The sequence below is a fragment of the Barbus barbus genome (genome assembly GCF_936440315.1).
Source record: "Barbus barbus genome assembly, chromosome: 44".
Classification (NCBI taxonomy): domain Eukaryota; kingdom Metazoa; phylum Chordata; class Actinopteri; order Cypriniformes; family Cyprinidae; genus Barbus; species Barbus barbus.
In genome coordinates, this window is record NC_136722.1 from 12465523 (window position 1) to 12708533 (window position 243011).

Below are 243011 nucleotides of genomic sequence, written 5' to 3' on the forward strand. Positions count from 1 at the left end.
AAAAAATGTAAGCATTTTTCTTGTATTATTTCTGAACATATAATATGCATAAGAAAAGTTTGTACAAGATGTAGTTGTAGTTCATGCATCTTTTCTGCAAAGATGTTTAGTGATTTGTTTAACATTTACATCATGATGACAACTTCATGTGTGGTGCACTTAGAACAGAATGTTCTTTAACTAGAGGGTTAATAAAGAAAAAGATGCTTGAATCATGTTGTAATTACATTTTCAAGTTGCCTAGTTAAAATCGTACAAAATCGAGAATTGGTCAAATGTTCTGAGAAAATTGATTTATTTTATTTATTTATTTTTTGCCATATCGCCCAGCAATAGAAACAAATTTTAAAAAAAAACTTCCAATTTTTAATTTCTTTAATTTTTCAAGCTGTAATTGTCTGTTCTCTAACTGAACTAAATGAACACCTGTAAGACTGTGTATATCCCCCATACCCGGGGGGATGTATATATTATATAACACCTATTTTATATGGCCTAAGGCAAACAGCAAACAAATGCATGCGCGACCACACACAGACACTATGCTACACAGCCTTGCTTGAGAGGGTTATATTGTACTATGGTTTCTTTAGGACAGAGGTCTCAAAACTTGGTCCTGGAGGACTGGTGTTCTGCAGAGTTCAGCTCCAACCCTAATCAAACACACCTAAAACAGCTAATCTAAGCATACTAGAAAACAGCTAATCTAAGCATACTAGGAGCTAAACTCGGCAGGACCCCGGCCTTCTAGGACTGAGTTTGGACACCCTGCTTTAGAACAAGTAAAACAAGTTCAAGAATGGGAACATGTTGATTTTTTTTTTAACATGTATGTTGCTTGTTGCTTGTTATTTGTAATATTTTCCATTGGCAGCCCAGAATGTGACTGTTACACTATAATAAAATGCTGAAAATGTGAAGTTGCACTTCAGCTTGTGTGACTTTAGTGAAATTGCTAAACCTAAAGTAAATAAAATAGCCTAATTTGATCCTACAGTGTTGCTGCACATGGTTTTAGATCATTACAAATAATAAAGCAAAATGATTATCTTAGAATAGAAGATATGCTGTCTCTCATATCACATAAATTATCAATAGTTAAGTATGTGGTTTTGAAGAAGATTCTTTTTTTCTTTCTCTGTTTTGACTGTCTCGTTTGGACTTGGACTTGACTTGGATTCGAACCTCTTTGGACTTGGTCTTGACTCAGACTCGATAGTCGTGGTCTTGGACTTGTCTTGGACTCGACAAAGGTGGACTTGACTACAGCCCTAGTTCCAAGTCACTGCGTAATTCCTGAATAAATCAGGATTTTAAACGACTTGGTTCAGTGAATGATTCAATGACTCAATAAGAGCAACAAAGAATGCATTTGTGTATATAAAAATGTAAGACAAACGGCAGTGCAATGAAAAAAATCTAAGGTAGAAAGATGGGTTTTTTTTAAGTTGAACTCTTCTAAAAGGATAGTTCACACAATAATGAAAATTTTCTGAAAATTAACTCAAAACATTGAATATGTAGATGAGAATTTTCTTTATTGGAACAGATTTCGAGAAATTTACTTGTTCACCAATGGATCCTTTTTTAAAAACTTTAAATTATTACTTCTAGCCAAAACACCAGTCCATAATCGATAACTACGCTCCATAATAGCATTAAAAAAGTAATTTTGTTTATAACTGTTCTGGACTGTTTTGGCTTATAAATAGTGCTTGATCCGTGCATATTTCTCTCCTGGTTCAGATTTTTCACTGCAATATTATCGACAGAGGACTTTTTAGTCAAAAGCAATGGTTTCAAGTTAAGAATGATGCATTTTTATTTATTACAAACACAAAGCTTTATGCTTCACAAGACATTAATAGAAGGACTAGAGTCACGTGGATTACTTGTAGATTATTGTGATGTTTTTATCAGCTCTTTCTCTCGTTCTGACGGCACCCATTCACTGCAGAGGATCCATTGTGATGTAATGTTAAATTTTCCCAAACCAGATGACAAGATGGTGAGTAAATTTTCTGCAAATTTTCTATTTTGAATGAACTATTGCTTTAAGTTAAGCACCACATTTGTAGTATACCATGCGCAAGACATTGCAAAAGACACACCACCCTGGTCTAGCTCATGTTTACATTGAAAAAAAGGGAAAGCAGCAAAATTTTTTTTCTCTATTGATCTTCATAATATATAATCTATTTTTTATGTTACCTAGAGCAAGACCTCTAGCTCCCCTCCAACTGGTGCCATTCTAGTACTTAAAACGTACTTTTCACACCCAATCAATGACGGATAAAAATTAAGTCTTGTCCTACTTTTTTCCCTTCGTTGAATGTCGTATTAGCTAAGTAAATGGTTTGTGAACCCATTTCAAGTTGACTTTAAAGCACCTGCCTTTATTGTTCAACCTATAAAAGTGTCCTTTCTGTCTAAGCATGAGATTTTACTGAGATGTCACAAACCCATATCTCTGTGCTTTATCTCTGCTCTTTTGCTATCACTGCACTGCATGAAATTACATTCATTGCTGCAACTGGCTCACCATCTTCCACACAATCCAATTTCTAAAGCAAGTAGACCATGTAAGTAATTATAATGATCTCTCTGGTCTAACAAAAGGTGGTATATCATGATCTTTCTCATTTGTACATCTTGTTGAGTCTGTTCTGTCTTTCATTTAAAAAAACTGTAATTCCAATTTGCTTTTTTGCAGCGGTCTAATAAGATGCAGTAAGCCTTATGGGTTGTATCATCATCAGATTAGAAAATTATGAAAAGATTATTATATTATTATTGTAGTATTTCAGTGTACCCAAATCATGACTTGCAGTAAACATTAAAGACAAGCTTTGAAATTGTGAGGCAGACACTGAAAATAGATTAGTAGCTGCAAAAAACCACCCTCTTGTCTCAACAAAGTTTGCTTTTTTTTTTTTTCCTAACTTGGTGGCAAACTAAACTTCTTTCCACCCCCGTCTGCTCTTTTTGCCTGACCCCTGCCGTTCACAGTGAGTAATTAAAATTAATTAACTTGTCAGATGTGTGCCTGAAACCAATTACCCCAATGTAAACTTGCTTGTCAACAAACTGTTTTCATGTGAGTGTTTTTGGGCAGCTTGTTAAGATGCAGTGGCCTCTTCTGGGGGAGTGAGAGATGATGGATGTTTACCTGCACTGAGGTGGGCGAATCATGATTTGAAGCCCAACTTAATTGCAACATTTCGATTAGCGAACACCACGACAGCATGATCAAACACAGTGTAATGATAATAATGAATGTGCTGCTTTAGGAAGGAGTCACTGGGGGCATCTGGAAATAAGTTCTGTGGTAGGCTAAGTTAAATAACAAATCTTTAATCAATGTTTTTTAACCGTTTATCATATGTTGACTTAAATTCTAACAAGAAGCTAGAAAATGTGGTCTTTTATATTAATTAAATAAGTGTAATAAGTCATTATATAAAGCTGTTTCCATGGATAGGGTACAATTTTGTGTCCATTTCTTTTAATAAAACAACTGAGAATTTTGGTGGCAAACATTATATGTTGTTATTATTATCAAATGCCTTTACACCATTTTTACAGATACTGTTGAATGTATTCAAAAAGCTTAATTATTCAACTCAAATTATTATTCAATATCAAAGTTATTGAAAGAAAAAAAATCCATCCAACCATTTTTCATACCGCTTTCTTTTCTGCATGTATCTTCTGTATGAAACAAATATCATTTTTAATGTAAGTTTATTAGTGACTACAAGACCACATTTGGTCCCCAAAAGCCCTATACTGTATTCTCATTGCTTATTTATTTTTGGAAAAACCCATTTTACCCTTATTACTTTGTTACTCTTTTTTATTTTGTTCAGTTCAAATTACTGTATGTAAGTTGTTTTGTTTGTTTGTTTTACCTTGAAATTTCACTTTTAATACATTTCTTATTTTATAACCTTTTTGTGGAAAATTACTGAATATACAAATCTGAATTGTCATTATCTTAATTTGCTTAATGCACAGGAGGATGACCTCTAATTCTTATAATGGTAAGCTTTAGCCTTTGGTCTGTTTGCGTTTGAGGTGAGAAGGTTGTGACTGTGTGGGCTGTGGCATGTGTTATGGAGGGAAGGGAAGTTCCCCTGAAACATGAGCTCTCTACATCTCCTCTGTCTCCACATGAGGAAAAAAAATCATCTGATGAGAGTAAAAATTCACTTAATATTATATATTAGTTCTATCCCCTAGCAGTGTTCCTTTATGGAACCCATTGAGCATTTGGGCCTCACGTTGAGCTAAAATAAAGTAATTTAATCATTGTTAATATCCTCGGAAATTCAAGCCTCTGCTTTATTTCCGTATGAACTGATTTTTAATACTTGCATAGCCACTTTAAAAGCTCATTTTCATTTTGTGCACCTAAATTGGTTTTAAAGCTGAAGGTGAACTCGAATCCGTATCGCTCAGATTACTAACTTCCCAGTCATACTCTTAAAATAAGAAAGTGTTCTAATCCTATCCATCATGTCTGAAACAGGCTGGACAGTGACAAATACACTCTGCAACTGGCTAAACTTAAAAAAAAAAAAATACGGGAGTGACAGATAGCGAGAGGAAAAAGAGAGAAACAGAACATTTCATTACATCTCGTCATCCATTTTTATTCTCTGAGCATCACTCCACAAAACCCACTCCAGCTAAGAACTTCCTTCTTCATACAGGGGTCAATAGTTTCAATACAGCCGGCTCGCTTCCAGCCTGCCGAGCAAGAAAAAAGCCGGGGAAATCACCTGACTGAGGGACTATTTACTACGCCCCAGCGAGCTGCGCATAGGTACGCAGAGGTGAATGATGTCTGATGGACTTAGTTGGGCAGCTTGACATCCTCCTTCATGGTACCCTGAGTGGCCCCAGGGACCCCTGTCAGTTATGATGGAATCACTGCTGAGGTAGTTGTTTAGCTCTATGCTTCCCTTTTGTTTTAATGCTCCCAGTGGGGGCCAAACTTGGCAATCGGTTGTTTTGTGATAGATGGAGGTTGTGTAGCACAAGGCTGGTGAGACATGGTCCTGTTGCAAAAGTGGTGACCGGTTTGGGCAATGAGGCTTTTTGCTGCATGTCCAGACGAATACGGTGTTACACATGATTTCTTAATGAAGTTGTAAATAAAACAAATATTGCAGAATGTTTTACGAGAAAATACTACTTTTCCACTTGCAAATTTTACATTTAATTCAGTGTCATGATTATGAAAGCTTGTCTCCATCACTGGATAAAAACATAAAAAAGCGTTTAAAAAGAGTTTAACAAATCTCACAAATTCTGCCTTTATGTTTCAGCTATGGAATAAAACATACAAATTTAACTGTGACTTTTATCTCACAATGAGATAAAAGTATGTGATAAAAATTCTGAATTTCAAGAAGAAAATTGTAAGAATTGTAAGATATAAACTCAGAATTGAGAGAAAAAGAGAGAAGTAAGAGAAAAAGTTGGATTAACCTTTTATTTTCTCAGAATTCTGAGGGGAAAAGTCAGAATTGCAAGAAGAAAAGTCATTGTAAGATATGAACTCTCAATTGCAAGAAAAAGTATAAATTATGAGTTAAAAAGTTAATTGTCTTAATTCTGAGAAACAAGTCTGAATTGCGAGAATAAAATTGTAAGTACAGTATATAAACTCAGAATTGCAAGAAAAAATAATTATGAGATAAAAAGTTGTAATTACCTTTTTTTCAAATTCTTAGAAAAAAATGTTAGAATTGCGAGATATTAACTCATAATTTTGAGAAAAGTCAGAACTGTAAGATACAGTATAAACACAGAATTGCAAGATAAAAAGTCTGAATTATAAGATAAAAAGTTGCAATAAACTTTTATTTTCTCAAAATTCTGAGAAAAAAAAAAGTAAAAAATATAAACTCAGAATTGTGAAAAGTCAGAAGTGTGAAATAAAAACACAATTACCCTTTTTTATTTTTTTTTCTGTGGCAGAAACTGACTTCCATAGTTAATTTAGCAATTTCTATGTGAAAATAGTTTCTACACCATTTTTTTCAGTGTCAATTAATCTCTCCGCCCTGCCAAAACATGTTCAGAAACCTACATAAGAACCAGCTGAAGGGGTCTTAGCGGTTGCCTGCCAACTTAGTCATTAGACTGTCTTCAAAGCTTTCATCAGGAGTCTGGAATTATGTATTGTTAAACACAGTTGTCGAGCGATACAGGATGCTCTTTGATTTGTGAGTCCTCAGAAGCTTCTATATCCTTTTTATGGACATAATAATAGCAGATCATCTCGCTTGCCTTCAGGCTGGCAAATATTTGATTGCTTTTTGGCAATGTTTTCTGGCTAATGAACACAGAAAATAAGATTGTCGCAGGATTAAAGTTTTAGTCCACATTTGAACTTGATAACGACTTTAATCTCCTTGTGTTCCAAGAACACTGTGCATTATCCAAATGTAAATGTTTTATTGCCATTAATTTTGAACTTGTCTGCGGTGTTTGAGTTAAGTCACAGACACAGTATGTCATTCATTGAATTTAATACTCTGCTTTCATGTAGGCAATTGCATATAATATTGGACCAGCCATTCGTTCTCTCTCTCTCTCTCTCTCTATCTCTCTCTCCCCCTTGCCTGGCTGCATAGCAACTCTCTATTACAAGTAGGGCATTATATCCAAGTCATTATAATTTCTGATGCTGAAAAACAGGCCTCCTCCCAAAGCAGCGTTGCACCGTAGCAAGTACAATTAAATCTTTTACTCTGTATAGCTGTAAATAACTGTGTTGAAGTTTATTGGAATATTTAAATGTGGTATATTAATATAACATGCATTGTAGACTTATGCAACTGTGAAATGATGCATTCAGAGTGTTAAAAATAAAGATCTAATTTGTATTCTATTGCACTAATGCATAAATGCAAGATTTTTTCTGTCTTAAATACTATGGAAGTCAATGCCTACTGTGGACTGTTTGGTTATCAACATTCTTTAAACATCATCTTTTGTGTTCAACAGACTAAATAAACTCATACAGGTTTGTAACAACTTGAGAGTGAGTAAATTATGATAGAATTTTAATTTTGGGGTGTACTGTCCCTTTAATTCTAAATGGTAAATTGTCAATCAGCGGTCTATTTCTTAATAATGTCTTAATTATTTCAAGGCAAGGCATTTTAATAATTTCCCTTTTTTAATTATTTTTATTTCATATTGACATGAGTCTAATTATTTATTTACACGCAGTAAGCTTGATACTGTACAGTCAACCAGTCTTTATCAGAAAAAAATTAATTAAATAAAAATCGGTGATAACGCACTAATGTAAATTGTGACCTCTGGTGGTGTCATACGCTACTGTAATAAGAACCAGTCCAAAAACAGTCCAAAACGACTGCTAAACTTTTCAAGGTGATAAAAAAACAACCACAAGTAATTAAGGGCTCCTACTTAACGCATTGTACATTCAAATGATATCCTCCACCTGTGTGTTTTACAAACTAGAGCCCCCCCTATCATCATCAATGAAGCTGTCCACGCGCGCAGTGCAGACATGCTCGTTGGCTCAATGGGACGCTCTGGTCTTGTTGCGTCGCGTCGCTCACTGTAGACACAGGGGCGCTCGCTGGCAGCGCGTCTCATTCTGTTGCTCTCTTGCCGGAGCGCTTCACACAAACTGCCCAGTGAGTTGGACTCCGCGGCACTGCTGCACGTCTTCGGCCGCTGCGCTCTCACTATCGTCTGGGATAGTAGTGGATAGTAGTGGAAGTCGTTGAGTCTTATTTGCGTACGTTACAGGTTGAGTTCATTAGAAAGCTGCTCTCTTATGGACTATTCCCCCGTTGCGGACTGTAGAGATATTGGGATTACTACACGTCATATATTTCACAGAACTCGCTGACTCTTTGCTTATTCTCACCTACATGATCAGGAGGAATATTGCGACACTTTATTTGGTAAGTGACTCGTTATGATTTTTTCCTTTACAGGACTTTATTTGGTAAATGCAAATAGCCTACGGTTTCTGTGTTTCTCTTGTACAAATACATAAGAACAAGTGAATGTTTCCTAAGAATTATGTCTGCTCAACATGCAGTTACTAAAACTGTTAAACATTCTGACTCTGTGCTTTATTTAGCCTGTTTATTTTTTCTCTCTCATATCACTTTTCTCATTGAGGAAAACATTGTCGAAATCATTTTTACCAGAACGCATTTGTGCTTTCATGTCTGTTTTGTGGAACTTTTGCTGATGAAATCATATTTGCCGCGTGGTGGTGCTGCCTCTGAGTAATTTACAGTCTGGAGGAGATGCAGCTTTTGACAGCAATAAAAGAGTTTCACGTCTTAATTCAGTATCTGTACGCTTTGATTGTTAGCAGAAGCTATATATAATTAGTCTACTTTGCTTATTCTTTGATATTGGCGGGGGGGTTTTTTTCAGTTAGATTCTGTATTTTCTTTCTAAAATCCAAAACAACCATTCTAGTTGTAAAGAATGGATTAAAATACATTTGAACATTTTATTGTGTCTTAATTACTTATTTCTAATTTGTAAATCATTAACTTATTTATGCAATTTATTATCTCCAACCGAGAGGAGCTAACTTTTATACAATAAGTTTATTGAACTATTAAATTAATAAATTAATTTTCACTTAATATCAAAATATGTAAATTACCAGCATGGTAGAACTCATCTAAAACGAGTTGTCAAGGTTAACTCATATTTGCTGTAGGCTATTATAACAAAGCTGTTGCAATTTTGCAACATGCATCTTTTATTTGTATAATTCAATATGCTTTAGTGTCTAAGTATACAGCACAATGATTTATAGTTTAAGAGAAGTATTCTCATTTACTATTGGATTTTCTGTTTTCATTTGGATTGATTATGTATTTAAGCTTCGTCACTATGATGATGATGTAAGACAAATGAAGACATTTTCAGAGTGACAAAGACTCTTGTGGGTTTTTATTAAAGACTGGCAATTATTAATGACTGCTACGTTTGATTGTCTCCTATTATTTAAAGGACAATCAATCATGAAATGTATTTGTTCCACTTTACCTGATGTCCCACTCTATGTTAACAGCCACTTTCAACCATGCCTGATCGAGCTCATTAGATTAGTGGTCATATATAAACCTTTCTGTATTTGATTTTCCTGCATTGTGACCTTTGCAGTGTGTCCAAACTGTGTCGTCACACTTACTGATATGATCAAACATATTTAGTTTAATCTAATAGAGAATGTGTCAGGTCATTAGACATAATAGCATCAACTTTGGACATTCAAACTTGGACACTCGTCTCAACCGTGCAGCAATTGTCAAATGCAATCTTTTTTAATCCCTCACTGTAATTTAACTGCAATTTATCTGAAAATGGAAATGACCACTTCAAGTAATATGGAGAGCAAATGCATTTGCTTAATGATTCCGAACACATTTGGCATTCCTGAAATCAGCGGTTCATGTAGCTTTACTGCTCCATTTATCTCTCCAGACTGTACCCTTATGTATTTTACCCATGCTAAATATATGATGACATTCAAGAGCTGGAAGATGGTCAAGTTCTCTTCAGTGTTTCTTTACTTGCTTAAAGGTAGTTGCACTTCAGCACAGGATACTTTTTTAAGCCTAAGCTCTATATAGTGCATGTGTATAGTGTATCACCACCAGCAGGCTTCTGGAAAAACGTGACCCTGGTCCAGATGGTTAAATTACTTTTAGATCATAGCAGTGCAAATCCTTTGAGTTCATTCGCCTGCAAAGGCACAGTCGTTAAGGTCCCATAGGACAAAGCGGCTCGGGAATGTAAAACAAAACAAAAAAAAAGTGCTGATTTCTGCAAGAGTATGATGAGATACCTTTGGGCAATGAGAGCGGTTTGAATTACAGTGTGGATTCAACATTGAATCTCAGTGGACTTGTAAAAGCAATCCTAAACTAAGAAAAAAACCTCCGGGTCATTGATTTAACCTAAACTCTAAACTCTTTAATACTGTTATTGTCCTAAAGAGATAATTTAGTCAACATGAGATCATTAAGTTTATATTTATCATCTATATGTCAGCCATTGTGTCCTGCATTTCTACATTGAAAGTGGTTTTATTTTAGAACGCCCTGTGGATGCTTTAGTAATATGAAGACTGGCTTTTTTTCTTATTTGTAACCCAATTTATTAGTCTGCCACTGGCCTACATGTGTTACGAAGGTGTCACCAGCTATTGTGAAGTTGTTAGTAGGCTGTAAATTGCACCTGCACAGCTTGACAACCCAAAGAGCCTGTTGTTCCACTTCCCCTGTTCGTTTTACATAATCAGACAAAATACCAAAAGATCTTAAAGGATAGTTCACCCAAAAATGAAAATGCTGTCATTAATTACTCACCCTCATGTTGTTCCAAACTCCTAAGACCTGTGTTCATCTTTGGAACACAAATTAAGATATTTTGATGAAATTCAAGAGCTTTCTGACCCTGCATAGACAGCAACACAACTACCACGTTCAAGGCCCAGAAAGGAAGTAAAGACATTGTTAAACTAGTCCATGTGACAACAGTGGTTCAACTGTAATGTTATGAAGCTATGAGAATACTAAATAATGATATAAATTAACATAATAATGAGAATACAAAAATCTCTCGTGAACACTCATTGAAGACTGACATGGAAGGGAAGAAATTGTTAAATAAAGTCGTTATTTTAGTTTTCTTTGTGCATAATTATTTTTATTTTTTTTGTAGCTTCATAAATTACAGTTAAACCACTGATATTTTAACAATAACTTTTCTACCTTTCTGGGCCCTGCACATGTCAGTTGTGTTGCTGTCTATGGCGGGTCAGAAAGCTCTCGGATTCATCAAACATATATTAATATGTCTTACGGGTTTGGAACGACACGAGGGTGAGTAATTAATGACAGAATTTTCATTTTGGGGTGAACTATATCCCTTTAAATAAATAGTTAATCCAAAATTGTACAATTATTTATACCCTCATGTAATTTCCAATCCAGCATAACTTTAATTTTTCTGTGGAAAAAAGAATATCTAAAAAGGTTTATGCATTTAATTTGCATCAAAAATACAGTAAAAACAGCAATATTGTGAAGTATTATTAGAGTTTAAAATAACAATTCTAACTGTTCTATTCGAAGATATTTTAAAATGTAATTTATTCCTGTGATTCGTCCTTGCAGAATAAAAGTATTAATATACAGTATTTTTCTTTATTTCTTTTGTGTGTGTGTGTGTGTGTGTGTGTTTTCCTTTTAATCTTACTTATCTCAAACTTTTGAATGGTAGTTTATCACAGTTTCACTGTGTGTGTGTGTGTGTGTGTGTGTTTGGACCCCACTGACTTTTTACATATAGGTTTTGAACAACGCAAGGGTGAATAAATGTTGACAGAATATACATTTTGTTGTGAACTACCCTTTTAAATGTGATAATTCCATTCATCATAGTCTCTCACACACTTAGCTGTCAATGAAGTGAATTGTGTTTTTCCATTGTTTACCAGCGGTTTTATCCCTCGTCTATATTTACCTTCAGCTCCCCATATCTCCATTCAGGGGTGGTGCTCCTGTACTGATCACAGAACAGTCTTGGCAGTCTTAAGAGGAGAATGCAACAATGGCTGCCACTTTATTACCCTTGTAGAGCAAGTCAGGCTTGAGGAAACAGCTGGTCTGAGGAGCTGACAGGTCAGGGCTAATGATGCGCTTACTTATTCAGTCGGTTAGACGCTAAAGGGTTGCTGTGGATACGTGCGACACAACCTTGATGGCAAATCAGACAACAATAGAGGAGCAAGTGTAACATGAGGCGTAATTGTCACCCGTGAAAGTTTATTAACGTTGCCATATCTTCCAAAGAAGATTAGATAACTATGTTGTACGGAAACATGAGCTATTATGTCAGGACAGATCTGATGTGGTTGCAACACTTTGTAATTATCACTGATTGTATTTGGACTGTTATTCATATTCTTGCTCTTGATGTTCATGATTATTTTAATGGCTGTTTGTTAGTTTCCATAAACATTATTTGCTGTCTGCTCTAGGCTGTAGAGAGAATTCATTATTCATAATTCTTTCAATTCTTATTTAGAATTGGACAATTAAGTACAAGATGTGAACAGCATATGCATAGTATTTTAAATTAGCTGTATTTTTTGGTTCACTTCAAGGTTGTTCATATTATTGTTCATGTCTAGAAGCCTACAAGTCTGAAATGAGAAATCTGTGCTGTATCAAGTTTTTTGTGAGCGTACAGTCCACAAAAGAGACTCTTTTATCATGCTGGAATAGTTTCATTCGATCTGCAGCGTTGCCAGATTGGAGCAGGACTAGAGTAATAGGGACTGCTTTCAACTGCCTCTGTTCTGCAGGTGGAAGCCAATGCTTTCAGGGTGAGTTTTTGAGTTTTACAAAGAAAGAAAGCAGGTTTGAATGTGTTTTGAGCGAGAAAGAGAGCTCTTTAATTCTCTCAGCTTCAATTGTAACAGATATGTCCACATGTCAGTGCAGATTAGCGCCATCTCTCCACACTGGCTGATATGTTTACTTAGTCCTAAAACCACAAAACCTCATTACCCTTCTTTTGCTGTCATTTTCAACCACAATCCTTATATTTAGCCCTGACTCACTGATTGTAAAACTTAACGTTGACAAATCCCCTTGGTCTCTGTTTCCGCTCGGTGCTCGTATGAAAGACTTGTTTCTTTTTTGCACATTTAAATAAGGACAGCACTTCAGCAGCACTAATAGAGGTCCAGTTTATAATCCCATCAGACCTCGGGTGTTATTTTTAGGGAAGGCTTGGAGAACATCCTGTTTATGTTTAAAACACTGGACCTTATGTTCTTTGGGAATAAAGGATGGGAGCCAGATCAGGAGTTTTTCCCTCCTTGACTTACTGTAGTTTATTAATGTGATGCCATTCCACCGGCGGTTCTTCTTCGGACTGAATCATGAGTTGTCAGTCTTCTGAAAATGATTTTCCATGCTTTCTAGGCCCGGTTTAACAGGCTCGTAATTTTTATGCGGGTGAATGACGTTATAGTATGAGTGAAAGGGCTGTTTGAGTGATTCTGCGTATGTTTCTGAGAGAGTTTATGGTGACAGCAAAGATCCCTGAAGACCTTTAATCAAATCACTGACATGTTACTGAAGATGGTTGACATTTGTTTAAAAAAATGTATGGATTTATTTTTGTGGTTGTTTTATGTGGAGCAGTTGAAGTTGTACAATCACTTTTAGGACCATGTTCTTGAATTTGTGTTCTTGAATTTGTGTATGTGGTCAAGTTATGGCATAATAAATTTAATGGAGCAGAAATTAATAGCCACTGAACTAGATCGAAGGTCATAACATGTTCATCTTTTCTAAAAAACATAAAAAACACTAGTCTTTACATTCACTTTTTAATAGCTAATGACAACAAAGATAAAATTAAATGAGAGGGGTTATTTGCTCCCGTTTTAATTATGTTTATGAGAAATAAATGGTGATTAACTGTTAATCTATTCCGAGATATTTGCATTTTGTTTAGTTTCAAAGTAAAACAAATATTTATAGATTACCTGTTTTTTTTCAGGTTTTTTTTAAATATTGTTTTATATTCATGGTTAAAATGTATATACAGTGCATTCAGAAAGTATTCAGACCCCCTTCACTTAAAAAAAAAAAAATTGTTGCAGCCTGATACTACAATTGTTTTAAAAAAAAAAATTCTCATTAATCTACACTCCGTACCTCATAATGACGAAGTGAAAACTGAATTTTAGAAATGTCTGTAAATTTAATAAAAAAATAAAACTGAAATATCGCATTTACATAAATATTCCACATTTAATATGTGGAATAATTCAGATTTTTTTTTACGATTTTTAAGGGAGTACCTTATGCTCATTTGATCAAAAATGAGGAAAAAAACAGTAATATTATAAAATATTTTTCAAATAAGTATATTTTGCAGTGTTTTTCTCTCTCTCTTTCTGATGGAATACATACATTTACATATTTTACTATATATAATGGCACAGGCCATTAAAAAAACATATATATTTCAAATTTATATATAATTTATAAATAATAATATATATAATTATACATTATATTAAATATATATTATATATATATACACGCAACAATGACATAAAATGACATGAACACTTTCCCTGTACTCAAATCATTCACTTTCAGGATTTTTCTCTGGGTTCTCCATATAGTCTGGTTTATAGAAAAGCTTCAGCCTCTGTTCTAATGCAGTGGAAATGTGTGACCGTGGACTGTGTGGGGAGAGTGATGCAGATAGCGAGAAAGCACTTAATATGTATTTAGGGCTTTTTTCAGATAGAGCTGTAGCCTGCCGCCTCCCCTGCTGCTCTGAAAGCTCGTGTCAGGCTGTGAACAGCATCCATCTCTGTCTGGGGTCCTGAAAATGTGGCATAGCAGATAGAGAGAGTGTAGATTGATTCCTGTAGCCAGGGGTTTGCTTCAGGGTGAAGGAGGTCTGCGTTTAAAAAGAGGCTTTAATGAGTTGCTTTGGAAGGTGGTCTGCGTGGTTCTGCTCCACAGCTTTTGTTTTAACACTACGTGATTCTCTCGCTTGCTGTTTCTGTGGACTGTAGAGTGAGACTCGGCGCTTATGATTTTGTGTCAGTTCTGTTTTCTGCTTACTGCATAGAGAGTTTGGCAGCGTTATGTGAAAACTGTTAATGAAGCATTTGCATACAAGCTCAGGACTTGCATGTTTGATATCACGTGACTCGGTTATGTGTTAAACGGTTGCTTAATTATATACTTAGCCTAAAATATTACCAGCTTTATTTGAACTTTCTCCAATAAAACATTGCATCACTGTACCTGATTTTTATCTATTTTATACATTTTGCGATAATTCATTGCCACATTTTCTTTCCCAATATTGCTTTCTCATTCACTTTTGAAAGAAACAGGAATACTTACTATACATTTACTGATTAAAAAAAAAAAAAAAAAAAAAATATATATATACACATATATATATATATATATATATATATATATATATATATATATATAATAAATAAAAAAATAAATATATATATGACCCTGGACCACAAAACGAGTCATAAGTAGAACGAGTATATTTGTAGTAATAGCCAACAATACATTGTATGGGTCAAAATTATCGATCTTTCTTTTATGCCAAGAATATTTTGGATATTAAAAGATATTTTGTAAATTTCCTACCATAAATATATTAGGATTTCATTTTGGACAACTTTAAAGGTGATTTATTCAGTATTTAGATTTTTTTGCACCCTCAGATTCCAGATTTTCAAATAGTTGTATCTCGAACAAATATTGTCATATCCTAACAAACCATACATCAATGGAAAGCTTATTTATCTTTCAGACGATGTATAAATCTCAATTTTTAAAAAAAATAACCCTTAAGACTGGTTTTGTGGTCCAGGGTCACATATAATAGAAATGTATAAATGAACAATTTATACAATCCACTACAAAATATTTCCAGTGAAAATCTACCTCAGTCTAGCAATAATTCAAAAATATTAATTAATTCTGGTGACACTTTAGAATAGGTAACACTTGTTAACTATTAACTACGACTTTTCCCTCGATAAATTCTTAATTTGCTGCTTATTAATAGTAAGGTAGTTGTTAAATTTAGGTATTTGGTAGGATTAGGGATGTAGAATAAGGCATTAATATGTGCTTAATTAGCACTAATACATGGCTAATATTCTAGTAATATGCATGCTAGTAACTAATAGACGTAACCGTAAGGTGTCCTTGTTACAGTGTAATTATATGTTAAAGTAGTGAATAATATTAACTGCATGTACTTACTTTATATAGTTAGGGTTAGGGATTGGTACAGAGTTACTTGCATGTAATTATGCATAATTTAATGTTATAAGAGTAAGTACATGTAAGATGTGTTACAAGGACACCTTAAAATTACCTTTATTGATATTAAATATTGTAAATAGTTTTGTATTTTTTTTTTTTTTTAAGCTTTAATTTGATGTGCTTTTGTCATTTTTATTAGATGCCTTATTTTTATTTAAATTTTAGTACTTAAACTTAACTCTTCAATTACACTTTTTTATATAATTGTTACGGGAAGCAGACTCACACAAGGGATTAATATAATCATAGAAGCGTTTATTGAACAACAGATCAAGGAATGACTGGTGAGGATGAGTCTAAAGTTCAAGGGACTGATTATAGTGGAGATGAGAATGTGAGAATGTTTTTGCCTTGCCAGGAACTCGTGGAAGCAGGGAGAAGCACACACCTCACTGGATGACTTGGGATCCAGGCTGGCGATCGCTGGAGGAGACTGATGCAGGAGATAGGAGGACAAGACGCTGGAGAGGACACAGGAGGTAGGTAAACAAACAGGTAAGTCGCTGGGATAATTGGGCAGGGACTCTGGGGAAGCCTCCAGGGCGGGTCTGGGGACTCTGACAGCCATGGTGAGACAGGAGACCAGCGGAGACGAAGGAGGGATGGGCGAAACCATCGGAGGCACAGGAGGGCTGGACAGGACCAGCGGAGATGAAGGAGGGTTGGACAGGACTAGTAGATTCATAGGAGGGCACTCGCGAGGAGCAGGCTCTGGGGAGAGGACAGGAGCCGAGAATTCAGGGGGTAATTGCCAAATCCAGGAGCTCCAGGGCAAGAACCAGCGGGCTTGTAAGTGCCACGAACGGCGGCTCTGATACACTCGCAAACGGTCGGGCTTAGCTTCCCCGTGGACGACGGCACCATAGACTTCGCCGCGGATGGTGGAGATATTGACTTCGCCATGGGCGGCGGTTGAGCTGAGTGAGGAGGTTTAGAATTACTCACGGAAGGTGGAGGGCTAGAATGAGGCGGCTGGAGTGAGGAGCGGCTGATGGGCTGGAATCTGGAGTTGGCGCATCCTCCATTTCGCCTACTTGAAACAATGATCCTGCAATCCATAAGGCGAAATTTTGGTACTGAGCCAAAGACCAGCTGGGGTCTCCATGTGGCATAACCATTTGGATCTCTTCTTCCAGTCCACCTCTAAAACCCTCCATTAATGTGATATCGCCGCAGAGGGCTTGGTAACTGGTGGTAAGAAATTCCTCCACATACTCCTCCACACTCCTGTCCTTCTGGAACATAAATAATGTGTATCCTCCAGAAAGATTGTCTTCCTCCCTGGGACATACGTTTATGGAGGCTAACTCCAATCTCATCTTCGGTAATGGTCCGATCTTCTGTTACGGGAAACAGACTCACACAAGGGATTAATATAAATCACAGAAGCATTTATTAAACAACAGATCAAGGAATGACTGGTGAGGATGAGTCTAAAGTTCAAGGGACTGATTATAGTGGAGATGAGTACGTGAGAGAATGTCTTTGCCTTGCCAGGAACTCGTGGAAGCAGGGAGAAGCACACACCTCACTGGATGACTTGGGATCCAGGCTGGCGATCGCTGGAGGAGACTGATGCAGGAGATAGGAGGACAAGATGCTGGAGAGGACACAGGAGGTAGGTAAACAAACAGGTACGTCGCTGGGATAATTTAAGGAGCCCACTTCGTTGAAATGAACCATAAGCATAAGCCAAACGAGATCAGACGCTGGAGTGCTGTGACGTGTGTGACTTTGTAGTGGGTGGTGATGAGGATCCAATGACGTGCAGGTGTGTACAATCAATGATTAGGTGAAACCAGGTGAGGGCGTGCGTTGTGATTGGAGAGGGAGAAGGACAGACAGACTCGTAACAATAATATTTATAGATTTTTTCAGCTTTATTTCAACAACCAAAATATAATAAAATAAAATAATTTTAATATTGTTAACAAAAACAGCACTGTTTTTGAGCTTGACTCTGATGCCATATAGATATCTGATATGTTTAAAAAGCTCAGTTTCTCTGCCAATACCGATCCAGGTATCTGGCAGGTACAGCTCTACAGTTTTATTGATGTTCACAGAATTGAGAGGACAAGAAATGGCAGGAAGACGGATGGATGGGGTCAGCAGAGGACATAAACCAGACTTAAACGTCCTTATGGCTCAGCATGTCAGAATATGTGGCCTAACCTTTAATCCCGGGCCCTGTCTATATGCGCTTTTCAAGTGAGAGGATGACTCAAACTCTGCATTTTGCTTTCTTGACATGTGATCTTTGTGATGTGTCTGCGCTGTGCATCTGCGCCATCCAAATCTGAGGAAGCGTCAGGGGACTTGACATCATCCCTGACAGGTGAGGCACCTGAAGGCTGAAGAGATGCAGTGAAGTCAGACGGAATGTGACAGAAGTGAGAGAAAAAACATAACTGCTTTCTTTGACTTCATATAAAACATCAGAAAGGATTTGACGCCTATTGAGGAGTCTTTTGCTCTTTAAATATGTGTCTTTAAGCCAAACATCTATTGTAAACATGTTGTTTAGGCTGTTAAATATTTTTCTTGTCTGATGTACTGTAAATATGTGCAGATATAACAAAGCCACAAGGTCACGGTAGATGCGTGGGCATGCAGAAAATCCCTGCTGTATCAATGAACAGCTTGATTTTATGGAAACAGAGCTCTTGCTAATCAATACAAAACCTCCTAAGTCCTGCTTAAAGCATCGAGCGGCTCCCTGAGAAGATGTAGCACACGACTCTCCGGCGAATGATGGGGCAGCGACACAATTTAAACGTGTCGACTGGCTCCTCTCAGATGAATGGTTGTTCATGCAGACTATATGAAGGGATAAATAGCAGATTTGCTCTTACTAGAGGCGTATGTTGTTTATATTTAAAATCTTAAAATTGTGATCAAGTGATCTCTTTCCAGACACATGTCTCAGTCAGGGGCCCCAGAATGAGTTTAGCAGGGTAGTGGGAGACAGACAAACAGTTCACAGCGTGAAGTGGGTGGGTGTGAAACCCCTTCTAGCAGACAATAACAACTTCCTGCCTGCTGAGACGAGCCAAGAGAAATCACACAAACCAGACAACAACAAGTCTGTTTACAAATCACTGAATATTTTTAGCAAGCATGTTTCTATCTATCTATCTATCTATCTATCTATCTATCTATCTATCTATCTATCTATCTATCTATCTATCTATCTATCTATCTATCTATCTATCTATCTATCTATCTATCCGACTGTCATTTCATCTATCTATCTATCTATCTATCTATCTATCTATCTATCTATCTATCTATCTATCTATCTATCTATCTATCTATCTATCTATCTATCTATCTATCTATCTATCTATCGATCCATTCATCCGTCTTTCTTTTTTCTTTGTCTTCTCTTCTGTCTGTCTGTCCGTCCCTCTGTCTCTGTCTTACTGTTTTTCTGTTTGTCTGTGATTGTCTTAAGTTAATTAATACTGATCAAATCTCTTTTTCTAATGTCTCTCATATCTGTCATGTATTGTTGAAATGTAAGTGCTTCAATTTTTCTCTGTTGCTTTTACTCAATTAATTTAACAATTTCATATAACAAAAATTCCCAAGGTGACAAAACATCTAAACATTTTGACCAATGTGGCTCACATGATGACAAAAACACTTCTTATTTTGATGGCACTGGCCAATTTACTGACACAATAACTTGAAGCATGAATTAAATGTTTTGGGTGAGTAACTATGTTGTGCAGACATGCAATAGAGTTCTGATGTTCCAGCGAATAGTTGTGACAATTGCACTTACAGTTTAGATGACGCTAAGCCGGGTTCAAAAAATGTGCTAAAGCAATTGAGAAAAACTGTAAAATAGACTTCATAAGTGATGATGCATCAGGATCAGGATGCATTATCTGATCAACAGCCTGACATTTGTCATTTTAGGAAACAAATCGGTTTCAAATCATTTGTAAAGCAATGGAAAGCTTTATTACATCCAACATCTACTCATTTATGTGTAGATGATTTCATCTTCCACTCCTTCATTATGACAGGTTTATATACACTATGACTCTGTCATAGAGTATCCATTAATATTTTAGCTACATTTGAAAGTTTCTCTCCATCTATGTTTTTCCCCCATTTTTATTCATTTATTAATTCTCTCTCCACCTGTTGCCTTTACCACAATGAGGCTTAATGATGCACTAAAGTGGTACTAAAAGCTAATTGTTTTGAAAGGTTACTCTGATAATGATGGTTATTTATGCAGAAGGAGACACATTTTATCTCTTCTCTCTGTCGACTTCTTCTGACCCATTTTTGCTGGAAACAAATGATGTTACTCCATTTTCATGTCCAGTATGATTGGTCAATTTAAGCATCAGAGGAGTGTTTACGCTGTCAGCCTCCTCTGGCATTCATGAAGTGATTTCACTCTATCATAGAAAGATTCAAATACAATACACCTTTATACACAATCAGCACAGTAGTAAGAAATGAAGTAAAACATCAGTTCCCTATCGAAAGGGAACTCCCGTTGCGTTGTAATTTTTTATTGACAACTGCTAATGGGGAAACTCCTGTTTACTCTGTTACTGAAGCCTGAATTGTTAACGTTTGTGTAGCTGCACAAACCAATGGTGCTCGAGTCCGCTAGAAGGGGCGGAGACGACTGCTACAGGAGTCGGCCCAGCGCGCCATTTCATCAGAATCTTCTCCTTCAGCGTCGAGACCATCTCTTCGCTGACTCTGCAATTAAGAAGGCGAAGCAGAAGTACAGCCTGCAGCTCGCACCGTAGAAAAAGCCCCCGGCAGCGGAAGAAGCGAGACGCCTTCCCCTGCTGCTATCTGGCTGGTAAGAGCAATTCCTGTGCAATTCTCTGCTACGTTGTTTTTTCAAATATCGCGAGTGTGGCTCGTGCGGGGAATCCTGCATGATGCAGAAGGGCAGTGAGTGCGTCACCTGTCTGGACAGCCCGCATGCAGAGACTGTATGCTCATTGAGACGGAATGCTCTCACAGAGGGCATGAGTCTCGCTCTTCTCCGCTCGCGAATCACATAATTTTTTTTTTTAAAAACAGCTCCTCTCTCCCGTTTCTCCTCTCTCAGTGAGCTTGGATAAAGGAACGGTGCAGTCACGGGGCTGAACAACCGGCTTTGAATGATCCCACGCCGGCAAGAGCCCGCGTGCTTATTCTCCCCCGACACCTTTATCCACCGGTGTGTGTTTTACAAGTGAGTATAGCGCCCCTCTTCGAGCGGCTCAATCTCTCTAGACGGATCAGAGTAAGAATGCTGTCACCAATATCAGATCGCTGACAGCTTCGCATTTGAGTGTGCGTTGCTGAGACTGTGCTCACTGAGACAGACCGCTTTCACAGAAAAAGCATGAGTTTGTCCCTGCATCGCTTACGGATCCCCTTCTTCAATGAAGATGGCCCCGCAACTCTTGCGTGTCTTCTCTACCGCAGAGAAAAAAATGGCGAACTTGTGAGTTTTGAGCGATCAGGCATGAGTGATTTATGTCGGCACAGTTCCCGTGTGTTTCAGTCTTATCGCAGCACTTTGATCTGCCAGTGTATTTTATACGTGAGGATCAGCGCCCCTCACTTCATCGAGCAGCTCTGTCCTTCTAGGTGGATCAGAGTAAGGGCTGTCACTAGTGATTTCATATCACTGACAGCCTTGGATTTGAGTGCGCCACATGCCTGGGTAACCCCCACACTGAGGCTGCACTCACTGAGACAGATTGTGAGAGTGTGCATCTCGTGCCGGCACAGCTCCCGCGCGACCCACTCTTCCCTCAGCGCTTTGATCCGCCAGTGTGTTTTACACGTGAGTATTAACCCCTTGTTGCACGGATGGTTTTATCCTTAAAGGCGGATACGCACAGCACTTAGATCTGCCGGTGTGTTTACACATGAGGATCATCAACACCCCTCATTTTCGAGCGGGTTGATCTTTTGGATTAAAAGAGAATACTGATGGCTTCAGATTAGACGCATCTGGACCATGCCTACTCTGACGCTGCGCACACGGGGGCTGGCTGCTCACATTGAGAGAGCACTGAGTCTAGCGAAGCAAACTTTTGAGAGGAAAGGAAAAGATAAGTTCTCGCTGAGGCCGGAACTTCATCGAAGTAAGCTCACGCTCATTCTCCTTCCCTCCATTCAACACTGAGTAGATGGAAATTCTATTCAAGCTGGGCACGTCCTTCTCATTCAGCATGTGCCCAAGCAAACTACCACTGTGATAATGGACCCGCTAGAGCAATTCTCCTCTGAATAATGCCCCGTCACAGACCGTTTTTGAGATTCGCTTTCGAGGGAGTGGCCTATCAATACATGGTCCTTCCATTGGACTGTCTCTGGCCCATGCACTTTTACGAAGTGCGTGGACACGGCCCTTTCCCCTCTGAGACAGATGGGAATCCGCATACTGAACTACCTCGACGTCTGGCTAATGCTAGCCGACTCAGAATGGCAATTGATCGCTCACAGGTCGTTGTTGCTCAACCATCTAGAGCGTTTGGGGTTGAAATGCGAGCTTGGATAACACCGGAATGCTCCCTGACTATCCAACAAGTGGCGGTGTCTTTCAAGCTGGGGGCTTTGCGTCCCCTCAAAGCATTTCAGAGGATGCTCGGCCTCATGGCTGCCTCCAGCTCAGGGTGGGGCGCTCTGTACAAGGGCAACCCGGCGTACGGCTCCTGGTCGACCCACGAGCGATGATTGCATATCAACTACCTCAAAATCATGGCTGAAGCCTCCTCAGTTATTCCCCTGGGCCTGCTACACAATCAATATTGGCTAAAAGCCAGCGTTTCGTCCCACGCATGGTGCCTGGGCCGTGCTAATGTCAAGGTAACCCATCGCTGCCTCAAAGCTGTGGCCCCTTGGACAACTCTTTGCCTGTTTCAATCAGGCGTACAGTTGGGGACGACCTTCAGAAGGAGGGGTGATCACGACAGTTGCCTCCAGCTCAGGCTGGAGTGCTCTTTATGAGGGCAACCCGGCGTACGGCTCCTGGTCGAGCCACAAGCGACGCCTGCATATCAACTGCCTCGAAATGATGGCTGTTTGTCTGGGCCTAAAGACCTTCCTGCCAGCAGGTCATGTCCCCTTCACAGGATGACTCGACGTCTCCTGCTTTGGGCACAGAAAGAACTCCTCTCACTACGAGCGTTTCATGTGCCGGGCAGACTTTCAAAGCAGCAGGATGCTCTGGCCCACGATTGGCCCAACACCCGTCTGTATGCCTTCCCTCCGATCGCCCTGCTAACCCAGGTTATCAGGTGAATCAGGGAAACAAAATGCTCTTTCCTCCTCATGGCCCCCCACTGGAGGAACCAATCCTGGTTCCCAGAGATGATCCAGCTGCTATCTGCAGCACCGTGATCAAGGCCACTGAGGAGAGATCTTCTCTCGCAAGCGCAGGGCAAGATTTGTCATCCCCAGCCGGAACTGTGGGAGCCTTCACGTATGGCCGCTCGACAGGAGTCTAGTCAACTTCCAGCGAGAGTCGCTAATACCATTTAAGAGGCTAGAGTTCCATCTACATGACGGCTCTACGCCCTCAAGTGGTCAGTCTTCAGTGACTGGTGTTCAGCACGTAACCAGGATCCGGTTTCATGTGACATGTCCCATGTGCTAGCCCTTCTGCAAGAGCTGCTGGATAAGGGGCGCACCCCTTCCACGCTCAAGGTCTATGTGGCAGCCAACGCGGCGAATCATTCTCTCGAGGCTGGCCGGACTATTGGCAGAATTGACTTGGTCATTAAGTTCCTTAGAGGTGCTCGGCGGTTGAATCCTCCTCGCCCTAAGACTGTGGCAACTTGGGACTTGTCCATAGTCCTGGGGGCCCTCAAGGGCCCTCCCTTTGAGCCGCTTCAACAGCCGGCTTAAGGGTCATGACTCTCAAAACCGCTCTGCTTTTGGCCCTAGCGTCCATCAAGCGAGTAGGTGACTTGCAAGCCCTGTCTGTCAGTGCATCCTGTCTTGAGTTTGGACCCAATGACTGTAAGTCATTCTTCGGCCATGCATTGGCTATGTACCGAAGGTGCTCTCAACTCCATTTAGAGCCCAGGTTATCTCCCTTCTAGCCCTCCCCATTGCGGATGGTGAACAGGGACCTAACTTATTGTGCCCAGTCCGAGCACTATGAGTGTACTTTGAGTGTTCTAAGTCTTTTTGACAAACAGAGCAGGTCCTTGTGTGCTTTGGAGGCCGCTCTGAATGGCTGCCGGTCACAAAGTAAGACTATCACACTTTATAGTAGAGGCTATGGCTCTGGTTTAGGCCTCAGCGGGCGTGCAGTCCCCTATAGGTGTGAGGGCCCATTCCACCAGAGGAATGGCCTCCTTCTGGGCCTGGTCCAGTGGAATCTCTATCGGGGAGTTGCGAAACTGGCCGTGCTGTAATTGCACGCGAATCGATGGTTGTCGCTTCCGTCGTTGATTCTAATGAAATGGTGCGCTGGCCCGACTCCTGTAGCAGTCGTCTCCGCCCCTTCTGGCGGGCTCGAGCGCCATTGGTTTGTGCAGCTACACAAAAGTTAACAATTCAGGCTTCAGTAACAGAGTAAACAGGAGTTTCCCCTTTAGTAGTCATCAATAAAAAATGACGATGCAACGCTCATTCCCTTATCTCAGGGAACTTATCTTAAACGATTGGCACTGTTACTTCCTCTGTCCTTTTTTCATTTATGTTTTGTTTCCTTTCCACCCTCTACTCCTTTCAAAAGAGACAAAGTGCTTGGAAAGGAATACTGAGCTAGAAAAAAAAGAACAGAAATCACCTGTTGTGCTTAAAACGTCCAATTTTGCCTGGTGGGCTATTAAACCCTCTTGCCTGTGTGAATATAATATCAGCAGGCGTCTTTCCTGTGAATAGTGTTGAATAAGACTGAATGAATTATGGTGAGCTCTGAACCCTGCAGAGCCGAACACACTTTCCCTCCTAGTACTGAACAAACATCTGTTTTGTGATGAATAAAGCAACGTTTTATAAAAGTATATTTCAGATAAACACCTCTGCACCCTTCCTTCCCAGCCACCACACACACACCGGCAAATCATGGTTGCTAAATGGTTTCAAGTTGTTAAGCTGACAGAGATGACGGTGCCCTTGCACAATTATTCAGAGTTATAAAAAGACACACTTGTTCCTAGACAGTCACTGGTTTCTCATTGACCCCGCTGAGGTCTGCACTCTCGCACTCCCCCATTTCACCTGCTGACCTTTTGACGGGTCACGCAGCAGTTTTCATCCATCCGCTCTCTTCTGACAGCGCATAAACCGTGAGCTCAACCCTGACATCTCTGAAAGCTGCCCTTCAAACGTCATGACCCAGACTCAATTAATTGTCACAAATAAGCTCTGCCTTGCATACCGCTTATATAGTGCATTCTGATAATAATTAGAAATGTTTCCTAAGCATTAAATCAGCATATTAGAATGATTTCTGAAGGATCATGTGACACTGAAGACTGGAGTAATGATGCTGAAGTAATAAATTACATTTTAAAAATCATTAAAATAAAAAAAAAGTTATTTAAAATTATAATAATATTTCACACCATTACTCACTATTACTGTAGTTATTGCTGTATTTAACTCTTTTTTTTAGTGCTGAACTATTTTCTGTTATTATTTTTCAGTACTGAATAAGTTGTAAGCATTTTTATGAAGTCCATCCTCATCCATGTTGGATTTATTTACTTTTGAGTTCTGGGAATTCTCTTTTAAGCAAAGAATATGGAGGCAGCATAATTAATTTGAAACAGCCAGAAAAAATGCTGCCTCTGTAGGCAGATCAATAGGTTTTGGATCAGAGCAATAGACTTTACAGAGCCATTGGTACTGGTACAGTACATGTTTGTTTGTTGTTTTTGTTGTAAATGTACACTTTATAATTACTGTAGGAACAATAATTATAGAATATATTTAACATGTTTGGCATTGTGTTTTTTAAGATTGTGAAGTTTTGCTCTGTTCTGTGCTGTTTGCTAATTATACGAATGGAAAAAGCATCAGTTTTTAGATGTTGTTAGATGGAGTCAGGATTATAAAAACTAATGATTTGAAAAAAAAATTATATCTTGAAATAAAATAATTATTTGTTGCATTAAATGGATGGAGATGCCAAAAAGGTTATTGATTCCTATATTTATTATTATTAGACTAAAATGTTCAGAATATATTTTTAAAGAAATAAATCCTTTTATTCAGCAGTGATGCATTATATTGATTCAACGTACTGTACATATTGCAGATCCTAAACAAAAATATATCACAGATTCCCAAAAAATTATTAAGCAGCACAACTGTTTCAACAGTGATAATAGTGAAAAATGTTTCTTGAGCAGCAAATCAGCATATAAAAATTATTTTTGAAGGATCATGTGGCACTGAAGACTAATGGTGCTGAAAAATCAGCTTTACATCACAGGAATAATTTACATTTTAAAATACTGTGCATTAGAATAGAAAACAGTTATTTTAAATCGCAAGAATATTTACTGTGTTTAATGTATTTTCTATCAAATGAGTTCATCCTTGATGAGCACGAGAGAAAAAAACATTGAAATGTTTAAAAAAACATTTAGAAAAATCTAACCGACCCCAAACTTTTAAATATTTGTGCATAAAAATTAAATATGTACATAAATTAAAAACTAACATCAAAACCATTGCAAAAGCTAACAAAAAGTACTCTGAAATGCTAAATAAGTTTGAAAAAGCATTTCTCGCAGTCACCATGGAATAATTATTCTTTCTTCTATTTTTAAACACCAGACACTTGTTAGCAGTGCCACCTAACCTGGTCCATATGGACCTTTCGGCATTGCTAAATTTCATGTTAATTAGAATCGGAGAGGGATAATGAGGATTATGTGTACTAGGATTTCACTCTCATGCTTATAAGGGATCAATGTTCTTTGAAAACAATTAGGTGAACACATCCTGTTATTCCTGCCCTCAGTATTAGGTTCAGTTTACCATGACTGCCGTGTGAGGTCTGCCGTGTGAGATGGGGGAAGGGAAAGAGAGAGCGAGAAAAATTCTGAAGGTGAACAATGGATAACAGAGGTGAGAGAAAAGACTAGAAGGCATGTTCAACGGTAGTCCTGGATGATTTAGGAATCGGAGGCGTTTGGAATAATTCCGTGTTGGTAGACCCCGTCTGACTAGCTCACCTGGAGGCCACATGTGGCGGCCCTAGAGAGCGGCAGACTGGAAAAGCTACAGTCATCATTAAAGTGAAGGGTGAGGGGGCTCATTAAAACATTATTTATGTGAGCTGTGATATTTTATCGCCACCATACGATTTCATAGTGCTCTGTAAGGGCATGTTCAGCAGAGAGAAGAATAACTTATTGTTAGGCTTCCTGAGACGCCCATGGTTAAAAAGAGAAGTTGGGGTGTGAAGTTCTGTTCCCAATGCACACGAAAGTGCAAAATTCTCCATCTTGTTAACATCTGTTTCTGTTGCTGTTTGTTTATGAACTGTCCGGGGAATGAACTTGCTTAAATTTAAATGTTGACAGGTTATGTGAGCTCGCTGTACAAGTTTTACAAATGTTCTGCCAGTGTTGTTTATCTGCCAATTTTATATTATTATATTTTATTATTATTATTTATTATTTATTATAATTTTTTATGAAGTACGCTAAAGGTTTATACAAATATATTTTACATAATTAGTTAATATTTAATAATTTATATTAAAATGTGTTTTTAATAATTGTCAATAAATAAATGAATATAAATGTATTTTATGTTTAAACACATATAATCCAATATCCTTATCCTTACAAAATCCTTAAATAACTTTTAAAAAGTCATTTTAAATTAGTGCTTATTAATCGCATCCAAAATAAAAGTTTTTGTTTACATAATATATGTGTGTGTGCTGTATATATTTATATATAATATAATTTATATGAATATAAATATATACATGTAAACACATGTAAATATTTTCAAAATATATGCTTTGTGTGTGTCTTTATATATACATAATAAATATACACAGTACACATATATACAGTGCCTTCCAAAAGTATTGGAACAGTAAAGACAACATTGCTCTGTTGGCTGTGGAGTCAAGACATTTACAAATATGATTAAAAGATGAATATGAGACAAAACTACAGAATGTCACATTTTATTATTGGGAGATTCAACACATAGATGTTTTACCAGCTAAGAAGTTTAGCACTTTTAGAGTTTCATCCCTCTATCTGATGTGAGCATAAGTATTGGATCAGTTGCCTCACAGATCTTTCTAAGTGATCAGCTGTGTCCTGTTGCATTAATTCTTCAGATATTAAAAGCAGGGGATGTGTCGTATCAGTTATATCCATCACTTCTGCATTCTGAATCTTGCATTCGATGATGACACACACAAACCAGGATGAAGATGAGGGAGCTTACTTTGAGAGAAAAGCAAGCAATTTGGATGCTAAAAGAAAAGAGGAAGTCAATTAGAGCTATAGCAAAAACAAAGGGCATGGAGAAATCAAGAGTTTGGAAACCACCAGCGACACCAGCAACCAACAATTACCTGATCGGCTGAGAAAACAACAGTAGTTGATGACAGACAAATCATAAAAGCTTTGAAAATGAATCCTAAAAGACGTGTCTGTAAAATCACCAACAACTTCCAGAAAGCTGGGGTGATGCTCTGACAATCTACTGTCCTCAGGAGACTTTGACACAGAATTACAGATATTACACAGCAAGATGCAAACCTCTGACCAGCACCAAAAATAGAAAGGCAAGATTAGAGTTTGCAAAAAAGCACAAAGGTGAGCCAGAAGCGTTTTGGAACTGTGTTTATGGACCGATGAGACAAAGATGAACCTTTATGTAAGTGATGGGAAAGCAAAAATGTGGAGAAAAAAGGGAACTGCAATGATCCCAAGCATACAGCCTCATCTGTAAAGCATAGTGGAGGTGGTGTCTGTCACGTGTCTGTTTACTTTCAGTTCTGTTTTGCCCTTATTTGGTAGTTCCTGTCCTAGTTTATTTAATCATCGTTTATTCCATTTACCTGTTTTGTATTAATCATCTTGTTTGCTCTTTTGTTCTTGTTCCTTTATAAGTCCTCAGTTCTCCCTTTGTCTTTGCCTGAGTTTAATGTTCAATAAAGGAAAAGAGTGTGTTGATGCTACTTCGTTCTCGTGATCCTTTGTTTATTTTTTACTACAACCACGAAATCCCGTATCAGTGTCGTGGCTTTACTGATGACTTAATGTATGATGACAGTAGCAGAATGAATTTGGAAGGGTACAAATCCATCTTGCCTACCAATATTCAAGAATATGCCACCATATTCTTTGGGAAGTGCTTCATATTGCATCAGAACAATGACCCCAACACCCTGCCAGTTCAGTCAAGGAATTTATAAGGGCAAAGAAATGGAAAGTCTTAGATTGCTCAAGTCAATCTCCAGATTTAAATCCGATTGAACATGAATTTCACCAGCTGAAAAGGAGAGTAAAGGCAGAAACTCCCCAAAACAAGAAACAATTGGGATTGGTTGCATTAAAGGCTGGGAAAAGTCTTTCAAAGGAAGAGACCAAGAGTCTGGTGATGTCTATGGGTCACAGACTCACTGCTGTGATTGTGCTCAAGGGATCTGCAACTAAATAATAGCTTTTAATCTTTTATATCTGCCTTATGTTCAACTGTCCCAATAATTTTTGCTCACATCAATGAGTGGGATGAACTCTAAAAGTGCTGTTATTTTTATTTGGTAAAACATATGTGTTGAAATGGCTAATAATAAAATGTGACATTCTGTAGTTTTGTCTCATATTCATCTTTTAATCATATTTGTAAATGTCTTGACTCCACAGCCGACAGAGCAATTTTGTCTTTACTGTTCCAATACTTTTGGAGGGCACTGTATCTTATGTAAACAAAAACTTTTATTTTGGATGCGATTAATCACGATTAATCGTTTGACAGCACTTTTTAAAATATATTTAATTTTAAGTTGTAAAATTCCACAATGTTACATTTTATTCTATTTTTATCAAATTGAGCATAAGAAACTACTAAAAACAAACAAAAAAAAAAAACACTCAAAAGTCCTTTTGGCTCCAAACTTTTGAAGAGTAGAGGACATTTTTAATTGTACTAAAGGTTTTTACATTAATACGGGTATATTAATACTTTATCAGTTGTGAATGAGTTGTATGTTTATTTATGAAATTGCTTGTGGCCCACCCATCAAATATTTATTTTTTAGCTGAATATTCTGGGATATATTTATACATAAGCTAAGAATACATTCTAACTGAGAATCTGACTCAAATGGGGTGTAAAATAATTATAATAATAAATAAATAATAGTAATAATTATTATTATTATTAAGTATGAACAAATAATTTAATAGTTTATTAATTAAATATGTAATAAATTATAATTTTGTTTATTATATAATAAATTAATTATATCTTGGGTATGAAATAATAATAAGAAGAAGAAGAATTTAATTTTAATAATAAGCTTTGAATCCTTAAATAATTCATTAATTTAATAAATTAATATCAATAATAAAAAATAAATAACGAAGTTATTGAAGGATTCAGATGTGTTTGGACATTTGTACATTCAGAAGCAGCGTCTGTCTGACACTTCCACCACAGAGCTCATGTAGCTCTTGCTTATCCAGCTGCACCCAGGAAAATTAGGGTCCACACTGGTGTGACTGTGTGGTGGGCTATTTGTGGTGTGTCCAGGTGCTGCTCACCCCCATCTGTTTGGGTGAGAGGGGACAGGAAGTTGTAGTGACTCTATAGAGGGTGAATTCATGCAGAAGTTTGTGGTGAAATCTGCCCTTGCAGTTTAGCAGATGGTGAGGGTTAGGATCAGGGCTGAGTCGTCGCTGGCATTATTTCGAGATATTTTAGGAAAAAAATCATTAAGTCGGAATTCTCTTTGTTCAAATGTATTATCTGGCATTTCCTAGGCATGCCTAAATCTCTCTCCTGACAGCGTTAGCATGACCCAGTGCTAACATCCAATAATACAGTGCCGTTATGAAGAGATTTTTGTCACCTGCAAGAATATTTTATTAGTTAGGAAACTGCATCATTATATTCTATATACCATACTGTTGAGTAGTAAGATTAGTAAGATTTTTTAATTGTTTTTAAAGAAGCCTGAATGCTCACCAAGACTGTATCTATTTGATTAAAAATATGGTAAAAACAGTAATATTGTGGTATATTACAATTTAAAGTGACTGTTTTCTATTTTAATACGTTTTAAAATATCTTTTTTTTCGGTGATGGCAAAGCTGAATTTTCAAGCAAACATTACTAAATTTTTCAGTGTCACATGATCCTTCAGAAATCATGCTAATATACTGATTTGCTGCTCAAACATTTCTTATTATTATCAGTGTTGAAAAGAGTTTTAATTTTTTGTGGAAATCATGATTAATTGTTGTTCAGGATTCTTAGATGAATTAAAAGTTCAAAAGAACAGCATTTATTTGAAATAGTGTGTTGTTTTGTTCAATGTAATGCAACCTTCCTGAATAAATGTTTTGATTTAATTTTCAAAAAAATAAAAACACCTCACTAACTCTGAACTTTTGAATGGTAGTGTATATAATATATAATATAATGCATGCAGAATATGCAGAAATTGCTAGTAAATTTCATAAGCAGTTGCAAAAAAAGTAACACATTGAATTAAACATGAAATTTGAGAAAAAAAAAACTTTTTTTATTTAAAACTGAAAAAAAATATATATATATATATATATATGTATATATATATATATATATATTTGTTTTTGTTTTTTTTGTTTGTTTTTTTTACTGAGTGAGGTCTTATGTTGTCGTAGGCCACATTTACTTTCAGTGTATGGGCAAATACAGTGGAAATATTCTTAAAATATCTTATTTTGCAGAAGAAAGCAATACAGGGTTGGAATAACATGAGAATAAATGGTCACATTTTATTTTAAGGTCAAATTATCACTATTAACAAACAATTAACTACAACTCTTGCCCCAATAAACTTCTAATTTGCTGCTTATTAATAGTTAGTAAGGTAGTTGTTAAGTTTAGGTATTGGGTAGGATTAGGGATGTAGAATATGGTCATGCAGAATATGTGCTTTATAAGTACTAATAAGCAGCCTGTATGTTAATAATAGGCATGCTAATAAGCAACTAGTTAACATTGAGAACTGGTCCCTAAACTAAAGTGTTAACGAATAAATAAATAAATGACAGAATCTTCATTTTTGAGTGAACTATCCTGAATACTGCATTCGCCAAGAAAGGGCCAAATTGGCCTCTATCAACAATACTATTTCACACCCAACAGATACTATACACTCAATGGTTCACGGGGGTCCCAGAGATCTGTGGTCCACCACTACATGTACTATATCGATACGCCAGTGAGTGCTTTGTTTAAACACTGTTATTCTACCCAAAAGTGCACTTAGTACAGCTCGGTTAGGTCTCTACAGTTCAGAAGGTGACCCAGTGTAACCTAACGTGAGTGCAATAATGCAGCTGCTCAAACCAAAACAAGTTCTTGTCTGGTACTTAAGTGACTGCTGCTGGCCCAGCGCATGGCCCTCGCTGCTTACAAACACATATGAAGAGTGATGCTCTCAGCGGAACACTAGACATCTTCTACGGGTAGGAAACTGCTCACAGATGGACCACTCTGTTGTCTAGGTAGTTGGGTTGACCATCAAACAAATACTAGGAGTGCAGGGCACGAGTTTAAAGGCCAGAGTGTAAGATCAGGGCCTTGTAATGATGTTTTGAATGTTAATGTCAGTTCAATATTTAAATCGATAATTATGTTACCATATTTACAATTTTTGATGCAAGACAAGATGTTTTGTTTAATCATTTGTTTTTGTCTTTTTGGAGATGGTCCAAAATGAAAGCGCAGGCGAGATATTGAAACTTTTCTTTCATGACACTTGTTGTCATGACATCCAGTGAGCGTATGACGTTTGACATATTCAGGCGACATTTCACCGCTAATATGAGTGTTTTTTTTGTTGTTTGTTATCATTATGGTGATTTGTCTTATAGCAGTACACAGTGTTTCCCATACATTAAGTTATTGTTGTCGGCCCATCACAATATCAAAACTGACCACCACAAATAGATTTTCCAAAAGGCTTACTTGGTTGAATAAACTGAGCACTGCACGTTTCAAAATTAAAATGCAGCACGGGTGTTTTGATATGAATGTATCTTTAAAAAAAATTACCGACCGTCTTCTTCAGAAAAGCTTTGATGTAATTTTCATTTTGTCTTTCCTAACGTTTGTGAGCACAGTAGCACTGATTTGATTACAGCCGTTACCGGGGAAACCGCTATATCTCCCGCTCCAGCAGTGCCTCCTGCTGGCAGAGAAAAACCATTATCGGTCGACCTCTGCTGCTGACACTTAAATGAATTGTTTTGCCACTTTTGCACTTGTTATTAATGTATTTTGAATGCAAAGGGTACTCCAAAAATTTGTGTTTATTTGTTATGCATGTTATGTATGTTTATTAAAAACAATGTTCTGCCCTTTGGGTATTATCTTGTTAGAGTAATTAGGACCTCTAGCTTCAATTATAGTATTGCATCTGAACCAGGAAGTTATTTTAAGAATCTAAGCGCAGATCCTTCCAGCTGCAATAATCGTTTGTTACGTTCCGAATTCTCATTAGCAAGAACTGCCTGTAAGTCATTTATAATTTCTATGTTACAGTATTTCTAACAATAGGTTTGTGGCAAATTCAAGTTGATTTAAAATCATCAAATCTTTGTTTAATTCATGACTGGTTGTTTACCCAGATAATCTATTTAGTTGCAATTAAGTTATTATTGTACAAGATACAATTTCATCTTAGTGTATTTTTTTTGTGTTTATTTTCAGTTTCACTCCTTTGTTTGTGTCTACATGCAGTCTCTATTAAACGGAGCTAAAACGCTATATCCTGATGCTTATGTTATTCATGAAGGGAGTTTGGCTGGCTTTCTAATCTTGGTTAAGAACACCAATTGGAGGACAGTGCAGTGAAAAGGCACTTTGGTCAGTGAAATAGGAGGTCGATTATGTGCAAGTAACGAGCATCATGGATGAAAATAAGGATGGCGACAGAGCTTCTCAGATGAGTGCTGGCTGTTGATATTGATGTGTGACTGCTGCCAGCACTCATCTGAGAAGCTCTGTCACCATCCTTATTTTCATCCATGATGCTCGTTACTTGTTAATAGTTAGTAAGGTGGTTGTTACGTTTAGGTATTGGGTAGTGCTGGCAGCAGTCACACATCAATATCAACAGCCAGCGCAGCGGCAAGGGCCCGTGCGAGAACAGAAGCAGCACGCATCCGTGCATCCTTTGCTGAAAAAGAAGCCTAGTTAAAGATTGAGCAAGCAGAGAGGGAAGCTAGAGCACTGAATTGAGTGCTCTAACTCTGCAGAGAGCTGTAGCACAGGCAGAGATATTAGAGGCAGCTGAGGAACAGTCAAATGTATCAGACGACAAAAGTGCTAAAAAATCATTGAAGGAAGAATGTATGCAGCGTACAAGTGACTATGTTACACAGCAAGCTGAGTTAAAAAATTATTCACACTGCAATGGCTTTGTACCTGTAAAGCAAGAGGAAAGCTTAGTTACATGGGACAAGCTACTTGAATCCTCGCCACTTATCCCTCATCCACAAATCCAGGTTAAATCTTCAGAGGAATGCATGGCCTTGTCTGATTCTTACTTTTCACCACTGAAAACAAGCCTAACGCCCCAGAAACTAATAACCAATAGTGGTCACATCCTCAGTCAGGCGCTCGCATCAGTTTGAATGCCACAGCTCAACCTTATGCTCCTCTGCACTATGCTTCCCAGGCTGAATCAATCAAAGTCTAAGTTTCTGGCACATCGTGAATTGGTGACTACAGGGCTCAGTCAGTTCAACAACAGGCCTGAAAGTTTCAGAGCGTGGCAGTCCTCATTTTTAAATGCTACAAAAGATCTTGACATATCGCCTAGCGAGGAGTTGGACCTTTTAACTAAGTGGCTAGGAAAGGAAATAGGTCATTATGTCAACAGAATACATCTCATGCATGTTAACAATCCTCAGATTGCTCTTAGGAAAGCATGGGACAGGTTGGTCGAGTGTTATGCTTCACCAGCGGTAAGCTTCACCAGAGGTAATCGAAGATGCGCGGTTCAAGAAACGACTTGTTTACTAATATTTCCAGCAACGACTCTGCGAGACTAAGGGAACTTGGAGATCTTCTCATGAAGATCTTATCTACGAAGCAAGATGGATACTTGCCCGGCTTGGCCTTTTTGGATACCTCTCGAGGCATCAGTCCTATAGTAGCAAAGCTTCCGCATACTCTTCAAGAAAAATGAGTTGCCCAAGGAGTTTAAAGCAGATCACAAAGGGCTTTTCCCCCTTTCTCATTCTTTGCTGAGTTAATTTGCTACGAGGCACGTATCAGAAATGATCCCAGTTTTTTGCTTATTCGTTCCAGCGAGATCCACTCAAAGGAAGGATAAATTCCCAGGATGACAAGAGGTTCATTGTCATCTCACAAAACAGATGTTGTCAGGGACAGGAGAGTAGAAAATCTATAAAAGTACTGTCCAATACACAACAAACCACACCCTTTGAAAAGGTGTCGTGTCTTTAGAGCCAAACCTATTGAGGAGAGAAAATCTTTCCTCCATGAAAATGGGATATGCTACAAGTGTTGCACATCCACTACTCATTTGGCCAAAGATTGCAAGGTAGCTGTCATGTTTAATGAATGTGAGCGTAAACTCCATGTCACAGTCATGCACCCAGGCCCACCTTCTCAAGTGCCTAAGTCTCCTACACCGCAAGAGAGCCATGGAGCAGAAGGAGATGACAATGAATTGTCAACATCAACAGTAACGTCTCACTGTACTCAGATCTGCGGCAAGGGGCAACCAGGGAAATCATGCTCTAAGATATGTTTGGTGCATGTGTTCCCTCAGAATCAGCCAGAGAAGGTTGTCAAAATGTACGCTGTACTCGACGATCAGATCAATCCCTCCTTGGCTAAATCAGATTTTTTTTATTGTTTGACATTGACAACTAACCTTCTTCTTATTGCCTCCAGACATGTGCTGGGGTTATGAATATATCTGCCAGGAAAGCTGAAGGTTTTGTGATCTCACCAGCTGCAGGAGGGGCTTCCTTTGTTCTACCACCGCTCATAGAGTGCAATCAAATACTCACCAGCAGATCTGAAATACCTACCCCGAGTGTAGCCTTGAATCACTCTCACTTGATGTCAATTTCATGCGAAATTCCCAAACTCGACCTTCCTTTCCAAACCATACACATTCTTGCAGAAAGAGCAGGAATCTTATGAACTTGTCTGTGCAGAACACGGGATCGCGGTAAGGCATGACATCCTCAGCTATTGCACTCAAATTGGAGATTCAAGAGTTTCTCTACGTGGAAAACTCTTGAAAGAGCTATTGCCCTTTTGATCCACATTGCTCAGACAATCAAATACAAGAATGGTTGTGGAGAGCACGTAGGATGGCATCAGTGCAGTAAAGCTCGAACCCCACAAGAGCATTCACTAGCCTGGAATGCAATTTTGAAAGCAGCTCAACAAGAGAGCTTTCCTATGGAACACGCAGCCCTTTCTGAAGGGAAAGCCCTTTCAAAAAACAGCCCTCTCTTAAAACTCGATCCCATTCTCAACAAAGGTTCCAAATTGATGATCCAAATTGGAGGAAGATTGAAAAACTCTCCAAGGTCCAAAGAAAAGAACCCCATGATTCTACACAAGCACAACCATGTCTCCATTCTGTTATTGCGTCACTAGAAAGTAGAACATCATGAACAAGTTATGGCAGACTTACCACCTGAGCGCCTAAACATAGATTCCCCCATTTACCTACGTAGGATTGGACGTTTTTGGACCTTGGATGGTCAGAGCGAGGCGCACTAGAGGTGGACATGCAGAGAGTAAGCGTTAGGCTATATTGTTCACTTGCATGAGCGTAAGAGCGGTGCACATTGAGGTCATTGAATCAATGGATGCTTCCAACTGCATCAATGCATTGACACGATTCTTTGCCATACGAGGACCTGCAAAGCAACTAAAGTCCGATTGTGGCAGTAAGCGTTAGGCTATATTGTTCACTTGCATGAGCGTAAGATCGGTGCACATTGAGGGTCATTGAATCAATGGATGCTTCCAACTGCATCAACGCATTGAGACGATTCTTTGCCATACGAGGACCTGCAAAGCAACTAAAGTCCGATTGTGGCAGAAACTTTGTGGTAGCGAGCAAAGAGCTAGGGCTGAGCAAGTTGCAACAGGAAGAAAGGATTCTCATGTATTTAGGTGAGCAGAACTGTTCCTGGGAGTTCAATCCTCCTCATTCTTCGCACAGAAGAGGTTCTTGGGAACATATGATTGGAGTGGCCGGCAGAATTCTGGATTGCATCTTACTGAGAGAGCCATGCTCCTTTCTCCCATGAAGTCTTGTGCACACTTATGGCCGAAGTTTCAGCCATCATTAACGCTAGACCTCTCATTCCTGTATCAACCGACCCACAGTCTCCATTGATCTCCAGCAATGACTCCACCAATGCTGCTTACTTAGAAAGGGGCAGTCCCATCTCCACCAGGGGAGTTTAGTGACAGGGACCTTCTTCTCAATCAGTGGAGACAAGTACAGGCCCTTGCCAATGAATTCTGGCTCAGATGGAAAAGGGAGTACCTACCAACCCTCCAGAGCCGCAGGAAGTGGAATGAAATGCGCCATCGTCTTATTGAAGGATAATCAAGCTGCTCATAATAAATGGCCAATGGCAGTGGTGACTTCTGCTATGCATAGCCAAGGTGGAAAAGTACAAAGAGTTAATCTAAGGACCACTGCTCAGGGTACTCCAAAGACCTTTACAAGGCCTATTACAGAGGTCGTCCTACTTTATTAGGGGATTAAAGGTTTATGCTAAATTGTAGCAATATGGACAGTGGTGTCATAAACACCAAGCGGGGAGTGTTCTGCCCTTTGGGTATTATCTTGTTAAGAGTCATTAGGACCTCTAGCGGTCAATTATAGTATTGCAACTGAACCAGGAAGTTATTTTAAGAATCTAAGCACATGGTGAAGATCATTCCAGCTGCAATAATCTTTTGTTGCGTTCCGAATTCTCATTAGCAAGAACTGCCTGTAAGTGATTTATATTTTCTATGTTACTGTATTTCTAACAATAGATTTGTGGCAAATTCATGTTGATTTAAAATCATAAAATCTTTGTTTAATTCATGACTGGACGTTTACCCAGATAATCTATTTAGTTAAGTTAATTAAGTTCTAATTAAGTTATTATTGTACAAGTCACAATTTCATCTTAGTGTATTTTTTTGTGTTTATTTTCAGTTTCACTCCTTTGTTCGTGTCTACATGCAGTCTCTATTAAACGGAGCTAAAAAGCTATATCCTGACTCTTATTTTCTTCATGAAGGGAGTTTGGTTGGCTGTCTAATCTTGGTTAAGAACGCCAATTAGAGGACAGTACAAACAATTTTGTAATAACCAATTGTTCCGGTCCGGACCTTTGGCACTGATGAAAATTCAGATTTGGACCTTTGAATGTAGACTTTGAGAACCCCTGCTATAGATTCTTAATAAACCAGACAGGAAGAACCGATTCTGGGGGTTTTATACAGCTTATGTGGATTTTTTGAAATTCACCTGACACTGTCTGAAATTAGCTCTATAATGCTGACAGACCAAGTCAAATGGACGTCATAGGCTGTTATAGTTTGCATACTACTTCAATGCACTAACAAAAAGTACAGTGTGTACTTTTGTACAGTATGTACCCTCTTGAATCCGGAGAGGGGGATAATTTTTAAAATGTGATAAAACAGTCTTTGTCACCTTCTGTTGGCATTAATGCACATCAACTTTATTCATTCTTGTGTACGTTTATGTGTTTACTTTTTTATGTTAAAATGCTTTCTCTTATTCTAGCTTTTGCTATAAGCTTTTTGTACATTGATTTTCCTGAAATGTGGTCTGTTTAGGTTTAGTTTGGTATTGTTTGTTTAGCATCCCAACCATATAGCCACACTGGCTCAACCAATGGTGTGAGTTTGGGGTGGAGCTTTCTGTTTATCCAACCAATCGCAGTGGAGTATTTAGGAAGCCTGTTTAAGCAGTTTTTGTTGTTGTTATTTCATATGGTGATGCTAATGATGACCTTTAAAGTACATTTTATCGTTTAGCCTTTAGATTAATACTTTTAAAAACATTCTCACATTCTTCTGCTCAGACCTTTTAATTAGCAAAAAATTCCTGTAGGTTCACACAAAAGGGTTAGTTCACACAAAAATTAAAATTCTGTCATTAATTTCTCACCTAATTCCGGCTCCTGCGTCAGCAGCATCACACGCATACGTCATGGTATTCTCATGAACGCTCGTCGAAGACTGACACATATCAAAAATACAATAATTTGTGTTACGAAAATAAACAAAGGTCTTACAGATTTTGAACGACAGAATTTTAATTTTGGGGTGAATTATTCCTTTAATAGGCCTTAACCAGGTTACCATATTGAATTTTACATGGATGAAAACAATGCTCTGGTGGATAAACTTAGTCTTACAATGGCATGCACTATTTAAAGGTCCTATACACACAACTGATTTATGGCGTTTTTATCTACTGAAAGTTTTTTTGGAAATACATTTCATCAGCTAAACAATGGGTATGTTGTTAAACAACAGTACAATCCATTGAACACGCTGTACTTCTATCTCTCACAGCCTTGTTTTCATTCCTGTTGAAAATGAAATATGGCGCTACACTGACTAAGGTCTATGAATCAGACAGGAAGAACGAATTCTGAAGGTTTTACACAGATTATGTGGATTTGTGTAATTCACCTGACACTGTCTGAAATTAGCTCTATGGCTGTCGACCCAAGTCAAATGGAAGTCACAGGCTGTATACTACTTCGATGCACTAAAACTACAGTATGTACTTTGCTGGAGATGGGGAAAGTAAATAGTTTTAAACTTATGATAAGCCAGTATGGCAGAATACCACAGACATCTTTGCCTTTTCATATCAACTAAATTCATTCTTGTGTTTATTTTTAATATATATGTTACCTTATTCCAGAGTAATATACTATAAGCAATTCATAGGTTGATTTTTCTGAAAATTTGTCTGTTTAGGTTTGTTTGGGTCTTGTTTAGCATCCCAGTCACATAGCAACAATGGCTCAACCAGTGGTGTGACTTTGGGGCAGAGCTTTTTGTTTATCCAACCTATGGCAGCAGAGTCTTTAGGAAGTATGGTTGAAAACAGATTACTTTTGATGATGCTAATGATGACCTTTAAGGTGCATTATCATTTAAGGTTCATACTTTTAAAAACATTCTCACTTTTCTTTGCCTGAAGTCAAATGAAAACTTTCTAAAACTCCTAATGCAGAAGTTATGGGTAATAATAGCTCAAAAATAGCTTTCACTGACATACTTCCAAAATGATGATTTTAAACATAATAATTCTGCTCACATCCTACATGGCATACTATATGAATTAGGATGCAGCCGTAGCGAAACTGTGCTCAGAATAGCAATAAAATGCCAATCTCTACTTACATTATGTCCCAGAACCTCTTGTGGATCGTTTCATCTCATCCCTGGATTTGACTGCTCATATACTATCTAATTAGCCTGCCGGGCCAGCGTATTTCAATTACTCTAACTAGGCCTGCAGGATAAAGCATACGTCCCCAGTTAAACTTTATTGTTTAAACTTCATTGTCTAATGTCCAGACGGTAGTATTTTGAATATTGCCTCATGTATTCGTCAGACCAGTGAGGGAGAGAAAGAAAAAGAGAGGTTCCCATGAAAGTGTAGCCAGCAAAACAGCAAAAAAAAAAAGAATATCTTTTAACAATGCACACTTGATTCTCATAACCTTCTCTTTTTCTCTTTATAATGAACTATTAGAACCTAAAGAGCTGTGAGTTATGCTGCAGGAAATGCATTATTTATTTTGCATGAATATTTTCCTTCTGTGCTGATCATTTTAATGTTATTTTATTATATTATATTATATTTTTGTTAGCTGTATTGTTTTTCATTCTCCTCATTACATTTGTAATTTTTTTCAGTGATCTATATTACCTGTTCAAGTGATGTCTGTGTTTATTCTTTATGATTGCTTGCAGATGTTGCCTATGCAGCCAGTTTGCATGTTCAGCTTTGAGAACTTGAAATGAATCAGTCAAGCAAGAAGTGATGCCACAAGCTTGAGCTAATTGGAAAATTTAAATAGTATCTCTAATCATTTCTTCTCTGGTGAGTTTTGGACGACTTCTAAATGTGGGCATAAAAAGATGGCACTAGTCATAAAATAAGCTTATACTGCGTTTTCATCAGTCAGTGCTGCTTTTTCTCAGATATGTACAGTATATAGAGAGACTTTTGAAAAAGAGAATATTTTTGTAAAATAAAAATTTAAACAGACCAAAAAAGGTCTACCAAAAAAAGTTTTTTTTTATTTTTCATATGCAAAAGTGACAAAAGTGCAAAGTGTATTAAAAACAGACCAGAGAGCAAACGTTTCAGCCCATGCTTTCTTCAGTGCTGTACGTATTTTATGCTCACCATCAGTAATAATGTGAAATATATTATGATTTAAAATAACTATTTCCTATTTTAATATATTTTTAAATGTTTTTTATTACTATGTTCGCAAAGCTGAATTTATTAGCATAATTACTCCAGTCTTCAGTGTCACATGATGCTTCAGAAATCATTCTAATAGGTTGATTTGGTGTCCAATAAATATTTCTTATTATAGTCAATATTGAAAATAGTCAATTTCAATCAGTTTAAGGCATGTTAAACTTACTGACCCCAAACTTTTGAATGGAAGTGTATATATGTTTAATGTTTATACATTCCTATAATGGAGTCTTTGGAGAATCTAACGCATGTTTTGGAGTTTGAAAGTGAATCCATGGGGATTGAGCATCTCATAATGCAATTATTCAGTCTCCTTAATACCTTAATTGGTTTAGATCTACATTAAAATTCATGTTGTTTTAATAATGTGCTGCATTTCAATGTGGCGTACACCATCAAACTTTATTTTCCTTCTCTCTAAAATGTTAATAAGCTTATTAGCCAGTGTTTTTAAAGATAAAAACTACTCATCAGAGGAGGGATATCCCTCTCACACATGCATTTTTCTTTACTTTGCCCCACATTTTGTGTCTCCAGAGACAACAGAATGCAGATCATTAGGTATTAGGCTTATAGTAAATAGTAGTTCATCATACCATATGTTCAGAAAACATGGTTTTTGAAGAGTTTACTCACCCCATACTGTTTCAGACCTTCTTCTGTTGAACACAAAAGAAATTTGAAAAATGTCACAAATGTTTTTATTCACAATGAAAGGCTGTGGGGTTCAAAACAGCATTTGTCCAGACCTGTATATAGTGAAATATTCTTAGAAAAATCTTGTTTTGTGTTCCACATAAGAAAGTGAGTAAATGATGACAGAAACTTAATATTTAGGTGAACTATCCCTTGAAGCTATCATTGTTTCTCCTCGTCCTCCTCCAGTTTCCAGTTGTTGATGTGTTGATGTCTGTCTTCATATTGGTGTTAAAATATGATCAGCAAATCGCTTGGAGGATGAGGAAAGTGTGTATGTTTGTGCTGACAGCACTGTGAGTGTCTGGCTGTTCTAGACAGGACATGGATTCACTAGAGTAACTGTCTATAATCTACCCAACTCGACGCTGCCTCAGCAACGCCTGCAGCTGTGCGACATGCTCTGTCCTGTCAAGACGTCACGTCATTCATAGCTGGGCTGCATCACTTTGTCTTCCTCTTTTTCTCTCTCACTCATTCTCTCATTAGCGCCGGCTTACAGGCAACTTGTGCAACATTGTGTCTGCTTTCATTTCCTTCGTCTTCTCTTTATGGGACAAATTACACCCCACACGTGTGATTAATTGGTTCCACTGGAGCAACGTAATTATTTACATTCCCACCTTCTGCATATCTGAGGACTTCATAAAAAAAATGGCTTGCCGATCAAGAGTTGGTCTTTTCCTCTATCGTGGCACCAGTAAGTTGGTGTTTAATTATACAGCAGATGAAGTGGTTCTCTTGTTATTATCTTTGTGCCATGACAGCATGTACTTCGAACTTGATTTACACTCTGCTTTCTTAGTCTGGACATGTGTGCGAATGTATCGATTATTAGTTGTGTCACAGTTTGCAACTGGCTAAACACTTTCTACTTTATGAAAGCTCACTATTTCTCATGCACTATGGTTCAGAAGTTTCAGTAGAATTTTTTTAAATAATTTTATACAGCAAGGATGCATTAAATTGATCAGAAATGAAAGTATAAGACACTTATAAAGTTACAGAAAAATGTATTTCTACACTCTAAAAAATGCTGGGTTAAATACAAATACATTGGGTAAAATATGGACGAACCCAGCGGTTGGGTTGCTGCCCAGAAGGTTGGGTTAAACATTTAACCCAAATGTTGGTTGAAAAAAACCCAGCATGTGTTGTCCAATATTTACCCAGCACTGTAATAGTAACCTTCTCTTATTTGTTCAGTTCAATTATTTGCTTCATAGTAATGACTGAAATTAATATAATAAGTTGTAATGTCAATGGTTTATATGGCCCCCATAAAGTAAAGTTTTTTTTACAACTACTGCGACGAAAAAAGGTTGACATTGCTTTGATCCAGAAAGCTCATTTGTGGATGGATGATGTTCATAGATGCAATAGTAAATATTACAAGGTGGTCTCTTTTGCTGCGACTGACAAAAACTAAAGGTGTTTTTATAACTGTTTGAAGAAATTTTAATATTTCCATTTTAGACAGAAATGGGGATAATGCTGACAGAATTACCTGTACATCTCTTGTGAAAAGTAATTCTGCCTGATCCTAACTGATAATTCTGTTGTTTCTGCTTCAGTTGTTTGCTCTTTTCTCCTCGTACAATCATGCAGACCATTGTTGTTTTTGTATTCATGTATGGGTTTTTTTGTTTCTTTTCATGTACTTGAGTTTGCCTTTTAAATAATTATTTTTTTTAAATTGTTCACAAAAAAAAAAATTCCAAAAACCTTACTGACCCTAATTTTTAAATGATTATAGTGTATCTGTTTTATTTTCCTAATAAAATTGGCACATTTCTATTTGTGGGCCAGACCAATTTTGTAAAACATGAAAAAATGAACGAATGAATGAATGAATGATGCATTTATATAGCGCTTTATTGTGTATTGCTGTACACCCAAAGCGCTTTACAATCATGTGGGGGGGGTCCCTCCTCAACCACCACCAGTGTGCAGCATCCACTTGGATGATGCAACGGCAGCCACAGCATAACGGCGCCAGTGCGCTCACCACACACCAGCTACAGGTGGAGAGGAGAGAGAGTCATAGAGCCAATCAAGTGGATGGGGATTATTAGGAGGCCATGATAGACAAGGGCCAGTAGAGGGAATTTGGCCAGGACACCGGGGTTACACCCCTACTCTTTACGAGAAGTGCCATGGGATTTTTAATGACCACAGAGAGTCAGGACCTCAGTTTAACGTCTCATCCGAAAGACGGTGCTTTTTGACAGTATAGTGTCCCCTTCACTATACTGGGGCGTTAGGACCCACACAGACCACAGGGTGCGCATCCCCTGCTGGCTTCACTAACACCTCTTCCAACAGCAACCTAGTTTTCACCGGAGGTCTCCCATCCAGGTACTGACCAGGCTCAACCCTGCTTAGCTTCAGTGGGCAACTGGCCTTGGGCTGCAGGGTGATATGGCTGGGCAAAAAAATCACAGTAAAGCAAGTTGAGGACAACAGGTATCCATCCAATCCAATGAGCAAGGAAAAAACGAACAAAAAAGCTTTTCATTGCAGTTATCAATTATAATTTTACATTAGATTATAGCCCCGTCTATAAATTGATTTTTGGAGGGCCAGCCAAATGGCAAATCTTGCCCGTAAGTGAACCCAGAATAGACAAGCACCTTTTACAGTTCACTCATGAGTGTGAACCCTATTTATTCATAAAGGTATACTGCTGAAGGGCTTCAATACTACAATGCTGACATGCAGCTGGGGATAGTGATAGTGTAATTTGCTGCAGGTTTGGAGGCCAAGCGTGTAATTAAACCTCTAAAAATGTCAAATGTACAGAGGGACAGGCATTATGGGTCTTATCGCTGCACCTCCAGGGGTGTGGGTATTTGTGTATGCATGGGTGTTAGGTGGTATATGACGGGTTAATTTGAACAGCATGCCTTTCAGTGGAGTTTTGTGTCACGTTAAGCATATGCGTAGCAATTGGCATCAACACCCGGGCACCTGAAATGTCAGTCAGTCTGTGCGTTTCAATGCCTGCTTTAAACAGATTTGTATAACTTGGGAGAACATTTGATTTCTCTTGTCATCTCTTTTGAGAGCCTGTGAAGGTTTGCATCTTAAAAAGGCTCCTGTGATGTGGGGGAGGCTCACTACCTGTGTCACGCTCTGGCATTTAAATGTCTCCAAAAACCAAAGCTTTGTAGAGCGTGTTGAAAATATCTCAATACTGTCAACTAAAAATGGTTCGTGTTATGAGTTAGAGTCAATAAGGCTTTGTGACAAAACAGCCTAGCTGCATCTCAGAGGTTGCCCTTTCCCAACACAGGAGACTTCATTTATTTGCAGTGTTTCGCTTAAGTATCAGCTTGCTTTTGGATGTTAAATGTGGATAAATTAAACAACTGAGGTATCTGGTTACAGTATTTGACATCTTTTGAGATCCCTTCTAGAACTTTAGAGGAGACACTTGAGGGTCTTTTTCTCAAGACTCAAGCAATTGTCTTCATTTGCAAATGAAACTTATGTGTTTTCATACTGTGGTCAAGGGAAAGAAAAATATAGAGGGAAAAAAATAGATGTTTTAGGTCTGTCGATGTTAAATAATAATTATAATAATAATAATAAAATAATTTTAAAAGAAAATGTGGTATTGTTTATTACTGTTTTATTTTTGTGGAAGTCGTGAGATTAATCCTGTTTATTTTTTAGCAGAAATAAAAATATATGTATTTATTTTATTATTATTTATACATTCAACATAATGTTAGTGTTTATATATATATTTTCCATTGAATTTTGTATATACTGTATACTACTGTCGATTGGTTTTTTTTCAAATGAAAGCAATATTTTTATTTAGCAAAGATGCATTTTGAACAATAGTGAGAGTAAAGACATATTATAATGTTAAAAAAGATTTCTATTTCAAAAATGCTGTTCTATTCATCAAAGAATTTTCCACAAAAATATTAATCATCTGAACTGTTTTCAACATTGATAATAATGTTTCTTAAGCACCAAATCAGTATATTAGATGATTTCCAAAAGATCACGTGACACTGAAGACTTGATATTGTAATCATAATGATAAGAAAAATACATATTTATTTTTGTATTATTGTGGCTTTTTACTTTTTTATGATACTGGGCTTTTTTAAGCAAAGTCTGCTGTCAGCTCACAGACCCTCACAGAGAGAGCTTGGCGTTGCTTCTCCTGTTTGGCAGCACCGCTCATGTTCTCTTCTGGGGGGATTCTGCAGCACAGGATGATGACTTTATCCGACAGTGATAGTTTCACGAGGAGATAAACGTACTGTAAGGGGAGATAGTAGTACACCTGGGGAACCTTGATCTTGGCTAGTGTGCTGGTATTGCTCTTGAAAGCTTCATATGTCATATGTAGTGATGATTTATATTTTTAGTCATGTGGAATATAGACGTCTGATTTAAAAACAAAATAATTAAATAAAAAATTGTAGTGTGTTGTCTGCACCGTCACAGTTAAAGGAATAGTTCACCCAAAAAATGAACATTTGCTGAAAATGTTTTCACCCTCAGGATATCAAAAATGTAGATAAGTTTGTTTCTTCATCTAAACACATTTGGAGAAATTCAGCATTGCGTCACTTGCTCACCAGTGGATCCTCTGCAGTGAATGGGTGCCGTCAGAATGAGAGTCCAAACAGCTGATAAAAACATGACAATAATCCACAAGTAATCCTCATGACTCCAGTCCATCAATTAATGTCTTATAAAAGCTTTATTTTTGTAATAACTTCCTGTTAAAATACGTGTGCTCTGTGTGCTCTATCTGATTGCTTTGTCCAGTAAAAAAGTCATCTCATCTGAATAAGGAGAGAAATATGCACAGATCAAGCACTTAATGAGTGAAAACATTCCAAAACAGTTCTAAACAAATATGTTGGTGGGTTTTGACGAAGAGGACTACAGGGGATGGACATTTTAACAAATTATTTTGGATTATGGACTGGCTAGAAGTTTAATTTTAAAATGCCTTAATGATCGATTTAATGGAAAACGCACAGCTTTTTACTTGACAAGACGTTAAGTGATGGACTGGAGTCGTGTGGATTACTGTGATGTTTTTATCAGCTGTTTGGACTCTCATTCTGACCCATTCACTGCAGAAGATCTGTTGGGCAGCAAGTGATGTAATGATAAATTTCTCCAAATCTGTTCAGATGAAGAAACAAACTCATCTATATCTTGGATGGCCTGGGTGGATGGGTGAGTAATTTTCTGCAAAATTAAATTTTTTGAGTGCACTATTCCTTTAAAATGACTCCAAAATCAATAGTCCTATAGTTCTGAACAGGTGACCTGGCAAAAAGTCAACCTTGACCTAGATTTGTTGTTTTAAGGCACAGGTTAAATGCACCTTAACAAATACCTTTTGTTTTCAATGTTTATGAGCCTCAGGCTCTTCTTCATGCCTTTGAAAATGCTTCATGTGTGAGTGTTTCAATGACCTTGTGATTACAAGCTAGCTCAGGGGCCGTTACTCTTGAAGAGAGCCACATAACTACAGAGCTACAGCTTGCTTTCAACATCAAAAAAGCTTTGTCTGTTATATATCCAAGGATAGTCAGCATCAATTCCATCAGAGGTCGTGTAGAGAAACAGACAGTTAAAAATAAAGGCTGGATACCTTGGGAGAGTCAGGGTGTGACGGGCTGAAATTGCTGGGTATGCTGTCCCAGATTTAAATCTGACTTTGTATGTGGCCAGCCAGCCCAAAACTACTCTTTAACAGCTCCAAAGCTATTGCACTGAACATAACCCTCAATATGTCAGTCTTTAAGTAGTATTGTTTTCGTAACTAGCCTGCAATTGTGGCTGCCTACCCCCAACAAGTCGAATCCAGTTCCAGCCAAGCCCTCCATCAATTTTGGCCAGTTGTTGGCTGTCAACGTGTGGGGGAAAGGAGATGTTTTTGTGTGTATTGCATATTTTCTTCTTCTTTTTTTGCGTAATATGGACTTAAACAGATCAGCGCTTAAGATTTTAAGATAAGCGGTTGGCTGTTGTCCGATAGTTGACAGATGTTGTGTGCTCAGATGTGCAATCTGTTAAAATGCTGTTGATTTAACAGAGCTCACTGGACCCAAAAGCAGTATTAGATTTGAGATGGAAATGGTTCTGTCTGGCTAAGAAAAATATCAGTAGAGGATAAAGAGGTTGCTAGCGGAAAATTCCATTCTCGCATGGAAAAGCAGTAAATGTTTACAGACTGGCATGCACACGCTGCACCTGGGAAACTGCTGTGATAGTTATTTGCTCAACCAGCTATCACTTTGAATGTGTTCTTTTTATGTTCAGGTTTGCCTCTGATTTCCTCTTTGTCACTTCCAGGAGAAAATCACAAAGATTTTGTTTGGGCGTTTTTTTTGTATTTTTATAATAACAAAATGGCTTGCTGTGCAGCAAAGCCATTATTTGTATCTTCATAAATGTTGCTGGGACAAAAATGAAAACATATTAAACAAAAATTAAGTCATTTTTGCCCGAAAATTAAACGATAAGCCAAATTTTTATATGTAGGGGGACAGGGGCTAAGTCTATTGCATTTAAATTATAGATTCCCTGCATTGTATAATTAATAAAATTATTTATTGTTCTTAATTACAACCTTCATGTAAAATAAAGATTTAAAAAAAAAAGCTTAAAATATAAAGACAACAGTATAACTGTATGTCTGTCAGTCCTGTGTCTTGTTTTCCCCTCCTCTCGTGTCCATATTTGTCCTTCCTCGTTTCTGTCATTATTAGTCCCTAGCCCTGTTTGATTAGTCCACACCTGTTTCCGTTCTTCCTAGTTGATTTCCCCATGTTCTTAAGCCCTGTGTTTCCCAGCCCCTGTGTCCGGTCTGATCGTCATCTATGTTCGTCTCTCCCCAAGCGCCTCGTCTTTATGTTGGATTTAAATAAAGAAGGATTATTTGAATCTCCACGTCTCCACGCTCCTCGTGCCCCGAGAGGGATCTGACAGAAGACCGGACCTACAACAGTAAGCGGCGTCCAACATTTTTGTTTTTTGAAAGTTTTTCTGTTTGTTTATTTATTTTGTTATCTGTTTTGTTTTTTCCCTCCGCGGCATGGCGCCTCCCGCTTCGCCGACCTAATCCGTCGGGATTGCCCGTTCTACGAGTTTGCAGAGGGTTTCCACAAGATCGCCGCGGCGACGGCGTGGGATGATGAAACGCTTAATAAGCTGTTCTGGCTCGGGGCCAATTACCACCATCCCGTGGACCTCACATACACTACCGGCCTGAGCTGCAGAGAGGGGATTTACCGGTGTCTGGGAAGCGTCCGGACCCGAGCCAGCCCGCCGCTGTTCGCGGCTTCCCCGAGCCCTCTGCAATTTGCACTTCCAGAGCGCCCCCGCGAATCCGCGCTTCAAGAGCGCCCTCCTGTGCCTGCTCCTCGCAGGTGCTCTCCTGCGTCTCCGCTGGTCCCGTCCAGCTCTCCTGCGTCTCCGCTGGTCCCGTCCAGCTCTCCTGCGTCTCCGCTGGTCCCGTCCAGCTCTCCTGCATCTCCGCTGGGGCCGTCCAGCTCTCCTGCATCTCCGCTGGGGCCGTCCAGCTCTCCTACGTCTCCGCTGGTCCCGTCCAGCTCTCCTACGTCTCCGCTGGGGCTCTCCAGTTCTCCTGCGTCTCCGCTGGTGCCGTCCAGCTCTCCTGCGTCTCCGCTGGTCCCGTCCAGCTCAGCTCCTCAAGAGCGCCCCCAAGTGTCTGCTCTTCAAGAGCGCCCCCCAGTGCCGGCTCCTCGCACGTGCCCTCCCGTGCCGGCTCCTCGCACGTGCCCTCCTGCGTCTCCGCTGGTTCCGTCCAGCTCCGCGATGAAAGAACGCCCGACAGAGTCCGCGCTGCAAGAGTGCCCGACAGAGCCTGCTCCGCAGTGGCTTCCAGGCGGGGACTTCCCCAAGAAAATTTTGGGGTGGGGTAATAGGGTCATGGCCTGTGTGGCCGGGCCAAGGGCCAAGGCCACAGAACCCCTCGGGTGGCCCGAAAAAGTAAGCCCGTGGCCTCCCGACTCCCCGGATCCGCCATGGCCTCCCGTGTCTCCTGTCCCGCCATGGCTCCAGGAACGGGCCCCCGCTCTGGAGGCCGGTAGCCCTGCCCCCTGATCCCTGGAGGCTTCCAGAGCGCCCACCCCCCCTCCCCAGTAGATGGTATATGGCGTGAGGACACTCCTTCCGGAGGGGGGCGTTATGTCAGTCCTGTGTCTTGTTTTCCCCTCCTCTCGTGTCCATATTTGGCCTTCCTCGTTCCTGTCATTATTAGTCCCTAGCCCTGTTTGATTAGTCCACACCTGTTTCCGGTCTTAGTTGATTTCCCCATGTTCTTAAGCCCTGTGTTTCCCAGCCCCTGTGTCTGGTCTGATCGTCATCTATGCTCGTCTCTCCCCAAGCTCCTCGTCTTTATGTTGGATTTAAATAAAGGAGTATTTGAATCTTCACGCTCCTTGTGTCCCGAGAGGGAACTGACAATGTCAGATTTTTATTTTATTTATTTATTATTTTAATTTAAATCTTATTTTATTTCACAGGCAGCTGTTTCCGTCATTTTAACCCGAAATCACCAAAATTTGACATCTTACTATCCTATTATTTCTTAGTATATTTATATCTTAACGTCTTAGTTTCATGTAATATGTGACCCCTGACAAGTTCAGATTTCTGAAACAAATAATACAAGGAGACTTCAATTTGTTCACCGTTTAGTCTTCTATTCAGGTAGTTTTAATGATAGTTTTATTTATGATTTTTAAATAACATTTTTAATATGTCATTAAAAAGTATCAGCGTGATTGTTGGATAATAAGTCTGATAAATCTATTTTCTCTCATTTATTATGTGATTTAAAGTAATTATTGATGCCTTTATGAATATAAGGTAATCAATTTCAGACACATCTTTACCAGATAGGGGTTTAGTTATCTTTGTTAAACACTTACGCACTTCTATAAACATTATGTCTCTGAATTTTAAAAAATATATTTCAAATATTTTTTTAAAGCCTCGAACACTCTAAGGCCCTTAGTAGCCAATAAGCAGGATAACACTAGCATATCAAAGCATTCCCTTTTGCTACACATATACAGTGCATATCTGGTTAGTAGCTATAAATGTTGTTCAGGGACCCTCTTCCAAATATGCAATTTCTGGCTGGAATAAGCTGTAATGTGGACCAGTATGCTAAAAACCAAGAGTCTGGCCTCATGCGTGAGCGCATTCACAATCACCCGCTGAGAATAACTCGTCAAGTCACCTGTCTGGGTGTCACAGCTCATGAATGTACAATTCCCACACTTAGGCAACCCTTGCATTGATGTCAATTCTAACCGGGATGGCCAATTAGGATATTTCTCCAGATGGAGAGGGCTAATTCAGACAGCACAACTGAGCCTTATTCAAACCTCGAGAGCTCGTATGAAAATGCCCCTTTATTTATGCTTTGTGTGTATTGACGCCAGAGGCAGCCTGCGCTTTGCCTTTTTCTGGACCAGATGTTGCTAATGCCTCCTCAATCCAGTTGCCTCAGGGGTGTTGGTAAAAAATATCCATTTTAGTGGAGATGTCAGGAATGGCAGAGTGGAAGACGGAAACGAGAGATTGAAATTGATCTACAGGGGAAATAAAAGCTGTCTGTGACTGTCTGTGCTGGTTTGTGTTTCCTTGCTGTCGATCCATAGTGTAGAAAACCTCTATTTCCCATCTGGTCCCATTATTGGTTTTTCCCTGGGTAAAGTCTGGTGTTTTACAGCGTATGTGTCTTGTCTGCTCTTTAACAAGAAGATACATCCTCAGGATGGTGCGATGTGTGTGTCTTCTTCCACAAGTGGGTTTGAACTCCACAGAGTTAAGAGCCATCTGTGCAAACACGGAGAAGAACACAACATGGATGTGTAGTTAAGACCATATACTTAAGTCTGCCGTACTGTATGTTCATTTATTATGAGTTTATGTAATGAATTTGTTGAAATCCGGGGTGTTTTTTGTTTATATATATCTGTAATAGTTTAAGATTTTTATTTGGTTGGTCTTCAAGGCTTTCATTTCTTTTCATTTACGGCCATTTATTCTTGCTTAAAAGGATAGTTCAATTTAATAATGAAAAATGCCATGATTTACTCATCTTCATGTTCTTCTAAACCCACATGACTTGTTCACTGCTGTTCAAAAAAAGCAACTACATATTTTCCACTTCACAGGATCTTTTGAATCACTCTAAGAAGTGTGAATTGTTTGAAACTACAATAAAAACCCATGTTAGACCAATAGTGTGCTTTGCTGCATTAATAAATTATAGAGTTATTGTTATAAGATTATTTTTCATTATGTTTGCTGACTTTTTTAACTTTTGTTGTTTTGTCATTGTTGGTAGTTATTTTGCATTTAGTGAAGGAACCAAGTCAAATTGACAGAAGTTACTTACAATTAAGATGCTAGTTGAGAGACAATAGTTGAATGCATCAGGTTCTGAACAATATTTTTATATACTATACAATATTTTTAATACTATTTTTACAGTGTTTCCGTGCTGTTGAATAGTTAAAAAAGAATTAAGGATTAAAGGGATAGTTCACCCAAAAATGAAAATTCTGTCATTAATTACTCACCCTCATGTCGTTCCAAACCTGTAAGACCGCCATTACCCGCTCCAAGGTGGCAGCTCCACACACACCGCTGTGGTGGCCACTGGTTCTGCCCTGGGTCTCCATCCCCCCTGCACATCCTCAGGCCCCAGGTCCCCCTCCAGCACACAGACCTGGTCCCCCCCATCCCACCGTTTTCGCCCCCGCTCTGCCATCCCCCTGGATAGGCGCTTGGGAATGTCTGGAAGCCGATCCTTAGAGGAGGGGTCCTGTCACGAGTCCGGGCTCTTCAGTTCTTCCTTTCTCCACCAGAGGTCACCATCTCCCGTCCTCCCGGACTCCATTCCCCTAACTCCACACACCTGTCGCATATCACACACACATGTCACAAATTACACTCCCAGCTGTTCCCCATTGTCATGGACTATTTATACACCACACTCCCGCTGCTCTGTCTGGGTGAATTAATTGTTTGTAGTGTTTATTCATCTCTGGGGATACATGCACTGTGTTGCCAACTTGTATCCCATTCCTTATACTGCTTTGTTTTTTGCCTTGTTAGCCTTTTGGTTTATTAAATATATCCTTACCTGCACTTGGACCCAGACTTTGTCTTTTCCACGGCGCTCTCTCAGTGTTCCGTGACAGTTCTAAGGAACAGCATTTTTGTATTTTTTGTAACATTATAAATGTTTCCGCCATTTTTAATTTTCAATGTAATGGATCTTTGCTGTATAAAAATATTAATTCTTTAAAATCTTACTGATTCCAAATTTTTGAATTGTAGTGTATATGTATTTTGAAGCCATAACATAAAAGTGATATCATAAACAAATCATTCAGATCTTATCAGTGAATCCGTTGATTCATTTCTCAAAACTGATTATTTACAAATGCACTCACTGATTCCATCTGCTTGCTACAGTTAACAATGGAGAAAAAGATTTGCATCTGTTATCATATCAAAGCTATCATATGGCTTTCAGAATCAAAGAGTCAAATGGACCACTTTTACATTTCTACATCCTTTGTGAAGCTTAAAAGCTCCAGTCCTTAAACTAGTACATTATTTAAAAATATACCTTCTATGGTCTGCAAAAAGGATGTGAGGGTGAGTAAATGAGAATAGAGCTTTCATTATTTGGGTGAACTCTCTCTTTTATTCCTCCCTACATTTGGTTCAAGGTATAACCATATTTCATTTTATTGCTGAAGATATTCCTGTGATTCAGCTCTGAATGTGAGCTAATGTAATATAGAGGATCCGGTGTTTCTATAGGAATAATTAGATCCTATTGACCACGGTGCTCTCCCATTACTTATCTTGTGTTAGAGGAGGACAGTTTGAGCAGGAAGCCACTCAGACCGCAGCATGTATGTGTGAGAGAGGACGTAACCGGTAGTACTGATGAAATGTTTCATCACTGTCAACATACATTGTTATTTCATGTGACAGACACTGGACCACAGGAGGAATATGTCATGTTGTCATTTGCAGCTATGATTAAAATTCAGCGCTTATGCGCTGTCTGTTTTTGACACGCTAACTAACAACCAGCCATTATGTTGTTCTGGTGCTAATTGGTTAAGTTTGTAGGTATCATTTTTTGACATTTTATTTCAAGTAAAGTGGAGAAAGAGCAAGAATTTATAGATATGGAATCAGGCAGTGTTGCGAGCTGGATTCGAACTCATGTGTGTCTATTTGAGCACCATAACTCAATGTGCTGATTGTAATCCATTCCTGATTCCATATTACATGGCAAGAATTGTAGTTAGTAACGTAATCCATTACATTACACATTTTTGGTAATATAGTCGGACAACTTTTTGATTACTTTTAGATTACTTTTGACCTAACTTGTTTATCACATTGATTTAAATAACAATCCTGTACTATACTGATATTATAATAGAAAGAGAAAGAAAATATATTCCTTTTGTTGTTATTAACAACATGAAGTGCATTAAACCATACATCATTTTCCAAACTGGGGTTTGTGATTTTAATTGAATTAATAATAATAATAATAATAATAATAATTTATTACTATAGTGTGAATAATATGTAATCATGTAATAAAAAAGGAGCTGTATTCTGATTACAAGTATTTTAAAATGCAATGTAATCTAATTACAAGTACTTGATTTTTGTAATCTGATTACGTAACCCAGATTACATGTAATCAGTTACTACCCAGCTCTGTCTGTATCTGATTTGAGACTTTCAAGCAAATGAGTTCGCATAAAACACCTTTAATGGATGTTTGCACTTTTCACTGTCAAGTTATTCATCCATGCTAATGTGAATCTTATCTTTTCTTTGCTCTCTTTGTGTCTGCTTGTATGAGGGGTTGGGACAGTGTTTAAACCCTGCATTGAGCTACAATACAAAATCGGCGGTAACGTTCAAAATAAATTATGATTTTAATGTTGTGCAAGTGTTTAGGCTGTAAAAAACTAACTTTCACACAAAGAACGAAATCGAATTCCGTATTTACTGTATTTTGCCATCCGATATGTTGTATATGTGTGTGTGTGCTTGATAATACTGTAATTGAATATCAAATGGGAATTGATCGTAGAGAAAATCTGAAAAAAACACTAGAAAGCGATGGCTCCACTCTGTCCAGCATCTACTGACTGGAAACTGTGTGTGCATTCAACAAGACAAGAAGATGTAAAGCCCTGTTTCCCTGCACTACAGACATGAGTCTCCAGACCCATCAACAGGCCATTCAGATCGGCAGTGTGTCAGTTACTGAGTCCCTGTGGTCTCTGCTGATGAGAGCAACTTTGGCATAATCGAGTTCTGTATTGCCCTTCGTGCAGACTCAATTTCATCTGTACTGTCATAGTGTAGAGAGGTTATCCGAAGGAAAGGAAGGATGATGGAGTGATTTTTGACTGACAAGCATTGCGGCACAAGTGCTAGTGGTGCTGCAAAATCCATCCAGCAGGTTGGATTCTACAGAGCAAGGACTTCCTTTTTTTTGAGTGAGAGTACCTGAAGGGACAAAATTATATTTTATTTTAGTTTAGTGTAGTTTAGCCGATTTTTGTTTGTTTGTTTGTTTTTGTTTTATTTTGCAGAAATGTGTTGTCATATGTTCAGTCAGTAATCAGAGTGATTTAATGGGATAGTTTAAAATGCTCATTAAAGTGCCATTTTTTATTTTATTTTTTAATGTAAGTAGGAATGTTGGAATACAGATTAATTGAAAGTGTTAGTTCGCCCAAAAACAATAAATTCTGTCATTATTATTATTATCATCCTCTTGTTGTTACAAAACAGTTTTGTAAAAAAAAAAAAAAGTGTTTTAAATCTCCATATCTTCTTACAACGACAGTTCATAGTGACCACAAGCTCTCAAGCTTCAAAAGGACAACAAAAAAGTTAATTTAGGTTTTACAAATAAAAAAAGCTAATTATTTAAAAAAAGAAATAGCTTTACTTGGCTCATTTCGAATCAGGCAAGTTATAATATGAAAATACATTACTTTAAATAAATGTAAAAAATATTATTTTATTTCAGCTGCAAAATTTCTCATTTTAATTTAGTTTAAATTGATCAAATAAAATAACTAAAACTGAAATAAAAATTAATAAAGACTATATGTAAATGTTTTAAAAAATAATAATAACATTGATACAAATGTGTGATGGTACTGTTGTGCATTGAAGACTGACATGGAAGAGAAGAACTTTTTGAATAAAGTCGTTATTTTTGTTTTCTTTGTGCACAAAAAGTATTCTCGTAGCTTCCTTAATACCTTTCTGGGCCTTGAACATGTCAGTTGCTTTCCTGTCTATAAAGGGTCAAAAACCTCTCGGTTTTCATCAAAAATATCTTATTTTGTGTTCTGAAGATGAACAAAGGTCTTGGAACGACAGAATGGGTGAGTAATTAATGACATAATTTTCCTTTTTGGGTGAACTCTCCCTTTAAGTAGTTGTGTGCAAGTATTAAAGAAAGAAAGCTAGCACTATTTATAGAATGTGCTTTATTGGTGAATATCAGACCTCTGCCAGAGCTGTTGCTCTTCAGCCCATGAGTCTGAGAGCAATCTATAACACTAAGTTTCTCAGGAGTACAAAACTAGATGGAGTTTTTCGGGCTGTGTGTGAGCAGTGTGAGGGGCCCCTGTGGTGTGTGTATGCTCTGCGGTATATTCTCTGAAAGTGTAATGCTTTTCAGAGGAGCTGGAGTGCAGCTCCCTGTGCTGATTCGTGGAAGTGGGGTCAGAGGTTAAAGATGAGAGTGCAGGAGGTTGGGGGAATGAATGTGATGAACTCAACAGCTGCTTTTTCTTTATCTGGCTGCACTTTCTGCCTGATGCTCTTTTACTCTGTCTTGTTATACTCAGTATATCTCTCTCTCTTCACCCCTTCATTCATAACTTTAAATAAAATTATAAACACTACCAGTTTAAAGTTTGAAATAATTAAGATTCTTTCATGTTTTTGAAAGATACCTCTTATGCTCACCAAGGCTCCATTTATTTTTCAAAAAGTGCAGTAAAACAATATTTTGAAATATTATTTTATATTATTCAAATTCTATTGAAATATTTTTAATTGAATTTATTCAAGTGGAATGGAAGCTGTGATACATTACCATTCAAATATTTGGGGTAAGTTTTGTTAAAAAAAAAAAAAAGATTGCAATGAACACTATTATTCAGCAAGGATGCATTAAATTGACCAAAAGTCCCAGTAAAGACATTTATGATGGTATAAATTATTTCTATTTTATTTCAAATAAATTGTTGCTGTTGTTTTGAACTTTATATTCATCAGAGTATCCTGAAAAAATGAATCAAGGTTTCCACAAAAATATTCGGTAGCAAATAAAACACAAAAAACATTGTATTCTTCCACATTATTTGGTAACACTGCATTATTTGTTCATTTATTTGGTAATCGATTCCGATCTGTCAATCCTCGTATTTTGACTAAACTGTATAATTTATTGTGATGTGATGGTTTCATGTCGCTTTCTTCTCACATAATACAATTTTCAATTCATTAATATTTATGTTATGTTATTAAAGTTGTATGAATCTCTGTGTATTTATTTCCTGTGTAATAAGTGGGATAATATACAGTGCGATAAGCCAGTCATTATCTTCAGGTCCTGCCTTTAAGTAATGATCTGTTTCATAATGATTTTTTTAAATGACTTATTAATGAAGGTTATGAACGTTATTATAAAATTTAACCAACGAAATCAATCAAACCTTATCACGCTCGTTCAATCATTCTCTCATTTTCTCTGCAGATTTCCGTGGCAGATGCCCTGTGCCCTATGCTCCTGCCCCAGCAGTACTGAGCAGAGTCCCGTGGACCCCCATGGCTCCCCCCATGGAGGGAACGGCCCTGGCCCGCTGCCTCGTCCTGCTGCACAGCCTGCTGCTGCTGTTGCCCAGAGGAGTGCCCTGCCGGGGGGCCACACGGGCCCCGGAGTCCCCCTGCCATAGAGCTGAACACCCACTCATCTCTCACACAGGTCAGCATTTGTATCCACACTTCATTTGGCGTTTTAATTAATGGTGCTTGCTAAGATAAGCACCACTATTACTATCCGCTTGTTAATTTATGATGTATCGAATATTGTTTCCGGGTCCAAGCTCTATTTCAAGTGTACTAGATTACTCTCAACAGCTGTTTATGAGCACTATTCATTCATAGCACACCTTTAAGCTAAGCTTTTAAAAAACTGTGTTTACACAACAGTCTCCAGACTCACAGCATCCCAGGCACCAGTATTTTAATGATTCAGAAAAGATGAATCGGCCAAACAAATTTAGGATTTTTCAGTAATGCCACAGCACACAGGGAGTGTATAATAATAGCACTGTATGTTATTTGCTTTTGGGATTTGATAAATCTGCTCTGAACCCAGAAATAGTAATGTGTAAGGTGTTAACAACCAGATTCCTGATGCTTAGAATTGAAGATTCGAACCTGTGGAAATATTTGCCATATAATACATAAAATATACTTTATTGCAAGCCTATAATTCTACTTTTTTGAGTTGCTTTAGAGTTTGTCAGGATTTTCACTCTATCCAATTTTTTCAAGAACCTGAAAATATAAATAAAGATATTCTTATAAATATGTATATTTTATATTTTTGTTGTTATTTTCAATTACATATATAAAAGTATATGTAATTGAATGTGTATATAGATATTAGTCATCCTAAAAACACGTCAAGCAATATAGGGCAAATGTAACTTATAATCACAATATATATTCAATATGTGATACATAAAATCAACTTTATTGCAAAAAATTCTGGCTGGGCCACTCGAGGACGTTCATAGAGTCATCCCTAAGCCACTCCTGCATTGTCTTGGCTGTGTACATAGGGTGATTGTCATGTTAGAAGGTTAACTTTCAGCCCAGTCTGAGGTTCTGAGCGCTTTGAACCAGGTTTTCATTAAGGATATCTCTGTATTTAGGTGCATTTAGCTTTCCGTCTGATCACTTCCCCAGTTCCTCTGCTGAAAAACACTCACATGCTTCACCGTTGGGATAGTATTATACAGGTGATAAGCGGTGCTTGGTTTCCCTCAGACATGAATAAGGAATTGAGGTTCATCAGGCTAGAGAATCTTTTTCTTTTTTTTTTTCATACTCTGAGAGTTATTTGGGTGTATTTTTGTAAATTCCAATCATGGTTTCATGTATCTTTACTGAGTAGAAGCTTGAGTTTGGTCACTTTGTCATCAAGCCCAGATTGGTGGAGTGTCGCAGTGATGTTTGTCCTTCTGTAAGTTTCTCCCATCTCCACATAAGATCATGGAGCTCAACCAGAGTGACCATCAGTGTCTTGATAACCTCTCTAACCAAGACCCTTCTCCTTCGATTGCTCAGTTTGGCCAGGAGCCTAGATCTAGGAAGAGTCCTGATTGTTTCAAACTTCATCCATTAAGGATTATGGAGGCCAAATGCTCTTGTGAACCTTCAACACAGCAGATTTTTTATTTTTTTTTTGTAGTCTTCCCCAGATCTGTTTCAACACAATCCTGTCTCTCGGCTCTGCAGGCCATTCCTTTGACCTAATGGCTTAATTTTTGCTCTGACATCCATTTCAGCTGTTGAACTTTACATAGGCAGGTGTGTGTGCCTTTCCAAATCATGTCCAATCAACTGAATTTGCCACAGGTTAACTCCAGTCAGAGTATAGAAACATCTCAAAGATGATCCAGTGAATCTGGAATGCTCCTGATCTAAATTTCTAGTGTCAAAGCAAAGGGTATGAAGACTTGTGCAATGCCATTTTTTCAGTGTTTCCTTTTTTAATAAATTTGCATCATAAAAAGTTATGATGAATCCGTTTTTTGCTTTGTCATTATGGTGAGTGGGGTGTAGATTTATCTGGGGGAAAAAGTAATTTAAAGCAGTTTAACATAAGAATGCAACAACCAAATGTGAAAACAATTAAGGGGGTATAGGCACTTTCTATAGGCACTGTATGTGTGTGTGCATGTTTATGTGGTTTATGAGGACACAAATTTCTACAATGACATGGGTATGACAGAGGTATTACAATATGAAGGTGGTTTATGAGGACACTACCTATGTCCCTGTAATTCAAAAGGCTTAAAAAACATACTAAATGGTGTTTTTTTTGAAAATCTAAAAATGCACAAAGTCTCCTGTGAGGGCTAAGTTTAGGTGTAGGGCAATAGTACACAGTTTGTTCAGTATAAAAACCATTACGCCTATGGAGAGTCCCCATAAACCACAAAAACCAATATGTGTGTGTGTGTGTGTGTGTATGTATAAAGGTATTTTTATATTTTATATAAAATCTTATATATGTATTAACATATAGTACACAAATGTGTTAACATAGTTGTATTCATTTACTTATTTATTATTTATTTTAATTAAAAAATAAACATTTTAATATACACATACATACACATTTATAGACTAGGAGTTATTTTAGGTAACACTTTATTTTAAGGTGTCCTTGTTACACGTTGCATGTACTTACTATTATAATAATAAAAAAATATGCACGTAGTAACCCTAAGTAATCCTAAACCAAACCCTAACCCTAACCATATTGTTAGTACATGTAGTTAATTAATATTACTCAGTACTTTAATGTATTACATTTACACTGTAACAAGGACACCTTAAAATAAAGTGTAACCCTATTTTGCAGCTGTAATGTCTCGGTTACGTATGTTCCCTGAAGGAGGGCACGGAGACGTCACGTCGGGTGACTGACGAATTGGGATCTCGCTTAGAGAGACCAATCCACTTTGAGTGTAACTAAACGAGCCAATGCACATTGGCATGTGATTATTGCATCCAGCTGCCGCTGATCACAGCGTGAGTATAAGTAGGCAGAAGGTGCAGCGCATATTCAGGTTTTCGCTGAAGAGCCGAGCCGGTGACCCTGCCGCTCAGCGGTGGTACAGCAGCCGTGGCGATGAGATGTGACGTCTCCGTTCCCTCCTTCAGGGAACGAGGGTTACATACGTAACCAAGACGTTCCCTTTCAGTCGGTCACTCTGAGTCACGTCGGGTGACCGACGAATTGGAATCCCTACCATAGGGCCACGGATACTGGCCTTTCCAGTGTCCTGGGGAAGCCTCCTGCGCCCCTACTTTTTGGCGCAGGTCAGGGCTTTCCGCAAGAAGACCAGTTACTGTTGCTATGGCACTACCCACTCAGTAAGACTGGATAACACTGGGAAAACGTACCCGTTCCACTTGGAACAGGAATGCTACGGAAGCACCTCCTTCCTGAAGGAGGTTCAGAAGCAGTTACACATATGAACAACCGATTAGGTGCATATGAAAGATTAGAGGTGATTGTAGCTTCTAGGACAATGGCAGAAAGTCTGCCGGGGAAACACGGGCTCTGAGGCTATACCGTGGACTTTACACATATGGGATCCAATTAGGTCTCACATATGGAACCCAGCCCTCTACCGGTTCTCACGGATTCATCGAGTGAGAGCCTGGCACCAGACGCTCAACCACGTCTGGCTGCTGAGGGACGGAGGAGCTCGACAGGGGCTACAGTATGGACTCTCTGGAGCAGTTTTAGCAAGCTGACTCGAAACTGGAGCCTCTCAGTGCTTCTACCCGTCTGAGGTGAGAACAAAGGAGGAAACCGGTTCCACACGATGGCTATAGAATCTAGCGAACGTGTTAGGGATCGCCCAGCCCGCAGCTCTACAAATATCTGCCAGCGAGGTGCCGCGAGCCAGCGCCCAGGAGGATGCAACACTTCTAGTAGAGTGATCCTCTGCTTAGAGACGGCATTCCCCTTCTGCCGGCCTTCGTGACAGACAAAGAGCTGGTCTGAGGTCCTGAAGCTTTGCGTCCTGTCAACGTAGAATCTCAATGCTCGGACGGGACAAGCAAAGCTAGAGCTGGGTCTGCCTCCTACCTGATCCCTGAAGGGAGTAGTGGGAACTTGGGCACATAGCCGGGCCCTCAGGGTTACCTGGAAGTCAGCCGGCCCAAACTCTAGGCACGAATCGTCGACTGAAAATGTGTGCAGGTCCCCTACCCTCTTGATGGAAGCCAATGCAATCAGGAGTAGAGTCTTCATTGAAAGAAACTTAAGCTCGACTGTCTGCAAAGGCTCAAATGGGCCCTGCTGTAGTGTTCTGAGCGCTAGAGACAGGTCCCAAGAGGGTATAGAGGGGGGCCGTGGAGGATTTAACCTTCTCGTCCCCCTAAGGAGCCTGATGACCAAGTCATGCTTCCCCACTGACTTCCCTTCCACGGGGTCGTGGTTGGAAGCAATCACATAGACTTTAAGGGAGGGAGACAGCCTTCGCTCCAACCCTTGCTGCAAAAAGGACAGCACGACTCTGATCGGGCACTTCCGGGGGTCTTCTCGGTGAGAAGAGCACCATTCGACGAACATGTTCCACTTCAAGGCGTAAGCATATCTCTTAGACGGTGCTCTAGCCGAAGTGATGGTGTCAACTACTTCTTAGGGTAGGCCACCTAGAACCTCCGCGTCCCGTCCAGGGACCAGACATGAAGTTTCCAGAGGTCTGGACGTGCGTGCCATAAGGTGCCCCATCTCTGAGTTAGTAGATCCTTCCTCAGAGGAATCTGCCAAGGAGGGGCTGTCACGAGGAGCATTAGTTCTTGGAACCAAGTCCAAGTGGGCCAGTACCGCGCCAAGAGCAGGACCTGCTCCTCGTCCTCCCTGATCTTGCACAATATCTGTACGAGATGGCTCACTGGGGGAAACGCATACTTGCGAAGGCCCCGCGGCCAGCTGTGTGTCAGTGCATCCGTGCCGAGTGTTCCCTCGGGCAGGGAGTAAAACAACTGGCAATGAGAGGTCTCTAGAAAAGCAAACAGGTCTACCTGAGTGAGTTCGAAAAATCTACAAATCAGCTGGACCGTCTGGGGATGGAGTCTCCCCTCTCTCCAGGGAGCGCAGCTCGTCGGCTGCCTGGTTGAGCAAGCCCGGAATGTGAATGGCACGAAGCGACCTCAGATGCTTCTGACTCCAGAGGAGAAGGTGGTGGGCGGAAGCGTAGACCACCTTGTTGGTTGATATACGCAATGGTCGCAGTGTTGTCCGTGCGGACCAGTACATGCTTGCCTCATAAGTGCGTCTTGAGACGGTTCAAGGCCAGGTGTACTGCCAGCAACTCTAGGCAATTGATGTGCCAGTGCAGTTGGGGGCCGTCCAAACCCCAGACACCGCAAGCCCGTTGAATGTGGCCCCCCACCCGGCATACCTGAAGACCTGTTCCAGGGGCACTCCTGCCCAGAGAAATGAGAGGTCTGACCACGGGGTGAAGGTTTGGCGGCAGGCCGGTGTGACTCGGACCCGGTGAGTGCCGCGTTGCCACGCCCACCTCGGAACTCGGCCATGGAGCCAGTGTTGTAGCGGTCATATGTCCCAGCAGCGTCTGAAATTGTTTCAGTGGGACCACCGTCCTGCTCTTGAACGTATTCAAGCAGTTCAACATCGACTGAGCACGTTCCTGCGTGAGGCGTGCTGTCTGATTGACCGAATCCAACTCCATACCAAGAAAAGAGATCCTGTGCATCGGGGAGAGTTTGCTCTTTTCCCAATTGACTCGAAGGCCCAACTGGCTGAGGTGCCAGAGCACCAGGTCCCTGTGTTCGCACAACTGGCCCTGAGACTTCAAGACATGCAGATCCAAGATTGGCCTCAACCCACCGCTTTTCTTGGGCACAATGAAGCAAGGGTTGTTAAACCCTGTTTTCATATCGGCTGGAGGGACCGGCTCCATCATGTCCTTCGCCAGTAGGACAGTGATCTCCTCACACAAGTCATGAGCATCTGCTGCCTTCACTACTGTGAGGTGGATGCCCCTGAACTTGGGAGGATGCCGGGCGAACTGAATCGCATAGCCGAGTCAGATGGTCCACTGGATCCAGCGAGATGGGTAGCACTACCAGGCACCCAGACACCGTACAAGCGGGACTAGCGGGTACCCGTTGTGGGGCAGCGAGGTGGAACGCAGGGACCCGGCCCATGGCTGACCGAAGAGGGATCTGAGTGTGCGGTGCAACGCTTACCTGGTTCCACAGTTTGGCGTGAGTAGGGCCTTTGACACTCTTGAACCGCCCACTGCTGCCTGCTGGCGAGAGAGGGGGATGAGTGTGGTCCGGTGTTGGTTCGTCCAAGACTCTCCATGCCCTCTTGGGACCCAGAAGCAGAGACAACCGCTTCTTGTCGAGATTTTTGAAACAAAATATTCTCCTCCCGGCCCTCCTCCGGTGGAGGGAGAGGTGCGTCCACCATCTCCCAAGCAGTCCTCTCTCTCTCTCTGAGTCGCCCATCCCTCTTAATACACTTATGCAGAAAGCAAGAGGCTTTAGCGTGCTGAAGCGCACAGGGGAGATGGTCGCCTGCAACACAAACAGGGGGTAGTGCAACCTGATGTGTGCAATCCACTCAACACGGGAAGAACCACCGCCGCTGTAGCGCCATACCACCAGAACGAGAGTCTTCCGAAGAGCGTGCTCAACTCGTTGAATTCACTCGTCAGCAGAAGTAAGGAGCAGAACGATGTAACCGCTCAGCTCCGAAGCGAAAAGCTGAATATGCACTGCACCTGCTGCCTACTTATACTCACACTGTGATCAGCGGCATCTGGATGCAATAATCGCATGCCAATATGCATTGGCTCGTTTAGTTACACTCGAAGTGGATTAGTCTCTCTAAGCGAGATCCCAATTCGTCGGTCACCCGACGTGACTTGGAGTGACCGACTGAAAGGGAACTAAATATAATGTATTTACCACTAAATACAAGAGCTTGTTCAGAAAACACAGCATAATCTGAACTTCAGATGAGAACCATCACAGGTATTTGGTTTTGCAGCATGGCGGCTGCTAAATGTGTAGACTGGGGCTTGTTCAATGATCTGAAAGCTTTGATTCAAAAGCTCAGTCAAACAGGGAGAACCGAGATTATTTGAGCAACCATAAGAATTGCATTTTCAAAACGGTGCCAATGGACCGTTATGGAGTTGGAATAAAGAGTGTGTGTGAGTGTGTGTTTGTGTGACATACCTCCCTGTCGCTGCTGGGCATAAACACCATTACCACTGCATTCACTGTGCATATTTAATGAATGGGGTGCTAATTAAAAGGTTTGTGTTCCAGCATTTGTGTGTGTGAGATGGGTGTTAGACATTGAAATTCACACTCATTCTGTAACACAGATGGTAAACAGCCATACGGACACATCCTAAAAATCAATGGGTTAATTAGCTACTAGTCTGTGTTACTACTCACTAGGTCATGCTTACAGACGGCTTGGTTCTCCAGGAGTTTACTCACAGTCAGAGCTGATCACTAAGCTAAAATATTGACCTTGCCTTTCCACTCCATTAGCCCCAATAGACCCCCTTTGGATTTGACATTCAGCTCTACAATTACTTACTGAAATCCGCCTGCTGAATTTACATTGATTATAATACATGTTCTCCTGTAATTTAAGATGGGGGAAAGTGACTGAGTTTGCCAATACTATTAGGTCTCTATGATTTAGCTCATAACACACTATAAAAAATAAAAAATTCTGTAGTAAGTCAGAAAGCATGTCTCAAGGACAATTTAAAAACACATGACCAAGTATATAAAAAAAAAAATGTAATGAAAAGGTATGCAGCGCAAACAGTGTGAAAAGGAAAACAAATATATAAATGTATATTTTCCTAAATTAAATATTTTCATTATTTATTTATTTATTTTAAATAAACAAATAAATAATGAAAATAATACATATATATATATATATATATAAATAATGTATTTAAATAGGAGCTCTTATTTTCATTATTTATTTTTATTTTAAATAAATAAAATAAATTATTTTTATTTAAACATGTTAATTAGTTTAAATAGATTTGTATTAAATATTTTGTTTATTTTATTAAATAAAAAAATATATTTTAATTTCTAGTTTGTGTACCAATTTTTATATTAATACTTATATAAAATAGAATATTTTCTATTCCATTTTTGTTCTTTTTCTTATTACTTAAAACAATATTTATTTGAAAATGTCAATTAATATAAATGCATCATTCATTCATTAAAACATAAATTTATTTAACTATGTTGATGCATTTTGTTACGGCCCATATTAATGGGGTGAGACGCGAACAAGTGATGTCAACGGGATTCCGACCACAGCCAACAGATCACCAAAACAACACATAAGTTTAAATGATTTATTAAAGAAGAATATAGGAAATATAAAGAGCATTAGCTTTGGAGAGGCCCAAGGCCAAAATAACAAACAAAAGAACTAAATAAAAGAAAAATATAAAAGAAAAAAACACCAAGAAAAAACAATATTACAAAGAAAAAAAAAATGAACTTCCCTAACTCCCTAAACAAAAACGCATCGAAAAATCAGATCAAAATAAATAGCAGACCTCTCCTACGCTCTAATGAATTTTCGTAGGATAAACAGAATAAATCACGAATCGAAACAGCCAACAACCAATAACCACGAAGCTGTTGGTGATCTGTTGACGGAGGCGGAATCCAGAGCTCTTCACGCCACGACAGCCAACGTCAAAGTGAGCTCCCCATGTGTTGGTAGCGCCGCCCTTTTATAGTCACCTGCTTCAGGATCCACCAGTCACAATCCCTGCACACATACACACTCACATACACAAAGCAAAACATACGAAAACAATGATGCCAAGGATCGTAACAATTTTATAGATATTATTAAATATTTTATTTATTCAGCAAAAAATTTCAAAAACTAAAAAACTTATCTTTTCTGCATTTCATTTCTGATCTGCAGGTAGCTTTTAAAACTTGGCACTGTGTTCAGCAAATGTTGTTCTCTCTTATGATAAATTGCTTCCAATATTCTCCGTTTCTAAGTCGCTTTGGATAAAAGTGTCTGCTACTTAAATAAATGCAAATGTAAGTTAGATACATGTCCAATTATTAAATCTCGTCTTAGTATCACCTTAGTGAACCAGAATTCGACATAGATTAAATATATAAAAAAAGGCATCGATTACTGAAGCTTTTCACACCTTAAATTAATGCCTATTGCAAGCTGACTTAATAAACACCTTCTATTTCTCAGAAATTTCATGTTTTGTGAAATAGTTTCCCCTGTAATTATAGTCAAACACACAGGCGGTGCAGTGCTTCTCTTGACAAAGGCTATATAGAGAAGAGTGATTGATGGGCATGTTTTTCTTAACTTTTTTTTTTTTTTTTTTATCTAAACCTTTCAGACTTTGTCAGGCCACCCAGTAAGCCAATTTAGAGTGAACTGAAGGCTGAGAGAAACATTTTGCCCTCTCCTTAAATTTGCCTTTTTGAATCAAGCCTGCAGTCTGCATTTATAGTGCTGAATGTTCCTAGCAGCCACTTTGAAAAAATCAATAAAAAGAGTTGAGTCACAGAGATGCGTGTCTCCATCCAGACCAAAAGAGAGACACTGGGAGAAAGAGACTGTGTTTTCCTAAATGGAACACCTCTGCTCTCTTCTCCAGAGTGCTGTGGGGACACGTTTCTCCATGGACCACGTAATCCTTGTCCATTAGGGAGCAAAAAGTGGGTAGGACATCACGGACAGTCAGCAAAGGAGATAAATATACGTCCCCTCAGCTATGCCAGAACTCCAGCAGAGCTCCACTGTTAGATCTCTGTATAAAGACACACTGGTTGACTGTAAAGAATTGTTAATATCTGCGCCATGGAGCCGTTGTGCTCTGCTCATGAGTGCCAGTTTGTGCAATAATGTTCTGGACAGATGTTGCACACTCATAGTGAGTCAGGTTTCCATTTTGTATAGACTTCAGAGAGTTTTTTTTTTTTCTTTCTGGGAAAACAAGGTTTTTCTTTTGTTGTCAATGACAGGTTTAAGAAGCAGATGGTTCCCCACAGGTACAGTACATATCTTTTGATCGGTAGGAGTGTTGTCTGTATGGGCTTGTCAGAGCTCTTGCTGCATTGCATGGCCTGGAAGAAAAACAAACCCGATACTAGGTATTTTTTGGTTTTATGTTATATATCTTATCTTCTTAAAGGTCCCATGGCATGAAAATTTCACTTTATGAGGTTTTTTAACATTAATATGAGTTCCCCTAGCCTGCCTATGGTCCCCCAGTAGCTAGAAATGGCAATAGGTGTAAACCGAGCCCTGGGTATCCTGCTTCGCCTTTGAGAAAATGAAAGCTCAGATGGCCCAATCTGGAATCTTCCCCTTATGTCGTCATACGGGGAAAGGTTACCTCCCCTTTCTCTGCTTTGCTCGCTTGTGAAAATGAGCTACGACCGTGCGAGGAGAGCGAGAGACATCATGGCTTGCAAACGAGCTAAGCATTGTTTTTTGGCACTTCAGATCGGTTCTACTCTATGAACTGTCACATACTGTAATACAACTGAATGCCCAATAAAGCTGTTCACATTTACATATTTTCTGTTGTCATACATAAAACAAGTATAGATAGTAAACACGACCCATTGATAATACGTTTACCCTGAATCACTCTCACTATCCTCCATAAATCCTGATTTATAATCGCAACATCGTCTGATAAAATCAATATACATCTAACTTACATTAAAAAGCGACTATATGCAGTGGTTTTGGCTATATTACTGTTTTGCATCCGAGTAATAAACTGCGCATATTAACAGACAAATTATGTTCATATTTAAAAGTCCAAACAGTCAGTAAGCGACAAGTGCTTGGGAACGCTGTTTTGTAAATGATTTATTGATGAGTCTGCTGCTTTAAGGCAAACTGAAAGCGTTGCTTCTCTGCCGCTCGCTGCTCAGAACAGACGCCGAGAGAGGCTACACTGCGCCGGGAGAGTCAGACCTCGCGCTCGCGGGGCAGTACTGGAGACATCTTCCAACTGAATGATAGGTTTAAAAAAAAAAAAAGTAGTATGTATATTCTTAGTATGTACCCGTTATGGGAAAAAAGCCGCCAAAAGGGTCTGAAAGTTACTAAATATTGTTCTAAAGTCACGCTCGTGTGTGTGAGACGCGTGAGCTGATGGAAGCGGGAGGTGGATATTGTTGCGGCCCGCCCAGGTAAAGTCTATGTGTGGGAAACACTGACTGTATCCAGACACAATATTTTAAACTAACCATTCGGAGACGTCCTGCTGTAGCCGCTGAGTTGCAACTTCTTCATCCGGTGCTTCTCCATCCGGATCAGATTCTGGGTCAAACTGAAAAGCTTGAACGACTGCGTGTCTACGAGCCATTGCCATACATCCACTGTCAACATTAGCGCATGGTACCGTGGCCGCAAGCTGCAGGCCACACACCCACCCTCCACCTTGCCCCACCTCTCTCCTCCTCATTAGAATTTAAAGCTACAGACACAGAAATGGCACATCCTAAGGAAAGCTCATTGTGGGACTGGCTCGTAGTGGCTGAAATTCTGCACCAAGGCTGAATTTCAGGAACGAAACTTCAGATACAGTACTAGGGACCACTTAGGCCTATATAAAAGCATCCAAAAAACAGCATGTCATGGGACCTTTAAGTAAACAGATTATTAATTATGCTATTGATTTGTATATGTAAAATAAATTACAGTGTGAATCTTTGCTGATACAAATTTTACATTCATATCTGCCATGTTGATGGTTTAGTATGTAGTTTTCATTGTTTTTTGTGTGTGTGTGTGTGTGTGTGTGTGTGTGTGTGTGTGTGTGTGTGTCTGTGTGAAATTAACGTAATTCTGGGTAACATTTTACAATGCGGTTTTATACATTAGCAGTAGCTCACATGACATCATAATGAACAGTATTTTACAGCATTTATTAATCTTCCTTTATGTTATTTGTTATATGCCAATATATTTGGCATTTAAAAGGAATAGTTCACACAAAAGTGAAAATTCTGTCATTAATTACTCACCCTTATGTCGTTCCAAACCTGTAAGACATTCGTTCATCTTGGGAGCTCAAATTAAGATATTTTTTATTAAATCTAATATTTTTCTGACTCTCCATAGACATTTCTCAATTTTTTTTTAACATTACTAAGTGGCAACGTTTGGTAACAATACACACTCTATGTAAAGTGGTTTAGACTCATTTTAGTTACAAGTTTGTGTTGGGCTATTCCCTCTGTAATTTTGGTTGGAAAACTTGTTTTAGAGCAACTTTGCGCCAAAAGACCCCAGCATTTTCACAGCTGCGGCTTGGCAGATGTTGCTTCCTGTACTTAAAGAATCTTTGCAAAGAGCAAACATATTAATGTCTATTAAAAGAAACAGTCCTTGACAGTTCAAGAAAACAAGTTTAAGAGCAAACTAAGGCAAGAGTTCCTGCAGTTTTGACAGCTGTGACCTTGAAGGCTTTAAATTGCTTCCATGCTGAGGTTGATTTTTGGAAAGTGCCCGTGTTGTTTTACATCTTTAGGCTATTTTTGGGGCAGTCGTGGCCTAATGGATAGAGAGTTGGACTTGTAACCTGAAGGTCGTGGGTTCGAGTCTCGGGTCCGGCATGGATTGTAGGTGGGGGAGTGAATAACCAACACTCTCTCTACCCTCAATACCACGACTGAGGTGAGACCCTTGAGCAAGGCACCGAACCCCCAACTGCTCACCGGGCTCCACAGCATTGGCTACTGTGTGTACACTTGGATGGGTTAAATGCAGAGCACAAATTCCAAGTATGGGTCGCCATACTTGGCCACAAACCACTTCCCTTTCCCTTATTTTTATGTGACATTCATTGCTAATGTGGCTCTTTCACACATTTGACTCTTGAATGAAATATTTTTGCAAGAAGATTGTAGTTCTACACATTATTTTGTCATGACATTACACCTTCAGCGTATCCTAAAAAGAATGTGAAAATATAAACAGAACATAAATGCCTACCATTAGCTAACATGACTAGACTACATTAAGTCATCCAGAAGCCCTAAAAGAATTAATATATATTGTTATCATATGAAACTGCTTCTCAGAAACACTAGAGAACCACATTGAGTGTCTCCACATTCACTTACGAGTTCCAGTCTCGCTGAAGTTAGGGCTATCCCATAGAGACATGCAAGATTTATGGAGGAACATTGTGGTAACTGATGCTGTGGATCTGTAGGGAATTCTGTCTTCCTTTTGTATGCTCGAGATGCGCTTCTTCGGAAGAAAAACAACCCTATCAGAGTTAGAGGAAGCTTTGTTGTTCAACAGAGCTGTTAAAATGATTATTAAAATAAAAGAACTTTATTGAAGAAATGTTGTTGATTATATATAATTCATTTACTAGGTTTGTAAATTATTCTGTATTCATTATTGTTTGCAAAGCACAAAGAATCTATGTCTATCTATCTGTCTGTCTATCTATTAGGGGTGTAACGGTTCACAAAATTCATGGTACGGAACGATACGGCACAGTATATATAAATAAATATATATATATATATATATTTTTTTTTTTTTTTTTTTTTTTTTTTTATATATGTATAATGCACAATTATTGGTGATTTTATGGAGTGACATGTTATTTTTTATATATATGTATAATGCACAATTATTGGTGATTTTATGGAGTGACAAGACACATGCTTTTTGAAGTGCAGTCTATTCCACTCATGTGTTTATGTGAAACTACATCCCAGAGCTGGAAAAAAAATGACCAGTAGCACGACTTAACAAATGATAGAATTACTGGAAAAGCTAACCCAGCAGCTATCCCATTACACAGAGGTAGGTAGGCAAAAGCTGTTAGACAGGCCAAGATTGAAGCTTTGATGTAAAGGCCAGAGGTTAATATGAAAGGCGCCACAGCGAGAGCATTTGATATGCATATCATACACCCGCACAGAAACAAACACAAATGCACTCAGGAGCACCCAAACTGAAGAGAAATATATATTATAAAAAATACAGTGTTTGTGTGTCTCAGTTAGTGATGTGCGCTAACATGTGCCCTCTCTTGTTCTGCAGAAATTGAGCCTTGGATCCACCGATTCAGAGCTGAGGGCACCGTCGATTATTCACAGCTGACCTTTGACCCCGGCCAGAACGAACTAATCGTGGGCGCAAGGTAATGGTCACTTCTTCCATCACTGCATGAAACTTAATGAGGAATCAGTCCATGGGTCTCAGTATACGAATGAGAGTGTCGTGGTCAGAGGTTCTGTCAGTGTGTCTGCCTAGCCTTAAATTCATATAGTACTATATTTTCAGCAACACCAAATTGACACCCACTGCGAAAATGTCACAATTGCCAAGTTTCCCATGATTAGCCCAATAGTGACACACAATCCAAGTCCTCATAAAACCATACAATGAAAGTGGAGGACTTTTGTGGCAGACAAAGAACAGCATAGACCCTCCTCACCGACAGATACTTTGATAAAAAAATCGCACCATGAATGTGAGAATAGTATAGGATTTCCTGTGTCCAGCTCTAATTAATGAGTGTGATGATTTCCACATAGACTTTCACACTGTCCTGCCATACATCTTCAGCCAAATTAATCTCATATTCCCGATCTGTCAGCAGCCTGGATGGTCTCCAAGCAATTATTTTGTGACAACCGCAGAAATGGTTTGATATGAGGCACTGTAACAGTTCATTCACCCACAGGGCCGGGAGCGGTAGAATAATTACTTTTTCTGGGAGAAGCAGGGATCACCATGCACTTCACTAGTGATTCATTGTATCATGAGCAAATTGTTAAGTTTTTTTTTTAACTTGAAAGTAACGAGACGGAAAGTGTTAGTTAGCTCTCAGAACCTGCTCCGAAGTGCAACACATCATTATCAAGTCTGACTTGGCTAAAGAGTTGCGGTTGGGATTCTTTGTTCTCTCCAAACATCAAAAATGTCTTACTTGTGTTACAAAGAAGTGCATATCAGTGGTAATGGCTCAAATGAAGAGATTCTTTTGACCTCTTGTACAGTAGGAAACACTTGTTGAGTTTTTCCGGACATTGTGTTCTCATTGTTTTCCTATAATTAGAAAGCTCAGTCACTCAGTTCCAACTAATGATTCAGTCTGTCGATAGATGTCTTTTACTTTAGGGTTCGGGGTTTTGAGACAGCAAACCTCTCAAACAAGACAAATGCAAGCAGCTGGAGCTAAAGGAATCCAGTAATGCTCTTTAGATTGAGGTTGGGAATTAGGGGTGCATAATAAATCAGCAGTCATATCATGTCAGCTGACAAATTTTAGTGTTTAATAGTATTATTAAGTAAAATAGGCCAATATATTTAAGGCGATAAATTATAGCCACACAATCATGGAATGCATTATTTCCTGTTGGCTAAATGCAAATAAAATAATTGTTTACATATTTTAGGGGAAAGGGAAAGGGAAGTGGTGTGTGGCCAAGTATGGTGACCCATACTCGGAATTTGTGCTCTGCATTTAACCCATCCAAGTGTACACACAGTAGTGAACATACATCCGGAGCAGTGGGCAGCCAATGCTGCGGCGCCCGGGGAGCAGGTTCGGTGCCTTGCTCAAGGGTCTCACCTCAGTCGTGGTATTGAGGGTGGAGAGAGTGTTGGTTATTCACTCCCCCACCTACAATCGCTGCCGGACCTGAGACTCAAACCCATGACCTTCAGGTTACAAGTCCAACTCTCTATCCATTAGGCCACCACTAATGGACTTTTATTACATATTTGTAATCTTTTTTAATTATATTTATAACATAATATATTTTAATTAAAATTATTTGTTTGTTTTCCATTTAAATTTATTAAAAGAAAATTAAGAAAGTTTAGAATGTAAAATATTTTTATTACACTGTATGAATATTACATACAATGGAAAACGTCTCAGGTTACCATGGTTCCTCGAAGGGAACGTGACGCTGCGTCCGAAAACGCTTAGGGAACGCCTTCAGCGTGACCGCGCTCTGAATCATCTGTACAATCAGTCCAATGGAAGGGTGAGGCGTCACGGGCGGGTGACGTCACGACCAGGAAGCTTTAAAAGCACGTGCAGCGGAGCCGGCTTCAGCTTCTAGGAATGAAGCAAGCGCTGGCAGGGATGCCGGAGGTGTGGTCTCGAGACACAGCGTCTCATTCCCTTCAGGGAACCATGGTTACATGCGTAACCTGAGACGTTCCCCTTCAGGAACTCGAGCTGCATCCGAAAAAGCTTAGGGAACGAGATATCCACGCCGCCAGACTGACAAGACCCTGCCCAGTGTGTACTAGGATGAGAGAACAGAAGAGCCCGGAGCAGCTCGCATGTCGAGATTCAAGATTTTTATTCGTCACATACACAATTATACAGAGTATAACCAGCAGTGAAATGTGAGTTTCACTGCTGGTTCACTGCTGGTTTCGTGAGGTCGTATAACCTCACGAAAGTGAGGTGTGTGGACCACCCAGCAGTGTTGCAGATGTCCTGCATAGACACACCTGCTAGGAAGGCCTTGGAGGCCGCCACACCTCGGGTTGAGTGAGCTCTGACTCCCATCGGCGAGGGGAGCTGAGAGGACTCATAGGCAGTGTTAATCGCATCCACTATCCACCTACTGAGGGTCTGCTTTGTAGCAGGAAGACCCCTCTTAGGAGGACCATAGCACACAAGCAGTTGGTCCGCCTTTCTCCACAGGGCAGCTCTGTGGATGTACGTGCCCAGTGCTCGCACTGGACACATACAATTAAGCTTCTGCTGGTCTGGCTCCCTGAAGGCCTGAAGTACTATGGGCTGTGGTGTAACAGAGGGAACTTTAGGTACATACCCTGCTCGAGGGTAGAGAAAAACTTTGGCCATGCCAGGCGATAGGCAGGGGCCACTGAAGTCAAGATAGGCAGGGGCCACTGAAAGGGCCTGAAGATCACCAACTCTCTTTAGAGAGGAAATAGCCAGAAGGAAGGCAGTCTTAATAGTGAGGAGTCTGTCAGATATCTCCTCGATGGGCTCGAAGGGAGCCTTGCAAAGTGGGGACACGTGAACGTACCGGCGGCCTCAGTCTCAGCGCACCGCGGAGGAAGCGTGTAACGAGGGGGTATCTACCCACTGACTGACCACCGACAGGAGCGTGGTAGGCCACAATAGCCGCCACGTAAAATTTAATAGTGGAGTGGGTTAACCCTGTGGAGCAACTGGCCTGCAGGAACTCCAGCACTGTACCAATCGGGCAGTTAACTGGGTCGAGCTGGCGGTCTCCGCACCATGAAGTGAAGAGTGTCCATTTTAGGGCGTACAGTTTCCTCGTAGAGGAAGCTCTGGATTGGAGGATGGTCTCGACAACCTCGGTTGAGAGACCGGAAGCTATGAGCTGTGCCCCCTCAGTGGCCACACCCACAGCTTCCACAGCTCCAGGTGAGTGTGGACGATTGTGCCCCCCGCCTGTGAGAGGAGATCTCCCCTGACGGGAATCTCCCATGGAGTGCCGTCGAGGAGAGAAATCAGGTCCGAGAACCATACTCCGCCCGGCCAGAACGGCGCTACCAGTAGTAGACCAACCTTGTCCCGGCACACTCTAGCCAGAACTCCCGGGAGCAGAGCAATAGGGGGAAAAGCGTACAGACGAAGCCTCGGCCAAGTCTGCACCATAGCATCCAGACCTAGAGGAGCTGGAGGAGTCAGAGAGAACCAGAGGGGACATTGAGCTGACTCTATAGTCGCAAACAGGTCCACCTGTGCCTGGCCAAACACTCTCCATATCTGCTTCACCACCTCAGGGTGAAGCATCTATTCCCCGGGCCTCAGCCCCTGTCTCAACAGAACGTCTGCTCCCACATTGAGATACCCAGGAATATGCACTGCTCTTAGAGGAGTTTGCCCTGGGACCACACAAGGATCTGGTGTGCCAGCTTGTACAAGGGTCGCGACCGCAGACCTCCCTGGTGGTTTATGTACGAGACTACCGACGTGCTGTCGGTGCGCAGTACATGGTGTTTGAGTACTCGAAACACGGCCAGCATCTCCAGCCAATTGATATGCCATGTCAGATGACAGCCACTCCACAGACCGCGGGCAGGGTGGCCACTCATGACCGCTCCCCAACTGGTGAGGGATGCATCTGTCGATAGTGTTACACGGCAAAAAGGAGCTCCCAACACCGGGCCCTGGAACAAGAACCAAGGTTTCCTTCACATGTCTAAGGCAAGCATGCATCGTCTCGTGACCTTGAAAGTGCGGAGTGGGTTTCTCCTCGGGGAGAACCCCTTGGTCTTGAGCCACCACTGTAGGGGTCTCATGTACAACAGGCCAAAAGGTATCACGTTGGACGCAGCTGCCATCAGACCCAGCAGTCTCTGAAACTGCTTGACAGTGAGTGACTGGCCTTCTTTCACTCTCTTGACTGCTGTGAGGATCGACTCTATATGATGACAGGCGTGCCTGCATCATGGTCGAATTCCACACCACGCCCAGATAAGTGGTCCTCTGTAATGGAGAAAGCACACTTTTCTTGGCGTTTAGTCTCAACCCCAGGTCTTTCATGTGGGCGAGAACGACATCTCGATGTCGAGCCACCGTTTGCTCTGATTGAGCTAGGATCTACCAATCGTCGATATAATTCAGTATACGGATGCCCTGAAGCCGCAACGGGGCCAGTGCCGCATCCACACACTTCGTGAAAGTACGGGATGAGAGTGCTAGGCCAAAGGGAAGAACTCGATATTGGTAAGCTTCGCCCCCGAAAGCAAACCTCAGGAACTTCCTGTGACTGGGAAGGATGGAGACATGGAAGTACGCGTCCTTTAGATCTATCGTGACAAACCAGTCCTCCTCCATCTATCGTGACAAACCAGTCCACCTCCATGGCCTCCTTCCTCAGCAAAGTCTCGACTTCTTGTTCCATCACCAGAGCCTGCTCGGGGCCGACCCGAGTCGGAATGACCCCGCTGAACAGCGGCGGCGGAGCGCCGAATTGAATACGATAGCCTCTCTCTACCGTGTGCAGGACCCAACGAGATACATTTGGTAGTAGCTTCCACGCTACCAAGTAATCTACTAAGGTAATCAGTCTCTCGAGACTGATCTCTGGTGTAACAGGAGCGGCTAGATTGGTGCCCTGAAGCGGCGCACCGGCAGGGGGCGACCGATCTAACTGCTGCAGAGACCTCCGAAGAGGTGGCGAGTTTTTCAGCTCCACTACGTCTCCGGGTGGAAAGAACTGAAAATAATGTTCGCTGGGGATGGCTGTGCCCTGGAACACCGGCAGGGTTGGCAGACCAATCCCCTGAGGGCACTGAGGCGAGACCAGCACCGTGTAATGCGGTGTACACCTGCTCCACCCCAGTAGGGGTCGCCCTCAGAACTCCTGGACCACATACATCAGGACTTCTTCGCCGAGGACCTCTTAACCTGAATGACAGCCTCCAGGTCCATCTTAGGCTTAGAAGTCCCCGGCGCAGAGCGCCGCCCATCTCAGCCTCTCTGCGGGGGCGCACGAGAGGCGATGCTCTGTTTTTGTGTGTACCGATATGAGGAGCTGGTATGCGGGGGAGGCCGCTCCTTCCCAGTGGCCTCCAGAGTTCGAGAGCGGCGAGGGAGGAACCGCTGGAATGCCACCGCTTGTCTACGGGCCTCCTGGTACCTGTCAATGACTGCATTGACGGCATCGCCGAACAGGCCAGAAGGCGCAAGTGGGGCGTCCATGAGGCAGACCCGATCTTTTTCTTTCATATCAGAAAGGGTCAGCCACAGATGCCTCTCCGCTGCCACCATAGCTGCCATGGAGCGCCCAATGGCACAGGCGGTCTCCTTGGTGGCGCGGAGAGCTAAATCAGCGGTCCTCCTGAGTTCTGAACTATCATCTGCCTTGAATGCCTCGCCCTCATCCAACTCTTTCAGCAGTTTGGCTTGGTACGCCTGTAACACAGACATTGTGTGCAGACACGCACCAGCCTGACCTGCTGCCGCATACCCTTTGCTCACCAACGCAGATGTAGTACGTAGCGGTTTGGAGGGCAAAGCCGGAGCCTTCAGAGACGATGCAACCCTGGGCGACAGATAGCCCGCGAGCGTCTGTTCGACCCGTGGCATCGCTCTGTACCCACGCTCACTCAGTCCCCCCGCATTACCATAGTAATCAGACGCGGGGACGAAGAGGCAGGATGAGAACGGTTTAACCCACGATCTCGACACCTCAGTGTGGAGATCGGGGAAAAACGGTAGGCTCCAGTGTGGAGGCGGTGGCCTCGCTCGCATCTAACCTGCTTTTCTGCGGCTCAGATTTTTTCTCGGCGGGCCAGTCGATGTCTAGCTTGGCAACCGCTCGAGTAACCACCTCCAACAGCTCCTCATACCGGGACGATTGAGGAGGCGAATCCTCATCGACGCTCACCACATCAACCTCCTCGGAGGAAGAGAGATGAAGCGTCGAGCCCTCTTCTCGGGGGGAAACCGCGGAACGGGCTTCCAAACCCAGGGAGAGGGCACCAGATCTGGCAGGCGAGGAAGAAGATAGGGACTCGCCCGTCTCCATTCCCTCTGCCAGATCAGCCTGCGAGCCCCATGAGTACAGCCGGCACTCTGCCTCAGCCGACTCCGCATGCCTCGCACCCAGGCAGACCACGCACAAACTGTGTGTATCCCCGCTCGTGATGTAGCGAGAGCAGGGAGGAACACACAGCTTGAAACGTGATCCGAGATTGCCCTTATGTTTTGACTTGCGTGTGGCCTTAGACATAATGCTTTGAGAGGATTTTTGACAAACAACACTAAATAGGACTCACAAAACAAGTATGAGACTGACAGACACACAGAGCGCTTGCTGAATGACAGAAAGCTGAAGCCGGCTCCGCCGCACGTGCTTTTAAAGCTTCCTGGTCGTGACGTCACCCGCCCGTGACGCCTCGCCCTTCCATTGTACAGATGATTCAGAGCGCGGTCACGCTGAAGGCGTTCCCAAAGCGTTTTCGGACGCAGCTCGAGTTCCTGAAGGGGAACTGGTTTTAATTTTTATTTATAAAAGTAAATTTTTCAAATGTAAATAAGTAAATAAAAAATTTAATTAATAATAATTGTTTTGTATTTATTTATTTATTTGTGCAATATATTTGTTATCTGCTTCAAAACTGATTTAAATTTTTAAAAATTAAAGGTTAATATATTAATAGGTGAATATATTTTTTATCTGCCTCAAAAATACATTATCAGTTATCATATCTGTGCGTATTATTTTTTCTTAAATTAATTGCATTTTATTTAATATATTGGCTGTCTGCCTTAAAATATTAGATCATCCCTACTGAGAACTGTATGATAGTCATTTCTAGCTATATTTTTTTTTTAGATTTGAAAGGTGAAAATCACAGTAAACAACACTGTTTACGCAGGTCAGCTATCTTTCTGTGGTTAATGTACAGCACTGTGGATAGGATGAGTCAGGGGGTGTGGATCAAGGTTGTTCAAATTAAGCTGTGAAGAGGAAAACTAAAGTCTTGCCTTGGAGGAACTCCATGGTGCTTTCGGCTCGACTGGTTGCCCCTGGAGCAGATGGGTTTGCAGGGCACAAGGCCTCACAAACGCACCCACAGTCTGGCCTAATGGACTGTGTGAAGGTTCTCCAACTGAGCTGCTGCTTCATCAAGGTCACTGAACAACAGTGTTCTCATGAAGTTACTCAGCAGCTCAAGGAACATTCTGCCAATTACCAACACCAGACTGAGCAGACCTGTCCAAGTACAGGCACAGTGAAATATTGAGTCATGCCTCTACTGAAACACATGCACATTTTAAAACTGTTGTTATACCTTTAGATAGATAGATAGATAGATAGATAGATAGATAGATAGATAGATAGATAGATAGATAGATAGATAGATAGATAGATAGATAGATAGATAGATAGATAGATAGATAGATAGATAGATAGAAAGACAAATAAAAATAACGATTCAAAGGATGTTGCTGCGCTTGGCCATATCACGTTGTGTCTGACACCCCACAGAACTGCATTCAAATGCAACTATAAAAAGAAATGAATAACCTAGAACGAGCTCAGTACGTTCCGAATCCCTCGATATTGATAGTGTAGCTGCATGGTCATTACAGAAATAATGGCCCAGTAGTCCATGCAAAGGAACCATTGATAGTGAGAACCTCAAAAGGCTTTAACGGTAATGCAGTGAAACACAATCAATAGGCATGTCGATTCAGTAAGTGGACCTTAATCACAGCAACCTGATTTATCATGTACTCTCTTACACAATAAGACAGGCTCCACTTTCAGATTACGTACCATATTGTTTTAGCAAATGTGTTTGTGCTTCCGACATTCACAGATGGATGTAAAATCATGTCGGACGGATATGCGATTTGTAGTTCCACATATAAATTACATTTGAGATTAGAGTTGGCAGAACACTATATTGCTACACTAGATTACATACTCGGTCCTAGATGTTTGGAGGAGCAATTTTAGTTGTTTTTCGTTTCCCAGAATTAAAATGCATGCAGCATTCACAGGCCTCTGCTGCTCCAAACAAGCATCTTATCCTTAGGCAAGGTCCAGCATTGGCTCATTAAAGTGATAGTAGGCTGCACACTTTGCAGAAGAGGTTTTTGACTCTAACACATTGTTAGACTTCATCCAGGTGTGCAGATCATATGAAAAACCGAACTTGAACTGTTACGCCAGTTTGTATTAAAACCGGATGTGTATTGGGAGCATATTAATGTGATTTATTCAGCAATTAATTTGGCAATTTAGTTCCCAATCCTCTGTTTTATTTATAGTCTTGTTCATCTCTGAAAAAGCTCAAAATATTCCTCTCACAACATTGGCCAATTGCTATTGCACATGGATTCACTCGAAATGCTGCAACCCATAAAAATCTCCATTTATAACCGCAATGCCCACCCACCCTCTGAGGCAACTTGTGTTCTGATTCGGGTGGAAATTCATATCTTTTTTTGGTCTTTTCTTTCAGAAATCATCTCTTCAGGCTACATTTGGAGGATCTTTCATTGATCCAGGTGGGTGAAAAAAGTCTCTGTCTGTCTCTTTCTGTCTTTCTTTCTTTTCTGGAATTGCTCAGACAGCTCAAACGCCCAGGATGAGACTAACAGGTGTTGCTGCCGCCATGTGTGAATGCCAATTACAGTGGCTTCATAAGCTCAGAGAAAAAGACTCTGCCAATTGAAAAGTTGTCAGTTTGGCATAATGCAGACGTGACTGGCGTTCATGCCCTGTGGGCTGGTGCTCTCTATTAAATCCATATGTAAACTTTTCCTGGACTCCATTTTGGATTTGTGTGGTTGTAAAACTGTTAACAGCTTTCATTTGTATGGCCTGATGGCAGTTTGTGCTAAATTGAATGTTTCAGTGCTGGCAAACAAACATGTTCTTTGAGTCTCTGATGCTGGCTTTGAATTGGGAATTAAAAAATGATGTTCACTAATAAATATGATGAGGCTGATAAGGATTAGAGAGAGTCTTAAGTGCTGGTTGTACTCACTGTGATTAGTCATTGGAAATTGTTGTGTCTGTGTTCTTTATAAGGTGGTGGATCACTCTGGGATGAAAAAAAAGCATTTTATTTTATTATTTATTATTATTTTATTTTATTTTACTTTACTTTACCATGTTGTCCACTATACCAAAACCATGTGTTGTAACCAACATGAAAGAAAAAGAACAATGAATGTCAGAGAAGACTCTGATTACTGTGTTAAATGTCTTAAAATATATTTTAATATATCAGTAATTTTCATATTTTATATATTTTGCTCCAGCATCCCTGAAAACAAACATAAGAGAAGCATTTTAGAGATTGGACAGATGGATATTGATTTTATATAGCAAAATTATTTTATATTTTATAATTTTGACCTTTTCATAACAAGGCAGTGTTAAGTCAGGTTGTAAAATATTGGAATAATACAGTAATACAATGCAATAATACAATACAGTAATATAATGAAATATGTAGCAAATTATTTAATAATAATAATTAATTATTTTTATTTTCATAAAATTACATTGAAAAATGTTTCTGAACATTTTTGAAATAATAAAGATGTTTTTGCTCACATGTGTTTATGGTGTGTTATTAATTTTTACTTGATTAAAACACATGACATCATAAAAACCCGGGAGTAATAGCTACAGCAGACAAGTTACTTTCCCTCTCCTATTGCATCGAATATCTTATAACCCTGTAAATAACCATTGACATGTTTGAAAGTGTATTTGAAGTCTTTCCCTGTGTAAAGAAGTGGACTCTTTTGAGGCCTTTAAAAGAGCCAAACACTGGATGTTTAACAACTTCAACATCATGGGGTCTCCTCAAAAAGATTGAGCTCCTGGGGAAAAGTGCAAACAGACCAGACCCAACTTTTGAGATGCCTTTTGTTCTGACCTGCTCACAGGGAACCGGCATCACAAAGATGAACCCTGCCGTTGCTCTCCAGCCAATCCTTTCCTCCGTAATAGAATTCCTTCACTTGCCTCACAGCATGGAGTCTTGTGTGGACTTTTCTTTTTGGTCTTTTTATGCCCTTTGTCACTGCTACAGCTGACTTTGCTGAAGGTTTCTCTGAAAAGAGAAATTCTCTGATGAGATGTTTTGAGGAGAGCTTCCCAATTTAGCTTGACCTAAGGCCTAATTCCATTGCGGTCCACGAGTACTTGTAGGTTGTTTGTGTTTTTAAGCATTCACGACTTTGATCTGGGGTAAAAATGACAGTATTGCGTAAATGTTGTCCCCTTTTGAGATTTTTATGAGGTTTTGGTTTAATATGGTTTATTCATATTTAGAGTTTTTCTTCTCTCCTTACACAACAAGTTTCAGGAAGACCGGTGAGATCACAGGCGAGGGGATAATATGAATGATTCTGGCAATATGGTGCAATGAGCGAGAAGTCCTGAGACCTGAGAAGGAAATGACCTAGAAAGTGCTGCTTTTATCCTTCATTGATCTCACAGAATAGAGCTTTCTGTAGCAATGATGAATCAGCAATGGGAAAAATAAACCCGCATAGTGACCCATCATGTGTCTGCAGCACCTCCGCTAGTGTTTAAGAGCACAGTGTTGTGAAGCATTAAAAGCCTTTTAATGGCAGGATAAATGTGGCAGCACTATAGTAGATGTATAGTATGTAATCAGTATATGGACATAGGCAGGGCACATTATATTTCATGGGTCATTGTACAAAATGAGTGTAATTTGTGTCCCCTACTGTATAAGCAAGTGTGTAAAAATTACTTCAAAATTCAAATAGCTGGTGCCAACTAAAATGTCCTTAATATACATAGTAAAAGCAAATTAAAAGACTTGTATTTTATTATTTTATCTGCACTGAACATTTCTTTAGCTGTTATTTTTATTCATTTTATTTGTATTACCACATGTAGTAAACAATAATTTACCATCTGTTACATTTTCCCCTCTTTTACAGTCAGCTCCTTTTCATTTTCCAATCACAACATATTTATATACATCCCAATATATTAATATATGTGTACACACACACACACACACATATATACATATATATATATATACTGTATATACTGTAAAATATATTTTTCAATATATTATATATTTTTTTTTGTTTTAATTTTGATGATTAGAGCTTACAGCTCATGAAAGTCAAAAATCAGTTTCTCAAAATATTAGAATATTTACATTTGAATTTCAATAAATGACCATCCATACAGTATAAATTCCAGGCATCTCTTGTTCTTTGAAACCACAATAATGGAGAAGACTGCTGACTTGGCAATGATCCAGAAGACGAACATTGACGCCCTCCACAAAGAGGGTAAGTCCCAGAGGGTCATTACTGAAAGGTGTGGCTGTTTACAGAGTGCTGTATCAAAGCATATTAAATGCAAAGTTGACTGGAAGGAAGAATATGGGTAGGAAAAGGTGCACAAGCAACAGGGATGACCGCAAGCTTGAGAATACTGTCAAGCAAAGCTGATTCAAACACTTGGGAGAGCTTCACAAGGAGTGGACTGAAGCTGGAGTCAGTGCATCAAGAGTCACCACGCTCAGACGTCTTCAGGAAAAGGGCTACCAAGCCACTTCTGAAACAGAGACAACGTCAGAAGCATCTTACCTGGGCTGTGGAGAAAAAGAACTGGACTGTTGCTCAGTGGTCCAAAGTCCTCTTTGCAGATGAAAGTAAATTTTGCATTTCATTTGGAAATCAAGGTCCCAGAGTCTGGAGGAAGATTGGAGAGGCACAGAATCCATGTTGCTTGAAGTCCAGTGTGAAGTTTCCACAGTTAGTGATGATTTGGGCTGCCATGTCATCTGCTGGTGTTGGTCCACTGTTGGTACAGATGTACCTGTATATATATAAAAATAAACGTATATAAATTAGGTGATAGATAGATAGATAGATAGATAGATAGATAGATAGATAGATAGATAGATAGATAGATAGATAGATAGATAGATAGATAGATAGATAGATAGATAGATAGATAGATAGATAGATAGATAGATAGATAGATAGATTGATTGATTGAACAAATTTGTTACTGTTAGCTCCTTTATTATACATTATATGTAAAATATATACAAATTGTACACAGTGCATGTGCTGTTTTTTAAGTGTATCAGATGGAGCAGTTCTCTGTGTGGGTGACTCTGGATTGAATGGTTTTTTGGGGGAAAAAAGGTTACATCTATTGATCCGGAATGAAGTTTGGAATCATAATTTACCATGACTTCAGTTTCCTGCAGGTCCCTTCACAATAATGAAAAGAGTTTGCTGAAAGAGACCCCTTTGGAAGGTTGGGCAGGTCAGATATACTTTAATGAAAAATGAATGTCTCAGACTAGTTTAATTTTCTCAGAAATCTTCATAATAGAAAAAAGAAAGAGGTCATGAATTGATAGACACAATGTGATTGAAACCGTCAGTGCAAAGTCACATACTCATATTTTGGGATAGTGAGTTTGCAAACTGGCTGACAGGTCCAGATGATGTCTCCTAATGCTTGTCCACTGTGTAATGCTGTTGTTCTGTCAGGCTGTCGTCCACAAGAGAGATGAGGAAAGCCGGTTTTCAGATGTGATTTAACAATGTAGACCTGCTTGTTGATAGACAAATTCTGATGGACTAGTCTGCACTGGATTTAGTCTCAGGCTTCCTGTGAGCTGCCTGACAGGAAGCCACTGAAATCAATATCCAACTAATTTAAATACTAAAGCTGAGAATTGCTACTTTCTTTTTATTATTTGCTTAAAATGTTTTATATTAATCAATATATAAAAAATGAAAGGCTTAAAAGGTGACTCTAATTATAAACAAACATTTATTAAAGGGAAGAAAACTGCTTTTTTATTTATCCCCACATGGAAAAGTGTTAAAGAAACACTTGAAACCATATATAGGTTTCAAATTTATTTACACAGGATATCATGATAAATGGCAGTTCTAAACGTCTTCTACTATCATGGTAAACAGAAGCATGCTGAATGTTGAATTATAGTAATCCAATGCTTTTTCATTTTTTCCCAAAAAAAAGAGTGTAGTGATGCTTAATTTATAAGTAAATATGAATTTAGTTGCGTATTTGTAGTTCTACACTGGACACATCAGCAGCTTTGGAGAAACGGTCACTTTGCAAGGCAATGTTTTTTTTCAAAGAACAGTTATTTTGCGCATTGCTATATACATTAAACATGCGGAAGCTGTTTCTGCCTTGGGATAAAAAAAAAGGTAATTGTGACTATTATCTCACAATTCTGACTGTTTTTCTCGCAATTCTCGAGAATTGAGATTGCAGTTGCAAGTTAAAGTCATAATTGTGAGTTAAAAAGTCAATCAACTGTTTGTTTATTCTGTGGCAGAATTGCAGGATATAAACACAGGATTGTGAGATGTAAACTTGGAACTGTGAGTTTACATCTCAGAATTCTGAGATTATATGTCACAAAAGGTCAGAACTGTGAGATAAAAAGTCACATTTACCTTTTTTATTTATTTGTTTTTTTTTTTTTAATTCAATTTATAAAATCATGATATTGGCAGTGACCTTTAATGGGAGAAAATATAGACAATGGCTTCTTGTAGTTTCTTACATCAACAGAATTCTGAAGTCCAGATGGATTGAACAATACATCTCTTCTCTCATTGGTCAAATGACAGAGGTGCTTGAGGAAGAGCAGCTCTATAGTTCAGTCTTTATGGTCTCAGTCTACCCAGAGTCCACCTTGCTCAGCCGATTTTCCTCTGTCAAGTCTGCTCTCCCTTGAGCATTTTGCATATTGTACAGCAGCAGCACTCCTAGCACCACTGATTAATTGCCTGAATAAATGCATTGTAGTCACTTCATTGTATTTCAAGCTTGACAAATGAACGCCAGAGCCTGTTTCCCCAGTACGCCTCTATTCAGCCTTTTTACGGGAGTAAATTTAAATCAGTTGTTAATATGCAACAGAGCAATTGGCGTCTTTATTCCTAATGCATATGTATAAGTTTAACACTGCGTCGTTAAATAATTTAATATTTAACTCTAAGTGAACTGGATGAGGTCTGGCTGCTCAGGATAGTCTGGTTTCCTTTTGGCAGGTTCGAAGGAAATGAACGCAGGCGCTGTGAGGTGGCGTCTTATCGAGTGGCTTGTTGACCAATTGCCTCAGGTTAAACCTGTATGTCCTCTGCACCACAGCCAGCCTGCTGTGTCAATTCAGCACGCATGCACTCATAATGCTGTGCCGCTCACTTACTCTCTATTTAACGCAGCAGTATAGCTCCTCAGCTCATGACAGCTGTCTCAATTCAAACATACTGGCCCGGACCTGCCGTTTACATCCACTCCTGCAGCAAATATGATAATCATTGTGATTTAAACTGGTGTTTAGCCGTTTGCTCTAAGGGGATATGCCCACGAGTGCAATTCAACTCTACGTTGTACTTACACACATGCACCAGAGCGTTTGGTTCAGCAGAAACAGAACCATTACCGTGATCGATGATTTTTTCATGTCAGCTGGTTGCGTGGTGATTTTCTTCAGCCGTGACTCTGGATCTTTTGTTTATTTTATCTGGTTTATGGTTAATTTAGGGGTACCGGAATTGTGAATGATGTTATGAACTCATGAATATTAATTAGCAAGTATTGATGTTGCTAGGTAATGTTCTTAGACAATTTAAGTCACATTATTTGATTAATAATCACAAATTAAACCCTCACTTTGGTACTGTCTGTAAACTGATATTCTGTGCAAATGTGCATGAATATATTATTTAATTCTGAAATGTCAAAACTTAAATGCCAACCATTTAAGAATACAATTAAAAATTATAAATTTGAATGATTGAATGAAATTCTCAAACATCACTTACATGTTACACTTTTGAATGAATGAATAAATAAATGTATGTTTGATATTTTATCAGATATTTGAGTTAGATATTTGTATTGCCTTTCAAAAGTTGTTTAATTCTGAGATGTCAAAACTGAAATGTAAACCATTTAAGTTAAGATACATTAAGATTATAAATTGTATCTATAAAACAAATAAAAAATGATTTGAGTTGTCAATTGACTGACATATCTCATGTCTGTCAACTGATAATATAATAAAACATATATAATAATAAACAAATAAATAAAAAAAATATCCAAGTTGTTACTTGACTGACATTTCTCCAACATCAAGATACAATAAATAAATTAAAAAGTTAAAAACAAAACAAAAGGAAATTCATTGATCTTTTCTCAATTAAATGTAATTTTGGCCTTAAACTGATATGAATGACATTTTATCATCATTTCACACAGTACCGATTTTAGTTTATAGTTCTTTGAGCCATGGATGTCTGTGAAATTTTCCAGTGGGTTTTTACATTAGCGTTCTTTGAGTAAAATAAAGTCTGTGATTAACATTACTTGAAAAACTTGTGCTGTCAGTTACATTAATTACACACTTTCAAACCTCAACTTTTTTTAAAACAGTTGTGTGCTTTAAAGTTGCTAACAAGTTGCCACATAAGAAACCTGCTAGCAGACAACTGATTCAAATACACATTTGAGGATAAACTGTGCACAATTAGACTTATCAAGATGCTCTTGATTTCATATTTTCTAAAGAGCGGGAGTTCGTGGAAAAGTGTTATTAACAGCATTTAGCTGTGATATTGACTTTGACATGTTATATCATTAACTTTCCTTTTATACACAATTTAAAGTTGAAGTAAAAGAGACAGATTGTCAGTCATGTATTTCATTAACCTCTCTTACTCACTGTCACTAAAACAATTACATGCACTGATCAACAGAACACTTGTGCTAATTTCTGAGGGTGGCTGTTTCAATTGCTACCAGTTACTCAGCCATTTAAATTCATGAAATAATGAACATATGAGCTCCCCTTCAGCGCTCTGTATACTGTAACTCCATCAGATTAAAAAGGGACTAGGCTTGGACCGTGGTTTTATATGCCAAGTACAGTCTGATAATGGCTACTTAGCAACATACTCTAGTAAATGCTGCTGGGATTTTTTTCCCATTTACATACTGTATATAATGAGTGGAAATGTATTGGGTTTTGGTAAAAGATCAGCTTTGGCTAGGATTTCTGTGATGTATGAGGTTTCAAACTCATTTACAAGCCACAGTTGCAGGGCAGGATGGGATCACCTTAAATCTCCACACTTCAGTGCATCGTAATTATGAAAATGCACGATTAATCCAATTGAACAAGATGCAGTACTTTGTCATCTGTTGACTGTCGCCTGACGTGCTGCTTGTTGAAATGAGCAGAATTCATTGAATATCCAAAGCGTGCCTGTGGTTGCATTCTTCAACTCAGATAATACAAGCATGCACACCAGAAATGCTTACAATAATTTATGCATGCTTTGTTTTGTCTTGGCAATGTAAATTCCAGGCAGAACTCGGAGAGAGCCGTGTGGTGGGCGACTCAACCCACACGGTGCTGACTGGGTCTCTCTGGCCCACCTGTTCCTGACAATGACCGCTCAGTTCTGGGGTCTGCACCGGACCATCTGGAACAATGGAGCGAGTTTACCATACAGGAGCGGTGGAACTGTAAAGACATTAAAGTGTGCTTATATAACTGCAGATGTTGTCTGTGTTTTGCCGTTTATGGTGAAAGTTATGTATGTAACCAACTGTATAGCGTCCATAAAGAAAACCTCTGAAAAGCTGAAAGGCAAACTGTATAAAACAAAAGGTGAATTTTATTGAGCATTATGTCCTATTCTGTGATTTTTCTTTTAGTCTACTTTTTTTCTTCATTGTGGTGCTGCATACGCAATGTAAGTTAAACCGAGTTAGCGCATATAAAGCATCAAGCAAAATACAGAATCGATTAGAATATGTAAGTGGAGCAGAGTGAAAGTTTCCCATCTGCTCTGCGTGTTTTGTTATAGGCTAACTCCATTGTAATTCCAGTCAAAGTTTTAAATTTCGCAATACCTGTTGCCTTCACGCTCACTGGTAAGAGAAAACTCATTAATTCCTAGCCATTTTACAGCTATATATAATCACTGATATTAACACTAACACAAAATTTTTGAACTTTTAAGCCATTACTTTGAGTCTACCAAACTTATTCAAGGTGTGGCCGACCAGGGACATCACTAGAAATAATTTTACGGGGGTTTCTGAAAGTTACATCATTACCTCAATAGGTGGCAACAAGTGTCTCTTTGTGAGTGAATCATTGAATTGGCCAGTCAACGATTCGTTTAACTACACTGAATCAAATAAGAAGTAAACGCCATGGCCTGTGCATTGTCTGAAAACGTTGTGGCTTTATTTGGACTGTTTTCCTTTGGGGAGCAAAAATTGACAACGTAACTGTGTGTAAAATGTACAGTAAAATGCTTATTGAACTGTCAAAATTACTGAAAGAGTGATTGATGAACACTTTTAAAAGGAAACGGTTATTTTTAACAAGGCCAATTTTAAACGACAAATACTTCGAAGTCAGTTATCCACCTTATTTTTCCCATAAGAGCAGTAATTTGTAAATTTAATGTGTCTGGCTTCCGTTGTCATCCTTCTAGCTATTTTTAGCTGTACAAAACAGTTCATTTTGCTGCTTGATATTGCAAACTAGTGTTTCTTACCATATTATTTAATGTATTATCTTAATTATGAACACACTGCTTTGTAGTGCAAACGGTTACTCTTTACTGCACTTTCTTCTCGTCATTTCCCCACTTCCGCGTTAAAAAATAAGGTGGATAGATTGATGAACACTTTTTAAGGAAATAATTATTGTGAAATCTGCTGATAATACTGAGGGACCTTATATATGAATGCTTTGATAGGTGTCGTATTCCTATAGGTAGATGGGATTGACTAACGTGATCGGCCAGAACTAACACTACGCTTGATTTATAAATACAGGTTGACGTAAATGGAGCATATTTTACTGAAAGAGCAATTTTATGCTGTGCTGGTGTCTACCTGCATCTTTCCCATTATTCACTTTTTTTGAAAAATGTCTTGTGTAAAAATATCACAGAGCACAAATAACATTCAAGTTGTTAATGGCCAAGTTCAAGTTGGTTAATGGTTATGTTCAGCATTATTACATCATTAAATAGCTCTACTGATGAATGATGCTGACTACCGAATGACATTGTTTAGACTATCCTGGAAATTCATAATGCAATTTTCCAAAGTCTAATTTAACCTAATTTGTCAAGTTAATGGTTTTCGTAATTACATTTAATTCACGTTTTACACCATTTTTGCTGAGCTAAACGCAACATCTCAAGTGGGCGACGACTACTACCTCTGAGCAATTTGTGCTGGCACACACAAAAAAATGCTTTAAGACATCCTAATGCTATCCTTGCACTTTCTGCTGATGTGCAGTTTGTTTGTATGACTGACTTTCCTCAAAATAGCCGGTTTCTAGCCAGGGATATAAGAATGAAGTCTGTTCCTATTCCTTCTGCTGTTCGGTTACAAAAGTTCATGAAATGCACAGTTATAAATGTAGTGTTGTGCCTCAGCGCCGTTGCCTAGCTATAATTATGGCATATGACAATACACTTTGAAGCATGAAAGCGTGTAGTATTCTTCCCTCAGCAAATGCCAGCCTTCTTTCTGCTCCTTCCTATCATTGCGCTGCTGTTATGTCAGGCTGAAAGTGTTATATCAGTTGCTAATGGTTATTTTGACACATTAAATCATCTTTCTTGTCACTCTGGATGTGAAGGAGTTTCCTGTGTCTCCGTCCCTCAGCCTATTTCTCTGTCTTGCGGTGGAGATTTGGCATGAATGGGCCTCGTGGGGAAACTCATTCAGCAGCATGACTGAGCAAAACAACGCATTTTCAGTCCTGCATTTGCACATTCACACCCTGCCGTCTTCTGAGTGTCACTCGTAAGATTCCCTATTGGCTCGAGGGAATGAGAACCTGGATTTCATTTTTTTACTTAATATTAGCCTGTTTCCAAAGGGTCACAAGTACACTACGTCCTGTTCAGCCTCGGGCCGGTGTGACATAACAATCCCATCTCATAAAGCCATGATCGAAGATTCTCCAGACAGAGTAACATCTCAGCCAGCAGCCACAGGGCTTCTGCTGCACTAGATCACTTCAGAATGAGGTTACTGTCTAGCCGGAGTCGTGCTTCCTTGGGGAATGATAATTTCTTATTAATTTTTCAGTTCTGGAAAGGATAAAAATGGTGTGCCTTTGTAACATTTTCCTTAATTGTTTTTTGATAGTTAGTCGCTTGATTTCGCTTGGCAAGCTGGAAGTCTCACACGTCTGGATCCGAGCCAGAGATCTCATAGTCAATAAGTGCGAGGAGCTCATTTGATATTAAAATCCATTTGGAGGCAGTTGCAGACATCAAACTTGGCATTATCCAGCAGTTCAGTGCCAGCGGTGAAATGTGAATGCAGCCATAGTCTGTGGACGCTGTCATTGTCTCCGGGACCCTCATCTCTCAGTGAAGGACAGCACACAGGCTGCCTCTGAAAAACCTGTTGTTTTTCCCAGAATGCCGGGGAGCTGAATACAAGTGATTATCATCCAAGATCTGCCTGCTTTCTATAGCCAAGTTCATTTATCCTCTCAGTGACAATCGATAATACCTAGCTAAACACAGAGATTCGATTTAAAAAAGAGTTTCTTTTGCACTATATCCTGGAGCTTAGTAAATTTAAAAATCATTTGAGGCATAGATCGATTGTCTGACGAAGCCTATCTGTTTTGTTTTTGTTTTTTATCTTGTATGAATAATGAGCTCACAACAATGCCCTCTTTAACAGCAAAACATGTAATTTCATGATGTTCTTCTTAATATGTGTTTGTTTACAGGAGGCAGAATGGCATTGCGATGAGTTTACCAAAGGAGCCTGTTTCAGTCGAGGCAAATCAGAGGTAAGCACCTCTGAAAAGTACAAAAACTGTCGCTGGGGTATTATCCTTTAAAAAAGGTACTAATATGTAACTTTTTGGTACTAATTTGTACTTTTTTGCACGACTGGAGTAATGGCTGAAAAATTCAGCTTTGTCATCACAGGAATAAATTACATTTTGAAATGTATTCTAAAAGAAAACTATTTTAAATTGTAATAATATTTCATAATATTAGTGTTTTTACTTTATTTAATCAATGCAGCCTTGGTGAGCCTACTTACTTCAAAACCTAAAAAAAATCTTACCAACCCCAAACGTTTGAATTTAAAGAAGTGGAATTCAAATTAATTGAAATTCTGAAAAATTAATAACCTTTGGAATAACCATTATAAATCTTTTTTTCTTTTTTTTTTTTACAAACCTTAAATGTTGGATTGAAAAAGTTTCAAATGTCTTTGAGTTTGAACGTTACAGACAAGCAAATTTATGGACCAAGAACACTTTACTTCCCAGAATGTCTTTACCTGCCATGCTTCCTGTTATTTCAGTTCAACTTCCAGTAAGGCATGGACAGTTTAATTCAGATTTAACATGTGAATTGAAACAGGGCCAATTTTGAAATTCTGAATTTTGTCTAAACCTGCTAGACAAACGTCTACTGTTTTGACTTTTTAAACAAAACACTTTAAAAAGAAGTTTAATGCAATTTGTATATCCATAATAGTACCTATTTATGTTTTAAATAACATACAATACTGATCCTAACAGAAACCAGTAAAGCGGCATCCTGTTGCTATAGTAACCACCTCTGGTGCAATTTCTGTTACCATTTGGTGCCACATGGAAATATGAGCTAACTAACTAGTTATCTGACCTTTTGTGCTTACTGAAACATTGTAATATGTTTCAGACTTACCTTTTGTTTTGACTTCCATTGGTGGGGGAGGAGGGGGTGAATTCAAACCCCACTGTAATTCACATCCTGAATGAAGGTTATTTTAAATATTACCTGTACTTAAGACAGCAATCGCCCTCCTAAAATAGCTAACCCATTATTTATGGCATTGCTCTTGCTCAGGCATTCCCATGTCTCTTCCACTTTGCTATGGAGCCGTTTCCATGGCACTTCAGCAACGACTCCCTTGTGTTTTTGAAGGCTGACTGAATCAGATCAGATTTGTGATACAAAATTTTTCTTAAATCTCCTTAATATTTCACTAACTCCAGCTCTGTCAAACATGAGACGGAGGGTCCCTCTTTGCTTTATAGTATGCTACACTGAGCTAAGCCATTTTAAGTTATATGGGAGCTGTATAGGGACTGTGTTTGGTATTGCTGACCATCTTTCCAGCCTGGGCCGAGCCCCAAGGTGTATTTCGGCCCCTGTGCGGTTTCAGCCTGTGCGAATGGCCTCACGAGTGTTTTTTTAATTCGCTTGTGAAACGTGTTCTGAAGCCCGTAATAAGATGGATTACTCTGAGCAACATGTGATTGTAATTCAGAATTGCAGGAGAAGGCTGTCGTAACTTGCTTGCAATTGTGGAGTCTTGCTGTATCGACTGGACATGTGGTGGCTCAAAATATCTCTAAAGTAGTAGTTCATCCCAAAAAAAATAATATTTGCTTCCAAAAAGTACCAGACTTTCTTTCTTCTGTGGAACAAAGGATGCATTTTGAATGATGTGCTGGTTGTTCTTTTCCATGCAATTGCAAGATTTCAAGCTTCAGAAGGTACACAAAAGCACCAAAAACTATACTAAAATGCTGTATTCCGGATGTTTTGAAGTGATATGATAGCTAGGGCTGGGCGATATGGCTTAAAAAATGATCACAATAAGATACTTCATATCAGTCTATATTGATAATTATAAATTTAATTTAACATCTTTATTTCCTCATTTTTATATGGTGAAATGTAATTATTCTGGCTGTTTGAGTTTTATTCAAATTAACCATTGGTCTTAGTAGCATACATTTAGATCATGATAACCACAGATAAACCACAGTTGAAATACCATGGTAAAAATGTAACCATATTATTTCTAAGTATTTGTATGAATAGTAGTCTCAATACATTTAGTCTAAATGCGCAAATGCTATGTAGCTTAATGTCAAAAATACTCGAATTATTTTCCATTACTCCTTTAATATTTTTAATTCATGTCTACAATAATAATATAATAAAAAGTATTATGATTGTCCCACATTTCTGCCACAATACCATGGTGCAGTTAATCCATGGTAAATGATGGCGATGTGTAGATTGAAAAGTCTTCTGACTGTGTCGTTGCGCACAGTGTTTCTCCTGTTTGTCAGCACTGTTTCTTCTGGCTTTAAACTAATTTAAATCACTGAGTCATTTGTGTTCTTAACTGAATTCAAGCACTTCACAATGGACGTCACAGCTCTGTTTAGTGTTTAGTGACCGAGACTCATCAGCGAGTAAACATATTTGCTCTAGTGAGCTCGGACTGCGCTGCCGTTTGAACTTTGAGCCGAGCGGATAAATGGTCCGTGTGGCACAGTTCAAATGAGTAGCACTGTTTCGTTCCGCTTCTGGCACACAAACATTATATCAAACATTTATCAAATTCTTGTTATCATTTAATCGAGGAAAATTATATTTTGATAATTGTTATTGTCCTAATGATAGCTTTTTGAGATCGCTCATAACTCGATCACTCTGAATCATTCAGACCAGATCTGTGAACCGAATCAGTCGATTAATTTAAAAGTTCTTTATGAAGTTTAAATTCTCTCGTGATTTCACAGAGTTATCATATGGTTTCAGAAGATTTGAAATGTAGCATGCGATTTGTATGGACCACTTTTATGATATTATATGAAGCTTGAAAGCCTTAGTCCTCAAAAAAAGGACCAGTACGATTCTTCAAAATCCTTTTTTTTGTGTTCCAAAGAAAAAAGAAAGCCATATGAATGGAACAACATTAGGGTGAGTAAGGACATAATTTCCATTTTTTTAAACTGAACTATTCCTTTTAAGACTTTTTGGCTGTTTTATGCATCACAAAGCAATATAAAAAAATTGTTTTTATTATTTTACAAAACATTATCTTTAATTGAATTCTATGAGTAATTTTCTCTTTCAACCACTGCATCTGGTTTCCTTGAGTCTGTTGTTTCAAGAACAAAGGAAAGTGTTTGATGGAGTGAATTGTGTTCTGTCGACTTAGTATTGTTTGTAATGCAAACAGTGCATAGCAGCCACTATATTACACTATGGAGTGTAGCCATCTGTCAGGGGTTTTCATAAACATGTCACATCGTGATGTGGTAGGCATATTAAATCTCAGTTTATTTACGTATACAGCAAAGCACTGCCCCACAGCCAAATTGCATTAGTAAATGTAAATCATCCTTTTCTTTTCAGGACTCCGCTTAGTGCAGGAAAATGAACAGCTTCACGAGTTAACAGCCATTCTGATGAGCAAATAAAGTTGACCCCCTCAAGCACTGCCTTGGAACACCTTTAAATCAACAGCGAGCTAGACTGGGCGACAGGGTTTCAAGTGCTTGAGACAAGCATGATTTACTGGCTCCTAAATTCTCAAAAAGCCTTGTAAAAACACACCGAACTGAAGCATTATGGTTCAAGAAGTCCTGCAGCTGGTCTAATATAGCAGAAAATCTGTAACCTAGCTCCTGTACTGTAAAGGCTTTGAATTTCTGGAATTTGGCCAAAGCCCCTTTAAGAAAAGCCAGTTTACGCAGTGACCCTTTTGGAAACACCACAGACAGCTATTTTTCGCTAATATAGCTTCTACCTATTAGAGTGGAGAAAGACAGAAGTATTTAGAACTGTTTACATTTTTTACAAAGATTACATTTTGAAAGGGTTCATGTTAAAACATCATTCAAATCAAACAATACTTTTCTCGGCCTTGAACGAGTCAGTTGCATTGCTGTCTATGCAGGATCAGAAAGCTCTCGGATTTCAGCAATAATATCTTAATTTGTGTTCTGACGATGAACAAAGGTCTTACAGGTTTAGAATGACATGAGGGTGAGTAATTATTGACAGAATTTTCATTTTTGGGTAAACTATCCCTTTAACAGAAAGGTGGGATTTCTATTCATAGCATGTTATGATTTTGCCAACACACATTTTTCTGAGTTGGCTCAATTTTGCTTTTGTAATGCTATTAATCGACACATTTGCTACCGCTTACACATTTTCCCTTATGTCTTTTCACAGGAGGAGTGCCAGAATTACATCCGTGTTCTACTCGTCAACGGCGACAGGCTGTTTACATGCGGGACAAATGCATTCACTCCAATTTGCACCAACCGCACGGTAATGTAAACGCATCAATGCACTTAATATAATGCACTGGCTTCCTGACCTGATGTTATGCTAGCTTCGTCCCAAGTTCCCTCTCCCACATTGACCTCCTTTGACATTTTCATCGCTGCGTGGGTTGTGTAGCATAGCATGTGGTATTTCAACCAAAGCCTGTGGTTTATTTCAATAAACTTTTGTTTGTGCTTCACCTCAAAAGCTTTCTTGAGATCTAGACAAAAAACAACAACAATAACAACCAAGGCCTGTTTTTCTAATAAAGTGGGAACTTGTATTATCTCTAAGTCTCTTGTCCTTTGTGGAAAGTTCACACTTGTTATGCAGGTGTTGTGCGAGTGTTTGTGCTTTATCTTTGACAAATTTTTCCAACGCATGGGTTGCAGCATAATTGACACCTATCGCAATAAATGCCACTCAATGCAGCTGATTGAAAGATAAGCATCTCCAGCAAGCACATTTACTGACATCCCCCATTATTCCCCCTCACATCTCCAAGTTTTCATTCATGCATGTAAGTCTCTTCTGCTCGAATCCCTGAATTTGAATGACTGGATTACTCTTCTATCCCTTCCTCAAACCTGATAATGATGATGACAGTCGATTCGCGTACGATGGCAATCATCTCATCGGTGGCTCTTTGAAGGATGGCAGGAATTATTGACTCAAAGCTAAATCACCCCAGGGATTTACCATTATAAATACCTCGTGCCAGCAGGAAAGGACTTAGCGCAGCCAGGAAGGCACGAGCGAAAAGTCTCCGTTGTGTCCTTGTAACGCCGCCAGTAAAGCCACATCTTTAAACAAGCGGATATCCAGGTTGTAGTGCCGCTCAAACACAGCTGCCGCTCTCCTGAAGAGGCATCTTTCAACCCTTTCCATTAATGTGCATTATGGGTAGTGTGTCCATATCTGCGAAGGCTTCCGAGTGCTATTTGTCAGAAGGTGTTCCATCAATAAATGCCTTTCATCTTTCTTCGCGCTGAAGAAAAGACACATCCGTTCAGGCGTTGGCTTGGGGAGAAGTATCTCCCTGGCACCGACGCTTCAAAAGACTGCTTCGCCTTGCCAAACATGCAAATTCGCCTGACTTTATTGCCAGCTAAATGGGCTCCGGGTCCTGAAGGAAGCAGAGACACTTCCAGCCATTCGCGGAGGTTTTCTTCGAGCCAACATCAAGGATAATCCCCCTTTACATTGATTACACAGGGCAAGTGTTGTGGCTGTCAGCTGCATGTAAGATAAAAGCATTCAAGAGAGGCCACACAGGATCTAATCCGCCTTCGGGACAGACCGATAGGGTTGAGCACAATGCAGTATGTCTGATTTCCTGGTACAAAAATAAGCTAGTCACTGAAGGCATGACATTTCGAGCTGCATAGATAAATTTACTGCTGTTTGAAATGTATTGCTCAATTCGAAAACCATTCACTTGTAATGTTTCTGGTAACAGATACCAGATGCATATGGAAGGTAGGAGCGTCAATATAACAGAAGCTTTAACTGGATTTTTCAAACGTGTTTTTGATGCCAATTTTTATCACATTTTTAAATATGATGAACAGGATTTGGCTGTGCTCTCAAAGGAAAAAGCACTAACAGCTCTTCAAATCCTCTCCCTTGTGAATACTGCAAAAAATGATTTTCTGTATTGTTTTCCATTACAAATGTATGAATAAGTCGTGGCCTAATGGTTAGAGAGTCGGACTCGTAATCGAAAGGTTGCGAGTTCGAGCCCCCGGCCGGCAGGGATTGTAGGTGGGGGGAGTGAATGTCCAGCGCTCTCTCCACCCTCAATACCACGACTGAGGTGCCCTTGAGCAAGGCACCGAACCCCCAATTGCTCCCCGGGCGCTGCAGCATGGCTGCCCACTGCTCCGGGTGTGTGTTCACGGTGTGTGTGTGTGTGCATTTGTTCACTACTCACTGCTGTGTGTGTGCACTTGGATGGGTTAAACGCAGAGCACCAATTTCGAGTATGGGTCACCATACTTGACAATACGTCACGACTTTTACTTTTTACTTTAATATAAATCGAGATACATTTATTTCACAAGGAAATTACTTAGATATTAATATCGTAAATTATTATATATGTAGTTGTAATTACTAGATATTAAGTCTTGATTTTTTTAAATATCAACATTTAAGAAAATGTGTGTGTGTGCGTGCGTGTGAGCGCGATCCACAAATCACACTTTTAAAACGAGGCTTCCTCATATATCTAGGTTTTCCAAGAAGCGGCAATCCTGTTTTTTGAAAGATACAAAATAGTTGCTAAGTGGGTTATAAAGAAATATCTTGATTTTTAGTTCTTTTAGCTTGTGAACCACTGCTTTAAAGGTCCCATATTGTCAAAACTGAAATTTCCTGGCTTATTTTCATGATAACTGAGGTCTAGGGGCTATGTAACTACCATATAAGTTTCAAAACAGTCAGTCCACAGTAAGATGCACACAGCCTGCATAAAGTAGTTGTGCTTTTTCACGAGCCCTTGTGACTTCCGTAAAAATATGAAGTCCGAACTACTCAGTCACTGCCCACCGTCCCATCCATCCTCCAGCCACAATTAATCACGACAATGTATATACAATTACTAATTATTATAAATCGTCAGTTTGTTGTTTTACACATGGACACAGACATTATTTCATACACAACACAGTTGTGAGATGCAAGAAATCTTTAGACGCACCCATAACATCAAAAGACAATACTTTATTGGACCTTTTCTGATAAGCAGTGTGCGCTGCAAACGCGAGCATTTTTGACGATTGTTTCTGTCCAGTCCACTCATTTTATCACGTTTAACCACAGCTGTCGTCGTTTTTTTGTCTGGCAGTGGCAGCAGGTATGCGATCAAATTTCTAATTTGAGGCTGTATTACATCGATTCTGGCACCCAACATCACAACAAGATGATATTTTAAGCTCCTTATGTAGCCGAATCTGCGCTGGTTTGAATGGGCCGCCTCCAGTTTTCCCTTTGTTTTGTTTCCAGCTTAGCGCGGTGACGTAATTGTTACTGTCATTAATTAGACAGGCCAAAATCGACCTGTTTTTAGCAGAGCTCCTGAAAAAGGAGCTGTAAAAATATAACGAGATGGTTTTTGGTACTTACCGCAAATATATATTCTTAAGGAAATCAAAACCTAAAATAAAACTCCAGAAAGGTGTACAATATGGGACCTTTAAACCAATATGGTTCACTAATGGCTTCTCTAGTAGTTCAAATGGAGTATTTTCTGGATGTCTCCGTTAACCTGCGTGAAGGAACAGAAATCTGTTCAAGAAACTTGGACCAGCATGAAAAGTCATACTCGCTTCCTTTGGTGGCATATCCCTTGTGCATATTGTATACAAATGGAAATTACCTCCCTGTCATGGTAGCTTCCCATTGCTGGCTAAATGTCATGCTAAGCAAGAATCAAGGCTTTTCCGTACTGCACATAAGGAAGGAACTGGTGTGTTGCGAACGATTAGCATTTAGCTATTGCAGCAGCCACTAGGCGTGACAACCAAGTAATGAGATAAACATTTTTGCCGTCTCACAAAATAGCACACAACACGGCTGGAAGTAGGCAGAGCGCTTCCGCAGTAATAAATGATTCGAACAGTGAAATAGTTTTCACTGCCACATCAGCGCCTCGCATAAACAAAATTAGAACATCTTCGAGATTTCCGTCCATGGAAATGTTTGAACGTATTTCTCTGTTCTGACTCAAAACAAACTAACAGTGCGTTCAAAATTATTTAAGGTCTGGCTAGAATGTTGTTGTTTTTTTGTATTCAGTTTGTATTTACTAAGATATATACCTTTCAGGTAGAAGAATTCCAGGGTGTCTGAATTCAATCTCTGTTTCTCTGCACAGCTGACTAACCTGACCGAGGTCCATGATCAAATCAGTGGGATGGCACGGTGCCCCTATAACCCTCTGCATAATTCCACTGCCCTCATCACTTCCAGCGGGGAGCTGTATGCCGCCACAGCCATGGACTTTTCCGGCAGGGACCCGGCAATCTACCGCAGCCTCGGAGGACTTCCACCTCTGCGTACTGCTCAGTACAACTCCAAATGGCTCAATGGTATTATATGAAAGATATATAATTCAATTATGACATTTCGAGAAAAAAAACTAAAGTCATTAATAGCAATCAAGTGACTAATTGTGGTCTTTGGAAAATGTGGCACTTGGTGTAGTTCACCTAAAAATGGAATTTCTGTCATTATTTACTCACCTTCATGTCATTCCAAAACTGCATGAATTTCTTTCTGTAACACAAATGAAGACATTAGGCAGAATGGCAACCTCCATCACTGTTCACTTTTATTGTATGAAAAAAAGTGGCCAGTGACTGAGTCTGTCGTTCTCTAACATTAGCTTTTGTGTTCCACATTTGAGGTTCTGAACAACAAAAGGAGGTGTAAATGATGACATTTTTGGGGAGGGAGGGGGGTGAGATGTTTGTTTAAGTAGCACATCTTTTTTTAAGAGCTCTACTTGGTTAATTATTGCAGTTGTTCTCAACTGGTGGTTCACAACACAAAAATAGGCTGCAGGTCTGTTCTGATAAGGGTTCAAACATCTGCAATAACAAAATAAATGCAAGTAACTTAACAAGTAAATTTGCATATTTGGAAAAGTAAAATAAATATACTCATGATATTTTTTAAATAGATGAGAAAGCGCTTCCCGGATCATTTGTTGTTGACTTCAGATAGCGAGTATCTGGTCAAGTTTGGCTATGTTTTCGTACAACATTAGTCATATCATTGAAGGTAGATAAATTAGCATATGCCAACATGAGTGGGATGTGCAACATGCAATCATCCATAAAAACAATGAACAGCACTACAAAAATGTATACAGTTTTAGTCATTTTAGTCACCTGTTATGTCCATCTGGCTTGTTTTTGCTGGATTATTATATTAGATTTTGGCACAAAAACAAGTTTCTCCCAAAAATGAAAATTCTGTCATTTACTCACAATCATGTGAGTCCAATCCTGAATGACTTAATTTCTTCTGTGGAACACAAAAGATAATTTGAAGATTGTTGGTACCCAACAGTTTTAGTCACCATTTACTTCCATTATATGGACAAAAAAAACACCTCAAAATATGTAGAAGAAAGACAGACATACAGGTTTTGAACAACATCAAGGTCAGTAAAAGATGACAGAATTTAAATTTTTGCATGAACTATCCCTTTAACTGTAGACCTTAATCTTTTCTCCAAACCTAAACATCAACGTCCAAATTGAAAAAACTGCCTGAGCTGATGGGTTTAAAAATTATTATCAGAAAATCTTGACAGAGAAGAATTCCACCTGATTTACATTTACATTACATTAACTTTTTCCAATTGATTTTTCCTCCTTCATGTTGTGCAAATGTGCAAAGCTCCTCACCACAAAAGAAAATGAATTCTCTGTCAATCACATCCACCTCCTCACTTTGAATCTTACGAATCTGGCCATGACGGTTGCTCTTTTTGCCTTTGAGAGGCTCGTGAGTTCATCTGTTTTGAATGGAGAGCGATAATTAAACGAGTAAGCTCACTTTGATCGTTTCTCACCGTAACCTTTCTCTTCTCCCATGACAAATCAGTTCGTCCATTACCTAAGCATAAGATTAATAAATGCAACTCGATGGGCCAGTGGTTCCGCTCCATGTGCAATCCGTTATTAATCACTGTCATCTGTCCCCTGTTTCTGTCAAACTCAGAGCCCAACTTTGTTTCCTCCTATGACATCGGCAACTTCACCTACTTCTTCTTCCGTGAGAACGCCGTGGAGCACGACTGTGGCCGGACGGTGTTTTCTCGTGCCGCCCGCGTCTGCAAGAACGACATCGGGGGCCGTTTTCTGCTGGAGGACACCTGGACCACCTTTATGAAGGCCAGGCTTAATTGCTCACGGCCGGGCGAGATTCCATTCAACTACAACGAGCTGCAGGGAACCTTTTTCCTGCCTGAACTCGAGCTTCTCTATGGGATTTTTACTACTAATGTGTGAGTTAAGCACCTTTTGATCACAACACAGTTTTAAGATATCTGCTGTTATGTTCAGGGTTTCAAACCACAAAAGTCAACTTATGACCCATTATTTTCTGCAGAATCTCAATTTTGTGGTCTGCATTCTCAGCAAAAGCCTGTTATTAATTGCATTTTTTTTTGTGAGGACTATCATTTTAACACCATACATTTGCTATTTTTCCTTTTTGTATTTTTTTGCTTACCTGCTGTTATCTCTCTGGTAGACTAGTGTGTGATCTGTATCACAGTCAGCCATGGACAGACCCATTTTTCACAGTATGATCCACTATGCTTTAATGATTGTCAGTGAAAACGTGTTGCATATAAGTGTGTGTGTGTGTGTGCTGACTGCCTACTTCTGACTCTGTTCTCAGCAACAGCATTGCCGCATCAGCAGTGTGCACCTTCAATCTGAGCGCTATTACCCAAGTATTCAGTGGGCCTTTCAAGTACCAGGAGAGCTCACGCTCCGCTTGGCTGCCCTACCCCAATCCCAACCCTGACTTTCAGGTAAGCACCCAGAAAATGACAGCCACTTTTACGGACAGTATGCATTCGCTCCATCTGCTTTAAAAGTTAAGTGGCACTTTCCACAAATAGGATACAGAATAGGGCCTGAAACTCTCAAATGGACAGTGAAAGGGGGTGCTTAACCTTCAGAGAATGTTGATCATCATCCTCTTCATCAAGAAGTCATTCTAAGTTTTATTTTCCATTTTTTGATGAGACCCTGTTAACAGTATTTGTTGACTGAGTGATTTTTGTTATTTTCTAATAATAAACATAATTATATTATTTTTCTATTCAGTAGAAAAAAAAATTAATGATATAACGAGTAACAGGGTTGCAAAATTGTTTTAAAAAAAATATCAAAGTGACAGTAAAGACATTTATAATGTTCCAAAAGATAGAACTTTACATTCATCTACAAATCCTAAAAAGTATCAATTTCTACAGAAATATTAAGCAGCACAATATTTTTCAACGTTTTCAATATTGTTCACTAATAATATGTTTCTTGATTTCTTGATTCATGATTTCTTAAGCATCATGTGGCATTGAAGACTGTAGTAATAATTTCTGCTGAAAATTCAGCTTTGCATAACAGGAATACATTACATTTGAAATATATTTAAAAATATATATATTTTTAATTATTATACTATTTTACTATAATGAAAACATAAACTATGTGAAAACATAAACACACACACACAAGAAAATTCTTCCCACAATGCTGTAGGAAGTAATTAATGTTAGTTTGTAATATAAATATTTTACCTGATTTTCTAAATTAATTGAATTTGTATTTAACAGATTATGTCAAAATGATGGTGTATTATTTAGATTTTTAACTACCATTGAGGTGGGACAGGTCAAAATCACCATATTTTAAAAATTACCTACATTTCATTCTACGTTAATAACAATAAAAAAATTGGGATTTGTGTCTCTGCTGCAGTGTTAATTTTGTTGACGAAGACGAAAAATATTTGTCAACGAACCTTTTTTCTGTGACTAAGACCAGACGTTGACGAGCTAAAACTAATATCTGATGATAAAAACTATGACGAAATTTATGCGCGTCTTCATTAACAAGACGAGACGGGACTAAAATGTTATTTGAGGACTACCGGACATTCAAAATGCATCCTATAGGCTAAGCTAACTGTCTTGTCTTTCAAAATGTGCGTCTCTGTCATTGGATAAGGTGCATTTGCATATCTAGTCTAAGTATGGCAGCCGCAGTGGACGGATAGGCTACCAAAACGCGAACTAGCGATCTGAAACAATGGCCTCAGCAACCGAAAGGTTAGGGAGTGGGTGACCAGACGTCCCGTTTTTCCCGGGAGTCACAATTCATTGTCAATTAACTTAAAGTTAGTGAAGGTGCGATAGGCGGAAACGCGCTGATAGAAGTGCTCTCTCTCGCGCGCGCTCTACTTCTTCAGTTCTCATACAGCGCGCGATCAGTTCTCAGTGCTCAAATACACACACAGCAGTCCACATGTCTTTCATGTACAGTATCTCACGGAAATACAGTCCGTTATGGTTTAAGTGAGCTTAAACAGGTGGGTGAAAACTGAATGTATGTCAGTAGGCTATTACATACATACCTTCCGTCTTAAATGGACAGCATTCCTAATTATCTGTCATAAATGTTAACCAACAAAAGATGTTAAATAAATATATACTTAAGTAAACCTACTGTATCTAAAAAATGTTTAGAGTTTAATTTATATCTCTACCAAAAAATGAAAATTTATTCCAGTTTTCCCAAATTCAATCCTTGATTCAAAATTGATTTGGTCTAAAGAGAGAAGTATTTATGATTATTTTTGTTTGAATACTACATATAAAATAGCTACCAAAATAAATGTTGGTAACTGCAGTTTGACTAAAAGTAATGACTAAAAGTTGACAAAAATGCAATGACTTTTTGTTGACTAAAACTAGACTAAAACTATGAAAGACTCAAATGACTAAAATGTGACTAAGACTATTAAGCATTTTCGTCTCAAGATAAAGACTAAGACTAAATCAAAAATGCCTGCCAAAATTAACACTGCTCTGCTGCTCTAATGCCACATAATACGGTATTTGTGAAAAGTGCCAGGTCTCTTTCTGTTGGCAGCACTTCAGCGGTAAACAACCAAAAAAAGAATTGACTTTCTCACCTCAACTACCACCTATCTGTGCCCAATTAAAACAAGATGGTGACTGATGTTTTTGGTTTTATTGCCTCGTGTGTTTGCCTGATTATACTCCGGAAAAAAAAAGAATATGTGAGGTGAATTTTTATTTTTCTGAGCATTGTCCAATTATCCAAAACATAAAGTCTGATATTGTCGATGATAGCGGAGGGGCCACGGTTCCTCAAGCCTCTCTCATGGTCGTTAATTTGCCTCCATTTCCATGTCTTTGTAATGTACATGAATTTATTAATAAAGTTGCCAGCTTATAACATTTTTGGCTGGACAATTACAATGATAAGAGCTAATAAAACCGGTATTCATCTCCTTAGGAGTATTGCCAGAAACTTCACATTGAGTCTGAAGTGCATAGTTTCAAGACTTTTTTCAGAAATCTAAATTTGTGGTCAAACTCTAGTGGTCAGAAATTGCTGGTAATTGTTAGAAGGTTAATCTAAAGCAGTTAAATGTGTTTTAATGCGGCGTGAGATCCATGACCAGGCCCAGATTGACTCTGAAGCCTTTTTATTTAGATTTTCTATGCTGATTTTGAGTGAAATTCTCCGGAATGAATTTCAACATAGTACGATTATATTTCACCTCTAATAACAAACACACAAGTGACTGATGCTTTGAACGACGTGTTCACATTCTTTGAAAATCTTCAGTGCTTTCTGTTGGAATTAGGTGAAGATTCTATGCGTGCCTGGTAATGACCACATTAAAATGACTTGACTACCATATCTAAACCCTTTAAAAACTGTCTGATCAGCATGGACTTCTTTTTTGGATCAGCTGAATCAGACTTTCTCGTCTGGCTTATTGAAGCCGATCTCTGTGACCTGATGATTAAGTTTCCGAAGTCCACGTGAAAGTCTTTTACTTCATTATTTTTCTCTTTGAACCACAAGGATTCATGATGTACAGGAGCCCCACTTTATCTAGCTTGCTGTGACATCTTCATCAAGCATTTTTCCATGTTGTTGAGGCCAGATTTACGAGCTTCAAATTTATGGCTTCCAACATTGATGGAAAATGGCTTGCCGTATATTCTGTTCTTGAAAGACCAACATGCACCCCATTTGAGTAGAATTATGCCTGAGTTGATCTCCAGCTGATTGATGTTGATTATATGTGATCCAAGAGAGAGTGCAGGTTTTGTGAGGCCAGCTAATTTGTTTCTCCATATAAAATCTTATTCAGGGAGGAAAATAGTAATTTAGGGAAACAACTGCTAGCCAGATTTCTAAATCCTTTTCTACAGAAGAAATTATCATGATTTCATACAACAAAAGGGTTCTTCAGACCCACAGCTTTTAGTTACTTTTTTCGCATTTCTTCACAGACCGTTAATCTTTTTTTTTCTTATCGGCATCTCTCTGTTTGTATGTCTCTTGTTCTTTCGCAGTGTGGCACTATAGATTACGGCTCCTACGTGAACTTAACGGAGAGGAATTTGCAGGACGCCCAGAAGTTCATTCTGATGCACGAGGTGGTGCAGCCCATCGTTCCTGTGCCATACTTCATGGAGGACAATGTGCGCTTCTCCCATGTGGCCGTGGATGTAGTGCAGGGCAAAGACATGCTCTATCACATAATTTATCTAGCAACAGGTATAGTACCACATCACCTTTACATAGAAAAAAAGAGGAGGTCTGTACATAGTGTTAACATTTATGCACATTTAATATAGTCTAAAATTAGCACTGCATTAGATATACTTTACTGATGAAGGTTAATGGAGTTGCAGCATAAGATGCTCTACTAATAGCACACTACTTTCTGCAGAATTGCAAATACAGTCCATTAGTTGTGGCAGATGCTTATAGTGAGTGATCTGATTAGTATAGAACCTCATTTCCGACTGTCAAAAATAGAAAAGATAATTTGTCAAATAAAGTTGAAATAAGAAAAAGTCTCAACTGACAAGTTTTAGGTATATATGCATTTCTTTTAAAAAATGAATATATTTATTCAGCAAGGATGCATTAAATTACAATATATCTGTTTCAAATAAATCATATTATTTTGAACTTTCTACTGATCAAAGAATCCTAAAATAAAGGTATCACAGTTTCTACAAAAATATTAAGGAGCATAACTGTTTTCAACATGTTCAGTGTTCATGCTAACTGTTTTGAACATAAGAAATGTTTTTTTGAGCAGCAAATCAGCATATTAGAATGATTTCTAAAGAATCATGTGACACTGAAGCCTTGAATAATGATGCTGAAAATTCTGATTTGTATCACAAGCATAAATTAAATGTTAAATATATTCAAATAGAAAACAGTTATTTTAAATTGTAATAATATTTTAGTTTTTTCTGTATTTTTTTATTTTTATTTTTAATCAAATAAATGCAGCCTTGGTGAGCCTATGAGACTTCTTTCTAAAGCAAAATTTTAACGACCTCAAACTTTTTAACAGTAATGTAAGTAGACACACACATTCTGTATATTTACGTCTGTCAGTCGATTCACACTGAAGACAGATATGGGTCTCTAACAAACAAGAATATAAATAGTGGATGGTTAAAAAAAAAGCATATCTGAGAAAGACAAAAAAAATCTGTAATGAACATTAAAGCCTGTAATATGAAAGTAGTCAGAGAATCCCAGGTGGCCGACTTCTCATTAAACCCACATCTTATTAGAATGTTACTTTTACCATCGAGTGAAGACTTCTGCATTGCCATAAGGGAGGCACAGGGGAAAACTGACTCTAGTAATTGGTGGTCCACTTGAATCATTGGTCTTTGAAGCAAACAACAGTTGGTCACCAGGCTGAATAAATGCATTAGACACATAGCAGCGATAAAACATCAAAGGCAGCATGTGCTTACATAGGGAAAAAAATGTACTGTAAGCTGTCATTTGCTATCCAGATGCACACCAGAGCGCTGGAAATCTCCAAGTCTATCTGCTCTGGCCTGTGCACTGCTGAAAAACACTGAACATCTACTTACCTGTCAACAGAAATTAAATAACAGGAACACTTGTTGTTAAAGAACAGTGTAAAATAAACACTTGTTAAAGGGAAGGAGACACTTGTTAAATTGTACAACATAAACACACAGGACACTCAGGGTTTAAAAGCTGTTTGCTAATTGGGCGAGCAGCGTGTCTTTGGTTTTATTTCTGGAATACACCAACTGTTTTCAGTTATCTGAAATCAGAGCCTCATGCTGATTTAAAAGCATTCACAATGTCTATCTAGTCTGACAGTGAGGGACTAAAGGAATTGAATAGCATAAAAGAAAAAACATTATTGTTCACCCAAAAAAAATGTCATTGTCAAAATGTCATGTCATTTCAAACCTGTATGACTTCATTACTTTGTGGCACAGAAAAAGGAGAATTTTAATGGTCACAAATGGCTCCCGGTCTTAAAAGAGGTCCATATTCTTCATATTCTTCTAGAACTTAACAAAAAAAAGTTTTTGAACTGGTTTAACTTATTCATTTAAAAGATCTGACTCAAAAGAAAGATTTTTTCACAGATTGGACATTTCTACTTCTTTCCTGAAAACACCAAAGTTCGGCGTAAAATGTTTCAGTCAACAATAGTAATATCTTTCATTTCAGTCTGTTTATTTAGTATTTTTATTTGTTAATTTCATGTATTTTATTAATTATTTTAATTTCAGTTTTAGTCATTTTAATGTTAACTTAATCTTCAGTTAGTTGCCAAGGCAGTATTTCTCATTTCTGTTTCCATCTTATATTTGTATCTTAGTTTATTGCAGTTTTAATTTAAATTACTGGAAACAAATTGTAACAGTTTTAACATTGGTAACACTGGTCTGTTCCTCACATAAAGCTGTCATATGACAAAATATTGTGCACACAGTGTTATCACTTTTATGATAATTTTATATAGCGCTTTTGCGTCTTTTTTGAAGATTGAAAACTTTAATCCCCATTCATTTTAATTGTATGCAAAACTGGCCTTTTTTTTTCTTTTGATGTTCCAAAATAAAAAGTAAGTCATATGCATTTGGAACAACATGAGGATGAGTAAATGATGAATTTATCATTTAATGCTCAACATCGTAGTCGCTTGCCATGTATTCCAGGATAATGACGTGCACTCAAGATTAAAATATTTGCGAGGCGCTATAAGATAAATCCTCTGCTATGGCAAACAGTCCTTTATGCCCCATGTTTATAAAGTTAGCCTCAATTCAATTCATGCCAGACAATAATAGCTTGAAGTGTGAGGAATGTAGCTGGAATTTCACAGTCGAATGGAATGAAATAGAGCACTGAAGTCTGTTTTGACAAGAGCAGGGACCTAATCAGTGGCTCTTGTAGTATCTAAAAGTTCATTGCCCCACATGTTGTATGGCTTCTATAAAACATCTGACAGGCCGCTTTGGAGCGAACAGAAGAATAACAGCAACTATTGCGAGGATAAAATAGATATTAAATAGCTTATCAAACCAATTCAGTTCACTCTTTGTGACATTATGAGACCAATGAATGTCTTCCATGGACTCACAGACCGCATGTGTAACTTTCAAAAGGTGATTCAGCCGATAATTCTGACCTCCTTTCAATTGCACAAAAGCCACCCTTTGGAGAAGATAATGAATCTTCTCTGGAGAGTTGTCAGTCCGCCCTCTTTGCCCTTTCTGATCCAAATAGCACATCCATATTTAAGATGACAGCCCAGGTGACAAACTAGCACTTTATAGAATTTTCATGTGATAGAAGAGATCTGAGGTCATTCTCCACTGCTGCTTCTCTGACATCATTTCCTTTCAATCTCATCAGGTCATCAGAGATGCCCCACTTGATCACCTAAACTGATTCCTCGCTCTTTTCCCCCTCTCTCTTACCTTCTCTCTAATATCTAACACACTTGTTCTCAAATTTCTCTTTCTGCTTTCTAGATTATGGCACTATTAAGAAGGTGCTCTCTCCGCTGAACCAGACAACGGGCAGCTGTTTGCTGGATGAGATTGAGCTTTTCCCCCCAAAGAAGAGGCAGCCAATCCGCAGCCTGCTCATCCTTCACAGCCGCAGTGAGCTATTTGTGGGAGTCAGAGACCAGGTCATCAAAATCCCCCTGATGCGCTGCAACTTCCACAAGTCTAGAGAGTGAGTACTGCTGCTTCTCAGTAGACAGATGTACAACAACTCAAGGTAGAAATTCATAACTGCTTCCCTACAATGAAAAATGTCATAATTTATTCACTTTCATGTCAAAAACTGAACAGAAAAGGTGTTGTTTCTAGATGGCTAGAATAGACCTTATTAGCACCAAATTTGGCAGGAATGAAAACGTGGATGTTAGGGATAGAAGTACGGTGCGTTCTATGGATTGTCGGCCTACTGTTGTTTAACAACATGCAGATTGTTTAGCTTACGAAATGTATTTCTCAAAATACACCAGTTGTGAAAATTATATGACCTTCATTCAATCCGTTCCATTGTAAACTCTGTAAGCCTCATCCATGTTAAATTCAGTATGGTGTCTAACCTGATTAAGGTCTATAATTAACAGATTATATGGACTTTTAGGATACTTCAGTTTTGTTTTGTTTTTTGTCCTTTTTGGAGCTTGGCACGTCCATAATCAATTATCATTTGGTCAACGCTTTCATCAAAATATAATAACTTTCTGCACCTGACACAACTTTTCTTCTTTTTGTGTACAAAGGCTATGTGGCCATGGGAAAAGTATTAACAAATAACAATGATTCCTATTTTTCACAGTCTGATCAACTCTTGAAGAGTAAAATCAAATCCAAGGCTATATTTTGTAGCTTTTTTACAAACTCATTAATAACTGTTTGCAATTCAATTCACATTTGTATAGCACTTTTCATGATACACTGTTGCGAAGCAGCTTCACAGAAAATTAACATTACTACATTACATTTAGTAGTTTACAGCACTTAAAAAAAAATCAGATACCAAACAGGAGCACAGGGGGACGCAGGGATCAAGGATCCAGATTTACTAAACCACTAATCTAAAACACCTTCAGCCAGCATCCAGTATAAAGCACCCGTGCTTTTAAGCAAAATAGCTTGGTGATTTTTTTTTTTTTTACTGACATCTGTACGTGAGTGCTATTAAATCTGCCATCTCTGATGAAATCAGCCGTGTTTTCTCTGCATTAGCGCTGTTTTGAACTTACTGTTTGAATGCGTTCGCTTACTGGATCTAGACTTTCCAGCAGTTTACCGGTTGATCTGCTTGCAAAAAAAACTGCTTCTTTTTATTTTCATAATGTATTGTTGGACATTTGGCATTAAAATAACTCAATGGAAACCGCTTCAAACTAACTATTAATACGAGAAGAAAGTCATGTCTGAAAGCTGCAATATATTTTTTTATTTGTTAAATGAATGGAGAATATCGTGTTTTTCCATTTCCGTCGGTGGTGCTCGAACACTGAGGTCCGCACTTATTCCTTTGAGCCGTCCACGCAGTCGACCATTAATGATGACTTTTGCCTCAAACTCCTAAATTTGCTGCTTATTAATAGTTAGTAAGGTAGTTGTTAAATTTAGTTATTGGGTAGGATTAGGGATGTAGATTACAGTCATGCAGAATATGTGCTTTATGAGTACTAATAAACAACCAATATGTTAATAATAGGCATGCTAATAAGCAGCTAGTTAATAGTGAGAATTGGTCCCACTAAAGTATCATCTTTTAATTCATTCATTTTTGTTCATAATTAATGTTAATTGTATTGACTTGCTGAAATATGTTGGTATATATAGAAATTAATATCCTAAATTATTACATTTTGTAAAAGTATTGTTCATTGTTAGTTCATGATACTTAATGCATTAACTAATGTTGACAAACAGGACCTTATTGTGAAGTGTTACTCATTCTTTTTCCTTGCAAATTGCATGTTTTATGTGACAAGTTAAATGCAAGTGTCACTTCATGATTGCTTTTAATAATACCAAAGTTTTGATTCCTGGCAAGATAAATGATACTACTAATCTTAAGAGCGCATACATGCCTGCAACCTAATTTTTTTTCACTGCACAAGAATAAACGTAATGTCACAAAGATCCTCTGCCAGAGGGCAACAAAGAACAATCATCATGTTTGACATTGTGCCTCCAGGCCTTTATATCAAGAGCACTTCTCTAATCTCTGCTCATAAGGGGAGATGGCAGCCTGTTCATCATCTCTCACATTTGCATTCCAATGAAAAGTGCTGAGTTATGTGAATATGAGCTGAGTTTTGCCTGATGAGCTTTTTCTATCCACTTAAGCGGTTAAAGATTGGGAGAGGTCAGTTACTCACACCTCTATACTTTGACACCAAAAAGAAAAATGAATGCAAATTTAGTTTGAATAAACAGCCATAACAGGGTCGTTTTAAAGTGCCTGGTTTACACTGATGACATTCACATTGTCGTATACAAACTTTATGGCACTGAACGCTTGACTTCATCTTTCTATCCGTGCCGATGACTGCTGTGATAGTCCTCAATGAGTTTGAAAAGCTATTCGGAGCGTCTCAGGGCTGTTCTCTGTTTCTGATGAAAGTTATTACCAGCACTCAAGGGAAATATTGCCAGATTAAGTTATGCCAAAGCAAGCAATACTTATAATAAGAAGCATGTGTGCTCTTTAAGGTGTTTAAATTTTTAAAGGGCTCATATGATATGTTTTACCATTCTATTTATTTCCCAGAGGTACACTTGTGAAGTTATTCAACTTTTTTGTTCTATTTAGTGTTAGAATTTAATTTAGGCCTACATGATGATTTTTCAACCCTTCTTTGTCTTATAGAATGTTGTAAAGAACATTCTAACTTTTAAAACTTCTGTGTGAATGCTCTTTCTGCATGTGAAATTTAGAAGCTTCTCATTAACTCTATGCTTGCTCATGGCCTTCTTTAAAAGGATGTGCAGAGCTGTAGGTGCTACACACAGCCAGGAATAGTGTATTTTTAGTGGACCTTAACAATTTAATAGTAATTATTGTATTTATTTTATTTTATTTAAGTTTATTTATTTTTCATTTTATTTTATTTAGATTTTTGTTGTTTATAAACTATAAACCTATTTGTTCTTGTTTCAGGTTTCTGATGGTTAAAGTCTTCAATTATCTGATATCAGAATGGATTTTATAAGCCGTATTTGTGGTTTAATGTCAATATATGATGTTTTTGGACTGGGAAGGAAGCTGTCAATTGTAAAACTTGTGAACAGTATGCTTTCATAAAGGAAAATTGGATTTCTCGTTACATGACCTCTCCACTTCTGCTCTTCTTTTGTCTCAGTTGTCTTCTTTTGTCTTTTGTCTCAGTTGATTAATGTTGCCATAAACTTTTGTATCGCGATGAGCATCTGTTCTTTCTCTCTCTCTCTCAGTGCCTGTGTAGGGGCCAGGGATCCGTACTGTGGCTGGGATCTGGTGCTCAAGAAATGCACCACCCTGGAAGAAAGCGTCAGCATGAGCCAATGGGAGCAGAGCATCACACGGTGTCCTGTGAGTATCCAGAATGCACTTCAATCATTCACGCAGTGCCTCAGCCCTCAAAGCCAAATGTTTGATGCTGATCCAGTCTGTCAGTGAAGAACAGTGACAAATGTGCCCGCTTCAACCGTAACTTGCAGGATCAATTTTTTTTCTTATAACCGCAGACACTCTTAGAAGTGTTTTATAACAATGTTGAGGAAACATTGCAGGTGATGGACAGACAGTGCTGAGACAGTGCAGATCTGATGTATTGCAAAACAAACTTTTCCTCCTCCTGTACTCAAAAAGAGAATATAAGGCTAATATTAAATAGCGCTTGTGTGCAAAGAAACAAAGCGCAGCAGAATTTGCCATCAGCCATCTTTCTGTTGAATGGCATTCTCTGGTAACATGGCTTCATATTCCCACACTCCTTTGTGCTGACATGTGCCCTTGCCTGAGGCCTCACAGCCTGTAGATCACTCCCAGAATCCTTTGTCCAATCCATCACGTCCCTCCCATATATAGTGGCTCTGAAAATATTTAGACACTTGCTCTTCACGTGGTTTCATGTTCTAAAGGTTACATGCAGTGTTCTGTGAGATACCACAGCTCTGAGAGCACAATCCACACACACATATTTGTAGACACACAGATACTATAAACTATATCAGGCATTGTGGCAGTCTCACAGGGTCTTTAGGTAAAAGACCTTGTAGCTTGTAGCTGTAGCTGAGAAATGACATTTTGTGAAGTGAAGTGAAGTGAAGTGACATTCAGCCAAGTATGGTGACCCATACTTGGAATTTGTGCTCTGCATTTAACCCATCCAACGTGCACACACACAGCAGTGAACACACACACACCGTGAACACACACCCGGAGCAGTGGGCAGCCATTTTATGCTGCAGCGCCCGGGGAGCAGTTGGGGGTTCGGTGCCTTGCTCAAGGGCACCTCAGTCGTGGTATTGAGGGTGGAGAGAGCGCTGGACATTCACTCCCTCCACCTACAATTCCTGCCGGCCGGGGACTCGAACCCGCAACCTTTGGATTACGAGTCCGACTCTCTAACCATTAGGCCACGACTTCCCCTTGCTATTGCGTAATAGCAAGTTGCCTCCCACGCTGCCTAAAGAAAGCAGCATGGAATTGTTGAACACAAACAGGGAAGTGTAAAAGTGTGGGAGGCTGCGGTCTCAGAGTCACTAGAATGCAAGATTTCTATTGATTTATTTTCACACATGTTGTTTACACATATTGGTTACACATTTTGAGGTCCAGATGTCCTTTGTTGTTGGAAGCAACAATCAAAAATGTGCACCAAACATTTTAAGCCGTGGCGCTTGTGTGGTCGAAGATGCAGATTTGTATCCTGCCTGCTAAATGTTCCAATTTCATTGACCTTCTCTTAAAAGGTCAATGACGTAATGCCTCTTTTTGTTTCCAAACCTTTTATTTCCCAAAAAATGCAATGACTGTTTTGTTGTTTTTTGTTCTTTGTGTTGTTTTGTGATTTATGGTTTGTTTGTTTTGTTTGGGGGGGGGGGGGGGGGGGGGGTTTGTTTGTTTGTTAGTTTTTTCCTATTTCATTCACCTTCTCTTACAACGTCAATGACATGATGCCTCTTTTTATTTTTTGTCCAAACCTTTTATTTCCCAAAACATGCAGTTACTTTTGTTTTGCTGTTTTTTGTTGTTGTTTGTTTGTTTGTTTTGTTTAGTTTTCTGTTTTTTGGTTTGTGATTTTTGGTTTGTTTTTGGGGGGGGGTTCTGTTTGTTTGGTTGGTTGGTTGGTTTTTCCAATTTCATTGTCAATGACGTTTAGCCTCTTTTTTGTGTCCAAACCAGTGCTTAATTTGTAAATTTCGAGGTCCCGGAACAAAGTAGGGTGATGGATCCGGCATGTGATTAGAGGAGGGAGAGGTAACGGAGCATTCGGGTGGGGGGCTGTGTGTATATCACAGTTTTACTCATCCCCTCAGCTTTCAAGTTTATAATGAGGGAAATTCCTGCAAACATTTATTCACAGCTGAGAAAGTGTGTATAGGCTATGGATCCGTGCATTATGTCTTGTGAGAGCAGAGCAGTTCACATGTCGCTCAGGCTCTTTATTTCAAATGTAGATGTGCCGCAAGCGTGGTCATTATAGAGGATTTTTCATATTATACACATTATAGGTCAGCACAAACGTCTTTCATTGGCGCGTGAGGAGGGGGATCCGACAAAATGAGGTGCCAGATCGGATTTCGGAGGTGCCGGATCCGGCTTGTTCCGGCACAAATTAAGCCCTGGTCCAAACCTTCCCAAAACACACAATGACTGTTTTGTTGTTTCGTTTTGTTAGGGTTTTGTTGTTGTTGTTGTTTTTTTGTTTGTTTTTTGTGATTTTGGTCTGTTTGGTTTGTTTGTTTGTTTTTCCAATTTTATTCACCTTCTCTTACAAGGTCAGTGATGGAAAGACTCTTTTTTTTTTTTTGTGCACAAACCTTTTATTTCCCCAAACATGCAATGAATGTTTTGTGTTTTGTTTTTGTTTTCTTTTGTTTCATTTTGTTAAGGGTTTTGTTTGTTTGTTTTTTGGCTGTAACTGTAACTGATATTTAATTTAAAAAGTAATAAACAATTCCATAAAAAGTTAAAACAATGGAATGTTTTGATAGTTGAAACAAATGTTATTTTCAAGCACGAAGTGCTGAAACCCTATTGTAACTGTTAGGATTTTTATTAATATTATTCTTCCCTAAAACTGATTGTGCAGAACAAACCGTAAGGCCTAGAGAGCTGAAACTTGGTCAGATGATAGTAGTCCAGCCTTCATGTCACATACCAAGGCTCGCCCCAATCGTCCTATGGGGGGCGCTACAGCGAACAAAAATGTGAAATCGCTCATAGCCCCTAAACCGCTTGTCGTAGACTCAAAACATTTTTTAAATTAAAATTTGATAGAGCTCATGATTCTGAACAACTTTGCCTCTGGGACTAATACTGTCAATCAAGTCGTTCATGAAATATTCTCAATTATGTTAAAAACCTACTTTTGTGAACTAGTCTCTGATTTTTCGCTCAGTCTCGATCAAACCACTGTAGTAATATTATCTGGACTCTCTAGATCGATAATTATCAAATAAATATTGAATTTTGTCCTTTGGTTAGCTGTAACAGGGTCATTAAAAAAGGGGTGTGCCCAAATATACCCAGAAGCCTATAAAACCTAAACGAAAACTCGAAACTTTGCTAAACTTGTTGAAAACATGTGACAGATGACTCTTAACAAGCATGCAAAGTTTCATGAAGATTGGACCATAGGTGGTGCTATAACAGTGAAAATGGCCTCTAAAACACAGTATTTCTATAGTAAATGACCTCAAATTGCAAATGTAAATGTTCATTTTTTTATGATGATTATTGACCCAGAGAGGCAAAGTTGATCAGAATGAGAAGATCTATCATATGATATGAAGATATAGTGTATAAGTGAATATTATGATCAACTTTGCCTCTCTGGGTCAATAATTATCATAAAAAGTTGAACATTTGCATTTGCACAACTATAAATCGGTCATTTTATATGTTCTTTACATTAGAGCCCTGCACGGGCCTAAAATTTAGGCCCTAGCCCGGCCCTGGCCCGAGACTCTCAGGTCCTAGACTGGCCCACGTCTGACAGATTATCAGAATTACCGGCCCGAGTCCGACCCGAGCCCGTCTTTTTTTCCCCCTTCTCCTAAAACAGTTTATACAAAACTGAACTATTTTAATAGCCGAAACAGTAGTGTGTAATGGCAAAATTATTATATTTCGTTTAGTTTTTTTATTAAGTTAATTTAGAAAACCGTTTGGAGCATTTTTGTTCGTTAAATAGCCTATAAGTTTTAGTTTTTTAAAGTAACGACCAAGCGGCCAGCTGCATGAGCTGATCATAGCCTATGTTTGATCAATTTAGCCTTCTCATATCATCACGACTTGCCTAAAATAAAATCTATAGATATACTAAAACAGTTCAAGTATATAACAAAGTTTAAGCGTTAAACCTGCACTATAATAATAATGTGCGCTAGCCTATATCTAAGTTTGTGCGGAGAGTGGAAGCTAAAGCGCGCTCTGCAGGACATGGAGGCACCAGCGCAAACACTTGGATTTTTTTCAGTGGAAACAAATTAAAATAGCCTACACCGTCATTTATTTATTTATTTTTTTGATAAAGGTAAGAGTAATACATCATTCGGACCTGTAAAGGGTCTACTTGTATTTGTGTGCACTCACAATACCAACAAAAGGTAGTTCTTTTATAAAACAAAGAAAACAAACATGATGTGCTTTCTGCCGTCTTGAACAGGAGCGCTTAATTATGAAAGTCTTAATTATGATTTCAAGAGGTTTTAAATTTGGAGACGGAAAGTCCAGGATTGGGATATGGCTGAATGTGACGATTGAACTTCAAAAGGCTATGATTTCATTAAAAAAGTCCGGTGCTGTGCTGTTTTGTGTTCTGTCTTTACCGGGAAAACCGGTGTATTTCAGCCAAACGCGACACCGGCTGGCAGAGAATGAATCAGTTAACAGAGGTTAAACTAGTGCGTATACGAGTTTCACTGCACGATTCGGTCTATTAAAATACATTTAGAATGATCGCATAATTTAAGATATGGGGGCAGAAAATGTATAGCCTATATTTAAGGTATATCATTTCATATAGTTAATATCACACGAAGAGTGCCAGTCTTTTCTTCAAAAGTCAGCATGGTTACAAATGTGATTTTGATTTTATGCAACAGTTCAGTAAACAAGAAGTTAATATTAATAGACTTACATTTTAGACACCATATTTCCTGCTTTTGCTCTATTTCTAGAACAAAAATAACTCCAAACACAGACACAGCGCTGTTTTGCGTCTGAGCAACATGAATGAATCAACCTTTTAAACGATTCAGTTCAATCGCAATGACTCACTTATTAACAGTGACTCGCTGCCACCTGCTGGCGGTTTTAATTTCACATTTAAAGTATCTTCATTTTTTTTAATAATTTCAAACATCAGTTTTCAATGTTTTATGTTTCAAATATCTGCAGGTTATAGCATTCTATGTCCCTCTGAGCTGCATTAAACAGTGTGTAAATACATCTAAATGCCACTTCAGATGCATTGCAAAGAAACATTTTGTTGATACTGATTTCATTTGATTGGTAATAGCACAAATGCAAAACTGACTCAAAAGATGATGCACACTTTTAGAAAAAATGGCTTAAAGGTAAAAATGACCATAAAACTTATTGGAAAAGATTAATTTATATCACTGATGTGAACTGACCACACAGAATATGAAGAATATAAAAAAAAATTCAGGAGTCAATGTCAGTCCTTGTCTTGTGTTTCCCTTCCTCTCGTGTCCCTATTTGGCCATCCTCGTCCCTTTAATTAGTAGTTAATGTGTCCCCAGCCCTGCATGTGATTGCCCCACACCTGTTTCTGTTCTTCCTTGAATATTTCCCAGTGTTTATAATCCCTGTGTTTCCTAGCCCCTGTGTCCGGTCTTAAACGTCATTGATGTTCGTCTCTCCCCAAGCTCCTCGTCTCCTTGTGTGTCTCTCTCCTAATAAATGTGATTATTGGAACCCTACGTCTCCTCGCTCCTTGTGTCCCGAGAGGGAACGTGACAGAAGACCGGACCCACAAAGTAAGCGGCGCTCCTTTTCCCCCGTTTTGTTTTCCGTTTTTGAAAGTTTTTTGTTTGCTCCTTTTTTCCCGCCCCCTCCATGGCGATGGAGTTTACCGCCCGCTTCGGCGCACTCGTTATGCGGGATCTCCCCTTCGTGGAGTACACGGAGGAGTTCTGCGAGCTGGCCGGGAAGGCGGAGCTGCACGACGCTGTCATCCTCCAGCTCTTCCGGCTCGGGGCCTGTCACCACCGCCCCATGAACCTCCCAGACACCACGGGATTGACCTGGAGGCTGGGGATATACCGGTGTCTGGGAGACTTCCGGGCCCGAGTCGAAGCTAGCCCGCCGTCGTCAGCGGCTCCCCCGAGCCCGCCGCCGCTCGCGCTTCCAGAGCGCCCCCGCGAACTCGCGCTTCCAGAGCGCCCCCGCGACCCCGCGCTTCCCGAGCGCCCCCACGTGCCGGCTCCACGCACGTGCCCTCCCGCGCCGGCTCCACGCACGTGCCCTCCCGCGCCGGCTCCACGCACGTGCCCTCCCGCGCCGGCTCCACGCACGTGCCCTCCTGAGTTCCCGCTGGTTCCGTCCAGCCCTCCTGAGTTCCCGCTGGTTCCGTCCAGCCCTCCTGAGTTCCCGCTGGTTCCGTCCAGCCCTCCTGAGTTCCCGCTGGTTCCGTCCAGCCCTCCTGAGTTCCCGCTGGTTCCGTCCAGCCCTCCTGAGTTCCCGCTGGTTCCGTCCAGCCCTCCTGAGTTCCCGCTGGTTCCGTCCAGCCCTCCTGAGTTCCCGCTGGTCCCGTCCAGCCCTCCTGAGTTCCCGCTGGTCCCGTCCAGCCCTCCTGAGTTCCCGCTGGTCCCGTCCAGCCCTCCTGAGTTCCCGCTGGTCCCGTCCAGCCCCGCGCTGCAAGAGCGCCCCCAAGTGTCCGCGCTTCCCGAGCGCCCCCACGTGCCGGCTCCACGCACGTGCCCTCCTGAGTTCCCGCTGGTCCCGTCCAGCCCTCCTGAGTTCCCGCTGGTCCCGTCCAGCCCTCCTGAGTTCCCGCTGGTCCCGTCCAGCCCTGCTGAGTTCCCGCTGGTCCCGTCCAGCCCTCCTGAGTTCCCGCTGGTTCCGTCCAGCCCTCCTGAGTTCCCGCTGGTTCCGTCCAGCCCCGCGCTGCAAGAGCGCCCCCAAGTGTCCGCGCTTCCCGAGCGCCCCCAAGTGCCGGCTCCACGCACGTGCCCTCCCGTGCCGGCTCCACGCAGGTTCCGTCCATCCCCGCGCTGCAAGAGCGCCCGACAGAGTCCGCGCTGCAAGAGCGCCCGACAGAGTCCGCGCTGCAAGAGCGCCCGACAGAGTCCGCGCTGCAAGAGCGCCCAACAGAGCCCGCTCCTCTGTGGCTCCCAGGGGGAAGCTTCCCCAAGAAAATTTTGGGGGGGGGTAAGAGGGTCACAGCCTGTGTGGCCGGGCCAAGGCCACAGAACCCCTCAGGCCCGAAAAAAAATAGGCCGTGGCCTCCCGAGTCTCCAGATCCGCCCTGGCCTCCCGAGTCTCCAGATCCGCCCTGGCCTCCCGAGTCTCCAGATCCGCCCTGGCCTCCCGAGTCTCCTGACCCGCCATGGCCTCCCGAGTCCCCTGACCCGCCATGGCCCCTGGAACGGGCACCGCCCTGGAGGCCTCCAGAGCGCCCACCCCCCCTCCCCATTGGATGGTGTTAGGCGTGAGGACACGCCTTCCGGAGGGGGGCGTAATGTCAGTCCTTGTCTTGTGTTTCCCTTCCTCTCGTGTCCCTATTTGGCCATCCTCGTCCCTTTAATTAGTAGTTAATGTGTCCCCAGCCCTGCATGTGATTGCCCCACACCTGTTTCTGTTCTTCCTTGAATATTTCCCAGTGTTTATAATCCCTGTGTTTCCTAGCCCCTGTGTCCGGTCTTAAACGTCATTGATGTTCGTCTCTCCCCAAGCTCCTCGTCTCCTTGTGTGTCTCTCTCCTAATAAATGTGATTATTGGAACCCTACGTCTCCTCGCTCCTTGTGTCCCGAGAGGGAACGTGACAGTCAGCTGTCCGTGGTAATTTTTAAGATACCAGCACAATAACAAACTCAGCAAAATATTGTCTAATTATTGTTATCGATAAAATCCCAGAAAATATCAAGATATCATTTTTTTGTCAATTTTGTACACCCCTAATTCATGTTATTTAATTTATATAATTATGTATTGATAATAATTGTTAAAATCAATATAATTAATACTTTGACTCATCCATTTTCTTAAAACTGGTTTAAAGGCTGAAATGTAAAGTTTATCATTTTATAAAACTTTTTGTTTTTGTGAAAACTTGTATCTGAATACTTTTGGCAATCGTTTTACAGTTTAATATGGTACTATAGACATTGGCCTACCCTGCTTATATGGTATTAATTTTATTTGTGCAGGTCTTAAAAAAGTCTTAAATTTGAGTTTAAAAATCCAGCAGAAATAGTTTTTTTTTTTTACAATTGTGCCAGATTATGATTACAGTAAAAACTGAAAATGACAAATAAACTCTTAAGAAGAGAAGACTTGCAATAAGTATTGTCACATCATTTATTTCAAATATATCTCTGCAACAAAATGTGTGTGCGTGTGTTTGTTGTGTGTCTGTGAGCCTATTCTCCATTTGGATGTGTTTAACCATCAGCCATACATCCAGGTTGGCCAAGACCACCTTAAGTGCTTATTGCTTCTTGCAGCTATATTTAGTATTATTATTTCCTAAGGTTTTGATTCAAAGTCAAAGTTAGGAATTTCTCAGATATATCACATAAGTTAAGCTTCTTTTGATATAGCAAGATTAGTTCAGGTTGTTGTCAGATGTGATATTCAATGTGAAATTCAATATGGTATTCATGTCATTAAAAAAGACTGCGCATATTGTCTTTTAAACTAATTTTGCCATCTTGACTTTGTCCATCTGTTCTTTAACCTGTTACTAACAACAACCATCAAACCCATTTTTAATCATCCTTTTTTATATAAAATACAATTCAACCACACACACACACACACACAAACTTTTTCTGTACCTATTCATATACCACATACACTACCACATCCTGGTCATTTGACACAGTCCTTTTAGATAATATATCCACATATTTTTTTGCCTATTCGTCTGCAGGGTAAGATTGTGTCCAGGTGTCTGAGGTTGAGTGACAGATCTAAAATGACTTCAGTAGTAGAGCACAGTAAGGCTAGATGGAGACACACTTCATTCACAAAGCCCATCTGGAGGCTGACACAGCATGGAAATAAATAAAGAACCACATTTGTTTTCTCTGGAAAAACCGTTAACCTACTGTATCATCCCTGTCTTAAAATTGGCAGAAACCCCATCTATATCTATATTTAAAGGAAAAGCGAGGCCTTTGAAAATGAGGTTTGTTTTTACTTTTCCACCACACTGGAAATGTGACTCTCTTATGCGTTTGTTACACAAAGAGCACAAACAATTTCTCTCCACACAAAGGGTCATTTATTCTTCTCCATTCATAATGTATTGACAATCTTTTCCACAGAACTCATTGTGTTTTATGCGCTAGACAACATTACCTTCTCCCTTTGTTCACAAAATATGTCGTCCTGTATCTGATACCTCAGATGTTAATAACCAGAGTGCAATAACAAAATTGCATTAGCTATTCATTACTACATTCTCATATAATGCCTCAAATGAAAATATTTGCTTATTGTAACGCGTGTTCATTTTCTAAAGAGGAGGCCAGCTATTTTCAGCTATCACAAATCTAATATGCTGAAAGCTATATTTTAGTTTGGATTAATCTAATAACTGGCAAATGTGACCTTATCTGCAGAAATAATTTCTTTGCATTCATATTTTGTTTACTTGTTTCTGTGTCCATTTACTATTTATGTGCTCTCTTTCTGTCGTGTGTGGTTATGTATGTGTGTAGGTGAGGAATGTGACTGTGGATGGTCATTTTGGAGCCTGGTTAGGATGGAAAGCTTGCAGTCATAGTGATGGCGGCAGTGTTGGTTCATGCCAGTGTCGTACTCGAGCGTGTGACAGCCCGAGCCCTCAGTGTGGAGGGCAGCCATGCCAAGGAATCAGTGTTGAGGTGGCAAACTGCTCCAGGTATGCAAACGTCTCACAAAAGACTAAAGCACAAACAGGAAGTAACACATTTTACCTTTAGGCGTGACAGAATTAAATGGAAGCCAGTTTTCACCTCAAAGTAGAAAAGGTGTTAGTGACTTTATGTATCACCTCACAGCAGTAGTTTGGTTTCTCAGGATTGTCATTTTAAATCTGAGAATTGCCATTTTAAATGACTATTGTAACTTTATGTCTCACAATTGTTATTTCTCATAATTGCGACTTTTTATCTCATAATCATACAGAGTAACTATTTTGCAATTGTGCATAGATTTTTCATAATTGTTGTTTTATGTATCACAAATTCAAATTAATTTCATAGTTATTTTATCTTTCAATTGCAGCTTAATTTCTTGCAATTGCAACTTTATATCTCACACTATCTTTCTGCCACGTGATTACAACTTAATTTTTTGCAATTGTCATTGTATATTTGACAGATGTGATTTCATATAGCACAACTGTGACTATAATTGAGACTATACCTCACAATTATTTTATATATCATATTTTACTCTATATCTCGCAGTGTGACTTGTATTTGCATATTTACTTCCCTCAATTATCATAATGTGAATTTTTTTTATTCACAATGTGACTTTAAATATCACAATTGCAACTTGATTTCTCACAATCATTTTAAATCGGAGAATTGTGATTTCATATATGATCATTTTATATCCCACAATGCGACTATATTTTGTAATTGTGCCTTGTTTTTTTTTTGTAATTGTCAATTTATGTTTCACAAATTCAAATTCATATTTCACAGTTGTGATTTTATCTCTCATTTTAACTTTACGACTTGATTTCTCATCATTTCATTTTAAATCTGACTTTTGCAATTTCATATATCAAAAATGCTAAATTTCTTGTATGCCACTTTGTCTCACAATGTGACTTTTATATCGTCTAATGTTTCTTCCTAAATTGCAAGTTTATCGTAATTTATCGTTTTTTATTTAATTTCCTATTTTAGTCCTTAATCTGAAGTGGAAACAAGCTTCCATACCATGTCACAAAACAGCATTTTTTTCAGAAACAAAAGTTGCCGTGTGATACTGAACTCATTATCACAACTAAATCATTTCACATAATCATGTTGTTCCCTTTGTAAACAGGCTTAGAACAGTCTTAACTAAGATCCTCAGTTAACAAACTGAAGGTCAGATTATAGCAGCCAGCTGTGCCAGCGTTTGGTTAGTGATTACTGCCGTAACATTTCCATCCTCAGAAACGGGGCATGGACGCCATGGACGGCATGGGCTCCTTGCAGCACCAGCTGTGGGATCGGATTCCAGGTCCGACAGCGTTCCTGCAGTAACCCCACTCCCCGCCACGGAGGACGCGTTTGTGTGGGCCAGAACCGTGAAGAGAGGTAAAGAAAAGCACGACAGCTCATTATATATGCTAATGTATTTATTTTTTGGAATTTACTCTCAAAATCCACAAAATCGAAGGGGCCTGTTTGAAAGGGCATGATGCTTCTTTTGTTTGTTGCTTTCATTCTCACCTGCTGCATATGTGATTGCTGCTGTGATTGCATGGCAGTTGACGATAATGAATGAATATACACAGCTCGGTTTATTGCTTTTTTATTACTCATCCTATTATGCAATGTTCATCTCGAGAAAGCTTGTTAGTACGTAACTGGAAGCACACAAACCAAATGCTTGAATGGAGGAGTAAGAGAGGTTCTTCTTTATCTGCCCCATAATTTGTGTGACTGACATCCAATTAAAAATAAACATGCTAAGGCTTGTTAATTACAGAGACTGCAGCCACAGACTCCACACACACACTCAAACACTGTAGGTATGATAGTGTGACATCTAATCATGGCAGAATTATGTTTAAACTGCGCTGCCCTGAGAATGTGTGAGGTTTCTAAGCAACAGTGCATTGCAGCTGAAAAATTAGACTTGAAGTGCTGGGATGAAGAGAAGGCGAGAGAGGCATCTGTTGGAAACAGTTGTGGTCCCTCTGTTGAAGGTACCAACTTTTCCCGACTCTCACTTCAGGCTTTTGTCTTCAGACAATTTTATACATATTCTCACTTATGTTTAAGACATCACTGTTAAACTCAGCTGTTGCTGAGAACAAGATAAGAAAATTAAAATTATCTCCTTATTATAATATTTGAATCTGCTAGAGGTATATAAATTGGTTTTGGTTCATGACCCAAGTGGTGACCAACAAGATAAAACAAAATGGTAAACAAAAAGGACATTTTTTTGTTCTTTTGTACAATAAACCATTCATTTTGATCCTTAAAAATATTTTAAATTATTTTTTTTTTGTTTATATATAAGAAACATTAACTGTATAGGCCCAACAATATGCTAAATTATTATCATGACTGAATCAGTAGTGTTAAGTTTACTGTTATCTATGACTAAAACTATTAAACTTTTAAAAGGAAAATATTAAAACTAAATGATTTAAAATCTATTCTGTTAATTGAAATAAAATAAAATAAAATAAAATGATTAAATGAAAAACGTACTTAAAAATTAGAAGTGTTGCCTTGGCAAGTAACTGAAATAAAATAAATTGAAGTAACAAAATTGTAAAAACTAAAAAATGACAAAAGGACATAACACAATTACTAAAACGACAACTAAAAATATAAAAATAAAAACAAATTCAAAATATTAATAAATATTATAATACACTGTAAAAAAAAAAGGTAAAAATAGGGCGCAGCTGTATTAATATGAAGGAATTTTTCTGTATTGATTTTTACAGGTGTTTTATCTGTATTTATTTTGAATGCTGCACTTTATTGATTTTTGTTACCAGAAATGTTCATAAAATTAATTGATAATTAATTTGCCACTTTTTTTTCTTTTCTTTTTACAGTGTAGTACATAATATAAAGAAAAATATCACTGGACTAAACTGAAAAATTGACAATTTTGAAAATATAACCTACAATAACTATGCCTGATTGAAAAATAACAAGCTGTTTTAATATTAGTCTTTCTAATTTTAGAAGATGACATTTTGACAATCTAACAAACTGAGCTCAGGTTTGCCAAGATACATGTGTCTGCAATTACAAGTCATACACTTTTTAATTTCACTTCATCCAGTTATTCCATGCTCATGATATGAGCCATGCTATCCGCATTAATTTTATAGTTTTATACTTGTACTGTATTTATTTTTTTTTAAAGTGCCTAATTTGTATGCCTCCTAAGCAATTTCAGGAGAAACATCTGGGGCAATGTTGATACCTGCTAGAGTTGTTGAAAACATATTTAATGTGTCTTGGCCTATGAATGATCAACTGCTGAGCAATAAAATGTTCCTGTGAAACGGGACAAAACGAGCATGCCACAGTTTTTAAGTCACCATAGAAACACAGACATGGGGCTTAAGACATGAAGAATGCTGCAGATTGGTAGTTTTTCTTTCTTTTTTTTTTGCAGGTGACTGTGAAGCATACCATTTCTGCCACCTCTTGCATTTTCTATCTCATGTCCCCCACTTACACTCTTTCTCCAAGGCGCTGGATCACTTGATGCCCTTAGGTGTCTAAGCATAAAGGCTATGAATAATCAGCAGAAAAGTTCTGGTGCAAGCTTTGAGTTTGGCTCCAGTCTCGCTAGTCTTCAAGCCCCTGCTAGTTTTTCACACCACCCATCCACTTTAATACAACACCTCGACCAGCCCAGCGGTGCATAATGGCTGTGAAAACATATCCGGGGAGCATGTCAGGGCCCACAGTTTTCATTTAAGGTCGAAGGGAGCCGAGTTAATGGCTCAAATGTGCTTTGTCAGTTCCCTTAGCAGGACGCTGCTTTGGACCAAAAGAAGAAAGGAGCATTCCTGTTTTTGTTCTACTCTGGCTACTGCAAAATCTCTATAGTTGGGGGGTCTTTTGTCCGATATTGAAAGAAGTTGTATTCACTTGTTAGTGCTGCGGGGGAACTTTTTTACTTTGAGCTCAGCCACTGGGCATCTGTTCAGAGTTATTCAGCTCATATGTACAGTCACACTTTATTCCCTGTTCGGCGCACTGCTGCCAGATGGCAAAATCCTCAGCATGCAACTCTGCTGTTGGTCGGTCACCATGAGATGTCCTCGATGAGGGAAACGAGAGAGTCAGCTGAAGTGATACTTCAGTCAAAAATAAATAATCTTTCCTCATTTGCTCACCCTTTTGTTGTTCAGAGATCAGTCTGATCCAGAAGATGGATTTATGAATCAGATCTCACGCCTTCTCTAATGAGCACATGATTGTTTGCTTTTGATGGATAACAAATAAATACATATAATCAGAATAATGAGATAAATGTATTTATTGATTGATTTATTTATTGATTTTAGTTTTCTCTTTAAAAAATGTGTGTATATATATATATATATATATATATATATATAAACCTTTCAATAGTTTGGGGTCTGTTTTTTTAAGAAATTAACTTGTTCAGGGAGAATTCATTAGATGTAAAAACATTTATAATACTACAAACAAACAATTTCTATTCCAAATCAATGTTGTTATTTTCTTTGAATTTTCTATTTATCAAAGAATTTTGGAGAAAAAAGTATCATGGTTTCACAAAAATATCAAGCAGCACTTTTTTAACATTACTGATAAGAAGAAATGTTTGTTGAGCAGCAAATCTGACACTGAAGAATGATTATTTTGAATTGTAATAATATTTCAGTCCAGTTCATATTAAGTGGCTGGTTAGACTTTATTTTAAGGTGTCCTTGTTACAGTGTAATTATACATTTACGAACTGAATAAGGACACCTTAAAATAAAGTGTTACCCAAAACACATTTGCTGCTATTGAGGTGGGATATGGGTAAGGTTAGGGTCAGGTTTAAGGGTGAGTTAAGGTGTAAGGGGTGGGTCAACAGTGCAATTATAAATGTAATTACAGAAATGAATTACAGCTGTAATTACATGCAGGTATTTAAAAAAATATATATATAGTAAAATATATAGTAAGTACAATGTAAAAACATGTATGTACACAATAAGTGCATTCTATCAAATTATTAATTTATATGTAAGCACATAGTTAAGGCAACTTCAAATTTAAAGTGGGACAATTTTACAACATTACTGTTTTTACTGTGTTTTTGTTCAAATAAGACATTAAAAGACATCTTACTGATCCCAAACTTTGAACTGTAATGGATATAACATAGGATATGAATGAAATAGGCATGTTCCATGTCTGCATTGGCTCTTGCACCAGCACCCTTTTGTTGGACAAGGGACTTTATAGACTCCAGGGCCTGGAGCCTAGTATTCAACTCTCTCTGTAAGTTCTGTGGGTCCTAGTTTTGATTTTTGAACGTCTCAGGTCATGCAGCCTGAGGCTTTGGAGGTCCCTGACAGTGGCCCCACTGGCCTGGTCCATAATCCAGCCCTGGTCCAGAGCCATATATCTATCCCGGCACAGGGTGTCTGTAAACGCCGAGCCAGCAACTTCCATCCATTTGTGCTCAGAAACTCTCAAAAACAAGACAGAATGCCTGCAGGCAAAAGATCTGTTGTTGCAACACTCCAGTACTTTGTTCTGCTTGAAATCCATTTGATAAATGAATGTGTTTTTTACACGCTCCCTCATTCTTTTCATACACCATCACAAATGTGCTATTAATTACCACTTTTTTCTTGTTGTTTTGATCGTTTGTTTCTTTCTCCTTTCTTGTGCCAGAAAAGGGGCAAACTTGTTAAACTTAGCAAATCCAATTTGAATGGACACTGTTTGCATATGCAAATTGGCAGTGGGTTTCCCTTGGCTATAAATCTTTCTTATATGGATCTCTCAACTTTTTTATTGCATGCTACATAACAAAAAGTTGATCAGTGGTTCTCCAATGGGAATGTGTACCGCTTCCTACTTTTGAATAATTTTTCATATTTGAAACGCATAAATTATTTTCTAATTTGCTAATATACACATATCATCAGACTTTAAAAAAATGGTTGCAGGCACAGAAAAATATAAATGCATCTTGTGTATGTTCTACAGTTTTACAGATAAATATTGCCCATATGGAAGGCTATGCCATGTCTTCCTTTCCTTATACAAACATTTTATTTTCGCAGGAAGAGTGTTGCATTAATTTCAGCAATAATAGGAACAGGAAAATAGAAATTTTGTTAATAAGTTTCAAACTATAATGAGCCTAATTTACATAGATAAGAGATGTCTGTAGTGAAAAGAATGATAATGGCTTCATTTAAATACTCAAGCCAAAGCATTAGCACCTGGTTAAAATCAATCATGAATAGTTAAGATGACATTTTTTGCCTGGAAATGTTTCACACGCAAGTCGCAACTGTTTATATATATATGTGTGTGTTTGAGAGTTATATGAGGTCATTAGATTGTTTATTTCAGCAATTAGGTATCTTCATGGTGGTTTTCATGAATAAAAATAATACGGAATGCACAGAAATTGTTCTGATTTTCCTGCTTTATTTAGATGTTTGCAGCTTTTTCATAAAGCCCATTTTTATTATATTACATTATATTATATTATGTTATGTTGTGTTATGTTAAGTTATATTATAAATAATATCAATACATATTGTTTATACATTATATATTGCTTGTTTTTTTTACTTTTTCATTTGCAGAAACTGGGAGTGTTAATATATAAATTAACCACAATTTATTTTGTGATTCCAGATGTTTCAGAGTATGTTGAATAAAACCAATAGTTAATTGGGGGGGTCTTAAATAAAAAGAATATGATTTCAGTTACCTTTCAAGTTTGATGTGTTTTTAGCACTTAAAATCAGTAAGAATTTGTTCAGAACGTCCTGCTTTATTTGTATCCTGCTTACATCTGTACTCCTTTCTTTCTTGTTTGGGGTCATCACAGACAGAGGATGGCTGCGGTTATTTTTTGATTCATTTTCCGAGCCTTTGTTCTGGTTATGAGCGTATCTTCAAAAGGAAGCTGACTTCCTTTATTATTCGCTTCCTTTCAAAGATCCACTGATTGCAGTGAGACCACATGAGAGCTGGAATGATTGATCGTGTGTGTCCAATCATCATGCTTTATACCAATTGCCTTTATACCAACTACCTTTCAATTACAAGTACTCGTCCAGCCCACACGTCTGTCTTTGCAAGTGACCAGACGGCCCAGAAAACCCCCTCTCGTTCTGCCTGCAGACCTCATTTAGATAAGACACTGCTCCATCAGTGCTCATTACACTAAGGTTAACCTAGGCATTTCCTGTCCTTGGAGACCTACACAACTGCTAACCAGTCATTATCTAATGTTTGCAGTTCCTACCTGCTGAATTCAATATTTTTTTCCTTGTTTAAAGCTTTAAAACTTGCTTTGTACATGTTTTTTTTTAATGGCTCTTTTATGTGGCAACATTAATTCATCATGGCTTGAGGAACCAAGTACTTTTGAAATGTTTACAATTAGTTTCTTTTATAATGTACAACCATTTCAATATTTTTTTTCTTTGTGATTTAATAATTCATGCTTCAGAGGATTCATTCAATTATTGAGGCCACTGCATAATCAGGATGGGTTGAGTGAATAACTAGGAGTTGAATTTGTGAATAAATGTTTATTTGCATGCTGAAATGTTTATTTCAATCTATTTTAGATACTGCAATGAGCACCTGCCCTGCCCCCCACATGTCTACTGGTCAGCATGGTCTCCATGGGAGCGCTGCACAGTTCCATGCGGCGGTGGGATCCAGTCGCGACGACGAACGTGCGAGAATGGAAACGAATGCCCTGGATGCAGCGTTGTATGTCACTTTCATATTATTGCTCAATTCGATTTTGAGACCTTTTCTGATTTGAGCACCTCAGGACATGAAAAGTGCGTTCGGTGTTTATAGGTTTTATTACTAAAATATTGCTCAAATTTAGAGCAGAAGCATCATGGCCTACCCTATGGTGTGCAAGTTATTTCAATTATTTATATCTTATATTTAAGTTGCGTTCACATAATTCCAGTCCAGACAAGTTACACACTTTTTCCTCTGGATTTATATCTAGTTTTTCTTTTTCTTTCTTTCTTTTTTTTTTTGACAGAAATTAATACTTTTATTCAGCAAGGATGCATTAAATTGTTCAAAAATCAAGCCTTTTATATTGTTACAAAATTTTTAGATGCAAAATCTTTGAACGGTAGTGAACATATCTTCATATATCTACATAAACACAATATACTAGTCGAGAGCATATGCAATCCCAAAATGCATTTCCCTCGTTTGGAAAGCTGGGAGGAGCTTGCCATGTGCATTAGTATTGCAAGAGTAAGCTGGGATTTTCCACTCATGAATAAGCTGTGATATTCTTACTCTACTTTTAAAACCAGTCACCCACTTGCTGCTAGTTTAGAATAAGTCCGGCTCACATGACCACGGTTCACTTTTCATGCCGTTCGTGGAAATGGTTTGGGTGATTTCGAGAATCTGGAACAGCTTTAAATAGTTCATTTGCTATTTAAACTCTTTTGTAAGGAATTATAACATCTGTCCAGTTTAGAAATCAAGGCTGTCAACCATTTCGATCTTTATCGCTTGATCACTTGGGAGACACAATGGCTTAAGAGAAAGTTCAGACGTTCCTGTGAGCCCTAATGGTAATGCTCTGTCAAATTGTGTGCGTGTTTAGCCTCAAGGCCAGCTGCCTCAGATCCATCACAATGTAGACAACACCGAAAACACCAACATGCTGAAGCATCCTAGGAATGCCACAGAGGCTGTGAGGGCAGCAACATCATGTCGATGTATATATATAATTATATATGTGTGTGGGTACCAGGGTGGTGCGTTGCCTGATTTGGATTTTTGTGCTATTTATGTGCCCTGTTAAGCAAGCAAGATTCAGTTTAAAAGCAAGCTTTGTATTATTTTCCGTTACTGATGATTGCCAGACTCTGGCATGGCTCATACGTGCAACCAGCTGTTATTATTTTATGAAAAATTCCCCTACTAGTTGGTGGTTGTTTTGTCAGACACAATAAAAACATGTGTCAGTCAGCTGGTAATTTTACAGGGGGTTCGTTTGTCACAGTGTTTGTAACTTCTCTGTAATGATAGTGATACAGCCCACATGAATGCAGCCAGGTGTCAGAGTAGACAGAAACATAATAATGAGTACCTGGCAACCCTTAATAGGTTTTCTGTTGGTGAGATCCTTCATATGTTCAGTGTAATGATGCTTTGATAATCAGACTCAAACATTACTGTCACTTTGTCTTAGGGCGGCTTAAAATCTGTGAATATGTAAAGTGCAGTGGGATTTAAGAGGGTTTTTTTCCTCTTTTTCTTAGTGTTAATTAGATTTGTCTAATGGCAAAAATAAGAAGGTGTCTTATACCAAAAATATACTCTCTTTTAGAATGCACATGAAGTCATCTGACACATTGCGAGCGTAATTAATTCTGCATTTTTTGTGAAATGTAACTTCAGATCATCTACTTCAATCCCATCTGAATTTGCCAGTTCAAGAGTGTTGCAAGTGGGTACCTGGATATTTCAGTCGACTTCTCATCGCAGATAGTACGCTTTCACTTAATTTCAGGAGTTTCAAGTGTTATAGGGCCAGTTGTACTAAACAGGGCAAATTAGCGCAAGAGCGCAGTTCCAAAACAGCGCCGATGGGAGGGGAAATTTCTGCAGGTGATTTACTAACAATGCGCTAATTAAAGAACACAGATGCAACATCTCATTTACATATCGACCAACGCAATATACCAAGTGCAAATTAGCATAATCGCAAATAAAGAATAAATCAATAAAGAAGCCACAGTGCGTTGAAAAGAACTGGTGGCCAAAAAATGAAGGTTTGCTAGAAGTTTTGATAGACCTGGTATTGCGTGATTCCTAGAGGGTTCCAAGCCATCTTTTATTTCCTGAAGCAAGTTAAAAATATCATGGCTTGGCAAATGAAAAAACCCTCTCCCTTCTACCACACGCTTTCTGTTCTCTGCGGTGCTTCCACTTAGCAACAATAATTGCAGCCATTTCAAGCGCAAAACAGTTTAAGACATGCTTTTTGGGGGGACGTTAAATAATGGCGCAAATGCCAGTAGTTTGACGAGCGCAAACGTTAGTAAAGTGCATTGTGTGATAATACTCTCCTCCCATAACTTTTGCGTCTGAAAGGGAAACTCTTGCAAATGCATATTCAATAAGGTCAGGCGGAAAAATAACTGTGTCCACACCTTTTCAGTGCTAATTCTTCACTGCGCATCTTTAGTAAATCATGACAGTACTATTTGAACGCCAAAAGATGGTTTGCGCTGGTGCAAGCTGTTAGTAAATCTGGCCCCTAATCTGTATGTGAATGCCTATATTATATTATATTATATTATATTATATTATATTATATTATATTATATTATATTTTTTATATTATATTATATTATTTTTTTATATTATATTATATTATATATTTAAAAACAAAACATTATATCCAATATATAGGATATTTAATCCAATATTTCCGCTGTAACTGACAAAAAAGCTTGTTCCCTATCGATACTCCACTCGTACTGCGTCTTGCTAAAGACGCTATGGGAAAAAGCCTTTTTTCTCCTTTACTGAAGCCTTATTCAATCACGCAGTGAAACTGCACGATCATTGGTTTGTGCAGTGTGATAAAACGAACCAATGCGTCGGCAGCGGAGCTGCACGAGCCTATGGCGACGGAGCCCGCCAGATCCCGCCAGAATGGGCGGGGTTATCTGGCTATATAATCAGCCGTCTCGCCATAGGATCCTCAGATTTCTTCTCCTTCAGCGACGACATCTCGCCTTCGCTGATCCCAAGAAGCCGCCTCGCCGTTGACACGCCTCGCAGCTGAGCCAGAGACCTCCTGCCAGCTGAGACGCCGCTTTCACCGCGCTCCAGCCCCGCAGAAGCCCCGGTCTGTTCGCTGCCGCCATCCGGTGAGTGCTATAAAAATGCATATTTATCGGCGTTGTTGCAAATGCCGCAACAGCGAGTGTGGCTCGTGCAGGGGATCCTGCACGATGCAAAAGAGCAGTGAGCGCGTGCCGCCTGTCTGGGTCTCGCCCACGCACTGACTGCGCGCTTACTGAGACAGCTCGTTCGAGTATGAGTCTCGCTCTTCCCGCTCGCTGTCCGTCTCTGTGGAGGCAGCTCCGCTCTCCCGTTTCCCCTCTCTCAGCAAAGCTCGGAGAATGAAACATCAGAGCCACGGAGCTTCCTGCAGCGCTCGGATCCGCCGGTGTTCACACGTGAGAATCAGAGCTCCTCCTTCATTGGGCGGCTCTATTCTCTTTGGCGGACCGGAGTGGAAAGTTATGTGTGTGCGTCACTGAGACTGCGCTCACACAGGCAGCCTGCTTTCACCGAAAGCCGGGCTTTACTCTGATTTGCTCGCGGTCCTCTATGTAGCAGGCCCCGCCTCCCCCCTTCTCTTCTCCCAGTCACCTCGGAGACAGGAACAGCGAGTGAGGCTGAGCAATCAGGTTGAGTGATTTTTCGCGCCGGCTTAGCCCCGTGTGTTTCACTCTGCATACAGCGCTTTGATCTGCCAGCGCGTGTGGATTAGCGCGCCTCATTACATTGAGTGGCTCAATCCTTCTGCGCGCATTGTAAAATGCTGCGCTGGGCGGCCACCCACTCACGTTTATTTTCTCCCAGTCACCTCGGAGAAAAAGACGGTAAAATCGCATGGCTGGGCGTTCAGGCTTGAGTGATTTTTCGCGCCGGCATAGCCCCGTGTGTTTCACTCTGCATACAGCGCTTTGATCTGCCAGCGCGTGTGGATTAGCGCGCCTCATTACATTGAGTGGCTCAATCCTTCTGTGCACATTGTAACATGCTGCACTGGGCGGCCCCGACTCTCGCGTTTCTCTTCTCCCAGTCACCTCGGAGAAGGAGACGGATAAAAAAAAAAAAAAAAAAAAAAGGCTTGAGTGATTTTTCGCGCCGGCATAGCCCCGCGTTTTTCACTCTGCATACAGTCTTTGATCTGCCAGTGTGTTTACACTAAGTATTAGCGCCTCTTGCAGCTCTTTGATCTGCCAGGGCTACTTTCATTATGAAAGCTTCAGTCTGTCCCTGCCGCGCTCACGGTCCCTTTCTTCAATGAAGGTGGCCACGCCTCCCCTGCTCTAGTGTTTCTACTCTCCCAGTTATCTCGGGGAAGAAACTGCAAGCTCCAGGGTTCGCGCGATCAAGCTTGAGTGAATTTACGCCAGGGCAGCCCCGCGTTTCACTCTTTGATCTCGGCTCGCCTTCTTCAGTGAAGATGGCCCCTCCCCTCGTCCGCTACGAGCGGATCTGAGAGGATGCGCGCGGCACTTTTGATCTGCTGGTGTGTTTACACAATGGTAATTAATACCCCTCTTCTAAGAGTGGTTGATCCTTTTAGGCAGATCGAAAGCAAGTTGTCACTATGATTATAACTGACAGCTTCAGACTCCTGACGCTTCTGGGCTGTGCCCACGGCCCAAATGGCCTCTGTCATGCCTCCAAACACCCCATTTAGCCCGGGTGCCGATGGCAATGAGTTTGTGGTAAATACTGTTGTGAACACTGGGCCCTTTCAAAAAGCGCCCACACAACTGATCGCTGTTATAGCAAGGAAATAAGACACAAACATTTTCAAAAGGGAGCACATTCCTCTCCCTCTTATCACGAGCTTCAGGTCCCCGCTTGGCGGCCTGCCACTCGAGTTTATCCAGCCCCTTGCCACGCGGGCCAAGGCCTGGAGGGCCATCCCCGGAGTGTCAGAATGGGTTATACGGATAATAGAACGAGGTTACTCACTCCAATTCGCTCGCAGACCCCCGCGCTTCAGCGGCGTGGTCTCCTCTTCTGTAGACGGCTAGAACGCTCACGTTCTACGTTCAGAAATGATGATGCTGTTGAAAAAAGGAGCCATAGAAATGGTTCCTCCAGCTCAGAGCGAATCAGGCTTTTACAGCCATTACTTCCTCGTTCCCAAGAAGGATGGCGGCCTCCGGCCCATCCTCGATCTCAGACGCCTGAATCGCGCCCTCGTGAGGAGGTCGTTCAGGATGATCACACTGAAGCAGATCCTCTCGCAAATTCGCTCAGAGGACTGGTTCTGTTCCCTGGACCTGAAAGACGCATACTTTCACGTCCAGATAGCCCCCCCATCACAGACGATTCTTGAGATTCGCCTTTGAGGGAGTGGCTTATCAGTACACGGTCCTTTCCTTTGGACTGTCCCTGGCCCCACGCACTTTTACGAAGTGCATGGACGCGGCTCTTTCCCCTCTCAGGCAGATGGGAATCCGCATTCTCAATTACCTCGACGACTGGCTCATTCTGGCCCAGTCAGAGGTACAACTACTCTCACACAGAGCCCTCCTCCTCAGCCACCTAGAATGCCTGGGGCTCAGGGTCAATTTTGCCAAGAGCGCGCTGTTTCCCAGCCGACGGGTGTCGTTTCTGGGAACAGTTTTGGACTCAGCTCAGATGAGAGCTGTGCTAGCGCCGGAACGCGCTCTGGCCGTTTAAAAGCTCGCAGCCTCCTTCCAGAGCGGCACCGCTCGCCCCGTCAAAGCGTTTCAGAGGATGCTGGGCCTCATGGCCACAGCATCGCCGGTGCTACAGTTGGGCCTGCTTCGCATGCGGCCCCTTCAGCGCTGGTTGAAACCACGGGTTCCACCCCACGCATGGCGACATGATCGCCTACATATCAGGGTGAGCCAGGCCTGTGTAACAGCCCTGGTCCCCTGGAAGAACCCACGATGGTTCAGAAAGGGTGTGGCCATAGGGATGGTCTGCAGCAGGAAAGTTGTCACAACAGACGGGGCGCTGTGCGAAGGCAAACCGACCTTTGGTCGAAGGCGGAGCAGAACCTCCACATCAACTGCTTAGAAATGCTAGCAGTGTGTCGAGCCTGCCAGTTTTTCCTGCCAGAGCTAAGGGGACGACATGTGCTGATCCGCTCAGACAACATGTCAGTGGTGTCCTACGTAAATCACCAGGGAGGTCTCTCCTCGAAGCGCCTCTTCCTTATGGTAGAGCGACTTCTGGAGTGGGCTCAGCTCAACTTGCGCTCGCTGAGAGCAGCACATTTGCCGGGCAGATTGAACCAAGGAGCGGATATGTTATCACGGAGCAACGTCCCCTCAGAAGAGTGGATGCTCCACCCGCAGACGGTTCGAATGATCTGGAGAATCTTTGGCAAGGCCGAGGTAGACCTTTTCGCCTCCAAAGACAACTCTCACTGCCCAGCCTATTATTCGAAGGTCAAGGACGCGTTGGCCCACGACTGGCCCAACCTCCTCCTCTATGCATTCCCTCCGATCGCTCTGATTCCTCAGGTCATCAGGCGAATCAGGGAACAACGACACAAGGTCTTGTTGATGGCCCCCCTGTGGGAGAACCAGCCTTGGATGTCAGAGCTGACCCAGCTGCTAACCGCAGCCCCCTGGCCCGTGCCCCTGAGACGAGACCTCCTCTCTCAGGCGAACGGTTTATTGTGGCACCCTCGTCCCAAACTGTGGGCGCTTCACCTCTGGCCGCTCAACGGGAGCCTACCAGCCTCCCAGAGCGAGTGCTAAATACCATTTCTGAGGCTAGAGCCCCGTCTACGAGACGCCTCTATGCCCTTAAATGGGCGGTTTTCTCCGAATGGTGTCTAAACCGCGGTGAGGACCCCCCTACATCTGAGTTGGCGGTGATTCTGTCCTTCCTGCAGGAACTGCTGGATAAAGGACGCTCTCCCTCCACACTCAGGGTGTTCGTATCGGCTATAGCGGCCTTCCACGCCCCTATCGCGGGCCAATCAGTGGGCAGGGACAATGTTATCGTCCGCTTTCTAAGGGGTGCCAAGAGGCTGAATCCGCCTCGGCCCCTTACTGTCCCTACGTGGGACTTACCCACTGTGCTGAGGGCCCTGAGGGGCCCTCCTTTTGAGCCGCTCCAGTCTACGAACCTTCGGTCGCTGTCGCTGAAGACTGCTTTGCTACTAGCACTAGCGTCAGTCAAGCGAGTAGGAGACCTGCAGGCGCTCTCTGTGAGCCCTGCCTGCCTGGAATTTGGGCCAAACGACTCCAAGGTCGTCCTAAAACCAAGGCATGGATACGTACCTAAGGTACTTTCCACTCCGTTCAGAGCTCAGGTCATCACACTCTCCGCGCTTCCTCCCTCTGAGGAGGACCGGGAGTTCATTCTGTTATGCCCTGTTAGAGCCCTACGGATCTACTTTGAGCGTTCCGCCTCCTTCAGGCGCACGGAACAGCTCTTTGTTAGCTTCGGTAACCGCGCCAAGGGGCTTCCGGTCACGAAGCAGAGACTCTCTAAGTGGATAGTGAATGCCGTTACGCTGGCTTACTCTTCCTTGGGCCTTCAATGCCCCATTGGAGTACGAGCCCATTCGACTAGAGGCATTGCCTCGTCGTGGGCCTGGTCTAGCGGTGTGTCCATTACAGACATTTGTGTGGCGGCCGGCTGGGCCTCGCCGTCCACATTTGCAAAGTTTTATAAGTTGGATGTACCGACCTTACAGGCCAAGGTCCTATCTGCTTAGATGAGTATGACTTATGTTGTGGGAACATCCCTAACGGAGATCTCTTGACTGCATGGGCACTCAAGCTCTCTGATGGGTTCCTTACATATCTCAGCCCTGAAAGTGCTGAGTATGCGAGGAATACATGGAATGACCCGGGCCGAGCGTGACCTCTATGAGCTCAGCTCGCTTTAGCCCGAGTATACTATTATACTTCCCTCTGAGCATGTAATGCTTATGGAGATATTTTACACAGTCGTTCCTCTACCATAGCACGGCGTGATTGAATTGTGTTCCCATAGCGTCTTTAGCAAGACGCAGTACGAGTGGAGTATCGATAGGGAACGTACTCGGTTACTATCGTAACCTCGGTTCCCTGAGATACGGAACGAGTACTGCGTACTTTGCCGTGCCAGGTAGCTGCACGACTCAGTCGTCGCTTCAGTCGAAGTAAACCTGAGGATCCTATGGCGAGACGGCTGATTATATAGCCAGATAACCCCGCCCATTCTGGCGGGATCTGGCGGGCTCCGTCGCCATAGGCTCGTGCAGCTCCGCTGCCGACGCATTGGTTCGTTTTATCACACTGCACAAACCAATGATCGTGCAGTTTCACTGCGTGATTGAATAAGGCTTCAGTAAAGGAGAAAAAAGGCTTTTTCCCATAGCGTCTTTAGCAAGACGCAGTACTCGTTCCGTATCTCAGGGAACCGAGGTTACGATAGTAACCGAGTACGTTTTCAAGCCTTTTCCTTAAGAGAAACTGGGAGTGTCAGTATATGAATTAACCACAATTTATTTTGTGATTACTGAAGTTTCAAGAACTGTGTTGAATAAAATCAATCATCGGTCAGTTAATGAGGGGGGAATAAAATAAGATAAATATTTAATTTTTAATATTCAGTTACCTTTTTGATTGTGTGTGTGTGTGTGTGTGTTTGTGTGTGTGTGTGTGTGTGTTTTAAATTAGGTACCTGAAATATTTGAATTAAGTAAATTTACTTCAATACATTAATATTGTTATTCGTTTAAATGAATTTAAAGTAATTCTACTGCCCGTTTGAAAGTTTGCTGAGGCCACCTGGTTGAGAGCCACTAGTCATAATTACTGTATATCAAATAAAATTAGTAATTAAAATAAAAGTCTTTAATGAGCAGCATAATTAACATTTAGTACAGCTACCACATACAAAAACCTCCTTTTAAATTATTTTTCCAAATAGCTTGGTCATTTGGACAATTATTCTTAAGTCACCCAAAATACACACACACAAATTAATAACTTTTATTTCATAATAAATCAAGGCCTATGTGTACCTCATGTGCACTTCAGTGCCTCAGAAGTTTTATCTCTTATGACGGCATTTGGATGATCTTCTGAGAGTTCTTGAGTTTCTTTATTAATTTCTTTCAAATACATTTCCAACTACTACATAAAATCATCCGCAGCCCATAAAAAACCTTGCATCCCAGTTCTCTACGATGACTGTGCAGTGTGGGTATTAATTTACCCGACACTGTGGTCATACAGAGACAAGTTTTATCCAGGGAATTTGAACATTCCCAAATGACAGCATTTTTCATTAGGCCCCCTGACGGAGTGTATCGCACTCCGTAATCTTGCTTGACTGATTGTGTGCTTTTCTATACTAATAATTGAGACTATTTGTCTTGGTGGTCCATTGTGGAACGGCCAGCCGGCGTGTCTCAGGTGAACCGCTGGTAATGAATGCAATCACCGACACCGGCGTAATGGATTGGAGTTTGTTGTTTTCTGTAAAACATACTAGAGGCTGCGTATCTCTGTGGAGTCGGGGGCATATAGTGTCAAAGATGTGAGCCGTAGAACGACCAATTACTATCAACACTCATGTACTTGCTGATATGCTGTATTTTTGTGTGAACACAAAGGATTAAGGGCTGCGTGTGTGTGCAGAGTGGATGTAATGATGTTAGAAAGCTCCAGAGAGCACGGGTGGGATTACTCATTAGTCAGCAGATGCCTGGAGACTGAGCAGGGACCAGCAGAGCTTCGTAAGGGCATCCCCTAACCCCTGCCTTCTCTACCCATAACGCATTAGTGACGGACAAGAACTTTAGGTAATGCAGTAATTCTGAGGATGAAAAAGGGGAGTTCGAAGTCTGAAAAAGATGGAGAGTGTAGGGGATAATGAATAGATGGTCGGCGGGAAAACAAGAACGGAACAATAGAGAATTAGGGAAAGGAAGAGGCAGATAAAGTGAGATGGATGGAGAATTATAGAAATGAAAAACGTGAACGGGATGAGTAATGATAGAGGAGTAGGAACGAGCGCAAACACTCCAAAAGGGTGTATTATATACACATAACATCATTATCGACAAAAAAACATGATTGATTTTGTTTGGTTTAGGTCATGTAAAATTTTCAAATTCCAGACAGCATAGGAGGTACGGTTCACAAGCATCAGGCTGTGTAAATCAACACATCAGTAAACGTTAAAAATCACCATTATGATGTGCTGCTCATATGTAGGCGTTCCCCAGCTGGTGAGAACATCTACCTCATTGAATCCAATGTAGCATTAGCACCACAGCTGATGTTTTTGAGTGCATTCTGCTGCAGTATCACTTTCACCTAATACCCTCCAAGAGAGATTTTTGCATGGATGCTTTGCAGCGTATGAAAGTTTATGAATTTTCTGATGGCTGCTTATAAGGTGTTTTATTGGAAACCAGAAAGACTATCGAAGTGTTTGTTTTTTCACCCAGTCCCACACCATTTGTGCTGAAGATACCTCAAATCCTAGAGGCTCTTGATGAGAGGTGTGATATTACTTTTATAAGTAATCAGACATTTCGGATCAGACAGTTTCCTCTGCTATGATAATAAATTATAATCTATTATAATCCAACTATTCTACAAAATTATATACTTAAATTTCTAAATATAAAATACATATATACAATGCAAACAATACATACTATACCTGTACTGTACGTGTATATATATATGTGTGTGTGTGTGTGTGTGTGTGTGTGTGTGTGTGTGTGTGTGTGTGTGTGTGTGTGTGTGTGTGTGTGTTTATTTATAATTCAACATAGAACATAAAACATTACAATTGCATAAATAATGCCTGACTATCGTGAAATCATTACATTTATTTAATTAATCATTATATAAGAAGTTGCATTATTTATACACTATTACACTAAAAAAAGAAATGTGTGTAATTTATTTTAAAACAGTTCTTTTGAATTAAAATAAAATGTATCATAATTTCCACCAAAAATATGAAGCAACAAAAACTGTTTTCAGTATTGATAATAATAAGAACCATTATTGATAATTGACAATCAATAAAAATTGCTATAATAATCAGCAAATTAGAATCAACAAGCATCAAATAGACATTATAAAAATGAGCTTCAGAAAGAAATATTTTATTATATTCAACATAGAACATTACAATTACATAAATAATGCCTAATTATCATTAAATCATTACACTTACAGTATTTAATTAATCATTAAATTAGGAGTTTAATTATTTTCCCAAAAAAAGGCAAACTACAGCTTATGCAATATGAGTTTCAGTTTCTGTCCGTAATGTATGTATGTGTTCATATATAATAAAATTTTTGTAATGTACAGAATATATATGTGTGTGTGTGTGTGTGTGTGTGTGTGTGTGTGTGTGTGTGTGTTTACTCATGCATAAGTAAATACAAATTACATATCATTAATTTCAAATAAATTTAGTGCTAAAAACTTTTGCAATTTTCCACCATACTTGTCTCTCACAGTGATAAAAAAGTGAAAGCTAAAGAACCAGGTTCTTTAATATTTTAATGGCATGTTTACATAATTATAGACTTAATGCAGCTTGTACTTGTAGTTTGTTAATCTGTGGAGGCATCCAGACGTTGAGTGTTTAATGGAACCATGTAATTATTAGGTAACTCGTTTTGCTTTTGTGCTCTGAGAGAGTGCAGCCTAGCATGAACATTTTTCTATGCGTATCCAGACAAGTACAACACTAACACCCAACACCCTCCTTTGTCTCTGGGAAAACAGACTGCAAAAATCTCTGTTTGAGCCTTTCTAGCTGAAGTGTTGATGCTCAGTGAGGTAAAAAGTGTTGAGTCAGCTCATTTGATTTCATCATATTTATAAACCATTATTAAATATTAACAAAGAGAGTGTGAAAACAAAAATAGGTGGTTAGATCGCACAGCAAACAATGCCTAAACTTTTCCATATCTTAACCTAGGCTGCTCCCCGTCCTTGGGAGAATGGAGGTGAGAAAAGACGAGTACAGGGAGGGGAGGTGAAGTAGACAGCCGTCTGAGCGCTTCACATCAGCTCTCCCTCCGTCTGACATATTGACGGATGAACAAAAAGTACTTTTATCTTATTTTGCCAAGGTCTGGCAGTCATTCAAGGTCTATTAAGCATAAATAAATGCAGCGAGAATGAACACAGCTCCCCACTCCACCAAATGAACACATATGATTTACAGGAAATCTATTGCTCCTTGTTTCAGGCTAATTTATTAAGGTGTCAGGACATGAATCTGACTGCCTCAAGTGCTAGACATTGGTATCAGAAGACGCTCTACATTATCATAAATTGAAGGATTGAAAGCTCATAACTGCTGGTACAGATCAAGGATACAGGCAGTGTAGATGTCATATAAATTATAGAAATGCAATAAAACGATGAAGAATTTAAGAGGTTTGCCACAAGTCCCCACCAGACTCGGACGAGATGTTAGAACAGACAGCGCTCATTTGAACTGTCCCATGCCAGTGACAATTTTTGTCTTTTTTGCCAGTCCTTTGAGCTTCAATTCAAATCGAAATGGCATTTAGCTTGTGTAAAATATGCTGCTTATTTATTCCCTCATATTTCAGAGCCCTTTTATCCTCACGGGCCATAAATTAAAACTTGATCAATGACCTTTTCTGCTGGACTTGTTTGCGACTTGCCATGTTCAGCAAAGAGTGCAATGGAAATATTTAAAACGTGCCTGCAAAATGGCAACAAATCACCAAGGATCATTCTCAGCATTAATGTTTAGCATATATATATATATATATATATATATATACAGGTATATACACAACCCGAATTCCAGAAATGTTGGGGCGTTTTTAAATTTGAATAAAATGAAAACTAAAAGAATTTCAAATCACATGAGCCAATATTTTATTCACAATAGATCATCGATAACATAACAAATGTTTAAACTGAGAAATTTTACAATTTTATGCATAAAATGAGCTCATTTAAAATGTTATGCCTGCTATAGGTCTCAAAATAGTTGGGACAGGGGCATGTTTACCATAGTGTAGCATCTCCTCTTCTTTTCAAAACAGTTTGAAGACGTCTGGGCATCGAGGTTATGAGTTTATGGAGTTTTGGTGTTGGAATTTGGTCCCATTCTTGCCTGATATAGGTTTCCAGCTGCTGAAGAGTTCGTGGTCGTTTTTGACGTGTTTTTCGTTTAGTGATGCGCCAAATGTTCTCTAGGTGAAAGATCTGGACTGCAGGCAAGCCATTTCAGCACCCGGACTCTTCTACTACGAAGCCATGCTGTTGTAATAGCTGCAGTATGTGGTTTTGCATTGTCCTGCTGAAATAGACAAGGCCCAGATATAGACATCATCTGGAGGGGAGCATATGTTGCTGTAAAACCTTTATATACCTTTTAGCATTCATAGTGCCTTCCAAAACATGCAAGCTGCCTGTACCGTATGCACTTGTGCACCCCCATACCATCAGAGATGCTGGCTTTTTAACTGAACGCTGATGACACGCTGGACATAATAATATATAATTTCCAACAAGAATGTCAAATTTGGTCTCGTCTGACCATAAAACACTTTTCCACTTTGAAACAGTCCATTTTAAATGAGCCTTGGCCCAAGGACACAACGGCTCTTCTGGACCATGTTCACATGTGGCTTCCTTTTTGCATGATAGAGCTTTAGTTGGCGAGCCTCTGCCCATCTTTACTTCTGAGAGACTCTGCCTCTCTAAGACATCCCTTTTATAGCTAATCATGTTACAGACCTGATGTCAATGTTCTCCCAGGTGAATATTTTCAAAAATTCTTGCTTTTTCAGCGCTTTGATGCCCCCGACCCAACTTTTTTGAGACATGTAGCAGGCATCAAATTTGAAATGAGCTCATTTAGTGGATAAAAGTGTAAAGTTTAAACATTTGTTATGTTCTCTATGTTCTATTGTGAATAAAATATTGGCTCATGTGATTTGAAAGTCTTTTAATATATATATATATATATATATATATGTGTGTGTGTATATATATATATATATATATATATATATATATATATATATATGTATGTGTGTGTGTGTGTTATTATCAATGTTGCAAACAGTTTATTAATATTTTTCTGGAACTGTAGTACACTATTACACAATAAATTGTGTGTGTCTGTGTAATTTAATTTAATATTGTTCTTTTGAATTACAATAGAAATTAATTAAATATACAGTGTAAATAAATTAAATGAAATGTATCATAATTTCCACAAAACTATTACACAACAACAACAAAAACGTTTTCAGCATTGATAATAATAAGAACCATTATTGATTATTGACAACCAATAATAATTACTATAATATTATTTATATAATATAATATCCTTCAGAAATCATATTAGAATGCTTTCTGAAGAATCATGTGACACTTAAGACTGCAGTAATTGCATTAATTTAAAATTATAATGATATTTCAAAATACTGCTGTTTTTATAGGTTTTTTTATCAAAGTACATATTCTTTATAAAGATGAGCATATATGATTAAATATTTTATATAATTAAAAAAAATAACTTCTATAATAATTCTATAATCAATTCTATATTTTATAATTCAGAAATATAGACAATATGAAAAGCTACTGAAATATTATAATATATTGTATTGATTGATTAAATAAAGTATTGTATTGATTATATAAAGAAAAAATGCATAATTATATATTTTGCTGGTTTGTCTAGGAATTCCAGTCCTGTAATACCCTCCCTTGCCCGGATCTAAAGAAGACCACTCCCTGGACCCCATGGACACCAGTAAATATCTCAGACAATGGAGGCCACTACGAGCAGCGGTTCAGGTACACCTGTAAGGCGAGGGTCCCGGAGCCCAGCCTGCTGGAAGTAGGGAGACAGCGGATTGAGATGAGGTACTGCTCAAGCGATGGATCCACAGGATGCTCCACAGACGGTGAGATCTCCTTCTGTCTCTCTTCCCTGCAATTCTTCATTTGTCACTCAGCTTTTTCCTTTTCTCTCCTCTCATCCTGCTTTTTGTCCCTGTGTCTTTGATGGAGTGAGCCCATAGTGACTTTGAGGCAAGCCACTTGATCTATTTGTCCATCAGTGGAAAGATAACATGATGTGCTCCAGTGCTTCTCTCTTTCTTTCTTTCTTTCTTTCACTCTCTCTCTCTTTCTCTTATCAATGTGGGCTCACTAAATCAGTTTTTGGAGTGTCGTCTCACCCAACACAAGTGCTCTTGGCTGCGTTCTGCCTCAGAGAGACACGCGGAACATGCTAATGAAGTCAAATCAGCGAATGTGATTTCTCTTAGTGGTCGGGGGTCTTCCTGTCTGGCAAAGTGCAACACTTACACTTAATTTTATTTATTTACCTCCCTGCATTAGGTTTCACATCTGTGAACTAGCTGCGGTTTCTAAACAAGCTGTTAACTGACGAGTTACGAGAGTCAAATTGGCGCCAAGATATTATACGGATATATAACGGATATGCAGTGAAAACCCCGTAACAGTAAAGTTTTTTTTTGAATGATGTTTATAGACACTCATATTCTACAGTCAAGCTCTGATCTTCAACAGATACTCACTAAGAGATGCCACACACAAAGCTAATGACAAGAACTCTTTTAGGCTATTTTCCTTTGCTTTTCCATCTTGCTAATTTGCATTTTGTTTTACGAGCGACTGAGCTAAAATGACAAAAAAAAGGAAAACTTTCAGAGCCATAAAAAGAACAGCACAGAAACATTTAATTTGCTAGTTTGTGGAAGTCTTTTGTTGCTTTTAAATGCAGCTTTTCCATTTGAAAGTTGAAATAGAGGAAATCAATTAAGTTTTTTTATTTTAATTGTGTGTTGAGTTGCATATATATATATATATAAAAAAACAATGGTAATTTTAGATTTCTATGAAAACATTTATTAACAACTTATGTCATATTTTCTCTAAACCTTCTTGTACATTAAGACAGGCATCTGCAATTCTGCCCAAATTAAAGATGCATTGTGTTTGAATTTGTACATCTTATAATATAATTATTATTAATGACTTCTTATGTTTAATAAAAAAATATAAAAAAAAACATTGATTAGTGAAATGAACGAATGATTTCATAAAATATTAGAATGATTGTCTCTCATTGGCCTGATTAGCTAAGCCCTCAAAACACGTCTTATTTAGCGGTACAGTATTGGATTTGTAGATTATATTTAATAGTTTACACTTTGCAAAAACGTTTTGAATTAGTTTTAAAAGGTAACATTACATTCTTAAGGACTCTACACTTATGTTTCTTTTCAGGAGCACTAGTGCTTCTACTTGAAAAAAAAAAAAAAAAAAATTAGGAACACGTTCTGATCAATGACAGGAATTAACCTTACCATTATAAGGTGATTTTTGACTCCTTAATGTATTTTTTAATCTTCGTAATGCCATTTTTAACTTGATTAAATGTATGTCATATGTTGTGCCAAAAATAGATTTATTAACTTTTTGTAAAAAAAATAATAATAATTAATTATACAATAAATTAATTCCAAATAATAAGATACAATCAGGAAGACCTGAAATCAGCATCAACAATTAATCTTTGCACGGAACAGAAGTGCACAAATGTAGAATATTTACAGACTTTTTAACGAGACTCAGAGGTGGCATTAATACATTTAATAAAAACAATGTTATGAGATTGAATACAGAAACATTAAACAATTACAATTTATACTTTAAAAATTAAACTCCCAGTAGGTGGCAGCAAGTCACTGTCTGTCACTGAATAATTCATCAATCGATTCGTTCAAACAGCTGATTCATTAATGAAGCAAGTGGCTCTCTTTATGAATGGGTCATTAATTCATTGACTCACTAGATTTGTTCAAAAACAAAGATTCATTCATAATCGAAACAGCGCTGTTTGCTTGGAGATGCGCAGAGGCTCAGCTGTGACTTTATTTAATCAACAAAATAGTTCTGAACAGATCAGACAAGTGTTGCTAAAATGTAAGTCGCTTTATATTAACTTTTGAATAAAATCAATAATGTATAAATCTGTTGTATAAAATCAATTTCACATTTCCAAACTCTTTATAATCATTAAGTTCATTGCGATCTCACAAACTTCTATTTTAGTGAATGAAACTCTCTACACTGCAAACTGAATGTATTATTTACATCGTCTCTACACTTTGCTTGTTACAATGAATGACAAACTGCAGTCTGCTTTCACGATCTGTGCTGTGAGGAGCAGCATGCTCAGCAATAGAGAAGCATTTCCATTGGCTGCAGTTTGCTCTTGATGGCCAATCAAAGACGGCATTGCCCAGCAAACCATAGACACAAATATCTGCTACATTTTGTTTAGTCTGCACTGCACTGCGGTTTATGCAGAACTGGGATCGCTTTTGTAGTCTTTTGAATGGATAAAATATAGAAATCACTTTAATTTTCAAATAAATCTAACCAGTTGGAAATGAAACTCCGTCCCCCCTCAAAATTCACTCCCTGTCCTGCTGCATAACCCAAGTGTGCTTGAGGTCACAAACTGACGGCCGTACATTCTCCTTCAGGATTTTCTGATAGAGTGCAGAATTCATGGTTCCATCAATTATGGCAAGTCAATTTTTGCAAAGCAGCCCCAGACCATGACACTACCACCACCATGTTTGACTGCTGGTATGATGTTCTTTTTATGAAATGCTGTGTGGGTTTTACACCAGATGTAATGGGACACGCACCTTCCAAAAAGTTCAACTTTTGTCTCATCAGTCCACAGAATGTTTGCCCAAAAGTCTTGGGGTTAATCAAGATATTATTTGGCAAATGTGAGACGAGCCTTTGTGTTCTTTTTGGTCAGCAGTGGCTTTTGCCTAGGAACTCTCCCATGGATGCCGTTTTTGCCCAGTCTCTTTCTTATTGTTGAATCATGAACACTGACCTTAATTTAGGCAAGTGAGCTTGCAGTTCTTTAGATGATGTTCTGGGTTCTTTTATGACCTTGTGGATAAGTTGTCATTGCGCTTATGGAGTAATTTTGGTAGGCCAGCCACTCCTGGAAAGGTTCTCTACTGTTACAAATTTTCTCCATTTGTGGATAATGGCGCTGACCTTGGTTCGCTGGAGACCCAAAGCCTTAGAAATGGCTTTATAACCCTTTCCAGACTGATACATGTCAACTATTTTGTTTCTTATCTGTTCTTGAATTTCTTTAGATCGCAGCATGTGTTGCTCTTTGAGCATGCTTCACTTTGTCAGACAGGTTCTATTTAAGTGATTTTATGATTCAATTCAGGCCTGGGTGTGGCAATTGAAATTTAACTAAGCTTTCTAAAATAATGTGGTTAATCACAGTTCTTTCATGACTTAACGAGGGGGGGGGGGGGGGCAATTAATTTTTCACGTAGGGCCAGATAGGTTTGGACAGCATTTTTCCCTTAATAAATGAAATCATCATTTAAAAACTGCATTTTGTATTTACGTACATTATCTTTGTGTAATATTAAAATCTGTTTGATGATCTGAATCTTTTAAGTGTGACAAATATGCAAAAGTTATGGCTATTAAAACTGTAATGGCTATGTTATTTTAAATTTCAATACATTTCACAATATTACTGCTTTTACAGCATTTTTTATCAATTAAATACAGTCTTGGTGAGCATAAGATAATTCTTTACGTTCACATGCATATACAGCATTTTTAGAGGTGTTAGCATCAGCTGCAATGTTAGTTTTAATTTTTCTGTTTAGTATTGCATGCAATCTGTATTTCTTTGACACTCATATGATTCATCGGTACTGCATCAGTATAATTCATGAATATTAAGTGCCCAACATACACATGAATAATTTCTGCATTTTAACCATTATTTAGCTTGAAGCACCCGCTGCATACCCCATCATGACAGATGTTTCTGGACAGTGGTTAACGTACTGCATATTGTACAGAGGAGGCCTAGTCCCATAATCACCTCCACACTAAAGATGTGTGTTGATGTCAGTGAAGCCACAAGGGAAGATGAGTTCTGAAATGAATGGGCTGCCACTTGGCCAAGATTTAGCCTCACGTCTCGGCTGGCCCATATCGATTTGAATCCGTAAGCCATGCAGTGTGAAAGAGAGGGTGATAAAGCACAGCGTCTCATTGCATAGAGTTCATGTGGAACAATCTAGAGTGGAGGAATGACTGTATGTGGCTACATTAAAGTTTGCATTATACAATCAAACTCATAGAATTACTGCAAGATGATGACTTCGGTTGAAAATTAGATTTTTTTAACCAACATTTTTGGATTGTTTTTGGGTTGTATTTGTGTTATTAAAACACTAAATGCTACATATTATGTAAAAATTGGCTCTTTTCTTTTTGTAGAATGTATTTGTAAAAGCACAAGGACATTTAGTTGTCTGTAGATAAACTGAGTTAGCAGAGCCCTGGAAGTCACCTTGGCTTTGTCAAGTAGAAGTCACGTGTTTGTTACTATTTTGTCAAGCCTTTGAGGTCTGAGCCTCTTTCTCTGTCTAATATCAACATTATGAAAGAAACAAGATCAGTAGAATCAGCCCTGGCTGACATTTTCAGATTGGAAATGTGTTTGATTTTTTTTTTTTTTAGGCAAATGTAAATCGGCTTTGTGCAGATAAGGTTCCTTGATTTCTCTGCTGTCTTTTGTAGGAGCAAATTAAAGAAATTATCAGTGTCCGCAGCAGCTTGTCATTATTTACACACCGATTCAGGAGCTTTGCTTAGTGAGCTGCGGTCCGTTTACTTAATTATAATAAGTAGATTAACCTGAATAAAAAATATAAAACAATGTCAGATAACAACATCACTTTCTTTGATAAACCGCTTCCTGTATTTGTTCGAACCTTGATGGTCATCAGTTAATTTACTAGTGTTTATAAGAAGTTTAAAAGTTCTGTCCTCTGAGATTATTCAAGGTATGAATGGATGACATGTGCTTAAATTAACATGCAGACAGTGCTGGGCTTTTTATTTAAAAAAAAAAAACACACAATTCCGCCCCTTTATAGTGCTACTACCATATGCATTCAGACACAAAAACTACAGTTAAAAGGATTTTTTAAGAATTTAATACTTTTATTCGTCAAGGATGCATTAAATTAATTGAAAGAGACATTGAAGACATTTATAAGGTTACAAAAGATTTTGGTTTCAAATAAATGCTGTTCTTTTGAACTTTCTATTCATCAAAGAATTCTAAAAAATGTATTACTGTATCCACAAAAATATCTAACTTTTTTCAACATTGGTAATAATAAGAAATGTTTCATATTAGAAACATTGAAACATAAATGACACTTTTGATCAATTTACTGTGTCCTTGCTGAATAAAAGTGTTATTACTATTTATTTACCCCAAACTCTTAAATGGTAGTATACATTACAGTTTCCACAAAAATATGAAACATTGATAATAAAAATAAATGTTTATTGAGCAGTAAATCAGCATGTTAGAATGATTTTAAGAATCATGTGACACTGAAGACTAGAGTAACGATGCTGAAAATTCAGCTTTGCATCACAGGAATAAATGACATTTTAAAATATATTACAATAGAAAACTGTTATTTTGAACTGTTATTGTTTCTATTTATTTTTAATCAAATATATGCCACCTTGGTGAGCATGAAAGAGTCTTTCAAAAACATTAAAAAATCTTTCCGAATCTTTCCAGTCTTTGTCTGTTGTCACATATTGCAGGGTTTTTTTTTGTTTGTTTTTTGAGCATCCTGTCCCGTTTTTTTAAGATGCCATATAAAAACAAACTGATTCTTATATGCCTAACCCCTAAAAAACATCTGCAGGGTCATGTGAACCTCAGACCAGCCTAATTATTGTTAATTAGTTGTTCAGACAACCCACTAAATTGAGTAGTTTATACATTAACAGGTACAAACTGTTAAAATTAGATAATAATTTGCAATTTAATGAACACAGTTTAGAAACTGAGAGGGTGATTATTTTTATTGTGCAAAAAAAGGCTCTGTAGCTTTCATTACAATACAGCCCCATGTTTCTTTTAGTGCAAGTGTTTAACGCTTAACCTTCAGTACAATAAAAATCAATACATGCACCATTATGTCTATTTGTTTGCTGGAGAAATGGCAGTGGCTAGAGTGAAAATGCTGCCAAACAGTCAAGCTACTTATCTTAAAACCTTGAGATTCTTTGCAGCATAAGCCAGAGGCTGTAACTGATGATGACCCAGGTTTGTAATTTGGCTATGAGTGATGCCTTCATTTATCTCAGAAACAATAGCACATCATTTTAGCGTGTGACTTTAGCACTATTTTTTTTTCATCTAAATACCGTGCTGCACGGACAGCTCCATCTCTCCGTCTCTGTCTTTCTCTCTTTTTTCTTTCTTTCTTTCCTCCTCCTTTTCTCAGAGAAGTGGCTGATATCTCCAAGGCTATTTACTGTCGGTTCCCCACAGATCTGCCATCAGTTAGAATCCCACTCAGTGTCAGATTCTGCAGACCTTAGGATCTCAGCTTGCAAATTTCTCTGTGGTGCATTACACACACATGTCCTTGGATACAAAATAGAAAATCTCACTGTCAGTGATTCTGGTCTCAACCTTACACAGTCAGGCCCAAAAACTCTAAGAGCGCATCTGAAAATCTTAAAAATCAAGTTTAAAACTGAATAGAAACTTAAAACTTTTGCAGTTCATAAATCACAAGGGCTGCTTTTGTTAAAGCAAAACAGAAGCAAACCAAAGACACTGTGATTTTTTTTTCAGCTCAGTTTTTCTTTCAAATTATGATAATATATGTAATTTAAAAACACATTTTATTTAACTATGTTAATATATTTTGTCATTTAAAAACATAAACAAATAAATTTAATTTGTATTAAAAAAACATTATTTTTGAACATTTAAAAATAAAACTATTAGACTAGTTGTGTTATTAGAAAAAAAATATAATATTATAAAACAATTTTTTTGAAAACTATTAAATTATATTTTATAATTACTAGTGCTGTCAAACAATTAATCACGATTAATAGCATCCAAAATAAAAGTTTTTGTTTACATAATATGTGTGTATACTGTGTATATGTATTATGTGTATATATAAATACAAACACATGCATATATATATTTAAGAAAAATGTTTATATATTAAATATATTTATATGTAATATAAAAATATAAATATATATATGTATATACATGTAAATATTTTCAAAATATATACTGTATGTGTGTGTATTTATATATACATAATAAATATACACAGTACACATACATATATTATGTAAACAAAAACTTTTATTTTGGATGCAATTAATCGTGATTAATCGTTTGACAGCACTAATAATTACAAATTTATGTAATTTCTCATTTAAAAAACTGTTAAATTATATTCAATAGTTACAAATCATATCATTCATTATTTAAAAAACTATTAAATTATAACCAATAATTCCAAATTCATATAATTTCTCATTTAAAAGCTGTTAGTACCCCACACTGTGCAGTTGACCGTTTGTGTCTCAATGGTGATGCTAGAATGCAGTATGTCATTGTAATTACATGTATTTGCAGAGGCGTTAACCACCCACTACGCAGACCCATCAGGGAGTCCTTTCTAATTGCCCACCCCCTAACTTTTAATAAGCGCCGGTGACCGCTAGACAGTTTATGACAGCTCTGGGGAATTGCGTAAAAGCCACACTCTTAATCCATAAGAGCTATTAATTTTCTTGATTGTGCAGGATATAATGCCACCCATCTCGTTCGGCAGATGTACCGCTGATCCAATACATCACAGAATCTGGGCTGGGAAAGTTCAGTGTGTATGCATAAGCGCTGCCTTTTTTAATGGCAATTTATCTTCATCGCTTTGCATGTGATCTTAATAACCAGCAAGCATAGCAAAGTCAAAATCCAATTCCATAATACGACTTTATACTTTCTTAAAAATCAATGTAGTCAGTCATTTCTTGGTTAAAGTCATTGAACGCAGCATGGTTTGTTTAAATGCAGGTCTAGCACTGACACCTGTGTTCCCTTGCCATTAGCCATCAGAGCCGGGTGCCCCGGTTTGAGGTGTGAGTAGATTATGAAGTAGTCTATTACCTTTGAGAGGGCTATGTGTTCTGGTGCTGGAGAGATTATAGGTCGACCCATGTAGCGCCGTCGCCTGCTCAGAATGGATAAATGGCTGTGGCTCACAGGGACTGTCACAGATGGATCTCGCTCAAGGTCAGAGGTACAAACACAGAGGTCACGGTGCAGACAGATACTCTGTGGCAAAAACACTCTGTTTGATAAGATAAATGTTCTTTGACACAAACAGTAATAGTCCAAAAAATCAATTTTGCTCTTTGAGCTATTCTTTTGAAATAGTTCAGGTGGTATGGATGTTCTTTTTAACATTAGATTGAAACATTTGTTGAAATAATAATCTCTGAAATCGAAATCCCTGTCAGGGTTTATTGAAGAGCATCGAATTCCCATGATTTCCCAGGAGTTTAATCTGTTTATTCTTGTTTGTGTAGGAGATTTGCTGCGTTCTGGACGTATCTCTGGATTGACCGTTAATGGAGGCTGGTCCGTCTGGGGGCCTTGGAACCAATGTAGTCGGGACTGTAGCTCGGGGGTCCGAAACCGCAAACGCACCTGCTCAAACCCCAAACCCAAATATGGAGGAATCACCTGCCTCGGGCCTGCCCAGGAATTTCAGGAGTGCAATACTACACCATGTCCAGGTTAGCAGTCCTCATACATAAACCTTTTCCAGTTTTTTCCATTCATATATTTGTGACTTACACAGCTTCTCCAGACACAGATTTTCCCACTGTTTTCCCCATTCTGGAATTAAATTATATGTATAAATATCATTTATTATTTTAAATTTAGTTTGTAATGTAAAAAAAATGTTTTTGTTCTAGAAAAAGTATATTTTGCTTAACTAGGCTGCATTTATTTGATCAAAAAATAAAGTAATCAGTATAAATACAGTAAAATAATAAAATAAAGTGAAAAACAGATAAGGAATCACAGTGTAAATAAAAAAGTGAAATATTATTATATATTTAAACAACCGTTTTCTATTTTAATATATTTTAAAATGTAAGTCATTCCTGTGATTTTATAACTGAATTTTCAGCAGCCATTACTCCATAAGTATCCTTCAGAAGTCATTCTAATATGCTGAATTTTGTCATTTTGTATTTTTCTAGAAACTGTATTTTTTCCAGGATTATTTGATGCATAGAATAAAGTTCTGCATGAACAGCACTTATCTGAAATAGAAGTATTTTGTAACATTATAAAGTCTTTACTGACACTTTTTATCAATTTAATGCATCCTTGCTGAATAAAATCATTTTTTCTTTAAAAAATATATTTTGAATGGTAGTGTCACCTACAAAGACTTTACCGATTAACCAAAAGTAAATTAAATGATTTTATATATACAGTAAGTATAATGTATTTAAATTGATAACCATACATTTTATTCATTATGTATGTAAAAACATTTAATCAAAATCAGCTTGTGATTAATTAATTTCCTTTAGATGTTAAAATAAATTCGTAAACTACAGTTACAAACAACAGAAATGTGCTGTTTGTTTGTCCACCAATCGCAGCTTGGCTTAATGGAAAATATTCTGGAAGAGGTTAACATATCCTCCAGTCGAGCACCATGCAGCACTTATTTGGTGGAAAAAAGAACACTGCGTTTACTTTTTTTTAAAACCTCATACAACACAAATAGAATTCAGACTTATCCATCCTCTCTTCAACAGTTTATATGGAAACAATCATAAAAACTGTCCTTTTTCAGTTTGTTACTAGTGTGCAGGGAATAAAGAAGGATTCCAGACATCAACAAGCGATAAAAGTAAGACACAACCCACATTTGCGCGTGGTATTTTTACGTGCAGAAGACAGCCTCCCTGTTGTAAGGTGCGAGGACCTCAATTTGCCGGTGGAAATGGAGAGAAATCTCTGTGGCATCGTTGTGTGTAATCACATTTCAAGCTAATTACACCGGCAGTGATGGGAAAGCAGGATTCAGTCATTAAAAGGCTTGTGACAATGGTGTATACCCTCTCTAAAGTTGAAGAAGGGGAAAAAGCTCTCTAATTAAATGAGCGCTCATCGTTATGTGTGCTGGAAATATGCTGTCTAAATGGAAATGCGCTACTTGGGTATTTTATGATACCTAACGGTGAACAAGACACAATCAGGCAATGCGGAATTTGTTTTGCAATTGTAATTAATCAATAGCCTGTTTTTGGAGCCCGAAACCATCAAAGCAGGGCGTACTGTAGTTTATAGCTCTAATTGCTCCTCAGTCTTAATTTTACAGCAGCTGTTTTCTAACAGGAAATCACATATTTCCTGTAAAGTGACAGTAGCAAGACCAGCAGGACTGCTTCATTAACAAAGACCTCCAGAGGTTTTAAGACCTGATTAGACTTATTGATGTTTTTCTCCGCAGGAGTAATTTCCAACAGATCAGGAACCAAATTTTATAAAAGCAGCGGATGACAGATTGTACAGCAAACTATGTGAGCGCACTGTCGTTCAGTAACTGTGCTCTGCACTTCACTAAGTTAATTCAGCCCTTGTCTACTTCCAATGAAATGTCTTAGTAGCGCTTAGATTCAATAGCTCCTTTGTACAGACCACGACAGAATAATACAGATGACTTTCATCAAGCGTATCCCAGCAGGAAGCTTGGAAAAGAACACATCAAATTGCTCTACACCTCCATAAGCGTCTCTGAACCGGAGCTTGTCTGTGACCAATATTCTCACTGTGTCTTTTATTGGTTCCTTCTTGCTGAGCTAAATCTTTATACGTTCAAAGTCAGACCTTTTGAAATGCATTATTTTGTTTTGAGAGGGGCAGACGGAGGTCTCGTGGTTGCAGTTATGGAGGCTCTGAAACGAATTAATCTTTTTTTTGTTGCAGGCCACAAGGGTGAAATGAGATGATCCGTCACGCTGGGGCAGACATGAGCTGATTTGTCATTTTTCGCAATAGAGAAGTTATAACAGATGATAAAATGCAATATTTGGTTTACTTATGTCTTTTATATAAAAAAGTAACCTTTTCTGTTTTTTGTCCAACAATATGAGATAGTCAGCAACACATAATACATTGGTAAAACCTTTACTAGCAACTATCCTGAGCTGTGACTTCAAAGACATCAGACAGGAAAAGGTCAATTTAAGCTTCCCAAATCAAAATTGGGCACTAGTTTTAAAAAATATTTTATACTGTGCTAGAATGAAATACACTGGAAAAATTGGAGTAGGATTTACTTTGAAGCAATTTTCTCTCAGAAATTGCTAGTAAATTTCCCAAATAATTACAAAGAAACAGTAACACATTGACTTAAATGGGATTTTTTTTAAAGTAGAAAGACTGAAATTGTAATTTCTTGAAAAACGTACTGCATTTACAACTTTGAAAAATATTTTCAGCAATATGGCCGTCACGATCAGAATTTCACTGCACGGTTATCATGGCTATAAAATAATTCATGATAACAGTATTATATAAAAAAAAATCTGTCAAATTTATCTTTACTTTTATTTCGTTGTTCTTTTTTTGTTTCTTTGTTTGTTTCTTTCTTTTTTCTTTGACTCCTCGCCCCCCAGTTCATCAAATAAAACCATCATATTTCTTAAACCGTTCAATTAATATTTATAATTTTTACAATGTCTTTATGACCTTTTTGTATCTTTTAAGTTTTGGTTACCTGGATTTTCAGTGGAGGGACAGAAACCTCTCAGAATTCGTTAAAATATCATAATTTGTGTTTTGAAGATTTACCAAAGTCTTATGGGTTTGGAAAGACATGAGTGTGAGAAAATCATGACATAATTTTCCTTTTTTGGTGAACTAACCCTTTAAGATAGTTTTTAAAATTTATAAAATGTATAAAACAAATCTGCTTATTTCCTAGACAATAATTGTATGTCATTTGCTGAACTAAATATGCTATGAGATCATAGCACAAATACATATTTTTATATAATTGTAAAATATTTGTAGCATACCGTATACCGTTTAGCATAATAGCAGCCAATATACTGTGCACTATAGAGTAATCAGTATGTTAATATTTCATTCTAAACGCAACCAAAATTTACTCATGTCAGTGCCTCTCACCCCCCTCTTCCACAAACCTGTCAGACGGCTAATGCTAATGTAAAATGAGACTCAGTATGCTTGTTTTCCTTTAATTAGTGCCAAGACAGTCGTAGTGTTTTGTGAGTTGTTCTCTGTTCCCCCAGTTGTCGCGGGTGATGACCCTGAACTTGGCACTCGCTGAAGAGGGGAGGGAGTGAATTGATGGTTCGTTTAGCCTCATTAATTAGAGCAGGGGTCAGAGTGAGACCGCGAGGGAGAAGCAGAGCTCCAGAGCAGATTGTGTGAACAGCCTCTCTCCTCATCGACCCCCGGATTCCCAGCAGTCTTAGCATCTGGATTTAGCTGGTTTTGACACCAGATCATTTCATTGTAGAGATCGTATCAGTGATGTCGTTCATTCAGATTGTGGTACTAGATGAAAAAATGTTTTGGATCTATTCAAATGAAATGCATATTCACTTTTTCCCCTCAAGGTCCACTTATAATCAACGTTTCGTCAAATACAAACCATGCTAAATACCCTGCTTCTAAAACCAGCAGAATAGTGCCCAAAATCTCTCTAAAACTAGCCAACAGACCAGCTAAAATCAGCGTTTCTTAGTTTTGTCACTTTTCTCACCCTGTTAGCAGGCCATCATTTTTTCAAGAGATTTATATGTAAATGAGCTAAGCTAGGATTGGCTAACCTCTTGAATGTGAAACGAGTCCCAACCCCACCAAATTTCTGAATGTTTAATAGGTGCTGTTATCTAAATCATAATCGTTTTGATATTACAAATGTGATGCCTTCTGAATGACCTTTTTTTGCAGATCATTTTCTACAAATGGTTGTGTTATGGAAGTGTGACATAATACATTGAACTCTTTTATTTGTAATATTTTATTTATTTTAAATCCTGTTTTCCATTATTTGTCCCATTTAAATTTAATGACACTAAATATGCTCTGTCTGAATCACTCCTCTTTGCTGAGCAACTGCGAGAAAAGTGTTGAGAAAAACTGTAATTTGCCTTTATTGATATAAACTAATGTTACTTATTTAGAGTGGCAATCACACTCGAAATTATTCAGATATAATTATTCTATTTTCTTTATCTACTTTGGAATGACAGATGCTCTTCCTAAAATGATTCATGACACAAGCGCAGTTGGATTTAGCTTGTTTTGACACCAGATGATTTCATTGTAATGATCTTATCAGAGGTAACTAGGGTGATGTCGTTTATTTATATTGTGGTACTAGATGAATACATTTCCTGGATCTATTTAAATTAAATGGAGCACATTCACTTTTCCCCCTTAGGCCTGAAACACACTGCATGATTTTCAGCTGTCCCAGACGAAAGATTGGCATCGTGACACAATCGTGGCAATTTCTGTGATCGTAGCTCCTAATCATTTTCTGACAGTCTCAGAAATACAGCATGATCGCACTGTGTGTTTGCTGTTACGATCCTTGTTTACTGACCAACCAATAAAAATGCAACATGAAATCAACGCAACATGGCGCTAAAACAGTGCTGTCAAATGATTAATCGCGATTAATTGCGTCCAAAATAAAAGTTTTTGTTTACATAATATATATGTGTGTACAGTTTATATTTAACAAAAACTTTTATTTTGGATGCGATTAATCGCAATTAATCGTTTGACAGCACTATAAAACATGAAACTTACTTCAAGCTCTTATGCCTTCCTCTTTCGCCGCTTCCAGTTTTTTTAAGCACACATAAAAACTATAACTGCTAAAGTGCGATCTCTTGAAAACCCTGCTTGAAAACCAGCCTAAGGTGAATTGGTTTCAAACTAGCCAATAGACAAGCTATAAAATCAGCTAAAGCCCCATTCACACTAGGAGCGACTTTTGTCACTGCATGTCGCCAGGGGCAGGCGATGAGGTCGCTAGTGGGCGTTCTCATTACTGGTTGCCTAGTAACTTCGTTGTTGACAGCAAATCTTGCCGCTAAATACAAACATTTTGGAGGCAAAAGACTGAATATAATATAAACTGAATCCATACATACAAACAAAAATGAATGAGAAACTTCTCCATCTTTCCGTCACTGCTGGAGCTGAAAGGAGAAAGATCACGAGTCTTCTTTCCTATTGGCTGTCGCTCCCGAAAGTGGCTCTTCATTTGCATAAAGTTGAGAGATTCTGAACTTTATTGTGTCGCTGGACACTCCCCATCCGGTCGCTGACGGTGGTTGTCGCTCTTGTTGCCGGATATCGCCAGCTCTCCATTGAAATGAATGGGATTGTGTCGCTTTGTCGCTGCGTATCGCTTGTAGTGTGAACGGAGCTTAAGACTGATTTTGACTGTTTGTGTTTCAATAGACAATTTAGTTTTACGTGACTGTTTTTTGCCCTCTCTCATCCTTTTAACAGGCCAGTGTTCTTTTAAGAGTTTTATATGTAAATGAGCTGTGCTATGATTGGCTAACCTCTTCAAATGTGAAATGTAGTCACAACCCCACCAAACTACTGAATAGGTTCTGATATCTGAATCATTATAGTTCTGATATTATAAATGTGATGCCTTCTGAATGACCTCTTTTTGACGATCATTTTGTGTTGTGGGGCTACTGTATGTGTTCGTATTAAAATAAAACTCTTTTATTTGTATTATTTTATTTATTTTAAATCATGTTTTCTGTGATATTTCCCATTTAAATTTAATGGGACTAAACATGTTTATCTGAATGAGTCCTCTTTGCTGAGCAACAGTGTGAGAAGTGTAGAGAACAAACACATTTGCCTTTATCGATATGAACTATTGTTACACATTTATAGTTGTTCAATATTATTCCCAAAAATATTTTCACTATTTACTGAAAGAAATGTAAGATGCTAGTCCCAAAATTATTCATGACACAAGCACAGAAGTAATTTGAGTGTCCTCTTTTCCTTATCTTTCAGTGGATGGGAGCTGGTCATGCTGGTCACCTTGGTCTAAATGCTCAGTGACATGCGGAGGAGGCCACTACATGCGCACACGCACCTGTAACAACCCTCCACCTGCCTACGGAGGTGACATCTGCCTGGGTTTGCATACTGAAGAGGCCCTCTGCAACATCAAACCCTGCCCTGGTACACACACACACACACTTTATCACGTGCATGAACTCAACCTACGTGAACTCACACACACTCACACCTTGAATCAGACAGGAAATTACATGAGTTTTTTTCGGATAGGAAGCCTTTGTCTTGTAACTGCTTTCCTTTCGTCATGTCTCACACATAAAGCGGCCCGTGCAGGAATGAAAGCAGAGGAAATCAAAATGTCACACTTGATAGAAAAGCAAATGGTAAAGCCGAGCTTGCGATACGAAGATAATATGCATAAGCCCGCAGCAGGCAGTACAAGAGAGGAGGGCAAGATAAGGCGATTGATGACAGAGTCAAACCTCGCACATTGATCTACGGAAAGGTGAATGGGAGAAGAGAGCTTGTATTCAAATGTCAGTCCATCCATTAGCCAGAACTGTAGTGAGGTTACCGAGTGACCTTTTATTAGTTGCGTTCAGGTCTATCTGTCACACCATTCATTACACAAGCATGTGTGTAGCTGTACAGTTCAGCCGAGAGACAGAGAATGGGATAAGTGAGGGGAATGCTAATCAGAAGACCCTGTGAGGAAGTTCTCCTAAACTGGATTCCAAGCTTTTTGGGTTCCATTGTAGAGTATAGTTAAAATTAGCTTGGAGGCCAAATAGATAATCAGTTCACTCATAACCACGTAACACAATTTCAAGCCTTGCCTGCTGGAAAATAATCGTCTAATCTGCCAAGAAGGTCTAGTTTCTTTGTTTTAAAGCCCCGTTATACTTCAAGCAAATCAAAAATGAACTGATGTGACAATTTTGAACAAAATCAGGCCAAAATGAAGTCCGTTCAAGGTCAAAACAGCTGGTTGGTAAACATCTTCAAGCTAACATTGGTCTGTGGTGATTAGGAGGGTGTGGATCTGGGGCTCTGCCTTCTTTGACATGGAAAACCTCTCTGGTTTATCTCTTCTGTTAAGTATGTTAAGGGCATACACGAGGAAAAACATGAATACTATGAAGATCTGCTTTATAATGGAAACTGAAATTGTAATTCTAATTGAAAGCGATACTGACACTTTTTTCAAGTTTAAAGGGTCATGAAACCCTAAAACACTCTTTTTGAGATCTTAACAGATATGTACGCGTTGCACATCAATGAAAACAATATTAGCACTCATTATGTTGTTTATTAAGGGGAAAGTGGTTTTTCAGAGCCATTTCAACCTTCCAGTTTAAAAAGCAAAATTGATATAATCTGACAAAATATAAGTTACATGCATCACTGTCATCAGATGCTTTCTTAACTGCTGTTTTCTCACCATTTTGTATGTTTATTATTGAGAGGAAGGCATGTAGCACATATTTTTATATTCATCTAAACGGCATTCGTAGCAACACCAGCAACACTAACAGTATGCTGCTGTTTCGTGTATTAAACTTTGGTAACACTTTAGAATAGGGAACACACGTTCACTATTAACAAAGAGTTTTGCCTGAACAAACTCCTAATTTGCTGCTTAGTAATAGCTAGTAAGGTAGTTGTTAAGTTTAGGGATTGGGTAGGGTTAAGGTATCTAGAATATGGTCATGAAGAATAAGGCATTAATATGTGCTTTGTAAGTACTAATAAATAGCCAATATGGTAGTAATATGCATGCTAATAAGCAACTAGTTAATAGTGAGAATTGGTCCTTAAAATAAAGTGTTACCTATAATGGATGTATGGATGGGTATATGGATGAGAATTTATCCCATGCAGAAACGCTTACGAGATGGATTGATGGATGGATGGAGAAGAGGTGTCTTCACATTCCCTCCCCTTTGCATCTGATTTGGGCTTGTTGTTGTCATGTACAGAAAGCTGGTCTGATTGGTCCGAATGGTCCCCCTGTGATTCATCAGGGTCTCAGGTTCGCCGGCGGCACTGTGACGTCCTGTTTCCCACCGGCAACCAGTGCTCAGGCAACAGCAGTGAAACTCGTGCCTGCCTGCCCATCTCCAACTTCATCCCAGGTGGGCACAGAAACCCACACACATTTACACTCAAACACTTGCCATATCGACCCCTGGACAAACAAGGATCTTCCCTTATTGACAAGAAGTAATGCGAGACACACCAAACCATTGATTTCTGTAGTGCAGGGATAATTAGCCTCTCATCCTCTGCCCTGTCTAAGTGGCACGATCGAACAAATGCATTACGCTGGCACGTTTCGTGTAGCATTTGCATTCATACATTCGATACCTGAGATACATCCGCTCCACAAGTTTTACAAACTCAAACATGAGGGTGCTAATTGTAAGAAAAAACATTATATCCGAGTTAATGTACTTAGTTCTTTGATTATGAGCTACACTGTACACTATCACCTTATTTGTAATGTGCTCATCTTTAAAATGATGAGTAATTATGTGATCTGCCACTTTGTAGAGATGGAAATAGCTAAACATATGATCGTCAGGGGAGTTATTACCTCGCGTATGGTGTAGCGCAGGGAGTGGATTTTTAAGGCCATTCTGTAAATCTTGTGCAAATATTGTCTGGCCTGCAGAGCCCTCATGTCTTTCACAGAGTAACATTCCATTACAGCTCGTTAGAAAAGTTTTATACGTCATTTACTTCCATTACTGATCGTAAAAATGCGTCGCAGGTGCCACTTTCCTTATTCAGCTCTTTGAATTTTGCGATAATAGGTTGAGTTTTAAATTCACTTGCTGTATGTTCTGAAACTTCTAAAGATCTCATTTATCAGCCTGATGGATTCATTTCCCTGTTCTTTTCTTGATTTTTTTTTTCTGTTCTCCTCAGAAACGTCTGTTGCACGTTCAAGTCAGGAGGAAAGATGGTGTGGAGGTAAGTAGTGTACAAGCAGCCTTTGGGTCAAAATTATCCTATTATTCAAGCTTAAAGCTTAGCTCAGATCAGCAGAAATCTTTCACTAATAAAAAGACAGTTTTTTCTTTGCATCAGCTAGCTAACATATTTACACAACTGTTCAATAGTTTGGAGTCAGTATTTTTTTTAAGAAATTAATACTTTTATTCTGCAAGAATGTAATAAATTGATTAAAATTTAGTTGAATTCTTAATCAATTGAATAAACTTTCCAAATTTCAATGTGTTGTGAGCTTATGTTTGCTTTTTTAATTGCGTTGTGTTGTGCACTACTGGGCCACCGTAGAAATGGACTTCCATACATTGGATACTTCTTTAAAAACCTTACTGAACACAAACTTTTAAACATACAGCGGTACATTTAAAAAATAAAACCTCCAAGGTCATTTTTATTACAAAATGAGCGCAGAGTGATGCATGAAAGTAGCACTTATGTTTCCATTGAGCAACAATGAAATATACAGTTCATATCACTGTTCAAAATCACAATTGACCAATCAGAAATCATTATTCCAGAGAACAACATAATTCTACTTTCCATTTATCCAAAGTGCATCAAAACTGATGTTCAATACACCGATTACAAACACAATGTGCCTCAAAGCTTTTTTGGGACCCATTAAACAAATGTGCATTTGGAGTGGCTTGCCACTGTAAAATCCTTCCATTTATAGCAATTATTGGCTGTTCATGCAGACTCGCAAGGCAACAGCAATGCTGACTGTAATTTAGTAGAGTGTTTAATTGGCTCAGGTAATGGATAATTGATATCCTCTAGCTTCAGGATCAATGCTCAAATCCCCAGCCATCATGCTTGCGTCAGATCATTTAGCCATTAGCCATTTTGCCTCTCTTGCCAGACTTCAATGTGTTCCACATGATCGCCGTGGGCCTGAGCAGCTCCATACTCGGCTGTCTGGTGACCCTACTGGTGTACACTTACTGTCAGCGATACCAGCAGCAGTCCCATGATGCCACAGTCATCCACCCCATTTCTGCCACCCCACTCAACACCAGCATCACCAACCACGTCAACAAACTGGACAAGTACGACTCAGTTGAAGCCATTAAGGTGGGTCTTATTCACTCATACTATCAGCAATATATTATTCATATGGGAAATGGATGAAGGATTTAGTATGTGGTCTGTGTGCGAATGTGTGCGATGTCTTGTGTCTAAATCAATTCATACATTCATACACTGCTTTCTCATAAGTGTAGTTTTGATTCAGTTTATATACTCAGTGTTTGTGTGAGATTGTCTCAAATGAAATCATAAACCAATATGCAGCACGTCAGTGCATTTCTGAGAATGTTATTGTTAGTGAGTTACTTTAACCCTGAAAAATGAACTTTTCTCTTAAATGTAGTTATTTTTTTTATTACATAATGCTTTAAAGTTATGCAGTGCACTTTGAGATTTAGGCACATGGATCATTTTTTCATAAGCACAGTGAAAATAAAACACACCATCACATTTAGTCAGAAGGACAGTTAAGGCTTCATTAGACTTGAATGTACAAGACTCATGACTAATTACAGAAAGTGCTTCTCAGTTATTGCTTGTTCAGAGACTTTTGTGGAGTTGCATATTTCATCAGCTGGATGTAATGCACTAGAATAGCATCACTTACACAACATCCCAGCTGAAGGGTAATGTAGCAAATGATTCTGTTTTACTGTCCTGAGACTGTACAAGTTCACTCGCCTGGCTTTTTGTTGATGACAAGAATGAATGAAACTTCAAGGTTACATAGTATTATTGCCATGCACAACTTATTTGTCACATTGTTTTTCTCTTCTTCTGAATGCTGTCAGTTTGTTATTGTAAGTATGGAATGTATTTTCCCATAAAGTCAACATGACATCAAATTGACCCTATTTACTTTCTTAATATGCATTCCTGTGATTCATCAATGTTATTCTAAAGAAAAACAACTTCGTGATATTTCATCAAAGAGATTTGAAAATAATACTTAAATGGCTGAAATCACCATGTTAAAAGGGAAAATAATGTTAATTTTAATATCTAAAGAGCCTCGTGTTGTTCCAAACCCACATTGTAAAATTTTTTTTTTTTTTTTTTTGTTTGTTTTACAAGAAAATACTGTTTCAGTCTTTCTACTTCAAATTTTTGTTTAATGTGTTTCTTTGTAAAAAAAAAAAAAAATATATGGAATTTACTAGCAATTTCTGAGTGACTTTCTTTCATGCAAAAAAGTTTTGGTTTTGTGGACTTTGAGTGTATAGATTAAATTGATACCAGAAATTAAATAAATATATATTTTTATTTATGTTTCAAAAATACACAAAAGTTCAGGTTTGGAGCAACATGGTGAATAAGTTCTAATAAAATTTCGATTTTGGGGTAAATTATCTGTTTTGTGTAATCAAAGTCGCTACAGTTATAGCTCTTATAAATGTATTATGAATCATAATCCGATTCAGAGTGAACTTGACATTAAACCTCAACATCCTAGTCGAAAGTTCTCCTTAAAAGTGGGAGTTTGGGTTTTTTAGAAGATAAATAGAGCACCACAATTGACTATAAACTCCATTCTGGTATGAAATAACCTGATGGATCAAAACTTTTTTTCTTTTTAATTATTCTGTTTTACTTTGAGGTCAGTCATTATGGAAGTAAAACTGGTTTGCGAGGGCCTTTTCATGTTGACTTTAATGATAGCTTCACAAACAGACAAATGTCGAGAGCGCATTTTTGTAGCGAAAGTAGATTCATATAATGCGCGAGCGCGAATTTCCCCGCTCGCACGCGGATTCCCTTTGCTCTCGCACAAAACCGGACGCGCGCTCTCGGATATACGCTGCTCTCGCGCAGATATGGAAAGCCAAAGTGCTCATAAACGCCTGCTCGGGCGTCTGATTGCACACTGACACGTCAAAAGCGTGCTACTTGACAGCAAACCGCGCGTACTGGACGCGCGTTTGCCATGAAAACGCGCGTTCTTAGCGCGCGCTTTTGGGATTATGGAGAACGCGCGTCGGAAACGCGTGTTTTTGGTGACTCCAAAGCGCGCGTTTTATAGGAAATCAAACGTTGAGGACGCGCGTTTTGATACACAAAACCGCGCGTTTCAGACGCGCGTTCTCCATAATCCCAAAGCGTCCAGTACGCGCGGTTTGCTGTCAAGTCGCACGCTTTTGACATGTCAGTGTGCAATCAGACGCCCGAGCAGGCATTTATGAGCACTTTGGCTTTCCATACTCGCACATCTCTCCGTGCTCTTGCGCTAGATATTGATTCTTGCCACAGATTCTTTTCATTTTCATCGGGTCAGTCGTAGAAAAATCTGATTGGTTGATAACGTTTGACGTTTAATCCAGGTGTGAAAAGAATCAATATCTAGTGCAAGACCACGGAGAGATGTGCGAGTGCATTATATTAATCTACGTTCGCGCTACAAAAATGCACTCTCGACATTTGGCAGTAAAATAACGCCATAAGCATAGGCCTTCTTTCCGTCTCCTGCTGCCCTGAGGATGATTGTGCTCCATTCCTCTTTTCAGCCTGATGTTTCCGTTCTCTTACCTTTGGACGAGCACCACATTTGCCAGCCTTTGTCTTCTAACACTGGTGTAGCGCGAGGCCTGGAGATTTTCTACTAACTCTTGACCGGCATTACCATCCTCTCCTCTGACTCTCAGACCTCTCGCGAATCCCCTGTCCTTCCCCTGACCCTCGTGTACGTGGCAGGTGTGCTCGCCCATTCGTTCTGTCTGCATTTGTCACCAGCATTTCCCATCATTCCACAAAGCAGATACTCAGGCTTGTGAGAAGGCAGTGTAATTTTGGTGTTGTGTCGTGTCGTAATTATGGCTGTCTACTACCATTTTGTTGCATGCTTTTTTCCCCGTGTCTTTTATTCCCTGCACTGTAAATCGGATTATCCTTTCCTTCTGAATTATTATTTTGCTTGCTTGTTACTGCCACCCCACTGAGCTCAGTATTTTGGCTTACAGCTATGTTACATTTCTTTTTAATTGTTCTAATTATGTAGGAGTCTGAATAAATACTTATTTTTATTTTAAAAAAGGCATTTTTTTTTATTATTTGTAACTTTTTTTAATGTTTATGAACCTTGTCATTGATTTATCAAAAAAAAAAAAAAAAACACACACACACAGAATAAACTTATTTAATTTATATAATTCTATTTTATTTTTAACTTTAATATTTATTAACCTTGTCTTTTAAATGTTTTATATTTATATTTTAAATGTTTATTAAAATATTTTAAAAAATATATATTTATGAACCTTATTTTAATATTTAAAACTTGATTTTGATTTTTTAAGAACTGAATAAACATCTGTTTTATTTTATTATTTTAATAAACATTTTAGAATAAATCATTTTTATACTTTTTGTATAAATTGGCTGATACAGAGGTAGAGTAACCATGTTGAGCATATGGGTGGCAGAAAAAACTAAAAATACATTTCTGAGTTTGTATGAAAAGATTTGTTTACTTAGTCATTTCCATCTGTCTTGATGCTGTGGTGTTTTGACTGCTCTTTTTTATTATTCTGTGAATGATGCTAACTTTTCTGGCCGATGTTTTTAAGTTAGTAATGTATAGTCAGCCAAGTGAATCAGTCTTTTGTTAAACCCTCTTCATGGTTTGGCCATCATTCAGTCTCAAAGCAAGATTTTTGTTCAGATTTGCAAGTGATTTGTGATTTGATTTCTTTTTTTGCCTAGATCCACAACCCCAATATAGTCTGACTTTTCATCCATGCAAACAAAATCAAGTATTTTCCATTTCTGTTCTCTTATCTCTGTAACTGAAAACATTTTTCTCTCGTCCGCAGGCTTTCAATAAGAATAACTTGATCCTGGAGGAAAGAAATAAATATTTCAACCCTCAGCTAGCAGGAAAAACATATACCAACGCATACTTCACTGACGTCAACACTTATGACGACTTTTAAAAATGGATCTGTGATTCCAGTCATCTTCACCACATTAACTTCATCACCTAGTGATTTTATTTTTTGCCTCTTTTTTGTCCGTGGGTTACCCGGATAAATAAAAAGACATTTTACATGGGACCATTTTACCATCAAATGCCAATAAAGCTGTACAGAACCATTCTCACAGTTAACAAGGACATCATGCTCTACAGTTGTGCGGACATCGTTAAATGAAATTGAACTATAGTGGACAAATAAAGCAGGTGATTTGATTCAACTGAGACGCCGATAAACTCTTGCCACAGAGATGGCACATGGATGCTTTGCATGATTCTCATCTAATGTGTTTTGCTTTATCGTTGCTTCATTTATTTGCATGGTTGGTCGCATTCCAGTGTTAGTGGGCGGGGCCTGTGTCTGAAATGGGTGGAGCCTTCTTGGACTGCTTTGTTTCCTGTGCCGAATCAGAAGCCCCTGTGCCTCACTGAGGACCTACGGTGGTCTCCAGTGCATCTGCCTGCCCTATCACGGGGTTTTGCCGCAACAGATAAGCAATCCATATGTAGATACCACGGTCTCTGAAAAAATGCGTTCTTGTATCTCTCAATATGGGGCACTTGTTAGTTGATCTCTTAGTGGTGGGAATCTCTGTGTTTTTGTTGTAAAATACACTTTTCATGACGTATATGTCACTGTAGCTTTTATAGATGAGTCTATTATGAAAAAAAGTGTTAGTTTGTTTCAAAGTAACCCTGTTCAGTCAAAACAAGACTTATCATATTAACATTCGTCTTTATGTGATGTAAGGTCTGCAAATAAGAGAGAATGTGAAACGCTAAAGGACCTTTTTATGTAAGACATTGATCATTTGAATATTATCGACATGTTTCTATTTGTTTAGTTGTTTAATAGTTAAAAATTTAATGAGAAAATGAGTATTATCTGTAAAAACAAACTGCTTTTTAGCACAAGGAACTGCTTTTTCAGCTTTTATTTTCTTTCATTTTCAAATATTTGAATGAATTTACTTATAAACTTAACTATCCATCCATTATGGAGAGGTGCTTGGGAATCCACTTTTTCAATTTCTACTAATTCTTTTTCTACTTGTAAAACTTTGTTTGCTTGTTTTATGTGCATAAATTAAAATTGCTTCATATACCTCACTGTGTTCATTCTATGAAATGTTACATGCAGAGTTGTTGCTTGAATTCACTCAGTGCAGGTTCAATGGAAAAACACGCCTGTGGAGACATTTCTGTAAAATATTACTTTGCTTCTTACATGTTTTGCGATACTTTCAAAGTGAAATGTTCAGTGATTGGTGGTGCATACAGCACATTCAGTTTTATGCTAATAGATAGCCTAATGAAACTACTATTAAGGCAGTTCGGAAATTAAAGCTACTGTATCTACAATTTTTTTCTTTCTTAAAATATCAGTTTTAAAATCATTCTTATGGTACACTGACTTCTAATAATGTGGATGGCTTCTTCCTTACGAAATTGAGCAAAAAGAGTGGATTGTTTCCAGTGTTGGGGGTAACGCGAGTTACGTAATCAGATTACTTTTTTCAAGTGACTAGTAAAGTAATGTATTACTTTTTTTAATTTACAAGAAAATATCTGAGTTACTTTTTTCCCATTTATTGACTGACAGTTCTCCTGTCCCCATGTTGGGAGAAATCAGAAGTACAGAGGCATTGTGTGTGCTGTGTGAACATGACGTTACTGTAGTTCTAGACTAAATGTGAGTGTGCATTAATTCATCCCACTCGCAAAAAATTTGATTTGCATAAGCAGCCAAAACATACACCATACAACACACAATAAATACAGTAGATAAAAATAAATAATAAAATTATAAAAAACACTATACAAAATATACACTATGTAATCAGGTAATTCTCCTCAGATTTATACTGGGATACGTTTAGCTATCTAAGTCACTAGAAGGTGAAAGGTGCCTTTTCCCTGTGAGATGTATTATACAGTCTAACCACAGTGGGTACAAAAGACCTTCTATACCGTTCAGTATTGAACCGAGGCAGAATCAGTCTCCAACTAAAATTACTACTCAATGCCAGAAGCAAGTCATTTAGAGGGTGGGTGGTGTTTTCCATGATGGCTAGCAATTTATGCATCATTCTCTTCTCCGCAACCACCTCCAGAGGAGCCAGATCCTGTCCAATGACAGAACTAGCTTTTTTGATGAGTTTATTCAGCCGTTTAGCATCACCCCCTTTCATACCAGTACCCCAGCACACCACAGCATAAAACAAAGAACTAGCAACCACAGACTGATAAAACATATTAAGCATTTTACTACATACATTGAAGGACTTAAGTCGCCCGCAGAAAATAAAGTTGACTTTGTCCCTTCCTGTATATTGCCTCCATGTTTTTAGTCCAGTTAAGCTTATTGTCAATGTAGACCCCCAGGTATTTGTAGGAGTCCACAATCTCCACATTACCGCCACTTAATACTGACAGGGGAAAATACACAAAACTAGTTGTTTTAAATATCTGGTGAGTGGAGCTAAAAGGTTAATTATCTCGTTTGAAATGAACATACTAAATTGAACCGATAATGAGCAAAAACAAATGAGAACCCTTTTGGTGAGGTAACCATGCCTGTGAGGCTTTGAGCTCTGTGACTGGTGTTTCAACGCTGTACCAGGTGAGTAACCGAGTAAGTTTTAATGTGTCAGAAAAGCCACAGGCCAATATGATTATTTGACGCAAACATCAAATTTGTGAATTTGTGTTTTGAGGTCATAACATACTGCAGTGTTTGTGCAAGGAACCGCGTAAAAATATTATCGATTCTGTCTGTGATTATGCCACTATGAATAACAAGTTGTTGGTGTTTTACTGCAACCGGTTCATTACAGCTGGAAACTGCAGTGACTTGTATATAAAGGTATGTTTTTTGAAGTTTTGCAGAACTGTACTGTAGGTAGAGACATGTTTTCCAATGAGACAGTGTTGCATTTACAGGGTTTTTGTGGGTCGTAAAAAGTCTTAATTCGTCCTTTCACCATTTAAGGCCTTATATAAACTCTGAAATTCATCAAGTCATTAAATGTTGTATGCACTGCAAAAATAAATAAATAATGTCTTGCTCAGAATTTTTGCTTTCCCATATAAATGTATATACACCCTTAAATCAGGTTTTATGCAAAATGTAAATATAAAATTTCCCCAGCTTCTGTGAGCTTATACTTTAATCATAAATGATAAATAGTAGGCTAATTGAGATCGGTTAAAAATTATATTTTCAAACTTAAGTGTTTCTCATAAAACTTGTTGTATGCATTTACATTAAGAGAGCATATTAATGCATCATTCTCTTCAATGTAATCCTTAAAAATTCTTTACTTGATCTAGAGATCTTAAAAAGCTTATATTTACCTTCATAAAACCGGCAGAAACCATGAGGACCACAAAAGCAGCCTTTCCTGAGAAGACCTTCTCTCTGTCAGCTTTTTTTTTTTTATCCTGTGTGAGAAGGTAATTGAGTAGATCCACTCGTACATGCTTGTGTGTGAACTGGAGGTGTTGAAATCACAGGTTCCCAGTTCTGAGGATTAATCACAGTTTACTTTGACTCATGATCAGGGTTGTGATGCTCACTAGTCTGGTCCTGCATGCTCAGATGGTGTTTGGGTAACAAATGAATAGGTGCTATTCATTTGTTAAAATGGCATGCCTGATCTGCTTCATTTAAGACTTTTTCTAATCCGTAAACATGGTCTGCAGTGACTAATGTGGCATACGTTTCTCTCTCTGACCCGGTGCTCACCTCCTATTGACTTGCTTGATGTACTGAACCACCTGGTTCAACAAACAACCACCCACATGCATACTCACATCTGTGACTTAACTCTTTGTAAAGATGCTAGTTGTTTTATTAGAAATAATGTCAGAGTTCTATTTTTAAACTGAACTATTTTTTTAACTATAATTTGCCTCTGCCACATTCTTCAGACAGGCTGAATTTTCTGCTACTGTAAGAGAAGATGTGCCTATTCAATGTAGTGCTTATTTTTCCATCAGACTTCACTGTTTCTTTCTAAATCATACAATCAAATCTAAAAAATAATGTTTGTCATCACATATGTCTTAAGTTCCTACACTGGGGTTCGTGGATGAGAGATAATAATTAAATTGTAAAAATATGAAATTAAAATAATTTAAAAAATGAAAAACAAAACATTCTCAAAAGATTAAATATTGTATTTGTTTACCGGCATGCCATGTGACTATTTAGTTATCAGAGAACTGTTAATATGCAAATGTTTGTTTAAAGTACCCCCTCTCTGAACTTAATGTTTTAATTAAGCACATTTTAGGTAAAAGGTGTGAAACTGACAAAAACATATAATAATGTAGCCTAGAATGCAAAACATTTTTATATTTCATCATATGTCTTAATATATTAAATATACAGTTTGAAAAAAGGGGCCCAGGATATTCTGTTAATATGAAGGAAGGATGTTTTTACAGGTGGGTTTAACCATGTTTTGAATTATAAATTGCAAATGTCCATGAGCTTAACAGAAAATGTACTAGTAATTTATTTATTTATTTATTTATTTCACATTATGAAACTCAAAACTTTTATCAGAAGAAAATAACTAATAAACTAATAATGTGTGTTATTTCTTCATATTTTTACAGTTATTTAACATTCAAAAACCTACTTCATTAATGGAAGGTGAAATTGAAAAACAAACAAACATCAATTAAAAAAAAAAAGTAAGTAGAAAATACAATTAATTTTGTGATGCTTTGCTGCATTAGTATCTCTGATTTTAAATAATTCAGTTTGATCAAATTATACATTTTTGATGATTGAAAAATATCAATATAAACTTGTTAAAACCCTCGTGTTCTCAGTCTCTCACTGAGCAGTGTCTAACTTAACTTTTGTTTTGTTTTGGAATGCTGTTTAAGTTTGCTACCATTTTATAGAAATATTATATTAAATTATATGTATGTACATATATATGTGTGTGTGTGTGTGTGTGTGTGCATGTTTATGTGGTTTTTGAGGACACAAATTTGTATAATGACATGGGTATGACAGAGGTATTACAATATGAAGGTGGTTTATGAGGACACTGCATGTGTCACCGTAATTCAAAAGTCTTAAAAAACATACTAAATGGTGTTTTTTTGAAAATCTAAAAATGCACAAAGTCTCCTGTGAGGGCTAAGTTTAGGTGTAGGGTTGGTGTAGGGCAATAGCACACACAGTTTGTTCAGTATAAAAACCTGTGGAGAGTACCCATAAACCACAAAAACCAACATGTGTGTGTGTGTATGTGTGTGTGTGTGTGTGTGTGTATGTGTGTGTGTGTGTACACATAAGAGTTCAGATGCAAAAGCCTCTATATGCCATCTGAAATTTTTATCAGGCTCCTTATGTTTAGGTTCAGTAATTTTACACTAATGTCATTGTATAGGTCCTTTTCTATGCAATTAAAGTGAAATAACTGAACATAAAAATGCTAATTTTAGAAGAAAATTTCAGATGCAACTCTTCATATATATTTATATACGTTCATATATATTAAATATATACACACACAAAACAGAGCTGCAGCTTTGAGTCTCGATTTTTTCAGAAATGCTTGGAAAAAGACTGTTGAATATTAAAAGACATTATTAACATTGAACTTGTTACTGCACAAGCAATGCAAATCTGATTTGAATGCATTGAGAGGCTGTGGAAATCAATGCTGGTGCTCGGCTAAAAGCAGCGTAGCCTGTGGGGGAATCATTACATTCAGATATGGACACTGCTTCAGTCAATGCTTGCGTCAGGCTTTACTGCTCAGCCTTATTAGTGCTAAAGCATATCGCAAAAACAAATCACTGAATAATATAGATACAGCTCACAAAAACATACCTCATATTTAAACCTGGTTGTGCATTAGTTTTCTGTTGATTATCCTTCAATAATAACTGCTGGCATCAGGGGCAATTTTGAAAATAAAAAGAAATCATATTGCTTGCATTTTGGAAGGTCACGTCTTTGTTGTTCATTCTTGCAAAATTTATTATGATGATTTTCCTATTTTTTTTCTTTGTGTTCTTTTTTCTTTGTTTTCCTTCCCATATTAGAATATGGTATTGTATGTGTCTCTGTGTATAAATGCATTTATATATTAATTTATTTTGAGAAAGGGAACACATTTTGACATACACAAAATAATCATCAATCACAAGTGTAAATAATGCAGTAACCTGTAAACAGTGAACAGTAAAGCAGTAGTTCACATTATTTATTTATGCTGCAATGCATGCTGGGAAAGCATAGTCCTTGCCACTGGCTGGTATATTTAATAAACCAAAAATTATGTAAGTTTGCTACATATCGAGCGTGTTTGTAATTATTTATTCATTTTTATTTCATTTTGTTAATCTAAAATATTTTAAATATTATTTAATATGCCAAAAATGAGAAACTCCTTGTTTGCTATATATTGAGCATGTGCAATTTTGTATTTATTTAACTTTTAATTTTGTTAATCTAAATATTAAGAATGTTATTTAATTTACCCACGTTTTCTACATATTGATCATGTTTAATTTGATATATTTTACATTTTGTTAATATATCTATTCTAAATATTAAGCATGTTAATTTCCATCTTTCTTTTAATCAGTCTGTTAATAATTTCACTGTCATCTACAGGAAATCATCTCCTGTAGTTCCTCCGCCTGAGTTCTCTCAGATGCATTGCTGCCGTGTTATAAAACACTCTCTCCAAAGCAGTTTGTCTTCTAATGTTTACCAGGTAAGTTATCATTCTAAATCCAGTAAGATCTCAATAAAAAAAACGTATACATGAAGAACAAGATTGGAGTTTTTAACCTTATCGAGATGTGATCGCACATCAATTTTGAAAAATCGGTGAGCTGTATGAAAATCATATTAAAGAAGAAATCCCAGTAAAACAAATGGGTTTAGGACTGCACACAAACTTTCACGGCAGCTTACTGTGCTCCCATTCTTTCACTCAAAACCTATAGCTCAGATTTATGTCTCTTTATGTGCTATGTTAAAGAATGAGAACAGGAATTCACTGTGATTTCTGTAGCCAAAAAGAGGAATCGGTGTAGAAACTCAGCATGAACTGTTGCTGGGTTGTTCAGGACTTTTGTTAATGCCTTGTTCTTTAAAAGCCTACATAGATTTAATTCATTTTGCTTTTTCATTTATTCGCCTCGCTTTAATTAGAGGTTACGACCTCCATTATAGCAGCTGCTGTAGTGAACAAAATGACTTTGACAGTAGTTAATTTACTCCTTCTCTTTGCAAGAGTACACATATACTTGTGTACATAATACAAAATATGCAAGTTATGTGTCTGCAAAATAATGATTGCCTCCCATCCACTTCACACCTTCTACAGATTCATTTTTCAATGTCACACTGATCTTTAAGGTTGTTGTGTTGCCTTTCATGCAGTACACTGCAACATTAAAGCAAAAGTTCACTAAACAAGTTTGGTCATTTTTCAGTCATATTCATGTTTTCCAAACCTGTATGACTTACTTTCTTCTGTGAAACACAAAATGTGATTTTTTTTTTTTTTAAAGGCTATGCTGTTCACTTTTGATATCCAAGCAAAAGAAGTAGCAATATGTGACTTATAAACTAGTGCTGTCAAACGATTAATCGTATCCAAAATAAAAGTTTTTGTTTACATAATACATGTGTGTGTACTGTGTATATTTATTATGTATATATAAATATTTACATGTATATGTAAATATTTATATTCATATAATTTATCTTATAAATATATTTAATATAAAAACATAACATTTTTCTTAAATATATACATGCATTTTTGTGTATTTATATATACATAATAAATATACACAGTATATGCGATGCGATTAATCGTGATTAATCATTTGACAGCTCTATTAAACGAATCATTCTTTTTTGAACTTAAAATTAATCGAGAAAATCATCCGCGAACAACAGCTTAAAGTGATACTGTATTATTTCGAATATAAGGCAGTGTTTTTTTATTATTTTTTATTACTACATATGAAAAAATGGGGTCGTCTTATATTCAGAACAATACATTTAAAAATGAAAATTTGTTGAAAATTTAATCACCTTCAGGACAGAGCTACTATTTTTATATTAAAGCTTTTATCCAATCATATTTCAGCAATCGTGTTGCCAAGGTCAAAGAAATCTTCCTAAGGCCTACAGAATCAACATTGCATGCGTTTGTAGCTTAAAATCAATGGCAATGATGGTTGTTTTGACCAATCAGATTTCGAGTTGGCAGCACCAGGGCCATCTAGCAGGCTTACGATAGCGTTAACATTTTCTCGTCCTTTGATTGGATGCTCAGAGCACGTGCTAGTCAAAGCTAGCAAACAGCATCACTGTAAATAATTTTTGTTTTCACAGCATTATTAATGTTTCTCAGGTTTCTTACCGTATATGCTGTGTACAGTGCGTTATTGTATATTTTCAGTGCATTCTGAAAAATATTCGCCTTCTGTAGCTAAGTCTAAATACTAAAGAACTAAATGACCGTGAAAAACAACGACACACTTCCTCAGCACCGGTGAAAGACTTTAAAAACGAAAAGCAGTAAGATTTCGTTAAATTGTTAGGTCAACTTTAAAAAACATGTAATCGCCTTATTTGTTTTATACCAATGTTTTCTTTATATGGTATGAATACGTTTGAGTTAATAAATGTCTGTAAGAACATCGGGTGGACTATATTTGTGTCATTTTGTCAGGTTAATGCCTCAGCTAGAGATGATGCGTTGTATAGCTGCGGCAACTAGTTGAATTGTGTTAATTGAGCTTTAGTGATAGCATTCATTCTCGCTACATGAGATACCTGTCTGTGATGCAATGCCCTGTTACACTGCATTTCTGTGTAATATTTATGGTTTCTATAGCCGTGGCATCATTATGATGGTATTAAGAGGTGGATTAATTCATATAGGATGCCATTGAAGGCCTATAGGTGTAAAATGCACTGCCCGCCACTGTTTAGCACACATCATTATGCGCCACAGAAGAAAGTCATATGGGTTTGTAACAACATGTGGGTTTGTAGATTAATACGCAAACTGTTCCTTTAAAGTGTCTTTCATTGCAGTTCTTCCCCTTGATTCAAACGGGGTTCTTCCCTGAAGCGATGTCAATGCCAGGCTGTTGATGATTGCTGTCAAAGAGGAATAATACACTTGCTGTACTGAATACTCTAGCAATTTACAGTCTATGGCTCGTGTGCAGCACTCATGGGAAATGGATGTTAGCTTCCTCTGCAGAAGCGCCTTATATCAGTGAGATTAGCCATCTTGACTCTGACACTCCATCTCTCATGCCTTTCATGACCTTCTGATCCTCTCCAAGATGGTTTCTACTGTAGTTCAGCAACACAGCTTGCTACATTTGTCTTCACTACCCTTTACTACTCTCCTTTAGCTCTGTGCAGGCCTAGGTCAGCAAATTATCTATCAGCAAATCCACCTAGATGCTGATTTCCCTGTGTTTGGTCTCTTATTTGGTCACAATTATCACTGCTTTATTGTGACCACACTTTCATAATGTGACACGATTCATTTATGAATCAAGCTGATTGGTTCACTCAAAGATTGGATCAGTTCCTGGGTAAACTATTTTTTAAAACTAACTTTTTTTTCCAAAGTTTTTTTGGGGGTAAATGATTTGTAATGGGAAAAAATGCATTAAATTGAAAAAATCATAATCTTAATAATAAATAATTTGTATACAATTAGAAAACAATCATCTAAACAATCATAAGACTTCTTGAATAAATGATAATAACATAATTTCTAACAAGGAAAAATAAATTTTGAATCAGGAAAAAAATCTAAACAATTGTGGGCTTCTTGGATAAATGATAAGTTATAATGCGATAAAAATGCATTAAATTAGAAACAAATCATCTGAACAATCTTTAGACCTCCGGGATAAATGATAAATGATTTGTAATGGGGAAAAATGCCAAATGAGGGGGGGGGGTCATCTAAACAAGCTTAAGATTCCTTTGAAAAATGATAAATCAGAATTTGTAGTAAGGAATTTATTCCAAACAATCTTAAACTTCCTTCTATAAATGATAAATTGTAATTGTAAAAAATAAATTAAATGGTTAAATGACTACTTTGGTCCTTAAAACCTCACTGGCCTTACAGGAAGGATCCCAATTTGTTAAGTGAAGTGAAGTGACATACTGCCAAGTATGGTGACCCATACTTGGAATTCGTGCTCTGCATTTAACCCATCCAACGTGCACACACACAGCAGTGAACACACACACACCGTGAACACACACCCGGAGCAGTGGGCAGCCATTTATGCTGCGGCGCCCGGGGAGCAGTTGGGGGTTCGGTGCCTTGCTCAAGGGCACCTCAGTCGTGGTATTGAGGGTGGAGAGAGCGCTGGACATTCACTCCCCCCACCTACAATTCCTGCCCGAGACTCGAACCCGCAACCTTTGGATTACGAGTCCGACTCTAACCATTAGGCCACAACTTCCCCTAATGGTTAGAGAGTCGGACTCGTAATCGTAAGTGTTTCCTGTTAAACACTACATAACAGGAAAATTTAGCCTTTTTATTGTTAATTTCTTTTTTCTGTTGTTGTCCCTGCTCACCTTCTCCAAGTTCTCAGAACATCTTGTCAGACGTATAGTAAATTTTCTTATATTTGCAACATTGTCATTTAGAAGGAAAAAATTATAAAATCCTAATTTTCCTGTCAGGTTATTGGAACATAAGCTTGAAGCTTGAAAAGCACTTGCATGCACTTGCATTAGAAAATAACTGGGGGAGTTTTCAAGATGGCTGTGAAGTGATCTGACTTGCCTTGACTTGATAACATGCACTGATGATTCATGCAAAATATAAGTAGAAACATTCATGATGAAGGCTAATAGAGTTCATTTTGATTTCACATTGCCTTTAACAAGCATTCTGCCCCCGTTTCGTATAGCATACAACCCCTATCTCTTTCCCAGCCTTGACCAGTGCTGAGGTGAGGCCATGAAAATGATTTTTCCACAGTTCTTAGTGATGTGTGAGGTTGCTGATGCCACCACAATTGTCGTCACCTACTGGGAAGCACAAAGCAATTTCTCAGAAACACAGACACGCTGTGAAGTGCGTGGTGTGAGGCTTAGTGTGTTTGGGCGATGGGATTTGTCAAATAGAATTCTCAACACAAGGAGATGAAGGAGAGATTTCAGCCGCAGTGTACGGGTCCCTCGCTGCTGATTCACTTTAAATATTCTTGACACAATAAGCAGCGCTGTCAGTCAGCAGGGCCGCTGCTTAGATAGAAATATGGACAGAACCGTATGCAGTTTATATCATGAAATCACTAGAAGATTTGCAGAGCAAAGACAGATTTTGATAATGGCTATAAAAATGCCAGTTTTGCATTACGAGACAGTGGGGCCCAAAATGTTTAAGACCAAAATTGAATGTCTAGAAATAAATGTTGTTTTGAGATATTTAAAACAAAAGGAATGTTATGACAGAATGATTCAAAATACTTCATGTTTTGCACTTTCTAGGTAACTAGGTACCTTGTGACATTGATCGTGATGCTCTTTGGATCATCTTGCATCATGCTAAAGAATGTTTTATTTATTTTTATTTTTACTTGCGGAGTTCTCCATTTTTGGTAAGCCCCAAATGACTAAAAACCACCATAAACACAAATGCATTTTTGTCAATGAGTCCTTCTTTTAATTTGAATCTTTTAAGTGAATCAGTTGACCAAGTTCACAAAACCAATGTGAATGATTTAATTATGAATCAAACTCAGTTTCAGTAATTGATGACAGAAATGGGTTTCTGGGTGAACTGTTCCTTTAAGATCCGCTTAATTTCATCTAACTAATCTTAATTCGAATTGAATGGATTATAAATAACATAAATTGCAATAAAAATACATAAAATTAGAAAAATGTCTTCTAGACATTATTAAGATTCATATAACATCATTTTTTTCATTTCTAAAGATTCCTTGAACTAATGATGATAAATACAATTTGTTATTGAAAATGCATTAAATTAGACAAAATTCATTTAAACAATCTATCAAAAATTCCTTGGATCAATGATAAATAGCAATTTGTAAAAGGAAAGAAATGCAGTAACTTTGAAAATGTTTTCTAACCAGTCTGAAGATTCTTTGGATAAATAACTATTTGCAATGGGGCAAAAACGATATTGAATTAGAAAAATATCTTCTAAACAATCTTAAGATGATACTTTGGACAAATGATAAATAACCTAATTTTTAAAGGGAAAAATACATTAAATTAGAAAAAATGACTTTCACTAGTGGTCTCAGACCTTTGAAGCCCGTATTGTGTCATAATAAAGATCTTCAAATGAACCTGCAGAATAGGAATGAGTCATTCTCACAGAGTAAAACAGTCATTGCTGAGGTGCATGAGGTGAATACTAAAATGTATGAAGGTGTCTCTGAGCCAGAGATAGACAGATGATGTTAGTCCCCACAGTCCTCCTCATCAGACATCTGGACCCACAGGTGGCTAAACAAGCCTGGGATTCAGCTGCAGGAAGCCTTGGTCCAAATCCCCGAAGCTTCCTTCCACCTCTAACCTAACCTGCGTGCCAATCCCATTTAAAGCACTGACATTTTTGATTACCAGCTGCAGTGTCCATTTCCCCCTCATCTATTTGGCTTTTAAAAAGGTGAATCAGAACAGTTTTGTTCTGCCACTGCTGACACTTTGGCAGGCTGCAGCGGCGTCTATGAGCTCATTGAGGGTTCAGTCATTTCCTTTTTTTGGAATGTTATCAATAGACGTTCTTTCAGTTGCCGTTGAGAGTAATCTATGTCTGTGCTTAAAGAGACAGTTGCCTAAAGACAAAAATTTTCATAATTTGCTCTCCTTCATGTCATTCCAAACCTGTTTGCCTTCCTTTCTTCTGTGGAACACAAAGGGCAAGTTCACAGAACCATTTTGAGTGATTAGCTTTTATATTAAACTGATCTGGTTCAGTAAATTATGACAGTGATGTTACTTTAAAGATGTTGTTACTTAAAGGAAGTTCGCCCAAAAATGAAAACTTGCTGAAGATTTTCTCACCCTCAGGCCATCCAAGATGTAGATTTTCTTTTCTTCATCTGAACAGATTTGGAGAAATTTAGCACAATATCACTTGCTCATCACTCAGTGAATGGGTGCCGTCAGAATGAGAGTACAAACAGCTAAAAAAAACAATCCACAAGTAATCCACATGACTCCAGTCCATCAGTTACCTTGTGAAGTGAAAAGTTGCATGTTTTTAACTTCAAACCATTGTTTCTGGCAAACAATATGAGTCCTCCATCAACAATAATGCTTTCTCCTGTAAAAAAAAAAAAAAAAAATGCTGCGCCTCAATCAGGAGGGAAATATGCACAGATGAAGTACTGTTTACAAGCCATCATTCCAAAATGATGGACTTGATGGATTTGTTTCTTACATATGCTGTGTGTGATTGACTAGATTACTTGTTTTATTCTGACGGCACCCATTCAGGATCCATTGGTGAGCAAGTGATGTAAAGTAATGCGATTATTCTCCAAATCGCTTCTGATGAAGAAACAAACTCATCTACATCTTGTCTGGCCTGAAGGGGAGTATATTTTTGTGTGAATTATTCCTTTAAGATTTCTTGGATAAATTATGTTCATGACAAATCGTCAAAATGTGAATTTGGATCCCACTTTAAAACTGAATGTGGATGAGTCTTCAGTGCTAGACGCTGTTGTCGTAAATCAGTAAAAGAGCCCACCTGTGTCTCAGTTTCAGTGTCATTTCTCAGAGAGAAAATCTCAAAACAAAACTAACGAGTAATCCATCATGCCTCTGGGCTCCAGACATTGGTTTTGTAAGTGTGTCACCCCTGATGTTGATCTCTAAAAAAGAGTGCTGACAATTCAAGTAAGGCACACAGCTTTCATCGCTAGTCTTACATCTTGCTTAACACAGCTCTTGCATTAAATGTTCGTGTCGGGATCTGTTTCTGAACTAGTTTTCCTGAATAAGCTGCTGTGATGACTGTTAGACACAGTCCACACACTTTCTTGCAATTTCGTTGATTAATAAATATACTTCAGGCACAACCATTTTATATAATCTTTATGGCAACTTTCAACTTTTGCCATAATAATTGACTTAAAATGAGCATTGCCTCATTCTTGAGTGTAAATTTATGTCATTTTGATTTATTTTCAAACTGTTTGAAATATAAAATAATAATACCCTTGGACATTTTTAACATATAAAAGCAGAAATGTATTTTCATCTAAATGTCAAATTCATTGCTTTTTGCTTTTATTGCTATATTTTATTCTGAACTTTTCCTCAGATGTCCTAAGAATTTGAAAACCCCTGCTTTTTTATTTTACATTATTGTTCACATTTTTGTACATATCAAGTGTCTAATAACCATATTCCAGATTTGTAGCTCTAGAATGCTTATAAATAACTTGTTCTTCTTAGCTTGTTCTCAAACATTAAATCTAATTTTATCTCTTCTTTCAGGCAAAGGCATCTCAGGTGTCTGAAATGATTAATTATCTGCTACTAAATTTACAAAAACACATTCAGGCAAGTATAACAAAGGTACTTAATAATATATAGATTTATATAATAGTATGTCTAAAATCAGCTATGCAGTTCAATCATAGTTGTTTTTGTTTTGTATTGTAGCTACAGTATGTTGGAATTTTTTCATCTGAAATTCATATGGAATTATTCTATCCATTCCACTGAGCTCAGATTGCACTGACAAGACATTATATGAGCAACATCTCCAGAGAGAATGAACATTTCTGTGCCATACGAAACACTGTAACCCTCCTCTTTCTGATTGTGGCAGTCAGGGAAAAACTGACCACATCTTAAATCCCACTGAAAGGCTGTTCCCTATGTCTGGTGATGCCATTTGATTTTCATTTTAATTCATGATGATTGCCTCTGTAGATGTGCTCAAGTTACCTGTCAAGTCAAGTATAAATATTGCATGGTTCAGGCATGCTGTGCGAAACAAGCTGTTGTTCAACAAAACCGGAGGTGGGTCAGGCTGTGGGGTTCTTTTGTCTGTTCCAGATGTGACCTAATTTAAAATCCCCATATTAATCATGTAGGATCTAATCTACAGAAAAAAAACAAGGCTCGGAATTGAATTTTGTCAGTGAATAGTGTAAACTCTATGCTCGTTGCATCGATTCCCTCACAGATGAAACTGGATTTGTTGAAGTTGAAATGATAACCTAGATGCGATTATTTGTCACCCTTAAAATATAGATTTTCAAAAAAAGTAACTATAAATATATATGCTAATTTAATTAAGGGATCTACATTTAGCATGGTATAAAACTAATTTAATAACAATAAGTTGATGTGGCAATCAGTTCATCACATACTGTATATCTATAATATTTTACTGAGAAAGTCACGTGAAGCCAAATTAAAATAGGCCTAATTGAAAGATATATAGGTCAGTTTTTGAATTATCTTCATTCAATTTATGTATGCTTTTTAATAATAAATTATAATATTAATATGTAAGTATAATATGCATGCAGTGCCTTGCACAAGTATTCATACCCCTTCTTTTTTTCACATTTTGTTATGTTGCTGCCTTATGTTAAACTGCTTTAAATTACTTTTTTTCCACATCAATCTACACTCCATACACCATATTTACAAAGCAAAAACAGAACCGTCACAGATTTGTAAATTTATTTAATATCAAAAAACTGAAATAAGTACATTGCATAAGTATTCATACCCTGAACTAAATATTTAGCTGAAGCACCTTTACAGTCTCAAGTCTTTTTTTGGTTGATGCAACAAGCTTTGCTCATCAGCATATGGCAATTATCTGCCATTCTTCACCTCACCTCTTCACCTCTCAAAATTTGTCAGGTTGGATGGGGCACATGCACATTTTCAGGTTTCTCCAGAAATATTTTGTTGGGTTCAAGCTCAGGCTCTGGCTGGGCCACTCAAGGACATTCACAGAGTTGTAAACTGACTCTTACTGTGTGCATAGGGTAATTGTCCTGTTGGAAGGTGAACCTTCTGCCCAGTCTGAGGTTCTGAATGCTCTTTACTAGGTTTTCATTAAGGCTATCTCAATATTTTGGTGCATTAAGCTTTTCTTCTACTCTGATAAGTCTCTCAGTCCCTGGTGCTGAAAAACAGACCCACAGCATGAGGCAGCTACCAGCACACTTTACTTTTGGGATGGTACTCTGCAGGTGATGAGCAGAGCTGGTTTCCTTCAAACATGTTGTTTGGAATTGAGGTTTATCAGACCAGAGAATCTTTTTTCTCAGAGTCTGAGAGTCCTTTAGATGCTTTTTTGCACATTCCAAGTGTGTTTTCATGTGTCTTACCTGAAGAGAGGATTGAGTCTTGCCACACCGCCATAAAGCTCAGATTGGTGAGTTTTGCAATGATGTTTGTCCTTCTGTAGATTTCTCCTATCTGCATATAATATATGCATTATGATCATGGAGCTCAACTAGAGTGACCATCAGGTTCTTGGTCACCAGTCTAAAAAGTCCTTCTCCAGCAGTTGCTCAGTTTGAACAGAAGTCCAGCTCTAGGAAGAGTCCTGGTTGTTTCAAACTTCTTCCATTAAGGGTACATGCCTCTGTGACCCTTCAGTGAAGCAGAGTTTTTTTCTGAACTTTTCCCCAGATGTGTGGCTTGACACAAACCTGTTTCTGAGCTCTACAAGCAGTTCTTTTGACCTCAGGGCTTGGTTTTTGCTCTGATATGCATTGTCAGCTGTTAGACCTTTTATTAAGACGTATGTGCCTTTCCAAATCATACCTATCCAATTGAATTTGCCACAGGTTAACTTCACTCAAAGTGTAGTGACATCTAAAAGAAATATGCATGCTCCTGCGCTAAATTTCAACTGTCCCAGATAAGCGTATGAATACTTATGCAATGGAATCATTTAAGTTTTTTATTTTTAATAAATTTGCAAAGATGTTAAAAACCTGTTTTTTGCTTTACCATTATGGTGTATGGAGTGTAGATTGATGTGGAAAAAAAGTAATTTAAAGCAGTTTAACATAAGGCAGAAACAAAACATTAAAAAAAACGAAGGGGTATGAATACTTTTGCAAGGCACTGTATATACATACATACACACATATATGGGCCATTCAAAAGAATTGGTGCAAACTGCTGTCCCATAACTAAAAAAAACACATTTAAAAAGCATTTAAGAATTCAAATCTTATATATTCACTAAGATCGTTCTATTATCTACTGAGATGCACAATAGCATTTAAAATACTAGTAAGCTTAATATATATTTAAAATCATCATTTATCGGGTACTTTCAATTGGGAGGTGGCTATCCTGAACTCTAACCCCTAAATTTCAACTTCTGAAAATACTGAAATAATTTTGTTATTGTTGTTTTTCTAAAGTATCTTTTTAATTCTTTTAAAAAGTGAAGTTCAAAAAAATCTTTATTTTATTTGTAAATTATGAAACTATGTAAAAAACTGTCCTGCATTTTTTATGTCACTACCGAAACAGTGTATGTTTCAGTCCATTGGCTGATTAATCAGGAAATATTCCTGTGTCCCCCTTTCTCGTAGCTATAAGGTGTGAGTAGATAGATCTCATCATTTTGAGGTAAATTGTTTTAAAAAATCTGAAAATCTGTGTGTAACTTTAAGGAACTTCACTACCGAATACCTTTTTTTCTGCTATTAAGCACACTTTTTTGGGGAGTTATTATTTTATAACACTTAGTTTTTATATGTATACAACTGTTTAGAACTCTGACTTTGGACCAATTCTATAGAATGGCCCATATATATAACCCTAACCCTATATATATATATATATATATATATATATAGCTAGATGAAGAGTTCCAATGCAAAAGCCTCTAAAAGCCATCTTAGTAAAAAAAAATAAGATAACAATACTGAGTGAATGCTTTCCGCACATAGTATGTTCATCAAGTACTTTAACTTCAAATGCACTAAATCCCAGCTTCAACCCATTCAGAAGTACCAGTACTTACATAGAAACCTATACATAGCCAGAAAGAAATGCTAATTTTAAAGAAAAATGTCAGACGTACTTATGCGTTTGCATCTGAACTCTTCATATATACAGGTCCTTTTCAAAAAATTAGCATATTGTGATAAAGTTCATTATTTTCTGTAATGTACTGATAAACATTAGACTTTCATATATTTTAGATTCATTACAACACAACTGAAGTAGTTCAAGCCTTTTATTGTTTTAATATTGATGATTTTGGCATACAGCTCATGAAAACCCAAAATTCCTATCTCAAAAAATTAGCATATCATGAAAAGGTTCTCTAAACGAGCTATTAACCTAACCATCTGAATCAACTAATTAACTCTAAACACCTGCAAAAGATTCCTGAGGCTTTTAAAAACTCCCAGCCTGGTTCATTACTCAAAACCGCAATCATGGGTAAGACTGCCGACCTGACTGCTGTCCAGAAGGCCATCATTGACACCCTCAAGCAAGAGGGTAAGACACAGAAAGAAATTTCTGAACGAATAGGCTGTTCCCAGAGTGCTGTATCAAGGCACCTCAGTGAGAAGTCTTTGGGAAGGAAAAAGTGTGGCAGAAAACGCAGCACAACGAGAAGAGGTGACCGGACCCTGAGGAAGATTGTGGAGAAGGACCGATTCCAGACCTTGGGGGACCTGCGGAAGCAGTGGACTGAGTCTGGAGTAGAAACATCCAGAGCCACCGTGTACAGGCGTGTGCAGGAAATGGGCTACAGGTACCGCATTCCCCAGGTCAAGCCACTTTTGAACCAGAAACAGCGGCAGAAGCGCCTGACCTGGCCTACAGAGAAGCAGCACTGGACTGTTGCTCAGTGGTCCAAAGTACTTTTTTCGGATGAAAGCAAATTTTGCATGTCATTCGGAAATCAAGGTGCCACAGTCTGGAGGAAGACTGGGGAGAGGGAAATGCCAAAATGCCTGAAGTCCAGTGTCAAGTACCCACAGTCAGTGATGCTGGTGTTGGTCCACTGTGCTTTATCAAGGGCAGGGTCAATGCAGCTAGCTATCAGGAGATTTTGGAGCACTTCATGCTTCCATCTGCTGAAAAGCTTTATGGAGATGAAGATTTCATTTTTCAGCACGACCTGGCACCTGCTCACAGTGCCAAAACCACTGGTAAATGGTTTACTGACCATGGTATTACTGTGCTCAATTGGCCTGCCAACTCTCCTGACCTGAACCCCATAGAGAATCTGTGGGATATTGTGAAGAGAAAGTTGAGAGACGCAAGACCCAACACTCTGGATGAGCTTAAGGCCGCTATCGAAGCATCCTGGGCCTCCATAACACCTCAGCAGTGCCACAGGCTGATTGCCTCCATGCCACGCCGCATTGAAGCAGTCATTTCTGCAAAAGGATTCCCGACCAAGTATTGAGTGCATAACTGAACATAATGGCCATTCTTTTATTGGTCGGATGAAATATGCTAATTTTTTGAGATAGGAATTTTGGGTTTTCATGAGCTGTATGCCAAAATCATCAATATTAAAACCATAAAAGGCTTGAACTACTTCAGTTGTGTTGTAATGAATCTAAAATATATGAAAGTCTAATGTTTATCAGTACATTACAGAAAATAATGAACTTTATCACAATATGCTAATTTTTTGAAAAGGACCTGTATACTTTCTTTTTATTTACTTACTTTATAACATATAAAAAGACTGAATTTCGTTTGATGTAATATCATGCAAATATTTCTTGACAGAATGTGCAATTAGTTTCGTTGTATTTGTTGAAATTAGACCTGCTTTGAATGGTACCTTAGTGAATACAACATAATTAGTGGTTGCATTGACTCACGTCTAAATCGTGAGAAGTAGGTATCTAGCCGTAAGTAAAATGGAGCATGGAGGCAGGTGGAATCTCTTTGCTGACAAGGTAGCTGCTGGTTTTGGAGTGCATCACTCATATCATCCCCCATGTGAGAAATGGATCCTGTCATGAGCAGGGCTCATATCCACTGCTTTTAACATCTATACACCTCTGAGTGCTCTAAACACCTTTACGGATTCATTCAATGTGTATTGGCTCCATTAAGCAATACCGACTTATATTTTGTGTTTTTCTCAGCACAAAATGTGTTTATATTTTATTGATGGCTATGACATTTTTGGCTTTACATTTTAGGCATTCAATTCTGAAAAGCATGCATTGACAGTTCCTGACAATTTAAGAAGGGTATTAGATACTCATTTATGATGTTTCAAAAGAGCCCTGTGCTGTCTCTTAAAGACATAATAATGCAGTTTAATCAGTGACTGTACTGATAGTCTGCACTATGGCATTTCAGGGATTGGTGCTCAAAAAGAAAATTGAGAACCTAAACATGAAATAGATGAAGAATGAAAGAATTTAAATTAATCCAGCATCTGGCTCGTCCCTCAAGAATAACGTCTCTGAAAAACTATTGTTGCATATGGTATGACTAAACGCTGTTAAATTAATGCACACTTTAATTATCGCTGACATGCCGCAAGACATCGTCTATTTTTCTCTGTCTGCCAAACAGCAAACCCATCTACATATCATTTTTGTACCATATGCAGTCTAGTTTAGTGCATAAAAGAACTACAGAATTGATCATCTGGAAGGCTCATTTCACACTGCATGTTTAGCACTTGTATTAACATTATTCATTTGCAGTGAAGGTTTGGGAGCATTTATGAGAAGTTATTGTAATAGCAAAGAGGCAGAATGGTTGTGTGATATTGCTTTTACAAAATTCAACATTCAAGAAGCTAATATTGAGGCCCATATTTTAGACACAATATTGCAAGTTACTTTAGAACTGTTTTTGTTAAACAAAACTAAACAAATGACACTCTTAAAGGTGTAGTATGTAATATTGACAGCTCGCGGTTGAAATGGGTACTGCAGTCCAAATTCAAAATATTGTTTCTCCCGCTCCCTCCTTCTTGGACTCAAGGCATGTTCATGTTGCCAGATTAGGGACAGGCAACAGGAACGAGTGCAACTGACAATAGAAGGCGACGAGCCTAACATTGTTTGTTAATGTGCATTTAAATGCCTCTGGTCATAGAGCTTTTTAGATGGATGCTAAGGCTTTTTAGGTCGGGTAGATTCTGCAATATCTGATGCAGTTTAATGGCTGCAATACCCAGTGTTTTCTGCCAAATTGGCAGTGGGTGGAATCATACAGACCAGAACAAAAACACAAGCTCTGAAATGGAATGCGCATTTCAAAGTAGAATAACTGGCTGTAGCATTGTTTTTCGGAGAAAACCATTATGTGAACTTAGCATGTTTCATAAATAACTGCAAATTTATTATGGTATATTCATGCTTTGATACAGTCACAAATGATATACAGCACTTTAAAAAAAAAAATTGTTTTTGTATGATTCAGAGCTCATAAGGGCAGTTTTGCTTTGTTCCTCAATAGTGTCGCATTTTTGAACAAATCAGTTGAATGAGTGATCCAATGACTCATTCATTATGACACTTGTTACATTCCAGAATTAATTAATCATAGGGTTGAGCGATATGGCCCCAAAAAAAAAAAAATACGATAAAAAAATCAGTCGATATCAATAATTATCACAATGCATTTTTTTTCAAATCAGTCGATATCAATAGTTATCACGATACAAATTTTTCACATCTTTATTTCTTTCAAGTCTAAAGGCAGACTTTTGCTCCTAAGTGAAAGTTGTAGAAACCAGACTGTTAATTGTGGTTTGAAACTACTCTTTATGGCCAGAACATGACAAACTCTTCATGTTTTTGAATTCTTTACACTTTTCCAGTCATTTTTCCTTAACAGAATAAATATCTTAATAGATAAATTAATTTCTTAGTTTCGGCATGTTCTAATGAGTGATATTGTTTCAAATCATGCAACAGGTTTGTGTTGCCTGACTTTAATACGTATCTTCAGCACAGTTTGCCTGCAGTGCAGGCTGCAGTATTAATAACATAAAAAATGTTATGCACATGTCTCTTATGCACATCTGACAGTAGCTAGTGGTACCTTGAGTTAGGATAAAGATGTAAATTTATGTTCATTATCAAAAACAGTAACATCTGTAAAAATCGTAACAACCTCATTTTTATATGGTGAAGTGTAATTATTCTGACCGTTTGAGTTTTATTAACATTAACCATAGGTCTTCCATGGTAGCATAAACTGAGATCATGATAACCACAGTTAAAACCACACATATAGCACCTCAATACCATGGTAAAAATGTAACTCTGTTGTCTCTAGGTATTTGTATGAAAAACAGTAGTCTAAGCACATTTAGTAAATGCACGGGACAGCTTAATCACAAAAAATACTGAAATTATATTATATTACTCCTTAGATTAATAGTATAAAATATTAATAAATTAACAATATAATAAAATTCGATATGAATGTTCATTTTCAGGCCGAGTTAGTTTGCAAACAAAATCATAGCTATCATTTGTAGAAAGCATAATCTAGTGGTGGAATGCTACCGCTACATTTGAATGACCTGGACCAGGATGTATTGATCATGTGTGGGAATGACTTTGACACTTCTGTAATACTAAGCATTCTCTGAAAAGTTATATCTCTCAAAATCAATTTTCATTTTCCACTTTGTCCCCAGACCAATAATAAAATTAATCTAAACCCGAGTGTAATACAGAAACTGATATCATTTCCCTGGATAAATGTTTTCTCTTTAACCGTCCAATTAAATCCATGAGTGTATTAAATGAGCTTTATGATGAGTTATTGATTGCTCACCCTCTTGAAAGAATCATTATATTAAACATACTAAGAGTTCAGAAAAGAAAACCTAGCGAGACGTTGAATCGGCTGAGTGATCCCCAGAATGCCCCTCAAAGAACATGCAAATGAAGGTCGCTGTGAAGTGTAGCGAGGCAAGCGTGGTTGTTAATATCTTCAGCTATGGCACCTAGCGCATAGATAAACCCCTGATGATCCATCAGACATCCACTGTGACGAATGACTTCACTCTGCATTCATTAGAGGAGATGGAGATCATAAGATGCAAAACCATAGGAAACAAAAAAAAACACAATATCGTTCAGGACACACGGAGCCCCATTAACCTCCTCTGCAGGTATTTATCTTTACTATCATAAAGCAAATTATAATTTGTCAACATGATCCCGATGCTGGTAAACACAGCGTTTAACCTTAAGAACTTTACAGGATTACAGAAGATCAAATATTGTTTTAAGTACACAAATACTTTTGTCAGAATGAGTCTTGGGGGAAAAAAACAAGACAAATGGTTTGAAATATAAGTTCTGGTACCCTCCATCTGGGAAATCTATAGTTTATGTATGAATGATGACATTAATAATGAAAGAAAACACCCCTAAAAATTCTGTGTAAACTCCCTTTTTTCAGTGGTGTGAGCACTGAATGTTCTTGACTTTCTTTGTTAAATATTGCAGAAATTATGTAATTGCTGGTTCAAGGTTTCTATCTCTGTGCTTTTAATTTTTCTGAAGGACAGTTCCATGAAAGCATTGTTTCATGCTTAGTTAAAGGATTTCATAGTCTTAAAAGCTATTCATTCAAGCTGATGTCACACTAATTATATAGCAACTAAATAAAATATAAGTTTATTTATTTAAAAAGATGCTGTAATTTAAATGTGGTTCTTAAAGCTGTAAGTCAGATGTAACACAAAAGTCAAATTTGAAGAGTCTTATGCAGAAGGGTGGGCGATATGACCAAAATTTTATATCATGATATTATTTTTGCTTTAAATAAGGTCTATTGATGATAATCAACATTTTTGATACCATAGAAATTTCATAATTCTTGTCACTAGTGTCAATATAAACAAAAAACTAATACTAGCCTAAATTTTAAAAAAGCTCACTGAAGACACGTAAACAGTCAGCAATTAAATAAGAATAAGAAACTAATTAGACGCAACAGAACAAAAAACTACAGTAGAACAAATAAGAAATTCTACATACAGTACATTGCACAAATTAAATTGTAAAAACATTGCATATTCTTCTAATTACTAAAGTGATTTAGTCAAGAGCAGGGGCAGTGAGAGATTTTCTCTCTTTTGTTGTTTGATTAACATGAATGACAGCCAGCAGGAATATTAGACTGCTGTCACTTTAAGAGCTGCCCGGATCCATTATGCGGTTACACATGTGTTTTCTTTCACTTAAGACCTAAATTACGATGTTTACAAAGATACTTGCAAATATCAGCATTTTGCAGAGGTGTAAAGAGTACCGTAAAACCATACTTGAGTAAAAGTACAGATACAGTGAAAATTACTCCACTATAAGTTACAAGTCACCAATTCCAAAACAACTTGAGTAAAAGTCTTAGAGTATCTGATTTTAACAGTAGTTAAGTATTTTACTTATACTAAATATAGGCTCAAAGATGCACTAGTCAAAGAGAAATGCCAGTCAAAAACTGTAATGTTGTGGAAAAGCAGGGGAAAACATGCAGAAGCAAGGATCTATGTGCAGGCATTTCATGGAAAAACTAGAACAAACAATAAGCCAAAAACCAAAGGGAACAAAGAACAGATGACAGGCAAACAGACAACCATTACATTCAACAACTCACAAAGAACTAAAGAAACACTAGGGCTATATATACACAATCATGGCCAAAAATATCGGCACCCTTGGTAAATATGATCAAAGAAGGCTGTTGTCGGTTAGGCTCACCTCCCAGCCAATCACAGCGCACTTCCTCTCCCGAGTACTGATCACCAGCACCTGTTCCTCATCATCTCACTCATCAAGTCCGGTTTTTAAGCACACACCTCAACCATAGTCCGTGTCCGATCTCGCTAACACGAAGTGGACTCTACCCTTGGTACTCTCACCCAATTCTATTGAAGTGACTTACCTGTGGTACTTACCTGCATTCTCTTCCTCCAGTTGTGTACTCCATCTTCAGCTCCAACCACCCGCTGAGGTGTATGCTTCCAGTTATCCTGTTCTCCTGGTCTCCATCTCCACAAGTTCCTGTAAGGCAAAGAAGTTCCTATTGCTCCCTGAATTCATCCTCCTGTATAACTCTGAGTTGGAATACTCACCCGAAGTCTTCCGTCTTCTCTCCAGTGCTCACATGTTCAATAAACTACTCCTCTGTTACTAATTTACCTCTGTGTCCCGTTCAGTATATGTTACAGCTGTGAAAATTAATCTGCATTGTTAATCCTTTTGATCTTTTATTTAAAAAAAAAAAAAAAAAAATCACAAATCTAACCTTTCATTGGATAATAAGAATTTTAAATGGGGGTAAATATAATTATGAAATAAATGTTTTTTTCTCAAATACACAATGGACATAATTATTGGCAGCCCTAGAAATTCTTATGAGTAAAATATCTCTGAAGTATATTCCCAGTCATATTCACAATTTTCAGCACTCCAGGGTGATTATGAACCCTGGAGGGATAGGAGGGAAAACACAGCACAAATTCCCTAAATCATCCATCACAATGAGAAAAACCAAATAATATATTTCTGATGTGCAGCAAAAGATAATTTAGCTTCACAAATTAGTGAAGTGGCTTTAAGAAAAGAGCTAGAGCAGTGAAATTCCCATTTCCACCATCAGGGCAATAATTAAGACTTTCCAATCAACAGAAAATGTTACGAAACTGCCTGGAAGAGGACGTGTGTCTATATCGTCCTAATGCATGGTGAGAAGATAGTTTGAGTGGCTAAAGACTCTCCAAGGACCACAGCTGGAGAATTGCAGAAAATAGTTGAGTCTCGGGGTCAGAAAACCTTAAAAAAAAAAAAAAAAAAAATTTTTTTTAAAAAGTGTCAAACAGCACCTACATCACATGTTGTTTAGGAGGGTTTCAAGAAAAATTCTCCTAGCTCACCCAAAAACAGCCTCCAGCATATTCAGTTATCAGACACGACTGGAACTTCAAATGGGACTGGCTTCTATGATCGGACGAACCTAAAAATGAGCGCTTTTTAGCAGCAAACACTCAAGATGGGTTTGGTGAACACATGGATAAAAAGTACCCCATGTGTACAATGAAATATACTACTGGATTTTTGATGTTGTGGGCCTATATTTCTGCTGGAGGTCCTGGACATCATGTTTAGACACATGGCATCATGGATTGTATCAAATACCAACAGATAAAAAAACAAAAAAATCAATAAGCGACTGACTCTTTTAGAAATCTTATGATGGGCCATGTTTGGATCTATAATAATCCAATAATAACAATAATCCAAACACAAACCTCAAAAACAACACAAAAATTAGCCACCGAGCACAAAACCAAGCTTCTGCTGTGGCCATTCCAGTCCTCTAACCTGAACCCTGTAGAAAATGAGTGAGGTGAACTGAAGAGAAGCAGCACCAACATGGAGCTGGGGAATCTAAAGGGTCTGGAGTGATTCTGGATGAAGGAATGGCCTCTGATCTCCAGTCAAGTGTTCTCTAACCTCATCAGGCATTATAGGAGAAAATTTAGAGCTGTTAAACTGGCAAATGGAGGTTTCAAAAAGTATTGAATAAAAGGGTGCCATTAATTGTGGTCAATGTGTATTAGAAACCTGGAGCCCCGAGGCCGCGTCCTATTGTGGCCAAATTTGGATACTTCAAGCAGAAAGAGCAGGTGAAGAGTCGCGGCAGGGAGCTGAAAGGAACCGACTTCAGCGTAAACGACCAGTTCCCCAAAGAAATCCTGGAGCGACGCAAAATTCTGTTCCCAATCCGACGCAGTCTTATCCAAAAGGGCTCCCGAGCTGTCATCGCCGTGGACCGGCTCTACGTGGACGGGCAGCTCTACCGTAACCTCAGTACCACTCCGTGGTTATATTAACACCACTCCAGATAAGAATCCGTTATATTTTTCTTTTTTTTTCTTTCCTCTTTCCTCGCTTGTTCTTCCATTTACCTCTAACTATTTGTCAATTCGCTAATTTAATATGATATCATAACAAACACGATACCGTCAGTCTCCGCAGCGTTTAAATGTTGTTGCAATGTTTTTGTTTCTTTCAAGTTTTTACTTGCATCCCTCTCTGCTTGCTTCTTTGTATATCTTTCTTACTTCTAACTCCTTTCACTGCACCGATCACCTGCTTTACTACACATACACACACAACACCCTATATCACACATCTGCACGGCACGACCATGTACATATACATTCAGCGTCAACGCAACCACTCCGACCTTACAGCGCACACAGACATGAAGGACATACTCGCATACAAGCGCGTACGCCCGCTCATATCTTATTCATTTGAGCATCACACGCAGCGAACAGCATTAGCTACACACACACATCTATGGGCGCACTGAGGTTTGTCACATGGAATGTGAATGGAGCTGGCTCCAGAGAAAAGAGGTTAAAAATATTTAGCCAGCTTAAAAAACTACAGGCAGACGTTGTTTTATTACAAGAGACTCATAGATCTGCCACAGCTACAGATCAACTTAAAACAACTGAGTTTCCTAATGTGTTCTCAGCCTGCTATAACTCTAGGCAAAGGGGGGGTAGCAATTTTAATACATAAAAATGTTAATTTCACAGTACTCAACACAGTTATAGATCCAGAAGGTAGATTTCTAATCATTAAATTATCTATATTTGACAAAAAGTTATGTATTGTTAGTATATATGGTCCAAATGTTGATGACCCCTCTTTTTTTCACGTTTTTTTACCGCACTCTCTGAACACCTAGATTGTGCATTTGTTCTTGGGGGAGACCTCAACTTTGGACTAAATAAAGAAATGGACAGGCTGAGTACAGCTGGAACTCAGCGCAATTGGGAATCCACAAATATAGTTAAACAGTACATGAGCGACTATGGACTTTGCGATGCATGGCGTTCTTTTCACCCCAACCGTAGGGAATATACTTTCTTCTCACATGTCCATCACTCTTACTCTCGTCTGGATTATTTCCTAGTCAGCAGCTCTCTGCTGAGTGACATTTCAGACACAGAGATACACCCTATAGCTGTCAGCGATCATGCTGCTGTTTCTTTAACTCTAGTAAATAAGAAGGCCACTCCACCAAGTAATAACTGGAGATTCAATACATCATTGCTTAAAGACGATGATTTTATTAAATATTTTAAAGAAGAGTGGGCTTTATATTTAGACTATAATGACCTGCCTGGAACATCAGCATCTGTTCTCTGGGAAGCAGGCAAAGCTGTGATGAGAGGTAGAATAATCTCATTCTCATCGCATAAAAAGAAAAGAGAAAATAAATATATTCAGGAATTAGAAGAAACTATAAAAACTTTAGAAGAAGCCTACGTATCCTCCCAGGAACAGGAAATGCTGAAAAAAATACGTAAAGCAAAACTAGAATTAAATGAAATTATTAATAAAAAAACCCAATTCTTAGCACAAAGACTTCGCTGGCAAGAATTTGAATATGGTAACAAATCAGGTCAATTCCTAGCGAACCAGTTAAAAATAAATAAAGAAAAAACAACTATATGTGCTGTTAAAGATTTAACTGGGGATACAGTATATGACCCTGAAAGAATAAACAACACTTTCAGGGACTTTTACAAATCTTTATATTCTCCACAGATAAACCCATCTAAAGACGAAATTGACCAATTTCTTGACAATATAACTCTTCCGAAATTATCAGAAAATCAAGCGATGACATTGGATTCTCCACTGACATCAGATGAACTTCAGGAAGCCTTGAACAGTATGCCCAATAAAAAGGCTCCAGGTCCAGATGGCTTTCCAGCAGAATTCTATAAAGAATTCTGGGTAATTCTGTCACCAACATTCTACAGAATGTTGCAGGAAACCAAGGAAAATGGTAGACTTCCACCAAATATGAATTCTGCCAACATTAGTCTCTTGCTAAAACCAGGCAAAGACCCTGTATTGCCTACCAGCTATCGTCCAATATCCCTTATTAATGTGGACACTAAAATAATCTGCAAAGCTATCTCAAAAAGAATAGAGAAGATAACCCCTCTCATAATTCATTCCGACCAAACTGGTTTCATAAAAGGGAGGCACTCCTCAACAAATACACATAGGTTACTTAACTTGATAGACTATTCATGCAATAGAAACCTTCAAATTACAATATTGTCTCTAGATGCAGAAAAAGCTTTTGATAGGGTTAACTGGAATTTTCTATTTGCAACTTTACACAAATTTGGTTTTGGAAACTCTTTCATAAACTGGTTAAAAATATTATATAACTCTCCAACAGCATGTGTCAGGACAAATGGCCAAACATCCTCTAGCTTCTTTCTTAAGAGGGGCACCAGGCAGGGATGCCCCCTCTCCCCCTCACTGTTTGCAGTTTTTATTGAACCACTAGCAGCAGCAATTAGACAGGCTACAGTGATTAAAGGCATTAAATGCAAGAATGTAGAACATAAAGTTAGTCTTTACGCAGATGATGTGTTACTTTTTCTTCAGCATTCACAAACCACTCTCTCTGAGGTAATTACATTAATAAACTCTTTCTCAAGAGTCTCAGATTATTCAATAAACTGGTTAAAATCAACAGTTCTTCCAATTAATTGCTCCTTCCAGAATTCCTCCACTCCACTGCAATCTGGAAATATTAAATATTTAGGTATTAATGTTTCTCCTAGGCTGACAGATTTGATTAAATTAAACCACATCCCACTTTTAAAGACGGTAGAAGATGATCTAACCAGATGGAAGTCTCTACCCATATCACTCATGGGAAGAGTCGCCTCAATAAAAATGATGGTTTTGCCAAGAATTAATTATTTATTTGCAATGATCCCGAGCAAACCATCACCTGACTGGTTTAGATCTCTGGACTCCTCCATCTCTAAATTCCTTTGGAAAGGTAAACCCCCGCGTATTAGCTTAAAAACGCTACAAAAGACCAAGGATAAAGGAGGACTAGATCTACCTAACTTTCACCACTATTTCTTAGCCAACAGGCTTCAACACATTTCAGGGTGGTTAAAACACACCCTCTTAGATGAGCCTTGGCTAGATGTAGAACAGGCATTATGCAATAATATAGAGATTTCGGATCTGCCATTCATTAGCTTGATCATCAAACGACACGTATGCTTCAAAAGCATCAGTATCAGCTCTTCTCTGACAGCATGGTGGGAGTTTCTAAAAATGACTGAGTCTTCACTAATCCCATGCAAACGTACCCCCATCTGGAACAATCCTGACATATTACTAAACAATAATATGATGAACCTCACAGATTGGAGTTGTAAAGGTATTAAATACCTGGAACATATATTAGAAGGGACAGACTTTATTCCCTTTGACAAATTAGTTAAACAATATGGGATTAACAAAAACAGATTTTTAGAATATCAACAAATTAAATCTATTGTAAAAGGGAAATTTAAATCTAATCATATCAAATTACAAATACCACCAAGTGTGGCAGATTTTCTTAATCTCAAAACCCCCAAATTAATGTCTAAAATATACAGGACACTTTCCAAAATAGATGAATCAGTATCACTTCCTATTGCAAAATGGGAGGCAGATCTAGCAGTAAACTGGGACCATAATTTCTGGTCTCAGATATGTTTAAAAACCTTTGAACTGATTAGAAATCCTGGTTTACAATTAATACAATGCAAAATCCTGCATAGAGTGCACTACACAGGTCATCGGATGTTCAGGATGGGTCTTACAGCTTCTAACAACTGCTCACACTGTCAAGGCAATACACCTGACAATTACATCCACGCTCTATGGTTCTGTCCACCTGTTCAGAGGTACTGGTACAGGATTTGTGAAGATTTATCAAAGTGTCTTAAATGCTCTATTCCAGCCTCTCCTTCAGTCTGCTTGTTGGGCGACCTAGATGGTGTCACTACAGAAGGTAACACAATCCACATGGCTTTCACTGCCCTATGCATTGCTAAGAAGACTGTCCTCATGAACTGGAAAAATAAAAATAATCTTAATATCAACCAATATAGAAATTATTTGTGGGATTATATTAGTCTTGACACAGCTTCTGCTGCCACATTAGATCAATCTCTCTGGACTCCTTTGATCAGCTCCATCACCTAGTGTGAGTGGGGGTCCTGATTCTGTCCGGCTGTGGTTTTTGCTGTTGGGGTGGCCATATGGGCTTGGGGCATCTGGGAGTTCCCTGGGGGTGGGTTTCTTGGGGGGTTCGGCGCTGGGGCTGCGATCTTGGCCTGGATGGGGTATTGGTGACTCTTGGGTGCTGTTTTTCTGGCGGCTGCATGCGGCGCTACTGGGGATGCCTGTGCCGGCGGACGTAGGTTGCCGGCCTGGCGGCTGCACTATTCCAGGGTTGGTCCGGGGGGGGCTTGGGGTTCTGGGGGCGCTCTGCCTCCCGGTTGGGGTTACGGCTGGGCCTGGGGGGCTTGGGTCCTGGTTGGTGTGCCGCCGGGAGCATGGGTTGGTGCATGCGCTTGGGCCCGGCCCTGGTGTGGGGGTCTTCGATGCATCGGTGCCTCCGCGGGGGGGATCCAATAGAGGCAGGGAAAACGGGCCTAACCTGGGTGTCTTATTGTCTTATGTAGTCTGGGAGTTGAATGAGTGATGGGGTGGGGTAGTTTTTCCTCTGCTGTGGGGTCTGGTGGGCCGCCCCGGGCTGCCATGGGCCCTGGTCTGGATGGGCCTGGGCCCCCCGCCCTGGGCAGATTTGGGGTAACGGGGGTGCCTATGGGGGTCAGCGGGGGAGCTGGCTCCGAAGGGGGGGGTATTTTGCCCCCTCTGATGCTTTCCTCCCCATCCCTAAGGCTTCACTTCTCCCGCTCCATCACACCAACACATAGGTAGGGTTTTGAGGTGCGGGTGTGTCGCTGGGATGCGGGGGAGGTGGTACTCCTCTGTCTCCTCGTGGCCACCTGCATCTCAATCACACATTACAGCTTAGACATTCTCATTACTTACTGTCACATGACACATACATATAGGGCCTTGGGGGTGGGCACACTGAATGGCATCCGGAGGGCGGTCTGTTCATTCAGCCTTCCCTCTGGTGCCAGTGCCCACTTCTCAATTTTAAGTTGCACATAGACATTGAGGGCTCTAGGGAGGGGACGAGCTGACACAAGCTTGTGGAGGGTGCCCCTCCCCTGTTTTAAAGCACCCCTGTTTTAAAGCACCTTAGAACAACACACACCAACACTACATTTGAGCGGGTGAGGTGAAGCATGGGGTCTCTTTTTTTTTTTTTTTTTTTTTTTTTTATCTCACACCCCTGTTCTCTGTTCTCTGTCCGGGGCCGGGGGCTGCGAGGATGAGCTGGCCGCCCGGTCGGGGTCTGGGCTGGTGGTCTTCTCTGCTGCTGCGGGGACCGGGGTGGTCTTCCTGTCCCCACGCCAGAGCGAAGGGGGTTCAGCTCCGGGATCGGGCGCTGATTACCCCTCTGGGGGTGGTGGTGCCTGGATCTAGGAGTATAGAGTGCATATAGGGAGTGTGAGTGTGGGTACCATGTCCATTTTTGTGTGTCTACATGTGGGGTGAGGGTGAGAATATTCGTTGCGTGCATGAGGGTGGGAACGTATGCTTGTGTATATGTGTGCTTGTTCGTCTACGTCTATGTGTCAGGTCGGGCCTTAGACTCCACCTCACTCATCATCTCAGTCGACCCCCACCCCACCACCATGCCCTGCCGGTGGAGGATGCCGCCGGTGCATTGGTGGTTTCTCGCACCGGGGCAGGATGCTCGGGTGAGCGCTGGCCCACTCTCGGCGGTCGCTTGGCGGGGCCTGGCCCTACTGACCTTGCTGGGCCCCGGTTGGGGGGTGGGGGGCCCTTGGATCTCCGGGCCCAGGGCTCGGTCTGCCCTGGTGTGGTCGGCTGCCGGCGGAGCCTGCGGGCTTGCCGCCACGGCACCCTGGGGTGTCTACACTGTGGCTGTCGGATGTCCCACCTTCGGGCTCTCCTCTGCCCTTTTCTGGGTGGGGGCCGCAGTTGTCCCTGCGGTGGTTCCCCTGGGGGTCCCGTGCCCTGGGGGGCCTCCGGATGTTTGGGGCCTGGGTCTCTTCCATGCCTGCTTCATGCCTTGCGGGATGGGGCTGTTGTTCCCCACACACACACTATTAAACATTTACATGGAGGAACCTTATGAACACAAGCGCGCTCACACACACAGGTGTACACTCAAGCATTCACATTGGTGTAAAAACGGGTGCTCACAGACACACATTGTTCTGATCTGCTGTTGCTTCAAAACTTATTTTGTAATATTAGTTATGCGTGTTGCTCAATAACATTTAACATTTAGAATTTATTGTGATTCATACAGATGTTGGTTGTTGCTGCAGTTTCTCTGATGTTGTGTCTTCTGTTGTGTCTTCTGTTGTTTTCTCTTTTTGTCAGCAGGTATCGAAGCAAATTGTCTTTTTTTTTTGTTTTGTTTTTTCCTCTCTCTCTCTATCCCCCATTCTCTTTTTTTTCCTCTCTCTCTCTCCCCCTTCTCTGTTGACTTTATCCACAATTTTTTTTTTTTTTTTTTTTTTTTTTTTTTTTCTAATTCCTTTTTTTTTTTTTTTTTTTTTTTTTATTATTATTATTTTTATTATTATCATTATAATTATAATTATTATTTTTTTATTATTATTATTATTATTATTTTTTTTTATTTTTTTTTTCTCTCTCTTGTTTTCTCTGTCCCCTGGTCTTGTCGGTCATAGTATGGTTAAATAAAAGGGTATATAAAATTTAATTAATTAATTAATAAAAAAAAAATAATATAAAAAAAAAAAAAGGCTGTGAATGATGATAGCATAACTACACATACGTACTGTCATGTGTTATCTGTGTTACTGACAGGCCAAAAAAAAAAAAAAAAAAAAAAAGAAAAACAATTATTTCATAATGATATTTCCCCCATTTTAATTCTTATTATCCAATGAAAGGTTAGATTATTGTGATTTTTTTAAATAAAAGATCAAAAGGATTAACAATGCAGATTCATTTTCACAGCCTTTGATCATATTTACCAAGGGTGCCAATATTTCTGGCCATGACTGTATATACACACACACACACACACACATATACAGTGGGTACGGAAAGTATTCAGACCCCCTTAAATTTTTCACTCTTTGTTATATTGCAGCCATTTGCTAAAATCATTTAAGTTCTTTTTTTTTTTACTCATTAATGTACGCACAGCACCCCATATTGACAGAAAAACACAGAATTGTTGACATTTTTGCAGATTTATTAAAAAAGAAAAACTGAAATATCACATGGTCCTAAGTATTCAGACCCTTTGCTTAGTTTCCCTTCCAGGAACTCGAGCTGCGTCGAAGCGCTAGGGGAACGCCCACAGCGTGACCGCGCTCTGAACCAGAGTGTAACGTGTCCAATGGAAGGGCGAGACGTCATAGGCGGGTGACGTCACTGACCGGAAAGCATATAAGCACGTGCGGTGGAGCCGGCGTTTGCTTTTTGTCATTCAGCAACCGCTTTTCTGTCTGTGTGTACTGTCTTTGCATGTTGTGAGTCTTATTTAGTGTTGTTTGTCCTGCACAATCACTTGAATAGGCTCCAGCAATATGTGCAAGCACTGGGGCGATAGCAGATCGCATTCGGGCTGTGTGCTCCTCCCTGCACACATTATATCACTGCTTGGGATACACGCAGTCTGTGTGTGGTCTGCTTGAGAGCAGAGCGCGCAGATTCAGCTCTCGAGGGAGCTGACTGCTCGTTTGTGAGCTTTTTCATTTCTTACGAAATTTCTGCTCTCTGAAGGCTCTCTTTGAAAAAGAAAAAGAGAGGAGTGAGTTTCACTAGCCTTGAATGAAGACGGGCGAGCCCGTGTCTTCTTCCTCCTAGACCTGTCTTCCTCCGAGGAGGTGGACGCGTCAATGAAACAGTGTTTGCACAAGCATATTATGAATGAGAACGGCGCGCAGTCAGCTCAAAAAAAGGAGAAAGGGGGCTGATTGTGTTTCTCTCCGCTGTACATCTCGCATTCCCGCCGCTGCTGAGGCACGGCGGCGAGTGTGAGTGCGGGGATCGCAGCGCGCGTTGCCGAGGCGACGCGTGCGTTACGTATTCTCATTCATATCAGAGCGATGCCCCGGGTGGAACGGACGCTCGCGAGCTATCTGTCCACTTGCGTGGCGTTGTCTCTGAAGGCTCGCGGCTGCAGGTCAGGCTGGTGCGTGTCTGCACACCGAAAAAAAAAAAGAAAGAAAGAGAGTGTTGCAGGCGCACCAAGCTGACGTACCTGCTTAGAGAGCTGGATGAGGGATTGGGGCTCAACTTGATTGAAATATAATTTGATCTCTGAGCTCCCTAGAAACGCTGTCTGTGGTCGACCCTATCTGACATGAAGGAGAAGATAGGGTTTTCCTCATGGACGCCCCGCTTGCGCCTTCTGGCCTGTTCGGCGACGCCGTCAATTATGTCGTCAACCGGTACCAGGAGGCTCGTAGACAAGCGGCGGCGTTTCAGCGGTTTCTCCCTCACCTGTCTCTAGCTCAGGGGGCTGCTGGGCGGGAGCAGCCCTCGCCGCGTGCCAGCCCCTCTTTAGAGAGGTGCAAAACAGAGCGTGGCTACTCGCACCCCACCGAGGTGGGGCCGTGGCGGCTAACACTCTGGGTCAGGGACCTCTAAGGCTAAGCCGGATCTGCGGACCGTTCTTAAGTCTAAGGGGGTTCTCGGCCAAGAAGCCTATGGGCGTGGGAGATCAGTCTGCCAACCCTGCCAGAGTTCCAGGGCGCAGCTGGCTCCAGCGAGCTATGTTCTCAGTTTCTTCCGCCCCGAAGTGTAGCGGAGCTGAGAAGCTCGCCACCCCTGCGGGGGTCTCTAGAGCTTCTGGTTCGGCCGTCTCCTGCCGGTCCTCCGCTTCAGGGCACCGAGCCAGCAGCTCTAGGCACGCCAGAGGCCAGTCTCGAGAGACTGGTTCCCTTAGGAGACCATCGGCAGCGTGGGAACTACTGCCGATGTGTCTCTTTGGGTCCTGCCTTGCAGGGTCTGGTTCTTCAGCTTGGTCTTCCTAGGAATGACGCGGGTCTGAGGACCGTCGTTCATTAGGAGGCTGAGGCTGAGGCAGTCCTGGTGCTGTGCCCAGGACTTACGAGGGCAGACCCCTCTGGGGTAGATCGGGTGTCCGTCTCCCCCAGCGCCCTCGGGAAAACAGTCTGCCAACCCTGCCAGAGTTCCAGGGCGCAGCTGGCTCCAGCGAGCGGTGTTCTCAGTTTCTTCCGCCCCGAAGTGTAGCGGAGCTGAGAAGCTCGCCACCCCTGCGGGGGTCCCTAGAGCTCCTGGTTCGGCCGTCTCCTGCCGGTCCTCCGCTTCAGGGCACCGTGCCAGCAGCTCTGGGTACATCAGAGGCCAGTCTTGAGAGACTGGTTCCCTTAGTAAACCATTTAGGCAGCGTGGAAACTACTGCCAAATGGATCTCAATGGGTCCTGCGTACTGTAGAGAAAGGCCTTTTGTATTCAGTTTGGCGCTCCGCCACCGCCTTTCAACGGGGTGATTCCCACGTGCGTGGGCCCCCAGCAGGCTCTGATCATGGAACAGGAAGTAGACACTCTCTTGGGGAAGGAGGCCATCGAGGTGGTCCCTCCTCACGGAAGAGAGTCCGGGTTCTACAGCCGGTACTTCATTGTTCCAAGGAAGGATGGTAGATTTGCGTCAGTTGAACCGCTCAGTCAGGTGACTGAAGTTCAGGATGCTTACACTCATCAGCCGTGTCTCAGACCAAGTCCGAGGACTGGTTTGTCACGATGGATCTAAGGACGCATATTTCACGTCTCCATCCTTCCCTCTCACGGGAAGTCCCTCAGGTTTGCTTTTAGGGGCAAAGCTTACCGATCTCGGGTTCTTCCCGTTGGCCCTGCACTCGTACCCCGCATTTTTACATCAACGATTGGTTGATTCTAGCTCGATCAGAGCAGGTGGCGACTCGGCATCGAGATGTCGTTCTCGCGCACATGAAGGGGTTGAGAAGAAAGTGTGATTTCTCCAGTATAGAGAACCACTTATCTAGGCGTGGTGTGGGATTCGACCACGATGCAGGCACGTATGTCTCCCGCTCGGAGCGAGTAGATTCTCACCTCAGTCAAGAGAGTGAAAGAGGGCCAGTCACTCACTGTCAGGCAGTTTCAGAAACTGCTGGGGCTCATGGCAGCTGCGTCCAACGTGATTACTTTTGGCCTCCTGTACATGAGACCCCTACAGTGGTGGCTCAAGACCAAGGGGTTCTCCCCGAGGGGAAACCCGCTTCGCATGATCAAGGTTACGCGGCGATGCCTACGTGCCTTAGACATGTGGAGCCAAGCTTGGTTCTTGTCTCAGGGCCCGGTGCTGGGAGCCTCTTGTCGCCGCGTAATGCTAGCGACGGACGCATCCCTCACCGGTTGGGGAGCGGTCATGAGTGGCCACCCTGCCCGCGGTCTGTGGAGCGGTCGCCATCTAACGTGGCATATCAATTGTTTGGAAATGTTGGCCGTGTTTCGTGCACTCAAGCACTTTCTCCCGGACCTAAGAGATCACCATGTGTTGGTGCGCACCGACAGCACAGCGGTGGTCTCTTACATCAACCACCAGGGAGGTCTGCGTTCGCGCCCCTTGTACAAGCTGGCGCACCAGATCCTTGTGTGGTCCCAGGGCAAACTTCGCTCGCTCAGAGCCATCGATATCCCTGGGTATCTCAATGTGGGAGCAGACATCCTGTCGAGGCAGGGGCCGAGGCCCGGGGAATGGATGCTTCACCCCGAGGTGGTGAAGCAGATATGGAGGTTTTTGCCCCTCTAGTTCCTCCAGCTCCTTTGGACTGGACGCTTGGTACAGACCTGGCCGAGGCTTCGTCTGTACGGTTTTTCCCCGATTGCTCTGCTCCCGGGAGTTCTGGATGGCAACAGGGATCTGGTGAACAGGTTGGAGACGGGTTCGCCCTATCTCCTCCTGCATTCCCCAGATCTAGCGCTCTCGCTCGTGGAAGCCCGCGTGTGCGGTTCTTCCCCCTCTGAGTGAGTGCTCGCTGTTGCAGCGCACGTTGCCGAGGCGACGCGCGCATTACGTGTGGAAGTTCTGGCCTCTGAGGGGGCGCAGCTCATAGCTTCCGGTCTCTCAACCGAGGTTGCTGAGACCATCTTCCAATCCAGAGCTCCCTCTACGAGGAAACTATGCCCTGAAGTGAAAATATTTCACTTCTTGGTGCGGAGACCGCCACCTTGACCCAGTTAACTGCCCGTTTGGTACAGTGCTGCAGGTCCCGCAGGCCTGTTTCTCCGCAGGGGTAACTCACTCCACCCTGAAGGTTACGTGGCGGCTTTATCGGCCTACCATGCCCTTCTCGGTGGCCTTACAGTGGGTCGACACCCCCTGGTTACATGTTTCCTCCACGGTGCGCTGAGGCTGAGGCCTCCTGTACGACCTGTCCCTACGGGGACCTGGCTGTGGTCTCTTAAGAGAGTGGGGATTTGTAGGCCCTTCATGGCCCCTTCTTATCTCGTCTTTGCCCCTGGTCTGGCCAAAGCGTTTTTCTACCCTCGAGCGGGTTATTTCCTAGATCCCCTCTTCTATACCACGGCCTGTCGTGCTGCAGACCCTCAGTCCTCCTCCCTTTCGGGAGCCTGACCAGCGAAAGCATAACTGTGTGTGTCCAGTGTGAGCACTGGACGTATACGTCCACAGAGCTGCCCTGTGGAGAAGGATGGACCAATTTCTAGTTTGCTTCGGTCCTCCTAAGCGGGGTCGGCCTGCTTCTAGGCAGACCCTTAGCAGGTGGATTGTGGATACTATTTCCTTGGCCTATGAATCTTCAGGCATCCCTTCGCCTCTGGGGCTTAAGGCCCATTCAACTAGGAGTATGGCGGCCTCCAAGGCCTTTCTAGCAGGGGTTTCTATGCAGGATATCTGCAATGCTGCGGGTTGGTCCACGCCCCTCACCTTTGTTCGGTTCTATCACCTTGATCTTACGGCCACTCCCGGCTCTTCTTTCTCGCCCTCGCTGTGCTCCCAGTGATACACACAGGGCAGGTATTTTGGAAGTCTGGAGGCGTGGGCATCTCGTTCCCCTAGCGCTTCGACGCAGCTCGAGTTCCTGGAAGGGAACGTCTCGGTTACGTATGTAACCCCGGTTCCCTGAAGGGAACGAGACGCTGCGTCTCGAAGCCATACTTCCTGTATCCCTGCGGGCGGTTGCTTCATTCCTGGAAGCAAACGCCGGCTCCACCGCACGTGCTTATATGCTTTCCGGTCAGTGACGTCACCCGCCTATGACGTCTCGCCCTTCCATTGGACACGTTACACTCTGGTTCAGAGCGCGGTCACGCTGTGGGCGTTCCCCTAGCGCTTCGACGCAGCGTCTCGTTCCCTTCAGGGAACCGGGGTTACATACGTAACCGAGACGATTTTGTAGAAGCACCCTTTTGATCTAATACAGCCATGAGTCTTTTTGGGAAAGATGCAACAAGTTTTTCACACCTGGATTTGGGGATCCTCTGCCATTTCTCCTTGCAGATCCTCTCCAGTTTTGTCAGGTTGGATGGTAAACGTTGGTGGACAGCCATTTTTAGGTCTCTCCAGAGATGCTCAATTGGGTTTAAGTCAGGGCTCTGGCTGGGCCATTCAAGAACAGTCACGGAGTTGTTGTGAAGCCACTCCTTCGTTATTTTAGCTGTGTGCTTGGGGTCATTGTCTTGTTGGAAGGTAAACCTTCGGCCCAGTCTGAGGTCCTGAGCACTCTGGAGAAAGTTTTCGTCCAGGATATCCCTGTACTTGTCCGCATTCATCTTTCCCTCGATTGCAACCAGTCATCCTGTCCCTGCAGCTGAAAAACACCCCCACAGCATGATGCTGCCACCACCATGCTTCACTGTTGGCACTGTATTGGACAGGTGATCATTTTTCATCTTAGACACACATACACCTACCCCCTGGAGAGTGTTCTTGATCTGGCCAACTGTTGTGAAGGGTGTTTTCTTCACCAGGGAAAGAATTCTTCGGTCATCCACCACAGTTGTTTTCCGTGGTCTTCCGGGTCTTTTGCTGTTTCTGAGCTCACCGGTGCATTCCTTCTTTTTAAGAATGTTCCAAACAGTTGTTTTGGCCTTGCCTAATGTTTTTGCTATCTCTCTGATGGGTTTGTTTTGTTTTTTCAGCCTAATGATGGCTTGCTTCACTGATAGTGACAGCTCTTTGGATCTCATCTTGACAGTTGACAGCAACAGATTCCAAATGCAAATAGCACACTTGAAATGAACTCTTGACCTTTTATCTGCTCATTGTAATTGGGATAATCAGGGAATAACACACACCTGGCCATGGAACAGCTGAGAAGCCAATTGTCCAATTACTTTTGGTCCCTTAACAAGTGGGAGGCACATATGCAAACTGTTGTAATTCCTACACCGTTCACCTGATTTGGATGTAAATACCCTCAAATTAAAGCTGATAGTCTGCAGTTAAAGCACATCTTGTTTGTGTCATTTGAAATCCATTGTGGTGGTGTATAGAGCCAAAAATGTTAGAATTGTGTCGATGTCCCAATATTTATGGACCTGACTGTATAGACAATATATATTAAGGTTGTATTTCATGTCATTTATAAGCTTGCTGTGTATTATCTGTGACATAACTTTTTCCTGTGTTTAGTATCATATGCTTGGTGTGATTATTTATAAAGTAGCATGTTAATTGATGTATTAGCCCATGTAGTATATAAAATTAAGGTATGTACTTTGTGTATGCCAAATAACTGTTGTTTGATTTTGAATGAAAGCTAGTTGCGTCAGCAATAATCTGGTGTGGATGAAAGTTGACTTTTCTCATCATAATGTATGATTAAAACACTTATAGGAGTCTGCTAGGATATGTTCTTTATTTTATGAAATAATGCAGCAAATGATTTATACACGGAAAACTGAGCCGTGCGGGGCGGGACTCCGCCCTACAGAAACACTTGTGATTTGATCAAACAGCAAAAGGAGCAGACTGAAATCAGCCCAATAAAGACAGACACCCAACTTTGGTGCGTGTCTCTCTTTGCTTGCTCGCGTGCTGACCTGTTGAAACTTCGGCTCCTGCTCTGATCGCGCTGTTAAGCGCTCCCAGCCATTAACATCTGGCCGAACATTGAACAACTATCAAGACTTAGTCAAACTTCTAAAGAAACTTTAACATCTGAAGCCGTAAGAACTTAAACAAACTTCCTAAGAGTGTCATCACGTCACAAAGAAGCCAACCAACCACCGAAGGACATTACCTGAAACACGTCAGACGACGACACATCAGCAGCCAATCAGTCGGAGGTTCCCTCGGAGACCGCGCGGAAACACCCGATCAGCTGTCAAACTCAACTGAAAGCAAGTAATCAAACAATTCTTCATAATGCTGCTGGAAACTGGTTGCATTCATCTTTAAGAGTAAAGATAGTAAAGTTCCTTGCTTGTGACTCCCTCAGGTTGAAGTTAGAGCATTCTTGAAAACGAGCATTAGAACCTTAAACTCTCTTCAGAACCTTAAACTTCTCTTCAGTTTGTGTGTTTATGTATTCTGTTTTGTGTTATTTAGCGTAGTAGTATTGTAGAGTGGTAAAATAAACTCTGATTGTATAAAGGAATCTTTGTCTGGTGCTTTGTCTGGTGCTGTGTGATGCCAAAGATTACATTACCTATGCTCAAAATTACCTAATCAATTCTGTGTTATTATCGTGGCCACGGGAATAAAACTGAATTATTAAGAGATAACGTACTGATTTTAACGCTTGCTGGACAAGTCCTTAATGAGGTATTGTTAACAAGGTATAAGTTGGACGTTTTGATTAATATCGATTAATCATGTAAATATCAATATCGAATTTTAAGAATAGATTCCCTAAAAGCTCAATTAAAATAAGGGCTAATCCTTAATACAGGTTATTCTGAAGGGTGTCCGGGATGATGGTGTTAAAAGCGGCGCTGAAGTCTACGAACAAGATCCTCACATAAGTCCCTGGTCTGTCCAGATGCTGCAGGATGAAGTGCAGTCCCATGTTGACTGCATCATCCACATACCTGTTTTCTCTGTAGGCAAACTGCAGGGGGTCCAGTAAGGGTCCAGTGATGTCCTTCAGATAAGCCAAAACCAGTCTTTCAAATTATATTATGGCTACAGACGTTAGAGTCACAGGTCTGTAGTCATTAAGTCCAGTAATTTTGGGTTTCTTTGGGATGGGGATGATGGTGAAGCGTTTGAAGCATGAGGGGACTTCACACAGCTCCAGTGATCTGTTGAAGATCTGTGTGAAGATGGGGGCCAGCTGGTCAGCACAGATTTTTAGGCAGGCTGGTGACACACCGTCTGGGCCTGGTGCTTTCCGTCTTTTGTTCTTTCTGAAGACCTGGCGCACGTCATCTTCACTTATCTGAATTGTAGGTGTGGGGGAGAGGGGGGTTTCTGGAGGTGTGAATGGTTGTCTGGAGAGGTGTTCAGGGTGGGTGTGGGGTGATTTTTCAAACCTGCAAAAGAACTCATTCAAGTCATCTGTTAATTCTCCAAAGTGCTGGGGGATGGTGTCTTGTAACTGGTGATATCTTTCATACCTATCCACACTGAAGCAGAATCACTGGAAGAGAATTTGTTCCTTAGCTTGTCAGAATAATTCCTCTTTGCCACTCTGATCTCCTTTTCCAGTGTGTATTTGGCCTGTTTATACAAGACTTTATCCCCCTTTCTGTAAAATTATAGTATATATATATATGTATGTATGTATGTATGTATCAGTGGCGGCTGCTGGTCTTTCAAAGAGGGGAAGCTCATTTTCGGCCTACATCATAAAAATTGTCCATTTATTTATACGTAAATTCTGCCATCGTGTGCAGTTTGCTAGCTGGCTAGTTCACCGCCTGGCCTACTGTATGAATGAATGAATGAACAAACGATCTAAAAAAACATTAAACTCGACGGAGGAAATGTGGGAATTAGGTTAAACTGAAACAAGGAATGTGGTGTATAATTGTGTGAAATGTATAATGAAAATTGGCCAGCAATTTTGCCAAGCAAATATCAAGAAATAGTTGCAGCAGTTTGTCTTTTGACTACACTTGCAAAGTCCACTATGGGACTAAGCTCGAATCAGTGTTGCCAACTTCTTTCAATGGAAAGTAGCTAAAGCCAGTTTGAAAAGTCGCTAAATGTCGCCAGATGATGTCATGCGCTAATTAGCATATTCATGACGTCATCGCGTCATATTGCCTTTTACATTTGTTTGTCTCTCTGTGCTCATACTGTATTTTGATGTAGTCAAATGCTCAACAAAACTGTTTTCCTTTATATATTTTACTGTTTATGTTGTCAGTCAACGGGATAAATATGAAATAGTGACTGAAACGCAGCCCTTTAAGAATACATAACCAGCTCTCCCTCCCAAGAAGTTAGTCTGCACAAAAATCCTAATTTATAATTCGAGCCGTCGTCTGATGAAATCAAATAATACACACAAGATAAGACAAGACAATTCCTGTGCTGTGATTTCGGCTATATTTGCATGTAAAATTAGAGAAGCAACATAATATCTATTTGAACTAAACGCGCTGCTCCTCTCAGCCGCTCACTGAACAGAGAAAGAGGTGCGTGCGCGCTCACCTCGCGCCATTGCGGCAGTACCAGCGATCACAGAGACTCGCTTAGGTTTGTCAAAGAAGTCGCTAGATTTGTCGCTAGTCGCTTTTGGGGAAAAAGGCCGCTAGGGTGGTCTGAAAAGTCGCTAAGTTGGCAACACTGGCTCGAATAGCTTCAGCATCAGTGACTTCTTATAGGACACAATCGCTGTCAATCAAAAGGAGATGCAGTCTTTCGACAGACCCTCCAATCATCACGCAGAAGCCCGGAGTCCAGCCCCGCCCACTCCTCCATTCACCCCCAGAGACGCTGAGCGTCCGGGGACGGGACATAATCGCAGCATTTATCCAATGACCGTCTAGTTTGGAAGCACTGAAAAAAACAGTTCAAAACAGCCCCATTGAAGTCAATGGACGCTAGGCTTCAACAGGGAAATACACTGTGACGCTACGGGAATATATGAGAAGGAAATCGAGTCACCTGCTATATGTAGCTGATTCTGAACGAACTCGTCTTCGAGATGAACGTGTTCTAACGCATTTTTAATCAATAAAATGTTAACACAATAGTACATATTTGACCATTAATTTTTTGACATTATAGGGGAAGCCGAGCTTCCCTTGCAGTCTTAAAGAAATCCCCACTGGTATGTATGTATGTATATATATATATATATATATATATATATATATACACACATACATACATTTTATATATATATATATATATATATACACATACATACATTTTATATATATATATAAATACATACATACATACAGGAGGGTAACAAGCTGAACAAGATAAGATAAAAACTGACTACAAACACCACGGGAGACAGGAAGTGACACAAAAGTCTAAGACAAGGCACAGACATGTAGCACAAACAAGAACTAGTTGATTTGTGAGGAGAGCAATCACGTTTATTTTCTAAAATCAAAATAAAACTGAGCACCTCAAAATTGGAAGCAATAAATAAAAAAGTTAAATAAAAAGTTAAAATCTTCTTGCACTGGATGTGACGGTTTCAGTCTCATTGCCAGCTGCAGTAATCTAAAACACCTGTGAGTCACAACTACTTGCTAAGGAGCTCACATTCACGTAAAGTAGCCTTGTTGACAAGTTTGGGTGAGTTATGGTTGGGTGAGGTTTTGCGAAATCACAGACAATTCGAGGCTCGTTCACGCGAGTGACAATCACGCAGTGTGAATTATCAAAGACACGATCTGAGAGAAATGCAGACGCCCGTAAAATATTTGGCATGCTAAATATCTGGACCTGCCGGCGATTCTTTGTGCAATGTGAATACACCAACAACTGAATGCTACCCCTGATAGTCGTGCAGTGTGAAAACAACGGTGATCCGGCGACTTTGAAAATCGTGCAGTGTGAACTCGGCATAAAGGCAAAACGCACAAGATATAGTACTTTCAGTGCCCTGTAGTAGGCAGTATCACACAGAAATAATTTGCTGCAGAAAAGCTAGGTGCCATGCGAAATGTAATGTGCAACTGCAACAATCATTTCAAATGTAGTGAAGTAGAGAGTAAAAGTTACTAACATCTTTTATACTCAGTAAAACTACAACGTATCTGAAAAGATACTTAGTTACATTTACTCCAATACTTTACACCTCATTTTGGCATTTTGACACATAAAAATGTGCGTATTTAACCATTCAAGGCCTATAAAGCGCCAAAAATAACTGCCGCACTCTATGAGCACCGCATGCACCGCCTCTCAGATAGCACGCATATAGCGAAATGAGATCTCTTCCACTGCTGATTGCATTTTAGTGGCTTAAAATCACTTGCAACCTCCGTGATGGGGACGATAGGCGAAAATTTCTACCGGTTAATCAAGTCCACCGGTATATCGCCCACCCCTATTTTCTAGTATTCATTTTAATGGTATGCCAAAGTCTATCTATCTATCTATCTATCTATCTATCTATCTATCTATCTTAGTTCTTAAAGCTTTTCAGCTGTTGTCATTAAAAATTGTCATTCGTTTAAAAAAATAAAATAAAATAAAAAACTTTGTAAGTATCTTTGTTTTTTGTTGGGGTTTTTTCCACAGAAGAAAGTCAATCATGCAGGTTTGGAATAAAAAGTGAGGGTGAGTTTTTATTTTTAAGTCAACTATCACTTTAACATCCAGCCCAACTATACCACCATGCTTTTTCACAGTCACACGCTTCCCTTTTTCATTCTCACGCCTTTCAACTCTTTCCTCACCAAATAAAAAAACTCCTCGTTCTCTCGATTTGTGGACCGGAGAGTATATTCGACACCTTTCAAAGAAAATTGAGATGCACTCTCTCCGAGGAAGTGCATGTAGCTGACTCGACTATTATTCCATGGGAAGCTTAATAATGGACTTTATATACACATATGCAGTTAAGAGGAATGTGCTCAAAGGAGTCTGCTGACCATAGGCTCCAGTTCAGTCAGAGAGTAGAGAGCAGGTGGTAGAAAGCTGAATCCGATTGACATTTACCCTGATGAGTGGACAGCATGATGAAAGCCCACCCAGAGCCTCACGTCACGTACCACCAAGACCAATACTCCTCAGTCATTAGATTGACGTTCTTTCGTTTTGGTCATGTGGCAGTGAAGAGGCAAAGAAGTCTCTGGAGAAGAATTGGACTGAGATGTGATTTGTTTGCCTTCTCAGTCAGGTAATGCTCAGCCTCTTTCCTTCATCTGAAAAACTACTTTTCTCACTTTGTGCACATTTATTCTGGCCAGCGGCCAGGGTGGTAATAGACTAGGGAGTTGAGTTTCATTGACCGCACTGGAAACTAATGTGAGGAATGTTTGAATTATTTCTGAAGCACAGCAAATTTGGTTGGCTTTAGGCCAGGAGCACTACGTTCAGATAATTTGTTTTAAAGAGCATCATCTCTTTTTCTGCAAGGGCTTGATTTCAGGCGTCGTCTCTGTGTGTGTGCTTGTTCAGGTGGATGTTTCATTATTTTTAGCTCCTGTGTTTGTTTATATCAATTCGTCCTCATTTTCTTCATCCTGTCATTTGAAGTTTTGACAGCACTGAAGGTGTCTGGATCTTCTACTTTACGTCAGGTGGAGATACATCTCGTATAAAATAAAATGCCATCCAAATGAAAACAGATTGTGAGGCCAACCATGCAGCACCTTGGGCCTCCATTACTGGGTTGGCTTGCTGAGCGCAGAAGATGGATGAGACTATTCATTTTCAGTGCCGAATAGCCTCACTGCGTAAGTGGAGCATGCAGCAAATGCATGCTGTTGAACACAGCCTCAACATCAGCCAGTTTTACTGAAATTTAGTGTTGTAATGAGTGTTAGAAGAAACGATGCCCTGAATGGGAAGGTTTGTTTAATATGTTTTTGTTTTTTGGCACTGGGGACTGTTGTACCAGCTGTGTGTAGGTTAAAACGTAGCCTATTGTGGAATAATTGGTTCCAAGTTACAATTTATGCAAAAATTTGAGCACTGCATCATTAAACATCTCCTAAGAAGTAACAGTTGGAATAAAACAGCAGAACGTTTCCACCAAACGGTATAGTACAGTACAGTACAGTACGACTGGGACTGTACACCCTGATCAGGCTTGCGTTTCCTCCGTCAACAGTATCATTAATTGATAGGCGTGATGTATGACGGAAAGTAGCAATTGACTTCATTCTCTCACAAAGAAGCAGCGCAGCATTGTCTGTGTAGCATGGTGGAATGAGTGAAAGAGATGCTTCATTCCCCTTTTCACGTACAAATGACGATTCTCTGTCAACCAATCAAGTGAGTCTATAGCTCCAACCTTTAGGTACTGGACTAATGTGTTGGGTACCCCAAAGGAAGGCTCCCAAAAAAGAGGTACGGTACGGTTTGCTATTCTGGTACTATTTACAACATCTGACAATAGAAACCATACCGTACTGTTTTGAACTGAACCATACTGCTTGGTGGAAATGAGCCATTACAGACTTGTTGTTATTTATACTGACTTGATAGGAACTGATCTAAATGGCGTCACCCTGTGTCACTAATTTTGAATTTCAGGTTTCAACACAAACAAAATAAATAAATAAATAAAACAGTTTTGATAATTTGCTGTATTAACATTTATGCTGTATTTATTTGAACAAACATACAGTAAAACAGCAATATTGAGGAAAAAAAAATTAATCAATCAATAATTTTAAATAACCGTTTTATTGTTGTTGGGTTTTTTTTTATATAATCTATTCCTGTAATTGAAAAGTTGAATTTTCTGCAGTCATTACTCCAGTCTTCAGAAATCATTCAGAAATCATTCTTATATGCTGATTTGTTGTTTCACATTTATTTCACATTTGTATAGTGCATGAAATAAATGTGACTCATCTCATAGACTTAAATGTTCATCTAGTTTGAATTTGTTCATTTTTCTAGGCTAAAAATTGCTTGCTATCAACTGTTCTTTGTGGAAGCTTTGCGTTTAGTGAGCTAATAAAATATTTCAGATCTGTTTCATGTCGAGGGCATGGGGCCTGTTTCATAAAACAAGTTTACCAAATAAGCCAGGCTTATTTCAGTTAGTCTGACTTTTTGTCACTTGATTTGGTTTCATAAAGCAAATTTACCATAGCTCAAGCTTAGTCACTGTGGCAGCTTATGCTGGGAAACTAACCTGATCCAGAGCAGGCTGACTGTCAGGCTAAGCTGAGCTCTTCTAACACTGACCAATAGGAACACAACTGACTCTCTCACATACAATTAATTGACTTTATTATCAGTCCAAAAATAAAAGTATACAGAAAAGGCAACTTAAATAAATAAAAAAATATAGGCTACATTAGACTGTTTTTAATGTATTGTGCCCAATATTTAATGACATTGTTTTAAGATTAAGAAGCCTTTCTCTCTGGTTTTATGACAACTCTAACTTTAATGGTTATTAGTAGAACATTAAAACATTACAATCTAAAATTGCTCTTTAAAGCATTAAAACACTAAATTAAAAGTTAAAATCACTAACTTAAAAATAAATAATAGAAAACACAACATCTCAAATGCATTAAACAGCACAAATATATTCTCTGTTTGCCATGGTGAATCGATTTGATCCATGATCGACATTAAGGGCTGCTTAAGAATAAGCGAGCACATCAAATTATCTTGACTCATTGAACCTGGATAGTATTAGCGAGATTGCATGAACTTAAATTGTCGTTTATGGAACCGCTTTAGCCCCGATTGATTTGTTAGGTTATTTAAAGTCAGGATTCAGACTTTAATCCCTGCTTTTCTGAAACAGCCCCCTGATCACCCTGTCAGGATTTATTCTGTGATAGTCTCAGCCTCAGACAGTCAGGAGTTTTGAAGTCATCATTGGATTGGTTGAATTGTACAGGATTTCTGGAAGATGTGTGTGTCACATTCTTTAATGTTCTGCCTGGAAACAATGATGTCGACATGCCGTGATACCAAACCCCCTCATGGAAGAAGAAAGCATTCGTGTTTACAACACGAGGATCAACTAAACGCTGGATTTTCAAAAGTATGTGAAATATTTAAAGTTTGCGGCATAGACATATGTCCAATATGTCCAAGAGTTTTACATACTGCTCTGTTATTGTGGGGACATTTCCAAGACTCTAAACATGACACAGCACAAAATGAAATGTGATTGGTTGCTTTACCTGTTAGTCATATGGCCTCCTCCTTCTTCTTCTTTTGATTAAATTGGCGGTTGACAACCAACTTTAAATGTAGTCTCTCCAACAATCCTGTGTTTTTGAGGTAGATCATAAGATATTTAATAACATTCCAAGAACTTCCTTCTAAAAGATTCTGAACACTAACATTTGCAATGTCATTCTATAGCACTTGAAACATTTCCCTTCTTTCCTCCTCATATTTCCTACATTCCAATAACACATGTGTCATATGGCCTCTTGGGTGGGCCTTGGCCTTTCAAAGCAGTCATGATTCCCAGACCTTCTGCCGTCAGTCTGAAGGTCTGGCTGCATGAGACTAATTCTGTGATAACCAACTGGATGTACATTATGTCTGTCTTAAACCGGGAAAAAAAATATAATTTAGTAATTAATAAATAGAAAGTTGAGAATAACAGCATTTATTTCAAATAGAAATCTTTTGTAGGGTTATAAATGTCTTGACTGTCACTTTTGATTAATTCATTCTTGCTAAATAAGATATAAATTTCTTTAAAAAATAAATAAATAAAAAATTGCACTCCAGTAAACATTAAACTGTTAGACCAACACAAATACAGCATTAACCATTATAAAACTCACTGAACCAGAATGAAATTGTATGTTGGTCAACAGGGAACTATAAACATCCAGTTTATAAGATTAGTTTGACTGCACAGCCTAACTAGAATTCTTTGTTTAGTTTAGCATTTTTGGTGGCTGGGAATCTTGCTGTTTAATTTCAAAATAATGTACATTGTCATTTTGGCTTCAAAGGTTCTCTAAAAAATACATTTCATAATTTCAGTGAAAAATTGTTGATGTTCATTTCAGTTAATTTCACGTTTTCATGTGCCTTGCAGTCTCAGCTATATTGCACACACAGACTATTTTGTGGATGAGAAACTGTCTGATTAGATTTCCTGCATTTCTTGCTTCAAAGATGTATTCCTCTAATTGGTTGTTTTGAATAAAGATATGCTGTTTCTTTTCTCCAAAAATGAATATACTGTACATTTCAAAGGACCAGCCTCTACAGTTGTTGTACTTTTTTCTTTTTTTTTTTTTTTGAGATTCTCTGAATTATAATAACTTAGGCCTGGTTTCTAGTTCCTGTGTTTTTGTGCCTCTTTTGAATTATATCTCTTATGGATTGCAAATTAAAATGTCAGAGCTGTTGAGTGCACTGATGTTTTTAACCTAATGATATAAAGGTCTTTGTGTTCAGTGCTGTGAACTCCAAAACCAGACACTAAAGCCAGATTTAAAATATTGGACATCCAATTTTCCTCATTATCTAACCATCTGTGTTGTTTGCTCTTGGACTATCCTTCTGAAAGACATGAGAAGGAATATTTACTTGAATTTTGATTGCAGTAATTATTACAGCCATAAATGCTTTTGTCATTGAGGAATACATGATCACCACCCAGTCGCCAGAGAGTTATTCTATGCACTTAACCGGGTTTGAAACGTAATTTACTCTCTTTGTCCCTTAGTGGCAATAAAATCTTAATTTTATGCATCATAATTTGACCTGCTGTGATTAACAGCCCTGATCGAAACGGCCCATCCATAAAGCTCAAGCCAGGGAACATCAGATGCGTGATTCGATCATCTCTTCTAAAAAATAGTATCAGTGACTTCATAGAGACTGAGTTTTTGTTCATTTATAGTCAAATCAATCAAAGCTTCACTTGTAGTGATCTCATTATGTCAATATGGCATATCAAGAATGCACTTTGTGGAATAATAGTGGTGTTATAATACTGAAGGTAGAATGTCATAATTCTCAGCACATAGAGACTCTTTCACCTCGATATCACACTATAGAGACTGTGTCGGTTCCCCGATCTAGAAAATACAGAAAACTTCCAAGCCAAAGTAAGAGTAACAATTGAATTGATGTTCAACAAATAAAAAACAGATATAATACAGATAAACAAATGATAAAGCTTGGCTTATTGAATATTAGATCCCTTTCTACAAAAGCACTTTTTGTAAATGATATGATCACTGACCATAAACTAGATGTGCTTTGTTTGACAGAAACCTGGCTAAAACCAGATGACTACATTACTTTAAGCAAGTCTACCCCCCAAGATTACAGTTATAAACATGAACCGCGTCCAAAAGGTAAAGGGGGAGGCATTGCCACAATTTATAGCAATATTTTCAGTATTTCTCAGAGGTCAGGTTTCAAGTATAATTCGTTCGAAGTAATGGTTCTTCATATAACGTTATCCAAAGAAAGTGTAAATGATAAATCCCCTGTAATGTTTGTACTGGCTACTGTATACAGGCCACCAGGGCGCCATACAGATTTTATTAAAGAATTTGCTGATTTTCTATCTGAGGTAGTGCTGGCTGCAGATAAAGTCCTAATTGCTGGTGATTTTAATATCCATGTTGATAATGAAAGAGATTCGTTGGGATCAGCATTTATAGACATGGTGTTAAACAACACGTTTCAGGACATACTCGTTGTCGAAATACTATAGATTTAATACTGTCATATAGAATTGATGTCAGTGGCATTGAAATATTGCAGCAGAGCGATGATATCTCAGATCATTATCTAGTTTTGTGTATATTCCATATAGCTAAAGCTGTAAAGCCAACTCCTTGTTACAAATATGGTAGAACCATCACTTCTACTACAAAAGACTACTTTATAAATAATCTTCCTGACTTATCTCATTTCCTCAGCATATCCAATAGCTCAGAACAACTTGATGATGTAACAAAAACTATTGACTCTCACTATTCTAGCACTTTAGATACGGTTGCTCCTTTACGCTTAAGGAAGATTAAGGAAATGAGTCCAACACCGTGGTATAATGAGCTCACTTGGGCCCTAAAGAGACCAGCCCGGAAAATGGAGCGCAGCTGGAGAAAAACAAAATTAGAGGTATTTCGTATTGCTTAGTGGGAAAGTACCCTATCCTATAGAAAAGCATTAAAAACTGCTAGATCTGCTAACTTTACGTCCCTTTTAGAAGAAAACAGACACAACCCCAAGTATTTATTTAATGCAGTGGCTAAATTAACAAAAAATATCACATCAGCAGGTGCAGACATTACCCAGCAGCACAGTAGTAATGACTTTATGAACTACTTTACTTCCAAGATCGAAACTATTAGAGATAAAATTGTAACCATGCAGCTGTCAGCCACAGTATCGCATCAGTGCATTATAGATCCCCTGAGGAACAATTCCACTCATTCTCTTCTATTGGAAATGAAGAATTGTATAAACTTGTTAAATCATCTAAACCAACAACCTGTATTTTAGACCCTGTTCCATCTAAGCTCTTAAAGGAGGTGCTTCCAGAAGTAATAGATCCTCTTCTGAATATTATTAACTCATCATTGTCATTAGGATATGTCCCAAAAAAAGGCTGTTATTAAGCCTCTCATTAAAAAAACACAACTTGACCCCAAAGAATTAATTAATTACAGACCGATCTCGAATCTCCCTTTTCTGTCAAAGATATTAGAAAAGGTAGTATCATCACAACTATGTTCCTTCTTAGAGAAAAATTATATATGTGAGGATTTCCAGTCAGGTTTTAGGCCTTATAATAGTACTGAGACTGCTCTCATTAGAGTTACAAACGTCCTGCTTTTATCATCGTGGTTGTATGTCTCTATTAGTGCTACTGGATCTTAGTGCCGCGTTTGACACTATCGACCACAACATTCTTTTAAACAGACTAGAAAATTATGTTGGCATTAGAGGAAGTGCACTGGCATGGTTCAAATCGTACTTATCTGACCGCCATCAATTTGTGGCAATAAATGAAGAGGTATTATACCAATCACAAGTGCAGTATGGAGTACCTCAAGGCTCAGTACTTGGCCCCTTACTTTTCACGATTTACATGTTACCCTTGGGAGATATCATTAGGAAACATGGTGTTAGCTTTCACTGTTATGCTGATGATACCCAGCTCTATATTTCTTCGCGACCTCATGAAACTTACCAATTTGCAAAACTAACGGAATGTATAGTTAATATAAAAAACTGGATGACTAGCAATTTCTTACTGCTAAATTAATTATTGGACCAAAAACTTTTGCATGTAATAACCTAGATCACTTTCTAATACTTGATGGCTGCTCTGTAAGTTCTTCGTCATCAGTTAGGAACCTAGACGTACTTTTTGATAGCAATCTTTCCTTCGAAAACATGTTTCTAGCATGTGTAAAACTGCATTTTTCCATCTTAAAATTATATCTAAATTACGACCTATGCTACTCAATGTCAAATGCAGAAACATTAATTCATGCATTCATGACCTCGAGGCTAGATTATTGTAATGTTTTATTGGGTGGTTGCTCTGCACGTTTAATAAAAACTCCAGCTGGCTCAAAATGCAGCAGCTAGAGATCTTACTAGAAACAGGAAGTATGACCACATTAGCCCGGTTCTGTCAACACTGCACTGGCTCCCTATTAAACATCGTATACATTTTAAGATCTTGCTAATTACATATAAAGCCCTGAATGGTTTGGCACCTCAGTATTTGAGTGAGTTCTTATCGCATTATAGTCCTTCACGTCTGCTGTGATCTCAAAACTCTGGCCATTTGATAATACCTAGAATATCAAAAGCAACTGCAGGCAGGAGATCGTTTTCCTATTTAGCGCCCAAACTCTGGAACAATCTACCTAACACTGTTCAGGAAGCAGACACACTCTGTCAGTTTAAATCTAGATTAAAGACCCATCTCTTTAACCTGGCTTACACATAATACACTATCGCATTTCTATAATTCAAATCTGTTAAAGGATTATTAGGCTGCATTGTTTAGGTCAAAGGGAACCAGAAACACTTCCCAATACACCTATTATACTTGTTACATTGTTAGAAGAATGGCATCTACACTAATATTAGTCTGTTTCTTTCTTATTCCGAGGTCACCGTAGCCACCCAGATCCATGCTGTATCAAGATCAGATGGTCACTGCAGCCACCCGGATCCAGTCCGTATCCAGATCAGATGGTGGATCAGCACCTAGAGATGACCTCTACAGCCAGGACACCTAGATGAGCCCCAGAGACTGATCCCCAGTGAAGACCCTGTCTCCAAGACGGCCATCGGGACAAGACCACAGGAAACTTATGAGTCCTTTACACAATCTGATTCTGCTTTAGCCTAGATTTAAACTGCTGATTTTGTCAGGCCAGAGGAGAAGGACACTATTTAGATAAACTATTTCCCCGTCTAAATACTGTAAAGCTGATATAAAGCCACCCAGCTTTATAGCAAGCCGATGTAAAGCTGCTTTGACACAATTTACATTGTTAAAAGCGCTATACAAATAATATTGACTTGACTTGACTTGATAAGATTAAATAAGGACATAAAATAATTTAGAACTTCAATCTATATGTCTGTTTCTTTGTTAAAGGAAGAGTTCACCAAAAATTTTAATTTGCTGAACAGCTGTGACCCTGGACCACAAAACAAGTCTTAAGTGGCACAGGTGTATTTGTAGCAATAGCCAAAAATACATCGTATGGGTCAAAATTATTGATTTTTATTTTACACCAAAACTCATTAGGCTATTAAGTAAAGATAATGCTCCATGAAGGTAATTTGTAAACATCCTACTGTAAATATATCAAAACTTAATTTCTGATTAGTAATACTTTCGGATGATGTATAAATCTCAATTTAATAAAATTGATCCTTATGACTGGTTTTGTGGTCCATTCTCACATATACTCCAACAATAGTTCATCTGCAGTGAATGGGTGCCATCAGAATGAGAGTTCAAACAGCTAATAAAAACATCACAATAATCCACATGACACCAGTCCATCAATAAATGTCTTGTGAAGTCCTCTGTCCATTAGATTGCTTTCTCCAGTGAAAAAGTCGCCTCAACTAAATGAGCTGAGAAATATGCACAGATCAGGCACCATTTACAAACGAAAACGATTCTAAACAAATATGTCTATTGATTTTAATGTGAGAGAACAGCAAGGGATGTACTTCTTCACTGGAAGAAGCGTTATTTTGGGTCATGGACTATTTTGGCCATGAAGTGACAGTTCTTCACAAGACATCAATGAACATCAATGAACTGAGTTCACTGCAGAGGATCCATTGGTGAGCAAGTGACATAAGGCTAAATTACCACAAATCAGTTTCGATGAAGAAACAAACTCATCTGTATCTTAAATGTCCTGAGTATCAGTAAATGTTTTTTTTTTTATTAAATATACATTTAATGCATATATGTGCAGGATTTAATGTGTTTTGTGTACAGTTAAAGGCTATAATTGAAGGTCAAATATGTGTGTGTGCAAATGCATTTGACCTATTCATTAGTTTGTGCATCTTTTTGTAATTGAGAGCCTTACAATTAAATACATCTAAAAAAAATAACCTAATTTGAACCTGAACGGATCGGCCCACTGCTGTGATTATGCTATAGAGGAATTTTTAATTAGGATCTTATTAAGAGCTTGACAACAAACATGATTCAATTTGGAATCTGCATGTGGATAGTAATTATAGCTCAAATTCTGCATAAACTTGATTGGCTCAAGGACTTTTCTGAAGAGACCTTGAAATATCTTTTTGCTTGCAAGAGTTGCATGTGCAGGTACAAAGCTTTTTTGTCCTTAGATGTACATCCAAAAAAGCTGTGCAGATATGGAGGGTCATATTTAGTCTTGGGTAGTTGGTGGTGGAGAAAATATGTAGTATGTTTATGTATGTATATACAAGATTGTTTTAAAGCAGCTTCACATTAATAAAACAGGAAAAGAATCTGAATGTTGTAAAATGCATCAATTATGAAAACCATCTTTGAAGAAGACAATAGTGCCATTATTCAGCTTAATTTAGCTCAGTGTTGAATCAGTTAGCTCTGTCATTGTCACAATGTGCATTAATAATGATATGATTTCAGTTAAGTTATGAGCAACTCTACAGAAGGCAATAGTGCATTTTTCAGCTCAATTCAGTTAAAATTTTGTTCTCATTCAAAACTGTTGGTGCAGTTAAATCGATAATATTACTGAATATTAATCATCTTTTAACCCTTTATAAAAATTAGTAAAGAATATCTTTATAATAAGGATTTTATCCTTCTATTATCTTTTTTATAAACAAAATCATCGTAAATAAAAATGTAAAGCAAACATCTCTACCTGTTCCTTCGCTGTTCTCTTTAAGAGTGGCAGTGAGATTGAAGACATGCATTTTGCACATCTGATGCGCTGTAACCCCTGCCTGGTGATTTATTGAAATATGTGGCTAATGTTCATTTATAGGGCAACCCAAAGGTCGTGTTCATAAATCTGCCTCCTGATTAGCTATTCATATTTTCAGTTAACAAACTTTAATCACTTAGTCCAAATAATCCAAAGTGTGCTTCACCGAGAAGGTTACGTTAACTACACTACTGATGTTGATCAGAAAGTAGCATTTTTACATTTAGATTTAGCAGATGGATTTATCTTAATTGACTCACAAAAGAGGAACATCATAAGCAATTTGTCATAAGAGCAAACAGTATTTGTAGTACACAATGCCAAGTTTGGTTTAAAAATAAAATAGATAGATAAACAGGCTAGAACGGACATGCAGAAAAGAAGAGAACAATAAAAATTAATAGAGAAAATAACATTTCATTTTTTATTTTAAAAAAGATACTCAAGACTGAAACAGAAAAAATAGCAATATAAATACTTAAATTATGGCATAGAAAACAGCCAGGTTCTGTAAGTAAAAATCATTTAAATTTTTTCCATTGAGAAATGTATACCATCTGAAATTGTGCAATTTTTTAAATACTCTGATTCAGAAAGGATGCATTACATTTAGATATTCAAGTGAATGTCAAAAAATTAGAATACCTTGGAAAAACTTTTTTTTTTTTTTGTAAAATTTCAAAAAGTGAAACTTTCATATATTCTAGATTCATTACACGTAAAGGAAAACATTTCAAAAGTTTTTTTGTGTTTTGTTTTAATACAGCTCATGAAAGTCAAAAATCCTGTATCTCAAAATATTAGAATATTTACATTTGAGTTTCATTAAATGACTATCACTATACAGAATAAATTCGTGGGTGTCTCTTGTTCTTTAAAACCATAATAATGGGGAAGACAAAGATGGTAAGTCACACAAGGTCATTACTGAAAGGGGTGGCTGTTCATAGAGTGCTGTATCAAAGCATATTAAATGCAAAGTTGACTGGAAGGATGAAATTGGGTAGGAAAATAGGTACAAGCAACAGGGATGACCTTGAGAATACTGTCAAGCAAAGCTGATTCAAACACTTGGGAGAGTTTCAAAAGGAGTGGACTGAAGCTGGAGTCAGTGCATCAAGAGTCACCAGCTCAGATGTCTTCAGGAAAAGGGCTACCAAGCCACTTCAGAAACAGAAACAACGTCAGAAGCATCTCACCTGGGCTAAGGAGAAAATGAACTGGACTGTTGCTCAGTGGTCCAAAGTCCTCTTTCCAGATAAAAGTAAATTTTGCATTTCGTTTGGAAATCAAGGTCTGGAATCCGGAGGACTGGAGAGGCACAGAATCCAAGCTGCTTGAAGTCCAGTTTGAAGTTTCCACAGTCAGTGATGATTTGGTGTGCCGTGACGTCTGCTGGTGTTGGTCCATTGTGTTTTATCAAGTCCAAAGTCAATGCAGCCGTCTACCAGGAGATTTTGGAGCACTTTATGCTTCCATCTGCTGACAAGCTTTATGGAGATGCTGATTTCCTTTTCCAGCAGGATTTTAGCACCTGCCCACAGTGCCAAAACCACTTCCAAGTGGTTTACTGACCATGATATTAGAACCTGAACCCCATACGAAATCTATAGGCTATTTTCAAGAGAGAGATGATAAACAGTCGATACAACAATACAGACGAGCTGAAGGCTCAATAGTGCCTCAGCAGTGACACAGGCTGATCGCTCCCATGCCACACCTCACTGATGCTGGAATTTGTGCTAAAGGAGCCCCGACCAAGTTTTGAGTGCATAAATGAACATACTTTAAAGAACTTGAACTTTTTCTCTTTTGCAAATCCTTTTTTTATTGATTTTAGGAAATATTCTAATATTTTGAGATACTGGATTTTTGACTTTCATGAGCTGTAAGCTCTAATCATCAAAATTAAAACAAAAAAACTTTTGAAATGTCTTACTTTACATGTAATGAATCTAGAATATATGAAAGTTTCACTTTTTGAAATGTTACAAAAAAAGAACTTTTTCACGATATTCAAATTTTTTTGAGATGCACCTGTAGAAAGATTTTTGAAAAATTATATTTCTATTTGAGCTTTTTTTTTTTATCTGTTTCCACAAAAAATATTAAGCAGCACAACATCTATTACAACAAATATTAAACATGTTTTTTACATCGATAATAAGAAATGTTTCATCAGCACCAAATCAGCATATTAAAATAACTTCTGAAGGCCCATCTGACACTGAAGACTGGAGTAATGATGCTGAAAAATCAGCTTTGTCATCACAGGAATAAAATATATGCAAATAGAGATCAAATATAAAAAAAAAAAACACTTCCAGGAGCTGCTGAAAAAGTGTCGCTACTGCATTGAATGATTGATTTGTACAAATATGCTCTGATTGAAATGAACAGTCGTTATCAATGCAGCAGTTGTAATGTAGCTTATCTTCTGTTGTGTATTTATCATTATTTTGCTGTAATCTCAGATTCCCTCTAATGGAGATAAAGTGTTTCATCTCCCACAAAACAAAAATACTATGCTTTAGTACAATTACCAGATGATTTATTAAACTGCTGTTGTCCACTTTGGGTGTAGATAACAATCATTAATCCAATTAGTGATGAGCCACTAGAGCCTGGAGGACTCTGGAGAACAGCTTTCGTCATTAAAATGATTAAACCCACATATAAGTGTCTCTTACGCACATTTATCAGTGATGATTAAGGAAGTAGATAAGATGGATCTTGTTTCTGAGTGTGTTTTTAGGTGGTTGGTTAGACGTTGAAAAATACAGATGTTCGTTAAATCTCGTTATGGATAGTTATTGCTGTTCTCTGCTGTTATAAATGTAGATTACATGATAAGTGCCACTCAAGCTATTTCTGTTTCTCCTAAGAAAGGAATCAAAGACATCTTAAGTCACTGTGTTAACAAACACAAACACTGTGCAGACTTTGAGGCACAAAAGCACGCTGAATACAGTCTTTTTGCTAGTGAACATCTTTCTAAACTTTACAGCAAAGGTAAGGTCAAAGACAACTACCAGACACAGAATAAACTCTTAAAGGAATAGTTCACCAATAAATTAAAATTTACTGAAAAATGTATTCACCCTCAGGACATCCAAGATATACTATAGGTTAATTTAATCTGAACAGATTTGAAGAAATTTCCGATGAATGCTTTGCAGTAAATGGGTACCGTCAGAATGAGAGTCCAAACAGCTGATAAAAACATCACAATAATCCACAAGTAATCCACATGACTCCAGTCCATCAATTAACCTCTTTTGAAGTGAAAAGCTTAGTGTTTGTAAGAAACAAATCCATCAAAATGTCAAATTCAAGCTCAAGTCCTCTGTCCAAAATATTGCTTTCTCCTGTGAGAGAAATATGCACAGATCAAACATACAAGTGAAAACAGTTCTAAACAAATATGTGAGTGGATTTTGATGTGAGAAGACAACAAAGGATGGACTTTTTCAATGGAGGAACCATTATTATGGATTATGGACTCATACTGTATTTTGGTGAGTTTAAAATGAAAATGTCTTGGTGATGGATTTGTTTTTTACAAACATGCGGCTTTTCATTTCACAATATGTTAATTGATGGATTAGTATCGTGTGGATTACTTGAGGATTATTGTGATGTTTTTATCAGTTTGGACTCTCATTCTGACGGCACCCATTCACTGCAGCGGATCCATTGGTGAGCAAGTGATGTAATTATTAATTTCTCAAAATCTGTTCAGATGAAGAAACAAACTTATCTACATTTTGGATGGTAAATCGTCAGCCAATTAAAATTTTTGGTGGAACTATTTCAATAGGGGTTTTAGAAGAACAATTTTTGGTTCCCTAAAGAACCTTTAAATGAACGATTCTTAAAAGAACATCTTTTTTTCTTTGTGTGAAGAACATTTTAATAATCTGAAGAACATTTTTCTACTATAAAGAACTTTTTGTGTAATGGAAAGATTCTTTTGGTGTTAAAGATGCTTCGTGGAACCATAGATGCTTTCTTTTTTAAGAGTGTAGATCTTAAAGAAAATCATAATAATCACTAATTTAGATGTTTTCTATATGTAGATGTTTTCTAGACTAAAGACAAACATTATTCTTTAAATGTTCGGTAACGGCTGCTGTATCCTCTACAGAGTGATTTAAATGTTAATGTTTAACAATGTTTTCTCTGTATGAGCGGTGCACACATTTTAAAGCAAATACATCATGCATTGCTTTAAATAATGTTAGGGAACCGTGCATTTTCCTACTAACACTCTCACTGTATTAAATTCGCATAATATTGCTTTGCATAATCATAAAAAAAAAATTCCCCTCTTTATTGCTTATTGACTTGCTCCAAAATTTCTGTAGTGTCAACGTGTATTTTTTTCCCTAAGGCCTCAAGTCCAGCTGGGGTCAAGGTGACCCGTAGCCCATGGAAAGTGGGTCACAGAGAGTAATTAAAGTACCTTGTAATCTTTAATGACTTTACTGACTGCTGGTGTTTGTGGCGTTTGCGCTGTCCACTCTCATTTCATTCCTAGTAATTTGTTTTTTGTCTGTCACATTGCAGGTCAGAGACATGAATGCGTGAGGTGAGGTTAATGTTCTGACCTCTAAATGGCATCTAAAAGGATTTATTGTGCTGACAGGCTCCTCAGCACCTGCCAAAAGGACAAGAACGGCTGGGCAAAGAGGAACATTATATAATTTGCAAGCAGAGAGAGTTTAAAGGGGTTCATATCCTGAGAATATTCCTTGGTGTTTTGAAATAAGAGTTTGATGTATTATGAAAACATACTGTAACATAACTTTCTAGTTCATTATAAACGTCTGTAATTTAACTGACTGACACATGACAACAATATCTATTCAGTGTTCAAATAGTTGAACAATATTTAAATTCATCATTAAATCATTTTTAAAGAGAAAAAATATATAATCATATACAATAAGGAATATTCTCAGTAAACTTTAAACAGTTTGCTGTAGAAATTAATTTAAATGGGAATGCAAAAACGTTGTCAACTAAAACATGACTAAAATATTTGAAATAATGGAATTATTTATAACTGAAATCGAATAATTATTTATTTGGTTGAGCTAAGAAAATAAGCCAAATTAGATTAAATAAACATGAACTTTGGTATTGAAAACGTAAAGTTCACATTACTTTCATGAAGATATTACAACTTAACTTTTGAAGTTCAAATAACTAAATTTGTCTTGTTGAAAAATACTTTATTCTAAGTAAATACAACAACTGATTCAATGTAAAAAGTAAAAAAGTTCAGATAAATGAGCATTGGTTTTGAAAACTTTAAGTTCAACTTCCTTTCATAAAGATATTACAAATAAACTTTATAATTTCGAGGTACAGAATTTGTCAAGTTGAAAATACTTAGAATACTTAGAATATTATAAGTAAATACTACTTAACTGACTCAGGAAAAAGATAAGTCACAGACACACACACACACACACACAGAGACACACACACACACAAATAATCTCCATAAAGGTATCATGTTAACTATAAGCTTCTGGCAAAATTGATGCTATTTGTCTTGTCTAGACTTGTGTTAGATAAAGATAAAGACGGAAGGTTTTATTGGGCAAAAGAATAGAAGTCGTGCACAGTGCACTATTCCTTTCATAGCCGGCAATAAATGGTTTTGCAATGTTATCAATATTTCATTGTGAAAGTTACAAATCTTCCAATGCTTTGCTGAAGACTGCCTCTCATTCTTTATTTTTCTTGCTGTAAATACAACAAGGACAGCATTAGTCCCAGACCTTAATTAAAGCGTGTTTTGTTTTTCATCATACCATCATTATGCAGTGTGCAGAAATAGGCACGGAAAAGAAAAAAAAGATTACAGTATGCATCGTGGGGGTTCATGCCATGCTGGAATTCATTTTTATCACACATATAATTGGCTCACTTATCAATCTATTATCAATCATATTTGAAAACCCATTATTTCAAATTAGTTTTTATAAGGTTGAAAAAGACCATATGGTTCAAATTGCTGCCTTTAACCATAATTTGTCTTTTTGAATCATTTTTGAGAGGTTCAATGTTGTAGAGCTAACCGTGTTTTCATAAGAGTCTAATTGAAGTAATTATGTCTTAAAATGATCTATAATGTGATGTTTTTCTTCACCATTTTATTCCAGTGAGGCATGACAGTGTAGAAATGTGACCTGTCTATATACAAAAGGAATGGTTGATGGAAGATTCAGCACAGATTTCTTCATCAATGTGACCTTGAGTTTGAAATATTAAATAAAAATATAAAACATTAAATATTAAAAAGGGTGGACACCATGGCTTGTGTGTCATGCAGAACTGAATTGAGAATGTGTTTGGATTTGAGGTAGCAAAACGGATCAAGAACTGTCATTTAAACTTAATCAAATAAAGATTAATAATCTTTATTAACTTTTTTATATATATATAAAATGTAATAAACTGTAAATGTAATAAACTTTTGAACAGGATGAAGATGTCCAAATTTTTCTTTTTTTTTAAATGTCTTTTTTTTTCATTTAGTACTGCCCTTCGGAAGCAACAGAAGATACTTGCATGTGTCTCTGAAGACAAATTAAGTAGAATTTTCCTTCAAATTCATAAAGCCCCCCCCCCAGCTCCTAATGTATATATATATATATATATATATATACTGTATATGCATATATATATTTATATAGTGGTTATAGTGGAAGTACAAAGTGAAGCAGCTCATAAGCGAGAAGACTGTTCTCTGTTCTTTGTTTTATCACTCTGAACTACTGAAACTCCTCGGTTGACTGATTGTGTTGAACTGTAATTTAGTAAATTCCTCTCCCAACTCAACTTCCTATGAGATGTGGCCAGTACAATTGAAATTCATAGAAAGGCAGCCATTTTTTTTTTTTTTTTTGAATCTTGCTAAATGCTATCCAAGGTAAAAATGATCAATGCTCAAACTGTCTCAGTACTGAAGAGCATGGAGTGAGGTAAAGTTGACATTGGACCCAACAGGTCACAGCTCGCCCACTCTTCAGCCTCCCTCTGATAAAAAAAAAATCCAGCTCTTATCAGTGCTAAGAGAGGAATTCTTCTCAAACATCTGTCTGCATAATGAGGTGTTTGAGACAGAGTTCATCGTGGCCCAGTTTCTGTCTGGCCTGCCTGCTTAATGATTTACAGAAACATGAAGAGGGGGGAAAAGAAAGGACCATGGAAATGGATAGAAGTGGAACCTCTCAGACTCCTCCAGGCTTGCATTTGAAATGTGTGAATAATTTCTGGGAAAAAATCAGATGTGCGAGAATTGGTTGGAAGTGCACTTTAATTTAATGCCACCTTTCACCCTGAAAAATATCTACTCACCAGTACTAGTTAATAGTCAAGTCCTTTCTATATGGGTTAAACAAATAAACATCCGTACGTTTATAAAAGCCAGCTTTCTTTATGGCATAACTGAGGAAGCATAACTGAAAATACTGTCACAAACACCCCAGAATATACTTATTATTATTTTTTTATGTAATTAATGAGATTACTGAAAAGTGGCCAAAGATAAAATACTTACATAAAAGTACAATCACTCTTTGTACAATTTAACTTTTGTCAAATAAAGCCACTTTATTGCAGCTTTGGCTAGAAGCCCTTTCTCACGCTGTGCTGTATAAGAAGCCTGAAGTTCATCTTAATTAGCACTATTAGATGAGTGGTCTATCTAATCCTCCTCAGTCCACAATGAATGTTCTTCACAATATGCTCAGAACGCCATAATTAGATTTTTTTATAGAGCAGCCATCTTTATGATTAAGGCACAACAACTTCTTCATTGCTAGTGACAGGTGTAATTAAATCATGTCAAACAGATCCTTGTATATATTCATAAATACAGTGTCCTGAACCTTTCCATGTCAGATGATTACAAGGTCAAAATAATGATCAGAAATGGCAGCTCGTACAAGGAATTTACAATGCATAGCACTTTTGTGTTTATTTACATTCTGTAACTTAATTAACTTGCACTATTTTATGGTTTGTAAACTTTCAAAGACACTCTAATGATATTATATGGTTGTCTTAAACAGTCAACAAGACATTGCTTGAAATCAAATGTTATTTACTTTGTGTCCAAAGCAGGGTTATTATTCTTAACTAAAACTAAATGCTAAAAACACAACCTTGCATTTCAAATATAAAATGAAAAAAAGAATAGTGAAACGACAAAAACACACACAAAAAAATAAAACTTTAATATTAAAATGAAAACAGAAATTACAAAAATAAAAATAATTCAGATATTAATAAAAAAACAATATCTCAATGATACTAAAATCAGTTGCATTTTTATAATATTTCTTGCATATGACATCATTAACATAATGAAGCATACAGAACTTTGTGAGACACAGATGCTTAGAAATACTTTAAATCTACTTAAAACAAAGGTTGTCCCCATTCTCCTAAAACAGCTGTCTGAACAAACCAATTTCATATTGAACAATGTTGCTAATTTCAGATTTTGTGCAAGATCCCAGCATGAATTGCAGCATGAATTATGTGCTTATTGTTATATGATTCATTTTGATGAGGTTTGCTGACTTTAATTAGCTCATCTTGTTGATTGTGACTATAAAACTATCACATAATTGCTCTGTAGTTGATCAAATTGTCTAGAAAAGACTAACAAAATATTAGGTGAATGTAGCATTCTTCATTTAGTCAATCTTTTATTGTTGAAAACCCCTCTTATAAGGCCTTAATTTGCTAAACAAAGTATTTAGCGCTGTACTCTACTATTATACTGACCTTGAAAGTTTTGCAACAAATACTTTTATACAATGTATGTAGCAGATGATAACAAAGCAGCAGCACACATATGAGTGGAAATGTGTTTTTCTTCAGCAAATCAGTGAAATGGAAACTCAATATGAAGTCATTTATATGAAGAATATTTTCAGTGTAATGTATGACGGTAGAGGCCACTATGCCGGGCTGCATTTTTCATTTTTTTCCACAATGATTGTATTAACCTGCAGAAAGAGTGAGGCAGTGAGGTGTAAATTTTACCTCTGATTATGTAGGTCAGTCTGTCCGCTGAGGGAAGGTGAATTTACCTGTTTTCCAACCCTGTGGAAAATTGCAAAATTAGTACGTCGACCAATATGAGCCACGTAACAGCATATGCTAGGGATGCCAGTACTTCTGAAAGTCCGTCACTCAGTTTAGGTCTCTTTTGCATTGACAGTCCAACAGCACTTATGCATGATTAAAAAAAAATAAAAAATCTCATACTCAGGGCCGGCTATATCCATTTCACCATCCTATGATGATTTAATTTGACCTCATCCGCTGAGATGACAATGTCCTTGCATGAGGCAATGATTGGTCAATCCATCTTATTTTGACTGAATGGTGACCAGTGAATGATGGCAGAGCTGATATTATTCCAAAATGAGGAAGCAGAGCTCCTCTGAACGTCAGCAATTACTGTGTTATCACCGCCTGCCCAGACGGTATAAGGACTAATCGCAACCGATGCTGTGAGTGAGTCTGAACCAGAGGCTATTTTCCTCACTCCTTCACCAAACGCTTTATTGCCAGACTCAACAATGAAAAGCTTAAACTCGGGTCTAATGACCACAGCACACATGGAGAAAGAAGGTTTAATATCTCCATTACTTTTCTCTTGCTGTCACTTTCTATGAAGCTGCTCAATTTAGGAATATGGCCAGGGTGTTTTGTCCCCCAGGCAGTGGATGAAAAAATAAATATTATAAAATATGATATCAAATAATGTGTAAAGCACTCATTTTTTACAGTAACACTGAGAATTTATCTACAGGCAGCAACTCTTTTAACTTTCTTTAAAGGGATATTCAATGTGTCCTTGAGTATTTGAATGTGTTTTAGGTAAAATGCGATTCTTCCATTCGTATTTGCATAGACACCAACACATACAATCCTGACATAGGCCTATTGCATACATCTAAAACATAAATCAAAACTTTACACATGTACAAATGTTCTTATTTAATCTATAATATTTCATTCATGAAATTAATTCATTGATTTTATTGTATTTATTGGTAGCTGCATTGACACAAGATTGAATTATGTTCTGTTTTCTGAGCCCTCTGATATTTTAATATATAAAAATATGGATAGGATTAGTCTTGATTACTGTTCAGTTATGTGTATTTTCAAATACTATATATTAGCCTCAAAAATATAAAGGATATACATCTATAATAAAAGTAATCTTAGTACTGTGGAATTATCTTTTTATGATTATTGTACAATTTAAACTTTAAAATTGAGCCATTTTTGAATAAAGTGACCAACTCCATCTTCCTAAAGAAAATTTCAAAGCTAGCATTTTGAATTATTGGCAATAAAATTATATTTTCTCACTTTTGCCGTACAATGATAATTACTGCTTGATGTGGAAGTGACGCCAAAAAATAATAATAATAAAATAAATAAAGTACACATAACTTTTTTATGAATCTATAATATTTATGATAATGATTCTGAAGAGATAGACACAGATAGACCATTATCTACATAATCATATATTGTAATTAAAAACAGTCACTTTAGATGTTTCCACCTGTTTTGTATTTATATTGTTGAAGATTGTTTGAGATAGGGTTAAGGGATCTAAAGGATATGAATTTGTATTTTTTTAAAAAGAAAGAAAAAAAGAAAATAAATTGTATTTCAATATCTGTAAATATGTAATACCGCTTACGTTTAAGATGCTGTCAGTGTCCATATTGTATGTTTCTAAATACGAGTTACATATGAACAATAAGACCAAGATGGGATAGTTCACCCAAAAAAATATATATATATATTCTGTCAGTTTATCGCTATGACATTCCAAATCTGTACACTCAGAACAAAAGGTACAAAAGCTGTCCCTGGGGTGGTACCTTTTCAAAAAGCCCACCTTTGTACTGTTTTTATCCCTAAAGACTGCATATACCTTAAAGGTACATATTAGTACCTAAATGCTACGTACTCAAATGGTACACTTTAGTACCTGAATGGTGCAATTTAGTACCTTTTGAAAAGGTACTGCCCCAGTAATTTACCTTTTTTTACTGAGAGCGGCTGGCTTTCTTTATGGTGAAAAATGTATCCGATTTTTTTTGTCCATACAATGAAAATCAATAGGATCCAAAATAGCTTTCATCAAATAAGAAAAAACGGTTATCTATTCCACAGAAGTAAGTTATACTGGTTTGGATTGCTTTCATTGCGAAGTCTAAATATGGGTATTCACAGAGCCGGCCTAACCCAAACATATTTAACTCCATTCATTTATTTCTTCCACTAGTGGAATAAATATGTTAATATATATGCCCCGTGTTCTTGAAAAAGTCAACAGTTGGTCTCGTAATTGCACCGGAAGAGCGCCCAGAGACAAAATCAACACCAGCTCTGCAAACAGTCAATAACGCATAATTATTTATTTGGAGCTTCCCACACTTGTGTGAACCCCAGAAGCATAATAATGTAATGTCCATCTTCTGTACATTTAGAATATATACCCTGCGTACTAATCTCTAGCCTCTGAGCATTACACTCAGAGTCAACAACTAATTAAACACATCTCTAAATAGAAACTCCATGGCCTCTCTCTAAGGGAAGGGATGTGTTTCCTCTCATATTCACATCATTAAAGACACTGAATGTACAGAGAAGGATGCTGATAATATTCAGGCCCAGTCTCTGCGGACTTCACATCAAACCAGAGGATGTTTTAGAGAGGCAGTTGGTCCCAGCTCGTGTGGATCGGTCTGAATATGTGTCAGATAAGATGAAAACCCGAGGTTGTGTGCAAACCTGCAAGTAAATGGCGGGATTAAAGCCAACTGGAAAGGCTGAGTGTCATAAATCACAGTCCCGCTGATGGAGTGCCACAGCGCTGAGACAGGAGTAATGCATTCTTTACATGCATGTGCAGCAGAGCCAGTGGATTAGAGCTGAACATGCTGCCGCTTCCAATTCAATACAAGCATGAGCAGCTACACTTGACAGAACACTGAATTACAACCCCAGTGTTTTCTGAGCCCACTGATATTTTAGTATAAACGATGGATTTACTTATGAAGTAGAATTTCTTGAAACAAACACATCTCAAATTAATTGCTAAAAAAATTTCATGTTCATACACAATTACACAAATTTTTGAACCATATTTTTTATTTAGGTCAAAATTGTTGTTCATGATGGAATTGACACCACAATGTAGGGGCACAACTGTATGTTAACTGTATGTTGTATTGTAAATAATATAACAATCTACGGTACAGCTTTTTGAAAGAATATAAAACAGCAGAGAAGTTTTAAAACTGCTGTTCTTTGGAACTTTTTATTTATTTATAAAAAATAAATAAAAAATCCTTAAAAAAAATGCACCATAGCTTCCACAAAGATATTAGGCAGCACAACTGTTTTCAACATTGATAATAATAAGAAATGTTTTTTGAGCTGCAAATTAGCATAGAGTGATTTTTGAAAGCCAATGTGACTGAAAACTGCAGTAATAATGCTAGAAATTCAGCCTTGAAGCTCAGGAATAAATTGCATTTTAAAATATATTAGTATGCATATAGAAAACATTTTAAATTCTAATAATACTTCACAATATAATTATATGCATTGTATTTTTAAATAATAAATGCAGCCTTGGCAACTTCTCCAAAAGTATTAAGTTTTACTGACCCAAGTTAACTTTTGAATAGTATAAACAAACACAATAAATATTTATATGGTTATGGTACTAGGTATTCACTCTTTGTCATCGTATAAGAATAAGTCATATTTTATCATGTATTTTCATATTTTAAAGTTGAAGTCTGGGTCTGTAAGGTTCATTAGTTGTTTCCTGAAACTTCACGTGTTGAACTCAGCTTGCTAACATCAATAAATCCAACAAATTGTCTATGTTGTTGCCCCAGCTCTGGTTTTACATCAAAAGGTGTTCTGTTTTTAGACTTGACTAAAACAATGCACATGTATCAAGTGAAAATTAGGTTACAACATTAGAAAGACTGAGAGTGTCTCACGAGTGCATTTATTTATATGACATGACCTACCTTGAAATTGCAAATTACACTTTAAAGTCGAGAAGTGAGGAAAATTTGTTTTCATCAACAGACTTGTAAGTCAGATTAAAATAAAAGAAACCACAGAAAGGCTTTTGTGTATTCCGGACTCATTTACTCGTTTATTTTTTATTAGTATTGTATCGTTTTTTTAAAAGCTAATTAGAATTCCTAGAAGCTAACTATATGCCTAAATGTATCACTTTCAACCTGCCATAACAAAATACCAGATTTTCTGAATAATAATTTCAGCAGTTACAGTGTACAATTATATTATAAACCTGACTTAGACCAGCATTAAGCAAGTTTCTGATTACAGTTTAGGCCATAAAATTGTTTAATGGATGATGGGAAGGTTTGAAAGCTCTCTCCTCAGCAAAATATATGATCACGAGGCCATTAACAGACCCCCCCCCCACACACACACACACACACACACACCCCCAATAAACATTCTGTCCTCTTAGTTTTTTTTTTATATAAAGCCTACAACCACCATTTCAGGGTCATTACCGCTGCATTCATTAGATGGAAAATCAATTAGCTTTGTACTGAAGGCCTTTTAGTAATTATGAGAACTAATTGACTCCCCTATCGCCCCCTTTTTACACTGCAATACGTGAGATGGATGTGTTGTACATTTCATCTACTGAGATTTAAAAAGAAAAAAAATATATACCAGACTCCGTTTCTTTCAAGATATTTGCCTTTGATGAGCAACTTTAACCAGTTGATGTGTTTTTCTGTTCTTTGTGTTCTAGTCTTAAAATGAATCAGTCTGCTGGAAAATGTCACATTGACATTTGTATGGAGCCAAACTCAAAGCCTCATCTATACATTGATATCAACGTTGAAAGTTAATTGATTTTATAGGCTTATGTGACAAAATCATTTTCTTTTTCAGTATTTTGTCTTGTTTTCCAGAAAATATTAGAAAAATAGTGAATTATGTTAAGATGTGGTTTAAGAAAATATTAATTTTTCTTACCCCTTTGGTTTTGTTTTAATCATAAACCTCGCTAGGTTTTGTTATATTATAGATATATGGTTAAAACAATGCAAAAATGATCAATGTTTTAAGAAAAAATAAAAAAGGATATATTTTCTGAACAACAATGCTAATAATTATTTATTAATATTATTTGATATGATAAAAGTACAAGTTTACTTGAAAACAAGACAAAAATGACTAATTAAAATAATTTTTTTGCAGTGCAAGATGATCGGATTTATAACTGAGATCTTACGGTTGAGCTGCAGCCCTTTTCTTTGTAAAATCAGTTACTATTATCAGTGGAATAGTGACATTTGACCTCTCCTTTTTAACACTAAATAGCACATTTATTGTTGTAATTATTGGGTAGCCTAACTCTGTTCCCTCTACAGAAAAGAGTTTTGTAGACGGCTATAGAGTTTATAAAAAATCCTTTTCAGCACTGGCAAGACTTGATAATGTCATTATCCTTCCCCTTACAGTGGCAATAAAATGTCAAACCTAACAAAATTTCCCAGAAATGGTCAACTATCATACACCTGGACGAACTACGAGAGAAACTGCGGTGGACTGAAGCGGAGGTTCCTCTAATGATAATCATTACCTCTAACACATATCTTTCTGCTTCATTTAAGCCATTCTTAGCAGGGAGATCTATCATAACCACCAGCATGCTGCAAGTTTGTGGCCTTTGTGATTTATTCAGATTACCATTTCTCTTCTATGTGCTCCAGTCATAAAGGCACCTTGAACCTTTTTAATTAAGAGCATCTATTTAGAAGTAAACCCATCATTAATGCAGCACATTCATTATGGGATTCATTTACGTTCCCCAGTACAGATGCAAATAACACTCGTAAACAAGCAGAGAGACTCATGGGATAGAAAAGAAGAAATTTATAAGACACAAATCTGATGATTCAATGTCCCCTCACTCTTTTGGCTTTGTCTGGTTTTAAACAGGTCAGATAAATCAAACCTCACAGAGGCTTTGATTTTTACTGTTTGTACAGGAAATACCTAAGAAGGCTGTTTACAAAAGTTTGTCTCGATCAGCTCCCTATAGATAAAGGAATAGTTCACACAATTTTCTCACTCTTATGTTGTTCCAAACCTGTATGACTTTATTCTGTGAAACATAAAAGATATTTTGAAGAATGTTTCAACTGTTTTTGTCCCCTTTGACTTTCATTATATGGAAATAAATTAATAAATTTAAAAATATTAAAATATTTTTACATATTTGTACTATTTTGTTATATATATATATATATATAAAACTTATAACTATGTACATTTACACCTCTGAACAATACTTTGATCCTAAGGCAGATGTTTATACAATTAACCCCATTTTTCTTTTTTCAAACATGATTACCAGTTTTGTTTGCATTGTTCTGTATAAAAACATCATTCACTGCTTCTAGTCAATTGCAATTTCATTGTTCCCATAAAATTTCAAGTGCTTGTTTTAAATTTTAAGAGCCACACTTATAAATTCATGACCGTCCCAAATCACAGCTCCATCGTTACTCATTGCTGTTCAGACTAAAAGCTGGAAACCCTCTTCTCGCTCTGAGACAACATTTATTATCTGTAGAATCCCTAATTCACAACCAATATGAAATCCTAAAGGGGTTGTGTTCATAACTTCATAACCTCATGAGGTGAGGGATTCTGTAATTATTCTTCCGTGATTGCACTGTCTCATTAGCCTGCTGACCCTCCAGAGTGTTGACGTGAAACATCGCCTTCAAGAGTCCTCGTGCACAATCAGTGTTTACCAGACATCAGCAACACAGACAGAAAACTCTCAAGTCTGTTCTTTATGCAATAACACTTGAGACAAAAGGGGTCTGAGATGCATGTAAAGAAAGGTCATAAAGGTGATGATTAATGCCACCAAGCTAGGGAATACAGAAAATGAAATGTCATGGAACGGATGTTTAGCCAAAGAGCGATTTTAAAAAAAGATATGTAAGAGATAGCCTACAGTCAGCCGGCCACTGTGACCAAATAAACACCTGAGAAGGCTTATTTAGCGATTATGACTGGCTGATTATTTGCAATAAGTGAGACGCCAGATAAGTGAGACGCCATACGCTGCTAGTTGCCGCTCACATTTTCAGCAGCATTGGCTTCGCCAGCAAAGCATTTTTACCATTCATGTTTCCCATAAGGATGTTTTAAAACTTTATTAAAGAGTTATATAAACCCTGAACTAAGCAAATCAGCTAGGCAATTTTTTATTTGAAAATCAGTCAAAAAGAAATGCATAAATCTGTGTACTTAACGGCTTTAGTTAGAGAAAATTCCAAGACAATCAAATTAAAGACGTTGGTGAAATATAAAACTATCCATTAAAGTTGTTGACTATATCTATAGAAACAGTATATTTAAAGTTTATTTAGACTCAGTTGTTCCATTTGTGGTGCTTTATGTGAGAGGACGTTCCTTTTGATGTAATTTTCTCACTGCAACTCTTGACTGGTGAAAGTTTCTGTAAAGCATCATGGGTAATGTACTTTTTCACCATGAATTCCACTG

The 243011-nt window shown here is 38.6% G+C and overlaps 1 protein-coding gene across 1 annotated transcript; it reads left to right on the forward strand.

Annotated features, from left to right (window-relative positions):
- The first annotated feature begins 7546 nt into the window (after positions 1 to 7546).
- On the forward strand, positions 7547 to 170965 carry LOC306862952 (semaphorin-5A-like). Its single transcript, XM_079406065.1, has 22 exons — positions 7547 to 7958; positions 58250 to 58477; positions 72416 to 72515; positions 81326 to 81371; positions 92675 to 92737; positions 96933 to 97031; positions 100906 to 101119; positions 102762 to 103047; positions 103446 to 103581; positions 107173 to 107377; positions 110662 to 110869; positions 114124 to 114241; positions 123797 to 123978; positions 125234 to 125377; positions 131611 to 131758; positions 146498 to 146723; positions 155305 to 155514; positions 161840 to 162010; positions 163828 to 163983; positions 164780 to 164824; positions 165726 to 165937; positions 169699 to 170965. The coding sequence occupies exons 2-22, from the start codon at positions 58321 to 58323 to the stop codon at positions 169816 to 169818; spliced, it is 3246 nt and encodes a 1081-aa protein (XP_079262191.1). The 5' UTR covers positions 7547 to 7958; positions 58250 to 58320; the 3' UTR covers positions 169819 to 170965.
- The last annotated feature ends 72046 nt before the right edge of the window (positions 170966 to 243011 follow it).

What these genes read in the sequence shown, in the direction of transcription:
- LOC306862952 (XM_079406065.1), top strand. Translation starts at nt 58,321, where the DNA reads ATGGCTCCCCCCATGGAGGGAACGGCCCTGGCCCGCTGCCTCGTCCTG. An exon ending in AGGATCTTTCATTGATCCAG is followed by an intron (nt 81,372 to 92,674) that starts GTGGGTGAAAAA and finishes GTTTGTTTACAG; the next exon opens with GAGGCAGAATGGCATTGCGA. An exon ending in ACTCAGTTGAAGCCATTAAG is followed by an intron (nt 165,938 to 169,698) that starts GTGGGTCTTATT and finishes TCTCGTCCGCAG; the next exon opens with GCTTTCAATAAGAATAACTT.